The sequence below is a fragment of the Puma concolor genome, chromosome B1, assembly GCF_028749965.1.
Source record: "Puma concolor isolate L17-30 chromosome B1, mPumCon1.1.hap2, whole genome shotgun sequence".
NCBI classification, from domain to species: Eukaryota; Metazoa; Chordata; class Mammalia; order Carnivora; family Felidae; genus Puma; species Puma concolor.
In genome coordinates this window covers 192371139-192659496 of record NC_141670.1, presented here as the reverse complement: position 1 = coordinate 192659496, position 288358 = coordinate 192371139, and the positions used below count along the sequence as shown (strand labels likewise).

Here is a 288358-nt window from a genome sequence, read left to right as displayed (position 1 = left end):
TTTTAATTTTTTTTTCAACGTTTTTATTTATTTTTGGGACAGAGGGAGACAGAGCATGAACGGGGGAGGGGCAGAGAGAGAGGGAGACACAGAATCGGAAACAGGCTCCAGGCTCCGAGCCATCAGCCCAGAGCCTGAGGCGGGGCTCGAACTCACGGTCCGCGAGATCGTGACCTGGCTGAAGCCGGACGCTTAACCGACTGCGCCACCCAGGCACCCCTGCTTGTATCTTTTCAAATTAGTGCTTTCACTTTCTTTGGGTAAATACCCAGTAGTGGAATTTGAGCACATATTTTCAAATTATAGTCAATAAGCATATCTCACTTTTAATGTCAGCAAAATGTACTTTTAATAAGGAACCAAGAAAACAAATATTCTCCCCAAACCCAAAGCTCTACTAATTTTCCTACTAAAGTTATTCTTATTTCTGAGAAGAATAATTTTTACCAGCTGAGACACTTATATATACATCTTTTCTACCTTCTTACCAAAAGAGGTCAGGGTTTTGTAGTGAAAAGGTTCTTCATTAGTTCTAGTGGTCTTTCTGTCATGTGGTTCTATCAGGAATTACTTTCCCATGCTCAGCAGGTGGAAATCAAAAGACCCAAGAACCTATCTTGTCAGTGCCACAAGGTGTGAAATGTTAGAATATTCCTAAAAATGGACTGTACAGCTTGTGTTTCAGCGAACAGGACTACCATTAAGAGGAAAGAGTGAGCAACTCTATATGAGTCTCAGGATTGTCTCCTCTCCAACGGGTGAAAGAAGTGAGGTGTAGAAAGATTGGCACAGAGAGTCTGGAGTCCTGAGTTTGGAAGCATCTGCCCCAACAGATCAGAAAGTTCTGTTGGACAGCCTTGGTATATATATTTCCCCCAAGTTTTATACAACGGTGTGGCTGGAGTTCTAATCCCTCATTCCAAATGGCATGAAAACCTGGGTGTCCTTGAATCCTCCTCTGTCTGGAAAAACAAAACAAATCAAAACAAAACAAAAAAACAACTGTGCACAGTCAACTCTGCTGTCCCCTAAGACTGTGCTATTACCTGGAAGCAGTTTGGGAGATACAGCAGGCTGAATAATGACCATATAAAGATATCAAGTCCTAATCCTTGGAATTTATAAATCTCGCCTTATTTGGGAAAAGGGCCGTTGCTGATGTAATTAAGGGTTTAAGATGAGGGAGGGAATTACCTTCACTTATGCAGGTGGGCCTTAAGTGCCATCATAAATTTCCTTATAAGAGAGAGAAAAGGCAATCACACAGACACACACAAGAGAAAATGATATGAAGATGCCATAGAGAGAAATGCAAGCCACGAGCCAAGGAATACCAACAGCTGCCTGAACCTGGAAGAGTAGGAAATAGATTCTACCCTAAAGCCCCCAGAGGGTGTGCTGCTTTGCTGATTTCATACTGCTACCCTCCAGAAGTAGGAGAGAAGACTCTTATGTTGTCTTAAGACACTCAATTTGTCATGGAAGCCCTGGGAAAGTAACACCAGAGGGATAAGATAAGGTTATAGAACATGCTACATGCATATTAGGAAAGGATTTTACTCTCTGAATAAATAGTATTCCATAGACCATCAGCATGGAGAGGAAGTGCCTGAACTGGAGTTTAGTCCCCACGTATGTCTTCGAAGGGTACCTTTGTGGAGTGAGCAATCTGCCCCACTGTACATGACAGTCCTAAGAATGAAAGAGAGAACAAGATTCTGGGTTTACAGAAAGAAATCCAGGAGAAAGAAAACAAGTTCAGAAATAAGGCAGGTGTCATGGAGGCCACACTCCAAAATTAATGATTACAACTTTCACTTTAAAGTACTTCTCAAAAAACGTTCATGTGAATTTTCTTGATGCCCTCACAATATCCCCGTGAGAGGGACATTAGCCCCATTGTCTCTCAATTCTGTTACATGCTCTCAGAAGATTAACTTCAAATATTCTCTTTCCTGTCACCGTTGGGTTGACTAGGCAGAATCATTTTATTCTATAGAGAGTTTAATTAGGCAATTCTTTCAGGAAGCCTATCAAGTCTGGATTGATTAAGATTGCTTTCGGAATGATATTTAATTGGGATAATGGTTTAAATTGGTTATTGATGGGGGAAGATTTGATTGTGACTAGCTTAATTCCCTCTGGATGAGAGTAGAAAGCTTTCCCAGCCAGTCTTTAGTTCCTTGAATAACTTGAAAAAATATATTAGGCATGAAAATTAGCGATTGAGTTAATGCTTGGCTAAGGTGAGCCGAGAATGTAGCCAAATAATTAGGAGTGTAAACTCTCTAGAGGAGACACACTCTAAGTGACAAGATGATCCATTTGCACAAAGTTGGCTGTGAATTTCATGCTAATTCTCTACTTCCACATTTACACCAGGGGTCAGAGGCAGTAGTGTGCAGGGTGAGGAGAAGCTAAGAAGTCCAGACTCCTGCCAGGCGTCCAGTGAGGCACTTGGCACTCCATCCCTTTAATCAGTACACTCTGAGCAGAAGCTTTATCATCCTTATTTAACAAGGCTCTGAGATACCTAGTAAACCATCTGAGAGCACACAATGTGTGAGTGGTGATGGGTAGCTTCGAAGCCCAGGTCCCTGGAAGTCTGGCGCTTTGAAGTGAAGTCATTCACTCAGCACCCATTTAATAAATACCTACTGTGAACTACACACTATTCTAGGCACTTGGGATAAAGCAGTTTAAAACAGATCACCCGGAAGTTAACATCCCACTGAGGGAATCAGACGGTGAATGGATACAAAAGGAAAGAAATGATACATCAGGGTATAGAAGAAGTCAAATGTCCCCAAACATACTGTTTTCTCCTTCATTCTTCCTTCTCATTTACCAAGAAGCTATTGTCTTTCCCGGGGACCCACAGGGTCAGAGACTCAAGCCTCGAGGAGTAAGTCTCCTGGAAGACATCCTATAATCAGACAGGGGCAATGCGAAGAATGGCTTGCTTATGCACAAGGAAATACAAAGGTGATTTTTTAAATGGGTTTTTAATAATTCTCTGTCATTGAAATTCTCAAATCACCCCATCTCATTTATTTATCATCTCATTTGTTTGCTGATTATTAATGCTCTGAGAAAAACAGGAGCAAATTTTTACTTGCATGTACGCTTCTATACTAAGTGTTACTTGAGGTTGAAACCTGGCCCTGTCAGTTGAGCCTCAGTTTTTTATCTGCAAAGGGGACTAAAGAGTCCGTGGGTAGCTAAAGACAAGTGTTTAGGATGGGGCCTGTTAGTGCAGTAGTAGCCACTTACTGGTGGGGGATACATCTCAAGACATCTGTGCATTCCTGAAACAACGCCAATACAGAACCCTGTACATAGGACGGTTTTCCCATACATCCATACTTATGATAAAGTTTAATTTATAAATTAGGCACAGGAAGAGATTAACAACAATAACTAATAAAAAAATAGGACAATTATAACAATATACTCTAATAAAGGTTATATGAATGTGGCTTCTCTCTCAAAATATCTTATTGTATGGCACTCACCCTTCTTCTTGTAATGACGTGAGAGATGAAGTGAGGTGAATGACATAGGCATGTGTTGTAGCGTTAGGCTACTACCGACCTTCTGACAGAACATCAGAAGGAGGATGGTCTGCTTCCAGACCCTGGTTGACCACAGGTAAATGAAACTAAGGAAAACAAAACTGTGGATCCGGGGGGATTGCTGTCAATACCCAATAAATGTTAGCTATTAATACTAATCATCGTATTCCTTCAAGATATGGTGAAGGAAACAGGCTGAAGACTGGGCACAGTCCTTGGGGACAAGGGTTTAAGGCTTCATTCCGTCCCCATTTCTCTCCCCAGCTTGTCCTGTGACTACCTCTCTCCCTTATGTGTGTCTCACACCCTGTACCTGGGACCTGCCTCCTACTTGCACTTGGAGAGTGTTTGCTCCTCAACTTGGATGTCAGTGCCGTTGAGTTCTGGCTTTGCCTTCCCATGCCTGTGTGGCCTTAAGCCAGTTCCCTAACCACCTGGGCCTGAGTTGCCTTGTTTTTAAAAATAAGATAGCAACTCCATCCCGCATTGCTATGATGGGTAATCATTGCTAACAGTACTTCATATTTATTGAAAACTTATTTGTATCAAGCAGTGAGCAAATATTTCATGAGAACATCTCCTTGGTACGCCTAGGTGGCTCAGTCAGTTGAGCGTCCAACTTTGGCTCAGGTCGTGATCTCATGGTTCATGAGATTGAGCCCCACATGGGGATCTCTGCTGTCAGCACAGAGCCCCCTTAGGATCCTCTGTCACCCTCTCTTTGCCCCTTCCCTCCCTGTTTTATTTATTTATTTTTTTAATTTTTTTTTAACGTTTATTTATTTTTGAGACAGAGAGAGACAGAGCATGAACAGGGGAGGGGCAGAGAGAGAGGGAGACACAGAATCTGAAACAGACTCCAGGCTCTGATCTGTCAGCACAGAGCCTGACGCGGGGCTCGAACTCACGGACCTTGAGATCATGACCTGAGCTGAAGTCGGGCGCTTAACCGACTGAGCTACCCAGGCGCCCCTTCCCTCCCTGTTTTAAATAAACATTAAAAGATGGGGTGCCTGGGTGGCTCCGTCAGTTGAACGTTCGACTTCAGGTCAGGTCATGATCTCACGGTCTAGGAGTTTGAGCCCAAGTCAGGCTCTGTGCTGACAGCTCAGAGCCTGGAGCCTGCTTCTGATTCTGTGTCTCCTTCTCTCTCTGCCCCTCCCCCACTGTGCTCTGTCTCTCTCTGTCTCTCAAAAATAAATAAATGTAAAAAAAATTTAAATAAACATTAAAAGAAAAGTATAAGAACATTTCCTTTGTTCTTCATTACAACCTTATCCAGCAAGTATTATTTTTCTTAGTCTGTATACAGATGAGGAAACTGAGGCTTAGTGACTGAACATGATATGAGATTGAATATGAAAAAGTACGTAAAATTAAATAATAGTAGGAGTGACGTGATAAGTGAAATCTTAGACATCTTAGTCATGTGATGCAGAGCGTTACGTTAATATTGACCTTGACACAACTTGAGAGGACCTGTGTGTGAGATCACTAGCCTTATGTACAATTTCCAAAAGACATTATTTTATAGCTTTTTAAAATGTTTGTTTATTTTTGAGAGAGAGAGAAGCTGAGCACAGGTGGAGGAGGGGCAGAGATGGAGAGACCCAGAATCCAGAGCAGGCTGCAGGCTTTGAGCTGTCAGCACAGAGCCTGCTGTGGGGCTCAAACTCACGAACTGTGAGACCATGAACTGAGCCAAAGTTGTACAGGTGCCCCTAAAAGGCACTATTTTAAATTTAAACTGTGACTTAAAGGACCCAGAAGACTTTGAGCCAAAGTAGCAAAAGATGCTAGCAGAAGGTATAATTTCAAAAACTGTATCTCTACACATTTTTTTCATACTCTAACATTTCTGAAAAAGGAGTGTGTCTTCAAAATTGAATCCATTTTAGGCCATGATATTTTTTTTCTTTAAAATTCTATAATCAAAACTGGTTTTGTTTTGTTTTGTTTTGTTTTGTTGTTGTTTAAAAAACTAATGTTAAAGGGTGCCTGGGTGGTTCAGTCAGTTAAGCTTCCAATTCTACTCGGGTCATGATCTCACAGTTTGTGGTTTAGAGCTCTGCATCCGGCTCTCTGCTGACAGCTCAGATCCTGGAGCCTGCTTTGGATTCTGTGTCTCCCTCTCTCTCTCTCCCTCCCCCCACTCGTACGTTCTCTCACTCTCTCACTCTCTCTCTCAAAAAAAAAAAAACATTAAAAATGTTTAAAAAATTAATTTTAAGAAAAAGGAACGCTGGAATTATTTCTGTTTATTATATACATCTCCAGAAATCTCTCTCTCTCTCTCTCAATTTCCTTCCAATAATTAAAAATAGTCATTGCTTTTTACAAAGTTGTTATTTATTTATAAATAAGTAATCTCTATACCCAACGTGGAGCTCAGATTCATGACCCTGAGATCAAGAGTCACATGCTCTTCTGACTGAGCCAGCCAGGTGCCCCCAAAATAGTGCTTGCTCTGAGTTAATTAAAGAGGCAGAACTGAATTTCTGTGTGTATCAAATTCTACTAGGTCTGGCATCAGGAGACCTGGCTTCAAATCCTCCCATTTCCACTCACTAGCTGTATGACTAAGGTAAAGTATCAAACCACTTGAGCATTGGTTTTCTCTGTTATGAAACTAGGATAATTTTCCTCTCCAACTCAGAGAGCTGGTTTTAGATTTAATGAAGAGAAACTCTCTTGACATCATGAATATTCTGTACTAAATGTCTGTTACATTTTTGTAAATTGTTTTTAATATCATCAAAAGCTTAAATTTATATTCCTTACCTTTATTTCTTCAGGTAGCATCAATCTGTTGAAGGAACACATGATTGAATAGTTATCATGGTAAATCCTTTGATAACATGTAAACAAAACAAAACAAACACACATGCACACATTACTGTTGTTCAATCAGCTACTGGAAACCAAAGAACCATCTAAATTTTATTCATGTATTTTCTCAGTGTTTGCTTGGCCTGTATTATATGCCCCACATTGTCCTAGAAGGCGGGGATATAGTGTGAATAGTCCGGACCCTGGCTCCACCCCCAATGACTTATAATCTTATAGGGTCTGAAGCAATCGTGAACAGTTCAGCAGAGACAGCAGCGGTCTCTATGTGTGCAAGGAATTACGTTTTCTTTTAAAATTTTATTGGGTAAGTAAGTGAGTGAATCGCTCTGATTATTCGGGTAGCTTTTCACGATTTCAAAATTTGGATAAGACCCATTTTGTTTTCAGACACTGGATAATGTAAAATTTATTCACAGAGAGAGTAATGAATTAAATTCACTAACCTTTAAAATGATTTTTTTTAATTTCAAAAACTGGTATAAATAGATGAATTAATTTATTTTATTTTTAAAGATGTTCTGTTAATGCAATTTCATAGGAATTTCCCATAAAACAATACTGAAATAAGTCATCTAGCACTGTCTGTTTCTTTTCATGATTCATTACTGAGCGACTATAATGAGATGTTCCCTCAGACTTAATAATAAAACTCTCTGGATTCCAGTATCATTTCAATTAGCAGATAAACGTCTAAAATATATGAATCTGTGAGAGCTACCTGTATGGGTGCAAAAAGCAAATCCTGCTTAACATCTGAATGATTATCTAGATGTCATTCTGATAGCAGATTTTCTAAAGTTTTTTAAAAAATATTTTGAATGTTTACTTTTGAGAGACAGAGAGAGAGAGAAAGCGAGCCTGAGTGGGGAAGGGGGAGAAGAACAGAAGGAGGGAGACAGGAATCCAAAGCAGGATCCAGGCCTCCAGCTGTCAGCACACAGCCCAGAGACCAACACAGGGCTCCAACTCACGAGGAGTGAGATCATGACCTGAGTCGTAGTCTCAACTGTGTGATTTTCCAGAAGGAAAAGACAAAAAGATCACCTCTGGGGAGGGAGGGGGTATGTTTATTTTAAGATTAATAAGGAATAGCAGAAAAAAGATTCTATGCCCATTAATTTCAAAGAAAGTGATTTTTAAATAACATAGCTAATTTCTTACTTATTTTGGATTTATTTCTGATACCTTCAACAAACAAATAATATGCCCATTCACTCCCTTGTTAAATAATGTCTTATTCCTATTACTGGTTGACACTTGCATTCTTGGTTGAGAGTAACTCTTTTGCTTTTAAATAATTCAGATCTAAGTGAAATAGAAATAAAATCTCTGTCAAGAGAATAGCTGAGTGATTCTTGTAAAATAACTGAGGATGTATTTGTTCAATTCTCCTGCCAGAAATCCCCAAAAGAAATGAAGAAAATATGTCTTAAAACAAGATGGCAGGGCTAGATCAAACATACCTTTCATAGCAAATACTGAGTCAAAAAAAATAAAAGTATATACTATGTAAAAGCAAAAAAAAAAACAAAACCGGAAACAATGTGATTCAGGACAGAGTAAAATCAAAAGATGGGCAAAGGCATAGAAAATAATGTAAAAACTACAAGGAGACTCAAGCAGAAGCACAGTATTCTGAGATATAAATATATGTATTATATCCACTTGCCAATTGAAGTAGACAAAGAATAATAACAATACAGCTTGTATTACTTTTAAGTGGCCATAAAAAGTGATCAGATAATAGAGGGAAAGTAAACCATATTTATTAAAATTCCGAGTGGGATTATTACATCTTGGATACTTTGACACAGATGGGTAGATTTCACATTCCGGGTTGGACAAATCACGTTTCTCCATGCCTCCGTATTCTCATTACAAAGCGGGTATGATGATGGTGTCTACCTTATAGGGTTACTGTATGTGCTAAAAGGTTAACAATAAGGAAAGCATGTGGAACACTGTCTGGCACTGTGTTGATGCCAACTTTTATGATTTCTAGCTTTGTTTTGTCTCAAACAGTGATTTCTGTGTTCTATATATCTCTTTGCTGGGATCATTTTCTTTATTTTTATTTTGCTTCTGCATTCTGGAGAGTCTTTACAGCTCTGCTTGAGTTCTGAACAATGCCAGTTCTAGTCTTTATTGCCTGCAGATATATTTCAATTTTTCTATTGCATTTTATGTATCCTTGTATCATTTTCACATATTAATCTGATTATTTTGCATCTCTGAAATTATTTCATCACATCGTGCTGTGATATCTTACTCCCAATTTCTTAAAAACCCATCGTCTTGCAAATATTTTAAGATCCTTAGGCAGTATGCTTTCTAAAAGTTTGTTGTTTTTTTTTTATCAAGAAAATAATTATTTCTAGGGCATCTTATTTTTCTTATTTTTAGGACAATGTAATCTTTTCATAGATTTCTTTAAAAACATATAGAACAGCTGTGTTCACCTATAATAGAAGTTTACAGTCTTTAAGCACAGAGAGAATAACTGGGTCCCTAGTACTCTTCGTTGGCTAATGACTAGACTTTTCCCTCCTTTCAGATAGCTATCCAAATATCAAAAGAGAATATACTTAGCACTTACTAAATTTGCAGACACTGTTCTAGATGATGAGGGAATGTGAAGAGCAGACCAGGAGTGGTTACTGCTCATGTGATACACAAAGAGCAAACACATGGTATGAATATGTAAAATCATGTTTGTGCTGAGAAAAATCAAGCAAGGCAAGGCACTGGAGAGTTACAGGTGATAGGGTTGGAAGGGTGGGAAATGTGATTGGGCAAGGCTTGAATGAACAAAGGTAGGCAGAACTGTAAACAGTGGGCATAAAGCACTTCAGGCAGATGTGCACAGACTGTGCAAAAGCACTGAGGTCCAAGGGTGGTTTGCTTGAGAAACACCAGAAGGCCGGCGTGGCCAAGACACAAATATGAACCCAAAGCTCACCTTACTCAGGCTTTCATTAAAATACTGATATCCAAAGGGCGCCTGGGTGGCTCAGTCGGTTGAGCATCCGACTTCGGTTTGGGACATGATCTCACTGTTTGTGAGTTCGAGCCCCATGTCGGGCTCTGTGCTGACAGCTCAGAGCCTGGAGCGTGCTTCTGATGCTGTGTCTCCCTCTCTCTCTGCCCCTCCCATGCTCATGTGCTGGCTCTCTTTCTCTCTCTCTCTCAAAAATAAATAAACATTAAAAAAAATACTGATATCCAACAAATACCTGATTATCCCTGGGCTGCCTGCATTTCAGAGGGTATTTTCTTCTCCTTGCTCTTAGGTTCTCTGACTGAAGTAAAGTCAAATGTAGTTTGTCAACCTTCTGAGGACCGAGATATACCTTCCAGTGGTGTCCAATTCTCTGGGCATGTACACTGTCTACATTCCTCAATTAGACACAATTGGGAAAAACAAGGCGAAGAATTGTTAGAATTTATTTGAGACTACATCCTGTTTTGCATTAGTTTGGAACATACGGCATTTGTAGATTAGGGGTTTCTCAGGATACTCACATTCACAGCACTGACAGAAATCCCATCCAGAAGATATGCTCTTCTCTAGTTTTTAATACAGAGGTCTGTTGTCAATTTTCACTTTTTTACCTATCTTAGAAAATATTTTAGCGGACCGTTTCAAGGAGACACACAAGACCAATTCAACTCTGTGTTCACCTGCAAGTTTTGAGAAAACCGCTTTGGTGTATAGATGATGGATTTGATTCAGTAGACCTTGGAACCTTCCATTTAGAGTTCCCTGGTGGGAGCTGCACTCAAGGGAAGGGTCAAGTTTGGAAATATAGAGCTTTGAGTGCTCTGTATGGATGTGAGAGTTTTGCATAACTTGAAGCCAGGAGAATATCTTTCTCATTTTTACAGTCTCTGTGTTTGGTGAAAGGCCTAACTGGCCTGGCATATATTTACCTCCTTTGCTATACTTAGCTGACCCTTTCTCATCCTTCAGGACTCTATTCAAATTTTATCTTGTCATAGAAATATTCTCTGATCAAACAATCTACCAGTGGGCATTTTATATTTGTTTATGTCATAGTGGTTACCCCGTTTATCTCATAGCATTTATCCTATATGTGATTATATGTGCTTTTGTCTATTTGTTTAATAATGGTCTCCATCAGTAGACTGTAAGTTCACTGAAATCAAGATTTTTATCTGTTTTGTCTATCACTGTACTCAGCCTATGACCGTGTTTGCCCCATATGAAATGTTAATTATTATTTGTGGAAGGAATGGGAGGAAGACCAAATAACATAGAAAGTGCTTGACAGATACATATTCAATGAACATACTACAAAAGAAAAGGAGGACACAGGAGACAAAGAGAACTGTGGAAGAGAATCACAACACCAAGGGGCGGGGGGAACATAAACAAATAAAAGTAGAAGAATGAGAAAGGAACTCATTTTGGTCAACCTAATGTTACCTGATCCTAGATTCCTTTTTATATGTGTTTAAGAAATATACATTTTATGGGGCGCCTGGGTGGCTCAGTGGGTTAAGTGTCCGACTTCGGCTCAGGTCATGATCTCACGGTCTGTGAGTTCAAGCCCCGCATCGGGCTCTGTGCTGACAGCTCAGAGCCTGGAGCCTGTTTCAGATTCTGTGTCTCCCTTTCTCTCTGCCCCTCCCCTGTTCATGCTCTGTCTCTCTCTGTCTCAAAAATAAATAAACGTTAAAAAAAAAAAAAAGAAATATACATTTTAGGGGAACCTGGGTGGCTCAGTCGGTTAGCCATCTGACCAGCTCAGGTCATGGTCTCATGGTTCATGGGTTTGAGCCCTACGGTGGGCTCTGTGCTGATAGCTTAGAGCCTGGAGTCTGCTTCAGATTCTGTGTCTCCCTCTCTCTCTGCCCCTCCCCAACTTGTGCTCTGTCTCCCTCTTTCTCTCAAACATGAAATTAACATTAAAAAAAGAGAAATATACATTTTAGTTAAGAATGAAATTTATATTTTATTACCAAGAGACTTTGGTTATCACAAATATCCCTATCACAACAGCAGGCAAATATATAATATCACCTACAAAATAACATTACTTGCTTCCTGTGTAAGATTCAGGAGGGGGATTCACTGAAGACACCTGTCTTCTAAATGATGCAATTATCGAAAGAGGGATTAGTCTGGTTTCCATAAGGAAGTGGGTGGGATCAAAGAGGTACGGTGAAGTGAGGGGATATTAAAAATGTCATGTTGCTCAAAGCTCTTTATGAGAGATCAGGGAGACAGGAAAATACAGGTTGTGTTAAAAGATGAGCTGACGCATATTAAAAATTTGAATAAATTTTTTTGGGGCAAAAATCATTCAAATAGGGCAGCAGCAAACAGGAAGTGGTTAGGTGCACTGTATCTATAGGAATTGGGGAAAGACTTAGAGACAAAAGGCAGAAGCAAAGGAAAGTATTAATTGGCTATTCTTAAAAACCTAGTTGGCTGTTTGCAACTGGTTGTCTTTAGGTTTCAATTTTGTGACCTTGAGGTATTTAAAGGCTTAGATTTTGGTTTGCTTAAGTTGGCCACCATGGCAACGGATCCACCTGGGTCTAATGGTCTCCTTGTTTAATTAACTTAACATTTGAAAGGATTGTATTTTCTGGAGAAAAGAACAGAAAGAGAACAATAAAGAATTATTATGTTATCTTATAAAACATCATCTAACCAATAAGTGGAACTTTTAAGCTCCCTGTGGAGCAAACAGATCACAATTTCTCTTATCCTGCTTGAGGAAAGTTTGACAGAAAAAACACCTCAACAAATGCAATTTCTTTTTCTTGCTTAAGGGATTCATGCTTGAAAACCAAGAGAACACAGGATGCACCAGGAAGTTAAAAGGAAAGTTCTTGCGAGATTTTCAAGGCTCTTTTGTGAATTCAAGTACTTCAGGGCATTCCAGCAAACCCAGCCTCCAGCATGAAGAGCTGGTCTCTGAGGAAGGAAAGGGATGTAGCCTAAACAAGCAGGACCCTCTTTGGGAATGGCTCATCCTAAGAGAGTTAAGTTAGGGGTAATCTCTAACTTATTTTTTTTCCTACAGTTGCTCAGTGAAGGTGATAGGAATGCAGGACTGATGGAAACAAGCTCAGCAAATGATTCACATCAATGGCATCTGAGTAATAGACAAAAGCAGAAAAATATTGTCTTGTATTTTAGAATATCGAGGAAAGAAACAATACACAGTCATCATTAGTTGTCGATCGCAATAAGCAGTGTGGGGAGGACCCAAAGGAGGAGAGGGGACTTCAGATAGGTAGAGAGGATTGGGCAAATGCATGAACACATTCTGCCTTCCAGATAAAGAGAGGCAGAGCCAGATCCACTATCTTCTGTACCCTGTACTGTAACTTGGACTCTTCATATCAAATTTGAAGAGTATGGATGTTTGAATTTTCCAGTTGCATCCAAAATAAGAAATCCTCAGAACAAAGGACATTTTTCACTTGAGGTAATTTGTTACTATTATTATTATTTTCACTAATGATAATAGCAAAGAGCTTTTCATTTTCCAAGGGAAAAGTTTTATTTAGGAAGGAAACTGGAATTAGGGTTTAAATACTTTAAAACCAGAAGTACAATAATATTAATTTTGGGACCTACTTGATGAATTCCAGGCACTCTTTTCTTTCTCTGCTTCAGGAATGAGGGAGGCATTTTTGGCTTTCCTGAGCTCTGAGCTACTAAAGAGATAGGAGCGGAACAGCCAGAAGAAACAAGGCGGGGGGGGGGGGGGGGGGGGGCGGCTATGGTTTACAATATGACCCCTATAGCTTGGTAGTGAGGTATTGGGGCTTGAGTGACAGCATTTCCTTCTCAGATTCCCTCATTTGAGTGTGAAATGGCAATCCTCTTCATTTTGTCTTGCTTGTCTGGTGATAATTATTCCCTCCAAGTACTTTCTTTATATACTTATCCTAGTACAACAAAGTAGCACATATTTAAACCCAGGAAATTGGAAATCTATAAAAATAGAATCACCTTCAGTAATTCATGGAAAAGCCAAGCCTCCAGGATACAATTTATGTAAACAGAGATTATGAATAATAATTGGAACCTCATGTTAATTGACAATTATGATATCCAGCATTCCTGGTATAGCCTCTTAATTGTGTTACAAACAACACACTCATGCTGTTTAAGTCCAATAAAGGCTGAGCTACAGTTCTGGTTTTCTTGGCAGATAAAGGAGACTCTGACCTCCTCTCTTGCTGAGATGGTGTTCCTTTCATAAATATCCAGTACTTAAAAAAAAACTCTGTAGCTCCTTAATCAGTTTAATTTTGTTATTTTAAAAAGATATTTGCCATTTAAGGCAAGATAATAGAGTATTGCTCCTTGGGGGGCAGTTTCTGAATTCCAGATAAGAACCCCTGTTACTTTGTTAATCATATATATTAGATAGGACAGTGACCTGTAGGATCTTCAGAAGAAGTAATGGTGACCTTTGGAAAGGGCTAGAACATTACATATTTAACAAATACGTGAGAAGTTGCCATCTGGAAAACATTATCCTGGGGTCCTGACAGCTACAAAGATCATATGGATCAGAAACATTGCTTAGAAACTTATTGTTTGATAATGGAGATGAAATGGGTACATAAATAACTCTAATGGTAGTCAAAACTAAGGTAAAGCCACCCTAAACAAACCCAATATAAAAATACAGATCAGAACATAATGAATTAGAGAAGAGCGAAGAGTGGCTATAGAAGCTAAAACAAAGAAAATTTCTTCCTCCTATGGAAAATGGAGGTGTTTTTATGAAGAACATGACAAAAGGAAAGACAGGATATAAACTTGTGAAGACGAAGTAGAGGATATTTTGTATATAAGGAACAACTTGGGCAAAAAAGACAGGCAAGAAATTGTAGGACCTTTAACGTTTCCAGAGTCATAGAAAACATCCTCTTCAATGGCAGTAGAGCTGGAGAACTCCTTTACTGGATCATGGAAATACTTGGATGCATGTGAAGAATTAAAAGTGTTGAGTGAAAACTTCTTTGAAAGAGACTACCCGAGGTCTTTGATGTGATTAGAACTGGACATTTGGAGTTCTAATCTGTCAATAGTTATTAAGAAAGATTTTGGTGGTCAGATATAGACTGAAGTGTACCAGCTAAGAGATTACTGTCTTGGAACTTATATATCAGTATCAGTGGAGTGGTAAGAATTAAAATTGGCATTTGGTTGGATGGCAGACACAAAGGTCCAGGAAAAAATGCTTTGAATTTTTTTATTTAGGGTAAAATTTCTCAGTGTCCATTCTGCTGAATGCTAATCAAGGGTTGCTATGCCTAAAAGGACTCTCCGGTGAAATGTGTTGAGTAGATGATAAATTACTTGGTTTCGACATCTTTCATAGCCTTCATTTTATTGACTTACATTGTGATTCTCAAGAGAGTTATATTATAAATGATGACATCTATAGTAATAATAACAATGTTGATTTCAACAGCACTGTGTCAAACAGTATGCCAAACTCTTTATATATATTATCTCATTTAAACCCATTAATGGCCTTATGAAGTAGGTATTATTATTTTTATGCCCATTTTATAAATAATGAACTCCTGATATAGACAGCTTAAACAAACTGAGTAAGGTCATATGGCTTACATGTCAGGAAGCTGAAATTTGAACCCAGAAGGTTGACTGCAAACCCACACATTTAATCATGCTGATATAATTACTAAGAAACTCTTCATATATCTGATTTTTAAAAGTATTTAATAGAGTATGTATTAAACTGTTATTAAAAGTGTGAAAGATAAAATTCTAAATATTACAAAATCATGGAATTAATGCCTCTGTTTTATGAAATAGCATTTGTAGGCATTAGAAACTGTTTTCAAGAATTAATCATGATACCTAAATATAACCAAGTCTGATATTAAGTGAAAAATACAAGACAATATGTGGTGTGATCTTATATCTGATTACATACCAAAAAAAAGTGAAAGAAAGAAAATCCATCACAGTGTTGATACATTTTTCCCTAACTGATGCATTTATATGTGCTTTCAATTTTGTTTTTTTCCCCATATTTTTCTGTATTTTCTAAATAAATCATAATGAGAATGTACTATGGTTATGAGATATTTGTAACCAGCATTTGAATTTTCTCATTGTAGCATAGTTTCTGAATTTATTATTTTTTTCAAAGTAGGAAGGAAGGACAGAACAATGATGGCTATTTTTATGTTTCTCATCAGCTGAAATCTCTGTAATCACTTTCCATTCCTCTTGAAAGAAATTCCAAACTTCTTCCAATGGCTGCAAGGCAAAAGTCAGAATAAACAGGTGACTAATCCAGTCTCATTCAAAGAAAGCATTTTGGGGAGATGTTATTGACTGATTAAAGCAGAGCCAGATAAAAGAAAACCAAACTGTGTGTCGACATAGATCTTCATATGACACATTATCAAAATCATGGTTCCCCATTTGCCTGAGGTGAAGAAAGGTGACAACATTTTGTTTTACCTACTTTCTTATTCACCTCTATTTATTTGATTTTTTTCCTATTTTGTATATAGTTTAAACTGCCAAGAGAACCGCACATTTTATTTCTTTCACATATGAATGGGCATTAAGATACTAGTCAGTGCCTAGTCTTTGAGCCGACTGTTGCAAATCTGTTCTAATCATCATGCCCTTCTGAGGTAACCATATCACAGCAGCATTACTCATCAACCACTTAGCTACTTAGAAAGTGTACCTCAGGGGTACCTGGGCGTCTCAGTCAGTTATGCATCTGACTCTTGGTTTAGGCTCAGGACTTGATCCCACTGTTTGTAGGATCAAGCCCTGCTTTGGGCTCTGTACTAACAGTCTGGAGCCTGCTTGGGATTCTCTCTTTCTGCCCTTCCCCCACTCTCTCTTTCTCTTAAAATAAATAAGCTTAAAAAAATCCACTTCAAACTGCTTATTTTCTAACTTTTTTTTTTTTTTAACATTATTTGTTTTGCTGCACGACTGGGGACCAGGGATCCATTTTAACATATACACTTTTCAAAATTAAACTTGGCAGAAGAAGTGAGACTTTATTTTCAAACAACCTTATTAGATATTGTCAACACAAACACAGATAAATTTGGATTGTTTAGCCAAGTTGATTTTCTTACTGTTCAAATTAAATGATTAGTTTGTACCAGAAAGGGAAGACATTATTACTTTCTGTGACTATAAGAGCTTTTGGTATTCAGGGAGAATTAAATATTTAAAATATACTTTCTGTCATTTTTCTGTGAGTTTTTAAAAAATCATTAACTGAAACATTACCATGAAGTAAATTTAGACCAGTAATACAAAGAGTAGAATATCTTTTCAAAATAAGAAAGAGAGATATTGTTACTAAGAATACACAGTAGGAAAAGGAGAATCAGTAACTGACAATTTAAAGTTTTAAGGATCAAGAGAGCAAGCCATCTGGATTTAATCAGCATAAATCTATAGCTTGCATTAGCTCCACAATTAAGATACTCATAAAAATCCACTGTGTGAGTAAGAGCTTTCCTGAATCATAATTTAACCATGATACACTATCAAATGACTGTTTCAAGCTTCATTTTGAGACCACAAAGAAAATGCATGAAGCAAATAGGTGCTGAGAAAGAAAAAAATATTTATCAATTGGTTTGTTACTTTTCTTCTTGTTAATATCACTGATAAAAAATAATTATTTTAATGATGTTTACCATTCTAATTACAATAATCTTGGAATTTTTTATTAATAAATAATATAATATGTATTGATAATAAAGCATAGGTTAAATAGAGTTACTCTACCTTTTATAAATCATACTGAAAGAAGTTTTGGGTATTACAATTTTAGGAGAAGCAATTGTCATAGAATCGAAATAATAATGTATGAAAAACCATGGATTCTAGCTCCAGTGTGCTTGAATTTTAGGAGGCAACTTACCATTAATCTAAATGGCTGTTCCATTGTGTTGCATTTAAAAATATTATAAAGTTTCAGAAAATATAAAAGATCTGGTGAACTTAAAAGCATAAAGGCTAGGAAAATTATTAAATTGGAAAATGGTAGAACCAAACTTGAACAGTGGATTGTTGAAATGAAGGAAAAGCATCAATCACGTATGTCTGTCATTCAGAACAGAAAGAATTTTAGAAAACAAGGCAGAAATGAAATCTACAGCTTAGCAGAAACAGGAAATTCAGTCATGAGATATTCAAAGAAATATTGGGGAAGAGAATGAGATTTTTAACATTTCCTGAGGTGATGTCACAACCTAATTCTATTTAAATCTCTCAAGGTAAAATGACTTCAGTGGACATCTGGATTACCAAGTAATGATCTGGAGAGGGTACTCAGTCAATAAAGCTTTGATAAAGAAAAGTACAAAGAAGCTATGCAGATATAGATGAGACCCGAGGTAGAGGATAGAGAATAATGAAGGCTTAATACAGAAAACTTCAGCTAAAGAAAGGGACAATTATCTGTGGCTATGACATAGATGAGCAAGTGATTTTCTATAAGCAGAGTTGAAAATGCTGACACTTGGTTGAGTTAGTGAGGCATGAGGCTTTCCAAATTGTGAAAATGAATAGGGGCCATGAACAGATTTATTAGGGCACAGTCAGAAATGAGTCTTACTCCTGAAGGGTTGGGAATAATTAACCGCTGTCACATGCCTGGATTAAGGGGGCTTTGTACGAGGGGATTCTGTAGAACACTTGCCTGTGAAAATATCTGCCCCTCTCTCAATCAGGAAAAAAGCAGTTTCTACGTTCAAATAAGCTGGGAAAGTGCTGTAGAACTGCCACACCCATCCATGGAGATTCATGACTCACATTAGCACACTAAAATTCCAGACAAACTGTGCATTGAAAAAGTAAATACTTTTAACCTGTTTACTTTTATTTAACACAGTGTGAAACCCTCTTGCAAGGGACGTAGTTTATTCTCCCGTGAAAGTGTGATAAAAGTTGGAAAACAGCAATGTTGACAGGGCATGCCTAGAAGAAAATGTTCAAAGATTTAAGCCTGTACTGAGCTAACTGAGTTCCTGTGATTTTTCTGAACAGTAAATTGCTTTTCCTGGAAACATCCATTTTTTGTATATGTGGCAACAATTTTGTTGCTGAACTGATATTGGGTTTGGGACTAGAATAGAGGGCAAGCCAAGTAACAGGTGCTGCGAAATAAGAATGAAATATGGAGTAGGCTGTAAATCTGCTTTCCTTGCCTCTCCCCCTTCTATTCTTGGATCCTGCAAGAAAAACCAAGACAAGTAGTGGCAAAAACTGGACAATAAGAGTCTTCTCTTTGACTCTGCAGATGGAAGACTTCTAATGTCATTCCAAGGAGAATAGACAAGTTGTAGCATACACAAATGGTAGAACAATACTGAGCAGTAATAAAAGGAGCAAACTACTGACATACACTATAATAAGGACAAATCTTGAACATATGATTAGCAAAAGAAACCAGACACAGAAAAATATATACTGTATGTATCCATTATATAAATTCTAACCTTGGCAAAAATAATCTATGATAAAAAAAGATCAGAAGTGTTTGCTTCAGAGGATCTGCTGATTGTAAAGGAGCAGAATGGAACTTTCTTAGTGGATGGAAATGTTCTATATCTTGACCATAATGTATGTTACCCTGGAGTATTCCATTGTCAAACCCCATCTAATTGCATACTTGAGATTTGTGCATGTCATTATATGTAAATTTTATTCTCTCCCACAAAAATAGACTATAACTAAATTTTGAACTCTAGTTAGTACATTTTCTTTTTACAGTGATATGGGTGAGAAATTCAGAAACTACTTTTTATGCATTTTTGGCTTGAGAAGTGAGTAGATACATTAAAGATAACAGGAGACAAGTTTCTCACTATTGGTTAAAGAAGTTCTTGATATAAAAAAGGGTAAGACTAAATATACCTGCAGTGAATGAATTCGTATTTTATGAACACATGCATACACACATGTGTGTGTATATACACATATATACACACAAATATACACAAATACATACACATATATACATATACATATATATATAGAGAGAGAGATTTAGCAAATATATTCATATTTCTTATATAGATACAAATATATACATGGAGAAAGAGAGAAATAGGCAAATATGTTTGTATATGTGCATATATACTTATAATTGTGTGTGTATTCATGCATTTCCCAGCTCTGTATATTGAAAGGGGCTAGAATCATTGACAATTCATTAACAATGTGCAAAATTAGTGCCTACATCTTAGCTTCCAAATCCTGCTCTCCACTAACAGGGACTATGGATCCTTAGAGAAAAAAAATCCAGCATGGAGCAGTGTATCTGAAGCATTAATAGATAAAAAATTAAGAAAGTACTTTAAGAATTAAGGAAACCTAATGAAAGGATACAGAAGCCAACTTTAGGAAGCTCCTACTATCCAAAACTGAAAATTTGAGAATTAAGATAAATAATGTCAATAATGTCTTATAGCCCATTAAATAAAAAAAAATCCTTGAGTCTATAGATTAATCAACATATATATATATATATATATATATATATATATATATGTGTGTGTGTGTATATATATATATATATATATATATATATGATTTCTTTACAGTAGCATATCAAATAAAAAAAACGTAGTGTGACGGATTAATAAAATTACTGGATGCTAAAACTAGTGGATGAATTTTGATGAGTTACAACATACATAATATCATGGTATTTCCCCACATATTACCTGATACAAAGGAAAAAATAAAACATTATGGTAGAAATCAGTTAAAATCTTCAATTTTGGGAAAAGCCAATGTCGTGTGATGTGCTGCTCTGAAAAGGACATTTCACTTCTGATATTCCACCCCAAATGCTTAAATGATTATGAGCCCAAATGAATGGAATTCTACAAAATGCCTGGTCTATGTTCTTAGGAAATGTCAGGATTAAGGAATATATTTACAGGGGACTAAAGAAAATTACAGCTAAATTAGTGAAAGATTCTGCACTGAATCCTGGAATAAATAACTATAAAAACATTATTTGGGCAATTGATGAAATTTGAATATGTACTATGAAGTTTTATCCAAGGCCTACCATTTTTTTTTATATAAGTCCTTCAAGGCTATTTTTTTCTTTCATCACTTTAGATATTTCTTTCTATTCTATTTCTTAGTTTTGTGGTTTCTGATAAGAAGTCTGCCCTAATTCTTTTCCTTATTTGTCTACGGATGAAGTGCTTTTTCCCCATCCTCTGACTTCTTTCATTATTTTCTCTTTGTCTTTGGTTTTATGCAAGTTGAATATGATATGCCTAGGGTTAGGTTTGTTTGGGGTTTTTGTTTTGTTTTTTGTATTTTCATGGTCTTGGTACTTCTCCTGCTTGCTGAGATTCCCAGATTTTACTTTGTTCTCTGTTATTAGTTTTAGATAATTCTTGCGCATTACTGCTTTAAATATTTCCTTTGTTCTGTCTTTCTAGTATTCCAGTTATGGATGTTACAACTTTCAAAACAGTCCTTTAGTTCATGGGTGCTTTCCATTCTTCCCCCCCCCCCCATTTCAATTTATGAGGCTTCAACTGACCTAATTTCAAACTCACAGATTCCTTCTTCAACCATGCCCAGTCATCTGACGAGTAAGTCAAAGGCACTCTTCATTTATGTTAGTGTTCTCCATTTCTACTATTTCCTTTTGATTCTTTTAATTTCCATCTCTCTGCTTATATTACCCATTTGTTCTTTCAGGTTATCTACTTCTCATTAGAACTCTTAACACATAATCTATAGCTTACATTGACCGTGTAAAAATTTCAACATCTCTGTCATGCATGTCAAGCATTTGGGATGCTTTCTTAGTCTCAATATTCTTTTTGTGGGGAGGGGGAAACTTGTTATGCCTTGTGATTTTTTTTTTTTTTTTGAGCACTGGACATACTATAAAGGTTGTAGGAAATGAGGTAAATAGGTGTTCAGTGAATGGATATATGTTACTCTAGCAGTTGGGCTGTGTTTAAGTTTTTTTCTTGTAAAGACAGGACTGATGATCTTCAATCTCCTTACCTGTCAGAGCTGTGTAAAGGAATGTTTTGATTGGCCTTTGAGATAAATATCCTCTTGAGACTCTTCCTATCCGAATATCTTAGGAATCCTCAGTCTAAAACACAAATATACTCTATTCTCATTTTGGGGAGGGGGAAATTCTTCACTGAAATACCTCTGTGAAATACATTCAGATTTTACAATAGATGCATCATCCATGCAAGGAGTTCAGTTACATTTCCTAGAAGTGTCTTGTTTAGCTATTGTCTATTCGTTTGGAGGAGTCTCACCTTTTAGAGTTTCTATATACTTATTTGGATGTGATTGGCAGTTCCCATTGATCTAGTGGTATCCTAGGTAATATTTAATGAGTTTTTTCTTTATTTTGAACAAATACAACCAGCGTATTTGAAAAACAAAATATAATTCTAAAAAATTCCAGAAAATAGCATCACATTATGACCTAGTACACATGCCTGCAATATTAGCATGTCTGTCTTATAACTTTTTAAAAAATGCTACTTATATGTTTATTAATTCCTTCAGAGATTAATAATTACAAAATACTAAGAAGGCAAAATCTACAATACTTTCTAACTTAAATTGTTTTTAAAATACACAATATTACATTACTTTCAGGTGTACAATATAGTGATTTATCATCTCTATATGTTATATTGTACTCACCACTACCATTTGTCACCATTACAATGCTATTGTAATATCATTGACTATATTCCCTAAGTGGTGTCTTTTATTCCTATGACTTATTAACCCCATAACTGGAAGTCTGTATCTTCCACTTTTACTCATTTTGCCCATACTCCCACTCCCCTGCCCTCTGGCAACCATCAGTTTTTTCTGTGTTTATAGGTCTGATTCTGCTTTTGGTTTGGTTGTTTATTCATTTGGTTTTAGATTTCATGTATGAGTGAAATAATATGATATTTGTCTTTTTCAGACTGACTTATTTCACTTAGCATAATATACTCAAGGTCCATCGATGTTGTTGCAAATAGCAAGGTCTCATCCATTTTTTTTATAGCTGTGTGATATTCTAGTGGGTGCATGTGTGTGTACCACATCTTTATCTGTTTATATTTCTCAAAACTCTTAAAAGGACCCAAGACTTAAAGAGAAAGAATAGAGATTTTACTATTCTATTCACTCTACCTCATGCCCTCAATCCACTCATCCACTTCCTTTTCTCTTTTTTCCTAATCCTGTGCCTCCTTTATCTCATTTTCCTCATCCTTCCTTTTATACTTGTGATTCTTTCTACTTTATGTTATGCCTTCTCTTGAATTCACTTTATCTATCTGTCATCTATTATCTATCTATCTATCTATCTATCTATCTATCATCTGTTATCTAGCTACTTTTTTTTATTTTTAGTTGTTTGTTTTGTTTTGTTTACTCCAACCTATTCCTTAAAATATTATATGCATTATTTAACACAAAAGTGACATTGATGCCTTACGCATCTGTTGATCTCTTGTTTATGAAAAACAGAAGAAGGAAAATGTATTAACATTGATTTCCAAGAGCTGATCAGCAGACTACTTCTTTTATTAATTTAGGACAAGGAACTGATAACTTTTCAGGCTTTGCATAACTAATTTTTCATATTATCAAAAATGTAGTTTATTCAGGCTGAAGTTAGTATGACAAGAAAAAATCCTCAGAATCTGTTTTGCCATTCAGTTGCGGTGTGGAATTTAAAAATTTCTCAAGTTACCTTCTAGCATGTGCCATTGAGGGAGAAGCCAAATAATTGCTTGATATCTTGATGTTAATACCACCTCATTCTTTCAAAGTGAAGGAAAAAAAAATTAATAAAACTGTATACATGGAAAATTTCTGGGATTCTGTTTGGAGAGAATAAATCTATTGTAGAGTCAAGAACATAGTAACCAAATAACCACTAGGCCACCCACAGCTATCAAAAAATAGATGGATTCAGAAAGAAAGGGGAAACTATATACTTTACAAATAATGCTAAGTTTTTAAGCTCAGGGAACCGGTTTTGCACTGTTTCTTATTCTCTACTTCGACATTACCTACAAGATGTTAAGATTACAATAGCTTCTTGATTAGTACATACTGTAACAGTACTAATTGGGTAACCGGTACTGATTGGGTAAGGATTTGTGGTTTCCTTACCAGTTTCAGAGACTGAGCTTGGCTACATTTCATAAGAGAGGAGTGAAAGAAGGAATGAAAGGAATAAAATGGAAGTTTTAAAATATGTCTGCAAACTTTTTGGACACTCCTCTTATTAAGATAGGGATCTATTTCTATTCCCTCTCCTTGAAATAGCGTGTACTTTTGTGACTTTTTCAATCAATAAAATTCAAAAGAAAATGATATTATGTGACTTGTGAAGCTTTATCATAAAATATGATGTAGCTTCAGCCTTGATTATGGGAACACTCATACTTAAAAACTTCAGATGCCACGTGAACACTGTTAACAGCTTGGGGGCTGTCAATCTGTGAAAAAGCTGAAAGTAACCCAAATTTTTAAGTAGAGAGACTTGAGACCACACACACACACACACACACACACACACACACACACACAGTCTCAGCTGTTCCAGTCACCGGATGTTCCAACTCCAGCTAGTCTAACTATAACTGCGTAAAAAAGCCCAAACTAGAACTCCCTATTTCCCCAATCCACAGAATCCAAGACTGCACAAAAGATAACATAAGATTGTTGTTGTTTTAAGCCACTAATGAGTTGTTATACAACAATAAATAGCTAGAACATGTGTCTCTCTTGCTTGATTTTCTTCTGTTTCTTCATTGGATCTCAAATTTAATGATGTGTGTTTACATATAATGTCTGAAATGAGTGTAGAGTTAAGGAGTCATTTAATTATACAACCTACTTGTATTAGTGAGCTCTCCAGAGAAACAGAGCTGATAGGAGATATGGAAATAGATTTATTTTAAGCAATTGGCTTACATAATTGTGGAGGCTTGGTGAGTCCAAAATCTGATGGAGGAGTTGGCTGGAGGTCCAGGAAAGAGTTGCATTTTGAGCCCCAAGTTGCTGGTGAACCAGAAAGAGCTGATGCTACAGAAAAAGTTTGGAGTCAGTCTGTTGGCAGAATTCCCTCTTTCTCAGGAAAGAATTCCCTCGGCTTTTGTTCTAGTCATGCCTTTAACTGTTTGGGTGAGGCCCACCCACATCATGGAGGGCAATCTGTTTTATTCAAGATCTGCTTATTAAAATACAAACCTCATCCAAAAACATCCTCAGAGAAACATCCAGAATAATGTTTGACCAAAAATCCGGGCACTGAGTCCCAGATAAGGTGAAACACAAAATTAACCATGCACCACCTGAGTAAAAAGCAAGGTGACCTCTTTTGGTACAGTCAGATGTCTTCATTAATTGACTGAAACACTAAAGAGAGAAATTTTACATGTATGCGTCTCATTATCATCCAATCCAGTATGCCATTGGTTTAAGAATACAATTTATAAAAATGTTATAAAAATATAAATGAAAGTTACTGACACTTAGTGCCTGGCATAGAATAAGCATCAGTAAGTGATGCTCCCTGTATCCTTTTTAATGTATATCATGAATGAACAGTGAAACATGGCAATAGGATTGGTACCTTGGGGGTCATCGAGTCCTCATTTATATCAAAGATATCCTACTATTCTTTTTGTGAAGAGACTAGAAGCTTGCATAGTAAAGGCAAAAATGTAGTACTTGTGCAGGCAAGGCTTCTACAACCTGGCAGATCTTACTAACTGATCTATTTAGTTGATCCCTTAAGAGGCACAGAATCCCTCCCAACACAATATTCCCAGCAGCCACTATCATTGGATAAGATTTTATATTTAAGAGGAAACTTAATTGTTTTCTGACCATAAGGTCAGTAATTCCACAGTCATTAAATATACATTCAGGACCATCCCATTCCCAGAGCACTTTTAAGGTATTCTATCTTACTCTTTTTAAATATATTTTTTGTATATTAATTTTTTAAACTAATTAATTTTTAAAATTTGGGTATAGTTGACACACAATGTTACATTAGTTTCAGGTGTACAACATAGTGATTCAACAAGTTTATACATTATGCTTTGCTCTCTACAAGTGTCATTATCATCTGTCACCATACTATTCTACCTTACTCTTAACGTTCACTAATTTCTTTCTACATTTTCTGTATGCATATACAACCACATTCAATTGAAAACAGACTTGTGGACACCTTGTTTTTATTATGTACCACTTTATCTAATTTATCTTGAAGTAATTAGTGAGGTATTCCCAGTCATGGGACCATCTTCAAGAGCTGAGATGATGATGACACCACTGGAGTACAACAATAAGAGAAATCTAGTTCAAAGGATAAAACAGAGATATAGTATGCCAGGCATAAACTGACCAAGTCAGTTTCTGTATACATCCTTAACATACTAAAAAACAGGTCAAAATTAGAATAAATAGTCTTAGAAGTTGGCAGACTATAACCATAGTCAGTTAAAATGGATAATGAGCCAGAAAAGATTCATTGTAAGATTTCAATCTTCTTAAATTTATTGAGGCTTGTTTAATGGCCTAATATGTGATCTATTCTGGAGAATGTTCCATGCCCACTTGAAAAGAATGTGTATTCTGTTGCTTTGGGATGAAATGTTCTGTATATCTCTGTTTTGTCCATCTGCTTTAATGCATCATTTAAAGACATTGTTTCTTTACTGATTTTCTGTCTGGGTGATCTATCCATTGATGTAAGTAGAGTATTAAAGTCCCTTCTTATTATTGTATTACCATCAGCTTCTCTTTTTATGTTTGTTAATATGTGCTTTATGTATTTAGGTACTCCAGAGTTGGGTTCATAGACCTTTACAATTGTTATATCCTGTTGTTGAATTGATATAATTCAGTTTTATCATTATGTAATGCCCTCTTTTGCCTCTTGTTATAGTATTTGTTTTAAAGTCTATTTTATCTGATATAATTCTTGCTGCTCATCCTCAATGGTGAAAAACTGAGAGCTTTCCTTCTAAGATCAGGAACAAGACAATGGTGTCCACTCTCACCACTTTTATTCAATATAGTACTAGAAATTTTAACCACAACAATAAGACAAGAAAAAAAATAAGAGGTATCCATATTGGTAAAGAAAAAGTTTAAACTGTCACTATTTGTAGATGACATGATACTATATACACAAATAAAGATTCCACCAAAAAACTAGAAGCTATAAATGAATTCACAGAATTCACAGTAATAAATCAATACACATAAATAATAGTGTTTCTTTTTTTCTAATGTTTATTTTTGAGAGAATGAGGGAGGGAGGGGCAGAGAAAGAGGGACACAGAGAATCTGAAACAGGCTCCGTGCTGTCAGCTCAAAGCCTGATGTGGGGCCCAAACCTGAAATCATGACCTGAGTCATGACCTGAGCCAAAGTCGAATGCTCAACCAACTGAACCACTCAGGTGCCCCATTAGTAGTGTTTCCATATACTAACAATAAATGGCAGAAAGGGAAATTAAAAAGCAATCCCATTTATAATTGCACCAAAAAAATAAAATACCTAGGGATAAACTTAACCAAGGAGGTGAAAGACCTATACTCTGAAAACTATAAAACACTTATGAAAGAAATTGAAGATGACAAACAAATGGAAAGATATTCCATGCTCATGAATTGGAAGAATTAATATTGTCAAAATATCCATAATACACAAAACAATTTACAGATTTGTTGCAATCCCTAGAAAAATACCATGAGTATTTTTCACAGAGCTAGAACAAAGAATCCTAAAATTTGTATGGAACCACAAAAGATCTCAAATAGCCAATCTTGAGAAAGAAGAACAAAGCTGTAGGTATCACAATTCCAGATTTCAAGATACACTACAGAGCTGTAATAATCAAAACAGTATTTTATTGGCACAAAACTAGATTTATAGATCAACAGAATAGAGACCCCAGAAATAAATTCCTATTTATACGATCAATTAATCTATGATGAAGGAGGTAAGACTATATAAGGAAAAAAGATAGTCTTTTCAATAAATGATGCTGAAAAAACCAGACGGCCACACATAAGAGAATGAAACTAGACTAGACTACTTTCTAAGATCGTACACAAAAGTGGACTCAATATGGCTTAAAGACCTTAACGTGAGCAGCGAAACTATAAACATAGTTTATAGAAGAGAACATAGGCAATAATTTCTCTGACATCATCCATAGAAATATTTTTCTAGATAGGTCTCGTAATGCAAGGGAAATAAAAGCAAAATAAACCATTGGAACTACATAAAAATGAAAAGCTTTTTCACAGCAAAGGAAACTATCAACAAAACAAAAAGACAACCTACTGAATTGGAGAAGATATTTGCAAATGACATATCCAATGAGGGGTTGATATCTAAAATATATAAAGAATTTATACAACTCAAAATAAAAAAAAATCTGATTTAAAAATGGGCAGAGGACCTGAATATACATTTTTCCAAAGAAGGAATACAGATGGCCAGCAGACACATGGAAAGATGCTCAACATCACTAATCATTAGAGAAATGCAAATTAAAACCACAATGAGATATCACTTCACACCTGTCAGAATGGCTAAAATCAAGAAGACAAGAAATAATAAATGTTGACAAAGAAAAGGAACCCTTGTACACTGTTGGGAATGTAAATTGGTGCAGCCACTGTGGAAAACAGTGTGGAGGTCACTCAAAAAATTAAAAATAAAACTACCATATGTTCCAATAATTCCACTATTGGATATTTTCCAAGGGAAAATGCAAACACTAATTTGAAAAGATATATGCACACCTATGTTTACTGCAGCATTATACCAAATAGCCATATTATAGAAGCTATCTAAATGTCTATTGACATATGAATGGATAAAGAAGATGTTGTAGAGACACACACACACACACACACACGCACACGCACACACACACACACACACACCACATCCCACACTGGAATATTACATGGCCATAAAAAAGAATGGGATTGTGTGATTTGAGACAACACAGATGGACCTAGAGGCTATTAGTCTAAATGAAATAAGTCAGACTGAGAAAGACAAATACCATCTGATTCCACTCTTAAATGAATAAACAAACAAAAATCAGAATCAGAACTATAGATACAGAGAACAAACTGATTGTTGCTAGAGGGGAGGAGGGTGGGGGGCTGGGCAAAATGGATGAAGGGGAGCTGGAGATACAGGCTTCTGGTTATGGAATGAGTAAGTCACAGGAGTAAAAAGCAGAGAATAAGAAACACAAGTAGATGATAATATCGTAGTGATTTAATGGGACAGATGGTAGCTACACTTGTGGAGAACACAGCATAATGTATAAAATTGTCAAATCATTAAGTTGTACACCTGAAATTAATGTAACATTGTGTGTTAACTATACTTAACACAAATTTTAGAAGTAGATAATGAGTATTGGGTAAATATGAAGACGAATTTCTTTATTCACTAGAATGAAACTTCAAGGTCAGATTCCTCTCTTTTTAGGGCTGAATATTGGGAGATGGAATTTCATTCATAGAGGGACCTAGAGACAAGAATAACATAGAGAGTTCCTAGGACTGAGGAAAAGTTCAGATGAGATATTATAACTGGACCCATGCTCACAGATTGGATCAAGACAATAGGTAGTTAGTGCAAAACCCCAGAATGCCCATTTAATTTCACTAAATACTTATTGCTCAGAATAGTTGTTTGTCCTTGAGGCTGCAATATGGCTGAGACAGCTGAGGAGATAAAATTGGTTCCCACTGTAGAAAGGGCAAGAATGCTGAAGCCAGGAAGCATGCATAGTCTGACACTTCCTAACCCTCCTGTATTCTTAAGAAAGACAAAATGATACCTCCTTTCATGCCAGTGGATCTTCAAGGATATATACAATGTTTAATATTTTGTCACTTTTTATTCTTGATAAATTGTAAACTTCTTTAGGAAATTCCAAATACTCTAAATCCAGATTTACCAATTATTTACATTATCCCCAATGACTTAACTAGTTTCTTTCTGTAAAAGAAACATATGTGTGTATACGGGCTTGTATATATTTTTCTGTATATTTTCTCTGAATCTTTTAAGATTAAATTAGACATTTCATAATAGCCCTTTATCACTGTTATGAGCTGGATTGTGTCCTCCAAAAAGGATGTGCTGAAGTCCTAAACCCAATATCTCAGAACATAACCATAGAGGCAATGTTAAATGGTAACATGAAATCATTAAGGTGGGCCTAATCAATGTATCTGTTATCCTTATAAAAAGGAAAAATTAAACCCATGTACACACAGAGGGAGAACTCCATGTGAAGACTGTAGGAATGCTGCCACAAGTCAAAGAACTACCAGGAGCTAGGAAAGAGCCCTGGATCAGATCCTTCCCTAAAGCCTTCAGAGGGAACATCATTCTACTGATACCTTAATCTTGGACTTTTAGTCTCTAGAACTTTGAAAAATAAATTTCTGTTGTTGAAGTCATTAATTTTGTGGTACTTTTTTACGGCAGACCTAGCAAATGAATATATTCTTAAATATTTGAGAGCATTTCCTAAAATCAAGAATATTTTCTTCTACAATATATATTTTCTCTTCTATATCCCTTCTTTCTTCTCTCTTCTTTCCTTTTTCCCCTCTTCTCCCTGGGCTCCAGTTATGTAATATTGAAGTAATGTAATCCATCTGTCAGACTGATTGATACTGTTCTACTCAGATTCTGCTCTATTTTTTAACACCTTTTCTACACTTCTGTTCAAAATGAGTGATTTTATTCATAAATCTTTAAGTTAATTGACCATTTATTCTGCCCTCTCCAATTAGCTATTAAGCATATGTAATAATAACTTTTTTTCTCATTTCAGATATTTCATTTTCAGTTCTAGGATTTGTATTTGGTTGTTATTTAACTTTACATCTATTTGTTATAAATCTCTACCTGTTAATTAATTATAACCATGTTTTTCATGAAAACTGTGATTATATCATAATGTCTGTTTTAAAGTTCTAATTTCAGGGGTGCCTGGGTGTTTCAGTTGGTTAAGTATCTTACTCTTGATTTCAGCTCAGGTCAGAAACTTGCAATTCATGACAATTTAACACATTGCCTGACTCTGTGCTGACAGTGTGGAGTCTACTTGGGATTCTGTCTCTCCCTCTATCTGCCTCTCCCTAACCTCAAAATAAATAAACTTAAAACTAGTCCTAGTTTCATAATTCTAACATCTGGATCATCTTGAGATTATTTATACTGACTTTTTTCTGTTGATTATGATTTGTCTTTTGTGTTTTTATTCTTTTTCTTTTTTCAAGTCTAGTAATTTGTGATTGTATGCTGGAAATCAAAGATGATGTATTACAGTGTTTTGAACTATTGTTAATTTCCAATATTGTTAATTGTTTATATATATATATATATATATATATATATATATATATATAGTTATAAGCAGTAATTTGGCTTGATTTAAACTCTCTTTCTTGCAGTGAGCAGCAGCAAAGATCTGTGCTCAGTTACCTCAGCTTTTCATTTGCTACCCCCTGTCTAGCTCCTTGGCTTTTCCTCTACTTGTAGGTATTTCAGGGATTGATCAATGGATTGTGTGAAGTTTACACACAGATTTGGGGTTCATCCTTTGTATAGTCCTCATATCCAAGGTTTTATTCCTCACTTTGTAGCTGTTTGAGCTACTCTAAACTCTAAACTCTTGATTAAATAATTACAAAAGTATTTATCTTCTAGATTTATACTGAATTTATAGCCAATTGAATTCCCATTTCATAAATACTATATTTATGCATTGTAACACTTAAAGAATATTCAATGCCTTGCATTTATGCATTTAATCATTGATGGACTAAACATTTTCCAGGATTTCCAACTTATAAGATATTATAATGTTGAGGCAGAAACATTCAAATAAGATCTAGTGTGTACAGCTAAATAGATACATAGTCGAGAAAATAAAACAACTTTTGTAATCAGGAATTAATAGTGTATTTTAATAAAAGATGTATACAAAGTATTATGGAAACATAGTAAAAAATTAAAAGAATAATTGGAGAAGTAGTGAAAGATTCAAAGATTCAAAGGTAAAATTTGAATAGAATAGAGTGAAGGGATATGTAAGTTTTTCAAAGTAAATAAATTGAGGTTGTTGGGCATTCCAAAAATGGAAAATAGCCTACAGAAGGAAGAGAGAAATGGAAGAAAGTGAATTTTGCATGTCATCATGTGCAGATGGGAAATGAGAAGAAAGAAAGAAAGAAGGACAGAAAGAAAGAAAGAAAGAAAGAAAGAAAGAAAGAAAGAAAGAAAAAGAAAAAGAAAGAAAGAGAAAGGAAAGCTAGGGTCATGATGTAGAACTTGGTGGACCTTCTACAATTTGTAAAGAACTGGACTTTTTTTTCCTGTTGGAAATTAAAAAAATATTGACTAGCCTAACCTGAGGAAGAATGGTCATACTTGTATTTTGGAAAGATACTTTTTAGTAGTCACAGTGAGTAGAGGAGACTGATGTCGGAAAGCCCAGTTAGGTGGAAAATGCTGAGGACCTGAACCAAAGCTGTCATTATAGTTGTTAAAAAGGAGGTGACAGATTGAAGACACATTCAGAAAAATAAGTATTTCAATTAGGAAATAAAAATTCAAGGATAGCTCTGAGGTTGCTGACTTGAGTAACTGAAAGTTTTAACCAGAATAGGTCTAGTTACCAGAATAAATGACAGAAGACTTCACTATAAAAGGCAGAGCTTTGGATTCTGTTGGAAAAGTGCTCAGATGGAAGTTCTAAGGGATTTATTACATGTCGTCACATTCGTATCAGTACACCATATCAGTCCTTCTGGCCCTTTCCAAATATCAGTTTTCTCATCTGAATTCTGAGCTAGACTCCTCACTGTGTTATCACTGATAATGAGAAATGTGAAAAATGAAATGGAACTAAAATGATCTTTCCTTGAGCTCCTTCTTTGCAGTAGACACCCTTCTATGTGACATTCATATATTTCTTTTGATCTGTCTCATCTATTCTGTTGTGATTTTGCAGATGAGAGAACGGAGTTTCAGAGTCATTAATTAGTGGAACCGAGGTTGTTGTGAAATATATCAATTTTTGAGGTCAATGATCCCACTAAATATATTTAAACAATTCCTATAACCAATTGGATTCTGTTAATACATAATGGTAGACAATTAGGAAGAATTGCAATCAATATTTTAAGGAATGGTATTTTGAGACACATAGAGAATCTTTTTGGTTAAGTGCATGTTATCTCCTTTCAGATACAGCTTTTGCCTGCTACCCCATTTATTGAGCTACAGGGATGCTATCCACCTCTGTTAAGGAGGCCACAAGATGAATTGTGCATTCATGTTGTAAGCCATTTAGAGCTTTCTGGGTAGAGTAAATGTTACCACTTGAGGGCATCCTGTCATTATGTTCTGTAATAGTCCTGAACTTCTAAATCCACCTCAAAAACATAGCTCTCTGACAGAAGAGACTAAGGAAAAAAAAATAGTCTGCCGGAAAAGCTGAGGCAGCAGTGAAAATGGTAATTTACCATGCTAAATTGGTGTTTCCTGGAGTACTAGGTCAGTGAAGACTGTATTTCAGGAAATGCTAAGTCAACAGAAGAGGGTAAGTGATACAGATAGAAGTTGATGGAATCTTCCTGGCAGGGACCAACGTAGACATTTCAACACTGAGTGTTCTGCTAGTTAAAATAATTTTGGAGGAGGAGTCTGCATTTGAAGTTTCCTTTGAGCAGAGAAGGCAAGAAAAACACCATTCTGAATTGCATTCCTTCAGGTAATAGCGGTAGCTGTTCCACTCTATCAGTTATGGGGGAGAAGTGGAAAATGAATCTCATATCTGATTGAAAAAATTTGAACTGATAGTATAACCCTAAACATTAGGATTTTTCTCTTAGGTTTTCAACAAAGATGAAACAAACACATTAAAGTATAAGCAAATATGTCTGAAGATTTACAATTATTTTTAGAATTCAGTACATCTTTCCCAATGTAGAAGAGAAAATAAAAAATGTCCATGTTCATTATGACCACTTAATTTTCCATTGGTGTTCATCTGTGCTTATAGGAAACAAGAACAACAAAAGCATACCTAACTAATAGATTCTAAGGAAAGAGAAGTATTGGGCCCTGAAGAGAAAGTCATGGTAAAAGTTAGGGTACAGCATATAAAGCTATATTAATAAATATTAAACTCTTGGGGAGGAACCAAAATGGCAGAACAACATGGAAGATTTTTGTGTGTCTTGCATCCATGAAATACAGCCAGACCAACACTAAACCATCCTACACACATAGAAAACTGATTGGAGGATTAACACAACAATGTGCACAGCATGAACCACAGAATTCAGCAGGTACATGGTGTGGAGAGCTGAATTTGGGGAGCAAGAAGCCGCAAAATGTAGGGAACCGCTTTTGTGGGCAGAGAGAGGATGGAGATGGGGAAGCGGGGGAGAAGACGGGAAAATCACCCCTCCCCAAAAGCAGCTGGAGAGAAAGTGGAAAATTGGAAACAGCCGCAGGGACTAAACTAAAAAGGGAGAAAGGAGAAAGGAGAGGGTTTAAATTCCATTAAGACTGTAAACAAGGGGAGCACAAAGGCTGCAACTCCACAGCTCGATACCTGGTGGTGCTCTGGTGGGAAGGGCAAATCCCCAGGAGCAGAGTGGGGTCCGGGAGGTTCTCAGGCCATGTGGTGAAAAGCGGTTCCACTACTGAAAGGACATTTGGTAGAGACTGTTGAAGCCACATTGACCCCAGAAGGCGGCCACATTCGCTGGTGCTGGGACAAGATCGTTAAGGGTGAAGGCTGGTGCCAGATGTGTGTTGTGATTTTCCATAACCCCTGAGACGCTGCTGCTACACTGTCTTGCAAACATTTTCTGTGATGGACTGGCACGTAGCCACAGTCTCGGGGCACCGGCAACAACAGGGTCCAGCGGGCATACCTGGGTGCAGCTGATATTTGGCCATTGCTCATTCAGCCATTGCTCGCTGAGACCCTCCCACAGAGGGGCAGAATGGGTCAAAGCCTCAGTCCTTCAGAAGTAAGGGTCAGGGAAAACAGCTGCATCAGAGACAAAACTTGGGAGAGAGGTACTGCCTGGGACCTGGGTCATGGCGAGTGAAGAAGCGGGGAGTCGACGAGAGCTGAAGACAGGACAGGTGCGCGATTGATGATCTGGGAGAACAGACTGGGTGGCTGAGTGGTGCCATTTTCACCGCTCCCGCACACGGACATATGCACCTATGAGCACCGCAACAATCCACCCAAGTAGGCTAGCAGCGCCACCTAGTGGAGGGCAGAGCTGTTACACTGAGCCCCGCCCAACTGGGCCAACTCCGCTCTTCAAGAACAAAAACACATGTCTCACTGCTTGCTTAATTTATGGACTATAAAGAGCTACACAGAATGACTTCTAGGGGAAAACAAAAACAATTTCAGTCCTACTTCAATCTGTTAGCAGGTTCATCTATTCAATTTTCTTTCTTTTCCTTTTTCCTTCTCTTTTACAATTCTTTTCTTTTTCTTGAATACAGAAAGAGAAAAAATTCATTTTTATTTTCAATTTTTATTAAAAATATCTTTCTTTAATTGTTATTACTATATTTTTTACTTTTGTGTAAATTTTTTCAAATTCTACTTTACTTCCATCATTTTATTTGTCTTCAGTGTACTCACCTTTTAAAATTTTCAAACAATTTCCTTTTCTTTCTTTTCCTTTTTTTCCTCTTTTTCATTTCTCTTCTTTTTCTTGAATGCAGCAAGAGAAAAATTTCATTTTTACTTTCAATTTCTATTTAAAATATTTTAATTTAATTTTTATTACTATATTTTTTGCTGTTATGTAAATTTATTCAAATTCTGTTTTAATTCCATCATTTTATTTTAGTCTACTACAGTGTATTCACTTTTTCAAATTTTCAAACTATTTTTTTCTTTTTTCTCTTTTTTCTATTTTTCATTTCTTTTCTCTTAAATACAGAAAATGAAAAAAATTCATATTTATATTTAATTTTTATTAAAAATATATTTATTTGATTTTTTCTACTATATTATTTACTTTTGTGTATATTTTTTCAAATTCTATTTTACTCCCATAATCTCATTTTAGTCTACTTCAGTGTACTCATTTTTTCAAATTCTCAAATGATTTCATTTTTTTCCCTCTCCTCCTTCTTTTTTCTCTAATCTGTCAAACCACTTTCAATACTCAGACCAAAACACATGTAGGATCTAGCATCATCTATTCGATTTTGTGTGTGTGTTTATTTTTAATTTTAATATTTTTTTAGTTTTAATTTTTTTTTAATTTCAATTTTTCTATCTCATTAATTCCTTTTCTCCCTTCAAAATGACAAAACGAAGGAATTCACCCAAAAACAAAGAGCACGAAGAAACAACAGCCAGGGATTTAACCAACACAGATACAAGCAAGATGTCTGAACCAGAATTTAGAATCATGATAATACTAGCTGGAGTCAAAAATAGATTAGAATCCCTTTCTGTAGAGATAAAAAAAAAAGTAAAAAACATAGCCAGAATGAAATTAAAAATTCTATAACTGAGCTGCAATCACGGATGGTTGCAGTGGCGGCAGGATGGATGAGGCAGAACAGAGAATCAGCGACATAGAGGACAAACTTATAGAGAATAACAAAGCAGAAAAAAGAGGGAGATTAAGGCAAAAGAACATGACTTAAGAATTAGAGATATCAGTGACTCATTAAAAAGGAACAACATGAGAATCATAGGGGTCCCAGAAGAGGAACAGAGAGAAATAGGGGTAGAAGTGTTATGTGGGCAAATCAAAGCAGAAAACTTTCCTAACCTGGGGAAAGACACAGACATCAAAATCCAAGAAGCACAGAGGACCCCCATTAGATTCAACAAAAACTGACCATCAACAAGGCATATCATAGTCCAATTCACAAAATACTCAGGCAAGGAAAGAATCGTGAAAGCAGTAAGGGACAAAAATGTCCCTAAACTACAAGGGAAGACAGATCAGGTTTGCAGCAGACCTATCCACAGAAACTTGGCAGGCCAGAAGGGAGTGGTGTGATATATTCAGTGTGCTGAATCAGAAAAATATGCAGCCAAGAATTCTTTATCCAGCAAGGCTGTCATTCAAAATAGAAGGAGAGATAAAAAGTTTCCTAGACAAACAAAAATTAAAGGAGTTTGTGACTACTAAACAAGCCCTAAAAGAAATTTTAAGGTGGACTTTCTGAGGGAAGAAAAGATGAATATATATATATATATATATATATATATATATATATATATATATGCCAAAAGCAACAAAAGATTAGAAAGGACCAGAGAATATCACCAGAAACTCCAACTCTGCAAGCATCATAATGGCAATAAATTCATATATTTCAGTACTCACTCTAAATGTCAATGGACTCAGTGCTCCAATCAAAAGACATAGGGTAACAGAATGGATAGGAAAACAAGATCCTTCTATATGCTGTTTACAAGAGACCCACTTTAGACCTAAAGTCACCTTCAGATTGAAAATAAGGGGATGGAGAACCATCTATCATGCTAATAGTCAACAAAAGAAAGCCGGAGTAGCCATAGTCATATCAGACAATCTAGACTTTAAAATAAAGACTGTATCAAGGGATGCACAAGGGCATTATATCATGATCAAGGGGTCTATAGAACAAGAAGACCTGACAATTGTAAACATTTATGCATCAAATGTGAGAGCACCCAAATATATAAATCAGTTAATCATAAACATAAAGAAACTCATCGATAGTAATACCATAATAGTAGGAGAATTCAACACCCCACTCACAGCAATGGACAGATCATCAATCAAAAAATCCACAAGGAAAAAATGGCTTTGAATGACACACTGGACCAGATGGACTTAACAGATATATTCAGAACATTTCATCCTAAAGCAGCAGAATATACATTCTTCTCCAGTGCACATGGAACGTTCCCCAGAATAGACCATATACTGGAACACAAATCAGCCCTAAGTAAGTACAAAAAGATCAAGATCATACCATGCACATTTTCAGACCACAACACTATGAAACTCAAAATCAACCACAAGAAAAAATTTGGAAAGGTAACAAATACTTGGAGACTGAAGAACATCGTACTAAAGAATGAATGGGCTAACCAAGCAGGTAAAAAGGAAATTATAAATTACATGGAAGTCAATTAAAATGATAACACCACAACCCAAAACCTCTGGGATGCAGCAAAGGCTGCCATAAGAGGAAAGTATATAGCAATCCAGGCCTTCCTAAAGAAGGAAGAAAGATATCAGATACACAACCCAACCTCATGCCTTAAGGAGCTGGAAAAAGAACAACAAATAAAACCCCAAACCTGCAGACGACAGGAAATAATAAAGATTAGAGCAGAAATTAATGCTATCGAAACAAAAAAACAGTAGAACAGATCAATGAAACCAGAAGCTGGTTCTTTGAAAGAATTAACAAAATTGATAAACCACTAGCCAGTTTGATCAAGAAGAAAAAGGAAAGGACCCAAATACATGAAATCAAGACTGAAAGAGGAGAGATCACAACCAACACAACAGAAATAAAAATAATAAGAGAATATTATGAGCAATTATATGTCAATAAAATGGGTAATCTGGAAGAAATGGACAAATTCCTAGAAACATATACACTACCAAAACTGAAACAGGAAGATACAGAAAATTTGAACAGACCCATAACCAGTAAGGAAATCAAATTAGTAATCAAAAATCTTCCAAAAAACAAGAGTCCAGGGCCAGATGGCTTTCCAGGGGAATTCTACCAAACATTTAAGGAAGAGTTAACACCTATTCTCTTGAAGCTTTCCAAAAAATAGAAATGGAAGGAAAACTTCCAAACTCTTTCTATGAAGCCAGCATTACCTTGATTCCAAAACCAGACAGAGACCCCACTAAAAAGGAGAACTATAGAGCAATTTTCCCTGATAAACATGGATGCAAAAATCCTCAACAAGATATTAGCCAACCAGATCCAACAATACATTAAAACAATTATTCACCACGACCAAGTGGGATTTATACCTGGGATGCAGGGCTGGTTCAATATCCACAAAACAATTAACATGATTCATCACATCAATAAAAGAAAGAACAAGAACCATATGATCCTCTCAACAGATGCAGAGAAAGCATTTGACAAAATACACCATCTTTTCTTGATAAAAACCCTCAAGAAAGTAGGGATAGAAGGAGCATACCTCAAGATCATAAAGGCCATATATGAACGACCCAACGCTAATATCATCCTCAATGGGGAAAAACAGAGTTTTCCCCCTAAGGTCAGGAACAAAACAGGGATGTCCACTCTCACCACTGTTATTCAACATAGTATTGGAAGTCTTAGCCTCTGCAATCAGACAACACAAAGAAATAAAAGGCATCCAAATTGACCAGGAGGAGGTCAAATTTTCACTCCTCACAGATGACATGATACTATATGGAAAACCCAAAAGATTCCACCAAAAAACTGCTAGAATTGATTCATGAATTCAGTAAAGTTGCAGGATATAAAATCAATACACAGAAATCTGTTGCATTCCTATACACCAACAATGAAGTGACAGAAAGAGAAATCAAAGAATTGATCCCATTTACAGTTGCACCAAAAACCATAAAATACCTAGGAATAAATCTAACCAAAGAGGTGAAAAATATATACACTTAAAACTATAGAAAGCTTATGAAAGAAATTGAAGAAGACACACAAAAAAATGAAAAAAAACATTCCATGCTCCTGGATAGGAAGAACAAATATTGTTAAAATGTCGATAATACCCCCCAAAATCTACATATTCAATGCAATCCCTATCAAAATAACACCAGCATTCTTCACAGAGCTAGAACAAATAATCCTAAAATTTGTATGGAACCAGAAAAGACCCCGAATAGCCAAAGTAATCTTGAAAAAGAAAACCAAAGTAGGAGGCATCACAATCCCAGACTTCAAGCTATACTAAAAACCTGTAATCATCAAGACAGTATAGTACTGGCACAAGAACAGACGTTCAGATCAATGGAACAGAATAGAGAACCCAGAAATGGACCCACAAATGTATGGCCAACTAATCCTTGACAAAGCAGGAAAGAATACCAATGGAATAAAGACAGTCTTCAGCAAGTGGTGCTCGAAAACTGGATAGCAACATGCAAAAGAATGAACTGGACCACTTTCTTATACCAGACACAAAAATAAACTCAAAATGGATGAAAAACCTCAATGTAAGACAGGAAGCCATCAAAATCCTCGAGGAGAAAGCAGGCAAAAACCTCTCTGATCTTGGCCACAGCAACTTCTTACCCAACATGTCTCTGGAGGCAAGGGAAACAAAAGCAAAAATGAACTACTGGGACCTCATCAAACTAAAAAGCTTCTGCACAGTGAAGGAAACAATCAACAAAACTAAAAGGCAACTGATGGAATGGGACAAGATATTTGCAAATGATATATCAGATAAAGGGTTAGTATCCAAAATCTATAAAGAACTTATCAAACTCAACACCCAAAAAACAAATAATCCAGTGAAGAAATGGGAAAAAGACATGAATAGACACTTCTCCAAGGAAGACATCCAGATGTCCAACCAACACATGAAAAAATGCTCAACATCACTCATCATCAGCAAAATACAAATCAAAACCACAACGGGATAGCACCTTATATCTGTCAGAATGGCTAACATTAACAACTCAGGCAACAACAGATGTTGGCGAGGATGTGGAGAAAGAGGAAATCTTTTGCAGTGTTGGTGGGAATGCAAGCTTGTGCAGCCACTCTGGAAAACAGTATGAAGGTTCCTCAAAAAAAAAAAAAAAAAAAGTACTACCCTATGATGCAGCAATTGCACTACTACGCATTTATCCATGGGATACAGGTGTGCTGTTTCGAAGGGACTCATGCACCCCCATCTTTATAGTAGCACTATCAACAATAGCCAAAATATGGAAAGAGCCCAAATGTCCATCGATGGATGAATGGATAAAGAAGATGTGGTGTATATATATACAATGGAGTATTCCTTGGTAATCAGAAAGAATGAAAACTTGCCATTTGCAACTACGTGGATGGCACTGGAGATTATTATGCTAAGTGAAATTAGTCAGTCAGAGAAAGACAAAAATCATATGACTTCACTCATATGAGGACTTTAAGAGACAAAACAGATGAACATAAGGAAAGGGAAACAAAAATAATATAAAAACAGGGAGGGGGACAAAACAAGAGACTCATAAATATGAAGAACAAACTGAGGGTTGCTGGAGGGGTTGTGGGAGGGGAGATGAGCTAAAAGCGTAAGAAGCATTAAGGAATCTACTCCTGAAATCATTTTTGCACTATATGTTAACTAATTTGGATGTAAATTTTTTTTTATTTAAATTTTTTTTTTTAAACGTTTATTTATTTTTGGGACAGAGAGACACAGAGCATGAACTGGGGAGGGGTAGAGAGAGAGGGAGACACAGAATCGGAAGCAGGCTCCGGGCTCTGGGCCATCAGCCCAGAGCCTGACGCGGGGCTCGAACTCCCAGACCGCGAGATCGTGACCTGGCTGAAGTCGGACGCTTAACCGACTGCGCCACCCAGGCGCCCCTGGATGTAAATTTTAAAAAATAAAATATAAAATAAAATAAAATAAAATAAAATAAAATAAAATAAAATAAAATAAAATAAAATAAAATAAAAATAAAATAGTAAATTCTTATAAACCAGTAGATTTTACTGACAGATACAATCTATTATTTTTGGCGTATCAACGTATTTATGAAAAACAATGTAAGTTGGTAGTTTTATCCAGCCCTTCAATCTTTTTAGCAGTCCATTTTACAATTTGAATAAATAACAATGCTTTGTTGTACGCCAAACTGCCTTTACTTTTGTGGGTGTAAGATGCCATGTTTATGAAAAAAGTATAGATAGCAAGCTTATTTCTTGTGTTTAAAGGGCATTGAACATTTTGAAATTAAATTCATTCAGTATGCTGTGTATATAATGTAAAGGAGAAGAAATATGTTTACACTAAGGAAGTCCAAATCAGAACTAATCTTAAAGCAATTATTCCTATTATGTAATATCATATCATATCATACCATATCTATTAAAAGCACATATAGTATATATAATTTATAATGAGGGAGACAGACAGAGAGAGTGAGCATAAAAAATATGAACAAGTTTAATTATATGTGCAGAGCATCTGGTCCATCTTAGGAAATTTGGTCCAATACCATTCCTGACAGGTTTTAAATGAAGAAATCATGGGTATAGATTTTTTTTTCTGTCCTTATGGTTTAATCTTTCACACCAGTAGCTGCTGTTTGGCTATTAACAGCCACAGCAGGTCAGCAGAGGAATCAGCCATGTCAAGTAGTTAACAGTTTAGGGCTAGTATTCTTTAACATACTGTCTTGACTGCCTTATATGACAAGATAGCATCTTAAAAAGATATGGAGGTAAATTCCTCTTATTAAAGGCAAGCTATCAATTCTCCCAACTAGAAACATTTGTCAGGGATTTTCTCAGAAGCTTGGTCTTGGATTTCTATTCAAAATGGAGTTAAAGTCCAACCCCCTCTCCACCCCCTCCCACACACATAAAAGCCCCCCTGGGTCCAGAAACAGACTATGACAGGTTGGATAAAATAAAATCTTCTATTTTGGATTTCCCTGATAGCTTCAGGATGACATAAAGCTCTAGTGGTAGTAGACTAGAAAAAAATGTCCATTAGGGAGTTGAAAGCCATTTATTGTCGGCAAACTGCCAAAGGGGAGGGAAAGAAAAGAAATCTAGTGAGGTCTTGTTTGTAGTAAATTTCAAAGCTTGTGTATTGTGATGTATAGTAAACAACTACCCCAAATTGATTTCCTTGAGGGAACAAAAAAGTTGCTACCCAATAGACTCTAAAAGTAATGTCAGAAAAAATGTACTAAGAGATCATTACTATGAAATTTCCAATCACCTTATAAATGGAGGGTGAAAAGCAGACGATTGCAGGGATAACTTCTTTTTCATCTAATCAACAAGCTGCTCCTGTTCCGTGAAATGGAATGAAATGAATGCCATGGCCTTTTAAAGCAGCACAGGGGATCTATTTATTGTGAGAAGAGATTTGCTGAATAACTATAAAATGCAGAGATAATTTTGGAAGTCAGCTAACAGCTTTGCCACAGAGGCCCTCGGAACCCACCTGTCCATGATATCTATTCTTTCTCCGACAGGCATCTCATTTATTGGAAATCACTTTTCTCGTCATCCTCAGCCAACATATCTGCCCAGGAGTTTAAAAAGCGACATTGACAATGACACGCGCTAACTCCTGGCATGATAAAGATTAGGGACATGGAAAATTGTCATTCAGTGCCCATTAATTTCATTGGAAAACAGAAGAGCAAATGTGTTTCAGATTTTTTTCATTAGCACATGTCTGCTGTGGTTCTCTGTGGGAATGACATGACAGGAAGCTGAGAAGTGACATGAAAAGGTATAGTCTTTCTGGTGGCCCATAAAGGGATTCTTTACTCTGTTGACTAGAAGGGTGGATGGGTTTATGAAAAAGATGTCTCTCATGTTATTTCCCATATCAGTTATAAACATTTAGGAATATAACTTTCTGGAATTTTACTTTTTCCCTGAGTTATAATGCAAATCAAACTTAAAAATATGTAACATTCATCTTTGTACCAAATATTTAAAGCAGAGATAATGAAATTCTGATTAAATATGCAAAAACACTCAAAGACATAGAGTGTATAAAGTCATTCTCATATTTAGCAAAGCAGCTTATATAAAATAGAAAAGCAATAATAAGAAATTAACCAAGATTTTGGTATTGAGTTGTATAAGCTCTTTATGTATTTTTGATATTAACCCTTTATCAAAAGTATCATTTGAAAATATCATCTCCCATTCAGTAGGTTGCCTTTTTGTTTGATTGATGGTTTCCTAATGTGACAAGCTCATTCTGAACCCTAACTCCCCACTTTGCTCATCCCTCAGTTTTTATTGGACCAATTCTTTCTTTCTTTCTTTCTTTCTTTCTTTCTTTCTTTCTTTCTTTCTTTCTTTCTTTAAGTTTATTTATTTATTTTTAGAGAGAGAGAGTGAGAAAGACAGAGAGAGTGTGTGTGAGAGGGGAGGGGCAGAAAGAGAGAGAAAGGGAGAGGAGAATCTCAAGAAGGCTCCAAGCTGTCAGCCCTGAGCCCAATGCGGGATTCAGTCTCACAAACCGTGAGATCATGACCTTAGCTGAAATCAAGAGTTGGCCACTTAACTGACTGAGCCACCCAGATGCCCCCCACCCCCCTCCAATTATATATAGTCTATGGAAAAATAGTAACTGAAGTTTTCAGGGAAATTAAATAACAGATACATTTTAGTCTTAAAGATGTGACTTTGGAATAAAGGAGATCATGATTCAGAATACAACAGTAATACGCTAAGGGAAAGTGTATTTAGAACATGTGATTTAGAATAAGTGACTTTCAATAAAGTCAATTATCAGCCACTGAATAGTAAAATACTGATTATTTCAAATTATATAGATGTAAATTTTTATAGATCTCTGCACAAGCAGGCGTGCTGTTATTGAGTTATGACTTATGGGAGACTTTCATTTCCATTGTCTGGTAGTCTGTCTATCCACCATGAATGACCATCCCAATAAAACCAATAAAGTGTTTAAAAATACAATATTTTATTTTATTTATTTTTTTTTATTTTTTTTTTTCAACGTTTATTTATTTTTGGGACAGAGAGAGACAGAGCATGAACGGGGGAGGGGCAGAGAGAGAGGGAGACACAGAATCGGAAACAGGCTCCAGGCTCTGAGCCATCAGCCCAGAGCCTGACGCGGGGCTTGAACTCCCGGACCGCGAGATCGTGACCTGGCTGAAGTCGGACGCTTAACCGACTGCGCCACCCAGGCGCCCCTAAAAAAAAAAAAAAATACAATATTTTAAAAATCTTATTGCTTGCATTTCTGAGCAAGCATGATCGAGAAAAAAACTGTCATCACAGACCCAAAGTGAAGCAAAAGTAGAAACTTTAGAGAGTAAGTGATTTCCAAATCCAGGTAGAGTTTCTAATAGGAGACTCTGACATGAAACCAGAACCCTTGATGTGTTGTACTGAGGTCTTTCAAAATTCCAGAGATGGAGCTCTTAACCTTTATAGACATATCATGTCTCACCATGTGAGAAACGTTACACACAATATCACACAGTTTCCAGAAGTGGTACAGTTAGGTTTCCTGATGACTTTTGTACCCAGGAAAATAAAGTTTTTCTTTTAAACTGTTTTGGAGTCTAGAAGTCGTTTTGACATACATTTCCTCATTTAACCTCTACACAACTCTATGATGTCAGAATCTTTTATACTCTGGTTAAGAGATTAGGAAACCCATGGTTAGTGAGAACAAAGACTGATGGGAGTTTGGAACTAAACCTCATTTTTTTTTCTGATTCTGAAACCTGTTTGCTGTCCAAAGGTGTCTAAACACAGTCTGTTAATGTGGTATATCTCACCTCCTAAAGCATCCCGCCTACATCTGTGGAATAGTTTGTGCCCTGGGAAACTTTGACTCCCTGCTTAATAGATTGTTAAATGCCTTAAAAATTTAGATATTCATTTAGGTTTTTTTCTTGCCCCTGATGACCAAAAGAAATTGAGTACAGAACACAGTAGCAGAAAGCAATGATACCCACATGTCATTCCAAAACTTCTCAGAAGAGTAAGTAAGGTTCTTTAAAATAGCTGTTGAAGTTATTAAAAACAATGGTTCCAGATCACACCTGTGAGGATGGCTCAATAAAACAGTGTCAGGGGAGTTACAAAGTTTCTATTCAAAGCAATCTCTACTTCGGGTTTCATCTCAGTTTCTTACTCTTCCTCCAATGCATTGGCTCATCTATGAGTCTGGAAAGGGCTTTCAATTAACAACCCTAAAATGTGTGATTAAAATTTTCATTTAATAAAAGAACTTAATGCTTTTCCCCCTTTCTTTACAAATTTTTTTTTTAATTTTAGTTAAGAATGAACTAAATTCTAGTTAGTTAACATACAGTATAATATCGGTTTCAGGAGTAGAATTCAGTGATTCGTGACTTCCATACGATATCCAGTGTTCATCTCAACAAATGCCTTCCTAATACTCGTTACCCATCTAGCCCATCCCCCACCCACCTTTCTCCATCAATCCTCAGTTTATTCTCTATTTTAAGAGTCTCAATGGTTTGTTTCCCTCTCTCTTTTTTCCTTCCTCCCATATATTCATATGTTTTGTAAACAACTTAATGCTTTTATTTATTTTATTTTACTAATGTTTATTTTTGAGAGACAGAGGGAGAGAAAAAGAAAGAGAGAGAGAGAATGAGCGGGGCAGGGGCAGAGAGAGAGGGAGACACAGAATCCAAAGCAGGTTCCAGGCTCTGAGCTGTCAGTACAGAGCCCAACGTGGGGCTTAAACCCACACACCATGAGATCACGACCCAAGCTGAAGTCAGACACTTAACCGACTGAGCCACCCAGGCACCTCACAACTTAATGCTTTTAATCAGAACCTGATGATATAAAAAAACCCAAGGGAACTCAATACCTAACTGCACTACATTTATGACAAATAAAAACTTACACCGAAAGAAACAATGGGAGTTAAGTTTTATCAAAAAGAAATATCACACATACATCATGTACATAATCACTTTCTTTTTTGTTAGAGGGAATTGTATTAAAATGCTGTTTTCCTTTGACATTTGAGATATTTTAGGAGGAGAAGAATGCAGGGAATTACCAGGACAACCTACTACACTGTAACACTCAGAGGCTCCTAGTGAAATGGAGGACTAGCTCCCACAATCTTAAGGGATTTGACAGGCAGCTCAGGAATCCAGCAGATGACAGTTTCATATCCTGGATGCTGGCAGTAGAGTCAGTGAAAATAATTTTGATTCATATTTGGGCGGCTGAGTTCTCTTTCTCCCTCTTTTTCTTTGATTTTTATCATCAAAGAAGAGTATATTACAAAATAAAAAGAATTACAAAAAAGAGTGAATTACAAAAATTAAAAAAAAGAGTGAGTTTCAGCCTGTTCACTGATACAGTGCAGACGACTGGGGTGCATTTGGGCACCTTGCCACCACCTGCAGGAGGAAAATTCCTTTTGTAGCTCCTCCTTCAAAGTCTTCCAACTCCTTGAGGCTTCTTACAAAATGACAATAATAATAATGCTTCTAAATTACATAGTTACCATGTTTTATAAATTCATAAAACTCTTCCCAATCACCATTTCATTTAATTATCAAAATTTCTCTGAGATGCTGGCAGGGCAGGTACTTTCTTCTTCATTTCATTGATGGCTACAGCAAAGTTGAGAGTGGAGACTATTATTATTGAGGCCCACAGTGATTCTTCCCCTCTTTTGAATTCTTACAGAAGATGTAGCCTACACCATTTTGAACCTAGGCCCTTGGTGGGGATGTGAGCATCTTTCTGATGGGCAATCATGTAATAATAACGAACACATATCATTCTTGCTATAGGGCAAGCACCATTTAAGAGATTCACATGTATCAATTGATTAAATCCTCACCATCACCCTATGTGGTAGGTAATATTATCCAGATTTTACAGATGAGGAAACCGAAACACAGAGAGGTTAAGTGACTATCCCTCACATTTAATAGGTGGAAGAGACTGGATATGAACCATGGCAGTCTGGTTCCAGAACTTGTGCACTAGTACGAAAGTAAATGCATATATAACCTTAGATTGCACAATTTTGGTGTAAGTGCCATTGTCCTTACTATTTTCAGTTATAACTAAAATGTGTTATATTTAATTAGAGCTATGAGGACACTGTCATCATTCAGTAGACTGTGGGATTCTGTTCGAAAACTATCAATCCTCAAATGTTCAAAGAGAAGATTATCAATAGTGTTTGCCTGCCCTAAGCCCAATAACTCAATGAACTTGCTTCTGTAACAGAATATAATGCAGATTAGAAAATGGAAGTGAGAAGCCTCCAATAACCAGGTTTCTTTGGCCAACTATAATTTTACTATTAATCTACTAGAATGATGGAGAAAAATAGAGACTGGTTATATTTACCATGACTCACATTTTACAAATTGACACCTCAAAGGTGGTGGTGGTTGCTATTTTGTCTATTTCACAGATTTGTTTTATTTTTCTATTTACTTTAGTTCACCTCCCCAAGAGCATTTCAACATGTCAACATGATTTCACTTTAATGAGAGTTTTCTAACCTTTTCTGGAAAAACCACCGTGGCTCCATTGTCTTGAACTCCACTGGGAATGAAGTGTTCGTGTATCCCTCTGTTGGCAGACTGGAAGGGTGGGAAGCTTCCCTGTAGCCACAATTAATGTTTCCTTCTTGTGGCCAAAAGTCATTGGAGTGGTCACAGTGTCTTTTGATACTTGAGAGATCAGCTTTCCATCACAATCGGCCCTGATTTTTGGGATATTTCCCATCTACTATTAAACCTCCTTGTAGCCAATATTTTGGAAATAATTTAGAAAGCTCCTGCACAACTGTTGGTGATTGGTTAATCAACATATGTTTATTAAGTGCCTTAGAGTCAACTCACGGAATCTTGCAGATAGGTTGATTCAAAGCACTAGAAGAGACAATTCAAAAACATTCTCATTTTTCCATTACAGATATCCGATAATTTAGGCATTTTGTATGCAGCTAAAAGACAGAGGAAGTGTGCCTCACTTCACCTGATTCTGCCACCTAGCAAGACTGCATTTTCATACACATAGAATGTGTATGTGGTAAGTGAGAGTTTCTAGTGTCATTATGACCTGCAAAAGTCATATCCTTTATCCTCTGGATCAGTTGTACTCAAAGTACTAAAAATCCCACCTAAGAATGGCATGAGGAGACTTTTAAAAATGTAAGTTTATGAACTCCACCTCAGATCTATTCAATCTGTATCTCTGGAAAATTATAGCCAAAAATTTCTATTTTTAACAAATACTGATGTTCATGCAGGGGATGCAGTGGGTTGAGGACAGTACTTTGAGCAAAACTGAGCAAGACTTTGAGAATCTATACAGCACTAGGAGCTCAATGTTATTAAGTGTCCACATCTGTAAGATATTGCACTAAAACTGCAGAAGATTCCATCCTTGATGGGGCACCTGTGTGGCTCAGTCAGTTGAGAGCCTGACTCTTGATTTCGGCTCAGGTCATGATCCTAGGGTTGTGGGATCAAGCCCTGAGTTGGGCTACACACTGAGTGTGGAGCCTGCTTGAGATCCTCCCTCTGCCCCTCTCTTCAAAAAAAAAAGAAGAAGAAGAAGAAAGTTAAAAGATCTTAAAAATTTCATCCTTGAGTATTCGTAAAATATCAAGCTTATATATTTTATTCTGTGTGCCAGCTAGAATAGACATGGTAGTGTTCACATTCATCTGGTCAGGATGTTTAAAGCCACCCCCCAGTTGTCTTCCCACCCAGACTTTAGGATCCCCGGGGGCACAGTCGGTTGAGTGTTCTGCTTTAGCTTGGGTCATGATCTCATGGCTCATGAGTTCAAGCTCTGCATTGGGTTTTGTGCTGACAGCTCAGAGCCTGGAGCCTGCTTCAGATTCTGTGTCTTCCTCTTTCTCTTCCCCTCCCCCGCTCACACTCTGTCCCTCTCTGTGTCTTAAAAATAAATAAACATTAAAAAATTAAAGGAAAACATGAAAGAGGGAAATAAATAAGTATTTTTAAACATTAGCAATACATAAAAAAAAGACCAGGCTATTCTTAGAGGAATTCTAATATAAAGATGGTGTGTGGGTGTTTCTTTCAGCTTCCACAAGTGTGATCACTGGACGTGATACCAAAAAAAAAAAACAAAAAACAAAAAACAAAAAACAAAAAACAAAAAAACACAAAACAAAAATATAAACCAACCAATCTGAGCAGGGAAGGAGTGAAGTCTCAGTGGTATTACAAAGAAGTGATGAGTTCTTAGAGCAATGGAAGGGTAATGCCAACAAACAACAAAGACCCTGATGCCATGCCTACAGCACAATTAAGGTAGGGACACTGGGTGGCTCAGGTTAAGCCTCCAATTTTGGCTCAGGTCATGATCTCACGGTTCATGGTTCAAGCCACACATCAGACTCTCTGCTGATAGCTCGGAACCAGGAGCCTGCATTGAATTCTGTGTCTTCCTCTCTCTCTGCCCCTCCCCAACTTGTGCTCTGTTTCTCTCTCTTTCTCAAAAATAAGTGAACATTAAAATTTTTTTAAATGAAGGGAAATGGACAAATTACAATTTTAAGGACTGATAAAAGGAAGGTATTAATCATTAGGAAAGATTTTGATACCAGTTAGCTCAAGAGGGTTAGACAAGGTTCTTTCAGTTCTGCTTATGGTCAGTCTGGCGAACTTACTTACAGGCTACCATGCTTTATTTTACATACGGCATGGGTTGTATTCCCAGAAGATGAGGAGTTTATAAAATGGGGAGAAGGGTGGAACAATGGCACATTATCAAGTTGTTATGAATGTTTAAAGGAATAGAATGTTGAAAACACATGGGAGAGTTCATTGCACATGATTGTGTCACATAAGTATTAGGGTCAACATTGGATTTAATATTTCATATTAGGAATATTTTATACTGGAAGTTCTCAAAGTTTGGCCTGCAGACCCCTGGGAATCCTGGATCCTGGAGGTCCAGAAGGGTCAAAATTATTTTTAAAAATTTTAATTGTGGTAAAAAATATATATAAGAGGATGTATAAACAAAATGTGTTATATACATACAATATTTTATTTATCTATCCATCTGTGGATAGACACCTAAGATTGTTTCCAACTTTGGGCCATTGCATATAATGCTGTTATGAACATGGATATACAAATATCTATTTTTGAGTTCCTGCTTTCAGTTTTCCTGGGTATATACCCAAAAATGAAATTGCTAGATCATATGATGATTCCGTTTGTAATTTTTAGGGGAACCACTATATTGTTTCCATTGTGCATTTCCACCAACAGTACACAAATGTTTTTATTTCTCCATATCCTTACCAAAACTTGTTAATTATAGTAGCTATACTAATGGGTGGGTGGTTAGCCCTTGTTCTTAAGTGATAGTTTCACTACAGTTGGATTCTCTACTAACTTTGTAGATATTATTCTTTGAATTCAGGATTCTAATGCTGCTTCTGAAAATTCAGCTCTAAGTATAATTAATCATCCTTCATTTATTTTCAAGCAAATCAATCGTTTCTCTCTGAGCACTTTTAGGATTGCTTATTTGTCTTTAACATTCAGTACTTTGATTCAGATGTATCTAGGTGTTCACCGATCTATTGAAATGTACTTATCAAGACAACAATGACCTGAAAACTAACAAAAACCCCGTAATATCTGTCCTCAGTCTTCTACACATTTTTAGCTTATTCAATGGAAGTAAATACTCCTGTTTTTGAAAGATTCTCTCAATTTCTTTGATCCCACATTCTTACAACTCTCCTTTTATCCAATTGGTAATTCCTTGTTATAAATTTTTATATGTTCCTTATTTTTATCTGACCTCCAAATATTTGTTATTCTCAATATTGGTTCTAGGTTTTACTATCTTCAATCTTTCCACTTTCTCTGTGGGTGCCATCTCCAAGTCAATGGCTTTAAATATTAACTACACACTTAGGGCTCCCAATTATATATGTCTGGCCCAATCTTGCTCTCAGCTTCATATGCATATGACAGATAACTATATACAGTGAACTCTGAAATTTATTAAGAATGCTATTAATAACTGTTTCTCTCAAGTCACAACCTGTTTCTCACTCAAGTCAGTCTTTAGCATATAAATACATGACATCACCATCAAACCAGATGCTCAAGTCAAAACCTAGTAGTTAGCCATATTCCTACATCTAACCTCTCCGCATGTTCCACAAGTATTATCTCCATCTTCTCTGCATCTCCAAGTTAAAACCATTCTTATCCCTTACCTGGTCACCTCCAAAACTGGTCTTTCCATCTGACCTTCCTATAATCTCTTCTATTTTAATTAGATGAATCTTTTGAAAAATGTGAATCATATAAAATTCTCCCTTGCTCAAAAACTCCCAGTGTGCTTAGAATAAAATCCAAACTTCCTAATAATAGCTTACAAAACTTAGCATGACTTTTTCTTTGCCCACCTCTCTAATGTCATCTGCTACTGTTTTTTTCTTTGCTCACTAGGCTGCAGTCAAGTTCTCCTTACAGTTGCTTGACCAGGTCAAGCTCATTTGTGCTTTAGAGTGTATTTGCCCTTGTCTTCAGGATTGGAGCAGTCTTTCTGGTTTCTTTTCAACCTTTAAGTCTCAACTTAAATTCTGCTGAGGCCAAATCTCAATCTTATCTTCAGTGGTGTCACTGTCATTTCCCCAGTCATGATCATGTCAGGGCTTCTTAATTTCTATGAGACACTTATCAATAACTAATGTCATCCTGTATTATTTCATTTTACCTCCTTCAACAAAAACACAAACTCTGTGGAACAGAGACTGTGTTTACCCAAGAATTATCATGGTAAACTGTCATACAAAACACTCAATAAATATTTGCTGAATTAACTTTAGTTAGTCAAGGAATAAATAGTGATTAAAATATGTCCCTGACATTTTTGCAGTCTAATGGTGGAGACTGACATTAAAGAAATATTTTTCTGTATAATAATAACTTATAATAATATTAAAGATGACACAGTGTTTTTTTTATACATATATAATTATATATATATGCATTATATATATAGTACATATAATTTTTATTTTCTTTAACTATGTTTGACTCTGATTTTGTAGTTGCTTAATATTCAGAAGACTAACTTTTGTAAAATAAGCAACCACATCTAATTAGATAATAGAGTCTACATGTCAGAAACATCTGGCTCCTTTTAGATAGACAAAGAAGGGCTGGTAAAGGAACTTCTGGATCTTTAAGAGGGATTATATTCCAGAAGCCTTTATCTGCCAAAATCAATTTGATCTCTCCTTTTGAATTTACTTGCTTCCTATAGCTGCAGGTCTTGGCGGATTTTTATTATATGTCACCGACAACATTGCTACTAACATTCCTTTGACTCTGACTTCACGTACTTCACCTGCATCCTCCTCTGACTCCTCCTCCAACGTTTCAGAACCTTTTGCATATTTATAACCGCTTCTCTAGCACTGACTTCAAGTATAGCCTCTACTTCTACCTCCAGTGAACCACGTCTTGTTTATACTAGTGGTGGTGAAATAGTTCAAGAAGAAAGAGGGTTACCTGGGCTGCAGTAGTCAGGGCTGACTTGTACAGTCAGCTACTCCTCAACATGAATGTAGAATGATAAATCTACTTCCATCTCTGTGAGCTTGAGGCTCCCCATCTTAGATGCATGAGAATAAAAGACACTTAAAAGAAAAAACAAAAGAGAAATCACACCATCTACTGTTCTACACTGCATTTACATTGTTCACATGTGAATGCCTACCACAAACAAGATTTAGCAAATAATTATTGAGGTGTTACTTTCTTCCAAGCACTGCTCTAATGTTGGGTAAGCTGCAGTGAACATGAAAAAATAAAAGAGTTCTGTCTTCATGAAAAGTACACTCTAGTGGGAAGGGGAAAATAATAAACACATAAATACCTGAGGTAAACTAATATTTAATGAGTCCATAGATGTGCCAAACACTGTTATAGGTACTTGTATTGCAAAAGTTAAAAAACAAATTCCATGAAAAAATAAAATAAAAATGGAGTAACAAGATAGAAAATAATAATAAAGGAATGAAAGTGTCAACATAACATGTTTAGATCCATGGTCAGGGAAGAAAAGCAAGGTGATATTTGAATGTTCATGAAGATACAGCCATGGAAAGATCTAGGGGGAGGGAACACAGAGGAAAACAGTCCAGATGCACCAAGGAATGAGCTTGGCTTGACCAAGAGACAGCAAAAATCAGTATGCCTGAAACATAATGAAAGGGGAGGTAGGAGGAGATGAGATTATATAAGTAGGCAAGCTCAAGATCTTATAAAGCCTAGCCAGAGGTGGATACTGTGTTTATTCCCATTTTACTGATGGCTGATTGGGTGAATGAATAAGTGAATGAATGAATTGTCTGACCATTCTTCCACCTAGTCTGGAGTCACAAATGGAGCTGGCATATCATTCCTATTCTTGCAGAATCATGCTTTCAGGATGACATTAGCTGACTTGTTTGCTAATGGAGAATAATACGTTTCAAGTGAGGATGCTGAGATGCATCAACTCTTTTAAAGTATCAAAAAATAAATCTAGAATGAATGAAACAATACGCATCCAAATGATTTCTAACCAGAGGGCTTGCTCTCCTTAAAAATCACGCCATTTAAGCAATGTCTTATTCCTGCACGCTCCTGCAGCTGTACCTGCCTAAATCCACTGGGCACACAGGTGATCTCTCAGGAACTTGGACAAGGTAATTATAGGGAGCCTTCCATTCTCGTTCCCTCACTCTAGTGTGCCAAACAGCCGCTCCGTCAATCTGGGTAGTTTCTGGGAATTATCCCTGTTCGCTGCAATTCCCACAAGGCAGCAGCCTACATATTCCCTTTTCTTAGCACACAGAAGGTTCCCCTTCATTCGCTGTCTTGATTTAAGGATAGCACAGTCTAACTCCCAAATTTAATTTCAGACACATGTGCCTTGGATCAAATATCCTGCTGGCCCCTGTCCAACTCCCCCCCCCCCCACTTTTTTTTCCACCTTGGATTTCCTGACTTAATTATCTCAAACTCAGATAAAGCCAGACCCAAATTGTATGAAAAATCATATCATTAGCCATTATGGAATGGGCTTCAGATTTTAAACAATTGCAGAACACGAGCCACGGGAAAATAATGAGGAACAATATTCGCTCCTAAATCAGTTTTCCTACTCAGTATTTTACTAGGTGTGAATATGTTTTAAATGTATTTTCCTCCACTTGCCATCTTTGTCAGTTCCTCCAGTAAATAGGTCTGTGTAGCAAGACCTGGACTGAAATTGTTGAAGAGTGACTCCATAACCGCCTTCATTATCCCAAGTGTGATTATAGAGAGGATGGTGACCAGCTGTTCTCCTTCTCTGATGAGGCAAGAATAAGAGAAGAAGGGCATAAATTGCAGCTGGAGGGAATTCAAATGATGTAAGGAGGAACTCTGGGGGTAGCAAGCACGGTTAAGCAGAGGAGTTAGAGCAGTTAATTCCATCCCTGACAATGTGTCTGGAATGGTTTGGTGAGCTTTACATAAGGCAAGGAGTTCACCCGATGACTTTGACAGAACATTGTGGTTCCAAGATTCTGCCTTCGTTCTTCACTCTGTATTTTAGTTGGTGGCCCTCACAGTCTACTTTCTGATGCCAGTGCTTAGCAGAAGTTCAATCAATGGAGGCATTATAAAATTAGAAGACTAATGGAATATATAGGGTAGAAATGATAAAAAGTGGACTTTAGAATCAGGCAGACAAGAGGGGTCCAGGCTCAATTATGTGTTTGTTTTCTGACCTCTGGCACATCACATGATGTTCCTCAGCTTCTGTCGAGGTGGTATTTTGAGAAACAGATAAAAAAAAATTGCTTCCTGGCCTTTTGGTGAAGATCAAGTAGAGAAATGCATAACATGTCTGTAAATCATAAAATACAAATAAATTAAAATACTCTCACTTTACTCAGCAATTCTTGGTAGACTTCATTATTGTTTTTTAGAACATACATAGGACCGGTTTATATCTCATCTCTTGACTTTTACCATAATCCTTGAGATCAAGGGTTCATAATTTATAGTTCTAGAAGCTGAGGCTCAGAGGAATTGAGGGATTTGTCTAAGGTCAAGTGGTTAATAAAGATGATTTAGAAACTTGAAACGATATGTCTTCTTCTCCAAACCTAGGATCAATTGTTCCTATTGTTTTGCTATTTATCACACTTACCCTAATAAAACTTGTAAATCTGCTATGATACAAGAAGGAAATAACCATAACTATCACAATTCTGACCTTTTCTCATCATGAGAAAGCAATCTGTTCTGGGTACATCTCAATCTGTAGCTCCAAAAAATTGCTATGTTGTTTTATGATAATTTTTCACCTGTAAAGTCTTTGCCTACCAAAGTTCTCTTTTCTCTTTCAATATATATATATTTATATCACAATAACCTCAGCATCACTGATAGTGACCAATGGGCCCAGTATACCACCTTTATTGGCCACATTTATATGATAATACATCTATGTGAGCATTTCTTTATTTAATGGGAGAAAAGACAGTATGCAGAATCGGAAAACCTATTAAGTGACCTTCCTAGGAGTAGAAGTCTCAAATGTCCATCGACTAATGCATGGGTAAAGAAGATGTGGTATAAATTTACAATGGAATATTACCCGGTGATCAAAAAGAATGAAATCTTGCCATTTGCGACAACATGCATGGAACTGGAGTGTATGATGCTAAGCGAAATAAGTCAGTCAGAGAAAGACAATTTCACTCATTTGGAATTTAAGAAACAAAACAGATGAACGTAGGGAAAGGGAAGGAAAAATAAGATAAAAAGAGTGAGGGAGGCAAACCATAAGAGACTCTTAAATACAGAGAACAAACTGAAGGTTGCTGGAGGGGAGGTGGGTGGGGGGACGGGATAAATGTGTGATGGGCATTAAGGAGAGCACTTATTGGGATGAGCACTGGGTGTTGTATGTAAGTGATGAATCCCTAGGTTCTACTCCTGAAACTAATACTACACTGTCTGCTAACTAACTTGAATTTAAACAAACAAACAAACAAACAAACAAAGAAACTATATGAGAGCATGAGAAAAAACAAAACCTAGTTTAGATTGGAAGAAATGGATTCTCTCCACTTGCCCCTAAATTGCAGGTCAGTGTTTGCTGCTCCAATGATCTTGTCTCCATATATTTTTTGAGAGTGACAGGTTAATAGACATACACTATATCTTTCCTCACCTCCTCAGTTGGGATTCCTCATCTAACCTGCACAATTCAGAAAATGATTCTGGTGCCTATTGTCTCAATTCACTCAAGGATGTTTCTTAGATGGCATCATACTTAGATGTGTAGGAGAGAAGGAAACTCCTTAGGCAATACAGATGCCACTTAGAGATTCGGGATGTAATTCTCTCATCGAGCCCCTGTTTAGAAGGGCTGATGAAAGAAATTAGGTAGTCAGCATTTCCTCACTCATTGGGTTTCCTAATGCGTTCAGTCTTCCCAGGATGCTCCAGGTCCTTTGTCGACTAGCAAAATGTAACTGGTGCCAATAGCCCCTTCTCATCCACAGGCCTTCATTTGATTCAACACTATCTAGTAAAAGCAAGTGGCAACAGGAGGATGGACAAGCACTGAATCCTAAGAGTAAAAATGTTTATGTAAATTCAGTTTACATTGGACAAATTTTACAAACATGTAACTGCTAAATTTCATAAGGAAAAGGAGGGTGTTGATAATCCACTTCCTATCCACTGCCCAGGTCATTATTTAGCTGAAGTGCTGTAATTTCAATGACCATATATTTAGAAACAGTAGAGGAGGGTAGGACACAATCAAATACCATCACGATAAAAATTATGTGATAGTAATTTTCCAGATAAAATATAAGATGTAGATGTTAAAGTATTGGGCTCCTCAAAATGCCCAAATTTGGGATAGAATATGACTAAAAGTCTGATTGACAAAAATATCAAGTTATTATGGAGATTATAAATATACATATGTGTGTGTGTGTGTGTGTGTGTGTACATGTATATGTATACATAAATTAAATGAGCATAAGTATGTTTCTAGCCAACTGTAGGAGGCCGGGTAGCTGAGCTGGAAACAGGTTAAAATTGACTTGGATATGGATATTCTGGGCTCTGTTGGAAGTACTAAATTGGAAGCTATAATGAATACTTGCCTTCTTAGCTTGTTACACACTAACACAGGATCCAGCAATCCCACCTGGATCTGCCTTTCTCTAGTTTGTCCAGACAAAAGGGTGAGGTAAAGGAGCAGATACTAAGAAAAGCACTCTAGGTCTTTATTGATGGCAACTTTGCCCTGCCGGGAAAGCCCTATGATTAGATACAACTAAATACACCACATGTTCTGCACATCTACAATGTGACCAAAGTAGAGATTTTAGGTTATATGAGCAGAACCTCTGTAGAGCAGAGGCTTTAGGGAACCCATCTAGGAGTTCAAGATGCAATGCCGGATTGTCTACTTAACGGTGATATAACTATAAGTTGTCACTTATATTTATTAAATCTCTGTTTTTTAATTTGAGAAATATGAATAATACATAAACTTGCAGTGTTTGGAGGGAAGATTAACATTTATACAGTATAGATACTTAATAAAGGGTAGTTACTTTCTGGATAAATACTTGGACTGATTGGTTTCCCCCTAATTTTCCCCCTAACTCTAATAAAAATGTGCATATATATATATATACATATATATGAAAATGTGCCTCCATATTTAAAAAAAATTTACACTTATTTCAGTTTGAGAGACAGAGAGAGAGCAGGGGAGGGCCAGAGAGAGAGGAAGACACAGAATCAGAAGTAGGCTGCAGGCTCCAGGCTTTGAGCTGTGAGCACAGAGCCCAATGCGGGGCTTGAACCCACAAATCGTGAGATTGTGACCTGAGCTGAAGTCGTGCACTTAACCGGCTGAGCCATCCAGGCACCCGTGCCTCTGTATTAATGTAGGTAATTTCTCTTTCTCTTTCAGGTCAAATTAATTCTACCCCTCTCATTATAGAAGGTGGTAGGTAAGGAGGGGGTACTTTATACAATTCATAGAAATAAACACACAGTATTCCCTATATATCCTTCAGCCTGTTCTTACGTTGAGTAGGGGATACAAGACCAGGTACCTTAGAAAGCTGACCAAAATATTGCATTTATATAATAAAAATGCATTCCTGCCTATGGAATGTCAAGTCTTTTTTCAATCCAAATGCCTATGATGCAGGTGGTATTGGAACAGCAACATTATTTTGCCTTGTGCTGCACGAAACTTCTATTCAGGCCCTAACCAAAGTCAGTGTAATTTAATAAGAAAGAGAACAAGAGCAAACAGGAGAGAGTGAAAGGGAGCTTTGGGAGTTAAATTAGTAGTGGACTGAGAGCATGGGAACATTGGTAATGGACTAGCACGCTGAAGCATGGCATTGGGCCTCACACAAATTGTGACTGAAAGTCATTACCACCTGCAAGCTGCCCATTCAACTGTTAGAATCTGCTCTCAGCATTGATTTTTTTCCTGTCGGTCACATGCCCAGCACAGGGTCTCATCATCCAGGACATCTTTGGCAGCAAACAGGGCAAAAATTAAATAAGTACATAAAAAAAGAGGAAGAAAAAGAACCAAGTGCTGGTCTAGTATAAAGAGAGAGTCACCCTTTGCCCTGAAGATGTTCTTTCTGAATGGGCCACCTACAGGCATTGGTGCTCTGCTTAGATAGAAATGACTCAAAATATCCAATCCCTTCCATAGGCAAGGCAGAATAAATCACAAATGAACAAAGGTAAGCCATCTTTTTTTTTCCAGTACATCTTTCAAAAATTCTATATCTTTAGTATATTAGAAGGAATTATGGATGATGCTGTGACTTTTAATACAGATGGTAGGCAGGAAAAAGACGACTACTTCTAAAACATTAGACACGAGTGGATACATTTTTACAGTAATAATAATAATAATAATAAAATATATTGAAAAGCTACTGTGAGATAAAACTTTACACACATTTTTTCATTTAATTTCCACAACAACCCTGTTAGGTAACTTTAACCCTCTTTTACAAGAGAGTAAGAAGGGTGTTATAAGTTGAATTGTATACCCCCAACAATCATGTGTTGAAGCCTTAGCCTCCCTCAGAATGTGAGCTTAATTGGAAATAGGGTCGTTGCAGCTGTAAATAATAAAAATAAGATCATATTAGAGTGGAGTGGGTCCCTTACCAAATATGACTGGGGAAATTTGGACATAGACAGACATACAAGGAAAAATCATGCAGGTTACTGCAAGCCAAGGAACTACCAGAGGCTAGAAACATTGGGCAGATCCTTCCCTTACCTCTGAGGAAGCACAGCCCCACCAGCACCTTGATCTCAGACATCCAGCCTCCAGAACTGTGAGGTAAGATGTTTCTGTTGTTTAAGTTTCCAGGTTGTGACACCTTGTTAGGCAGCCTTAGCAAAGTAACAGGAGGCGATTGAGAACAATTAAATGCTCTTCCCAGCCTCAAAGAGCCGATCAACTGTGGAGTTGGGATTTGAATCCCGACCTGTCTGACTCTAGTCCATTTACTTAACACTTAAGTCTTCCTGTTTCTTCAGAGCAGGGCACAGCAACATTGAAAAGGGCCTTGAATGATGTCTGGTCCAACACATCTGATATCTGATTATGTTTTACCAATAACATCCATCTCAGTAGTTTATCCCATGTCGTCTTCGACATCGCCATGGACCAGTATCTCTCCGCCTTCAAAGGCAGACCACTCCAGTGTTTAATAGTTTGTGACATTAGAAAGCCATGCATCTTCCTCAAGGCTCAGCTTGAAACATAACCCCCTCTGTAAAGCTTCCCTCAAATAACCATATCCCAAATGCAGAAGAATTAAAAATCCTTTGGAATTTATTCAGTGCAAATGTTTTTAATGCTGCCAACACAGTTCCTCTCTTTATTGCTTTACTCTAATTTGATGAAGCAAGACAATTTAATGGTTTAAAGCATTAAAAGTGTGGCCCCCATATCTGCAGTATCAGTAACCCCTGGGAGCTTGTTAGAAATGTAAATTCTCAGCCCTAACCTGAAACCTACTGAATCAGAAAGTGTGGAAGGGATCCAGCCATTGTATTTTAATAAGTGCTCCAAGTGATTCTGACACACCCAAACTCTGAAAAACACTGGTTTAGGGCATAGACTTTAGTCATGTATAAGGAATGCTGGGTTTGAACTACAGTCTAATAATTGTGATTGTTTCCACTCTCTTACAGCTTCTTCCATAATAACATATGTCAGGAAAGTCTTACTAATGATTGATAGAACAGAAGAATAAATCGAAATATAGTAGTGATAGCATATTAAAGCTTTTCTAAAGAAAGAACAATGTAAGTGGAATGAAAAGAAATCTTGCACCAGGTAAAATGAAGAACAAATGAACAAAATATAAAAATCAAGTATCATATTTAGTTATTAATGGAAAAGCAAATATCCACAAAATAACATAAAGTGTTTTTGTCCAAATTGTACTCTTCAAACAAATGTTTTAAGGAGAAAATTTTTAGGAAAATAAATGTATATCTAGCCTCATTGGCTGGCATGTCTAAGAAAGTGAAAAATATTTTTCCGGGGATTTAGAAACCACACAATGGTACACACATGTACAATTATTAAAAACACACACAACTACACACACACATACACACACACACACACACAACATACTTTCTTGATAACATATCCCTACCCCTGAAGAAAAAAAAAAGATAGAGAAAGCAAAACCAAAGGCTCAAAACACGGAAAACCATTGCACACAATCCCAACTGTGCATTCAACACCATCTGGATTCCTTATCTGCCTTCCCTGGCAAGAAACTTTTTCTGCTCTCTATTGACCATTTGATCCTTTCCCTGCTTTCCTCAGACTCTGACCTCTTTTGCCTTTTTCATTCTCTGTTAATGACCCTACCTTGCACTTCATAAAATAACATTCTTGCACCACATAGTAATAGTTGCATGTTCCCACAGAGATTCGAAATAGCCCTGCATCTCAATCCATATTCTCACCACTACCTTGCCATGGAAGGTACCCATGAATCCTGCTAGTGGCCAAACTTCCACATTTGGTCTAGATCCCACCTCTGTCTTCCCGGCCCTGTTGTTTGCCCTTCCTAGGCCTCCTTTCCTCCACTTCTATCTCACTGTTGTATCCTTGGCAAAATCTGTTGAAAATGTCGTTAACTCTCTCACTCTAGCTCCTCACTACTCATTCCCTCTTCCGTGCATTCCATTCTGGCCCCATGTTTGCTGAAACTTGCTGTGATCACAAATGGCCTGGTTGCTGAATCAAACACACAGTTTTCAGTCTTCATTTTACATTAATGCTGTGGTGTGCATTGCCGGTTTCCTTTAAAGCATCTCATTCCCTTCTTGCTTTCTAACAGAATCTTAGCTCTCCCAGGCACATAACTCTTCACCACCCAGCCACATGCCATAGGAGATGCTGATCCCATCCTCAGCATCATCATGATTGGTCTAAAGTTATTCCCACTTCCCTTGCTCATGCAGAAATAAGCAGGTATAGTTAATGGAACATAAAAAAGATGTTTGTGGGAGACTTCTGGAAAATATCTGAAAAAAAAAAAGGAAAAGTCTCTTTTAGGGGATATAAACTCATGTAACTCTGTTTTCCACTGGCAAGAGAGGATCCAGCCTTAAGATGACATGAACACTACAGACAGCAGAGAAAACAGGTGGAAATATCATCTTCCTTTACACGCTTGTTGAGATGCTAGATCAATAAATTACAGAATGTGATCCAGTAGAAGTTCTTGTTGTTTAAACCAAACATTCCCAATGCATCTACAATATCCCTATGAATGTACTTCGCAATAGCGTTCAAGACTGTGTCTGTGACACTGCTCAGATACGTTTCCTACTTGGTTTCCTTTACATTATGATCCCACTCCTCTTTCTGACTCCAAATCTGAGTGGTCCTGGAACCTAATCTCCTACCCTCTAACAGAACTGGTCTATTAGCATTTTCTTGACTTTGACAAAGTTTTGGCTTCCTCAAGTTTTCTACACATGCTGAATTTTTTGCCAGGAGATTTTCTTTCACGCTCTTCATCTCTTGTCTGCGTAGATTCTATGCATTTTTCAAGTCATGTTTTAAATATCACATCCTCTTACAGGGTGCCCTAATCTATGTCAGAGTCCCTGTTATAATTTCTCTTAAGTTCTTCCACTTTTCCTTTAGGGAAGGAAGCACTTGTCTCAATTCATTTTTAAGTCTAGGTAACACCAGTGACAAAAATTTTCCAAATAGCAGAAAAAAAATAGACAATATCACAGGTAAGTACAAATGCAAATATTAAATAGCAAGTCGATAAATCAAATATATTTGTACATTAAAAGAGAAGTAGACTATATTTATCCTGAGGCATATAAAGAAGGTCTGATATTATGAAATTAATATCAATAGTGCAAATGAGAAGAAATGATCATACTTATTTATTCCAAGTAACCATCTATGAATCCAATACGTTTCTCATTAAAGAAAAGTAAATCTTTGTCATACACTCTTCCTAAATTAATCTTTAAGTTTGTACAATTCTGTTAATATGTCAAATATGTGTTTTAATGTTTCTGAAAGTAATGGGCCTAAAGTTCCACTAAAGATGCTATTTGTAATAATATTTATAAAGTGATTCTCCAAATTAATATTCCAGAGTGCATCTAGAAGAGTACATAATCTGGAATATCCGGGAAAACTTTTAAAATGGAGTATAATACAGACTTTTTAACCATTCTTAAAAGGTATTATAAAGATAATTAAAATCAGTATGATGGGAGTATCAGATTATTATTATTTTTTAGGTTTTTTAAATGTTCATTTATTTATTTTGAGAGACAGCTGAGAAGGGGAGGGGCAGAGAGTGAGGGAGAGAGAGCCCCGATGTGGGGCTGGAACCCATGAACCATGAGATCACGACTTGAGCCGAAATCAAGAGCTGCATGCTTAACTGACTGAGCCACCCAGAAGCCCCTATCTTTTTTATTTGAGATAGAGAGAGAGAAAGAGAGAGAGAGAGAGCATGCAAACACAAGTGGAGGAGAAGGACGGGGGGCGGGGAGACAGATAGAGAGAGATAGAGATAGAGATGATAGAGATAAACATAGAGAGTTTTAAGCAGGCTCCACACTCAGGGCAGAGCCTGATGCAGGGCTTGATCCCACAACCCTGGGATCAAGACCAAGAGTGGGATTCTCAACCAAGAGCCACCCAGGTATCTGGGAGTACCAGATTTTTGACAGACAAATTAATAGAACTATTGGTAGACTCAAGAAATAGATCCATGGCATGTATATGTATGTATACACATAAATATTTGTATGTATGTATATACATCACATATATTAGTCAGAGACAAATTATTTTGTAAAAATTCATAGTGCAATTTATTTTTTAGTTAATCCTTATGCATCATATAGTTAAACAAACGTTAAGGATATTCGATCTTTCTTTTAAAGATCAAAAAATAAATATTAGCAAAGGTTATAGGTGACTGTTTTAAAATTCATTTAATGTGGGATATCAATTAAAAATATGATCAAAGGTTGAAATTAAAAATAAAGTGGTTTAAAATTACTACGAGTGTAATGAAAGGAAACACAATGAAGGGAAGTAAACCAAATAACAAATGGAGAAATAGTTAAATCTATCCATGTGGAAGATATACATAATAGAATAGTATTTCAAATTAGGAGAGAAAAGACAGCATTCACCGCCCACTGCCCCGCCCTCCCCCCCACCCCAGCCTCATTTCTTTCTGGGTCTTCCAGGTGTGTGTTCTCTGTCTTTGCTAGCCTTTTCTTCACTCTGCATTGATGATTAGACATATTGCATTGTAATGTTTAAGACACAAGCTCCTAGATCCAACAGGCCTGAATTCCAGTCCTATTGCTGTTCCTTACACTTTCTGAACTACAGTAGGTTACAAATCAGTCCTGCATTTGTAAATTGGGGAAGAAGAGTTACTTATTTTGCAGGATTTGTGAATAGATGATTTATTGTGAGCTAAATATTTACTCTAGTGCCCAACACATAATAAGGGATCAGTGACTATTAGCCATTTTAATATGAGTGCAAACATAAAAAGGATAAAGGGGAAAAGAAATTGAAGAGCAAGTAACAAAAATTGGTAGGACACAAAGGAAGCATAAAATAAATAAGAAAAAATTAAATTAAATTAAGACCAATATATCCAATATGATGAAAATGTAAATGTATCAAAACTCTCCTATACAAAAGTCTCAGCTAGAATTTGAAATACTTAACACAGCTACCTGTTGCCTATAGAGATGACATGGCAAATGAGCTCTGTATATTGTCTATTATCAAAACATGGTACAAAAATACGTGTGTGAAAGTAACGCTTGGAAATGAAAGTGTCAAATGAAGGTATTTCCAAATATCAACCATGATGACAGATGGTTTGGAAACTATGGGCATTTTTATTGCCACACCAATTTGACAATGCCCATACATAAATTGAAAAACTCTAGTGCCTCATCTATCGAAGCACTTTTATGAACAAAACCTCTGGATAACTCACTAGTAAGTTTGTTCCTGACAGTTTTCACTTATTTTCAGAAGGATTTCAAGATCTTGTGTTTGCCAGGTGAATTGTTCCAGGGTTTCACACTAGAGAGGTGTTGAACATACATGGTATAGCAAGGTAAGGGTCTTTTATATCTACTTGGGCTCCAAACAATGAAATTGAACACCCAATTTCAATGCTGCAGCAAAGGTTAAGGAACTTAGAGACAACTGCATGGGAGCAAAAGCTTTTAATTAGCAGAGAGTTATAGTTGGAGCAAGAGGTCATTGAAAGCTCCCTGGGGAACAGGCCTTTATTAACAAGAGCCCACACCCTAGGTTCCATTTATTTGTTTTCTTTCATACTTATTTCACTTTTTTAATAGCAACCCATAGTTGAGACTTTTCTAGATGTCCTACTTGTCTCTACTTTCTTTGCAGTGGTTATTCTTTTCAAATTATAATGAAATTATTTCAATTGCCATGATTTGCCATTTCTCCCTTTTCTTTTAATGGCTTTTTTTTTCAGATTTATTTGCTCATTTCTTCAAAAAAATGATAATAAAATCAAGATCTCTTGCTGTATCTCTTCTTTAGAAATATGTTCTTTTTCTCTAAGTTTTCTTCAAGGTTATTTTTTGTTTTTTGCTTCTCCCTATAATTTTCCTTAGTCCCAGAATATTTGTTCTTAATTGTTCAAGTTGTACACCCTCAAGAACTCTAAATTAGCATAACTAATATAATTAAAATTAATTTTGATTTTCAAGTATTTACATTTTCATATTGTCAGTGTATAGGAACTTGCTTTGTTTTTCTTTGGGGACAGATTTACTGAAAAAAATTAATAACCCAGTCTTTGTGATATAAACGACTCAACATGTACTAGGGAAAAATAAGCCTTGATAAAATGAACCATGAAACTTTCACTACACAAAACTATCTAGAGTAAATGTGAAATCATATTTTCCCTAATAAATGCTCTCCTTTTTAATATTAAGGTGGAAAGTCAACAGAAGAAGTATATTAATTCCTCTTGCTTGAAATGCTCTTAGTAAATAGTTCTCTGTCCAAAAATGAGAAAATGTGGAATATTAATTCTAACTCCAGACTAAATCACTCACCAGTTAAGAGTATCTGTTTCTAAATTATTTTAATCATTCTGAAACAGCAAATAAAAATATGTTCAGTATTTTCAAGAATCACAAGCACCCTGAGATTTATGAAATAGGGGAACGCTGGCCATTTTTCCATTTGGCTGTTGTAACCCTGAGAGTTATTGATGGATTAACGATATGTGTAAGTGGCAGCGATATAAGTAGGTGGAAAGTTTCAGAAGTCTGGAATGTGTAAGTTTTATGTCAAGTGACTTTGAAATGGAGAACTCTTGCAGTTCACTTACAGCAACATGAAATAGCTATTCACTTAGGTTCCAATTTTACCCTCCATAATTGGTTCGCTGGAAAACAATAATACACCAAAATTCTTATTTGAGCAATTTTTCTATAGCAACAAGGCTTGCTTTTATTACCTGCATATTTTGGTTTAGTTTTTAAGAGTCAGGCTATTCCCAAAGAGGCTTGTATGTTTCCATTGAATTTTTTAAAAGTAATGAGTTTCCACCTTATAAATGAAAGATAGGAGGGAAGGTTAATTTTGCAGTGGAAGAAGTTACAGGAACCAATAGGCTACATTTGTATTTCATTCCAGCAGACAACAGTTTGCTGCACTTGCTCAATGGAAGCCAAATAGTAACTTCCATCCATGGTTAATTAGCAGGGGATGAAATTTCAATATGTTCTGAAATGTAGACTGCTATTTAAACATTTTACCCATTTTACATCTAATCTTCAAAATCATGGCAGCTGGTCAATGAGTTAGACATTGGGCTCTTAGAGTTCCCTGTCACTCAATAGGGGTTTTGGTACCACCTGGTAGACAGGACAAAACGAGATGCCTTTTTGGTCTTCAGTTGCCCCAGTAGATAATATTGCATAAAATACTACATTTTTAAGAGAGCCTATAAAAGACATTTATGAAGATTATGAATAAAACAAAATTCTCCTTATAATAAAAATATGTATAAGTCCTAAAATAGTCTAGAATCCTTGAGACACATCACTTAAAGCTTCATGTAGGAAACCTGAACAAGTTAATGTAACAAGCAGAAAGCCATCTGTATGAATGACCACATGTTGAAGCAGCTATCAAATCACCATGCCATTACTTTCTCTGAACTATGTTGCTATTAAGTAAATGAAACTCTGGTTTTGGTGAGTTTTAGAAAGAACATATTACCTTAATATGCCTCATTCTTGTTTGGAGAATTGTGGTAGACAAACTCTAGGATGACAAAGTATGGTAGACAAACATCCATGATTCTTACCTATTGGTGTTCAAGCCCTTGTCCTGTCCCCTCACCTTAAGTATGGGCATGACCTGTGACTTGTCTCTAACCAATAGAACACAACAAAGATGACAGGATGTGTGTGATTAGATGTACATGATTTTGTACATGATATTGCAGCATCTGTCTTCCTGGAGACTCTCTTTCCTTTGCTAGATTTGAAGAATCAAGTGGACCATCTTGAGTATTCCCAGGTGGCAAGGAATTGGGAACAGTTCTAGAGCTAAGGCAGCCACTGATTGACAGCCAGCAAGAGACTGTAACCCTTGGTCTTACACATGCAAGGAACTAAATTATGCCAACAATCTGAGTGAGCTTGAAAGTGGTTCCTCCTCCAGTCAAGCCTCGCATAAGACCAGTGCCCTGGTCAATGTCTTGATTCCAGTAGAATCATAGCTATGCTGTTTCAAGACTCCTCATTTATAAAAACTATAAAATAATAAATGCGTGTTGTTTTAAAACATAATATTTGTGCTAATGTGGTCACATAGTAGATGAGTAATACAAGGATCTATATCTTGTGACTGGATATCTGGTACTTCTACTATTTGATACTTATTCCAGTCAAAAGATCAGAATAGTTAGATGACAGAATCTCCGTAGAAGGTACTGTTTTAAATGTAGTACCATACGACAAACACCAAAGTGAAATATTTTTTTTTTTTTTTTTTTTTTTTTTTTTAGAAAATCGTACCTAGAAACTATTCTACTTAGCCATTTCTCTTGGTAAGAGGTCTGAGGTCTCAAAATGGTAGCCAATGAGACAAATTTGATTTATATACATGCTTAGTGTGTGGATTACACAGATATTTTGTTTTTTAATTGCAACATTTATCGTTTAAAAAAACCCACAACTTAGCAGTGTTTTTGTAAAAACTACTTTTAAGATTACAATAAAATGTCCAGCAACACTGTGATTATATTGTACCTGGAAACAAGCAACAGAAGCAAAGTGGTTGCTCTTTTTATGTAGGGAATGTATTGTCCGATTTAGCTTAAGACAAACCCTTTTCTATTATCTTCCATACTGGGGCCACATATCAGGAGTCATTTATCATTGTTTAAGTCATGTATTTGTTTTTACTATTGGCCAGTTGCACAAACTGACATAGTTCTCTCAGCCCTTTTGTAATATGAGTAAGTATGGAATATGAATTAGTGTTATGCTTAAAACTTGATCGCCAACAGGCTGTGTATATGGACTACATTTATTTAATATTGTCCATTAGCTAGGAAATCTGTAACTGAGATATGGTATCCTTGACTCTAATTTTCAAGAGACTCAGAGATTGATTTTAAGTGAAACAAACATTCCTCCAGATTTGTGTGTTACAGAGTCCATTTACTATAATACACAGCCTCTCCTTCCTTTTGTCAATGTTTCCTGGTTCAGATAATGAATTATTCAGTCTATTCGTTATGTATTACCAAAGAAATACCATGTATAAAATGATCAAAGCCCTTCAGTGTCACACAAATGAGGTGGCAGAGTTCAGTTGATCTAGACCTGCTGAGCTTTGTTGGGCCTGCTCCTGTGTCTGTGGTTAGATAGAGATCGGCTGTGAGGCACCTCTGACCTTGGTTGAGCTCACTCACATATCCCAGGATTGACTGACTTTTGGTTGGTCTAAGCTGGCCTTGGCTGGCTTGATTGCAGTGACTCAGTCCTGTTATCTGCAGGGTAGTCCAGGAATATTCTTTTGGCCATAGCAGGAAAGCAAGAGTGAACAATCCCTATCACATAGTTCTTCAAGTTTCTGCTTTGTCGCATTTGCTATATCATTGGCCAAAAGAAATCACATGGCTGATCTCGGAGTCAGAGCTAGAGATCAATAAAAGTTACCTAGCAGAAAGAATGGTCACAAAAGTAGTTGGAGAATTAGGCAGGTAATACATTCAGTCTGCCACAGATGTTACCCTATGTATGTCTGTTTTTCCAATCTGTTCCAATCTATGTAATTTATGAAATATTCTGGCTTTAAAAAATACTGGAGCTATACAAAACCAATGGAATGCATTAGTTCAGAATGTCTAAAGTCATAATATTGCATAGTAAACTCTATGCAAGAGTTTACTATGCCTTAACTATGTTTGCACGTTGAAAACTATAAATATTGTAGAACTTGTGTTTGTAATGATTATTTCATATCTAAACTAGCTATTTATTTGCTAAATCTATTAGCCTAAAATGATTAAGATATTTTCCTTTGTCAGGTTTCTGTGCTGATATAGGTTTGTGTGACCCATTTTTTCTTTTCTCATTGTTTTTCTGCATTAGGTGTAAAGTGTGTGTGTGTGTGTGTGTGTGTGTGTGTGTGTGTGTGTGTGTGAGATCTTTATAAAAATTGCTTAAAATTGTCAAGTCTCACTCAAATGAAAGTAATGGGCTTAAGAAAGAATGTTCTTAAGAAGTCTTGCAGAAAACATCAATTTAATTTTGTTAAAATCACTTTTTCCACTTTATTTGCTCAAAATTATTTTCGTTATAAATTTATGAATATCTTACACATTTTGTGTTTTGCAATTGGACATGTGGGCAGTTTATCTTGACTGTGGAGTCTTTAGAAAATGTATTTAAATGTGACTTTTCTCTAGTTTACCACTAAATACCTATGTATGGTACTACACTCTACCTATACGTATATCTTTTTAAAAAATATTTATATTGCTGACATTTACTGACTTTCTAAATCTTTCTTGGTTATTTCTATACATTTCCCCATTATATTTGATTCACATTTCCAAGAAACATGGCCTGTACTTCCTTTCTCATGTTGTTATTTTTATTATTAGTTTTATAACTCTTTTTGTTGCTGTGGTTTTTTTTTTAGTTTAGCTGCTGTATTTATAACACATTATTATTACAGGCAGAAATGATGACATTTTTATTTTGCATATTACAAGCTTGGTTTTGTATCTCTGATGATAAAATAGGCCATTTCATCTCCACACAAAGATTGAAATAGTTTTGGTGGTGCATTGGTTTCTTATATGAATGGCAATTGTACAATGGAAGCATAAGCTTCCTGTTGGAGGAAGTACTATAAAGCTGCTTCTTTTTTCTGCTATCTACTTTGTACTCTGGGTTATCCACAATATAGACCTTACTTTATAGAGGAGGAAGTAGAGGCTTAGGTAGGTAAATCCATCTACCTAAGATAATGTTACTAGTAAGTGATAGCTTAGACTTGAACCTAATTTATTCCAATTAACTAAATGAATAAATGAGATTGTTAATAAAATGGCAATTTATGATAATACAGGAAAAGTATAATGTGTTAGAATGGATACTGGACGCTGAAAAATCTTGAAAGTGTGTAGGAAAAGCTTGAGAAATCAAGTTAGAAAAGGGGCTTATTGTGAAAATATGCATCATTCTTTGACACAAGTGGAATACTAATCAAGTAGTATGTATTTAAATGTCAAATATACAGTGGAAATAGTAAGGTGGATATTAACTGTTTCATTAGGAAATCAAGGTCCTTGCATTTGAAGATTGCAAGTATTCCAATTTAAGTGAATCAATGTATACAATTAGACATTTATTAAAAGTTAGACACTGTCTTAGGTGCTGTAAGATATATAATTTTAAAATATGATCATTAGGGGTGCCTGGCTGGCTCAGTTGGTAGAGCAACTAACCCTTGGTCTTGGGGTCGTGAGTTCAAGCCCCACGTTGGGTATGGAACCTACTTAACAAAAACAATATACATGATCATTGGTTTCATGAGGCATAACATTAAAGAAAGAAAGAACATATATGCTGTTCAAAAGTTAAAATAAGATAAACATATGGCAACTAATTTCTTTAGGTAGATAACGTATCACATTTTATTTATTTTTTTTTTAATTTTTTTTTTTCAACGTTTATTTATTTTTGCGACAGAGAGAGACAGAGCATGAACGGGGGAGGGGCAGAGAGAGAGGGAGACACAGAATCGGAAACAGGCTCCAGGCTCTGAGCCATCAGCCCAGAGCCTGACGCGGGGCTCGAACTCGCGGACGGCAAGATCGTGACCTGGCTGAAGTCGGACGCTTAACCGACTGCGCCACCCAGGCGCCCCACGTATCACATTTTAAAACTACTTAATTTTTTTTTTTTTTTAGGTATCGTGGGAGTTTCTGTGCATTGGAGTGTGAAGGAAGGAGATACATAGATGTTTATAACAATCATGCAATTGGAGTGAAAAAACTGTAGCAATTCTAGCAGTTCTAATACCTGGGGCAACAAAGTATTTACTAATTCACTTCACAGTGGAGAAATCTGGCAGACAGTATCCTACTTAGGGTTGAAATTTAATATTACCATTGATGGGACAAATAAACCTCATGTGCCTCTTGATATACTGTGATGAGAATGGAACATCATTTCTATGGTGTTTCTGCCAAAAATGTGTAACCTGAATCTATTATGAGAAAATAGCTGGAAAACCTAAAGTGGAGGGCATTGTAGAATATCTGCCCTAATTGGTTAAAACTATTAAGGGCAGTATATACAAATAAAGTAGCAATTTTTCTAGATTAAGGGCGATTAAAGGGAACAGCAACTAAATTCAAAGTAAAATCTTGAATGAGATCTTGATCAGAATAAAAAGGGAATGAAAGGATGTTTTGCTCGTTTTTATTATAAAGGTCATTATTTGGATAAGGACAAAGTGTAAAATGGGATCTGTGGCTTACAAAGTGGTATTGTTATCAGTGTTAATTTACGGATTTAATATATATGTTGTGTGTACATAGGATAACATCTTGCTCTTAGGATATGCAAACTGGAGTAATTAGTAGTAGTGACCATCATTGACCATCATTTTAGCAATTTAGCATTTAGCAACTTCAAGTACACACAGAAACACACATACACTCACACACGCACACTTCTATGAAGGACATCCTTCAAATTTCTTACATGATACCACTGCCGATGCCATAAAAAGGTAACAAAACTGAAATACATGAATATTCATAGGTATTAAAAGGACCAACACTGAGGTGCCTGGATGGTTCAGTTAGTTGTTTGAGCATCTGAATCTTGATTCAGCTCAAGTCATAGTCTCGTGGTTTGTGGGATTAAGCCATGCCTCTGATTCTGTACTGACAGTGCAGAGCCTGCTTGAGATTCTCTCTCTCTCTCCCTCTCTCTCTCTCTCTCTCTCTCCCTCCTCTCTCTCTTTCACCCCCCCACCCCTCCCCAGTTCACACTCCCACATGTGCTTTCTCTCTCTCAAAATAAACAAATAAGCATTTAAAAAGAAAGAAAGAAATAGGAGTGCCTGGGTGGCTCAGTCAGTTGAGTGTCTGACTCTTCAGCTCAGGTCATGATCTTGTGGTCTGTAGGATGGAGTCCCACACAGAGCTGCATGCCGATGGTGCAGAGCCTGCTTGGGATTCTCTTTCTTTCTCTCTCTCTGCCCCTCCTCTGGTCGTGCTTTCTCTCTCTCAAAAATAAATAAAGGTAAAAAATCATAAATAAATAAATAAATAAATAAACGGACCAACATAAATAATTCAAGTTCTTGAAATTGAGATACATCATACACCTTAAATTTTAAACGTGTTTGTTTTGTGTTTGTATGCATATTGTAAAGCAAGCAGGTAAGAGGCAACTTTAAAAGATGATTTATCAGTTACTTAACATACAAATTTGAAGTCTTTAATTAAGTGAAGAATGGAAATAAGAAAAGTGCTTCTGCTACAATCTGCATCTGCTGAGTTTCCTCTGTGCTCAGTAGACAGGGAAGCTGGTGTGGAACACAGAACACTATGGGCTACAGTTCCCATCCCTAAGGATGTTACAATCTAGTTGAGAAGACAATACCAACATTTAAAGGACAGAATTGATTTACACAAAACAGCAATCTCTTTCAGCAATAAGTCTCATGGAATTGACTGAAAGCACAGGAAAAAATCAGAGAACAAGTCTTCAGCTTGAAGTGGTGTTCTCTGTGTTGACAAGGAAACTTTAAAGAAGATGAATGAATTGAATAGAGCTTTGAAAGATGAGTAAAACTTGTCTGAAAGAGGGATGGGAAAGAAAAATGGATGAAGGAAGCCAAGAGGACAGATTGGAGAGAAGAGTCTGGCTTTGGGGAGAGGAATGGGAAACAGAGAAAACAGCTAAGTAAAAGGTTGCTTAAGGAGGACTAGAATCCAGGAGAAGTTGCCAGACACAGAGGGAATAAAGAAAGATTCTTTGAGCCAGGAAGTGACATGATCAAGTTGACTTTGAATAAGTTGATGGAGAGACCAGAGCTAGAGAAACAAGCCAGGGGGTGAATAAAAATAAGTCAGGAGGTAGAGAGCTAAGTTAAACTAAGGTATTGGTGCAGGGAGTGGAGAAGTTATTTAAATAAAGGAGTTGTTTCCAGGAAAAGCTAAAAATTGCCAGTGTAGTCTATCTTCAGGAAACATACACATTGAACATTAGCTACTCTTGGGACTACTTTATAACAAGACAAAATACTTAACCAATGACAGTAAAAAAAAAAAAAAAAAAAAGTGTACACCTGTGTGTGTATCTCACCACTAATTCTCCGAACCCAAGCAGTCAGTTCTAGTAAATGAATTAGAAATGAGAGCACGAAGAAGGGCACCTCAATGGAAATTCCAAAGTGGTTTGATGAGTGGAAGATTTGAATCACACGAAAATAAAGCAAGTTCAAAGTGCTAGTTTCCAGTTCAGTGGAGTGACTTGCAGTTTCCAGTCTTGCCCCTGGTCCTCTCGTGTCCCTTTCCCGGGAACAGGGAACTTTCTTTTTCCTTCCTTCACCTACCAGCTCCAATTGTTTTCTAAGAGGGCCTCACTTTTTAACCCCTTACTCCGCACACTGGCTGAAGCAAGCACACCTCCTCCAACCTACTCATGTACTCCTATCAGAGCCCTCTCCAGATTTTATTATAACGTTGTATTTACCAAACACGTCTCTGTTAGACCGCAAGCGCAGAACTGAATTTTTAAAAAGAAAAAATAAATGAGAAACAAGACAAAACAAAACCACAATGTTGAATAAATGAATGAATGACAAAGGCAATGTCTGTCCCTAGGAAGTCTATATTCTATAATGACAGAGTAAGAAGAAAGAAAATGACACGGGAAAGGCTGTCTGAGATGCACGTAGAAATCGTGCACCATGAAAATGCTTCGCTTGCAGGTAATTCCCTGTCAAGGAAAGACCTGTATATCCTCACATGAGAAAAGTGCCTAAATGGTCACTTAAGGTTTTGGCTTCTTCCTGAATCCCTTATGAAATTTCTGCCTCTGCAGTGGTCAGTAACAACATTCAACCTGGCTTCCATGGTTTTGGATCACCATTTTCCAATAAATGTCCTTTAAAAAAAGCTTTGAAACGCGTCAAGCCCTGTGTCCCTTCTCTACATTCCTCCTTTGGGAACAGGAACTGATGAAAATGGACTTCTCAGACCATGCCCTTTAGTTATTACAAGTAAGAAAATAAAATCAAGTTAAAATTTTAGTAAAATAAATTAAAATAAAATCACAATATGTGAAAATAAAATAAAATCACGATGTGTGAAATGAGTAAAATAAAGTAAGTTGAGAGCTACCTAAGAAGGTGTCTTGCTCTTAAATTTGTAGTAAGTTGTTTAAACAAAAACAATACTAAGACCCCCCATTTAACAGTTTTTGGGTATCTAGTCTTCTGTGAGTCCCCAGGATCAGTGTCTTTTCCTTCTATCTTTTGAAGTTCAAACACTGTTACCCTCCACATTTGGAAACTATAGTGCAGGAAGCTCATATCCAAGCCCGGGGTAATGCCTGTGGAGTATCACTTTTATCAAAGCGACTTTAGGAAACTAACTTCCTTCAATGGCTCTTGGGGAAAACAATAATTGATTCTTTGGAGTGGCTGTTATTTTAACTTGCTTCACTATTCTTATGTAGTTTCTGTGTGCACAAACATTTGGAAATGTGTATCAGGTTAACATGGCTTATTTTCACTGCAATAAAATGGCATTTAAAAAGCAGAAATCCAGAATTCTCTATTTTTTCCCTCAAAAAGCTCTCAACAATTTACAATGCTTGTTTTGGTCCTCATTTCCTAGGTATGACTGCCATAACCCCAAACTCGTTGAGGATTTCAACAACAGTGGTTTATTTCCCCATTTCAAATAATGGCTGTGGCTTACATGGGGGCTCTGCTCCGCACATTTTCTCATTTTAGGATTCAGGCTAATGGAAAGGGCCCTTTCCAGAACGTGCGATTCTTGTGGCAAAGGAGAAAGACAAAAGAACTGGCAAAACATGCTCTGGATATACATCACTTCTGGTTATAATCCTTTGGTTACAGCAGATCACGTGGCCAGGGCTGCCAATGGCAGAGGAACATACTGTTTCCGGTAAGACACGGAAAATGATACAGCGATGAGCAGGCGGGAACAATAGGATACTTTACCATAGTATCTACGCATACAACAATTCTTTTTCTTCATTCCCTCCCATTTCTTTCTCCCCTTTCTCTTCTACCTTCTGCTTCTCTACTTCTTTTTCTTCTGACAGCAAAAACATTATAAAATCAGCTGTTTCTATGTTGCTCATATATAAGTCAGGTAAAGTACAATTTTATGAGAAAATTTTACCAGTGGACTTCTGTCATTGATTGCATTACCTTTAGCATAATGTTATTTAAATATTTACTTTATAAAACTAGTATAATTTTCTCATACTTCTATCTCTTTTACAACCTGGAAAGAGAAACAATTTTATACGTTAAATACAGAAATCAGTGAAACATTAAAATTTAACTTCAAAACATTAATTCATTGTGTCCAATGATACTTTGCATAAACTGCTTTGCCTATGTCACGTTCAATTGTGGAGAGAAGTATTACCTGGCCTAGTTCAAGGGATAGTATTTTTACTGGAATAAAGTTAAAGCAGAAAATGCCCACTCGAATTAATATGTGCAAAAGTGATGTTAATGCATCTAATTCATGTTTGTATTCTACATGCCTGCCAAGGTGTCTGGTTCATAGTGGATGTAAAGAAATTATATGTCAAACTTTATTTACCAGCTCAGGATAATCAGACCCCATATTTAACAAATGTTTAAGAAAATGATCCTTCAGCTGTTTATTTTAATGAATGCCAGGCATCCTGTCAGGCACTGAGAATATGATGGAAAGCAAAACAGATTATTTCTCAGCCTGCAATAAATAAAGAGAAAATAATGCGGTAAATACTAAGGTTTAGAATTATTTGCTGCTTAAGAATTTTTAATAGGACAATTAATCTAGCTGGAAAGATAATAAAATGATGACTGAGGTAAAATCTGAGGGAAAAGAGTTAGCTTTGGAGTGGGGGAAAGGGGGAGAAGGTGCTCCAGGCAGGAAACACCAACTATGAAGGCAATATGGCAGGAGGGGACACAGAGCATCAAATAAAGCCGGTGTGGTAGACCATAGGGAAAAGGGGATGCATGGAGTGAAATATTGCCATAGAGATGCAATAGATGGGGTACTAAATATTAAGATTGTGAAAGGTATTATCTTAAGGAAAAGGGGAGGCCACTAATGTGTTTTAAGCAGAGAAACATGAATAATTTATTCATTATTATAAATTATTATATATATATAAATATATTATAAATATATTATAAATAAATATAAATATATAGAAAATATATATATAACAAAAATAAGTGGCTTCAGACTACAATTGGGTAGAAAGGTAGGCAAATTCTCCCCCATATTTTGCAAAAATAACACACACACACACACACACACAGAAATAAAGCAAAAAATAAATCTTTTCAGTGATTTGGAAATTAATAAAACCAAAGGCATAAAATAGTATGAGAAGTATTTTGTTTAAAAAAACAAAAAACAAAAAAAACAAAAAAAAAAAAACTTCTGAACTTCTCACCAGAAGAGTGGGACTCTGTGATATTCTGGCTCAAGGCTGTTTCCTACCCATCCACACTCCCACAAGACAGTAGATATGAAAGCTCTACCAAAGCATGGCAAGACATGAGGAACAATAGCTTCTGCTGCCATCGAAAGGCACTATTTCAGTTCATAGTGGTGGTGATGCCCACTCTTAATCACAGTGAAAACCAAGGGTTCTATTGGCCCAATGTGGTAATCGTTGAACCAAGTGTATAGGAACATGCTTGAGGCTTGACTGAGTCTGAGAAAGAAAAGACCTACCAACCACACTTCTGACCAAATCTGAACATGCTCACATGCACATAGAAAACTAAAAAGGGCTCAGTGGAAAGTAAAATCTAGAGTAGTTGTGATAATGATCTGAATTTTAATGAACTTTTCCACATATGCAGATATATCTCATATGCAGCACACCAAAATCTTACCGACTTGAGGTGGGTGAGCATAAATTCTGTCCAATTATTAGTTGATGACTAAAGTATACTAACACTGGGTGTATTTTAAAAAATAAATTAAAAGAAAAACCAAGAATAATAAAAATGAACTGAGCAAAGATATCAATAACTACAAACTGAAGAGGAGACAGATTTCATAGATTTAGTCCAAGAAACTATTAAATGAAGATAAGAAAAGAAATGAAATGAAATCACAAACAAAAACCACCAACAATCTTTGTGGGGGAAAAAACCCCACAAAAAAACAGAGTTGTTACAACTACCTTATCTAAAATGTCCAGTTTCCAACAAAAAATGTTGAGATATGCAAAGAAACAAAGATGTGTGGCCTGGACCAGAAAAAAACAGTCAATACAAACTGTCACTGAGGGGATCTCAGATGTTGCACTTGGCAGACAAAGACCTAAAGGCAAATATAAATGTGTTCAAAGAACTAAAGAAAAGCATATTTCAGGATTTAAAGGAAAGCATGACAACAATAAATCAAAAATAGATATGGTAAAAAAAAAAGAATTATAAATTAAAATTAAGAACTAAATTAAAATTTAAGAAAGGAAAAGTACAGTAACTGAAACTAAAAATCTGTTAGTGGGATTCAACAACAGATTGAATAACTAATTAAAAATCTCCCTCAAAGAAAAGCCCGGGCCCAGATGGTTGCACTGGAAAATTCTATTCAGATATTTAAAGAATAAATGACAATCTTTCAAGAACTCTTACAGAAGAAGGGCACGCTACCTAACTCGAAACTGTGACTCAGGTGTTACCCTGATAACTAAAAGTTCACAAGAAAAGAATATTACATACTAATATTCATTATGAATATATGCACAAAAATTCCATATCAAGAGTTATCACACCAAGTCCAGCAATCTACGGAAGGATTAGATGCCACAGCCAAGTGAAGCTTATTCCAGGAACGCAAGGTTGGTTGAATAACCAAAAATCCATGTATATTATATACCTTATTAGTAGAATAAAGGACAAAAATCAACATGATTATCTCAATAGTTGCAGAAAGAACATTTTAAAAATTGCAACACTCATTTATGATAAAAACTCCCCTCAAATTGGAACAGAAGAGCACTTACTCAACTTGCTACAGGGCATCTTCACAGGTAACATCAAAATTATTGTTGAAAGACAATATGTTTTTTCTAATATTTGGAATAAAGGGAAGATGTCTGGTTTGTCAATGTTACTGAACATTGCTAATTAAGGTTCTAATCAGTGTGATAAGGCAATAACAGAGAGTGAGAGGGAGAGAGACAGAGAGATTCATATTGGAAAAGGAGAAGTAAAATGTTTATATGATATTGATGCTCTGAAAAAAAATCCTAAAGAATCCATGGGGATAAGGATGGTTCCTACAAATTTCTTGCTATACATTAGCACTGAAAAACTTGAAGTTGATAAGCAAAACAGTTCTTGTTATAATAGCATCAAAGATAATAAAACTCTTAGTTATAATAGAAGATAAAATGCAAGATGCACTGAAAACTACAACACATCACTGAGAGAAATTAAAGATGATTTAAAATAAATGAAAAGGCATTTCATTTCCTGGACTGGAAGACTCAATATTTGTTAAAAGATGATTCTTTTCAGATTGATCTATAAATTCCATGCATTCTCTTTAAAAATCCCAGTAGTCTCTTCAAATGGAAATTAATAACTAAACTTTATATGGAAATTCAGAGAACTAAGAGCAGTCATAACTCTTCTGAAAGAGAAGAAAGTTGGAGAATGTACACTATCTGATCTCAAGGCATACTATATAAAAGCACAGTAATCAAGGTAGTATACTGGCACAAAGATAGGTATAGAGAATAATGAAACACAATTGTGAGTCCAAATGATGCTGAGACAATTGCAAATCTCTATGCAAAAAGAAGGAGGAGGAGGAAGGAAAGGAGAAGGAGGGGAAGAGAGAAGGAGAAAAAGGAGGAGAGAAACTTAGATCCTTAACTCACACCATATGCGAAACATTAACTCAAAATTGATTGGATACCTGAATGTAAGAGCTAACACTATAAAACTTCTAAAAGAAAATGTAGGATAATCTTTGTGACCTTAGGTTGCTCAGTGAATCCTAAGATATGACCATGGTAAGAGAAAAATTCTACAAATTGGACTTCTTCAAAACTAAAAACTTTTGTGCCTCAAATATACCAGTAAGAAAATGCACAAACTAAAAGAAAATATCTATAAGTCATATAACTGTAAAAGGTTTGTATCCACAATATGTAAAGAACTCTCTCAATTTAATCATAAGTAGACCATCCACCCGATTGAAATAGGCAAAATTTTGAATGGACATTTAACTAAAGACTTCACTATTGAAAGCTAGTAAGCACATGAAAATGCTCAACAATATCAGCTATTACAGAGACACAAATTGAAACCACAGTGAGGTACCGCCACACACCAACTACAATGACTATCACCAAAAAGAGAGACAATACCAAGATTTGAACAGGATGCGGAAGAACTGAATCTTTTGCACATTGCTGCTTAGAATGTAAAATGATACAACCCTTTGTAAAACCAGTTGGCAATTTCTTAAGTAGTTACCATTTCCATAAGATCCAGCTATTCCACACCTAATAATCTTCCCCGAAGAAAAGAAAACCTATGCTCCCAAAACAATATGTACACAAATGTTCATAGCAACATTATTCATAATAGCCAAAATTTGGAAACAATCCAAATTTCCACCATCTGGTATATGGATAGACAATATGTGGTAGTATCCCTATAAAGTAATGCTATTTATCAATAAAAAGGAATGAACTACTGATACATACTATAATATGGTAGAAACTTAAACTATTATGCGAAGTGGAAGAAGCCAAACACAAAAGACTGCATATCGTATAACTGAATTTGGTGAAATGCCCAGAAAATGCAAATTTGTAATGACGCATAGTAGATCAGCCATTGTCTCACATTGTTAGTGAGAGTCAGGACTAAACATACACAGGTACAAGAGAGATTGGGGGTTTATAGAAATATTCTAAATTGTGGTGATTGCAAAATACTCTATGAATTTACTAACAATTGTTGAATTACACAATTACAGTGGAGAACTTTTATCATATGGAAATTGTAACTTTATGAAGCTATTGAAAAATGAGTGACTACAGGGAAGAGAACTGTTCGGTGGGTGGTGGATAAAAGATTAACTACAGAGGATTAGCTAGGAATATATTGCACAAATCCAGGTGAGATTAAATTGAAAGCACCATGTATATACATCGGTGTGCAGAGGTAGAGATGGAAGTGACCTTAGAGAGCTTTGTCTTCCCACGCTACTGGATTTTAAATTAAAGCTCAATACGAGTAAGCGAGTTTTCTATTTTCAAATAGCTAGTTACTGGAGGAACTAAAACTAGATCCTAGGTCTGTTGAAATATCCAGTGTGCATTGTATACTTTATTTACTCAAAAACTGTTAAAAACTCAGCTGAAATTGTTAAAAGCAAAGTTTTCTCTTTAAAAACATTATTGCTCTTTAGAATTGGCACAAAAAAGCAAATGCTTTTGTATGAACTCTGTTAGAAATGGCTCTGAGTACATATTGAGAAAGAAAATAAAACCAGCTAAAGGTGTTTTTTTGGAACTTTAAGAAACTTGAATGCATTTTTTTTCCAAAGGAAACATAATGAATACCAATTTGTCTAAAAAAAAGAAAACCTATTAACAGTGGAAAGTATTCAGAATGCAAGTAATTTCCTTGAAATAATAGGCAAGATGTAAGCCTGATCCTGTTTGTTCCACCTGGCAAATTAGGAAGGGAGTTTGGTGGGTGGGGGTGGGGAACAGCGATGACACATCAATGATATCAGTCAACTCAGTAACAATTTTGGCACTCAGTTTAATTTATTAGTTTTATAATGACGATTAAATCCATTTGAGGCCAAAGAAAGAGTGAGGATTCCAAAAGCCACAATTCTCCTAGGAATAAGATAAGCAAATTTTAGTTTATTTGCCCTGAATTACTGAATTGTATTTCTAGAGGGAAAAGAGTGATCTATGCTCAACATCTCTGAAATTTCAAGGTGACAAGCTGAGCCTGTGAAACACTAGATGCCTGGAAAATCAATCCAAGGATTTCTTTTTTCCAGTGAAGCAGATGATATTTTAATAATTAACCTACCATCAAGTGACACCTACTATAATAAAAATACCTTTCTTACAATGAATACTAGAGTTTAATATACAGTGCTATTCTTATTCTATAAGCACCTACTTTGGTGAGGGTAAGTCTAGAGATTGTTAATGCTATGCTGGCTGACTGAGAGAGGCTTTGCATAGATTCAGATCTTCATCATAAATGTTCTTTTATTATGGTGATCATAATCCAAGTTCTCTAGATTATAGTAAACATTCCACAGGATGGAAAGATTTGAAAGCGAATCCTGGTAACATCACTAATTATCTTTGGAAGCTTAGGGAAATTGTTTTAAATCTTTGAGCCTTAGTATCTCCTACTATAAAATGGGAGCAATTAGATTTATCATCTTTATCTCAAAATACCTGTATTTGATAGTTTGGTCTAGGCTATGTTATGGTAAATTAAAACAAAATAAAATAAAATAGCCCTAGCATGTCTATGTCTGTGATTTATTTCCCACTCATATAAAGTTCAATCTAAATTGCTGGAACTATTCTACCTTGTAGCTATATTATCTGGAATATGTAGTCTCCAAGGTCACAGTAGCAGGGAATGAGAGAGAGGTGAAGGAAGCACACTACCTCTTAATTGCCTCAGTCTGGAGGTGATGCACACCATTGTGCCTCACATTTCATTTGCTAGTAGTAATCACATGGTCCCAACAAATTGCAGTGGAAGCTGGAGATGTGGGAGGCTGCTTGATGAACACTGTTATTGCTCATCATCATTGATGACTCTAATAATAATAATAATAATAATAACAACAATATAGCTAACATTTACTGAACATTTACCATGGGCATGATGATGTGTTAAGTGCTGAATAGCCATTATTTAATGGAATCTATTCTACAGTCCTCTCTGAAAGTACTATTATGCTTCCATGAGAAAACAGAGGTTTAATCGCTTTGTGTTTTTGCCCAAGTTTACATAGTTAATAAGCATTGAAGCTGATAGTCAGATTCAGATATGTCTGGTTCCAAAGTTTTCCCTGTAACCCACTATGCTATATATTACAGAGATCCATGAGGCAAATGTAATTCTCATAATGCCAAATGGAGTGTCATTGTTGTTTTAACTTTCCCACAGATGGTCCTTTGACCACTATGTAGGATCTAAATTCAACAGTGGTGGATTCAGGTTCAATGAATTATCATGGGGGTTAGGAGTGAGTGATTTCTCGTATAAAACTGTTGCCGGCATTGCCAGCACGCCCACCCCAACTGTCATTGACACATTACCCTATCTTGTCTCAATACTCACTCTAGGTCCAGAGCAGATCCTGGCAAATTCAACTCTATTCCCATTGTGGGAAATGGATTACATCAGGCCTTGCAAGCTACAGTGGTTGGTGCCTTGGAAAGCAAGGACTATAACGACATGTGGCATGTTGAAATCAGAAAAGAAGGAAGGAGAAAAAAGGGGCTACAAAAAGTGGGAGAGGAGGGGCACCTGGGTGGCTCAGTCAGTTAAGGGTCCGACTTTGGCTCAGGTCATGATCTCACAGCTTGTGAGTTCTAGCCTGTGTCAAGCTCTGTGCTGACAGTTCAGAGCCTGGGGCTTGCTTCAGGTAGTATGTCTCTCTCTCTCTCAGCCCCTCCCCCGCTCATGCTCTTTCTCTCTCTCAAAAATAGATAAGCATTAAAAAAATTTAGAAAAGAAGTGGGACAGGTGATAAAATCAAGTGATAAAATCAAATTTATCACTCATCTCCAAACTTCATCTTTGCTAGGCCACAAACTAAGTAACATTTTTCAGCACATATAGGGAACCAAGTGGAATAGTGATTAAATCTTCGCGAGACACCTTCTTCTGAAGTATCTTGGTGCTATAGCCTTTAATCTTGCCCCTAGAAAACAAGTAGAATTATAAGAGCTGATAACAGTTTTTCTTTGAGGAATGTTTTCAAAGACTAGCAATTTTTAAGTGAACGTGTTTTTATATCTGTTTTTGAAGTTAAATATTGTTGATATTGCTTATGTTAATTGAAATAAACTGGTGTCAATTGGTGTTTTACTATTATGTTTTGTCCTTTATGAAAATATAAATTCTTAACGAAAACATTTTAATACCACAATTGCAAGCCAAAGTGACAGACCAACAGGTGTTATCTTGTTGATATAGTACTTTTCAAATACAACTAGATACTATTTTAATTTCTTGATTAAAATCAGATTGGAAAATGATGTCTGCCATTTCCACCTTTCTGAATAAATACTGGCTTCTGTGTCGTTTTTCTTTTACCACATAACAACTCACATTTACACCACCAAAATGGCATCTACCTACAGAGATTACAAAACAATGTCATATGCTTTAACAATGGTATTTAATGAACATGCTGCTGCATTGAGAATGTTACAATAGAGAAAGCATACTTGCTATGATACTAAACGATCTGTAATCCAGAAAGGTAAGCTATAAATGAATAAAATATTCCTTGTTATTATTTAACGTAACTCATCCTTCCAGGCATTCTATGCACAATGCCCTTTACATAAATGGAAAGAAGAAGATGATAAAGCAATATCAATTTACATAAATGCTAGCCCATTAATAACTTTGCAGATCAGGTTGAGGTCAAGTATTCAATTAAGTTCCAATATAATGATGGTTCTTTCTGCTAGAAATCTGATTCTCACCTATCCTGAAAATCAAATGATCCAATCTTGGGAATTAGTGGTGTCACAAGCAATTAGATTAACATGTTTGTATTCTGCAGTAAAAACATTGGAAGAAAAAATGCTTTTGAAAAACATTAAAATTATATTAAATTTGATTGAATTGTAGAACCAATTCCTGAAATGTTGTTCCTAACTGACAATTCATTCTAAAAGCTTTATATTATAGAAGATATTTATAGTTAGATGAATATATGTTTACTATTGCCTAGCAGTGAGTTTTTTGTTTGTCTTTCTTCCTTTTTGATTTTTTTGTAAACAAAATGTATTTCTTTCCCTAGGCTCTGGTTGTAAATTAGCATTTGAATTCAAATGACAGCATGTTCCTTTTCTTTTCCTGTACAATTCTTGTCACAAATGTGCTGTTTTTAATGGCAAATCAGCTAATTAAAGACAGTGTGGTGAGGAAAATGAATGGAGTTAATTGAATTAGTATTAAAACACTTAGTAATTAATCACTTCTTGCATTGCAATTATTCAGAGCTTAAAATTGTTGGCAAAGCTTATTCTTATCCATATGTTTTCTCAGTATTACTAGCATTTAAAAAAAAAAAAACACATTCTAGGCATATCCTAAATGTGCAAAGTGTGCAAAGGAATCATGACTTCATTTAAGATTTGTGTAAATCTAACAGAATTCATAACGTTACTAGCTTGTCCTTAAGATCCTATATTTAAGTGTTAACTTTCCTGTGGAAAGTTAATAGATACTGAAAAGAGGACTCTGGGACAAAATATTAGTGCAAGTACTTGCCTTGAGTCATTACTTTCCTTTGCAACTTGTGGGCTGCTTGCTGAACACCAGCTGCTCTTCACTCTTAGCATCTCTGACTTCTAGGAAGATTTTGACCTTCAGGTCCCAGGTATTTGAATGACTTTTGTCCTTACTCACCCTGCTTGCCTGAAAAATCAACTAATTCACATCTTGTGAACCTTCCCTCTAATTTGTGAGTCAGCCTAGCGAAAGCTTTCTAGTCTCTAATGGGTACAGCTCTCCTTTGGAAATACAGAAGTTAATGGAAGTAATACATATATGGTATTGACAAATTGGATAATTGCGAATGGAAGACTGGCACGGACAGTTGTTTATTTAAATCACTTTCAATTCTGTTGCAGGAAAGTTTAAAATTTGGGCATACATATCAACGAAATATGTAACATGATTTCTGTACACATTTGTGATGACATTTTTCATTCGTTCACTCACTCACTCATTCATTCAGTTAATAGTTCTATACTGGTGGGACCCAACCCTCAAGCCTGACTGAGCATCTGAAACCTCTCTTGGCTATTTTAAAATAGACATGTCCATACCTTGGAAGATTCTTCATTTGTAGGCCCACAGTAAGTCCAGACAACCATATTAATATGGCTATATAAAAGATGAAAGAATGAAAAATGCCAGAACTAAGAACCATTATTCCAGATGTTCTTCTAGGCACTGGGAATATGAAGACCAATAAAAATGGTCCCTGTAAGATCTTACAGTCTAGAACAGTTATGAACCACTGAGTGAAATAATGATCCCTCTTACACATGGCACTGAGACTGAACAATTAACCACAGGGATATATCCAGTGGTTGAGGAAGTTTTTCCCAGAATCATCTTTATTTCTAAACTTCTGAGTTTAAAATGTAATCCAAGTACATTTGTTTTATTGTGTACACAAGAATATTGGGACTGATTAGAGGTAATAGCAAGAAAAATGCTTTCTCAATTATACTTGTAGATACTTAGAATTAATATTCAAAACCACATTTCTAAAATTTATTAGACTATGGCATATGGATGCCAGGCCCAGGTTTTATTCACCATTTTATTGTGACACCAAAACAGTAAGAGACACATAGAAAACACCCAATAAATAATTGTTGAATTAATGACTGAATGAATAATGCATCTGCAAAATGATGATTACATTGGTTATCACTTTGCTTTGACTAAATTAATTTTGCTAATGCTCCCCCATTCTTTTAGTGAAAGTCAAGGAAACCTTTCAGTATTATAAAAGTGGTTTTCTGAATTGCTTCCCCAAATCATGACAGTCATAATGGCTAACAGAAATAATTTTCTCACCTGCTGAGCAAAGTACCTCACCTCTTTAACAATCTGTGCAAAGTCAAATGCTATTGCTGCCAAGATGAGATTTTGAATTCCACAAATCTTGGATCCTTCTTTCTAGAATATATCCAAAACAAGGTTCACAAAACCAAGCAAAACGCTGTCAAGGCAATTACCCTGCTGCTTTCCAATCCCTGACTGTTTTAGAACGCAAATAGCATTGGGAACCAAATCCCATCAAGAATTAATTATGGAATTAGGTGAAAATGACAAGGATGATAGAGAATTTGAGCCAATTTGGAGAATTAACTGAAGAATTAAAACTACAGTAATGTGGCAACAATTGAGAGGATTTATTGTGCTCACAGTATAGCTTTTGCCATGATTTGAGCACATGAGTAAACAGTGAAATGTCTGACACTCTAATTATCAGTCCTCAGACAGAAAGGTGAGGGAATGACCTATCAGGATCAACTCCCAAGAAAAATAATACCCCATGCTCTTCTAATGTTGTTTGTACAGTGCTGTTATAATCTGAGCTCTGCTCTAAGCATCTTGTGAATGTTGATTTCTTCCCCACCACTCTGTGAGGTAAGTCCAGTTATTAATTCCTATTGTTTTTATGGATGAGTGACAGATCAGGAAAAGTGTCAGAACCAGGATTTGAACCCAAGCTTTCTGGCTCCAATGCCTATGATTTTAACCACTGTGCTAAAAAAGGAGAGTTTCAAAACACCCTATTTAGAAGTTCCTACTCTTGGCTGTACAGAGATGATAAATCAAATGTTTTATATATCATCCAGCTTTCAGAAAATTTTGTCATGTTTTCAAACTCCTCTGCCTTCTATTATGACACTGGTTCTCCATTACTGAAAAGCCAGCCTAATCAGCTTTCATTTTTCCCTCCAGAATATAGTAACGTTATTAGATCTACTGTTAATAAGGACCCACTTAAGGCTGAGATATTTGAGGCACAAATGTGCACAATAGGCTCTCAAATAAACTGCTGAGATTCCATGACTCTGTATAAACACTTAGCAGTTTCGGTGATGATGTCTTTGACAGTGTGTTAATGGTGGGAATTCTTTTCAACTGATGGCATAAATATATTTGGAAAATGTCCCTGTGTTATGGGATGTCAGCTTAGAGAGAGAACCACTAAATGAAAGCAGGAGCTTAATGGATCAGGTTGTGACTTCTGAAAAAAAAAAGAAGTAAAGAATTTAACAGAAGACTAAATTCTACTTGTGTGATTGTCTCAGCTCTCTTTGAATAGCAAAATTTCAACTGCATCCAGGTAGTCAGTCACAAAACCCAGTAAGAATCTTTATCTTCTTCTCAAGCCTTCTTAGACAGGCTGCTTGTCCTAAAGAACTGAAAAATCTCTCCTCTTTCCTCTTTGGATTAACCAAAAGAATAGAACATGTAGGTTTATAAACTTGGCATGAGGTCTTAAAATTTGAACTTTGATCATCCTGGTCTTCATTCCGATCATGGCCTTGGTTGTCTTCTACAGGTAAGGTGTGCTGTGTATGACTCACAGGAATTCTTTCCCTCTCGACTAACTAGGCTGCAAGCTCTTGAAAATGTGACACGACTCTGGCATCTCCCAGATGCAGTCGATAATAACCTTCACCTGCAGGCTTAGTCTGGCCAAATTCCTGGACTTGTGAACCTCTGATCAGCAGCAGGTTTGGCATTCGGATCTTACCTTCTTATGTTTCTTCCTTTGGCTGGATTTGTACCTTCGTGGTTTAGTTTCTGGGTTGAGTGCTCCACTGCCCCTCTGAAATGGAAATCTTTCTTGAGTCCTAGATGGCTTGCCGCTTTGCCACCTTGATTTCCTGGTTTTGCGACTCCTGGTCACTGGAATCTATGTGTGAATAGTTTAAGCTTAAAGACCATAAACACCTTAGCTCTGCCATTTCTAGACTTTTATCTTATTTATTATTTACCATGGAATGCTTGGCCACTGAAGGCAAGGGAATCCATTTGTAAATCAAGGGTGTGGCTCCATGTTTAACGTTTGGTTGTGAACAGCTTTCCTGCTCTTGCCCCACTGTCCCCTTCTACCCTACATCTTGGTGAGCTATAAGAAAGCCTACTTTCTCTCTCCTTTGGGGTCAGTTTGAAGATCAGAACTTGCTCTTCTAGAAACTCTCATTATGTAAGAAACCCTTCACAATTCCTGTCTATCTGTATCTCTCTACATCTGTCTCCTCTGCCCGCATCTCAATTTCTCTGCCCTAATTTATGTCTCTGAAATCTCAAAACTGAATTAGTGTACCAACTTCCTAGCTAATCTCTCTGCTTTCCTTGACTCCTTAGAGCATGCCGGGACCAAGGTCCCATAAATACAAACCCAACATGACACTCCTATTGAAAATTCTCCAATCACTCCACATTTTCTAAATATGGCCTCCTAGGCATTTCAAGGTTTGGACCTACTCATGCAGACTTACTGCCTGCTAACTTCCTCTTCACCTTTCATACTCCAGCAGCAATGAAATGCTTATATTTTGTCTATACCTCACCCTCTTTCGAACATAGCACACTGCTTTTTCTTATGTGTATCTCCTAGCTAATCCTTTCCTATGCATGGACCTTTTCCTACCCCTGTCTCCACATCCTGCCTGGAAAAATTCTACTCCCACTTATCATTTAAGACTCAGATTGGAGGTCACTCTAATATCTCTGCTGTGACCCCTCTATGCTGGGCTATGTGTTTCTCTTCTGTATGCATTTCACTTATTAGATTCTGTAGCATGTTTTGTGCCTACCTTTACCATTAGACTGTGATGTCCTTTAGGGCACAGGCTATGTCTCATAAATCGCTGTAACTCCAGCACCTAGCAAAGTTCCTGACACATGGCTAATAAACTTTTATTGCACAGGGAGTCTTCAGGCTGTAAAATGATTCACAGGAGAATTAATGGAGAAGTAACATGGTCCGAGCACTCCTCTGGGAATCAGTGCTCTGTGTCATGCTGGCGAGGTCCCTTAACCTTTCTGTGCCTCCATTCTCTGAGCTGAGAAAAGACCACCTATATTTTAAAGTTCTTTCCAGCTCCATATTTCTATGAAATACAGACTCTTCATGCTGCATTTACGTTTTTGACTATAGAAATTTAACAACTCTCTTGAGATACATGGCAGACACTACATACAGAGTTAAGAAGCTATTGTGAACTAAGTCATTTACACATGTAAGTTCCCCAGGAAATAATGTAAGTGAATGTACATTGAATAAACAAATACATTTGTGTAACTTTTTATAATCTTTAACTTTATATAATCATTTATGTATATATAAATATATAATTTTCTCGTCATTACAACTTGCTTCTGCAAACTTGGCCACTCTTTCCTTGACACTGGATTTAGAAGCTGCTTTCTTCTGTGCTGCTTCATGCTCTTTAAGGTCCAACCCAAACATTGTGCCATTTCACCTTGAAGAAATCAGCATCATATCTCTTCCTCCTCCTCATCTCTGTCCGGGAACTGCATAGGACCTTCCTTGATCTTCTCTGTCTCGTCAATGTTAGCAACGGATGAAGGTTGACAACCTTTTGCTTTTCCCAGTTGCTCTTCCATTTCTTCCTCATCTACTTTCGATTCTTCCTCTTTGTCCCTAATACCATTAGCCAGTCTGTACTCTGACCCTTCTAGTCCTTTACCCCCTTTCTGAAAGATGGACATTTTCTCAATGAAGTGAGAAAATTTCCACTTCATCACTGGTGAGGGAGGAAGTTGTTGGCACAACTACTTTGTTATCCTAACTAACAATTCTTTGGTGTTTTTTTTTTTCCTGCATTTTGTGAAGAAATCTTACCTGTGGTGCCACAGCAAGACCAAGAGACAAGCCATATTCAGGTATAGATAACTTGTCCACATCAAATACTTCTTTATTCTTCATCAGATATGCTGAATGTATGTGGGGGACAAAACATCTTCGAGCCTTCTCTGTTATTTTTCTAAAAAATTTTTTTTAATGTTTATTTTTTTTGAGAGAGATTGACATAGTGTGAACATGGGAGGGGCAGAGAGAGAGAGGAAGACACAGAATCTGAAGCAGGCCCCAGGCTTTGAGCTGTCAGCACAGAGCCTGACGCGGGGCTCGAACCCACGAACCGTGAGATCATGACCTGAGCCGAAGTCAGACACTTAACTGACTGAGCCACCCAGGCGCCCCATTTGAGCCTTCTCTTTTAAATCTTTATCTTTTTCTAAAAACAATTCCAAATTTATTTTTCCTAAACATCTATAAGTTTATCTGGATTGGTTTTGATTTCCTTCACAGGCACTTTCTTCTTGAGAAGCTGCTGAACCATTCCCTTTTTCTTCTGAGAGAAGCAAAACTAATAAAGCTTTGTCATCCTCTCTGTATCTGGCCATTCTACCTTCTCTGTGGATGTGTGTTGGCATTCTTTGGACAATCAAACTGAAGAAGCCAGCTCACAGCCAGGAAGTCTAGACCTTGGCTGCAATAACAGTAGCAAAGAGCACTGCAATTCTCGTGCAGACAGATTCATTATAAACTTCCATTCTGCTCATCGGCTGCTGTCAAACATGGAGGGCAAGAATAGAGGAGCCAGGATGTAGCTGGCAGGACAGTTGATACACACACAGAATCTCTTACAGCTGAAGAAAGATACAATACTTTTCCTCTTTAGGTGGCTTCTCAAAGTGGAACATAGCACATTTATTTAATTATATTTTGTTTTATTTTACTGTACCTCACAAACTATGTCATTCTGTTTCAAAGTGACCCTGGGGCTGCATTTTTCTTTTTCTTTTTTTTTCCTTTAAATTTTTTAAGGTTTATTTACTTTTGAAGGAGAGAGAGACAGAGCCCGGGCCAGGGAGGGGCAGGGAGAAGGAAACACATAATCCAAAGCAGGCTCCAGGCTCTGAGCTGTCAGCACAGAGCCCAATGTGGGCTCGAACTCATGATCCGCGAACTGAAGTTGATGCTTAACTGACTGAGCCACCCAGACACCTCTGTATTTTTCTTTTTCATAAACCCACATACACATATGTGAGTTTTAGTCAATAGGGTGAAAAACCCACACAAACATCTGTGAATGTGTGTGTGTGTGTGTGTGTGTGTGTGTGTGTGTGTGGTGGAGAGAGTATATATAGTTCTGATAACCTATGTACTAAAACCAAAGCATTATTTATTTTTAAAAAAGTTTTTTTTCTAGAATTTACTGAGTGTCAAGACTTTCATTATATTCAGTGGGCAGTCTAATCATCAGTAACAACTAAATCAAAATTATCAATGAAGTTATATTTTTCCATACCACTAAATACTTATTTCTTCAGCATCTGGGGAACTTTCTAACTCATTTCTCTATGTTTCTGGTAGAATATAAGTTCTGGAAATTCACCATTTTACTTAAAATTCTGGCCCTGCATTTCCTACTTCTGTGGCAAGATATCTGACTTTCCTGTAGCTTAGATTCCTCTTCTATAAAATGGAGATTAATATTAGAGAAACTACACATAGATCAGGGTAGGTATACCATATGAATTACTACATGCAACATGAAACAAAAATATAAAAAAAATTAAACAAATTAGAATTGCCTATCATACATAATATACTCAAAATATTATTTTAGTAGATTCTTGCTAAATATATGGGGAATAACATGAAGGTGATAAGCATCTAGACAATAAGAATCAAGGAGATAAGCCATATAAACAAAAAGTCTACTAAGAGGAAAAAATAATGCCCTTATGGAGACGTGAAATGTATTATAAGGATTCAAAGTTGAGATATATCACTGACATTGAAATTTTTCTAAAAATGCATTATTGCTTAGCCAAACAAACCTACTATGTTATATATTGTGCCTCATGCTGGAAATAGAATGGGAGCAAAACATCTAGTTCATTACCTTGTGGTACTTAGAGAAGATATACACTGAATGATTTTTTTGCATTTATGAAATTTAGAATGATAAAGTTTTATATCCTATATAAACACATAAAATATAAATCCAATTTAATCTGTGTGGAAGACAGGGAAGATATTACGGAGGAAGTAACTTTTTTGACTGAAAACTGTAAGTAAATTGTTACTGAGTGCAGTAAGAGGTGGGTAGGAGGAGTAATGGAAGAAAAAAAAAAGTTTATTAAAATCAATAAGATTAGTAAAAAGTAACTCCTAAAAAGCCAAAACCAAAAAACAAACCTGACCCATATCAAAAGTCTTTCCATGCTTTTGGGGATCATCCTTACCACTGTATCAGAAAATTATCATAGGGATGCCGGGGTAACTCAGTCAGTTAAGCATCCAACTTTGGCTCAGGTCATGGTCTTAATGTTTGTGGGTTTGAGCTCCACCTTAGGCTCTGTGCTGACAGCTCAGATCCTGGAGCCTGCTTCAGATTCTGTGTCTCCCACTCTCTCTGCCCTTCCCCTGCTTGAGTGCTCTCTCTCAAAAAAATAAATAAAAACATGAAAAAATTTAAAAAATAGAAAATTATCATGAATAGCTAATGCAATAAAACTTTATACAATGATAACAACATAAATATTCATATCAAAATTTTAAAATAATTATCCTACACAGTGTCTCATTTAAACTGGACAGTTACTAGATGACTTCCATATGAATGTTTTCATTTTACTAAAAAGCTGAATGGCGTGTAAAGCTGAATGGTGTGTGCAAAGTCACACAGCTGATATTTTCAGAAGACATGTGATCAAACTCTAGATACTGAGGGGTATGCATTACAGAGAGACCTGGCCTCTTTGTACTGATCAGGGCTCAATCTGTAAAGTGAATGGTGGGAAAAGCTGCTCATTCAACAAATACCTGATATTTACTTACCAAGCACCAGGCACTGGCTTAGGTGTTAGGGATAAAGTAGTGAACAATATAAGATACAATCCTGTCTTTGTGGAATTTATCTTCTAGAGGTGAGAGGCAGAAATTATACAGGATTCATGGACAAAATATGTAGTATGTTGGTGGTAGTGAGGACTCAGAACAAAAATAAAACAAGAAAAAGGGATAAGGAACATCAAGAGAAATCTTAGAGGGGTTATAGAAAGCCTCACTGGAATGGTAACATTTGATTAAAGCCCTGTGGGAGAGGAGGGATAGAGTCCCACTGAGATCTCAGAGATGGGTTTTCCAAGTAAAGACAATGAATGTGCAAACACCTTAGGCAGGAGGTGTCTGAGGCCAGGTATGTGTTTGTGGAACAAGGAAATCAGTGTGTTTAGAAGAGAAGGAACACTGGGAGAGTAGCAAAAAGAGTAACAAGGGGCCAAAATTCACAAGAATTCTTAGGGCATTGCAAAGATTTTGGCTATTTGACTGAGGGAGACAGGCAGTCATTGCAGGGTTCAGAGCAAAAGGATGGTATCTGGTTTCCATTAAATAAAAATCACCTCGTCTGTTGTATTGCCACGAGACTCTGTTGACAGAAAATGTAGAAAAGTCAGTTAGAAGGCCATTGGAATAATCAATGACAGTGGATATGGTCAGTGAATAGGAGATGGTGGAACAGGATCAAATTCTGGATATCTTTTTAAGATTAAGATGACAGGATTTGACTTAGGACCAGATGTGGGGTATGCAAGGAAGAGAGGCGTCAATGAAAAGCACAGTATAAAATGTAATAGTTCATATTTCACCCTCCTTCATTTGCCAGCTAGGTTTGTGAGTATGTGCTGCTGTTGTTTACCTTGTTTTTATCGTTTTTATCTCTTTGTTGTTTTTGTAGGAGTGGTCCGAGAAAGAATAGAGAGTAAGAAGGGTGAGGGAAATTAATGTTACTGGGGGTAAGTTCAAAGAGACTGTAAGAGCTATATTCCCAGCAAACTTGCAATAAAAATATCATTACAGTAAGCAGGGCCCCATTGCTTATTCTGTTTTTCACCTAAAAAACAGTTACTGTCCCATAGGCAGAAATTACAGGAAATGGCAGAATTGGGTTAGATGTTCTATGGAATTTGGTTGATTATAACAAAATCAACAGTAATTATGCAGACAGCATCCTTTAACAGATACTAACAGCTGATTCATGCAAATCATTTGGAATGTTTTTATTCTCAGTAATATTTCACCTGGAATAAAAATGAAGTATTGTGCTTACACATGGAAAGCCATGCTTATCAGTCTGCATTTTTCCCAAACCTGGAAGTTGAACTGCTTTGAGAGAAAACACCTTGAAGTGAGTACTTGGAAAGTGTACTTAAGGAGTAGCGGGACAGATATTAGTGCTGAACAATGACAAGTATGACATAGGTGCTAGACTTCACACTGAGGGGTCACCGCACACGTTATTTCACAATGGCTGCCTCAGTAGATGAGCTGACATAGCAACCCACCGCCGGTGCCATAAACAATTGCCAATTTCATTTTACAGGAGTCACATGGATGAGTTGAACCAGAAGAAGTGATGATGATAGATGAAACTGAATATGTATGACTCATTCAGAGCTGCCTTATTAGTCCAGGGGAGCTAACACGGATTCAGCATTGCAGAGCCCAGGTTCAAACCTCAAGGCTGCCATTTATTAGCTAAATGAACTTGAGCAGACCACTAAGCTGGTTTCCTCACTTTAAAAAGGAGGAAATTAATGTAGACTTGCACTGGAGAACCATGTGAGTCAAATGAGACAATGCATGTGTAAAAATGGTTAAAATACTGTATAAATATTTGATGTTATTATTGAACAGGCTTTCCTTTGGAAAATGGAAAGGAGAGAATAGGAATGAGTTAGCAGTTATTGAAAACTCTCCTTGATCTCAGGGATTGCCCACATGCTACTCCATTTAACGTAAACAAGAAGGGCATATCTCTATCTTGCTAGCTATCCACGCATCCAAGAATTCTGTTGTGTATCTTGCCCACTGTCACTGTGTATGTTACAGTCAAGATCCAAATTTAGGTCCATCTTTGCTCCCAAGCCTGAATAATTCCTATTATACTAAGTCACTGCCTGTGAATTTTACTTGGAGCCACACTGTGTTAGAAATGGAAGATATAATAGAAATCACCTTGTGGAATGGTTTTCAAATATTTAGCTGTAAAGTCCTATTGGGAGCCTCAATATTTGCTAGAGTAGGGCTGCCCTTATTAAAGCAGATGTGGGGACTCCAAAATGACTTCCCTACCTGGCTTTCCTCCACTTTTCCTCTTGGGATTGTGGAAAATGTAGGGTTTGAAATATATGAACTAAGCTTATCCCCCCTCAGTTTAGTGACTAAAAACAGAGGCCAATGGAGTGTAAATGATTTACCCAAGAGCACAAACATTTTTAACTCCAAAACAAGAACATGGAGCTCAGTTCTGTGGAACTTTAGTAACATATGCACCCATAGGCTTCCTGCAATAGTCCTACAGCACTGATATTTGAAGGATCTCATTAAATTATATTCCTATTTCCCATCCAACTTCTGAACAAGTTAACATATATGAAAAGGATTTCATCATATGGAGATAAAAACATCATTCACGTAATTGGTGGAGCTGCTGGAAAAAAATGGCTCATTGTATGGTAACAAAAGACTTTTCCTCAGAATCAGGGCTTACCTTGTCATAGGTAGGACCCCCCCCCCCCACCAACACACACATACACCAAGGAGGAACTTTTACCAGTAAATTTACCATTATGGATAAAACTGGACCAAAATATAAGCTTATTGGAGACCATACTCTAAAACCGAATGGTTAGAGGGTTGAGTTCTGACCACCCAGTTTCTTTTTCATAATTTACCAAATTATCCATCCTCCATGAGAATACAGGGACAGTAAGAGTTCAGTGCTATCTTAATATAAGACTCTTGTTATGAAACAACACGTCAGAAATATCGGCTTGTGACTTTACCTAATGCTCTTCAAAGAGCAGAGATCTGAGATTACACATAATAGCATATAGTTTTATTGTGTTTAAAATTCTGGCTTTAATTTCTGATTTTTTGTCATACTATTAAATATTTACATTTTCATGAATGTATCCAAGTGTTTGAGTACTTATCAAATTTATGAATGTTCTGTATTTCTTGGTGGTTTCATAATTTATTTATTTATATTTATTTATTTAATTTTTTTTTCAACGTTTATTTATTTTTGGGACAGAGAGAGACAGAGCATGAATGGGGGAGGGGCAGAGAGAAGGAGACACAGAATCAGAAGCAGGCTCCAGGCTCTGAGCCATCAGCCCAGAGCCTGACGCGGGGCTCGAACTCACGGACCGCGAGATCGTGACCTGGCTGAAGTCGGACGCTTAACCGACTGCGCCACCCAGGCGCCCCAAGTGGTTTCATAATTTATACATGAACTTATTTCTGAAACTAAAAGTAATCGCAGTGACATGTTATAGAAGGCAAAACTAAATGTGGATAAAATCTTGAAATAGTGCTTTTCTCTCTGATCCTGAAAAAAGAGAGTCAAAGTGGTTGTCGTATCTTTAAAACAGAAGACTTCCCAAGGTCAGGGAAGAAATTGGAGTCTTAGAATTATTGAGACCATGCAGGACTTATGAGAATCATATAAAGAGCCTGTGGATAGATGGTAATTGAGAAAAGAGGCTTGGAGGTAAAAAGGGATTTGAAACACACATCCTTCAGGTAATGTTAAAGAGTTGTTGAAGATCCTAAGTAAAATTCCAATACATCTTGAATCTATGATTAAAAGAAGATTACGAATTGTCCCTCGAAAATAACGATTCAATTTAATTCAAAAACAGGTTTAGCATTTGGGAGCAACAATTTAAAAAGCCTTCATTGAAAAGTCAATGCACTGTGGTGATCGTGAAGACCTTCTTCCTATGTAATTATAAGGTATGGTTTCAACAGCTAGGAGTTCAAAATAAAGTTGCAATTATTTTAATATAAAAATTAATATAGATCTAAGCTTTAATGGTGAAAGCTCCAAAGAGCAAATTATAGATTTCTTCTTATTATTCTCCCTTTTCTTCTGAATCTCAAGTCTAACTTCTATCACTAAGAGGCAGATCCCTCTGGTGAAAAACCCATCTCTACTGACAATGCTGTTGTCACTACTTCAACTCATCCTCCAACTCTGAACTTCAATATCACTTCCACAAGGAGGTCTCCTATGATCTTCAAATAATAGTGAGTTTCAAAAAATAATGCTGTGTTTCTCATATCATCCCAAGATTTCTCCTCTGCCTTTGATCTGAGCTTGTAATTTTGTTCATTTGGTGAGTCAGAAATGTTTATTGGGCATCTATTACATGTAAGACATGTTTCTAGGTTCTGGATATACAATTATGAATAAGACAGACTAGACCGCTCTCCTTATGGAATACACATTCTAGAGGGGATACACCATGCCATCAAGGGTCTTAATACTCTGTTTTTCCTTCTGATATTTGCTAAACTTCTACAACAGTGGTTAATATTTTGTGGGTTCTCCATAGATATTTACTAGCTAAATAATGAATAAACAAGTGGAAATTATGGGGAATAAATTAATTAATAAATAATATGTAAGATATTGATAAATACTCTGCAAGGAATTACTACCGAGTGAAATAATTGATAGTGACTGACTTATCCTAGATCGGTCGTCATGAAAGACCTCTCTGAGGTCTTGACATTGAAGCTGAGATATTCAGTGCTCGCTTCGGCAGCACATATACTGAAGCTGAGATATTCATGACAGAAAGAAATCAATTTTATGTGCTATTATCCAGAAATTATCATGTTCTCAGAAAGTCCAAGCAGTGGTTAGAGGCCTGGAGTTTGAGATATGTCAGAAGAAGAGAAAGGGAGAAAGAGAGAGAAGAGAAGAGAAGGAAAGAGAAGGGAAGCAAAAGAAGAGAAGAGAGACATCAAGGTGAACTAAGGCAACAAGCTTGAGTAAAGAAGTCATTTGAAGTGGATCTTCTGGGTATAATTGTCACTATGTGGATGAGAGATCAACCATCTGAATTCCTTTCTCACAAAACTGAGAACAAAGGTAAAATAACAGTTTTACATCACCATGTCCTACAGTTGTTTTACAACAAAGAATAATTGAACCGTGTCTTTATAACCACTTCTGCATTCACAGAGCTCCATTACTGGCCTGTATTAGGTGAGAAAGAAAAATTGGACAAAGAATAATTAAACTGAATGAGGAATCACACCACTTCCTGCTTCTTAGATTCTCTAAGCTTCAGGCTCTTTCTTTACATGTAAAGTAAGGACACTACATAATTTTCAGTGATTGAGAAAATGAAATCATCTAATATATGTAATGTGTTTAATATTGTGCTTGCACACTATATGGTAATGGAGGTGGTAGGAGTCCTTTGTTGATTTCATTCAGTTTTATCCACGATGCCTAAAGCATCACCTATTATACATAGTTCTCGTTTGTATTTTTTTTTTAATGAATGAGGGAATGAGTACATAGGGTAATCTACCAGATCCTGTTCAAGTCACTAGGACCATGTACATCACAGTGGCTCTAGATATTCTGTCAGTTCTAGTATAATAAGTACTATAGTCATAACCTGTGCAATGGACTATATGAGTCAAGAGTGCAACATCTGATTTTGTCTGGACAAAGAGAGACAGGAAATATTTTACAAAAAAAAAATAAAAGACTTGTTCTATCTTAGAGCATACTTAATTGATGATTATGAATGCATCAAGTAAGCACATTTCTAAAAAAGGAAATTTTGTTTTTGAACAAAGACAAAAACTAGACTGATAAATCACATGTTGAGGGACTTGACGACTGGGGTTGGGCATAGGATAATGTGGAAGAATGACATGGTAATCAGAAAAGCAGAAATCTGATGATGAAGGACTGCACATTTCACAACAATGAGTTTGACCTTCATTGTATAGGGAATAGAGAGACACTTAAAAATTCTATTCAGGGGTCTGGCACTTTCTGACTCTTGATCATTGTGAAGAATGGATTGGAATGCTTGAGATGAAGGCAGTCTAGCTAGGAGGCTGTTGCTATTATCAAGCAGGGAAATGATGCTGACCTGAACGATAGCAGTGGCAGATGATTAGTAAGTAAGGGACAAATATGGAAAAAAAAATTATAGGGATAATTTATAGGACCTAGTTGACTAATTATATATGGAAGTTGAGAAAAATAGTAGACTCAAGGATGATTCATTTTGATTTGCATTACTGAAAACATGATGATACAATCAAGAGAAATTTTTGTTTAGTGCAATTTTGGATATTGTGGTAATCAGATACCGTCTTCCATAATATGGTAAAACAACCAACTTAAAAATCTTAGTGACTAATGAACCCTGTATTTTTATTGCTTACATGACTACATGCTTGCACAGGATTGCAGGCTGTGGGTAGAGCATAGGTCTGTTTCATGTGTCATTCATTCTTCTTGGACCAGATGCTATCTGGAGCATTACCTATATCGTAACAAATGCAGGAGCCCAGGATAAAAAGGAGAAACATGCAGTACCTCTTAAGGTATAGGTACATAGCACACATACTGTCATTTCCATCCACATTCAACTAATTGGTAAAATGGCCAAGTCCAATATCAACAAAGCACCAACACACACTTTGTTCACACCAGGAAACAATACATAGTCCTATAACAAAGGACATGGATATACAATTCTAATATATGGAGGGGAGTGAGGATTTGGAAACAATGGCCAGTTGATCATGACAGCAAGTTAGTACATCAAGTGAGGATATCCATGAGTGTAGCTGAATGGAGAAACACTAGAAATTTCCACACAGGGTCTCTTTCTTGCCCCAAAGTTTCATTACTCTCACTTCATAGTGCTTTGAATTTATTACTTTATGGGGTTTTCTATACTAAGTTACTTTTTATATCACATTTGATTAATTTTTGGACTACTGCATGTAAAGAAAGCTGCCATATTACAAAATGCAGCCAAATGTCTCCAATACTAGCAAGCAATGAATGATGGCAAGTGTAGATGCATGTCAGTACCCTGTAGTCTCAAAGGTTGTTCCCAAGAATGAACATTTTTCCTTAAAAAATCAATCCCATTTTGGCTTCAGTGTGGTACTATTTTTCTAATGCTCAAATTTGGATTCACAACTGTTCTCTTACTGCCTGCAACATGACCAGCACCATGAGGAAGGAGGTAGATAACTTTGCTAAGCGTTCAGGAATGAAAAATCAAGATCAGTCTAACTCCTCTTTGCTTCATAATCCAGGAAGTGACCCTTTTACTTGGCTCCTAGACATAGGAAAGGTGATTGTATACACGTATCTGAGAGTCCACCAAAACCAGTTGAAATTCATAGCCAAGAATAGGGGACTCAGAGTTTTTTGGTCAAACGTTTATAGTAGGCAGAATTAGGGCTTCCCAAAGATGTTCATGTTCTAATCTCCAGAACCTCTGAATATGTTAGGTTATATGGCAGTGGAGAATTAAGGACATAAATGTGATTAGTTTCACTAATCAGCTGACTTAAAGAGATTATTCTGTATTATCTAGGTAGGCTCAATGTAATTACAAGATGGTCCTTCAAAATAGAAGAGGGAGGCAGAAGAAGACATCAGAGTCAGTAAGGGATTTGGAAATGCTGACCTCCTGACTTTGAAATTGGAGGAAATGGACATCAGCTAAGAATACAGCTGGTCTCTAGAAGTTGAAGGAGGTAAAGACCAGATTATCCCTCAAAATCTTTGGAAGGAAAGCAGCCTTGATGACACCTTGATTTTCACCCAGTGAGACCCATTTGAGACAGCTCAGCTTTAGAACCATAAGACAATGTATTTCTATCTTTTTAGGCCTCTAAGTTTGTGGTAATTTGGTACAACAGCCACAGAAAATGCATGCAGCCTCTAAATCTTTTGCTGATGACACTGATACCAGAAATACCAAACGCCTTCAAAGAAAGAGCTCCTCAACATGAGATTAAATTTAGCCTATGGGTAACCACACCAGAGTGCAATAAGATAATTATATCTCTGACAAAGATACAGCCAACAAACTAATCAATCAGGTTTTTCTCCCTTTAAACAGTTTACCAGTCTTTTCTTCCAGAATTCCTTCAAAAATACTGATAACACTGAGGCAAAAACAACAAAAAAGATATCCATTGATTAGCCAGGTGCTAGTAATATGGCTTCCTTCCCCTCTGGCTGGAAGATAGGATCTATTAGGGGAAAAATCTAGTCTTCTTCAACTAAGGTACAAACTTAATGTATCCTATGGGATTGTAAGCTACACATCGGTATAAATAAATAAGTAAATAAACAAACAAACATGCCAAACAAACAAACAAACAAATAAGCTTCTTTGTATCACAGGGCTTTATGCATAGTAGCAATATTTATGCCTTACCACCTCAATATCATCAAAATTCTTATCTCATTCCATTGTCAATGAGCTCAAATTGACTGCCATTTCATTTGACTTTTTTGAGTCTCAGACATGCCTGGCATATAATTCCTACTGCATAATTATTGCTGGAGTAATTACTGACATTATGCTTATTGAATTGACCCAAAGCACTTCAAAATTTATAAACAGTTCTTAGAAATAAATTTTGCATACAAGATCCTTTACAAAGATAGTTTAGAGGGGCGCCTGGGTGGCGCAGTCGGTTAAGCGTCCGACTTCAGCCAGGTCACGATCTCGCGGTCCGTGAGTTCGAGCCCCGCGTCAGGCTCTGGGCTGATGGCTCGGAGCCTGGAGCCTGTTTCCGATTCTGTGTCTCCCTCTCTCTCTGCCCCTCCCCCGTTCATGCTCTGTTTCTCTCTGTCCCAAAAATAAAAATAAAAAACGTTGAAAAAAAAATAAAAAAAAAAAATAAAAAAAAAAAAAACAAAGATAGTTTAGACACTATGGACAAGCCTAGGATAAGTCAACAATATTAACATATTCACCATGTTAAATTAATGGGGCAATAAAAGGCAATTGCTAAAGGGAGAAAAATATCTGTGGGTATAGTTTTAAACAGGATGATTAATACTAGAATATGTTAAAATTGATTGGCAATAAGAGTCTATACTGAGCATTTGGTTATTTTAAACTGTTTTCTTTCATTTTTATTCATTTTTTATGTGTAGTATTCTGGAATAACTTTCCACTAATATGTTTTTCCTTTCTCCAGAACTATGAAATGTAAATGAATTTAATCAATAGGCACTGAGGACTAATTAGTTTTATATACGTATGTGTGTGTGTGTGTGTGTGTGTATGTGTGTGTGTGTGTGTGTATATACACACACACACACACACACACACACACACACACACACACACACACATATATCTTCAGGATATCCAAAACTAAAAATACTACAATTAAAAAAGTGAATATGCTATAAGTGATATTCCAGAAGTGTTATTAGAGGAAATAAAAGCCATTTAAAATAAACAGACTTTTTGGCAGTTGAATACACATGGGTTTCATCTTATATTACTATTTGGTTTGACTAAGTTAAATTTTCCAAGTAAAATAATGATTTGGTTGATATAATGCCCCCCAAGTTCCCATTTGCTATTTCCAGTCCTTGAACGTTTCAAAATCTATAACACTTGCAGGACTCACAGTAAAATACTGGATGGCAAAAAGCAGGTAATAGTGGTCTAGAAAACACAGAGCAATTGGACTCAAATCTATGAATAATATTATTGTGGTTTTAAAAATTTACACAAAACAAATGCAATTAAACTAATTTAGATTAAACCAAACATCTCCGAGTTTATAAGGTGGATGTTGCTTTACACTCTGTAAGTCTAGGACTCCCAGGGCATGAGGTAAAAGTGAAACATGCAACTATTTTGGAAAGAGAGGTTCTTATTCCCCTTATTCTCTGTCCTGATATGAACAAACTTATTCTCTGTTTTGATATGAATAAACCACATGAACAGACCAATTAAAGGTTTCAGGAGCAGAGATAGGTGCTTGTCTTTTTTCTGGGCATGTGGCTGTTTAGCACCCAGAGGCTCAGTCTCTCACAGCAGGATGCAAACAGTTGAGGCTGAAGGAAGAGGGCCCCAGATGTAACCACAAGGAGGCCATGGTTTAGGAAAAGATGTTGATCTGTGGATGTTTGTGGTGGCTGAGACCTGGAAATGTAATTAGAAGATATAGGACCACATTAGCTGCAAAAAAAAAAAAAAAAAAAAAAAAAAAAAAAATGCAGTGAAATGTGAAATGGAGTGATACTAATGCCATTGGAGAGTACCTGTGCTAGTATTCCTCAGATTTTGCTTAAAAAATGTAGAGGTGCTTGGGTGGATCGGCTGGCTCAGTTGGCTAAGTGTTCAACTTCAGCTCAGGTCATGATCTCACGCCCCTTGAGTTTGAGCCTGTGGCAGACTCTGTGCTGACAGCTCAGAGCCCGGAGACTCTTCAGATTCTGTGGCTCCCTCTCTACCACTCCTCTGCTCATGCTCTGTCTCTCTCTCAAATATAAATAAACATTAAAAATTTAAAAAAATGTTAGAGCATGTTAGTAGAAAAGCATTAGAAGGATGTGTGTGTGTGTGTGTGTGTGTGTGTGTGTGTGTGAACATCTTGGTTCTTGTCTCTATCACTTAGCAATTTGGGCAGGTATTTTCACTTCTCTGAGTCTTATGAGAACACTGAAAACTAATCTTCAGTGTTGGATTTTGCCAGAATCTGGAAAGATTTTCTAATTATAGCAATGACCTAAGAAGCACAGCTGGTTTCCAGTGCATATTTTGCCATCAGAAATGGAGTAAACCCACTGGGCTGAAGGGGGGAAGGAGACATGTTATTTCTCCTCCCTTTTCTGCCCTTGTCTCAGACACTGAAGAACTGGATAGACTTTCTGAGAAAGAATGAGTACAGCATTCTTCCTTTCTATCAGTTCCTCTTCTCAGGAGAATATTTAGTGACTTCTATTTTAAAAAATATTTTTAAAAAAAGGGGGCCCCTGGGTGGCTCAGTCAGTTAAGCGTCTGACTCTTGATCAGGTCATGATCTCACGGTTTGTGGGTTCGAGTCCTGGGTCAGGCTCTGTGCTGGAAGCTCGGAGTGTTCTTGGGATGCCCTCTTTCCCTCTCTCTCTGCCCCTCCCCGACTCGCATGTTCTGTTTCTCTCTCTCTCAAAATAAATAAATGAACTTAAAAAAATTAAAATTAAATTAAAATTAAAAAATCAGGATAGGAAGGAAGATTAAAGGAAGGAGACAACAGTGGCTCATTGCATCCTTGAAATGTACATTTACAGAAAAAATAATTAGTGAAGCAAAAACTGAAAGATTCCTGAAAGTAGTGAAAGCTGTAGATTGCAGCTTATAAAATTCATGTTTCCATGTGTAAAGAATGAGAGAATGGGGGTAGAAAATGGCTCCACTTTTATTTAGCAAGACTTTTAGATAAATTTCTTCTTCCTTTTCAGCTGTATTGACATATTACATGGTGTGATATATGTTTAAGGTGCCCACTGGGACAACTTGATACACGTGTATATTGAGAGATGTTTGGGACAATAAAGTTATTCAACACATCTTTCACTTCCCATAATTACGATTTCATTGTTGTTATGGTGAGAACGTTTATTTTTATTTTTATTTATTTTTAAAATTTTTAATGTTTATTTTTGAGAGAGAGAGAGAAAGAGAGCCAGAGCATGAGCAGGGGAGGGGCAGAGAGAGAAGGGGAGGGGCAGAATCTGAAGCAGGCTCCAGGCTCTGAGCTGTCAGCACAGAGCCCGACATGGGGCTTGAACCCACGAACCGTGAAATCGTGACCTGAGCTGAAGTCAGATGCTTAACTGACCGAGCCACCCAGGCACCCCTATTTTTATTTATTTTGTTTATTTATTTATTTATTTATTTATTTATTTATTTATTTATTTAGGAGAGATAGAGACAGCATGAACAAGGGAGGGGAAGAGAAAGAGGGAGAAGGGAGAATCCCAACCAGGCTGTGGGGAGTCAACACAGAGTCGGATGCAGGGCTCTAACTCCCAAAACTGTGAGATCATAACTTTATCAAGTCAGATGCTTAACCGACTGAGCTACCCAGGTGCCCCAAATAGTGAGAACCTTTAAGATGAACTCTTATAGCCTCTTCCAAGCATAAATACAGTATTGTTAACCATAGTCACCATGCTGTGTGTTAGATCCTTAGAACTGATTCCTTCTTTAACCTGGTGTTTTTACAGTTTGGCTAACATCTCTCCCACCTCCCAATTGCTGGTAATGACCATTCTCTCTGCTTGTATGAAATTGGCTTTTTTAGATTCCCCATACAAGTGAAATCACACAGTATTTGTCTTTCTCTATCTGATTGATTTCACTTAGCATAATGCCCTTAAGTTTTATCCATGTTGTTACAAATGTAGAATTTCCTTTAATTATTTTTTATAAATTAAAAAAAAATGTTTGCTTATTTTTGAGAAAGAGACAGAGCATGAGTGGGAGGAGGGACAGAAAGAGAGGGAGACAGAATCTGAAGCAGGCTCCAGGTTCCGAGCTGTCAGCACAGAGCCAGACGTGGGGCTCAAACTCACCAACTGTGAGATCATGACCTGAGCCAAAGTCTGATGCTTAACTGACTGAGCCACCCAGGCGCCCCTTCTTCTTTTGTTTTTAAATGGCTGATAATATTCCATTATTCATATACACTACCTTCTCTGTATCCTTTCATTATTGGTGGACATTCAGGTTGTTTCCATGTCTTGCGTATTGTGAATAATGCTTCAGTGAACATAGTGGGAACAGATACCTTTTTGATAACCTGTTCTCATTTTCCTTGGATAAGTATCCAGACGTGGGATTGCTGAATTACATTGCACTTGTACTTTTACGTTTTGGGGGGAATTTATATACTGTTTTCCGTAGTGACAATACTAATTCACATTCCCACCATCAGAGCACAGACTTACCAACATTTTTGTCATCTGTCTTTTTCAAGAGATGCGAGTTGATATCTCTCTGTGGTTTTGACTTGCATTCCCAGAGATTAGTGATGTTGAGTGCCTTTACCTATACTTATTGGCCATTTGTATGTCTTTGGAAAAATGTCTATTCAGGTATTTTACCCATTGTTTTAATTCAATTATTTACTTTTTGGCCATGTAACACAAGTATCTCACATATTTTAAATACTAAATATATATTTTGCAAATGTTTTCTCACAGTCCATAAGTTGCCTTGACATTTTGTTGATTGCTTCTTTTGCTGTGTTTATTAAGGTGTAATCCCATTTGTTTATTTTAGCTTTTGAGGCTTATGTTTTTGGTGTCATATGCAAAAATTATTACTAAGACTGATATCATGGAACTTTGTCCTATGTTTTCTTAGATGAGTTTTATGGTTTCAGGTCTTATGTTTAAGTCTTCAGTCTATTTCAAGTTAACTTTTCTGAGTGTGTAAGATAAGGGTCCAATTTCATTCTTTTTCATGTGAATAGCCAGGTTCCTCAATACTACTTATTATAGATTATCTTTTCCCTACTGAGTATTCAAGCCTCCCTTGCCAAATATTAGCTAACAATATATGCATGGGCTTATTTCTAGGTTCTCAATTCTGTTCCATTGGTCAATGTGTTTGTTTTTATGACACTATGCACTGTTCTGATTAACGTAGCTTTGTAATATAAGTGCAGGAAGTGTGAAGCTTTGTACTTCTGTCTCAGGATTGTTTTGGCTCTTCAGGCTCTTTTGAAGTTCCATACAAATTTTAGAATAACATTTTCTATTTCTTGAAAAATGCCATTCGAATTTTTATAGGGATTGCATTGAATCTACAGATGGCTTTGGATATGTTAAACATTTTAACCTTATTAATTCTTTTGATTCATGTACATTGAATATCTTTCCTAACTTCTTAATGTTTAAACTCTATATACCTTTCCCCATTTATTTGTTTCTTCTTTAATTTCTTTCATTAATGTCTTATAGTGTCCAGTGTATAAGTCTTTTACTTTCTAAGTATTCCACTATTTTTGATGCTATTGTAAATGGAATTGTTTCTTTGTTTCTTTTCAAGATTGTTCACTGTTAATTTATAAAAATGCATCTGATTTTTTTCTTGATTTTGTGCCCTGAAACTACTGAATTCCTCTATGTGGTCTAAATGTTATGTGGTGGAGTCTTTAGCATTTTCTCTGTATAAGATCATGGCATTCTTCCTTCCCATTTTGTGTGGTTATTCCCCAGTGTTTTGTTCCCCTGTGTTGCAGACTCCTGAACTCTCCCAAAACTATTTTTATTTATGAATAGCTGGGTAATTACTATCTTTGTGGGGTCTCAGGCTGGGGACTTCTATTCTGTTATCTTAGTGACATCAGTTCAATTTTTTTCTTGATGATGGCTATAGGATTATATTTGCAATTAAACTTTCCTGAAGATGTGAATCTGAAAAGCATATTCTACCTAAGAGACCAGTGGACAGTGAGTAAGGATAATAAGTCCTATGCCATATCTCCTATTATGCAGGGAAAGTGCTTGTAAGATGTTAATGTGTCTGCAGATCACCTACAGATCCAGCAAAAATACAGATCTTGGGGCAGAGCCTGAGGTGGTGCATTTCTAATAAGCTTCCAAGCACTTGTTGCTGGAGGCTATACTTTGGGAAGGTGAGCCACCACAAATTAGAAGGACTCTGTGTTAGGATGAATAAAAAAAAAGGAAAGACAGATATGAGCAACAATATAGTAGGACAAATTACATAATATATATAAGAAATACCTAACTTACTTCAGAAAATAAAAAGAGACAGCAAGTTAAAAAGTTAGAAAGTTAGAAAGTTGGGAAATTAGGAAGGAAGGAAGGGAGGGAGTGAAGGAGAGAGGGAGGGAGGGAAGAAGGAAGGAGGGTGGGAAAAAAGGAAGGAAATTAGGAGGATGAAAAGAAAAGAGGAATAGAGGGAGGGACGGCAAGAAAAGAGGAAAGTAAAGGGAAATGACATTAAAAAAAAAAAAAAAAACAAAACAAAAGAAAACCAAACAAAACACAGTCTAGAAGAAATAAAAGAACAGACAATCCAAGGAAAAGTGTGCCTTCTTAAGGAGTGTTGTATTAAAGATTACAACTTGTTTATTAAAAAGATTAGAACTTGTTAAGATTCTAATCTAAAATACATACATACATGCTTCACAACGACATGCTAAACTGAGAAGATGAGTTGAAAATAGACTACAAAACAGAAGAAATGAACATAAAAGTATTATTACCCAACAAAGGTGTAGATTAGACATGACAAGGAATAGAACGGACACAACTGAAAATGGAAAAAGCCCAGGTTGTTCATTGAACATGCCCGGACTGGAAACCCAACTCAGCTATCACTAGCCCTGTGGCACTGGTCAATGACCTCATCTCTCTGCTCCTCCATTTCCTTGCCTGAATCATGGCAACAAGAATAGCAACTTCTCCACTGGGTATTGTGGCAATTTCAAATAGAGATTATTGGAGACATATTTAAAAGAGCAACCGGAATATTCGGTTAATTCCTGTCATTTCTGTGTTTGTAACTTTCAGTGGTTCTCATCTCCCTCGGAGCTCAGAGCAAAGCCCCTCAAATGGCCTCCAAAGCCCCATGGAATCCAGTCATGGCTACATCTCTGGGCTTTTCCCCACTACAGTCACTCTTGCTCTTCCTGCTTCAGCCACACTGTTCTCCTCGCATATTCTGACTCACAACACTTTACACAGATTCCTTCCTCTGCCTAAAATGCTCTACTCTTGTTGCCCACATGGCTCCCTCACTCATCTTCGTGAGGGACAACAGCCATTCCCTCTGAAATCACCACCGACCATATATTTCTAAATTTATAGTCCTTTCCATCTTTGTCCTGATGGCACTGTGCATATTGCCTACCTTGATGTATTAGCGTCGTCCTGCACATCCAGTTTGTATTCTTTATCTTCTGTTTCTCTCCCACTAGAATGTAAGTTTTATGAGGTTGGGACTTTGGCAGTTTGGCTCACTGCTGCATCTCTGGCACGTAAATGGTACCTGAGACTCAACAGATATTTGCCAAAATAATTTTACACATGAAGTCAGTATTTGGATTTAAGATGGTATAAGGCCAAATTTTGTGACCTATACACATAAACACACATAAACACTGTCATTTAGTGATAACCTAACATGTGTCTCTCAATTTACCAAATATTTTTTGCACATTACTTTATTTAATTATAATAGCAGATCTGAGATAGGGTTTACCCTCCCCATTTTTCAGGATTAGAAACTATGCCTCAGAAAAATTAAGGAGTAAGGACTGACACATATGGATAACAATTCTGAGAACTGGTCTGGGTGCATCCAGTTCATTCTGCTTATCCTCACACCTGTCCTGATACATGTATTTGCACTTGATCTAAAAATGAGTTAATAAATCTACACCGACTGTATACATTAAGTCATTCCAGTTCACACAAACAATATGCACCTGCTTAAAGATGAACCTTACTTAATTCTGGCACTGTGTTTGGTCCCCAGGGCTTTTGACCTGAGATTACATCCACCGATGACAGCTCTACGAGCGTACATTCATCAGAGATATGTAAACAAATTGTACAGAAAAACAAAAAGTTGGCTTATTTTGCAATTGTTTAGATATAGAGTACTTGTTTTTGAAGAAAGGAGTGTGTTCTAATACAGTAATTGGCATTTTCTCATGAATTATCTAAAAATAATAGCTCAAAATATAAAATAGCTCAATAGAAAGACATTTAATAATTTTGATCCGTTTTTTTCAGCCTATTAAAACTCTTGCAGTCTTCCCTCTGATTTGATTTTGGCCCTTGCCTACTGACATGACAGGTTTAATGATCACATGTCAGTATTCCAAGAGCCTCCTATTTAACAGAGGAGCACTGTTCCCTCAAATACTCCAGTCACCTCTCATCCACTGACCTTTCCCCTGGAAACATTCATCACCAGTGACACTGACTGATGAGCAGCATGATCCCCTGACCTCCAATTTATTCATGTTGATGGTCTTGACACTCTTCATAGTCTCCGAGGCTCCACACAGCTGCCTACTATCATCAGTGGAGCTTTACTTCCCAGAAATACTTTCTATTTCCTCACTGTACGGCAGTATTACTTTTCCTCCACCCAGCACAAACTGTCACTTTTTTTTTTACTTAACTGCTTTTCAAAATCTTCAGACTCTTTCCCACCCCCCATTGCCATTTATAGGTCTCTCATTTAGTTACCTACACTCTGTCCATCCTAGGGGGTCATTTTCCGTGGAAAGGAATACTTTTCCTGATTGAATATCCTCATCAGTTGGGTGAGAAATTGTACATCAGTAATAAAGGGACAAGTCAACTAATCAAACAGCTCTCAGGTTTAGATTACAACAGGTTACAATAACCATTTTCATGACCTTACTTAATCATGAGTACTACTGTTAAGTTGTCCATGTCCCTTCCTTAAGAAGTTTCCACAAACCGTGCTGCTGATAAGTAGACTACTAATATTAATAGTAATAAGTACCATTTGTTGTTTTCTGTTATTTTTCAAAAAAGAATCACAGAAGGAAAAGAGGAACAAAATTAATTTAATATTTATAATAATAAAATACCTTTCTTGAACAGTTACCATGGGTTAGATATTGTGGTTAGTAATAAGCGTTATCTCATTTAACTCTCCTATCAATCCTGCAAGGTAAATGACATTACCATCTTATTGTGGAAACAATAATATGCCTGATGTCACATGATGGGTCATCAGCAGAACCAAGAATTTACTGGATGATTCAATCATTATTTTGGATTGATAAGTTTCATCAAGCAAATCTGTACAGTATTTAGAGAATAAGTTTGCTATCTCTTGTGCCAATGTTCTGTGTACTTTATATGCAGATTTTTGTTTGTTTTAGTTCTTAAGATAGTTATCTTCCTGCCTATTTTATAGATCAGGTGACTGAGGATTGGAGAGGTGATGTATTTTTCCTGAGGCAATGGGAGTGATTCAAAGCAATTCTGTTTGCCAGCTGAGTTCTTGCTTTGGTGCATGTGAGGGTCCACATCATGAATTATTATAATGAGGGAGACTTTTACCCATGGTAGCAGATGATGGGCCGTTTGTTCAAAGTCTCATTATGGGTAGCTGTACAATTGCTTCACCTGTCCCTTAAATAGTCTAGAAATTTTTTGACAGCAAGTGTTCTGTGTTATCTGAGATTCTCATCCCTACACTCTCAAGAAATAGTCATTGAATTAAAAGGAATGAAGGAACAGAAGCTTAGGGAGGCTTAGGGGCTTGATTAGTCTCCCAGGGCTGGTTGGTGGATGAGCTGAGACCTAGTGCCCTAATTTGTGTTCTGATGCTTTTCTCCAGGTCACATTTTGGTGAATTTACAAATGGGGAATTAAAGTAAGAAATGGAAAATATTCTTGTATAATAGTTTCTCAATGGTTAGCAAAAATTAGAATACGCTTCTGTAATTTCCATTCCAGTCTATACTTATTGAACAGAACATTTATTCTTTACTCATAAATTATTGATCATTTCTCTACCTCTACTTTGTCTCCTCCTTCAAACTACTTTGTCACAGCTCATTAATCATTAAAAATATAAAAATACACTCATATAGGGTCTTTTTCCTTCATATATAGTCTTGAAGGATAATAAATCTTGGATGTGTTGCATAATTTCGAAAAGACACTTTCCCCTTAAGTATTCTATTTGTAATTGGTGAAACAAATGCATTTTTCAAGTACCCCAAATATGCTTATACTTGCTGGTGATCAACGCTGAAGCAGACACTGATGATTTTGCATTCCCCAAGAAAATGTAATGATCTCAATGACTCTGTTTTCCATCCATAGGTTGGAAGAAAGATAGCTATATAATGGGTGTTCTACATTGCCTTTACCCATTGTAAAACACAAAGTCTCAGTCTTAAATCTATCTTAAAGTATTTAAATATTAAGATGTGGAAAAACTTCACATTCATCAAACTTCATTTTCCTTGACTCTTCAGAAAGCACTACTGTATTTATTGTCTTAATATGTATGTTGCATATCTTGACCCTTTCACTTTACATTCCTCATATCAATAATATCACTAATAGCAATAGGCTTATAAGTCTTGATAACATTTTGCATATTTTCTTCCTTAAGAGTTGGCTAAAGAGTGACATTAGCAAAATGGTAGCATAGGAGTTTTAGCCCTCATCTGTCACACCCACCCCGTCAACATCAGTTTAAAGAACTATCTAGGGGCTCCTGGGTTGCTTAGTGGGTCAAGCATCCGACTTTAGCTCAGGTCATGATCTCAAGGTTTGTGGGTTCGAGTCCCACATCAGGCTCTGTGCTGACAGCTCAGAGTCTGGAGCCTGCTTCAAGTTCTGTGTCTCCCTCTCTCTCTGCCTCTCACCCATTCATGCTCTCTGTTCTCTCTCTCTCAAAAATGAATAAACATTCATTTAAAAATTAAAAAAAAAGAACTATCCAGAAAAAAATTCTAGGGGAAAGATTACAGCATACAAGTAAAGCACAGAAATAAGACAAGACACACGTAAGAGGGTAAGAAAGATAGATTCAAATTATTCCCATAACTCACCCTCTTTCAAGCCCAAGCATCCCAGTACAGAGAGAGACACCTACCCAATCGCAGGGGAGTGATGTGAGCACCCAACTTCACAGTCCCCAGAACCACCTCACCCCAGCACCATGCCAATTCCTGATGGCATTTTTCACAGAAATTTAAAAACATCCTAAAACTCTTATGGAACCATAAAAGACCTCAAATATCCAAAGCAATCCAGAGAGAGAAGAACAAAGCTAGAAGCATCATAATTCCTGATTTCAAATTTTATTACAAGCTATAGTAATGTAAAGAATATGATACTGATATAAAAACAGACATAGAGGTCAACAGAGCAGAATTAAGACTCCAGAAATAAACCTATGCATATATGGTCAACTAAAATTTGACAAGGAAGCCCAGAAAAATCAGTAGGGAAAGGATAGTCTCTTCAATAAATAGTGTAGGGAAAACTGGCTGTTCACATGTGAAAGAATGACATTGGACCCTGATTATACATTACTCTCATAATTAACTTGATATGTATTAAAGGCTTCAATGTAAGACCTGAAACCATAACAGTTCTAGAGGAAAATAAAAGGAACGATTTCCTTGACATTTGTCTTGGCATTGGCTTTTTGGATATGACATGAAGTGCTCAAGCAAAAATAAACTAATAGGACTACATCAAACTAAAATGACTTCTACACAGCAAAAGAAACAATCAGCAAAATGAAAAGCTAATCTTGGAAGGGGAAAAATATTTGCAAACCTTACATCTGATACGGGGTTAATAAGAACTACATGAGAAACTACAACTCAATAGCAGAAAATAAAAATTTAAAATTTTTTTTAAAAAGTAGGCAGAAGACTTTAAAAGACATTTTTCCAAAGAAGACATACAAATGGCCAATTGGTACGTGAAAAGATGCTCAACATCACTAATAACCTGGGAAATGCAAAACAAAACCACAATGAGATATTTATTACCTTACACTTTTTGGTAAGACTATTATCAAAAATTCAAGAGATGATAAATGTTGGAGAAGCTGTAGAGAAAAGGGAACCCTTTGTGCGTTATTGGTGATAGTAAATTGGTATGGCCACAGTGGAAAACATTATGGAGTTTTATCAAAAATTTAAGATTAGAACTACCATATGATCTAGTAATCCCCATCCTGGGCATATATCTGAAAGAAATGAAATCACCATCTCAAAGAGATATCTGAAATTTCATGTTCATTGCAGCATTATTCTCAATAGCCAAGACATGGAAACAACCTAAGTATCCATCATCAGATGAAGAAATAAATAGATAAGTAGTATATAATTTTTTTAAGAAAAGAAAGAAATCGTACCTTTTACAACAACACGGATGGAACTTGAAGACATTATAGTAGGTGAAATAAGTCAGACAGAGAAAGACAAACACTGTATGTTCTCACTTACATGTGGAATCTTAAAAAGCCAAACTCCTAGAAATATAAAGTAGAATGGTAGTACCAGAGTTTCAGGGTCAGGGAAAATGGGGAGATGTTGGTCAAAGTGTAAAAAGTTCTAGCCATAAGAAAGTAAATTTAGGGAATCTAACATAAAGCATAGTGACTACAATTAGCAATATTTTATTATATACTTCAAAGCTGTTAAGGGAATCAATCTTTAATATTCTCACCACACATTAAAAAAATGGTAATTAGGGGTGTCTGGGTGGCTCAGTTGGTTAAGTGTCTGACAGGCTCAGGTCATTATCTCACGGCTCATGAGTCTGAACCCTGCATCAGTCTATGCTATCAACTCAGAGCCTGGAGCCTGCTTCAGATTCTGCATGTCCCTCTCTTGCTCTGTCCCTCCCCTGCGCATGTTCTCTCTTCCTCTCTCTCAAAAATAAATAAAAACATTAAAAAATAATAAAATAAAATAAAAAATGGTAATTATGTGATGGAATGGAGGTGTTAACTAACCTTATTGTTAGAACTATTACACAATATATATATATATATATATATATATATATATATATATATATCTGTCAAATCATGTTGTATATGGTAAACTTGTATATGTTGTATGTCAGTAACAGTTTGATATACAAAGCTGGAAAAAAGATCATTACCTGAACAATCAATCTGTATAGTGTCAACTAAAGAATACCAGTTAAAATCTACCTGCACATCTAACAGCATGGATTCAGAATTACACTTTCCCCGTTGCATGCCTAGCTCTTGATATCCTTCCAGGGACAATTTGACTTCACATGTAGACCTTACAGAGTAGCATGGCATTGATTAACAATGATTATAATTCACAGGGGAAACATATGAAATAAGCAATAGTGTGTGTCTACAGGTAACATGACATAGAACATTACTGTGCCTCATCCATTGTAATTTGATATTTATTGGGCACTTTAGGTATGAGGTGTCATGCTAGGTGCCAGGGATATAATAATGGCTAACACACTCATCACTGTATGGAAATGTATTGTCCAACTGGGAAGGCAAACAAATATAGAGGAAGCTATAACACAAGGTGAAAATTAGTCGAGGGGGGGGTTCCTCTGATATTATCTACACCAAGTTGTGAATAGTGCGCAGGAGTTAGCTAGGTAGGAGGGGATGGGGAAATTAATCCAAGTTGAAAAAAACTACATGTGGGAGAAGCTAGGCAGGAGAGAACTCAGCATTTCTAGGGAATTTTGAGTAGAACTGAATGACAACAGTGAGGAGTTAAGTGTTTAGAGAGAGCAATGAATAGGAGGCTATTATCCAGGCTCTACTCAACCATGATCCCCAAAGTAATAGTGACCATGGAGAGTATAAATTGGGACAGGACTCATTGGATTGATTTGGATTGATATTTCAGCAAATTTTTAAGCAAAATATTATTCTCCCTATAATTTACTATCTGATAAAAGTGTTTTGTGCAATATGGTACCAAAACTATCAGGTATCTAGTATCCTTTTCTCTACATTTTATTTACAGAGCCCATCATAGAGGCTCCAATATCTTGGATCATCAAGACTGGAGGACAGAAGTATACAGAAGCTCCAAAACTTAAACTGATAGAGAATAATCACCATATAACTCAGAGGAAAAAGGTGTAGGAGATAAATATGTTTATATTATACATCAACTCAAGAGGGCATGTGAGAAAATATGAGAAGAAAATAACCATCTAACTTAATAATCATGAGTCAAAAAAAAAAAAAACCTTTATGTGTCAGGAGATTCACAATAATATTTGTAATAATAAGTGGAGCAAATAGAATTGTCTGAAAATAGTGACCTGCTTAGCTACCACATGGCATATATTCACTATGGGATTTTATGCCACAACTGAAACTCTTCTGCTTCCATGTCTGCCTTTAGTCTAGCAAACTCGTGTTGGTAGCCTTAACTTGCACCAGACTGTAGGGTTCTTGCTTGTTGTTTCGGTGTTTTGTCTTATTCCTATTGTCAGTAACAGTTGCCCTACATTTTCTCTCAATCTCTAAGCCTCAAGTCCTTTTGTTTTAGCCTTCCCTAAACCCCTCTCATGAAAGTTAAAGTTTCATTTATCAGTGTCTAGTAATAACTTACCTGCTTAGAGAGAATTACATCCTAATAAGTACTAAAACCTTAAGTTTACTATGGAAGTATTATAAGCATCAGGGAGTAAATGGAGGGAAACTTCTGGAGACTGGGTCTATACCGTTGAACCTGAAAACACCGTACAGCACGCAGGTGGTTTAGTACAGCGCTGGCCATTCTCACTTCCTTCTGTTTAAAATTGAGGAGCGCCTGGATGGCTCAGTCGGTTAAGCATCTGACTCTTGACTTTGGCTCAGGTCATGATCTCATGGTTTGTGAGATGGAGTCCAGCATCAGGGTCTGTGCTGACAGTGTGGAGCCTGCTTGGGATTCTCTCTCCCTCTCTCTCTGCCTCCCCCACTCACACTTTTCTCTCTCTCTCTCTCAAAATAAATAAATAAACTTAAAAAAATTGAGGTATGGTTATATTAGTTTCAGGTATACAATATAATGACTCAATATTTGTATGTATTGCAAAATGATCAACATAATAAATATAGTCACTTATAATAATATGTCTGTCACTATACAGTGACAATGTTTTTTTCTCATGAGAACTTTTAAGATCTACTCTCTCAGCAACTTTTAAATATGCAACACAGTATTATTAACTATAGTCAGTCACCATGCTGTGCATTATATCCCCAGGAATATCACACTTCCTCTTCTTACCATCATTCTTCTCATTTTACAGATGAATGAAGTGAGACAAAGGAAGGATTAGTAAAGCTGAGTGCCCAGCTCAGGTAGTCTGCAACCAGTCCATGCATTTATGCCCTATACCACAGGGCCTCCCCATAATTTCTTTTGCAATCATTTCTCATTGCAACTTACTCATCACATGTGGTGGTTGGTGTTTCTGGCCGCAATCCTGTATACCGTATTTCACATTTTCTCTCTTGCTCAGCTACTTTGGATGGCCAGTGGCAGATTCTATCCCCAGACACTTCCAATTATCCATCCCCAGACATTTCCAATGCTAACATTCTACATTTGAAGTCAAATGTTTTGCATTTATACTTGTCACTGATATAAAGAGATATTAAAAAGGAAATACACATCTCTTAAGAGAAAAAACACGCACTTTATATATTGCTTGGGGCTTGTCTGATTCAGTTTGGATTAAAATTCTTTACTATCCATCTGAACAGCTTATATTTTCCAGAAAATTACTAACAACACAATAGAATGATGGCCATGAACACTACCAACAATTTTGCATTTTGACACCCAATTTTAGTTTATTGATCCCCAATATTCATTTCCTCTGAAAACTACTGTCTGAAATTAATATGCTTTCTAAATGAGAATAGTAGCACCAAATTGATAAAGTGAAAAACGGAAAATGGCATCTCAAAGTCTAACCATTAATGCCAGTAAAGATAGAGACCAACTTTTAAACAGAAGAGGCACCATGGAGTGGCAGAAATTGTTTTCTTTGATAATAAAAAGAAGATTCATCTCCTGAAACAATAAGATCATGAAAATATAAGTAACCTTTGTCTTCACTTGGTATTCAGATTTCCATCTCAGGCTTACTTTTTTTTTCTTTTCCAGTAAAGTTATTACCTTTCTTGAGGGTTGAGTTAAAAATTAACTGTCTCCTTGTACCTTTTACTATCATTAAAAAGTTCATCCTCACATGAATGATTTAACGATTGCTTTCATGTCCATGTTTGCCTGTATTGATTAACCTTCAAGATGGAGGCTAGTGTATGTATGGAAGATGTTACTAGTGTTCATTGGAGTTGTTGTTTCTTTTTTGTTTTGTTTTATTTTTTTTCCCCTTCTGGATTCATAAGAAGATAGTATGTCCCTGTTCCTATTAAGTTAGGAGAGGCCATGGGATCATTTTAGCCAGAGAGTTTTAGGTGGAAATGACAGATGTCATTTCTGGGCCAGAGTATTTAATCACCAAGAGTGAGACTCTACAGTGCTCTCTTCCCCTGCTGTCATGGCCAGTTATGTGGGTGGGGCAGCAATCGGGATGTCCCTGACTGAGTGTGACACACAAAGTCCCCATGGAAATCTACATTAGACAAAGAGCAGGAGCAAGGTAAAACCTTTATTATTTCATTGCCTCTGTGTGTGTGCGTGTTTTAGTAAAATATTGTTTTTATTGCTTAGGTTATTCTGCCAAATGTTGGATTATATTAGTCTTTGATTTCACCACAATGCAACATTTATCTCAGTGCTAGCATATGCTAAGCATTCAAGACGTATTTTGAATTGAATGTTATTTCTCACATTTTGTCATTGTTTATGTATTAATTGGGTTATATAAATACTAAATTCCAATTGTTTTGTAGATTTTAAGAGTATTTTTCAGCATTCAAAGGATTTCTTTTGAATGTCATCGAGTGTATACTAATTTGTTTTTAGTGTAGGTACATGGAATCCTTAGACTGTATAAGAATGTTACCCAGGCCTTTTTTGTTGTTGTTGTTATTTTCTTGTCATCTTACCTAAAAGTGCACCTAAATACTTCAGATATTGTATTAGAATCCAGAATTGTGACATTCTTTTTAGAAATAAAAAGAAAAAAAAAGGAGCCTTTTTTCAAATCAAAATACTCTTAAATGTTCTTAGCATTTATTAGATGTTAAAATATTCCACAGTAAAATTCAACCTAATTTAATGAAACATAGCAAAGGCTGTACTCCAAAAATTTTTGAATCATGATTTGTTTTAAGAATTAATCGTATTGAGGCTAAGAAAAACTCCATCCATGTTCATAGCGATGCAGGATGCATATGTGTATTTAAAAATAATCTTGATGAATTTAGGTAATCAAATACTCTAAGAACTCTGTATTTTGTGTGTGGGAGGTAAAGTCTCTCCAACTGGAGCACTATGTATGATCACCAAATTCACAATCCCATAGGGATAACATTTATTATCATAAAAAGTACTATAGCATTTGAAATCTGAGGTTAAACATTTACTACAAGGTTTACGAGGAGACTATGAATCTCAAGTGAATTCACTGCATGAGAAAAGTGGATTTATTATCAAAGGCATGAAAGGAATTAGTCTTCTGAATGCTTAATACACTCTGTTCAAGCTTCATAATAAACTGTTCACCTCATTGCGTGCTATTCCAAAGTCTACAATGCAAGACATGTCTAACCTCTAAATTATAGTCCTTTTAAAAGCATGCCAATAAGGTAACTGATTCATATATATACATTATGAAAAAATCTGCCTAAGAATAGTCAGGATTATACCATTAACTTTTTAAAGTTATTTGGTAAGAATAGAATCTAGCTAACTTCTAATGTAAAGGGCTTGCCTTTAAATATGCAGTGTGCATCACAGACAAAGCATTCTAAATCTCAAAAGATCATTACAATATCAGAGATAAAATGATGGGTACAGCTGATAATTTTTCAAAGCATCTTGGAGGATGCAAAACACATTCTGGCTGGTTCACAAATACAAGATTAGTTACTATGTGATTTGCTAGATTTTAAAATACAGAACTACCTCAAAACCTCACCACAGAAAAGGTCAATGAATCTGAACTGGCAATACCATGAGATCTTTGCTGGAATTTAATTAGCACTAAGTTCATATTCTGAAAACCTTTTGTTACACTGACAAAGAATAGAAAAGATACAGATGACACTGGAGAGAAGTCCTTTCCTTTCTAATAGATACGTCTATGATATATGATATATGATATATATATGTATAACATATATATATCATATATATATATACAATATTTTATATATCAATTCCATTGTAGATAATTAGAACTTCATCCTTGAAACAGTGAGAGAATAGAACAGAACATATTTTCTTCCTTGAAAAGCACTGTTTTAGCAGCAATGGAACAGACTGCTGAGGTCAGAAGGGTCCTGGAGCTAGACAGTGTTTGCGAAGCCAGGGAACAGGTTTTAGTGTGAAAGAAATTCCCCATGGCCAAATGATGGAAACATAAGGAAATTATTCTGATGAATATGAAACATGTTAAGCATTATTTACTTCTCGTGATAAAATAGTATAATGGGCCTTCATTTTACTACATGTAGCTTTGGGGGTGTACATTTCTCCAACAAACAACAAATGGGAAACCAAGTTGGAATTAGGCAAGCCCTGGGTATGGCATAAGGTAAAATGTCCACCCAAGCTGTGAGCTTGCCACTGAATTGATGTTGCTACAGAGTAAATAGAAATCAGTAGAGGAGAGGAACAAAAACAGTATAAGGAAATTGGTTTAGATGACCCTATTTTGGTCCCTGAGTTAGAAGCAAGCACACTTTTTCCTTCAGAAACTATGTTACCTTTCAACAAAAAAGGCAAAATGGATGAGAGCCCGTGTCATGGTGATACATTCAGAGAGAGTAAGGAGATTCTCACTCTTTTCTGATTTATATCACCCACCAATACCTGACTTACCTATCAGTGTTCTTATCTCAATAATGTTAGTTATGAGAGTCTATTGCAAAAATTGTTTCACATATATTCTTCCCCCTCTACGCAGTTGTCTTCTTTCAGAAGAAAAGCTGTGTTTTATTTTTGAATCCCCAGAATCTGGTTCAATAACTGATGCACAATAGACTCTCCACTCTTGTTAATCTAAATGGATTAAGAGTAGGGATTCTGGGGTTACATAAAATAAAATTCAGGGAACGTTAGTGTCTTGTATCTTACGTGCTTTTATGCTTTGTACCATTTTTGATCTAAAGAAGAAGAAAAATAAAGAAGGAATGAGTTTAAATAAAAGATATTTCTGAAAGTGAATCCAAACAAAGTATCATGAAGTAATTTACAAGGGTCATTTTTCTACTAAAATTCTACTAAAAAACAGCATGACCTGGCAAAAACTGTATAGACAGGAAACAAAACCAAATGTGAAATGAGTGAGGAAAAAAAAAACTTAAGAAAAATAAAATGGTCAGATTAAGACTTGTACCCAGAGTGGCCAGAATGATCAGCATCACACCTCCCTACTTGAGTCAACGAGATCAAAAAATGAAATGAAAGATCATCAGGTGACCGGCATTGGAAGTGTTTTGAAGAACAAGAGACTTAAGACTTGTTTTTAGGCCACTTAATGGAAGAAAACTGAAAGTCTTATAAAAGAGTAAGAAGATACTGCAGCTTAGTATATGTGGTAGAACTTCAGAGAAACAAAATTTATAAAATGTGAATGTCCACAAACAAGGCTTATGTAACACACATGTGTATATTTAGGTCCAGACTTAGGAAGGGGTATAAAATATTTGAGGGGTGCCTAGGTGGCTCAGTCTGTTAAGGCTCTAACTTGGTTTCAGCTCAGGTCATGATCTCATGGCTCCTGAGTTGGAGCCCCATGTTGGGCTATGTGCTGCTGGTGTGGAGCCTGCTTGGGACTCTCTCTGTCTCTCTCCCTCCCTGCTCGTGTGCGTGCACACTCTCTCTTTCTCTCTCAAAATAAATAAATAAACTTAAAAAATTTTTTGAGAAATAAGAGTAGAGTCCTCAGATAAAAAGTGCAGAGTCAGAAACATCTAGAAACCAACCATGCTGAAAACTAAAAAGTAGATAAACATAGTACCAAGGTGAAGCAGAAAATGCTACAGGTGGAAGCCAAGAGTGACCATGAGCTGAAGTATATCCTATGTCACATACACGGGGGTAGCAGAGTAGACACAGGAATGTATGTGGACCACCCTGGTGTCCAGGTGCAATATTCTGGAGATGTGATTTTTGCCCATGTAAATACTTTTATTACTTTTTGTTGTTGTGATTCTTTTGCTTTTGTTCCCAATCCCATGATGCTAGACGCATACACCGTGGGAGTAAAATGTGAGAAAAGGTGATACCAGGACACTTAGATTCAGAGAGAAATGAAATGCAGCATGTAAAAGGAAAGTTGTGTGAGAGAAAATCCAAGTATGGGGAGTAGAATAGCTACTTTTACTTCCCTGAAAGTCTACCTATCTTTAGGAAAAATATTAAAAAAAAACTCACTTCCAAAGATTCCAGATATTACCTTTACAACAAACCATGAGCAATGGACCTGACTGGGAAGAAAAAAAGTTTATATGCTTTTTTAGAAATCTTTTCGTCTAAGGTAGTTTACAAATTCCTAACACTTGAAAATGTGCCTTCGGCAATTTGGATAATTCATTACATAAAAAACTTCATTCCCCGGCAGTACTGGGACATAGGTGTCACTGCACAGCTCTTCCTTGGTAGGAAAGCTTGTGAGTGTTCTATTACCCAAACACTAGAAAATTTATATGCAGAGAAAGCAGAAATCAGGACCTGGCACTTAGAAGATGCAAATGAAAGAGAACCATAAAACATACCCATATTTCTCCAGGGAAACAATCCTTTGGCCGGAGAGGGAAAATGTCATGCTTGTTGAAATTTTGCTCCTGTGTTAATGTTAAATTATTAATACATGATTAGGGAAATTTTTAAGGAAATTATCAGAACTAGTCTTCGATAGAGATTTTGGTATGCTCAGGCTATGTGAAACACAGGTGAACACATTTACATGTTGTAGTTTTGATGCTCATTTTCTCCTGAAAGTCCTTAATTACCACAGAAGTTTCATAAAGGAAAGTCAGATTTCAGGACCGTCAGATCCCCTGGGGTCAGTGTAGCCCAGTAAGTCAGGCAGGGTAGTGTTTTGAAATATCATCCAAAGTATTTTTCGGTTTTAAAAATTTATATTTTCTCCCTGGAATCATCTTGCAATTAAGACTAGGCCAAAGGGATTAGGTTTATTGCCATAGATAAGAGGCAGGCAGATACAGCCTAGGAAAAAAAAAAAAAAAAAAAAAAAAAAAAATCAGTGCTCAGCTTTGAACTTCAAACCAAATGCCTCAGGTTGAGTTCTTTGGAAGCAGATGTTGAGACAGAGTTTAGCATGTGAGAAATTTATTAGGGATTCACACCTGTGGAAAAGAGAGGAAGCAGGATCAGGCAGAGGGAGAAGGAGGATTACCATGCAGGTCACAGAAAGCCCTGGAAAGGTCAACCCCCAGGGAGCTGTGGGTGTAAAGCCTCCTCAGTGGTTTGTATACAGGCCAACCCCTGATGGGTAAGGCGGCTTCCTGGGCTGAGGCTGCTGTTGACGGCCAAGGCTACAAATGTTTCCTTGAAGAAGAATCTGGCAATGCATCTCTGATTCTTTTATACAAATCTTAACCTATAAAAATCAACTTATAAAATCAACTTGTAAAAATTTGGTTACAAAAATCTAACCAAAATGTAGGGAATTAATCTCAGAGTAAGCCAAGAGCTAGAGGGAATGCAAGCTTGAAAGCAAACAAATTTACCACACCACTGACCAAGTCCTTCCAAGACTGATGAGACAGCTGAGGGAGGGGGAGAGAAGGAGACAGAGGATTTTACCATGATCTTCTCTTGCTGAAAAGCTCAGAGTTTTTGGAGTGCCAGTTTCTCTGCTTCCTGATTGAGCCTGGAAGTTTTGGCAGCCTCTGGGAGAAGCCTGCTACTCCTGGGGTCTGGGAGTAGAGCAGCAATGGCTAGAGAAAGGCCTGAGTTGAGTCCTAGGGCTTCCTCTTAGGGAAGTGCACACACCAGCCTCTGTGGGGAAGCCAGGTGAGGTTTCTGTTCCCAAGAGTGAGAAATTGCATGTTTTGTGAGAAACAGTGGATATGAATAGGCCTGAAGAGAATCACTCACACAAGCAGAGACAGGATCCACAGTTATTAAGTTTAGGTATTAGCACAATTGCCAAATAATTGGGGGAACTGCCATCTCTCAGGGAATCCCACCAGCAGGCCTCTGGATGACCAAGGCTAGTTAACCTATTTACAAAACAAAGACTCAGGAGACTAGAGGTTGAGGTCCAGAGACAAAGGATAATGACACACCCCAGATAAGGTTCAGAGGGCATTCTGAAAATACTGAAGATACATAAATACCAGTCCTCACACTCCCACTGCACCCAACTCTCAGATGCCATCTTGGGGAAAGGATATTAGAAAAAGGGATAGGACAGAAGCAGTCTTGAGAACAAGTTCAGAAAGACTTTAAAAGGCTTTACATGGAAGAAATGGGTTAAACTGAATGGGTTTAAACTAAAAGAGATAAGATACATTAAAACTGTGCCAAAATCATATCATCTAAATATTTTAAGTAGGATGGACAGTAGAATTGGACTGTGTGAAATGGTAGCCACTAAGCCACATGTGGCCAGTTAAATTAATTAACCAAAGTTAAGGTCAAGTAAATGGAGTTAAATAAAGTTCAATAAAATTAAAAATTCAGTTCCTCTTTTTTTCTAGCCACATTTTTGGATCCTAATAGTCACAAAAAGCTAGAAGCTACCATGTTGAATAATTCAGATACAGAACATTACTTTTATCACAGAAAATTCTATTGGATAGTGCTGCTTGAGAAAAGCAAATAAAAACATTTTAATATATGAATATTTTTTACATCTGAATTCTAAGGTGTCGTTTTTTTTCTATTTTTTTTTCTTTTTTTTATTTTAAGTAAGCTATGCCCCCAAAGTGGGGCTTAAACTCAGGACCCTGAGATCAAGAGTCACATGTCCTACTGACTGAGCCAGCCAGGCACTCCTGAGATATCTTTTGATCATGTCATATGGAGAAACAATTTTTCAGTCCTGTTCAAAGCTGGGAAGAATCCAAAATGATTTTTTTTTTTTTAAAATAGATTCTAGTGAAGCTAATTTTGTCACTCTCCATGAAAATACCATTCTCAAGCTCACTGCAACTCTTGCTTTTATCAGCTTACATTCTTTTTAAAAGAGTTGATCAAATATCTTATATCTGAAAAGCCCTAGAAGAATCTGTCTCTCCATGAAACCCGCCATTACAGAATACATGCTCAGTAAGTGTTATCCATTTTTTCTCCAACACCCCAGGCAACGTAACAGTGATTAAGCTTGTCTCAGAAGCCTTTGCATCAGGTGTCTCTCACTTAGCACATTTTTGAGGTTCATTTACATTGTGGCAGACATCAGTGCTTCATTCTTTTTTGTGGTTGAATAATATATTATTGTATTGGTACATACATTATTCCATTCATCTGTTGATGGACATTTTGGTTGTTTCCACCTTTTGACTATTGGGGAGAGTGTTTCTATGAACATTTGTGTACAAATATTTGTCTGAATACTGGTTTCTAATTCTCTGGGCTATATACCTGGAGTGGGATTTCTTGATCATATGATAATTGTGTTTAATTTTCAGGGAAATCATCAAACTGTTGTCCACAGCTCCTGCAGCATTTATATTCCCAACATCAATGTAGGGAGGTTCCACTTTATCCACATCCTCATTAACATTTGTTACTTTCCATTTGTTTCTTTTTCTTTTTTTATGTATATTTTTTATTTCTTTTGAGAGAGAAAGGGAGAGAAAGCATATGCACGTGTGCAAGCAGGGGGTGGGGGGGAGAGGGGGAGAGAGAGAGAGAGAGAGAGAGAGAGAGAGAGAGAATCCCAAGCAGGCTCCATGCTGCCAGTGCAGAGCCCAATGAAGGGCTCAATTCCACAAGCCATGAGATCATGACATGAGCTGAAATCAAGAGTTGGGTGCTTAACCCACTGAGCCACCCAAGTGTCCCCCCTTTTTCTTAAGAAAAGCTGCTCTAATGGCTGTGAAATGGTTTTCCATTTCCCTAATCACTAATAATGGTATCTTTTCATATGTTTATTAGTCATTTGTATATCTTCTTCAGAGAAATATCTATTCAAGTTTAAAGCACCTATTCAACATGTGAGCAAATAGACAAGAAATAGGGAAAAAGAAATTCCTGTGATTACATACCAATAGAAATAATTATCAAATACTGATACTACCCGCCAAACATATATATTAAGCTTTGCATTTCCTCTTCATAATTGTGAAGATTTTATGAAAGTATTTCACATTTTACATATTTTATTCTATATAACAGAGTCTTTGAGTAACAGCTACCAAGTAGATTTGTTTAGAAATGTCTTTCTGAGTCAAAACTTGTTACTTGTTGTTATGTACATTTTTAGAATTGCTATCAAATTTTGTGAATGTTTTTAAGATTTAGGATTTGTGACATGTTTCAAGATTGCAGTGATTTTTTTTTTTTTTCACAAAGCTAACCTTGACTGCTCATTGATTTTACAAAACCACTAAGCAATTTGTAACCTATGCCCTCCTTGCAGAGGCATACCATAAGTTTTAAGCTACCTTGAGGATGTCACGAAGTCTTCTCAAAGTATCAATATTTTTAATGAATTATAACATATATGTTTTATATATGTTACAGCTCATTATAACATATGTATGTGATATATAATACATATGTTATAACTCATATATATAGTGAATTATATAAATTTCACTGTAAATGAATTTCATAGAAATAAATAATTCATACATAAATTATGGAAATTTCACAAATTAAAAAATTAAAAAATATATAAAAGTCACAAATTAAAAAATATCTAACATACTTATATATAACATATATATGTTATAACTCATATATAAAGATTCATTTAACCTAAGGTTTTAATTTTTGAATTTGACATTTACTTAATTCACTATATATGAGTTATAACATATTTATACATATATAACATATAACACACATATATAAATCTAACTCATATATATATAGTGAATTATGTAATATTCACAAATTAAAACCTTAAGTTAAATGAATATATATGTATACATCTGCTATACTATCACCCAAATCAAGATATAAAGCATTCTCAGCACCTCAAAGGATTCTCTTTTATTCATCTCCAGTCTATTCTCATCTTCCAGAGGTGACTTCTAGTGCTGATTGTTTTACAAAATTTGTCTTTCCTTAGTACAGGATATCATACACTATTTTATGTCTGAATTCTTTCATTCGACATAATATCTGAAAGATTCACCCATGTTGTTGCATTAATTTTTTTCTTTTTTTATTGCTCTGCAGATTTCTATTTTATGTATACAACAAAACATATTTATCTATTCTCTTACTGATGAATATTCAGTTGTTTCCAGCTATTAGCTCTTATGAATAAACTGTTTCGAATGTTTTTGTTCCTTTCTTTGGGTGAACATACACACTTATTTTCCTTTGACTCTTAGGACTAAAAATTGCTGTGTCATTTGGTAGTTGTGATAAGCAGCTTCTAAGATGGTCCCCCATGATCTATACTTCCCAGGGATCATCCCCTGTGTAATTCCTTTTCCTTGACAATGAGCTGGATTTACTGATTCACTCCTAAGAAACAGAATATGGTAGAAGTGATATGATGTTACTTCCAATATTAGGAAATACAAAGATTCTGCCTAGAGTACTCTTTCTCTTTCTCGGTTGCTTATTTCTGGAACAAGCCATCTGAAGTATCCCACAATGAGGCCTGACTGAGTGAGCTCAACAGTAGATTTTCTGAAGACTTTCAACTGTGGTGTGAATGATCCTGGAAGCAGCTCTTGTGAAGCCTTTCAGCAGTCATGTAGGGGGGCTTCATAGCTGACCTTCCCTCAGTCAAACTTTCAGGTGATGCAAGATGAGCTGACGTTTCAGTGATGGCTTGTGAGACACTGAACAAGAAACAGCCAGTTGATATGCTTCCTCGTTTTATTGTTGACATCATCACCCATACAGTAACTCAGGTCTAACTTCTAGGGCTTATATATACATGTACATATATATTTTTTTTAGATTTTTAAAAAAATTATTTAAAATGGGAGGGAGGGGCAGAGAAAGGGAGACAGAGAATCTCAAGCAGGCTCCACAATGCCAGTTCAAAGCCCCACGCAGGGCTCGAACCCATGAACTGTGGGATCATGATCTGAGAGGAAATCAAGGGTCAGAGGCTCATCCCACTGAGTCACCCAGGTATCCCAGACTTATGTTTATTCCTCCCCTTCCCTCATCCTGTAATAATCCAGTCCACTGGAAATATGTTGGTGACAAATTACCTCCTGAATTTAACATTCTTTACATATTCACTGCTATTCCTCCAGTCCAAACCACAATGATCACATTCCTGAACTTCGGCAAAAGCCCCTTTATTCTCCCTTCTTCATCCTTGTCCCGCTTTAGTATGTTTTCTAGATAGTATCTAAGGTGACCGCTGAGAAAGTAAATCAGATCATATTTTGTAATGGCTTTAATGCTTCCATTACCTTGTGACTGCAATTAGAATAAAATTCAGTTCTATGTCAGAGTCTTCAAGGCCCTATTTGTCTATGCATCTCTCATACTCCAAGTTATATCACTTTATCTCTCATTGATATCTTGTAATAGCACTTGATCCTTGTTATACCTTTAAAATACCAAGATTTTTTTCTGCTGAAGTACTTTTTAATTTTCAGTTTCCTTTGCCTCAGTTTTCTTCTTGCCACAGATATTTGAATGGCTGTCTCTTTATCATCACTTTTTAAAGGAAGTTCTTAAAAAAAAAAAGTATTATGAAGAGAGACAAGATCATTTGAATGGTCTTTGACCACCAAAATCAAGGGTAATATGAGCATCAAAAATAATGGAAATAATGAGTTATGAAATGTATGTGTCCACACAGAAAGAAGGAAAGAAAGAAAGAAAGAAAGAAAGAAAAGAAAAGAAAAGAAAGAAGGAAGGAAGGGAGGGAGGAAAGGAGGGAGGAAGGGAGAGAGAGAGAGAGTGAGAGAGAAAGGAAGGAAGGAAGGAAGGAAGGAAGGAAGGAAGGAAGGAAGGCAAAGAAAAAGGAAAGAAGAAGGAAGTAAATGTCTTATTTATCATGGAATACCAAACAATAAATGCAGAAAATATCGTAGAGTTAGAAAATGTATCATATTTCAACTATCAATGGGATAATGAATTGCATAGACAATCAGAGCTAGATGCTAAAGCTAGTTGTAAAAGTTTGATAAGGAACAGAATATATACATAATTCCAATGTATTTTCCCCAAAATTACTTATCAATTACAAAAGGTGAGTTAATAACGACAGAGTGAAGAAACCTGACAGACATCATTTTAATCAAGTGACCGAAGTTAATTTCATCAATAATGGGCCAAGCTTATATCATGTATTTTTATGACAGGATGCACTGAGAGGGGCAAAATACAACCTTTGTTATATACACAATCTGTCAATGGGCATAATCTGAATCTCTTCACTGAGGAAACATCAGACAAATTCACACTGAGAAACATTCTACAAAACAAAACAAAAACAAAACAAAACAAAACAGGCCTGTATTCTTCAAAAATGTTAATTTCATGTAATACAAAAAAGTTTGAGAAATTGTTTCAGATTAAAGGAGATCAAACATACATGCCAAAAAAAGCAGCATCACATTTGCCAGTTACCCTGAAATGATCCAGATATATGTGTTTTTGAGTAATTGTGAATTTTTAACACATTTACTTTGGACGTAACTCCTCAAATTTTGCTTTGATTTCTTCGAACCATATTCCCCACCTCCATGTTGTATCTTACCTTTCTGTGGATAGATTTCTGATAATTTGATGGACTTAGTGCATGTTCTAAAAGTCATTTTTCCATGTAAAGTAATGGATATGCAGAGAGGTAAATAAAAAAAAAAAAAAAAACCTATGTATTAAAGCCAAACATATGGTAACCACCTGAAAAATAGGTCAAGAAAGTAATCCCAAGTGTGACCACTGCTACAACAACGTTAAAACTATTGGTATTACCTTCTGGCCTATAAAAGTAATGAAGGTTGCGAAATCTCTACAGTAAATATTTTGATGATTCCTTGTACAACTTTATAACCCTTTTCTGTTTAGAACTTCAAAGAAACTGTTTTTGGACTTTGCAATGTTTTTAATATTTTATCAGTCGTAAATGAAATTCATCTTTTCTATTGAAATTGCTAAGAGGCGAGACTATAGATTTTTGTAAGTGATATTATTTGTGCAATGCTAAAAGGGTTTACTTAAAAATAGAACATAAAAAGTGATAGCTAAAAATTGTACTCACTGGGAATCAGATTTCATTTGTTAAATTGCTATAGAAAATACATAAGAAGGTTTGGAAAAATAAATGCCTCCCCAATATCATGCTGATTTGCTTATTAAAACATATAAAGACATAGTGTAGTATTTACTTAAAAATGTTAATCACCGAATATGCGATAGGCTATGTATGAACCATATGCTGGAAGCCATGGATACTTACACATGGCCTGGTACATATGGGGCTTTCCAAGCTGAAGACAGGGTTACACTCTAGGGCCTGGAGTAAAGGATGAGATGCTATATCTTTATCCTTAGAAGGCATCTTCATTTTCCATTATAAAATTTAGAACTTTAAGGAATTAGGCAAACTTAAAAATTCTGGTAGAAGACGATTCCTTTATTTTCAAATAAATGCTGGTACCTCAGGAGTAGAAAAGAAAGCCTTGTTTCTGTTTATATTATACTCTTTTTCAAATCTTTCAGGTTAGGCAACATATAGCACATGGTCCTCTGAGCACTTTCCACCTCTAATTGTTAAACCCAGACATTTTTTTTTTCCCACAGAAATTTAATTCTTGAGTTCCTTATCCCTTCCCACCGAACTTATCAACAAGCGACTCTGCATGGGATATTTAACACTCAGCATCAATGATTCGTTTTTTTCTTAAACATAAGAAGCTGTGTTTTGCCAAGGGTAAACAAATGAAAATATTTAATTTGGGTTGATTTCATCAAGTAGTGTACATGCTTGTGTGCCTGTGTGTGTATGCTACTTTTGGCAAAACAGATTTCTTTCCCTGTTCTAAAAACTATTGACAGGACAGCAAATGAATTAAAGAGCAAGGAAAGAAAGACTACACCTGACATTCAACGTGAACCAAGAGAGTCATCCTTGAATACAAAGTTGAGAGGATAATTAGTTGACAATACACATAAATAATGAATTCATTCCATAATTCTATTTCCTCCAGTGTTTAAGTTGCATTTATTGGCACTAAATATTTTATAAATTAATATTCGAGGAAAAGTAACATCTGATACTAGAAACCATCTATGTTATTTGTTTAGCATTTATTACATGTTTCTTAATTTTCACATAATCTTGAGACTTAAGAACAATTATTTACATTAAAGAAATGATAATTTTAAGACACTGAAAGGTCATATGCTTTCCTCAGTTGCACACCTACCATGAAGTACCTGAGACAGGATTCACATAGAGGCCTCTTGGATTGCAAAGATTGGGAATTTTAGAATAGCTTAATTCTCATATTACTTGGCATACAAACCGATATTATTTTCTTTTTTTTTTTTAAATTTTTTTTTTCAACGTTTATTTATTTTTGGGACAGAGAGAGACATAGCATGAAAGGGGGAGGGGCAGAGAGAGAGGGAGACACAGAATCGGAAACAGGCTCCAGGCTCTGAGCCATCAGCCCAGAGCCCGACGCGGGGCTCGAACTCATGGACCGCGAGATCGTGACCTGGCTGAAGTCGGACGCTTAACCGACTGCGCCACCCAGGCGCCCCTATTTTCTAATTTATTTAAAAGGAAAAAAAATTAGTGTGATTTTACTCAATCTGTATTGTACCTTAGTTCACTTATATTACAAACCTATAAATGACTACCCACTGGTCAAATTTGAAGCTTCTTTACATGATTTTAAGTAGTTTATGATGGTGTCAAAATGGGATCGATTTAAGAACTATTATTCAAAGTCCTGGCTTTCACTTTTGGACATTGTTTTTCTTTTCCAAAGATCTTGGAGTTGAAGAAATTCATTATTAAATTTACTAATAACGCATACAAAATCATAACTACAGAATCGAACTTACTGGTAAAGAGCCAAGGGAGTTCACTTGGTAAACATTCCATATTTAGAAGTTTCCACGCAAATTATATGAAAGGTATTTTCCCATGAAATTGTTATTTAAATGTGGCTAACCAACTAGACAAAGAAGTCAGCCTACTATTAAAACTCAAGGCTTAAAAGTTACTTTTCTCTGTTCCAAAAATAAATAAACGTTGAAAAAAAAATTTAAAAAGAGGGGCACCTGGGTGGCACAGTCGGTTAAGCGTCCGACTTCAGCCAGGTCACGATCTCGCGGTCCGTGAGTTCGAGCCCCGTGTCAGGCTCTGGGCTGATGGCTCAGAGCCTGGAGCCTGTTTCGATTCTGTGTTTCCATCTCTCTCTGCCCCTCCCCCGTTCATGCTCTGTCTCTCTCTGTCCCAAAAATAAATAAACGTTGAAAAAAAAAAAGTTACTTTTGATTTTCATTGCAGAAACTTAAAGAATATGTACTTTTACCGGCTAGAGAAACTGAGGCAACCTGTTACTTGTAGAAAATGAACACTGAGTTGGGTAAATACATACAGGATTTTTTATGCCAAATTTTCACAAAAGCATGATATTTTCCCCCCAAACATTAAAATGTTAGCTTTATTATTACATTACAAAATCAGAAAGTGATTCTAAGGCTCAACTGAGCAGATATCTCACTAGTTCTGATGTCGATGATGCAGTTATTGACATGCATGCATGAATGCCGAGTACCTGACAGAGTTTACAGCTAAAAGAAGACTGGGTTTAAACTGCTCATATAGGTTAAGCAAATAGATGCATAGAAAGGATAAAGCAAATACAGTGTTTAGTGCTTCAGTTTGACCCAAAAGTTGGCATCTGTTGCTGGAATCAAACATTTCTTTGTGTGTGGCTAAATAATGTATTGGATGAAGATTACAAAGAGATCACTTTCAGTTAAATTTTGGACAGAATATTTAAGCAAACAGAGCTATTCCAAAATAAGAAATATACCAGTTGGGGCATGCAGCCAACCTCATAAATTAACTATATTTTAATTGCATCTATATCCCTTTAAAGCACCAATTACAATGTATGTGTGTTTGTTATTTCTGTCTACTGTATCTATCCACTTCTGAGTGAAGGGTGCTGAGGTGTCCAGCACCCTGATGTTAACTGATACATCTACTTCTCCTTGAAGTTCTAAGAGTATTTGCTTCGTGTAGTTTGTTGCTCCATTGTTAGGCATATACAGGTTAAGAATTACTACATCTTCTTGGGGATGCCTGGGTGGCTCAGTCAGTTCAGTGTCCAACTCTTGGTTTTGGCTCAAGTAATGATCTCACAGTTTGTAAATGGAGCCCTGTGTTGGGCTCTGTGCTGACAGTGCAGAGCCTGCTTGGGATTCTCTTTCTCCCTCTCTCTCCCCCTCCCCCTCACTCACACTCTCACCCTCAAAATAAATAAATAAACATTAAAAAAATAATTATTGCATCTTCTTGGAAAACTGACCCTTTTACCATTATGCAGTGCCCTTTTTTACCCTTGATAACTTCTTTTACTTTAAATTATGCTATCTGAAATTTTATTTATTTTGAGAAAGAGAGAGAGAGAGAGAGAGGGAGAGAGAGAGAGAGAGAGAGAGAGAGAGAGAAAGAACGTGAGTTGGTGGGGGTGGGGGACAGAAAAAGGGAGAAAGAGAATCCCAAGCAGGCTCCACGCAGCACAGAGCCAACACGGGGCTCAATCTCACAACTGTGAGATCGTGACCTGAAATCAATAGTCAGAAGCTTAACCAACTGAGCCACTCAGGTCCCTTCTATCCATTTACTTTCAACGTATGTGTCTCTTTATATTAAAGTAGGTTTCCTATAGACAATAGAGAGTTGGTCATGCTTTTTGACCTGCTATAACAATATCTCTTTTAATTGGTGTATTTGATAATTGATTTCAAAATGATTATTGATGCAGTTGGACACAGTTGGATTGGTGTCTACTATATTCTTTATTGTTTTCTATTTGTTGCCATTGTTCTTTGTTCCCATTTTTGTGTTCTACTCTTTCTGCCTTTTGTGGTTCTAATTGAGCTTTTTCCTATTATTCCATGTTTTCTCCCTTCCTAGCATATTATTTTAAATCCTTTTTTAGCATTTTTTTTTGTGGTTGCCCTAGAGATTGCAATACACATTTACAACTAAGACAATTCTGCTTTCAAGTAACAATATACCACTTCATGGGAGGTATGAGTATCTTGTAAATACAAAATAATTCTAATTCTTTTCTCCTATTTCTTGTGTCATTCCCATCACTTAGGTCATATATATATATATATATATATATATATATATATGCATATGTAAGTGTGTGTATGTATATACATTATATATATAAGCATACATAATCAAAAACATCGTTGCTATTATTATTTTGAACAAACTGTTACCTGTTGAATCAAGAATAGGAAAAATAAAAGTTTTTATTTTACCTTACTTAACCCTTCTTCAATGGTTTTCCTTTCTTTGTGGAGATTAGAGTTTCTGACTTATCTTATTTTTCTTCTCTCCAAAGAACTTTTAACATTTTTTGCTAGGCGGTTCAATTAGGCTCTGGTAATACACCAGTAGGTTAGGTTCTGTTTAACTAGTTTCCCCTGAGGGCAGCCCCTTGTTAGGAACAACATAGCACTCTGGAATATTTCAAAATGGTCCCTTTCCTCTCCCTATTTTGGAAGCCTGAGGGGATTATTCTCACATATTCACTATGAGAATCTGATGGAGCTTCTGGAAGTAAATCTGATAATACTGCAGAGTCCCTTCTATGACTGGGTCCCCTTGGAGTTTTTAACTGCTTAATGTGACCATGTGTGACCTCCTCCAATGTGTCAACGCGGTTCAGATTTTCCCACCCCAGCACCAATTCTGGAGGTTTCTGTTTTTAGTCTCGGCACCAGTAAGCCTCGATTCCCTGTGTTTGCCTGTATGTCTTCTCCAATTGTGGATGCTGGGGCTTTCCCTGTTCCCTCTCCTCTTCTGTGGATCCAAAGGAATTATTTATTTGAGTCTGTTTAGCTTTTTACTTGTTAGGATGAAGTGGCAACTTCAAGATCCTTACATTCCGAACCAGTAACTGGATGTCTATTTGTTACTTACAAATCTCTTTAATAAAACTGTGATCTTCTGAGGGACAATGGCCCTGTCTTCCTTCAGTCTGTATCTTTCAAGTGGTTCAAATCTTATGGAAAGCCACCATCTTGTAAAAGCTTCGTGAATTTATTAATTAAAGAATTCTATTTCATTATATTTAGATAATTAAAATTGTTAGATCATTATTATGCCTTCTTACTTCTGCTCCTCACACATTATTAGGAGGAAAAGACAATCTTATGTTTTTTCTTCCCTTCTTTCAGTGGTGCCAGTCTTGTGTTAACTACTTTCTGATATTTAAAAGCAGATTTTCATATAATTTGTCCAGTTTTCTATTTCTTTGCAGCTGGAAGGGAAAATCTAGTTCTGGTTACTTCAGCATAATTTCAAATAGAAACTGCTATATAGGTTTATACAAAATTAAAATTGTGTGTACTTGATTAGTGTTTTTGGCACTTTGAGCATAAACACTATGGTCCTCACATGTAGACAGTGACTCTAAACATTTGCTATAAGACCACCCAGTATTTGTTGCCTAATGTTTGGCCTCTGTTTGATCCTTTGAACTCAATAACTCAATATGCTTTTTACTGTATTACAAATAAGCTTCCTCTTTCAACACCTTCAAATGTTGGCTAATGCCACACTTATTTGTGAACATAAAGCACTTTTTTTTTAAAAAGCAGAAGTTACTTTTATTTGGTTATAAGGTAACATATTTTATAAAAAAGGCAGTTTTGATTCTAATAAAAATAATGTGTAATATTCTCAGGTAAGAAGAACATACAGATTTCTGAAGATTGTTGACTTTCTGGACTGCCATTGGGATCATGCAGACTGTTGTAATTTTCTTGGCTTCAGTGTGTCATATCTGGCTATGGAATTTTTTGACTCATAGCATTTTAATAAACATTCTTTTCAGTTTAAATTGATTTAGTGAAGTGAGTTCATTGTGAGTCCTTGGGTTAAAAGCAGAGAGGAGAAAGGATGTTTCGTTTGCTAAATTCTCTAAGTTCTCAAATGCAATACCAATCAGTGTAATTTTTCTTCTTCTTCTAGCTCATTGCTATAGTTTTTGATATATTGAAAGGTTAGTATCTCTGCAAATTTCAAGTTGTTATCATGATAATCTCTTTCCTTTTACTCCACATGAATTGTAGTGTTATGTAATGCATGGTACATGTAGAATTTATCAAAATTATCTGGAAACGTTGCAGGTCCCTGAAATTATCAAGTTCCTCTGCCTAAATGTATTTGATATTCTTGCATAGTATAAAGAAGATCCATTTTAATTTCTACCTTTTTAGTTTCTAATGTCCATCTTAGCTATATATTAGATGAATTACAAATCCTATTGGCTTATATAGCCTCTCTAAATATCAGGAATTAATGACAGATTTGCTAGAATGTATCATAGTGCTTTAAATAGTAACCTCTTTTTTGCTCACTTAATGACTATATGTTAAACTCAGAATGTGACCTCATTTATTTCTGTCAAGAAATAAAGCCTTTGAAGATGTAATTAGTTACAGATATTGGGATAAAATCATCCTGGATTTAGGGTGAGCCTTAAATCGAGTGACTGGTGCCATTACAAAAACAGGAGAGGACACAGAAAGATGTACAGAGACAAAGCCCATGTGAGGATAAAACAGACACTGGGCATATTCAGTGATGATCCAAAGAGCATCTGGGGCCATCAAAAGCTGGGAAGGGAAGGATAAGGATTCTTTCCCAGTAACTCTGGAAGACCATGGTCCTACTGACCTTCCAGACCTCTAGCCTCCAGAGCTATACCAGAATAATTTCTGTTATTTTAGACTGCCAAGTCAAGGTGATTCATTAGAGAAATCCTAGGAAACTAAAATAGGTATGTTTTTAAAAATTCTCTCCTATGCCTCCTATTAACCTATACATCTGTAAGAATCACTTACCAAATATACTTTTGGATGATAAAACATAGGATGAATATAAGTATTCCCAAGGATAAGAGTTAACTAAAACAATAGAATACATTGTCCACTTAAATTCTGACCACTTATTTTGGTGTTAGGCTCTGATAAATGTAGGCTGTCTAGCTGATTCCATAGTTGAGGTGACTACATGATATCTATGAAATGTTGACATTTCCATTTAGTTACTCTTAACTCTTGGTTCTTCCCCCAAATGATTTATAATCAGAACTCCAATTCCAGGAAATTTTAAAATGGAATTTTTCTGTGTGGCCATTTTATGTGTGAGAGACATGCTTTTCTACTATTTTCAGCTTTCCAAGAATAAAGAACTCTGTAATTGACCCAATAAGCTTGGAAATTACTGTATCAAATACTATGGCTAAGTGCATCCTTATATGATACTAGTTGAAGAAGAAACTAGATTTTGGTAGCATTTCATTATCTGCAGTGAAGTGACCACCATCTGGTAGGATAACATTACTTAAATTGCAAACTCCACAAGAAAATAATAGGTATTCCCTCCAAAAAAAGAGTTCTGTGTTGAAAAATATGTGGCTAAATAAATGTAAACATGTTTCTTTAAGTAATCCTTGTTACCTTTAAGAAATTAGTATGTGTATGAATCTTTATTTAGAACAAATATGAAATATTTCTCAAACTTATTTGGCCTTTTCACATAGTTTTCACAGAATATCTGTAGCAACTGTGAATATGAATGCTCTGGGGAGTATAGTTTGGAAGTAACATTCTAATGACTAGTGATATCATGGGTGTTTATAGTAATAATGAAATAATACTGCAACATAATACTTTCTTACTTTTTCATAATACTTGTGTAATACTAAGTCTTACATAATCCTTTCATTGTTTCAGACACACTTCTAGGCAGTTCACTTTCATTACAACATTTAATCTTTGCAACCATCTTGTGAGATAGGTAACATTAATATCTAATTTAATATATTTAAATGACATAGCCAATTTACCACAAACAAAGACTTGTGGACAAATATGGAAGCTTGATAAAGGCAAGAAAGCAAATCAGTGTTTAACTATTTTTGATACTGGGTTCATTTGGGAATCAAAGAAAGCCATAGAATCCATCCTTATAAGAATGTGCACACATATATCCATTAACATGTATATGATTTCCAGAGCATTGCATCCCTGGACAGTAGATTGAAAATCAGTGATTTAACTGTCTCTAAATATCACTAAGTTCATAGGTTCCAGATGCAGAAAAATCTTTAAAGTATAAGATACTTTTGAGTTTGGGGTCTAGGAAAGACAATTAAATTATTCCACACCATCCAATGGACTGGAATGATAACCAGACTGATTTTGTTGTTTGTTGTTTCTGATGATTCCTATCCTTTTTCAGTTAATTATGTCAAACATTCTTTGGATAACTGATTATCTTTAAATTAAGAAAAAAATTAATGTTTCTTTATTTTTGAGAGAGAGAGACCGAGACACACACACACACACACACACACACACACACACACAGAGAGAGAGAGAGAGAGAGAGAGAGAGAGAGAGAGAGAGGGCAAGGGGCAGAGAGAGAGGGAGACAGAGAATCCAAAGCAGTGTCCAGGCTCTGAGCTGTCAGCACAGAGCCTGATGTGGGCTCAAATTTGTGAACCATGATATCATGACCTGAGCCGAAGTCACATGCTTAACCGACTGAGCCACCCAGACGCCCCTGATTATCTTTAATCTGAACCAAAATAATTATTAGTGATCTGATGGATTGTACAGATCTTTGGTTTACTGGGCTACTTGATTTGATTAAATCTATGTGACTTTTATTTTTATTTCAATTCGACTCAGTTTATTAATTCATTTGTAAAGAAAAGATGCAATAGAAAAGTCTCATGTGCTCTCCAAATCAAAACACCAATATAAAGTTCAAATAAAATTAAGTAGGTTTATATTCAATATTCAAACAAGGGGACTTAAAATGAATTTTTAAATTTAATAGATGTATTAGAAAAATAGGACTTGACTATGCCAAAAACATATTCATCCATGAAATACTATGTTTTTTAAGAATAATGGCTGAAATATGGATTACTTGAACACAGTATAGCACAGTGAAATGATGTGGAAATTGGAGAAAGATAGACCTGGGTTCAAAATCATTGTTTAGCAAACATCCATCAAGGATGCATTGGGTAGCATAAATCTTATGTTACTGAGGGCAAAGATTACATCTTATTTTCCACTGTATCCTTCAAGTATCCTGTATTCAAACACGTTAGCACTTATGATCTGTAATACCTGGGGCAAATGACTTTCCTCCTTCCCCTTAATGTGAATACCTAAAACAATTTTTACCCACCTAATGATCTCTTATAATTACCTATTTAATTTAAATCACAGAATAACATACATACAGCAACTCACAGGATCTAGCTTAATGTCTATGGCTCAAAAAGAATTTGTTGAATAATTGTATAAGTGAGGAAATAAATAGTTGCTGTTCTGAGAGTTAATAAAGATTAAATATGGCATGGTATCAGTGCCTGATACATGCTGAAAACATATTTCTTGTTTTTCCTCTTTTTTCTTCCTGAATACTCTTACAATGTCTGCAAGACCTCAAATTAAAAATAGGATTTTGTATGCATGGTAGTTAATAAATTTGAGATTAATGAACACCTCTGAGCAAACTATATTTTGCTGAATGGCTCTTCAGAGCATGCTTTACTTTTATATGAAATGCCCTTACTTTATGTGTTTACATGTAAAAGAAACAGTGATTTATCAAATCCCTACTCTATAAAGAACATTTTTTTGAATGCCATGAGCACTTATAGTACAGGAAAGACCAAGTTTCTCTCAAAAAGAATAATATTTTAGAGGAAGTGAAATAAGCTTAGTCCTTAAATATACCAAGAAAAGAAAAATATAACCAAATATGGCTTTGTAGTGGCAAAAGGAAAATCAGAACAACTGAAGTGCCTGGAACCAGATGGACTTACTTTGAAGAGATTAATGGAGATGAAATTGGTTTTTATCCCATTAAATATGATATTCATTTTTTCCACACGTTGGTACAGGACAAAGTGTTTCACATATGATATTTTGTTTAATTTTCACAATAACCAGAGTAAATATCTCTTTAAAGTTAATAAAACTAAAACTCAGAGAGGTTACATCATTTTCTCAAGATCAAAAATCTTAAAATAACAGAGCCAAGATTTGAGCTTGAATTCTGTAACTATGCTATCACCATCAGCTTTGGTAAAAATCTCAGAAGTATAAAGTAGATGTTTCTAGTTGAATATAAGTGAAAACCCGCCTCAAACTAGCATATACATTAGGGAATTAATTGGTTCTACAAACTGGGATTCTGAAAGTAGGGCATGATTGGTAGATACAATGGCTTAGGAATGTTGCCAAGGACCCAGGATTTAGTTACCAAGTTTGTTTGTTTGTTTGTCCTTATGTTTGTAAGGGTTAACCGCAGCAGAAGTTATTGCTAAGAGTTTTCAGAAAGAGAAAGATAGAGATAGAAATAGAGAGACAGAGACAGAGACAGAGACAGAGAGAGACACACACACATAGAAAGTGAGAGAGACAGAAGGAAAGAGGGAGGGAGAGAGAATATGTTTCTAAAACCATCCAGTAAAAGACTTCAGGCTTCTGCTGCTTGAATTCTTATGGCAGAAGGCATACAGGCTGTTGATACTCTTAGTTCAAGAAATGGGAACTTCTGGCTAGAAAGGTGGTTGGGGTTACTTTACTTGTTTTAGACCAGTGAGAGTCCACCCCTAGATTTGGGGGTACAGCCAATGCCACCCAACAGCTGATAGTTACACAATGTGGGAAGAACCAAATGCATCAAGGATCTAAAGAAATCCAGATCTCTTTGCATATATCAATGGTTACAAAGCTCATGCATTTAATCAGGTGCTTTGGAAAATAAATAAAATGAAAGAAACAGTAGTTTTACTATGCTGAGGAGGAACAGGGTAAATCTGAACACTCTAGGAAGACTGAAAATTTGAAATAAAATTTGAGAATGTAGAAATGATAAGCATAGTATTTAATTTACTACATTCTGAGACAACAGAATTTCATTTTGGCTTACCTTTAAGAGTACCAATAAGGCATTTCTCAAGGTGCAGATGAATTTGGATGTCATAATGATATAGATTCATATACGTCTGTGCTCAAGTTCTGATGATGCCATTTCCTAGCTGCATTATTTTGGACAGGTAACAATTTATTTTTTCTCTGTTTCCTCAATTGTACGATGCTAATAATAACAGTAGCTGCTTTGCACTATTGTAAAAAAGATTGAATGAGATAATGTATATAATACATAGCAAAATGCCTGACATCTGTAAGCTCAGTGAATGTTTGCTGCTAATTTGCTCTAGATTAATCAAGTGTTTGACTTCCTGAGATTTTATGCAAGCTTAGTCTGTAGAGCAATCTAACTGCTTGTTATTTCTGATATTCTGTTTAGATGACTCCTATCCAATGTCATTGTTTCTATCTGTGAAGACTTAAGAGGAGTGATAGGAACAAGGATAAACAAGTTGTTTTGGCATTCTTATAAACAGACTTTCATTTCTGATTTGCTTTCCTGTTCCAGGCATTTGTTTATTTGCATAAAGACAAAAATAAAAGCTACTAAAGGCTGCATGCCATGCAATCAGAGGAAAACTTGGCATGGCTTTGAAACTTAATGATCAAAGCACTGGGGATGCATTTCAGGGGTGCCCAAGAATCTTTGGTTTTGTGAAAAGCTAATGATGGGTTACATGTGAGGTTAAAGGGCTTTAATTGAAAGGCACAATATAATTCAGACTACAGAAAAATCCAACATAACATGTTCAAATGTACCTGATCACTCTTATTTCTCATCACATGAGGTTATAACCATTCCTGACCTTCAAACATAATGAACTTTAAATACACAGCTATGTTGGGCAATTTCAAATTGTTACAATAAGGGAGACCCTTTGGAATCACATGTACCCAAGCCCTCTGCTTCTGTCACCTTGGGCAAGCTGCTTAACATCAATGAGGATCTGTTTCTTCAAGTGATAAACTGGTATAATAATGTAGATCTTGGGGTTTATTTTTAAAGCATTCAGTATATACAAAGCATGTATGGCATTTAGTAGGCACTTAAAACATGCTTTATTTTCAGTATATCTGTTTCTTTATATCCCTTGTAAAAAAAAAAAAAGAGGTTTAAGGCAGTTAAGCTTACATCTACCTTAAACAATTCATGCTTACATAGAAAAAAAAAATTAAACACAGGAAAATAAAGAGAACACCTGAGACACAAAATGAAGATAAGAAAGATGCTAACATAAAAACGCAAAACCTAAATTTCCTTCCTAATTTCCAAGGGTAAGCGAATTTAAAACATGTCTTCAAGGGTTTTGGTGCCACGATCATGACCTGAGCTGAAGTCAGACACTTAACTGACGAAGCCACCCAGGTGACTCTGAAATATACCATTTTTGAGGGACAGGGAAAGAACAAGAGTTTCGAGAAACAAGCAGTGTTCTTAAAGCACAGGGTCACCTCCATTCCCATGTCACATGGCCCACATGGCCCAATTATGAGCCTCATCCTACAGACAGGGAAACAGAGATATAGAGTGGCTGAGTATATTATCAAAAGTCTTATTAAACTTTTTTTCATTAATTTGAAATATATGTTATGTTTGCTTTATAAATCTATTAATAGCGTTAACAGTATTTGTTCATGCAGAATTTCAAAACATAAAACTGTGATATTATGATCTCAAGAATCAACCAGTATTCTACAAATAACCTTTTATAGTTGTAGTGCAGTATTGAATGACTGAAAATAAAAATATAAGTAATTTAGAATTTATTTTTAAATATGGTGTGATATTGAAACTTAATTTTTAAAAATTATTTTTAATGTTTATTTATTTTTGAGACAGGGACACAGAGTGCGAGTGGGGGAGGCGCAGAGAGAGAGTGAGTCACAGAAACTGAAACAGGCTCCAGGTTCTGAGCTGTCAGCACAGAACTCGATGCGGGGCTCAAACCCACGAAATGCCAGATCATGACCTGAGCCCAAGTTGGACGCTTAACCGACTGAGCCACCCAGGTGCCCCTAGAAACTTAGTTTTTTAAATAAAAGTTTAGCCATATTTCCAGACACCATTTATCAAATTATATTTTTATTCTTACTAATTTTAATGTCATCTTTATTACATAATTCATTCTCCCATACTTCAGTGTTTTTCTTATATGTCCCATTAAGCTAAGAGCATATTTCTCTTGTTAATAAAACATCATTTAAATTTTTGTCACTTTATATCATGTTCTTGTAATTTAGGCAGATCTCTGTTTGTTGCTTCTCTTTTCAAATGTTCTCTTAATTTTTCTTCCATGTTTATAGGACCAAAGGCTTTAAAATCAGTTTATCAAAATCCATTTAAAAACACAAAATATTTGTCAGTTTTGTTAAATGTATAAATTATTTTGTGAAGATATGACACTTTTATTAGGTTGTTTTCCTGTTCAAGAACATTATCTCTTCATTTATTTGCCTAATATTTATGTTGATTAAGGTAGTTTAATTTTTCATATTGTCCACATTTTATGAAGTTATTTCTTAGTTTTAAATATTTATTATGCGTCTGATTTTCTTTACTAAATGTAAAATTACTATCAATTTTTAGTAAAGAAAGTGTATTTTTGAGAAATTTCTGAACACTGCGATTACTTTATAGATATTACCCTTGATGAGAAAGTATTAGCATTGCAGAAAATTGTGGTTGAACTCCTTTATTTTAAATAAGTTATGCTGTTTATTTTTTCTTTTCAATTGCAGTGTAAAGCAATTCAACTAATTTTAAAAAGCAATGATGAATATAGTTTTTCTTTTATTCTTTTATTTTACCGTTTGACATGTTTCGAGTTTTTTGCCTTTACGTATCATTTTGACCTTTGATTTAAGACATTTTTATTGTTTAAAAATATGAAAGAAATATCTATATATTCTTATAAGTTTATTTTATTAGAAAGAGATACCGAATTTTATCCGAGTCTTTGAATTTATCAAAAACAACTATATATATTATTTTTATTTTCATTTTGTATAGAGCATGATGCATGTTTTTTATAAATGGATTGCAAGCTGAATTCAAGATAGTTTTCTTTCGTTATATCATTGATTATCATTTTTTATTTCCTGTTAGTTTCTTATGCTCTCCTTGGACTGGTGTTTCTTCTGAGAAACAAGTACCCATACTGGGAAGAAAAACCAGGCATAGATAAAATATACTGGGCATAGATAAAAATCTCTAACTTCTTATCTAAGACTGGACAAGTCTGTGGAGGACAAGACATACTAGAGACTGTTGAGAGTCTGTTGAACGCAAAGACCACATTGCCGGCCAGGATCATTCCCATTTCACTGGGGCTGGAGATGATAATGAAGTGTGGGAAGAGGAGGGGTTAGAGAAATATGCAGTGAGGAAAAATCATCAGATATTTTCACCTCTCAGATACCACTAGAGGTAATATTGTAGATATTATATGGCAAATGAGCATTTGTTCTTCCAGATCATTTAAATTCATTTGAGACTTTGAGCCAGATGACTAGCATAATCCTTGTGTCTAATAACAGCTCAAGCTGCACTCAGTAAAGTGCAGCAGCCTGTTTGGGAGAGATTTCTGAATTCTCTCTGTGAGACTACATCTCATCTTTTACAGGGTCATCTTTGTGTCCTGTGATTTCAAAACAAACAAGGGGCCTCTCCAGCCATCCAGAGTGTGTCAATTCATGACCAATTATAAATACACATGTAATAGAACCTCTTTATTGAGAAAGGGGAAGAGGTGCAACCAAGAGTGTGGATTATAACTTTATGTAATCTTAATCTTATAAATTTTGTCTCATAAAGTCATTTGAACACCTAATACTCTTCATTTCTCTCTCCCACTCCTTATTCTGTTCACTGTTCTCCTTTACCTCATGAGTCTAGTGAACTTTCTCCAGCTCCTGGAGAGCTTCAAAATGCAGTCTTTGCCCTCTACTTCCTTCACTGTTGCTGTTTATCTTTCTCACTGTTTCTATCATGGTTTCTATTATTACCCTGGAATAGAGATTTCTTTCTCCACTGATGTCTAGCTTTCCGTTCATTCCCCAAACTATGTGCTAAACCTTTCTGTGGTATACAGGCTTTTCTTAAGAAATTTGACTTGTTTTCTTCCAGGGTACTGTCAGAGAACTATAAATGACAGCTGACAATCAATTGTTTTTCTTTTTCAAAATGGTAAATTGTTTTTCCAGGAACAACTCAGGTACCATATGGATATCTTGCATATGAAAGTGTTGTATTAAAAAAAAATAATGTTTATTTATTTTGAGAGAGAAACAGAGCATGAGTGGGGGAGGGGTAGAGAGAGAGGGAAACACAGAATCGGAAGCAGGCTCCAGGCTCCAAGCTGTCAGCACAGAGCCCGACATGAGCCGAAGTCACTCAACCAACTGGGCCATCCAGGCATCCCAAAAGTGTTGTATTAATATCACTTTACTCATGGCATCTGCTATCTCTGAATATGTGCTATAAGTTTGGTATCTTTCCTTTGTTTCAGAATTTTAAGTTCTCCATATCAGTGCTTACTCATGAGTCTCAGCGTTCTTTTAGCACTTTTCACAATTGGCCCAGGTCTTCATGTAAGTAGAACTCATATTAACCCTCCAGGTTACCCTGGTATTCTCAAAGTGGGTTCCCCAGTTAAGTTCAATCTTCATTCCCAACATTTTATTTGTGTTTATCTTCCTTCTGTCTCTAAGGAACATGTCCAACTTACAAGTCATTCCTGCCTTCTAAAAGTATTCTAAAAGTCATATATATCCATCAATAGACTAGCTGGACTAACAAAGGCTAATGTGGGATGTAGCTCTGCGAGAGCCATGGTTAATTTGATGATGATATGGCTTTATTGTTAGAAAGGCATAGAGTTTAAAGAGCTCTTTCATAGAAATTATCTCACGTGATCTTCACGAGAACATAGCAAATTGTACTTTATTTTACAAGGGAAAATCTAAATACGACTCTAAGAAGCTATAGTCACACATCAAGTGAGTGAAACAATAGGAGTTTCTCTTCAGGCTTGTGTCTCACATTACTAAATAATTCAAATCCTAAACTTGATTTTTGGGCAGTAGGCATTTCCTTGACTCATTCACACATTTCTTATTTGAAACTAGATATTATATATTTTAAATCAACTCATCCTTTTCTTCTTAAACTAATGTAATCACTATTCTCCTAGAAATCAGGGAGGTTTAATTTATCCCATTACTGCCTCCCTTTCTCCATCACACACACATTTGTCTGGTTTTAATGACTCTACTCCTAATTATTTCTTGAATTTCTCTGTCTACACAGAACCCCACCTTTTATCCCCCTTTTTCAAAACCTCACAACTCTTCACGGAAATCACTGCGTTATATCCTCTACTTGTCATGTTCTCTTCAAGGATTTCCTGTTACCTACAGAGCATGGTCAAAGTTTGTTAAAACAGATGTAAGACCATCTATCAACTGACACCCTTATACCTCTCCAATTTCATCATTTCGCATTCCTTTCTTCATAGACTATGATTTAGAAACCCTGAATTTCCTCTGTTTTCCTATTTACCTGATTCTTTTACATCTATGTCCTTTCTGTATTCTTTCTGTTAGAAGGTTTCATGTTAGAAAGGTTTCTTTTCTTTGTCTTCTTCACATGCTTCATTCCATTTGGGTCATGCATTTTCTTCCCTATGCAACTTTCATGAACCGCTTGAATACCTTCATTTATTGTATAAGGAACACCTGGGTGTTTGTACAATGCCATAATACCCTGTGCATACATCTATTATTGTACTTCGAACATTATTTGATAAAACATATATAATCTTTCAATTCACTTACATTATGTATTTATCTCCATATTTGATAATTAATTACTCACCTCAGATATCTTGTCTCTTTATGTGTTCTCTCCCCTAACTAAACTACAAGCTTTTTAAGGGGATTACTTTCACTCACTCCTATTTTTAAAAATTTTTTTTTTAACTTTTATTTATTGTTGTGAGACAGACACAGAGCATGAGCAGGGGAGGGGTAGAGAGAGGAGGAGACACAGAATCCAAAGCAGGCTCCAGGCTCTAAGCTGTCAGCACAGACCCAGAAATGGGGCTCGAACTCACCAACTGTGAGATCATGACCTGAGCTGAATTCAGTCGCTTAACCAACTGAGTCACCCAGGCGCCCCTCACTCACTCCTATTTTATCTAACATATTATATGAGTTCCTTTGTGGAGATAATATAAAACCATCTATTTACTAACTATTTATCTCATTGTATAATTTATAAATAGGAGCCATTATCTTTAGTGTTTATATACATATATTCATAAGTAAGTGCATATATGCATATATATGCAATGCATCCATAATACATACATGATACACATATGAAAACATATAGGTGTATATAATATATATTTGTGTTCTCTTTCTCTGGGAGAATATTTTGTTATTTGAATATTTATGTATGGAATATAAAGATTTGTAGAAGTATTTTACACAAAATTCAACATCTGATTCTAAAATCTAAACCCTACTCTAAAGATATGCTTGTGTCAGTGAGTAAAAAGGTGTGCATCAAGGATTAAGTAGATGGGAGGTTGTGGTAAGTCTACATTAGTATCTCAGTTTTTCTCTGAGTAGGATAATGACTAGGGTTGTGTTTTCAGATCAAGCTGTCTAGAAGGTGACATGTTTTCTGTCATCTTCCCAATGTTGTTGTTCATAACACAAATGTAAATGAACCCAAGGAGCCTAGAAAGGCCAGGTCTTTAGTTAAACATCTGTAAATCATAAGTCTGTGAATTAGGTAGGTGAATGCATAGAAGAAAAATGTAATTTGTTTCCAATATTGTAATTGTTACATGGTAACTATAAATATATTCATTAAAGAGTTTTTGTGGTATAAATTAAACAGGTCGAGTACTTAATCTTATGAAGAAATATTTTGTGGATTGTTAGATAAAGTTAAACCATTTTATGTGTTGGAAATTTGGTGGGCTTTTGTATAGATTGTGAACTCATTTTTTCCCCGATTTAAAATGAAGCATATAGATTTTCAGTATCTAAAATTTTGCTAATATCTTTTGGGAAAAAATAGATTTGGATATTTAAAGGATTACACACTCATATATAAATATAATTACAATATTATGCATATGTTGTATATAATTATACATAGTCATATATGTTTCTCACATTTGCTGTATTCTTAATATAATTCTATTGTGTTAATACTATTTTTTGTTAGCATTAAAGTTTGTTAATACTACTTGCTAAAAGAACCTACCATAGAATATTATTCTGTTCTATTATATTACTCAAAAACTATATATATATTCTAATCTTATATTTCTATATCTCTGTGTTAGTTTATTCATTTTCTTAGTCTATTGTAATAATAATCCCCATCCCATGATCAAAATACCTAATTTCTAATTATATGTAAAGTATCCAATACACTATCTTTTTGAGATTATTTTAAGTCTGCAGAGTGTAGTTTTATGTTTAGGAGAAAGAAAGACTTAGTGTCTCTTATTGTCTTCTGCATATGTGTGGTTGGGACCTGCAGGGCCTTCCAGCTTTCTGTAAGAGCAGAATAATGCATATCAAGTGCCATTTCCCTCAAGTCAAGATTCTTACTAAATCTGAATGCCAAGTACCTCATCTGCTAATTAATGGCATCTGCAGATTCCAAGTCTAGAATTTCCTTTGATTTATTTCATGTTCAGGCGTAAGCTGTTCTTTAGGGAAGTAAGTATCCTCATTTCATCAATCCTAATAAAGCTCAATTTATTCAACTCCCTTGCAAGAATTTGAGCATCTCACATTTAAAGCACAGTGATTATTCCAAATCCTTGTTAAGCAAATCACTGTAACCATCATATCGTTGACTTCTAGAGGAGCATATTCAGAGTTTAGGGAATTCTTCTTCACCAACTTGTTTCATGATGTAATGAGCCAAACTCTAGATCAATGATTCTCATATAAACAGAAGAGTCAGAATCACCTGGAGGGCTTGGAGGGAACATGACCATGGAGTAGGAGGACTCTAGGCTTGCCTCCTCTCAGAAATACAACTAGATAACTATCATATCATCCTAAATACCACAGAAATTGACCTGAAGATTGACAGAACAAACTCCCATTACTAAAGGTAAAGAAAAGGAGAAAAGGTCACATTGAAGAAGGTAGGAAGTGTGTAGTCGTGGCTTGAGGGAGAAATGGATTATGGCCACTGCAGTGGGGAGGGAGCCATGGTTTTGGAGAAGAGCAAGAGACAAACTAGCACACAGGGGAGCACACAGGGAAAACGGATCCCCATAGCAATTGGCTTGGAAAATGAGAGGGCCCAAATTTTGTGAGTTCTTGCAAGCCTGGAGTTTTAGAGGTCAGCGGGCTTGGCTCTGGGAAATCTCAGAGGACATTAGGGCCAATTTTGGAGACAAGGCAGTGCAAATGGTCCACAGATGTGGACCAGTCATCTTAAAGCATGGAAACAGTCATCTTAAAGAGCACCTGGGGTACACGGTGGGGAGGTTAGCTGTTCATCTCAGAGCATGTCCAGAGTGGCAGCATTTACAGAGAGACCACTCCAGAACAAAGGAACAGCAGGTGCCATTTCCCTCCCTGACCCCTCAGCATATACACAGAGCTACCTATAGGAACAAGTATATGGCTCCCTGTCTAGCTTGCTTACAACCAAGCCCCACCCCTGCTACACATTCTGGTGGAACAGCCTTTCCCAGTCACACTTACCTCACTCACAGCTCTGTGGGCCCCTGCCCCAGAAGACTAGCCCCCAACCCTGTCAACAGTGCATTTCCAACCCAGGAGTTTTGTGAGGCTTTGGTTCCAGTGGTGGCAGAGGCAAGTCTCATTTCACAAGCAGACCAGAGCATATCAGGTTAAAATGCAACACATTCAGGTCAGGGACCAAACACTGCCACAATAGGCAGAGAATCTCTGCAGACGACTGGCCTGGAGGATAAAGTGGCCAGGACACAACAGCAGAGCTCACACAGCACACACTGGAGAAAACCCCAAGAGGTGATTGATTTCTTTGTTACCTTGATTGTGGTGAAGTTTTTATCTGCGTATACATATGCTAAAACATATCAAACTGTGCATTTCAAATATGTGCAGTGTATTGTTTAGAAATGATACCTCAATAAAACTACTAACACAAAACAATTAAAAAACAAAAACTAATATGATGGGGAGCCCAGAAATTCACTCAAATTATTCGTATGATCTTAGTTTAGAACACAAGAACACCTTTCTCTCAAGTCTATAAAAATTCTTGCTATAGTTGTTTAATTTTATTCTACAGGGTACTTTTTGATAGTAAAATTTTCTGTGTTATAGTGGGAGTATGTGCAGGGAGCATTCTGTAATGTTCTGTTCCTTATAGCCCTCCGTCCACATAGAAGGGGGGACACAAGAGCGAGAAGGCAAAATAATTAACTTAAGCATTTGTAATTTATATGTTATATTTTGTATAATATTAGCATATATGTATTATATATCTATATACAGACTCCATGGAATCAATCGGTAGATGTGGAGATAGAGTGCACATGTATTTCAGGAGTGTGGAGATCAGCTTGTTATTTTGTAAATTCATTATGGAAAAATGCACACTGTAGACAAAGGTATAACCTAGTAATTCATAGTTTTTTTTTAATAGGAGAAAAATAATTACTCTACTTAATTGCAGATACAAAAATATTTACCATAAAACTCCGTACAACATTCCCCTCTCTAAAATAATGTCTGTCATTAAAACACACATAGTGCTGTGTAAATGATAACGTGTACTGTTAATGGGGCACTGTGTTTCTCACCATTGAAGTCAATGAATACCAGGTAGCATTCAAGACTTTTCCCAAAGTTGTTATTAAAAGTTATATCCTGCAGCTTAGGCACTATGAAGATAGCAAATAAAGAAAGGTAAAGAAATGGCTCTTTGGTCCTTTATACCTTCCTTTATACCAAGACACTAATAGGCCAGTGGAAAGAATTTTAATTAAAAGTTGGAGTGTGTGAATAATTGAATGCTCCTTTTCTCTGCCTACTCCACTGGGGCATGAGACACGCTTGTCTTAGTAAAAGTCAGGTGTTTCACACTTCTCCTTTGTCAATATGACAAAGGATGCAAGTTAAAACCTAGGGATCTGTCATGGATTGAGAAGGTGCAAACCAGTGTGTGTGGGAAGCAAACAGAAAATGTCAAAGCTCTAAAACCTTTATTCTTAAATCAATGCCTTTTTTTTTTTTTCAGAATTGGAAATAGGGGTCTTGAGAAAGGCTGCTAAAATCACAGATTACATTAGAGGAGCATGAGAAATGGAATCTGTGTGACCTCTTGGAAGGCACCTAACTCAGTTAAATTAGGAGAGATCCCCTGATCACAGGGATCTTCCAATATTCTTTATCCAGATAAAATCAAGAAAAAACAAATGCCTAAGCATCAGATCTTAGCCGACAGTTTTCATTTGACTTATTTCAACAAATGCCCCTATTATAAAATCCAAAGTTTTGCTCAGGTTAGGAATAATGTGCTTATAACTGCCCTCAACAGTTGGTGATTCCTGAGAAGCACAGATTGGTAGGAGTTAAATCAAGGTTTCTCAGCCTGGGGATTATTGACAATTAGGGCCAGCTGGTTCTTTGCTATTAGGGACTGTCCTATGAATTGTAGGATGTTTAGTAGCATCCTTGGCCTCTACCTACTACATACCAGTAGCCCCCCATTCCATTTGAGACAAGTGAAAGTGCCTGCAGACATTGTTAAATAGTCCCTGAAGGTCTAGAGTAGCTCCTAGTTGAAAATTTATGAGATAAACCATTCCTAGGTATTTATTTCTGATATTGTCTATTGATTAAGCTTAGAAATATCTTTACTTATTCTGAGATTTTTTTCTAATCAATTTTTAAATAACTTGATTTTTTTTTCTATATTTGAATTTAAATTTTGGGTATAAACATAAAATTTTTATTTCTTCTAATTATTGCTTTCAACTATATTATGTTGATCACTCCTTACCTGCAGAAAAATGGGTTGGTTAAGCAAAGTGCAAGCCTATTCTTAGCTTTTTGGTCTTTTTTTTTATTAAAACTTATTTGTTTTAGAGTAGTTTACTACAAAATTGAAGGGAAAGTACAGAGATTTTCCATATACTCATTATCTCCACACAGGGAGCCCTCTGTGTCATTATCAACATTCCTTACTAGTGGTACATTTGTTATAAATGATAGACCTATGGTGACACATCATAATAACCTAAAGTCTGCAGATTACATTGGGGTTCATTCTTGGTGTTGCATATTCTATGGATTGGATAAAGATATAATGACATATATTCATCATTATGGCCTCATACAGAATATTTTCAGTCATGAAAGTCGCCTATGCTCTACCTATTCATCCTGTACTTCCCCCAAACTCTGTAAGCACTGATCTTTTTACTGTCTCTATAGTATTTTTTTTCCACAATGTCATATAGTTGGAATAATACTATAATGATGTATGTAGCCTTGCCAGATTGGCCTCTTGCACTTTGATATTCATTTAAGATTCCCCCATGTTTTCATGGCTTGATAGCTCATTTCTCTTCAGTGCCAAAGAATATTCCATTGCCTGGATGTATCACAGTTTATTTACCCTTTTGCCTACTGATGGGCATCTTGGTTGCTTCCAGCTTTCAAGCTTCTATAAACACTCATGTATAAGTTTTTATGTGGACGTATGTTTTCAGCTCCTTTGGGTAAATACCAAGAAATGCAATTGTTGCTTTGTATGGTAGGGATACAATGAGTTTTATGAGAAATCATCAAACTGCCATCCAATGTGAGGGTACCGTTTTGCATTCCCACCAGCAATCAGAGTTCTTGTTGCTTTACATCCTCACCATCATTTGCTGTCAGTGTTCTGGATTTAGGCCATTCTGATTGGTGTGTAGTGTTATCTTACTGTTGTTTTAATTTGCATTCTCCTAATAACATATGAGGGGGACACATCTTGTCATATGCTAATATGCCATTTGTATATTTTTATGTTGAGGTGTCTGTTGAGGTCATTGGCCCATGTTTTGTTTGGATTATTTTCTTCCTGTCCAGTTTTAAGAGTTCTTCTTATATTTTGGATAGCAGTCCTTTAGCAGATGTGCATTTTGAAAGTATTTTCTCCCAGTCTGTAGGTTTTCTTCAAATTTTCTGAATAGTGCATTTCACAGAGCAAACATGTTTTTAATGAAATCCAGCTTATTATTTCTTTTTTGGCTTGTGTCTTTGGCGTTGTATTAAAACAAAGTCATTGCCATACCCAAGGTCTCCGTGACTTTCTCCTGTTTTACCTTTTAGAAGTTTTATAGTTTTGCATTTTACAGTTTTGCTTGTGATCAATTTTTAGTTAATTTTTGGGATGGGTGTAAGGTCTGTGTCTAAATTTTTTTTTTTCTCATGGATGCCCACTTGTTCCAATACCATTTGTTGAGAATATTATCTTGGTTGCATTGTATCACCTTTGCTCCTTTTCAAAGATGGGTTGACTGTTTTTATGTGGCGCTATTTCTGGGTATTGGATTCTGTTCTATTGATTTATTGTCTGTTCTTTCACCAGTACTGTACTGTCTTGTTTACTGTGGCTGTATAGTTAAGTCTTGAAATTGAGTAGTGTCAGTCCTCTCAACTTTGCTCTTTCTCAATATGATGTTGATTATTCTGGGTCTTTTTCCTGTCCATTAAAACTTTAAAATCAGTTTGTCAATATTCATAAAACAACTTGCTGAGGTTTAGATTGATATGACACTGAATCCACAGATAAAGTTGGAAAGGACTGACATCTTGCCAGTATTGAGTCTTTTTATCCATGAACATGGAATATTTCTCCATTTATTTAATTCTTTAATTTTGACCATCAGAGTTACATAGTTTTCCTTATATAGGTCTTGTCCATATTTTGTTAGATTTATACCTAAGTATTTCATTTTGGGGGGTACTAATATAAATGATATTGTGTTTTAAATTTCAAATCCCACTTGTTATTTGCTGGTTCATTTTGTTTTGAATTCTGATTAATATTCAGCTTGCTCCCCATATCAGATCAAAAGCTCTTTGTTATCTTCAGTTCTGCAAGTCTAGGGCCCCGAATGCATAAGAAGTGCAGAGGGAAGAGCATCATCTCATCGCCTAAATACAGCACTCCCAGAGAGAGAGAAAAAATGGCTCCTTACTTGAAAAAAGACTTCCATTCTTCCTCAGTTGCCATAATTAATGACTCAAAGAGATAAAATGTAAGTTCTGTGACTGTGTCTTAATTTCAACAGGTAGTGGCCAGTTCCCTTAGCCATCCTTGGTCCCTTCCTCCTAGATGAGTAAGCCCCACTGGCTCCTGAGCCTCAGATGGCAGTCCCCCTTGACAGTGCCCTGATTTTTGTGTTCTCAGCCCGTGTTACTTTCCCAGCAGGTGTGTGATTCACATTTTCATTTTCTATTTCATGTGATAAATCCATTCTTAGAAGGCCAGAAACTTGAGGGATGGCCCTATAGCTCTCTGTTAGGCCATCTCACCAGGCATCTTTCTCTGACCTCTTTCTTGAAGTCTTAGAAGCACTAGGCAAACTGCTAGGTCAATGGCTTGACAAATTTTAGATGGGAGGTTATTAATATGCTTTATTTGGCAACTACAAGGCATTTTGTACACTCCAAATATAGACAGTGAGTTTCTCCCCACATTCTCTTCCTTCATTTTTTGTAGGGCCTTTCGATGCCTTGTATTAAGATTCAAGACGTATATAGACATATTTTAAACGTCATGGAATCCCTGTCATTATCACTGTGATTACCATTCTTCAAGTTATATTAAAATTGACTATTTTTATAATTTGTCTTTCCCAACATTTTGTGAGTTTCAGGGCAATATCTGAACCTCCAGCATCAAACACAATTCTTGGAATATATTAAATCTTAATTATTGAACAAGTGAATACATGAATAAGTGATTGATATAGTGATTTTATTAATGTAGTTTTGCAATATGTCTAATAGCTTATTCCCTCATGTGACTCCTTATTTTAATGTAAATGACTTCTTAGTTTTTCTTGCTGTATATTTTCTAGGTGATATATTTTTCACTTTTATCAAGTTATATAAGTAAACAAAAATAAAAACAGCATAAGGCAAATGAGATTTTGTAATCAGGGTTCATACTGATTAATAAGTACTCACCATGCCCCAGGCCTTGTGCTAAGTACTTTGCTTTCATTATGTCATTTATTTCCACAAGAATTTGGAATACATAGTAGTAAATTCTCATCCTACTGATACCTGAAGTTACAAATATCACACATGTTAGAGATTTGAGCTCATTTTCATAAGCAGTAAGAAATACAGCTTTAACCACTATGCTGTATAATTCTGAATTCATTTAAATTTATAAGATAATTTGAGAAAAAATAATCTGTTTTTAACAACAGTTCTTCTGTCAAAGTACATTGAATTTATCTACATTTATTCAATTTGGAATTTGTATCTCTCTGGTAGAGTGCTATTATTTTTTCATATAGATGTAACACCGTCATTGGAAATTCACTTATGTTTTTAATAGCCATGGTGAAAGCCACGGTGAGGGATTTCTTTCCTCACTATGTTTTCTATCTTATAATCAGTGGTGTTCAGGAAAGGTATTAATTTCTACATTTATATTTTGTGTCATGTGATCTTAATAAAACATCACTAGTTGTGAAAATATTCAAATTGAATATCTGATATTTGTTTGTTTTTAGGTATTTTAACATATTTGCTGAAAAAAATAGCAATTTTTTTTGTAAATTTTTTTAATGTTTATTTACTTTTGAGACAGAGAGGGACAGAACATGAACACAGGAGGGTGAGAGAGAGAGAGGGAGACACAGAATCTGAAACAGACTCCAAGCTCTGAGCTGCCAGCACAGAGCCCTACGTGGGGCTCGAACTCACGGAATGTGAGATCATGACCTGAGCCGAAGCCGGATGCTTAACCGACTGAGCCATCCAGGTGTCCCTAAAATAATAGCAATTTTTAATTAGTTTTCCCAATAGTCATCAGTCTTATTAGTATTTATTTATAATAGACTTTATAAAAGATATTTTGATCAGCATATTTGTCAAAGTTAAAGAATGAGTTTTACATTTTATCAGATAAATGTTCTGTATCTATCTTTACTTAAAAATTATGGAATACAGGGGCGCCTGGGTGGCTCAACTGGTTAAGCAGCTGACTCTTGGTTTCAGCTCAGGTCATGATCTCATGGTTTGTGAGTTCAAGCTCCATGTTAGACTCTGCAACTGTCAGTGGGAAGACTGTTTGGGTCTGTCTTTGCCCCTCCCCTGAGCTCGCTCTCTCTCTCTCTCCCTCTCAAAGTAAATAAATAAACTAAAAAAATAAAAATAAAATAAAAATTATGGAGTACATTATCTTGATATATTCACAAAACCCCCAATTTTAAAAATAAACTCGTATATATTTTTAAATGCTAGCCTTATATTTATATTTTAGTAATTGTGGAAAATGAGGAAAAATATATGGGATAGAAACAAAACAAAAATCCCAATCCCTAGAGAACCACTGCTAATATTTTTATTTCCTGTCTTTTATGCATATTGTTCTTTTTATTATTACTTTGTATCTTTATTGATCATTACTTTGCATAATATGTGTCTCGCTCTATTAATAATACACATCTGTAAAGTTTACTTAACTATCTCCCTGTGGAATACATATTTTAGAAACTGGTGAATAAGGGGAGAATGGAAAGATAAAGTAAGGAATAAATATAATAATAATTAAGTTTTATAGTATGTCAGGAGGGAAGAAGTATTATAGAACAAAATTAGTGCAAGGAGAAGTGGATTCAGCAGTACTGGAGTTGGTGCTGCATTATCTATCTATCTATCTATCTATTTATTTATTTATTATGTATTATTTATTTTAATTTTTTAACATTTATTTATTTTTGAGAGAGAGAGAGACTGAGAGGGAGAGAGAGCATGAGTGGAGAAGGAACAGAGAGAGGGAGACAGAGGATCTGAAGCAGGTTCCACCCAGCGCAAAACCCCATGCAGTGCTCCAGCCCATGAACCATGAGGTCATGACCTGAGCTGAAATCAAGAATAGGCTGCTTAACCAACTGAGCCACCCACGCACCCTGGTGCTGAATTTTTTAATAAGTTGCTAAGGATAGCCATTGGAGCAAAGAGGAAGTAAGCCACACCCACACAGAGATAATTTTCAAGGGATAGGGAAGCTCCTAGGCAAACAGCCTGAAGTGGATATGTGTCTAGTGTGTTTGAAGAAAAGTAAGGAGGGCAACGTGGTTGGAGCTGGGAGAGTAAGAGGGAAATGAAAAATCGAAGAGGCAAGTTCTAATAGACTCATATTGCAAGGAAAATGTATTACACAGTCACCTACATAATTATGATCTAAAAAACCAACGTAAGGACACAGGGGACAACCCTACATTCTGGAAGCAATGAAGAGTCATTGGAGAATTTTGAGCACAGCAATGACAGGTGCCCTCTTACATAAATCTTTGATCATGTATTTAATTAATTCTTATGGAGAAAGTCTTATAAGTGAGCCAATGGTATGAACATTTCCAATGCTATTTTACATGCAATGGTAAACTAACGGCCAGCCAGGTTGTAGAGCAATGAATGGCCCCAAGACAGTACAACAGGGTATTGTATTCACCACACTCTCACCAGTACAAGGCAGTGTTTCTCAGATTCCTGCAGCTGCCAGCCACTTAGGAAATGATTAAGAAATCACAGTCTAGTACATAAGTACAGAGGGACCTATGTTTACAGATATAGGAATAGATAGGGACAGAGATACCAGTACCATGAAACAATAATTTCCAGTTGCTCTTAATAAAGACAATGTTTTTTTTAATAGTTTTTTTTTTTTAACGTTTATTTATTTTTGAGACAGAGAGAGACAGAGCACGAATAGGGGAGGGTCAGAGAGAGGGAGACACAGAATCTGAAACAGGCTCCAGGCTCCGAGCTGTCAGCACAGAGCCGAACGCGGGGCTCGAACTCACGGACCGCGAGATCATGACCTGAGCCAAAGTCGGCCGCTTAACCGACTGAGCCACCCAGGCGCCCCTAAAGACAATGTTTTTTTAATGTGTTCTCAGTTTTTCATTTATTTAAAAAATATTTTCTAAAGTCATTAAATTAATTTCAAAACATATTTTTGGGGTCACATTGGCAAGCCACTCTCTTTTGAATATTGGAGATTATCTTAATCCTTTGCGTCAATTCCTTGTATGTTTGTGACATTAGCCATGTATAATGTCTGCCTGTTCATGCAGTTTGTGTTGACTTATGACAGTTATTTTATTTTTACGTAATAAAATTGATTAATCCTTTCTTGCAATGCTTTAATAATTAAAATTTAAGCATTTGGAAATTAAAAATTTTTGCCCTTACAAATATTTGGAGTCTTTACATCCAAATCTTTGATCAACAGGATTGTGCTTTGTTACATACTTCCAGTTGAGGCCCAAATTGATTTTTATTCCAAAATAGGAAGCCCACTTATAATGATATTTTTCTTTATTCTCTTTCAGGAATCATTGTTTGCAACTCATTTATTTTCATGGATAATCTACAATTGTCAAACCAGTTCAACTATAATAACCCTGTAAGGCTACCACAACATAGTAAAACAGACTGAGTGGTTTAAACAACAAAAATGTATTTTCTTGCAGTTCTAGAGGCTGGAGATCAAAGGGTGTGCTGCATTGGCATCTGTCCTCGCCTTATAGATGGCTTTCTCCTTGTATCCTCATTTGGTCTTCCCTGTGTTTTGTCTGTGTCCTAATCTCTTCTTTTTTAAGGACACCTGTCATATTGAATTATGGCACATCCTAGTCCCCTCATTTTAACTTAATTGCCTTTTTAAAGACTCTGTCTCCAAATACAGTCATATCTTGTGGTACTAGATGGTTAGTATTTTAACACATGAATTTCAGGGCAACAAAAGTCACTCCATAACATCAGATTTTAATACTATGTGGTTTCATACTCCTTTCTGGTATATTTAAAAAACAGGCTTTGGAATCAGAAAAAACTGGGTTCTAATCCTGGGTCTTCAAATTTCTAGGGGCAGGAACTTAGATTAGTTAATGTCTCTGAGCTTCATTTTCCTTTTTTTAAAAATGGGAATAACAGTTGAATGGCATAATATATTCAAAGTACACAAGAAAGTTCTGGACACAAAGTAGATGCTCAATACATTGCAATAATCAATTTCAAATTTTGTTAAATTCATTTTTAGCAAATAATTTTAGTGGAAAAGGTGTTGAGGTCTCCAGTAGTCAAGCCCCCAAACATTTTTCCCCTCAAAACCTTTATGTAAGTTTTTTTTTAGATCATAATTATGTAGGTGACTGTGTAATACATTTTTCTTACATCAAGTCATTTGACTAAATACTATTTCATTTTTATTGTCTTTGATAGTTTTTATATGAAATATTACCTGCAAATGTTAAAAATGATAATTCCTTTCCTGACATCTGTTTGTTATCTTCTTGCATTTGTCAAAAGCTACCAAAAAAAAAAAAGAAAAAATTATAATGACAATTTTGTTCCTACCTTTAATTGTGACATCTGTTGTTTTTAACCAGCAAGTAAAATGCTGATTTTTGCTTTTTCAAGTTAAGAAAAATTTTCTCTTTTTGTCAGTTTTGTAGAAGCTATCATTAGGGGGACATTATATTTCATGGAGCTCCTGTTGTGTTCTTACTAACGTGTTAATATGATTTATCAGATTCTTTATGTCAATACTGAGATTGAAATTTTTTTTTCAAGGTAGGTCTTTTCTTAAATATCATGTGGAAATCAATTTTTTAGTATTCATGTATAATTTAGTATTCATGTATAATTTTAGTATCATGTATAATTTAGTATTCATGTATAATTTTCATTTATATCCATAAATAATATTTTATATTTTCACCTTTATTATTTCCTTTTTCAGGTATAAATGTACTGCATAAAATAAATTATGCAATGTTCTATCATATATAATTATTACAGTGTGTAGAGCATTTAAGTTAAACTTTCAAGTGAAAATTTAAAATATCTCACCTTTAAATTTCCATAGTCTGCAATGTTTTGAGTTTTCTTGATAATTTTTGCATTATCAATTTTATCAACTAAGGTTTTCAAATCTCTTTTAGACCAAGCATTACATTATTTACTTTTTCAAAAAAAAAAGTCTTCATGACATAAAAATTTCTGAAATGCAAATAGTTGTGCCAAGTGTTATCCCATACAAACTTAGTCCTTGAGTCTCTTATATTTGCATTTCTCATTAGTTCTAATTTTCAATATTTGTTTTTTTCTTTCTTAAATTCCCTGCTGCTTTCATTTAATAGAATTATTTATTTTCAAAGAACTGGCTTTGTTTTCTTTCTTCTTTATTTTTTCACATTCTTACATTTTTTCTTTTTGTCCTGATAACTGCATGTATCTTACATTTTTTGTGATTGCTTTTCATCTTTTTCTAAATCCTGAAAATATCGTTTAAAAGTTTTTACTCTCTGCTTAATAAAGATGATATGGCAATAAATTCTGCTCAGGCCATGATGAAGCATGTTTTATCAAGAGTTTGTGAATTCATTGTTATGCCTTCTTAAATAAGGGGAATATTGCTATTGCTGTGCCTGCTTTGCTCTTGTGTTGGTGGAGAGGGTGTTGTGGTTAAATCTTCTAGTAGTTGAGCTCTCAGAGGTGTCTTTTTCTTTCACTCAAAACCTTTATGCGTTTTAATGGTCTGTCTTCTGAGTAGATAGAAAATAACTTCAACTAAAAGGTGATTTATAGATTTTGACATAAACTATTCTAAGATATAGGAAGTGAATATATATTATGTTATCATCATGTAAGATTATTACATGAAAACTATAGGAAAATAGGAACTTTGGATTGAAAATTAATGGATATATAAATGAGAATTATTTTAATATTAGAATATGTGCCTGTATATATATGTGTGTATATATGTGATATATGTACATATATATGTATATATATCACAGAGATATGATCTTCCACTTCCATCTGAAATTTTGTTTCATCAAAAACTTGTTGTTACATGAAATCTACAACAAATCAATTGAGGGATGAACTTCATGCCTTGGTAGCTGTGTATCCTTGAAAAAATTATTTAAAATTTTTTTAATGTTTTTGTATTTATTTTTTTTTAAGTTTTTTTTTTTTTTTAACATTTATTTATTTTTGAGACAGAGAGAGATAGAGCATGAATGCGGGGAGGGCCAGAGAGAGAGGGAGACACAGAATCTGAAGCAGGCTCCAGGCTCTGAGCTGTCGGCACAGAGCCTGATGCGGGGCTCCAACTCACGGACCGTGAGATCGTGACCTGAGTGAAGTCAGACGCTCAACCGACTGAGCCACCCAGGCGCCCCAATGTTTTTTTATTTTTGAGAGAGAGAGATACAGAAAGACAGAGCGTGATCAGGGGAAGGTCAGAAAGAGACGGAGATACAGAATCCAAAGTAGTCTCCAGGCTCTGATCTACCAGCCCAGAGCCCCAAGTGCGGGCTAGAACTCGTGAACTGAGAAATCATGGCCTGAGCTGAAGTCCGAGGCTTAGCCAACTGTGCCACCCAGGTGCCCCTAATTATTTAATTTTTCTTTTCCAAGCTTTATGTCTCACGTGATTAAACGAGGGAATGCATTTCAAGGCCTAACACTGTGCCTGGTTCATAGTTTTTCCTCGATAAACTTAGTTGACAGTATCTGACACGGCATCTAACCCCATAGCTACCACTCCTTTATTACCCATCATATCCTCCTACCACCCAAGCTCGAGTTTTCTTGCGTAACCAGAATTGCTTGTGAATGAAATACGAGATAGCTACAGTGGGTAAATATTGTACATTCCAGGTCCCAGGAGCCCCTCTTGTTTTGCTAGCATTTTCCATTTCAGAATTATATCTTAGGGCTTTGAATTGGATGAATAATTGACATTTGTAATAAGAAATCTGATTGTCCAAATGGCCCAACGATGTACAAAGAAAAAAGCTGGAAAGTTGGAATGTAATAGGGTGGGATTCAAAGGCAAGCTTTTATTTTTTTAAAGTTTATTTATTTATTTTCAGAGAAAGAGAGCACACATGTGCAAATGGGGGAGGGGCAGAGAGCGAGGGAGAAAGAGAATCCCAAGCAGGCTCTGCACTGTCAGCACAGAGACCAACATAGGACTAGAACTCATGAACAGTGAGAACATGATGTGAGCTGAAATCAAGAGTTACTTAACCTTCTTAGCCACCCGGGTGCCTCTCAAAGGTAGGCTTTATGAACTTCATCAAGGTATTTAATCTAATGTAATTTTTTTATTGTTATTTTCAAAATAAGGGTAATCACAGTCAATATCCAGTGAGGTTGTGTGGATTGAATGAGATCACGTAAGCAGAAGTGCCAAGAACATGTGGGACCAAAGAAGAAAGCTTCCCTCTTGCTGGCCATCTCCATAGGCTTACACACAGTTGGCTTTGGAAACTGCTAGTTTTTTGTTTGTTTGTTTTTTGGATTTTCTGTTTTTGTTTTTTCTCAAGTGAATAAGTCTTCCTACCAAGAAGTGTTGAATTAAAATTCGCTAATATAGGAGAATGTGATTTATTGAGTAGATATACTTAATTTCTTAGACTTCACTCTGAGAATATTGCAAAGAATTCTCTATTACTTGTAACTACTAATTACACAGTGAATAAAATTATATTTCCATATATTTGAGTAGTCTTTCCTTAGCAGCAATTTAGTGCTGAATTATCATACAGTGATGTAATCTAAATTTAATTTTAAATTAGATTTTAATTCTTAAAGTTTCAGCAAATTAGAAGATGTTTTTGAACCATTACTACTGAGATCGTTGCTATATAAATGATTTGAATAAAGATAATGAGTTAGGGTTTGTTCAACTTATTTTTATTTCTTAGTTAAGAAGACTTGATTTCTACTTTTTGTATGGTCAACACAACTACATTTGGATATTTGACTAATTTTCATTAGCTTAGGCAACACGTGGCTTTTGAAACATACCTTCTGTTATTGTTAGGTTTATTCCTTAAGAAAGATAGGTCTAGGAAATTTCTATAACTTACTCCTATGTATACAGAAGAGAGAGATGCATAATCAGAGACAACAAGTCACAGGAAGAGAAATGAAAGAGATGGGTGACGTGGAGAGACAATGATGTAAATGGTAATAAAATTTCCCCCATCCTTCCAAAACAGAGTCCTTCCAGGGTCCGTGAAAGGCAAAATGATACTTGCTGTTCCTTCATTCACTCTCACTGCCTTTGCACTACTCATGTTATCATGTGACCATGCTGAATTCAGTTTTCTCAGGACTATGAGTATAGGTAAACTCCCTGGAACTAGAATATCTAACAAGGAAAGTGAGGCACTTCAGACAGTGCTTAGTTACATGTTCCAGTGCTTGATATGTAACCCAATAGACTTAGCTTTGCTCAGCATACCCTCTGCTGTTCTAGTCAATCTGAAGAGCTGTAAATAAAAATATTATTATGGGGTGCCTGCATGGCTCAGTTGGATAAGCATCTGACTCTTGATCTCAGGGTCATGAGTTCAAGCCCCGGGTTGGACTCCATGCTGAGCATAGAGTCTACTTAAAATAGATAGATAGGTAGATAGATAGGTAAAATATTAATGCATGCGGTTTAAATGTTCACTTCTGTTCTTCAGTATCTTTCATATATTACATTGCAGTGTCTATGTCATTTGGTATTTTCTGTACAGTCTTCCTCTCTTGAGTTTTCTGCTGGTGTTCATCCCACAGAGTTTCATCTGGACTTCCTAATCCATTCCATCTCTCCTCTGCTGTTTCATTCCCTCTCTTCCCAGGGCACCTCTGAAATCTTACATATGGTTCAGCCATTTTACACTTCCTAAAACATTTAAACCCCTGATTAAATAAATACCTGCTCAAAAGAGCGTAAAATACTTTGATTAAGTACATAAACACTCAGAAACACATACAGTTCTTATAAACACTTTATATACTGTATTAAGTTTAAAATTGGTGGCACATGTTTAATGTCACATTTGAACAAACACAAAGCTTAATGTGAAAAAGATTAAGTAAATAAGTGTCAGCAACACACTTTTTATAATGAGGTACAACCTGTCACCTGCCAGTAGAAGTATTTATAAATTATTGGGTATGGTCTGTGTGATTACTCATTGATTGTCATTATTTTGAAAAATTTTATGAAGTTCATCACAAATTCATCATGAAAAATTTATCAAATGAAATAAAATAAAAAGAACTGCCCTTCCCTTGTTAAAGGCATTCGCTGAGCCTTTAGAAATACCATGCTTGAATATGACATTTTGAAAGTGGTCCTATTAAAATTATGCAGAAAGCAAGTGTATTCACCATCATTCTTAGTACTGAATATTCATCAGAACCTCTGAGACAATGCAAAATTTTTATAACGACTGGAAAAAGAGGAGCTAAAATTACCATTCGTTTTCATGAAATAGGATTTAATTTATAAAAAATTGAAAAATATCTATGCATTATTAAAAATAATACCACAACAGTAAGAATTCTGGTGACAAGTAAGTGTCCAATCAGAGTGTTCTCATTTACCACTAACAGCCAATGAAAATAAGAATACATGATGACACAGAATAGCAAGAATGACCATAAACTATGTAAGTAAATCTAAAAAGTTGAGCATAAGACTATTACAGATAAATTTTACAATTTATTAACCTAAATTAAAAAAAAAAATAAAGTGAAGCTAGTTTTCTGAATTGTAAGACTCAGAGCTATAAAGATGTTAGATAACACTAAATTAATTTGTAAAATCAATGTAATATAAATTGGAATCCCTCTTGGGCTTATTGTGGAACTTGACACATTGATCCTAAAGTTCTATGGAACCATAAGAATATCTAGTAAGCTAAAAATATCTAAGATGTATTTGAAGAATAACAAGACTGGGCAATTGGCTCCATCATATATCAAAGGTATTTTAAGAGTATGTTAATTAAGACCACATGATTTAGTGATAATAGCAGACAAACCGATCACTGGAACAGAACAACCATACACACACACACACACACACACACACACACACACACACACAGAGTAGAGGTTGCATTACAGCAAAGTGAGACACAGATATATTGCTTATTAAATGGTGGAAGGAACATTGATTTTCTTTATGGAAAAGTAGATCTCTGTGTGATACCATAGACAAAACCAAATATCACATAAAAGCGTAAGTGTTGCAATGAAACTATCAAACTTTTAGAAATAGCAGGTAGAACAGCTTTATGGCAGTAGTGGAATAAATTATTTAACAGAGATGAAGAACAACTCAAAAATAAGACTGATAAATATAATAAACAACTTCTACTGGAAAGACCATACACACGAATTTAAAAGATAAGCTATAGGCTTTGAGAAGATATTTGCAATGTATATTGGACAAAGATTTACTATCCAGTAAACATTATATCGTACTACATATCATTTTCTTTTTAAAGACAAACACCACCACCACACACAAACACAAAAGGGGTAAATCACATAAATAGGTAATTCACAAAATAATAGAATTGAATGAATGAAAAGTTATGAAAAAGTATACAACCTCACTTACAATCAGAGAAAGGTGAATGAAAACAATAAAATACTGCCTCAGTCATCAGATTTACTAACAATAAAGCCTGATGATACCAAGGTAGGAGAGAGCATGAAGAAAAAAATCTCATAAACTCTAATATTTAATTCATAGATGTATATGCCCTAGAAATCAGTGATTCTAGTCCTCATTTTAATTACTAAGAGAAAGTCTCACATACCTGCATGCTGTAGTTTCCTAAGGCTGTGTAGCTGAAAATGATGGGAATGTATCATTTCACAGTTCTGGAGGCCATGAGTCTGAAATCAAGTGGTCAGCAGGGTCCCTTCCCTGTGCAGAGTTTGAGGGACAGTCTGTTCTATGCCTCTTTCCCAGCTTCTAATGGCTATGGGCAATCATTGGCATTCCTTGGCTATTAGATACATCAATCCAGTCTTTGCCTTCTATTTCACATGCTTCTCTTTCCTGTGTTTGTGTGTCTCAATTCTCCTCTTATAATGATATGGCCCTTCCATTAAGGCCCATCCTAATCCAGTATGATCTTTGCTTAACTTGCTTGCATCTGCTAAAAGCCTTGCTTCTAAACACAGGCACATTCTGGGGTTCTGGGTGGACAAATGGGGGACGCTATTCAACCTAGTATACTATATAAGGAGAAATGCATAACAAAAAAGTTTATCACAGCACTATTTGCCATGGAGAATAGTTTAGAACAACACTAGTATACCAAGGGATGATAAATGACATAGACAATAAATGGAGGTTGTACAGCTATTAAAATGAATGGCCTCACATATGAATATCACAATTGATAAATATTAAGTATATATCATAGATCAAAAAAAAGAACATTGTAGAAAATTGGGTAGTGTGATGATATCTGATGTATGAAGTATGATAAGTACACAAAACAGGATATAGTTTTTGATAAATATAGAATATAATATACATCAGTGTGGGGTTACTTGCACATCCATTTTAAGGTACTTATTATCTCCAAAAAGGGAAGGTGGAGAATGAAATCAGAGACGTCAATGAATGCTTCAAATGTATTTGTAACATTTTATTTAAATGAGGGGTAACTGAAACAAATATGGCAAATGTTAACACCTGATATATATATATATATATATATATATATATATACACACACACATATGTATATATATATATACATATGTGTATATATATATACATACACACATATATGCATATATATATATGTATATATATATTTCTTAATTTTTTAATGTTTTTATTTTATTTTTAAGAGAGAGAGAGAGATTGTGTGAATGGGAGAGGAGCAGAGAGAGAGGGAGATACGGAATCCGAAGGAGGTTCCAGGCTCCAAGCTGTCAGCACAAAGCTGGACGTGGGGCTCAAACCCACAAACTGTGAGATATGACCTGAGCTGAAGTCGGACACTTAACCAACTGAGTCACCCAGGTGCCCCATCACCTGATATATTTGAATGATTAATATAGAGGAGAGTTTCTCAACCCCTGTATTGTTGGTATTCTGGACAATAGTGTTTGTTTGGGAGCTGACCTGTGCATTATAGGATATGTAGATGTGTAGCAAGCTTTATGACCTGTATCCTTTAGATTCCAGTAGCAAACCTCTCCCTATCCCAGCAGTTATGACAACTAAAATGTTGCCAAACATTTTGCTCTGGGGGTTAAAATATAAACCTAGTTGAAAACCACTGGTACAGAGTATTAACTATTCCCTTCTGTTTATATTTATGTATGTTTGAAATAGTTCATGATATATTATGTTAAAATATAAAAACATATATGTTTATCTCTTCCATACTAATTATAGACAATTATAGACTATTGTTAGCATGCTATCATAAAACATGCCACATTATGAATTGAAAGATTAAAAAAAAGCTTAAGTAACCAATATAGTCCTTGATTAATTTTATCTGAATTGTTTTTGGAAAGCTTGCACCAAAGAAAGAATATTTCAGTTTCACCTCAAAGGATGTAGAGGATTTTACAAGTTTGAAAAGTGGTAGAATAGCATGATACGTGGAATGCAGAGCAAGGAGGTAGAAACTGTGTAACAATTTTATGGAATGGTGAGTTCCTCTATGAAATCAAAACATAGGGCAGAGGTGTCAAATTTTAATGCCTTCTATCGTGGTAGTGTATATGTGTGGAGCAAATAGGTGTAAGGCAATTGAGAGCAGTGTGGCATGTCAAAATCGGAAGGAACACCAAGAGTGAATATTCAATCCATGTGTTTAATGATCTCTGTGTTCTAATGGATGGAGGAGACTAACTTGATATGAGGCTGGCAAGGAATGACTACTATAATTAGAAAACAAAATTAATTTTCTTATAGGATGTTAACATGTTAAAATTAGCTTGAGAGATTAAAAGTCATGGATTAAAAGTCTTAGTTCAGTTAGGACGTCAATTCTCCACAAATTGATTTTTAGATTAAATACAGTCCCACATATATTTTAGAAATGGACAGGCTGATTCTAGAACTCCATATAAAAATGCAGAGTATCTAGACTATCCAAAGCAGTCTTGTAAAACAACTTATACTACATGTCTTTGAGAGTTGCTATAAAGCCACATAATCAAGGAATGTGGTCATGGTGTAAGATCAGCGCAAAGATCAGAACAGAATAGAGCCCAGCAACAGAGCCACACTGGCTCAGTCTTTTGATTTTCTACAAAGTTGCCAATGTAATCAATTTTTTGTTGTTGTTGTTTCAACTAATTATACTGGAATAAAGGAACACTAAACCTTTACCTATACATTGTAACATATATGAAAATTAATTTAAGATGCATCATACATCTAAAATAAAAACTAAAACCTTAAACCTCTTGGAGGAAAACATCAGAATTTATTTATGATTTGAGTCTATGTAAATATTTCTTAGGCCAGAGACAAAAACAATTATAGTGAAAGAATGAATTGACAAATTTAGACTTCATAAAAATTAAAACCAGGGGCGCCTGGGTGGTTTAGTCAGTTAAGCATCTGACTTTGGCTCAGTTCATGATCTGACGGGTTCGTGAGCTCGAGCCCCACATCGGACTCTGTGTTGACAGTTCAGAGCCTGGAGCCTGCTTTGCATTCTGTGTCTCCCTCTCTCTCTGCACCTTCCCTGTTCACACTCTGTCTCTCAAAAATAAACATTTAAAAAAATTAAAACCAAATTTAAAAATGTTTTCTAAAAAAAAAAAAAGGCACCATTAATAAAAACAACAGGAATGCCACGGATACAAAGAAAATATTTGTAGAAATAACAAGTGTAGGTGAGAATTTGGAGAAAAGGACATCCTCGTGCACAGTTGGTGAGAATGCAAACTGGTGGTGCAGCCACTATGGAAAACAGTATGGAGATTCTCAAAACATTGAAAATGGAAATACCATATGATCCAATAATACCATTACTGGGTACTTACTCAAAGAAATTGAAAACGCTAATGAAAACATATAAGCACCTTATGTTTACTGCAGCATTATTTACAATAACCAAGATATGGAAGCAACTTAAATGTCCATTTATAGATGAATGGATAAGGAAGGTGTATACACACACACACACACACACACACACACACGATGTCATACTATGCAACCATAAAAAAGGATGGGATCATGCTATTTGCGACAACACAGATGGACCTAGACAACACTCTGCTAAGTGAAATAAGTCAGACTGAGGAAAACAAATACCATATGATTTCACTCATATGTGGAATCTAAGAACCAAAAGGAAGAAATAAATAAATGAAAAACAGAATCAGACCTGTAAAATCAGAGAATAAGCTGATGGTTGCCGGAGGGGAAGGGCTTGGGGGATGGGCAAAATGGTAAGGGGAATGAGAGATGCAGTTATAAAATGAATAAGTCACAGGTAATAGTGTGGTATGATGGCAGGCGGTAGCTATGCTTGTGGTGAGCATAGCACAACATTTAGAACAGTTGAATCACTATGCTGTACACCGGAAACTAATGTAACACTGCGTGCCAACTTGACTTAAATAAAAATAATTTTTAAGTGAATATATATACCTGACCAAGCACCATTATCCGTGAAACATACATAACTTCTGTAACTTATTAATAAAAAAACAAACCAAATAAAAATGAACAAAAGTTAGACACCCACAAAGAAATCTGTAGGGACAGCCAACTGACGCTTGAAAATATGTTTAGAATCAGTGTAATCTGGAAAATGGCAACATTAAAACAACCAGAGGAAACCAGCACACGTGTACCATCAGTAACCACAAATATTGAGAGTAGGTGAATCTTTTGCAATTCTCATGCTTTGTCTGTAGGAGTATAAAATGCTGAAACCACTTTAGAAATAGGTTTTGTAATTTAAAAGTTTTATTTGTCCAGAAACGTATTCCCTATTAAAGTTCTGAAAAGTGCTTCTTGTTCCTGCATCACCGTGAATGTTTTAAGTACACCGTTTAAAAACTTCCCACACTAGTTGTGTTACATTTAACATGTTAATTCAATGCTTAAGGAAATGCCAATTATAAAATCTTGCAAGCCCTCAATGCATGTTTGACTTTTCATAGAGTCTGAAGGGTGTTCTAAGATATGCACAAGTAGAATTAAAATAAAATTTTCTGAGTAGTCATGTTCGTATTTTTAAATCCACACACTATACAGTTATTAGATACATACACTTTCTTATATTTAAATAGATAAAGTATGATAATTCTTCACTTAATGATGTATGCCTTCAAATACCAAAAAATTCCAAGAAGACAAAAATTTTTTCTTGCTTAAGGTTGTTTCCCCAGTGCCGAGAATAATATCTAGCACATGATAAAAATGCTATGAATATTTGTTGAATGAAGGAACATGACTGTCAGAGTACAATATTTGCAAGACTGTGAATGTTTATGAGAATGCTATTTGTGTGTCTTCATAAAAATTGACATTTTAAGAGGCTATGTGGCTTGCTGAATATCTACAGTTAATATATATTATTTTGCTAGAAATTAAAGACTTCTTTTTTCTTTAACATGGGTAGATTTGTTTAGGTGCTGCAGAATTTTTACTTCAAATGTTCTATAAAGCATAAATGTGTATCTACATCTTTTGATAACACATGCTGAATTACGATTTGGGGACACAAAGGCTTATATAAATGCTTGGTGAATTTTATATGTGCCCATTTCCTATTCAAATGATTTTCACAGCTTATGGGGCCTTCAGTTAGCTGCAATCACTCTTTACATTTCATGGCTACGGAATAAGGTCTGAGAGACATGCATTTTTCCCTCACCAATTAATCTGTCCTTATAGGTTGGTGCCGTGTTTTTAATACATTAAGACCTATATTTTGTCATTGCTGCTCTTTCTTTATACCTTATTTTCCATGGTATTATGAGGAATCAAGGTCTTTGATTCTTTTATTTAATATTTCCAGAATCATATATTTACATATCAGGAAGTCGGTTGTTTCCTTTGTCATTTTTGGACGATTATGCATTCACAGGGATTGAATCTCACTTTTAAACGTCAAATTTTGATTCTGCAAATGTGTTTGACTCTCCCTTCTCCTGATCAGTGAAGGTTTTTGGTAGAAAGCCAAGACAGGAAATGACGGCTTTCATGTCAGATTTAGGAAACATATATCTGGCTTGAAAGGTGCCCAACAATGAATCTGCAAATCGTTCTTACGTTTAGAAGAAAAGAACTTAATCGCAGTGTTTGTCATAATTACACTTCAAAAATCAAGTGATAAAAAAGCGTGTTTCTAATAATGTAACTTAAACATTTTCATTGTAAAAAATAGGAGAGGAAATAAAATGGCATAGGAAGGAGATAAAAGACCCCAGGTAAACCCACTTTTAACACTTTGATATACATCACTCCTGTTACCTGTCCATTTGTCTTGTAAATTAAAATCATATTTTATTTATTATTTTGCCATTTGACGATACAGTTTTTTTTTTTTTATATTTATCCATTTTTGAAAGACAGGGACAGAGCACAAGCAGGGGTGGGGCGGAGAGAAAGGGGGACACAGAATCCGAAGCGGGCTCCAGGTGCTGAACTGTCAGCACAGAGCCCGATGCGGGGCTCGAACTCACGAACCGAGAGGTCATGACCTGAGCTGAAGTCGGATGCTCAACCGACTGAGCCACCCAGGCGCCCCTGACTATACAGTGTTTTTGCTTAGCAATAATTTTGAGTGACTAAATATTCATATGCAAGGTGATTTTAAATGACATTTTAGTATTCCATAGTTGGATGTAGAGGCCAGTCACTAACAATTGCACATTTTATGTGTTTTTTTTCTAATTTTTTAATTAGAGTACCAGGGGAGGAAGGGCAAAGACAGAGGGAGACACAGAATCTGAAGCAGGCTCCAGGCTCCAAGCTGTCAGCACAGAGCCTGACACAGGGCTTGAACTCACAAACCGTGAGATCATGACCTGAGCTGAAGTCAGACACTTAACCAACTGAGGCACCCGGGCGCCCCCTGCTTTTGATTGCAATGAATATCCCTGTCTCTACTTCTGCATCTGCTATCCTTTTCATTGGGTATTCTGGAGTAAAAATGGCACTTTCCATTAGCCTTAAATATTAACAGATTACTTTTATGTTATATTTTGTTATATTTTGTATGTTGCAAACATATAATAGGGAAATTTTATAGTATATTTCATGACTACAGAATTTTACACATTTCATAATAATTAGGTTCTCCAAGCTGAAAAAAATGATTGTTATGAATATAGTAAAATAAGCTGTGATGTGACTCTGGCTCTGATCCAATTTAGTTACAAGAAGTTAAGTTCAGTTCTCTAGGTCACAGTATCTTCTTCTGTAAAGGAGGGATTGCGTTGGATAATTGCTGATTATCCTTCAAACTTGTATTTTATTATGGCTCTGGATGTTTCTTAAAGATCTGATGGGATACAATTCATAATACAAAGAAAGGAGGCACTTCTATCCATAGTTTTCCAGCTCTCTAACCTAATCTTCACCTACATGTTATGCCATACTTTCTGATCCTGGCAGTGATGCATTTTCATCTTTAGGGGGAGAAATGAAGGTGAACAGTAGCAAGACAAGGGCATCATAGTGTTTTCATCCATACTGGGCCACTGACCATGAGGGCTTTTTCAAGGAGTCCTTCAACAAAGAAAGCAAGACCAGACTGAATATCTTCTTTGTTTTTAAACACTGGCTTATTTACTTTTATTTTTTCCTCACTCTTGTTTTCCACTTGTTTTCTTTCCCAGTTGTACTTTGCAATGGCCAGCAGCCAGCAACAGGCAAGATACTGGAAATACTAGAATAGGCTACACTGCGGTAGAACCAATGCATACTTCACCCAAAGCATTGCCCTAAAGCTAGCTTTATGTATCGCATCACTGTAATGATAGATCTGCTATATATTTATAAAACATGTCTTCAGACGACTTGAACCTAACTCCCCAGTGTCATTCTCCTTAGATAATATACTTGATTTACTGAAACTATGACCTTTCTGAACATCCTATATCATCTAGCCCTTATGGGACATTTTTATCTAATACATTTCATGACTGCAGATTTTTACACATTTTGTAGCCATTAGTTTTTCAAGGCTGATTGTGCCAATAACAAATCAAGATAGCGCTGATTCTCTGTGTGCCTGCTGGGAAGTTCTTTTAACTTGTCAGGAATTATATTGAGTAACATAGATCTTTCTAGAAAGAAGAGGCCAGTGAGAAGGAGGTTCTTATTACCGCCAGGACACAGGCATTGGTCATCTCTGGGAAAGGTTTATGATACTAATGAGCAGCTGAGATGGGGTCTTTCACTGTTTTGTCTGTTTAAGGAACACTGATTAGTCTTCCCACATAACTTCAGAAGGTAGCATTTAACCTAGTAGTATTCTGAAGAGTAACTGAACCCACTAAACCCTTAGACTATCTTAAACCTTACTGATGTTTTCTCCCACAGACAGATATCTATTAGAACCCACTTTAGTACAAGTGGCCTGGGAGATGTATTTGTAGACACGCCTATTTCAAAGAAATGTTTAGATCTCTTATATCTTGGCCTAGAGCAGCCACCTAATCAGATGTAGGTGGAGCCATTCTGATCAAAACAGAGGCTTAAGAAGACACTCTGACAGTCCAAAGATTGTTCATTATGATCCATGGCTTATAAACATTCACTGACATTACACCATCACTTACTGGTTTTTCTTACTTAGTAAACCAAAATCACCTTGGTTAATTCTAGTTAACATCTACTGTGTCCTGATGCATGCAGCCGAACAGGGCTAAAGAAAACACAAGAGCGAAATGACTGGTCTTATTTTACATTTATGATCCCTGATCTTGGTCCTTATTGTTGCACCAGAATCGAACTCCGTTACCATAGTCTACTCTCCACTCAGATCTTTTGAATGCTATTTCCTACCTTCTCCTCAGACCTTGAGCACAGGAATTGTTCTTATGTCACTTAGACAATTGTAGGGATTAAAAGAAAATATCTACAAGCTCCCACCACCACGTTTACTTACTAATCTGCATCCATACCCAGATACTTGCCCTCACACTCTGGAACCATGGATTAATTACACCCACTTTACCCAAGACTAACTCTCTCCCACAAACACAAATACGTGACTCCAGTAATTCATGCTTTTCTCCCACGTGATAAAGTCTTCCCTACTATGTTACCCATATCTAAACATACTGTCACTTCTCCCACCTTAAGAAATCCCCTTCTTATCTTGACTCATCATTCCAGATATTGCCTTGTCTCTCTTATTTTTGCAACACAGACTCTCAAAAGAACTACCTACACAGATGTTTCCAACTAGCTTTTCTCAATGTCCTTTGAAACCACTCCAAATAGGCTTGGACTCCCACCGTTTATCCAAAACTGTTCTTCACAAGGTCATATACGAAAGGTGGTGACCAATTTTGAGTATTTGTTTCACTGGATCTATCAGAAGCATTCAATACAGCAGGATTCTATTTCTTTATTGGCTTTCTAGGACCTCACATTCTTGTTTTTTTCTTTTACATTGCTGGTCATTAGTTCTCCAGAGCTTGATCTGTATAAATATATATACGTATTAATATAAATATATAATATATATATATAATATAATATAAATATATACTATATAATATTAACATAATATATAAATATATATCTGTATTAAATATATATGCTTTAAGGTCTATACACACTCCACAGTGAGAACAACTAGTGTCATGTCTTTGATACAATCTCTCTATCTCTATACATCTACTTATGCTTCTGTCTACCTTTCTATCTACCTACCTATCATCTGCCTGTTCCAGAACTCCCCCAAATTCCAAATTCATACCTCCAGTTTATTATTAAAATTTATAATAGGCAACTGAATATCTAATGAATATCTAATGGCAGTTGAAATCTTGTGTTACAGTTGAGTTTCTAATTTTTTCCTCCCAAACTTGCTCCGGTTCAGTTCTTCCCCTTGTCCGTTAATAGACAAACCACAGGCCAAAATTTTGATCCACACTTGACTCTTCTCTTCCACATTTTACACTTCATCCACAAAGCTTGTAACTCTGCATTCAAAGTATATCCGGAATGTAATCACTTTGATTTTCTTTATTTTTAGAACAGTCTCTCATACATCTATATAACACACCTTCACCTCCTTGCCTTTTCATTGAAGCCTTTCCCTACAGCCTTCTGTAGCTAATTCTACCCTATTGCCTGCTTGGTTTTTCTCCTTAGCACCAATCACACTCTCCATGCTCTATATTTTAAACATTTCATATTGTTATTTTCTCTCTCCACACAAGAATATAAGGTCGCTGAAAATAAGAATCTTTTTTTTCTGTTTTATTTATTACTAGGCACATAATAGAGGTTTAATAAATATGAAAAATGTAATCAAAAATACTCTTTTCTGTTTACTAATAAATAATGTTCTTCATCTAGATTTTAGAATTGAGACCATTTGGATATTAATATTGGGCTATTTTATAATTTTTTTTCAGACAATATGCTTATGAGAAAACTAGAAAACACTCATATTCCTACATTCAAGATTTTTGATCTCTATCTTCTCAGGGGGAAGAAATTGAATGTTTAAGAGCATTTTGGCCACCACTCTTATGTCTGCTAATTTCAGGAGGATATCTGTTAAGCTTCCTAGCTCCCTTGACTAAAATTTCCATCTTCCTTCCGGTCCTAATTCAATTTTATGACAAGTTGGACATGATTTGTCTTAACACTTACATTCCCCCGTCAAGGCAAATGCAGTCTGCTCAAACATATGGTCTCTTTTGGACAATATTTTAACTTTAATTTATTCTGCACACCCCTATGACTTGGCAGTCTCTGGGGACTTTGAATGCCTGGATTGAAGGAAAATCTGATGAAGGCCTTCTTGGACTCAATGGCTAATGGGTGAATTTCTTACCATTCTCTCAGAGACAGCAGCATTAATCTAAACTGAAAAATTCATCACCAGCATTTATGGTTCAAATGGTAGCATATGGTGTTAATCTGGGAGACTTTTACCTTTACTACTCCTCGGTAGGCCAATGACCTAAATATTATTGAAAAGAGAGAAACTCGCTTTTAATTACTAATCTTACGGGGGGCTCTTCTTTATGAGAACAGAAAGGCAATATTTCTTCTGGGTCTTAATTCTGGGCATACATATCCTAGGACATTTCTATTGCAATTTAACCCTTAAAAGAAGGAAGGTGAAAAGTCTATGATTAACACAGTTATTCTCAGACACTATTAGTGAGCTATGCTTGTTTTTTTTCTCCTGATAATGGTGCCATTTTCTAAGACAAATTAAGATGTATAGCAAACGTATCTTTTAAAATTACATGTAAGACTTACAATACAATTGGAAATATTACTTTTCTATAATTTATGGACATATTTGAATTTAGGAAACGACCAAAGACATTCTGTTTGATGAATCATTGAGCGATCAATGTGGATAATAAATATGAACAAAGAGACACATTTGTAATATATTTTTTTGAAGATGTCTCCCTAATTTTTATTAAGATATAGCATAATCATCATAATACATATTTTACTAATTAACCTACTTTGAAGAAATGTGTTGTACAGATTTTCACATTCTGGCATGTTTAATATATAGTCACAGTAATATATTGTCACTGAATATTTTTGAAAAGAACACCAAAAGATGTCTTAGGATCAATACATTATTATAACAATAAAAACAAATATTTGTTACTTATTTGTTACTATTTTTCATGTACCAAATAATATTCTTTTTATTAGCATCATTCATTTTTCTTTTAATAAATATCTATTGAAAGTTTACTCTATGTCAAGTACTGTTCTAGGAACTCGGGTTACTTCAACAAACAAAGGAAAAAAATAAAGGTAACTACTCTCATAGAGTATTAGATTAAGGGACACTTTTGGGAAACAATAGACATAGACTATAATAGATGAAGGAAATTACAATTTCTGTAATTGTTTCTGCAAGCTAAGGAGCACCAAAGTCTGCCAGAAAACCACCAGAAGTTAGGCCAGAGAAATATTTTCTCATCTCTCTCAGAATTTACCAACCCTACTTACACCCTGACCTTGAAGTTCTAACTTCCAGAACCGTGAGACAATAAATGTCTGTTTTCAAGCCACTCGGTATGATACTTTGCTGTGGCAGCCCTGGAAAACAAATACAAGTATGTAAAGTGGTGTATGAGACAGTGCTCTTAAAGATGGCCAACAGCAATTCCTCGTCTCTCCAATGGTATATGCCACTCTTACCATTATGAGGTGGAGTCTATATAACTTGGTATCCGAGCTGATCGTGTGACTTGCTTGGAACAATAGCATGAGGTGAAAGAAGGTCTGTGCCAGTGCCAGGACTAGTCTATAAATAACCCAGGACATTCCACATTTGCTCTCTAGAAACCCAACTACAGCGCTTTAAACTAGAAGCAGGTCTAGACTTCTGGAGGAAGAATAATAACATGAAGGGTAACTGAAGCATCTCAAGTGTGGCCAGTACCAACCAACCGATGGACCAGTGAGGTAGCCTTTCACATTCTAACCCCTAACTGACACCTCCCACTCCCCCTCACACAAATGCAACTGCAGAGGAACCTGACCCAGTCCTACATGAGGCACAAGAATTGCACAGTGGAGCCCTAACTAATCCACAAAACCATGAGTTTTGGAGTGATTTGCTACACAGCAACATAGAATTGAAAACTGATTAATGAGTTCCAAGGGAGAAAATGATTTAAATAAGGGGAACGAATTGAGAGTATTTGTATGTGGGGGTAATGGTGGGGGAGGTGAGCATTGTGTAATTCTCACCTAATCCTCACAGCAATTCACGAAATAGACATACTTAATATCCAACTTCCAGACAAGCAAGTGAGGTTCTCAGAGGTTAAGGAACATGCCAACAGTTACTTACTGAAGTTGGGATTCCCACCTGGATCCCCACCCAGGGCATCTGCATTGACTATCCTATCAAATGAACTATTGCAAGTGGGAGGAGAAAGATCATTGGTGGTGGTAAAGTGTCATCAGAGTAAATTTTACTCTTTCAGAAAACATCCTAGAATACATTTTTAAGAAAAATATGTCAAAGAAAGTGTGAGGGCTAATTTTCTGTGTCAGCTTTATGCCAGTATTCAGGATGTATTTGGGAAAATGTCTCTGGGTGAGATTAACATTTGAATTAGTAGACTAACTAAAGCAGGTTGCTCTCCCTGATGTGGGTGGGCCTCATCTAATCAGCTGAAGGTGTGAATAAAATAAGAAGGCTGACCTCTCACAAGTAAGAGAAAACTACTCATGCCTGACTGCTTCAAGCTGTGATATCAGTTTTTCCTGATTTGGACTTAAACTGAACCATCAGCAGTTCCTGGGTCTGGAGCCTCCTAGTCTTCAGACTGAAACTGTCCCATTATTACTTCTGAGGCTCCAGTTTGCTGACTGCAAGTCTGGGTGCTTGTAGTGTCCATAATCAGTGAGCTAACTCCTTACAATAAATCTATAAATACACATTCTATTGAATCTGTTTCTCTGAAAAACCATAACACACACTGTATTTTCCATTCCTTATTATGTAAAAACAAAACAAAAAACAAAACAAAAAAAACTTATTAAACTTGAAAAGAATGCCAATGTATCCATGCTAAAGATAAAATGTAATTGATACATATTTGAGGAAGAAACATTGGTTTTACTATTGATGCTGGGTGAATATGGCATCTGGGATTTAGAGAGCAATTTTGGAAACTCAGTCCAAAACAAGTTTTAAAAAAGGTTATACAAATCTGGGCCTGGGTGATTCAGTCGGCTGAGCTTCCGACTATTAATTTTACCATAGGTCATGATCCGAGGGTCATGGGGTCAAGCCCTGCAATGGGCTCCACACTGAGTGTTGGCGCCTGATTAAGGTTCTCTCCCTCTGCCCTTCTCCTGTCATGCTTTCTCTCTTTAAAATAAAAACAAACAGGGGAGCCTGGGTGGCTCAGTCAGTTAAGTGTCCGATTTTTACTCAGGTCATGATCTCACCATTCGTGAGTTCCAGCCCCGCGTCAGGCCCTGTGGTGACAGCATGACCTGCTTTGGATTCTCTGTCTCTGTCTCTCTCTCTCTGTCTCTGCCTCTCCCCCCCCCAAAAAAAAAATAAATAAACATGAAAAAAATTAAAAATAATAAAAATAATAAAAACAAAGAAATAAGGTATAAAAATCAAAGAAGACTAAAACTTATGAGAGGGGCTTGCTAATATGGATACAGTGTAGCACACAGAAAGCCTGCATGAGACTTGTTATACCCAAACTGAATTTTCCAACTAGATTCCTTTATACTTTAAACGATTTTAAAGTAATATATTCATAGAAAATTGAAAAAAAATCAAAAGAAATGAACCATATGTAATCATGTGCATTAGAGATCTTGCAATTTTTGTCTCAAAACATTTTTTTTCTTAACATGATAGCTGCATTTCTAAGCACAATTATATGAGAAAGGAATAAGTTTTAAAGGAGAATAAATTGTTTATGGAGTTTAAGACTTGATAACAAAGGCAAATGTCACATCTTTAATGCATTTTGTTATAGTAGGCAAAAACAATTATTTGATTAAGTAAAATTCATCCAACAAATAAATAAGTTTCTTCCCTTTATCCTTCAATCTTCCAGACATTATTTCTGCTATAATAGTTTCTGCTATTATTTTTTACCCTGACCTTGTAATTTTGATTGTTGCATTGTTCACAATCACCAAAGATCAAAAATAAAATAAAATAAAATAAAATAAAATAAAATAAAATGAAATAAAATGGCATTAAAGGTTTAAAAAAACAAAGGTGAAAAATAGAAAAGAGATGCTCACAGAACAATGAGCTGAAAAATACCTCAGTATTCCTATGATTTCTCATGGGAAAATAAATTTATGACTCTCATTTTCCCTGGACCCAGATCTCGATTATATTGAAACCAGTAGTAGTCTGTGCAGTGCAAATAATGTTTTCTTATTAATCAGGTTCCAATTATCCTATTCACTCTTTGAAAACTCACACTGTAGGTAGGAGAAGTGCCTACTTTCTTGTACAGCATTTCTCTTGAAAAGGAAGCAATTTTCCTCCGTACATTTTTAAATAGAATTAGAAAATATATGGTTTGTGGTTTTGACCAGTACTCTGTTCATAAATTGTATCTTACTGAGTGAAAAAAAAAAAGCAAAACAAACAAAAATAACAACAACAAGAAACCTACTTTCTTTTAAAAAAAATCTAAATGTTTACCTGTTTTTGAGAGGGGGAGACAGAGTGTGAGCAGGGGAGGGCAGAGACAGAGGGAGACACAGAATCCAAAGCAGGCTCCAGGCTCCGAGCCATCAGCACAGAGCCCTATGCAGGGCTTGAACCCACGGACCCTGAGATCATGACCTGAGCTGAAGTTGGACGTTTAACCTTCTGAGCTACCCAGGCGCCCTGAAACTCACTTTCCAATAGAGGTTTCTCTTTGATGAAAAGTGTGTTAGTTTTGTTATAGGAGGAAGGCATGTGAGTGATGAAGTAGGGATAGACAGATTCACACAGCTTCCTTATTAATTTGCTGTATGACTTTGGTCATGCCATACCACCTTTACGAACTGTCTCTCTATCCCTTTAATAGCAATAATATAACAATAACAAGAATACCTAATTAGAAGGGTTTTGTGATGGTTAAAAGTAATATATAAGAAATAACTTTTAAATTTTTTTTTTCTACGTTTATTTATTTTTGGGACAGAGAGAGACAGAGCATGAACGGGGGAGGGGCAGAGAGAGAGGGAGACACAGAATCAGAAACAGGCTCCAGGCTCTGAGCCATCAGCCCAGAGCCTGACGCGGGGCTCGAACTCCCGGACCGTGAGATCGTGACCTGGCTGAAGTCGGACGCCCAACCGACTGCGCCACCCAGGCGCCCCAAGAAATAACTTTTAAAAACATTTTAAACATTTATTTATTTTTGAGAAAGAAAGAGACAGAGCACAAGCGGGGGAGGAGCAGAGAGAGAGGGGGAGACATAGAATCTGCAGCAGGCTCCAGGCTCTGAGCTGTCAGCACAGAGCCTAACATGGGGCTTGAACTCACCAACCACAGGATCATGACCTGAGCCGAAGTTGGACCCTTAACCGACTAAGCCACCCAGATGCCCTTATAGAAGAAATAAGTTACTCTTAAGCATTTTGATTACATTAGTTGTTGTCTCTGATATTGTGGCTCTTTTTGATATAATTATATTATTACTACTCTTTAGGCAAGAAAAAAAATTACATCTGTTTTAATGACCTCAGTAGTGATGAAACAGTACTCCTTCACCCTAAAGGCTCTGGTAATGTTGCAGGTACTACATGTAGAAACAGACCCATGATAGAAGTACAAGTGAGTTTGATTCCAAAATCCATACCCTCATGATTGTAAAGACTGCCCCTCTTTTGAAGCATAAACATTTATATAAAAAAAGAAATACCATATTTGATTATTACCATGTAGCCTGTAAATAACTGGGCCACAATGATTCTAATTTCATGGATGTGTCCTGTGGAGCATAAGAAAACCATTTATTCTTTTAGAACCTGTTTCTTCCTCTTGAATAAGTCGGTGAAAACATTAGTTATACTAATATTCACATTATAAGACTGCTCTAACCAACTGGTAACTTTATAAACACACCCACCACACACAAACATGCACACACATGTATATACATATGTATGTATTTTATACACGGTAAAAATAGTTGTACAAATAATGCTAGTGGAATATCACAGCAATCAGATCATATATAATGTAGAACATTAATCATATTTTATGAATTTTCAATACATAATATTAAATAAGCTCAAAAATATAAATTGAATTTAATTAACTTTAAGTTAGAATTCTTATTAAAGGTAAACATACAGGTTTTCCAACACATTACTATTCTGTAAAATTATTTTGGGCAGTACTCTGGTTTTCATATTATGCTTGTAGGTACTTATATTTCAGTCCATTATGAAATTACACTTCAATCCAGATACAACTTTGTAAGACCGTTGTTAATTTACAATACATACCCAGCCATGTGTGCAGAGAGTGTGACATTTTTTCACCAAGATAATCTTTGCACTCATGAGCAGCAATAGCTCTTCAAAATGACACTCCGGTGACATTATTCCTGGCCGGATACTAATCCTTACCACATGGAAAATTTCAACATGACCAAAGATTTTATCATTAGTTACTGACTTCCTGGAGAAAGCCAGATTTGAGAAAAGTATATAAAAATTGTGACACCCATCTAAATAAATTATACATATATGAGCAAATGTGGAAGCCATTTACTCTAGTACAAAAATCATCATAACTACATCCAGATAGAATTTTAAAACCTTATACCAAAAACCTGCCATATATTTTACCTGGATCGTGGCTGGGTTTTTGTTGTTGTTGTTGTTGTTGTTGTTGCTGTTGTTGTTGTTGTTTGTTGTTGTTTTATTTTATTTTTAGGCTTGTTAGCAAAGATGGTTTCTGTATTCACATGTAACTTATTAGTTCAAACAAATCTGTATCCTAGCCTTTGAAATTTCCTTTTGGATCAAGTTTTCTTTGCAATTTAGTTTGATCTAAGTAACCATGAGAGTTGTTGGGATTAAAATAGTAAGTTTGGGGGCGCCTGGACGGTTCAGTTGGTTGCGTGTCCGATTTTGGTTCAGGTCATGATCTCACGGTTCCTGGGTTTTAGCCCTGCGTCTAGCTCTGTGCTGACAGCTTGGAGCCTGCAGCCTACTTCAGATTCTGTCTCCGGCTCTCTCTGCCCCTTCCTCACTTTTGCTCTGTGTCTCTTGTGTGTAAAATAAATCAACATTAAAAAAATATTTTTAAATAAAAAAGATAGTAAGTTTGGAAATCACTTAGAACTGGGCCTGGAAGAAGCTAAGAACTCAATATTATTATAATTCTTGTTATTATTAATAAGCCAAATTCTGCTGCAAAGACTAGAGAGGCAAATTTCCTTACTTCTGCCAGGTGTTGCTCTTTTTCTGATATCAAAATATCTTAATATAAATTATGAAAGTGAGTCTCAGTTTACTTATCTGCAAAATGTTGATTTAAGTATAATCATCAAGGTGACTCTAGGAAGTATGTACAATAAACATTATTTTTCAAAAAAGAAACCAAGGCCCAGAGAGGTTAAGAATTTTCCCAACGTCACAAAAAAGGAGAGTAGTAGAGACAGAATTAAACCCATGTTTTTCCATTTTATATAAAGTCTCTGTGAGCATTTGATCCAGAAATAGATATTACTTATGGATATGTCCCCAAATTCCTAAGCAGCATGGTTCGGGGAGATTTGTGTGATGATTTCCACATAGCATGGTAGCTTTACAAAGTGTAACTGAATTATGCTTCCTTTCCTCAGTAAAAGTTCCTTTCTTCAGTAAAGCAGGATAATAAACTGGATTAGTCAGCTTGTTGTAGGTAATAAGCAATCCCTAAAATCTCAGAGGCTTGGAAACCAAGATCCACATCTTGTCAAATGTAGAGCTGATTTTAATTCTATTCCATGTGTTTACTCCTTTTGCCAGCCAGGTTAAATAAAAGTTTTACTGGACTTGCTCGTCCTTGTGGTAGAGAGATGGAAGAATGCCCTGATGGAGACCCACGATGCTTCATATTGCTTCTGCTTGGGCTCAGTACAGTTGCAGTCTTGTCACATTGCATTGGCCACAGTGGGTCACATGATCACCCCCAAGGTCGCAAGTCACAGACTTACATTGCTCCCATAGAAAGCATGTGCAGAGAAAGGAGTGTCTATTTATTTAACCAGGAGGAAGAAGAACAGAGGATATCATGGTGACAAATTAATATACATAATAACATAATCTATGCAGTGTTTACTGTAACTTAGTTTTATTTTTAATAACAAAGATGGACAGTGTTTGGGAAATGGCTAATTGTTGCTTTCCTTTACTTTTACACGCTACCAGAGTTAAAACACTTCTGACACCAGATGTGTGTGCGTGTGTGTGTTTCCCTACACCAAGCATCTGTGACACCATCTTGGTGTCCTGTAATTCAATTCAATTCTGACACTACCCAGAGTTAGCCCAAACCCTACAGATTAAGGGCTCAGTCCCTTTGATTCCTATATTTGTTGTTATTATTTAATGGTATGCTTGTCTCCCTTACATCTTTGGTGCTTGAACTCCATTCAGTAAGTGCTTCTCATAAAAATAAAGGTATTTTTGTAAATCAGTGAGAGAATTGATTTGTGTTTTCCATTTAGATAATTTGTGATTTTCATTTTGCCCTAGTTTGGATTGGGATTAGGGCATTCCAAGTCCTGTTTTTAGTGTTTCATTGCATGTTTTCTCCTATAAGGCTCACAACAGCCTGGTGATGAAGTTGAAGTTTCATCATTTCCTGGATGATAAATCTGAGGACATTTAATATTTACAGGGGCACAGGTTCAGGATTCTTCAGAGCCAGGATTTAGATCCAGGTTTTTCCACAATCTCATGCTGCTTCTTTTGACATTTACATTGGTCAAAAAATAAATACTAAACAATTTCAGGAGATCTCAGTTAATTTAATTCTATTTAACAGCAGGATATAAGATGATAACTATCCTACTCAGGTAAGGTAGACTTGTAGCTTAACAGAGACCTGAGTGATCACACCATTCTCCTGGAAGACAAATTAAAACATTTCACCCACATTCCCCCAAACACACACATAGAAACACTCTTAACACCAAAGGGTTACTGGCTGGGGCTGGAGTATTACCCAATTTCAGGGAGCATCTCACCCTGATTTTGTGTTTGAAGATAAGATTTAGGAAACATCTATGTTCTGTGTTGTGTGACACAGTGCTTGACGGGTTCTCCACTGTGCTTCTGTATCTAGTACAGTGACTGAGCACACAACAAAAGCTCAATAAATGTGTGTTGAATAATATTGTTGAATAGACATTGTTTTATATGAAAATCTGCTTAAGAAATGTCCCATTCTATGGTGTTATACGTCTGTGCCATACAAATGATATTCACTCACTTACTTAATCAATCTTATGATTCAATATTATTCAATATTTATTTAAATTCAAAATTTATTGATACTTTCATGTTCCAGATTCTATGCTTTTGTGGAATTTTTCCTCTGTGTTTTCTTCATACTTTTAGAATCATCTAGTTTATTGTTACCCAAAAGTCTGTACTCTGTTTAGTTTTTTCACTGTATCAATGTGTTTTTCTTTGAATCAAATCCTTTTTATAATTCAATAGTTCAATTCAATGATTTTATCAAAAGGTAATATCCCTGAATCACAATTTGATATAGTAGTTAATTCTTTCCAATATATGAAATAAAAGTAAAGACATTATTAACATAAAAGTATTCATTTAGTTATCACTTGAAACTATTGCACAAAACGCTGACAGGTTTAAGTGCATTATTTGGAAAACTGGTCTAAGACTCTGGTGGTTAGATGACATGATCAAGATCAAAGAGACAGTTCATGGCTGTATAAGTTGAAACACGGGCCTTCTTTTATGAATTAGATAGTAATGCCACATATCTATCATTTTAAATTAAAAACATTATTATAATGAATCTTCTATTCCTTTTATACTACACACATTCTTTTTAGAAACTATTTTAGAAACCAGTATAATTTCTAGACACATTCATGAATTTATACTATGCTATGCTGTACTATACTATACTATGATATATTTATTATATACTCTATATATACTTATTATATACTCTATATTATATACTCTAAGGGAAATTCTCAGCAGTACTTTTTTAAAATTTGTAGACCTGGACCCATTAGCGTTTACCAATTGTGTGTGTTCTATAGCCAAGGCTACATTCAAGCCCCAGATTTACTACTTTTTAGCTTTTTAGTATTGAGAAATTCATTTAACTTTCCTGGCCTTTAATGTCTTCATCTGTAAAATGGGACAATAATACCTATCTACAGGCATTGGTCATTAAATAAAATATTTGATGCTGAGTATTTCAACAATATCTGGTGTATAGTAGTTGGATGTGATGAATATTAAAATGACAATAAGAGAATTTGATGAATGCTATTGATTTTCTTTCCTAAAAGCTACATATCTGCACACAAAAATCAATGTTCTGAATATAAGTGTCAGAGTTTTCTCCAAGCTCTGGAAACCTTAACCTTCTAGCTTAAGTGAGAGATCTACTGATATTTTTAAGGGTTCAAGTAACAGAGAAAGGGAATAACACTATTTCTTTTTTAAAAAAAGTTTTAAATGTTTATTTATTTTTGAGAAACACAGAGACAGAGTGTGAGCAGGGGAGGGCAGAGAGAGAGGGAGGCACAGAATCTGAAGCAGGCTCCAGGCTCTGGGCTGTCAGCACAAGACGTGGGGCTCAAACTCATGAACCACGAGACCATGACCTGAGCCGAAGTCAGATGCTTAATAGACTGAGCCACCCAGGCACCTGGAATTGCACTATTTCTAATCTTGGTTGTTGAAAGCAAATCAATCATCAATTTTCTAAGTCAACTAAACAAGCACAGCAGAATTAAAAAAAAATTGTAATATACTGAGCAGAGGCAATGTTACTGCAGGAATCTTAATGATACAATATTACACAAGCACATTTAAAAAATATAAGGTGCAAGAACATTGCACATAAAAGAAAATATATTTACTTGGATTACTGAGAACAGAAACATGGAGTATATGGAAGTAAAGAGTATCTGTGAAAGGGGAATAGCATTTTTGTGTGCTCAGCAATTTGCTAGACAGAGAAAATGATTCTAATAATCTGAAGCTCCAGTGCTTCCCTCACTTGTTTACAGTGCTATTGCATGATTGCTGAGGTTTTTTTTTTTTTTTTTTTAACATTTATTCATTTCTGAGAGACAGAGAGAGAGAGGGCATCAGCAAAGGAGGGGCAAAGAGAGAGGGCGACACAATCCAAAGCAGGCTCCAGGCTCTGGACTGTCAGCACAGAGCCCAAAGTGGGACTCGAACCCATGAACCATGAGATCATGAACTTACCTGAAGTGGAATGCTTAACCGACTGAGCCACCCGGGTGTCACATCGCCGAGAAGTTTTAGAAGGAAAATAGGTAGAGTGGATGTGAGAGACTGGATTATGAAGCCAATAGTCTTCTATGATCCAACACTCACGGATGTGACACTACACGGATACAGACATGAGGGAGCGATCATAGAGAGGGTGATGATAGGAGAGTGACAGAGTTAGACAGAAATGTTAACAAAGTGTAAGAAGGTATATAGTAAAAGGCAAGAAGAAAGGAAGCTATCTTTAGACTAATACCCTGAGGACAGAGGAATGCCAGCAGAAACAGGGGAAAGTTCTAGAATAACCATTTAGTGCGGAGAAAATAGGAGGTGAAGACCAAATAAAATAAAATAAAATAAAATAAAATAAAATAAAATAAACAAAATAAATCGAACAATTTCTCAGTATACTTCAACCCGATCCACAAGAAATCCGAAAAAGGAAATGGACTTAAATGGAAGCAGAACTCAATTTGAGAATTTTTCTTTATCATCTGTTAGAGCATAAACACACAGGGCTGGGTTTTAGCCAGACCATCAGGTGCACAGAACTGAACTGGAGAACGATCGCCAGTACATAGATGGGTCAAATGAGGAAGGAAAACATTTAAGATAAATCTAAACTGAAACTAAATATATGAGCAACACGGATTATGAACTCGTCTGAATATGAAAAGACAAAGGCATAAAGTTATTAATAAATTTTAAAATTTATCCTAGAAAACCGTTGACTTAGAAAAGAACAACTCAAATATACCAATACAAGAAGTATTTAAAAGAAAACAGACAACATGAATCAAACCACAGAATACAGAAATAGCTCCTTTCTCTTCAAATATGTTGGCGTGTGTATTTTTCCTACTTCCCGTTAAAATAAACTCTTTAACGATACAGTAATGCCTCCTCAACCACAAAATTCCCTTCATGTGGATAAAACATATAATTTTGGAGATTTTGTTTGGCAAATGTGAGCATTTTGTTTTCTTTACACCTAAGATGTGGGCTTTTCCTCTTCAGGATAACTAAGTGGTAAAATAGAGTAGAGATTGTGACTTGGAGAGGGAGTTAAATAGCAGGCAGGGAGAGTGGAGGGTTTTGCAATTCTTGATGGAAGAAGAAAGGAGAGAAGAAGTAAATTCAACTTTGAACTAGACTGTTCCATGTGTTAAGAGAGGGCAGGCATGAATAAGAGGGTTGTAAATTGGGGATGCTTTTGTTCTGTATATCTGAGACCATAAGAACTACCAAGAAATGCGAAATTTACATTCTTTTTTTTTAATGTTTATTTATTTATTATGAGAGAGAGAAAAAGAGTGCTTATACTAGCTGGGGAGGGGCAAAGACAGAAGAAGAGAGAAAATCCCAAGCAGAGATTGCTGTGATTGTAGAGCCCTACGAGGGGCTTGATCTCACTAACCATGAGATCATGACTTGAGCAGAAATCAAGAGTCTCGATGCTCAACTGACCAAGCCACCCAAGAGCCCCAGGAAATCCATATTCTTAAGCATAACATCAGAATACATTGGACGGATAGACAGGCAGATGTAGAAAAATAACACCTCTTAATTAAGTGATATCTATGACAAAGCTCAATGACTTGTAAGCAACTTATTACAACAGTGGAATAAGGAAAGCCTGCAATTGTCATTAAGGGAAAAATAAACAGGAACTAAATGAACGGTACTCAATTTATTCATGAAAATATACAAGGTATAATTTATATTATCTTTGCTTTTTAACATCACTGGGTAATTGAGACAGGTAAAGGGCTTAGGCAATTTTGATTTTGATATATTACTTCTTAATTTTAAAATAGGGGTGGTTCAGTTGGTTAAGCTTCCAACTTTGGCTCAGGTCATGATCTCACAATTCGTGGGTTCGAGCCCTGTGTCAGGCTCCGTGCTGACAGCTCAGAGCCTGGAACCTGCTTCGGATTCTGAGTCTCTCTCTTTCTCTGCCCCTCACCCACTTGCATTCTGTCTGTGTCTCTCTGTCTTTCCAAAGTCAATAAACATTAAAAAAAATAAAATAACCATAAGGTAACTTAAGCTTTGAGAAATTAAATGATATATTAAAATCATAAAGTGACAAGTGACAAACCCACAAGTGACAATACCATTATCATTAATTGAAGTCATACTGCATGCCTGGTACTGAGATAAATTGATTGTTTTCATGATCCCATTTAGTCCCCATATTAACCTTGCAAAGGAAATATTATCATTCCCATTTTATAGACAAGGAAATTGAGGCTCATAAGTGGTATGTAACCTGCAAAGATGACACAACCAGTAACGCTTGTATTTAAACCCAAACCAACAGAAGATGTAATCCCACCTTTAATATTTTAGTTTGAATCAGTCAGGCTTCAGTCAGAAAAACAAAATTACTATAAAAGATAAAAAATACAGGGTTCATTGAGGGACTAGACCATACACAACTGAGGGGCTAGTTAAAAGTCTATGCAAAGCCATAGCCTATGTGTTTGATGTTGGGGAGGAGTGGACAGTCCATAGGTTAACACAAAAGAAGAACTCAAGTGGAGGAGAACGAAGACCAGCAGAAACCCAGGGGGACAAACCAGAGTCCACATCTGTCTCTTGCCATCTCCAACCTCGATGGTACAGGTGACCTATAGGAGCATCCGTCACTTGCAACATGGAGCTCATAATGCACCTGCTCCAGGATCTGGAGGAGTTGAGGGGCAAGCTGTGGGGTGGCTCCACCAAGCAGGTAACCTGGCACAGCAGCAAAGCTGTGTGCAAAGTGCCATGGTGCCAACCACCCTTGCCGGCCTTCCAAGTGTGAAAATGAATCTTCCTTTATCTCTTTTCAAACCCCATTCAAACCTGTCCCATAGCAACTCTCACTTGGAACCAGAGAAGGGATTTATGGGAAAAGTAGTTCAGTTGAGCTCCGTGGAAACAATACCAACTCACGTCACCACAGGGATCCAGGGAGAGCAGGCTGCATGCACACGTGCACAGGTGGACACACATGTGGGTGTAGGTGTGCATATGTATATGTGTGTATGCACACGTGTGTGCACTTCTGAATTGGTCTTAGTGATTTTTTCGGTTAGTTATGAGTCTCTCCAACTCTTACCTTCTTTGATTCTTCTCTCGTAGTGGTTTACAGAAAGTCATGTTGGGACTAGGACTACTGAGTGTAATATCTTTTTAGAAAAGCCAGATCACTTTGTCATTACACTTACTCATTACATTTTAAAGAAAATTTTAACTACCAATACTTCTACTAATTATTATTAAATTATCCAAGACAAATATCTAACCCAAATCATTATAAATAAAAGGGTTACACAGCTTGATGGATAGATCCTGGATGCGAAAATGCAACATATTTTATCACAAGCCCAGTCTGTCTGCAGTGGCCCCCAAAAGTATTGCAAGACAGCCTCCAAGAAGCTGAGAGCTCAGTGGGTTTGAGGCCACGATCACTTACAGTGTAATTGATGGACTGTAATCAAGCAGCAGCAGCAAAAATGCCTCACGTGAGATAAGACAGCCATGATTTAAAACATCACCTATACTACCAGCACTGATTCCATGCTCTGCTCAGCAGTGATTCCAAACTCACAAGGATTTTACCACTGTGAAGGTTTTATGTGGTCTATAGCGGAGTGCAATAAAAATGTTGCTTCCTGTGATCTGTATACTTTGCTTCTGTTAATGCAGCCTGAATTTGTCTAAGCGGCCTTTTTTAGAAACAAGACTAGAGTCAGATCCCCAGGACTATGACTTCATGTTCTGTTTTCGAATAGGGACTTTGCTATCTTCTACTTACACGTTTGAATTTCTGAAGCAAAGCGAGGAACTCTGCATTCGATAGATTTCCATGTGTTTTTTGTTACTTGTTGTTTCAGCCAGTTGAGAAACATTTTGAGTATCAACTTGGTCATCTGGCTATTTATTAGATGGCCTAAGTATAATTTCTAGACCTGCTGAAATTGGTTTTGCTTTCTGAGAAAAACTGTTTTAAGTGGCTCTCTATCAGTGTAAGAATAGCATTCTCTAGCTTGGCTTTCTCACTTCTTGGTTGACCTCTTGTATGTCCTTTATGAAAATACTCAAGAAATTTAAATAAACTTTTAGTGTTATCCACTTCCTTGAGGCTGAAAGTCAACTTAACATTATATTCTGACATCTGCCATTATGTATGGATCTTTAAAGGGCAAGGCCTTTCTTTATCTTTTGTCCTGTAATGCGTTCCCTTCCTTCTTATCCCTGTACCTTCTCCCCTAAATTAATAAAACTGAACAATAACTAACCCACACCTAACACTATGTAATCATTCTCTGATCTGTAGAATTAGGGCATGACTTGTATTTACCACACAAGCCTGTTGTGAGAATAAAGACACAAAATAACCCCCACAAGGCACTTTATGTAATGCCTGGGATGCAGGAAATGTTTAATTTATTACTAATTTTGCTATCTATTATCGTTCATGTGATTTTATCTGTCCTCCAGATTCCTCTCAGAATTTTTTCCAAGGTCCCAGATTCACCACTTAGACAGTTATTTTCATTCCTATCACTTCACTTTCCTCTGCCTTCATCATGTTGAAGTCTAGAATTGTAGAGAAGGCCAGGATGGGCATACTATCAGAAAACAGGAAATGTGCAAGGTGGTCAATGGGCTGGCAGGGAAAGAAGGCTTTTTGGCATCCAGTGATTTTGAGAGGGAGGGATTTTAATTCCCTACCAGGCTTTATGAACTGGGTGGAGGCCTTTTGATCACCACAATATCTGGACCTACTGGTTTGTTTGCCCAGAAGCCAGAAGGCTAAATGCCTTGCACCAAACAGGACATTTCGTCCTAAATGTCCAAATGCTCCAATGGAATCAATGCAATGAGTGGCACAGCAGAGGAACCATGAGGCTAACTCAAAGGAGATATGGAAAACAGCAAAGAGCAAGCTCCTTGCTCCACTCGTAAATAGTATGGAAGCATTTTATGTGGGATTGAAATATAATCTTGTAATGTGATAGGAAGAATAATTTTATGTGACCAATTTGAAAGTGATGCTCTCCGAATATTCAAAATTTATCAAGAGTCACAGAATGTCTAAGCTTGAAATTCAAGTAAATAGTATACTGTACCTTCATATTGTCCTGGTGAAATTCCATTTACATATGAAAGAGAAATGCCAATAGCCCTTGTTGGTATTACTTGGCCCTCCTGGTTATTTACCTGTACTGGAACATCTACAAATGCTTTGGTGACTCAAGTTCCTGCACTTACATTATTTACTGCTATCATAATTTAAGATCTTTTAAAAATACCCTATAATAGTGCCATGTAAAAGCTAGTGATGATTCAGTAAAATGCACTAAGAAATCAATAACCTGGAAAGGAAGTTAGGTGAGATAAAAATGCCACAAAGAAGCCCAACAACCTCCATAATATGCCATATATTTAATTTAAGAGTGAGTATTCTGAGAAATATTAGGATAATTCTGAAGAAACATAAAAGCCTCATTAAAACAACTACACCTTTAATTTCCCCCAAATAGTTCATATGAATGTGCAAGAATAATGAGAAGGTGCTGGCTACAAGATCAGTGCCTCTGAAATGTGCTTCTAACCCAAGTTACCATCTGTCCTAAGGTATAAAGTATTCTTTATGATTTTAAAGGAGATGGTGTATTTCAATATAAATATTTTTGCAAACATTTATTGTGCTTAGGAAGCATGTCCATATGCAAATATATATTACAATGTTTGTAGATGCATGTGCTTTAGAAGATGTCCTACTTTATTTACATTCATTCAGTGAGAAAAGTAGTCTTAAATCTTTTCATTCTGCTATTGTATTATGGATTTAGGAGTCAGACAGGCTTCTCCATCTTACTACTGTAAAACTTGGAGCTATAAATATCTGAGATCTTTTTTCTCAAATACACAACTCTCCAGAGTTGACTGGAGAGTAAATGAAATAATGTGCGTTAAGTACTGAATATAGTACAAGCTCTCAAACTTTGGCACATACCATCCAAGTAATAATAGAAGACGCTCCTGTAGCACTAACTTATATGTCAGCCTGTGTTTTAAATGCCTGGTATATGTTAACTTGGGTGGTCCTCAAAGTACTCCTCTGACTTAGATTCTACACCATCACTCCCATTTTACAGATGAAGACACCAAGCCACAGAAAGCTTAAGTAACTTCCGTCATTTCCAATAGCTGGAAAGTGGCTACATTAGAATTTGAACCTAAATGGCCCTGTTCTAAAGCCTGAGATTCTTAGTGCCTGCCATTGACAAACACCAGAACTTGATTTAATCTCAATAAGCAGAATGTCACGTTCGTCTAGATTTTTCACTCATTATGTGTTAGTCGTCCAACCAGCATTCAAAATGAGACCAAATTAGATTTTCAGCGATGACACTGATGAGTAATTGTCAGCAAATCAGTCACCAGCTTGATTTTAGCATGATTTCCTAGCCAGATGCATGCTCCAAAGATAACTATTGATTTGATTGTTAATGGGGAAGAGAAAAAAAACAAAACAAAACAAAACATAAGGTGATGAAATAGGCTCTCACAAGAGGTACTGAAAAACAGAAAGAAATTCCCCAGGGTGGTGGTCGTGGTTGGGGGCAGGGAAGGTGATAGTAGGCAGGGGCCGAGGCACATCAGGATTCTAACAAAAATTTAAGATAGCTAAGGGAAAAATAAGGCATGAATGATATTATGCTTGAAAACTGCTTGACATTTTACTGGAGAACTTTTTTCTACAGTTGGAGAATATGAAAGCATAGAACAGTTGGCTTGGGGCCAAATGCACATGATCACCCCATGCTGTCAGGAATGGTAGGGTTGTTGATTCTACCTGGGGTAAAGCTGACCAGAAAAACTAAATCCTTTAACCACTTTGCTCTTTAAATAGTGTTTTGGGGTTTAGACTCAGAGTGAACTCACTAAACCACCTGTGTTTTTATTTTACTTACACAGAAATGCTCTTTCCAAATTCTAATTAAAATCTGCTGTTTACTCTGGTCTTTAATGTGGCGGGTACAGCCATGGAGTATGGGACCCTTTAATGACTTGGTGAGCCACCACTGTTGTTCAGAGAGAGGAGGATAATAGAAAGAAAAAAAATGCTAATTTGTTTCTGCCTGGTGGTAAATATTTGAAATCATGGAACTTGTATTTCAGAAAGTAATTTAAATATGGAATAAATAGATAGGAGTTTGACCTAGTTCAGACTTGGACTTGTTGCAGGCATCATGCATTCTGATATTATAGAAAGCGAATGCTTCTTCTTTTCCAAAACCTACTGGTATCCTCCTGGTACAACGCTATAAACATAGTTGAAATCTTTTATTTCCTTATTAGGTTTATGACCACACAAGCGGAGTAAGGACAACATCCCTGAAAATGACCTGAGTATTAATGAGATGGATCTATGTAGAGGGGGATAGGGCTCCTGATATCAAAAGGCAATAAACTTAAGTCCCAACTTCCCTAAGCCATTCAAATTCAGAAGGCTAATAGCGTAACAAATGAGAGGCATCTGAGTTGAAATCTCAGTTTGGCTCCATTTCTTGCTAGCTCTGGGACCCTTAGAAAGTTTCTTAACCTCTCTGTGGTTATGAAACTACACAGAAGTGTTGGAGAATAGAATGACACAGCCTGTATAGTGCTCTTAATGATTCTGAATAAATAGCATCCTTTATGGTTTAGCTGAACTCTGCCTCCTCTATGAAGTCCTCACTTACGATTCTGCGACCTCTGGCCATTCCTTCCTTCGCTTCTGCTTCCTGAATTGTTTATGCTGCATAATTAACAAGGGAGCAAACACCATGCCACAGTATAAGAGTCCTTGCTAACAAGAGAGACATCATGTGCTCATTTAATTTCTTCGAAGTAAAAAAGAAAATATGCTTCCTCTGCCCCTCCAAGAACAGAGATTAAACTTGGTCTTGGCCAACTAGGACTCTTGGGCTAAATCCAGCTGCCACCTGTTTTTGTAAATAAAGTTTTATTAGGAAACAGCTATGATCATTCATTTACATGTTCTCTATGCCTGCTTTAGTGCTACAACAGCAGAGTTGGATAATCACAACAAAGATCATATGACCCACAAGGCCTAAAATAGTTACTATTGGGCCTTTTACAGTCCAAGTTTGTCTACTTCTCCTGGAGTAGGCCATTCTACAATATGGGTGTATGTTCTAGGACAAGCCTAGCAGATTATAAGAATCTGTAGTTGGTTTCAGCTCTATTCTATGGCTCTAACTGGATTCTGAAGTTTAAAGGCAAAGAAAAGGTTTTTCATATAGCCCGACCATTAAACAAAGGGCCATTCCTTTATCCGGTATCAGTGAAAAAACAGCAATCTGTTCACAGTATAGGCAGGATGCCTTGATAGTTGATTTGTTGGTTTACACTGTCAGTTTTCTGAGAAGATATAATGATAATTCCAGCACTGAAGTGATTTCACCTTAGGCACTGATGCGTGAACCTAATCTACCACCAATTTAAGCTGAGACTGGACTGTGTAATACAGCACTTGAGAAGCACATTTAGCTTCCTCTTTGGATGTTTTGCAGGATTTTGATTGTTGTTTTTGTTGTTGTTGTTGTTGTTAGGTTCTTCCAGATTTGGTCACTCAGTTCCATTTTCTCTAAGCTGACTAGCTCTCATGTGTATCTCTAGACCTCTGTCTTCTTGGTTTCTCTTGCTTGGTGGAGTAGATATTGCCAGGTATCTCTCAATATCTGTCCCTTCCTTCTTTCACGGAAATAGCATTTTTATTAGGGCACATTAGCCCTCCTTCTAGCATAGTGTGGTCATGCGATCAGGTTTGCCTCACGGGGAAGTGATGCATGTGACTTCCGGGTTGTGACTGTAGGAGAGATGACATTGTTGTCCTTCTCTTTCTCCTGCTCACCTTCCCCTCTTCTGCTGCCTGGATTATGAATATACTGATAAAATATCTTGGCTAGTACAGAACTACTCTAGGGACACCAGAGAAATAAAATAGAGAGCCTGGGTTCTTGACATCATGAACTGTCAGACTCATCACAACAGTTATATGCAGGAAAAATATGCTTTGGTCTTTCTGAAGTCACTGTACTTGATTCCTCTCTTTTATGCAGCAAACCTATTTTCTAAGAGATATCCAGTCACCACCATCCTAGAGTATGCAGTCAAGGATCTGAGGTAACTATTTATCAACTTATCATACCAATGAATATACAATTTACATTTGAAACTATGCAAGAAACTTTATCTTACAGACATTTTTTTTAAAGGATCTGATCAACACAGGGTGAGAGGAAAGTATGAAATCCTTTTCTGAAGTAGTGACATGGAAAGTTCTAGAATTTTATACTTATTGTTCAAGGACTTTGCACTTGCTCTTTCCTCTGCCTGGTAAGTTCATCCCCTATATATAGCATATATAGCTATCACATAGGAGGTGCACCCTTAGTTCCTTTAGATCTTTGCCCAAATGTCACATGATTAGAAAGGACTTCCTAATGTGGCTGTTTTTGTACATGAAAGCATCCTTCACGGCACTGTTAACTGCCTTAAATAATCTATATCTGTGTCTTATTTAGTGCCTGTCTTTCTACATTCACACACACAAAATATACATACTTTGGGGAAATATCTACTGCATCTGTTTTATTAACTGCTCTTGCTCTGGAATTAAGAAGAATGTCTGGCAGAAAGTAACCCCTTGATAAAGCTTTGCAGAATGAGCGAATGAATCAGTGAGTACGTGTCAAGAAGACCAGAGCCACTGCAGTTCAAACAGTAATGGGGAACTAAATGAGATGAGCCTGGAGAGGTGGCCCTGCCACTTCGTGAAGGGCCTGTGGGTCACACAAAGGATTTTATCTTTCTCCCAAGTGCAAAAGAAGACAGTGAAGGATTTCAAAGGGATCAGAGTACCCCATCATCAGGATGGGGGATTTGAAGAGATCAATTTCTCTGCAGAATACAAAGTAGATTAGGGAGAGATCAGAGTTTCTTAAGGAAGAGCTGCTATAGACTGTGGCCATCATCCGGGAGAGAGATTATGGATGGTTGGCAAGGCTAGTCTTTGGAAACAGTGCCGGTCTTTCCCCGGGTTGCTCTCACTTCCCTTCCTCATCTTTGCTCTGCCCTGCTCTGTATTGGAACAGACCTTGTGTCTAAAATGCTGTGTCCCAGCATCCCTTGCTGGCCAGTTCCTGTCTGAGTTCACCAATAGGGAGCACGGCAGGAGACTTGAGAGTGGGAGGAAGGGAGAAGCAAGATATTTCTCCCACTTCTCCTGCCTACAGTTGTAATGCCGTGCCTGTGTCTCTCTGGTGGTTTTGGCTCTTGCTTTTCTCACTTCCTCTTTCCCCGGTCACAGCTTCCATGGGGCAGTGTTACAGGGTGTCCCCAGCTTCTTGTGGCTCCATGTCTACCGTTCCCTCCCACTTCCTGCAATTGCCCATCTCTGGGTGGCTCAGTCCCTTATTTGGTTTGCCACCATCACTTGATCAGTTACCCCTATTTTATTGCCTATTTTGGGAAAAAAAAAAACAAAAACAAAAACAAACTCAGAGCCTTTCTGTTTTACTGTCTGGACACTAAGAGATACAATCCTATATATTCTGCCACATGGATACATTTGTCTAAAAAAACAATTATAGAAATGGCTAGTATATACTTTTAATACAGCACAATTTCCCCCAGAAATAATAAGCTGCCCTTTTTTCTTAAAATAACAAGCTACTTTAAAAAGATGCTTAGATTGTAAGCTTCTTAGAAAACAAGGTTGACATCCCTCCAGTCTCTTATTTTCCAGGTACAGGTCCAAGTTTGCGTCTTTTAAAGCCCAATGGCAGAGATACGTGGCATTGTGCATATGGAGGCTTGGCAGTAAGGATTCTAGTCATTGACTTTCTTTTGCTGTCATTTCTCTGAATGAAATGGGCCACATCATCCTTTTAAAATTTTTTTCTATTTTCCATTAAAAATGATAGATCTTATTACATCATATTTCTTTTGCAAATTAGCTCAATAGCAGTTACCATAGTATATCACTGGTGTGGCCCAGCTGCTATTGTTTTTATTGCACTATTGCAGTGCCTCAGGGTAATTACCTTTGAGACCTCAAATGCATTCTCATATGTAAAACCCATTCTTTCCCGTTCAGTATTTTGAGACATATATCCTCAGCGTTTGCTTTATTTTCTTTTATTTATTCATCCGTGATGGCCATTTCATAATCAGTTTTAGATGTTCTAATATAATCCTCAAGAAGCACATCCAAGGGCACACAAAATGAACTCCGTGTCTTTCAGAGCAGGGGAGGAATTTAGCACTTTGGCAGGAGTTTGGGGCTGAGTGGGAGCCATGAGTGATGATTCTAGCTCCTGCCTTTGCATGCATTAACTGCTGGTCGCCTCTGAATAATTGGCTAAGAATATTGGTTAACACGTCAAGTGAAAATGTATGTGGCGGTGCCTGTCTCCATCATCCCAGGAGAACATCTGTCCACTTCCCAAATCCACTAAACAATTTGGCTCTCGTCTGCATGACTGGCAGCTTGTCCCAGGGAGGCCCTTTGCTACAAAGCAGGGAAGGGGGAAGTTTGGGTTTGAGTTGTGTTGGCAGGTTTTGTTGAAGCACTTTGGAGAGTAATTTTACAAAATTTGCCCGCTGGTGATATTAGCCCTTTATTTTTGTGAAAGTCAGAGGGAAAAAAAAAAGCCCACAACTCTTTATATGCATAGAAATTGCTTTAGGAAGTAGTTCTTTGGTTCTATTAAGGTTATTCTGTAAATGCGTTTTGAGCCCCTCCAAGCTGAAGGCATGACCTATACTCTGGAGGAATTCGGTTTTGCACAGGGACAAAAACATTTAAAAGAAAGAAAGAAAGAAAGAAAGAAGAAAGAAAGAAAGAAAATAGAAAGTATGCTCTTACAGTAAAGCATACAGAGTATTTTGAAGGAGGAAGTCCTTCTGTCTATGTGGACATAAAGGAACGCTACAGCAAAACCCAACAAATTAAAAACATTATAGCACAATGTGGTCAAGAAGAAATAGAATAAAGGATAAGTTATTTTACCTGATTTGAGCCCAAAGAGCCCCGTTTTTGTTTTGTTTTGTGTATTCCAAGCTACACATGGATATGCTATAATAATCATCATGTGGCTATTGGCTCCTCTTTGAGATACACATACTGCCAGAAATTATCTCCATTGCTGGAGTTGGCATAAGGAATTTTAGATAATTCACCACTGGGATCACCCCACCTGTACTTTCTACTAACACTGTGCGCTTCGTCTGTATCACACATTATTCTGCCCATTTTCCCCCTTCATTAATGGTCTATTCCGAAGGTTGAAATCACTGTCTAGCTCTCTGAAAGGAACAAGGCACAGATCACCATCTAGATTTTCATCAACCTTGCCTGAAATTATAGTCTTCATCTAAAATTTCTGTGGTTTTCTAGAGCTGGCTGTCTGATCCCCAAGCCTTCCAAGGTGAGTTGGTCTATGCAGCACAGAACTTAAGTTTCTCTTGGTGACATGAATTATCAGTCGGAGCTTTCAACTTCTTAAGGATCTGGCCTTTTCTCTTTATTGGGATAAATTCCATGTTTCAGTTGACATAAATAGTGGATCAAGCTCCCCAAAATGAAAGGCTTGGAGGTCAGATAATACCCTGAGGACTGCTATTCCAATTGTATCAAAACCCTTAACCGCTTTACAAAGAAAATATTGCCACATACTTCTCCTCTTGGAGGAAAGAATTTGATAAAGATTTTGAATGAATTTAAAGGAATACAAACTTTGATCTGTATATGTTGAAGGATAATAGGGTCCTACCATTGGTTTGTGAATGCATGAATTTGTAAATGTAACTGATCACTCAATTTTAACATTTGTGTCTCTTTTATTAGCGTTGTCCTATAACAACGCAGTATATGGATTTAGCAGAAACAGATGAAATCACCATTCCTACCACCTTACGAAGTTCCTGTTCCAAATATCCCTCTGAAATTATTGGAAGTGTATTTTTCTCTCACTCTCTCTGCATCCTTGAACACACTCACTGGTGGGCCAATTGCAAAATGTGCTCCACCCTTACCACTTTCCCAGAACTGCTGCTTCAGGGGGAGAAAATATTGCTACAATCCCAGACATTCTCATCATTCTTGACCTCTCTCCAGTATTCACTTGTACTCTTCCTTTCCTTTGTAAACTCACTCCTCCCTGAATCCTCATTTTTGGGCCCCTTTACTACAGGTCTTTTCCTAGACTCTATTTGAACCCTCTTTTCTTATCTTCCTGTAAACTTTCCTTCCATGGAATTGGTGATCATCCCCTCCTTAACATCCTGCTGTGTCTCTAACTCCGCATATCAAAACCTGAACTCATTCTCGGAGCCACCAGAATAGCTCATCTGCCTGACCTCCCTTTTGGTGAATGTTACCATCTTTCTGTTGCAAAGGCTTGAATCCTGGGAACCATCAATAGCTCCTACGTTCTTTTAGTCCAGCCAGGTCACTGGGATATTGTCACATTCATGAAATGTGTCATCCCTTCCAGCCTTCTGCCTCAATCCAGGTTCTGGCAATTACCACCTCTCTTGTGGATTATCTCAAGTGCTTTCTAACAGCACTCCTTTTCTGTAAACTCTTCATTCTCCTTACTGTCTTACCTAATGCTGACAGGTTAATTAAGGGAAACTCAACATATCAAAATTATTTCCCATCACTCCCTAAATTGAGTTGAGGAGCGCCTGGGTGGTTCAGTCAGTTAAGCCTCTGACTTGGCTCAGGTCATGATCTCATGGTTCATGGGTTCGAGCCCGGAGTCAGGCTCTGTGCTGACAGCTCGGAGCCTGGAACCTGGTTCAGATTCTGTGTCTCTCTCTCTCTCTCTCTCTCTGCCCCTCCCCTGCTCAAGCTCTGTCTCTCTCTCTCTCTCTCTCAAAAATAAAATAAACATTAAAATTTTTAAAAAATAAATAAATTGGGTTGATTGCTTATAGTGGAAACTGAAATAACTATTTAAGTATTAAAATTTGATTCATTGCTCAAATGAGGGCAATCGTTTCAAACAAATTAAGAGGCAGTAAACACACCAGACAAAAAATAAATATATAATTGCCTTAGTGTTTCACTTTCAACTTACTGCTTTGGTGTTGCACCGATAGATAGTCAAAGGTTGAGATATGTCACGGGTATTCTATCAGACGCTAGCTAGGTGTTGTTGGTATTATAAAGAGAATCAGAGCCAGACACTAGTTAAAGTAGTAAAGGCAGATTTTATTCCGTCGCTATTGCAATAGGGGAGAAAAGTTTTCACTACAGAACCAAATTTAATTCCAAATACAAGAAGTAAGTGGGGATTTATAGCCAAGGAGCCGAGTGAGAAAATCCCTAAACAGAGACATCAAGGATAAGAGGATTCTTGCTAAACCAATTTAACAGGATTCTTGCTGAAGGCAAGTCAGGGTGATCAGATATCAAAGGTATGGGATGAGAAACTCATCATATACTGGTAACGATCAGATAGTTAATTCCCCTTTGCCAGGTAATGTAACATAGTCACAGGTCCCAGGAATTTAGGGCCATGATTGTGACTGCCATCTAACAATTTGTGGAGAGTCTAAATATAACAACATATGCCAAACACAATACAAAAAATTGAAATTTTGAAAATATTTTTTTAATTTTTTTAAGTTTATTTATTATTAAGAGACAGAAAGAGACAGAGCATGAGCATGGGAGAGGCAGAGAGAGGGGGAGACACAGAATCCAAGCAGGCTCCAGGCTCTGAGCTGTCAGCACAGAGCCCAACGTGGGGCTCGAACTCACAAACCGTGAGATCATGCCCTGAGCCAGTCAGTGGCTCAACTGACTGAGACATCCAGGTGCCCCAAAGTTTGAAAATATTTTAAATAAGTAAAATAAAGAAGATTTATATGTTCCTCAGAAGAGAATTATAAATCTCATTTAATGCATTCCCTCACACATGAGTGTGAAGGTAACTAAAAGATAAGCCATCTCCTAGAGCTCATAGTTTCATGGCAGAAACCATTTCAGAGACACATGTTCTTACTTCAAAAATAAAATAAAAAGCTATTATCTCATTTATGAATACCTGGCATATATATTTCATACTTTCTGCCCTTTGTATTGGACTGACTCGGTATAATAACATTGATTCCACATAACCTTTTTGGGTTTGGTTTTGTTTTTTGTTTTTTGTTTTCGCCTTGACCCTAAAGTCAGTTTAAGAGATCCACTAAGTGATGCTTTCCAAGCACGAGGGAGGTTGCCCTCAGCAATTTCCTTGTTTCCTTCCCGTGCCTGGAGCCCATCCTCAGACTGACTGCAAATCAGCCTGTGCAAACCAGCTGCATCTGTGGGTCTGTTTGTTTTAATGTTTATTTATTTTTGAGAGAGAGACACAGAGAGTAAGCAGGGTAGGGGCAGAGAGAGAGGGGGACGGAGGATCCGAAGTGGGCTCCGGGCTGACACCACAGAGCCCAAGGCGGGGCTCGAGCTCACGAACCCAGAGATCACGACCTGAGCTGAGGTCCAACGCTCAGCTGACTGAGCCACCCAGGTGCCCGCCCCGCTGTGCTGTGTTTTGCAAGCGGTGAAGTCCTGTGACTTGGCAGGCACCCCTCTGCTTTGCATCCTCAGTGGGGATCCTCAACGCTCCACAGCATCTACTGCCCCTTCTTTGATGGAAGAGGACAGCGGCCACTGCAGGGTAAATGAAGTAATTCATATAAACTAGATAGGACAGCACGTGTCACCTAGTCAACACGTGCAATGCTGTGCTTACGTTTAATGTTCTTCTCTTCTTCTGCCTCCTTGAATTCAGGGTGCAGTTGTTATCTCTGGCATTTGACTCCCAGCTCCCTCTGTTTAGCTTGATGTTGGACGGCTTCCTACCTTTTTTTTTTTTTTTTTAATTTTTTTTTTTTTTTTCTTTTTTTTTCGGCTTCCTACCTTTTGCAGCTCCCAACTGCCCTGGTGGTTACGGCCCCTGGGAATCCAACTCTGGTGCCAGACTCTGGCCTATCACCGTAGCTGGTTCTGTTCTTCCTCCCATTCTCCATGGGGGATGGGAGGATTCAGAACTCTTTGGGGTTCAGCTCCTTCATAAATCACACTGCATTTCAGCTTATTCAATACTTTCAGGCATAATCGTGAAGACAGAGGAAAGAAGGGCATTTACATTGTTGAGGTAGCTTTGAGGGGTCTGTGGTGCTGGCAGCTACACTGGATCCAGCGAGAGGCAGCTCTGCTCTTGAACGGCTGCCAGATCTGGACAAAAGACGTCTGTCATCCCCATCCAGAGGAGAGAACATCAATATCAACAATATGTGCAAATTTGGAGTCATCCGAAGCCAGGGCATTCCGGCTTTTCTGCCAAGTTTGGGAGAGTAGAGGTGTATGCTATGCCAAACATGTGGGACATACAAACATTCTCCACAAGTCCATCTCCAACCTGCTGCAAGCTGCCCTCAGCCTGAACTTCAGACCCAAGCTGTGCAGAAGTGTCCTGCACAGGCTCTCCTTATGCTTCCTGGCATCAGCATTGCAAATCCAGGCGTCGTCACTGAGCAGGGGGCACGGTGTTCAGATGGCAGTGCTGGGTTCCAGCAGGCTTGTGACTGGAATCATCGGACTCTCAAGTCCTGATTCTGCACTAAACGGAGGAGTGACCTTCAGAAAAAAACAAACTCTGTGCCTCAGTTTCCTCAGACAGCTACTTTTGTAAACAAAAGTACTGAAAAACAGCTACTTTTTAGCATTACTGATTTCTCTGTAAAGGGGGGTTGGAGGCATGGCATCAGGTTGGAAAAGTGGACTGAGGGCTTGATCTGGAAGTGCCATTTGCCTCATGATCATACATTTTATTTAGATTTTTCCTTCATCAGGATGCTGAGCTCCTGATTCCTTTGCGCATGTCCCTTTCATCCTGTGGCCTGGGAATTAGCAAGTGAAAACTAGGCATTCTAGCTTCAAGCAGCAAGTTAGATAAAGAAGCTGAGCAAACAGCTTCCAGCTGGTTGATTTTTGTTTCTCAGTAATTAATAATTACATTTTATATGATTTTCCTTAAAGCTAATTATATTCCATGTGCTTTTTTTTCTTAAAGACTACTAATTATGCTAGCTATTGAGATAGAAAGTTTGTTATAAAATGTTATGTAACTTAATGAATACAATTCCATATGCGATGCCATTTCTTCTTTCTAACATAATTGGAACACTATGATAGTCGCTTCCATTTCACAGAAGGGAAAATGGAGTTTCTGAGCAGATAACGTTTGTATCCAGAGATCTACGGTGGAAGAATTTGAAAGTAGGTTTCAACCTTAGCTTTCTGGCTCCAAAATGTCTGCGCCTTCCCTTAAAACAATGAAATTACATTTTATCAAGAAAAAGAACTCCAAAATTCAAGAGTTATTGGAGATTATGGAGTCTAACATTCTAATTTTACATATGAGGAAACAGAGTGTAAGTGACCGATGTCATAAACCTGATTGGTACCAGAAGTGAACTGAGAATTCGGATCTCCTGTCTCCACTATAACGAGTTACCCAGGTCTTTCTTGACCACGAAATTGAGAAACAATGAAGACAGATTTCCCTTCCCATGCTTTTTTATTCCCCTTGATTTCCTCTCTGTTTGAGCGAGCAACAGCTTGGGTAAGGGGAAATTCTGGAGCCAGTTCAAGTCTGCTATTAATTATTTCTCTGAATTCGTAAGAAAATTGAGATTAGAGTGTATAACTAGGAGATATGAAAGATGGCCTTTCTTTTTGTTTCAATCACAAACACTCCCATGTAATCATCTGCATTTAAAAGGGGGGAGTTTAGACTAAAAACTACAACTGGAAACCTGTGACCCAGGAGAGATTAGCCTATTTATTTAAGATATCGGTGCATATTCAGAGTTACAAAACTGAGTTCTAAGGAGGCCTAGTATCCTGCAGCTGGGAGGGGAAGGGCAAAAGGTGAATTGTATTTTTTAAGCCTGTCACTTTGAAAACTCCCTGCCTCAAAATGCATTTCCAGGATTGTCGACTTCACAGCAGCAGTGAAGCGGGAGAAGCCAAGGCATCTTTGGAAGTAGCTACACATAGCAGTGCTTAATCTCTCCCCAGGCTTGTGAGAACTTGCTTACGTGGCAGGTTTTTCCAAGCACACTCTGCTCTATGGACAATGGAGTTGGCAATCTGGAGACTGAAGCTTCATAATAGAGAGGCTTTGGGGAGAGACGCTTCCTTTTAAAGGGATCTAAATGGATAAGTATTAAATGACTTCCCTGCAAAAAAAGTTCAAATAGTTATTAAATATATTCAGGTTCCATTCTGATTTCCTTCTTTGAACACTTGGACCCTTTTTCATTGGGTATTATGCTGCAATTTTACGGTAGGTTAAACAATGCCACCGTGTGCATTGAAGTTATTCTTAAAACGGTTATTATAGCATTTCTTATATAGCACTGAATAGTTCATCAATGAATGACATCTCTATTTTCCAACCAGGTTTTGAAATAGCGTGTGGTACATAACCAGAAAGGCTGGCCTGGCTAACCTGTATTCTGGTTACAGTTGCAACACAACTGAACTCTGTTGTCATTATAGTCAAAGCTTTTAACTTCAAAAATGTATCACTAAAAGCCCGTGTCAAGGCCAGTCTATTTGCAAGGAGTAGAAACACATGGGAAGAAATAGCAAAGGGGTGGGGGGCTTCTTTTGTGAGAATATGAAAGAAAATCACAGTTCATCAGGGCTGTGTGGAGATAGATTCACTTGAGACTTAAAGATCAGGGCATAAGACAACTTGTGAATTCAGATGTTTATGGCTGTTAAGGTATGCCCAAGCACCATGGCTAGAAAAACAGGGTATCCCTTATCATGCATATCAAGAAGTCTAAAGACAACCTCAGGTATAGATAGATTGGATCAGAACTTAAAATCACCAGAGATCAGAGCTCTCTTAACTGCTTCCACTCGACTATCTTCACTATGTAGGCTGTGGTACTTTGATTTATCATGTCATGGTTACAAGATGTCTACTCTTGTTCTAGGCATGATATCCTTACCTAACACTGTCTGAGGACAAGAAGAGCAGTTTCTTTTCTTGTGCTTCTTGTTGATCAGAATAAAATCTCTCGAAGAAGTCCCCCATATATTTTCTTGAGGTCTGAGGTTTAATAATGGCCCAAAGACCCACTTTCTAGCTACAAGAAAGACTGAGGAAGTGAGTATCTTGCACCATCAGCCTCTTGAGTAAGACACTGCTCCGCCAGAGTGGGAAAATAGAAGGGAGATGGGTACTTCAGAAATCGACTAGCAAAAGCTGCCATTGCTTTTCTCTCTCTCAGAGGTCACCTTGACGTGGTCTGTTTCCATGAACTTTTGACCACTTTGTTGTGCTTGCTGTGCACACGGCTGTAAACTGATAGTCTCTATCCTAGATTCTTCAGGGTACGACCCATTCTTATGCAACTTCTGTCTCTCAGTGCTCCAATTTCAAATTTCTGAAATTCTTGGTAGCAGAAACTTAATGACTCAACTCTTCCAGCTAGCTGGTAAGTGACAAGTAAATGCTCTGACTAGGCCAAATGGGTTGAAGATGCGTAGAGGATGGAGTCACACGGTCCATTCAGGTTCAGCAGAGCTGTAGCTGGCAGTGCTGGATACGCCTAGTGCTCTCTGGATGTAGACTCCAGGGCATACAGACCCACTTCCTTTTCTTATACGCTTGTGATTTCATAGAGTTCCATTCTGGTTCTCAACAGCTTCGTATACTGATTTATTAATATCAGCATCAGTCGGTTAAAACAACTCTTGAGCTACTTACAAAATAGCATCTTTGTTATGTATAAATATCCTTATAAATATAAATAATGGATAGGATTCATAATGGATGAGTATACTTTGAGAAGTTAAAAAAGGAACCTGCTACAATTATACATTATTCTAATTGCATAATTAGAATAACTAATTCAATTATGCTAGAAATGTCCTAAACTACAGGCTCAATTTTCAGGCTCAACTTTCCTTAATATATGGCATAATAATATAAAATATACAGGAACTGCTGCTTCTGCATCTTTTAGAATATAGACATCAGTTGTTAAGGAGGAAGTATCAGTACCTATTTATATTTATTTGCAGATGTCCCAGAATTCAATAGGAACTACATCAGTAATGCCATTAAAAAGTGGTCACAGTAATGGACACATTATATTGTAAAGTTAAAAGTTAGAGTGGTACTTTGAGATATTAGGGAAAAGTGACCTGAAAACTTTGAAATGTATTCATTTCCTCCCTCTTTGAATACTTCTCTGAGTAATTGTTAAATGTAAACAGCTTCACTCTCCTATGAATGTTATCATCTATACCTCACTCTTAAGGAAAATGTGACCCCTATAAAATGTGTTTCTGGAGAATATAAAATAGGGGGAATATCAAAGTAAAATTATGGGATCTATTAAGGATTTATTTTTGAATGAAGTCATCAAGCACCTCAAGATCTAGGACTGTATTCTAGACATCTTATATCACCAGAACCTAGCACAATATATGCAATACATATTGTTGAAGAAAACTGAAAACAGTCCATGATTTATATGTAAAATCCACTACTCACTACCTCTGGAAAGAAGCAGTGCTAGGCTATATTTGGGCTATAAAGGGTAAGATAATATTTCTGTTCTCAATGGTCTTTCAACTTGGGAGAAGGGATGAATTGCGGGTGAATGAAAATATCACACTCAAAGCTGTTTGTAAAAAGAAACAAATTTGTGATGCACAAAATAAACACTAAAAATTCCAGAGTGTTTCTTGTTCTCTGAAGAACTCAGAGGTATAAAAATTGGCTTGTCTCTTTTCTAGGCAAAAAAATAAAAATAAAAAATAAATTTAAAAAATGCTGTAGAAGGATATTCTAAGGGGAAAAAGGCAAAGACACATGAGAAAGAAAGGACAAGTTGGTACCTTATTTTTCAACTTCTCTTTCACTCATCTGCTCTACCTTCTGTCCATCTATCTATCCATCTACTTATTAATTTTTTTTTGTAGTGAACTGTGATCCATCTATTCTTTTTTTTTTTTTTAAGTCCCTGACTATTTGGGGTTGCTATGAGTATAAAAAAAACTTGTCACCAGAAAAATGTGCACAACTGCAATCAAGAAACTTGCATTGCTCTAGAGTCAAGAACCACTCTGAATCACATTCATGTGTCCATTTGGACTCACTCCCCTCAGGTAGAGTACCTTGGGTAGAGCAGCATTTTTATTGGAATCATTAATTCCAATAGCTCTCAGCCCCTTCTTACTTTTAAAAGCACAAGAGAGTGAATGATCAAGAGATACTAGGATCTAGTCTAGTGTAATCTATTAGAAGCCGGATTTTTTTAATTTTAGTTTTTTTAAAGAAATTTAAAAAAATTGTGATACAGACCACAAACATCTGTTTATCACAACATAAAAACTGTATTTTGAATTATTTGCCATCTAAAAGTATCATGTTATCTCATAGCTTTATAAACCATCATCACATTAGTGAATATCACATGATGTGGAGGTGAGAACTAAGTTGACTACTACAATTGGCCCTTGAACATCATGGGTCCACTCATACGCAGAGTTTTGGGGTTAAATATACTACAGTACTATATTTGTATTTTCTCTTCCTTATGATTTTCTTAACCACATTTTCTTGTCTCTAGCTTACTCTTTTGTAAGAACACAATATACAATATCTAAAACAAAATATGTGTTAATTCACTGTTTATATTATGGGCAAGGCTTCTGGTCAACAGTAGGCTATTATCAGTTAATAGCTTTGGACAATCAGAACTTATAAACAGGTTTTCAACTGCATGGGGTGTCAGTGCCCCTAACCTCCATGTTTGTTCAGAGGTCAACTGTGCTTGATAAGGACTAGCTTCAGATGATGCTAAAGTTCTCCTCCTTAGCCTACTGTCAGACTCATCTACTGTCTGAGTCTGCTCTGGTTATATCTCATGTCCATCTCTGACCTGCATTGAAATATCTGCTGCAGCCTCAAAGAATTCTGTTCATTCTCTTCTCCATGCCCCCCCTTTTTTTTTACAATGTACTAATGGCATTGCTCCCCTTCCTGTGCCACCTTCTATTAATTCTTTCAGATTCTTTTTAATATAGCTTTTTCTGGAAGCCTTTCATAAACCTCTAGGTCTACTCCTGCCATTAAATCTACCAAGTGCACATTAACTATCTCTTTACGAGCCTATTTCTTCTGCTGGCTCTGTAATCCATCTGCATGTCTCTCACGTGTCCCAGAACAGGGATGTCATGGAGGCTTGGTAAACATTGGTCAAAGCAAACTTAGTTGAGGATAGTAGAACTCACCTGAAAGTTTCCAAAGGCAATGTCAACAAAACAAAAGTAATGTTTTTAAAAGTGTATTCTGGAACTGGGCAAGGGGGTACATGAGTGTGGGCAGAAGCTAGGCAAACCACTTAGGAAGTTACTGCACTTGTCCACTGTTTAGGAATGGGTCAATATAGGCCAGCACTAAGGTAGAAATAGGAGGGATGAAATGGAAGAGCAACCTTATGATGAAAGCTTTGGTAAATGACAGGGAGGCAAAAAAAGGGTCAAAGATGTTCCTGAAGTTCCCAGATGGAATGGTAGAGAGGAGGGGTCCTTAGTTTTGTTCAAAAAATCTCCTTGACTTGTTACTTTGGATGGAGCAGTAATGGGCAGAAGTCATGTCAAAAGGGGAAAGCCGAGCTCAGAGGGCAGTAGGAAAGTAACCATGTAGCATCAACATTGGTGGGAAAAATGAAGGCCACTGGCTAAAACCAATAGCCTTGCACTGTCAGGGAGAGCCAATTGGAAGATGTACTTGTAGTGACAGCAGGAGAGAAAGCAGGTGTCCTCTTGGATCAAGTCCCATTAGGCACTGTAGCACAACCATTAACAACCAGTTAAAATGAGTCTAAGACAGCTTGGGGGTGGAACCCATAGAGGTTTCTTGTCACACCCACACTTCCAAGTCACACCTCGGAGAGAAGTATCATTTCTAAGTACAAAGGTTCTAGTATTACCACCTTTTTTTTATGCCATAACATCTGTAAAATCTAAGTATTAATTTCTCTTTGTTTCAATGCCAAATTTTTTGAAGACCAACTTAGCAGTATACTAATTATTATTACCTGTGTTCTGTTTCCATACCGTGATGCCAGGCTACTTCAGTTAACAAGAAGCTCTTCCAGCTAGATATTTGAATTGAACCAGTTCAACCCAGAAAAAAAAAAAAATTTACGGCCAGTAACTTTCTTAACTGGAAACTAAATTGGCCGTGGTAAAGAACCAGCCGTCTCCCATGGGCTCATTCTGAACGGCAGCTCTTGCCTATTATGTGTTAGGACGTCAGCCTCTGCTAACAATCTCCTGTGGGCCCCTCTCTTACCTGCTTCCTGATCATGTCTTCTTCCCTCCTGGACTTATTAATAACACTCTCAGCTGGGGTTTTTCTTCAGCAAGTCTGTGCTAGTCCTGGCCTAGACCTGAGGCTGGACAGTCTCTAAATATGTGAGATGACAGAAAAACAACCATAAGTGCTCCTTGGAGATACTTACATTTGTTGGTTAATTCATCCATTTGTTCATTCATCCATTCATTCTCTAACTCATGCATCTTCTTGAAGGATTGTCAGGGGAGAATAAGAGACATACACAAAGAAGACAGGAATAAAGGAAACAGTGGTACTAAAGGAATGGTCTTCGAGAGATGATCTGAATCAATATCACCTGGGATGCTTTTTAAAAATTCAGATTCCTGGGGCGCCTGGGTGGCGCAGTCGGTTAAGCGTCCGACTTCAGCCAGGTCACGATCTCGCGGTTCGTGAGTTCGAGCCCCGCGTCAGGCTCTGGGCTGATGGCTCAGAGCCTGGAGCCTGTTTCCAATTCTGTGTCTCCCTCTCTCTCTGCCCCTCCCCCATTCATGCTCTGTCTCTCTCTGTCCCAAAAATAAATAAACGTTGAAAAAAAAAATTTTTTTTAATTCAGATTCCTGGGCTCAACCCTCTATCAACTGAGTCAGAATCACTGTAATGAAACCCCAGAAATCTTCATTCACAGCCAACTGGTCTCACCACACATTAAAATGTGTGAACCACTGTAATAGAAAAGCTGTATTTATTTTCAATATTCCTTTGGAAGATTCTTGTACAATTAGGGATGAAGAATAAATTTACAAAAAAAAAAAAGCTGGCTTAATAGAAATATAGAACATAAATGGATTCTCTTATTTTGCATCTGAAGTGAGGTGATTTGTTTAATGTTTAGAGCTCTGACTTATCAGTTTGTTTTCAAACAGGAATGAGATCACACTTGGGAAATTATTTTATTATCTTATCTAGAGAAGAACTACCAAATACAAAAAGGCATATTTAATTGTTGATGTATCCTTTGTATTTGGGCACTCATTTTAATTTTTCTTATATATGCCCATAAATAATATAAATTTATATATTAAAATATTTTGGAATTTGTGCCAAGGACATAAGTTTCATTTGGCACAGTTTGAAAAGCATGGAAGGCAATGGCATCATACTCTTCTTTCATCCACTGTGCAAATGGACATTGCTTTGGTGTTACTACTTGAGGTGAACATAGCTTAAACTTGGTGATTTATTAAAAGCAAAACACAGCACTGAATGAACACTACTCTAGATCATAGGGATAAAATGGTGATTGACTTATGGTCTCTGGCTTCTGGAGACAGAGGAGCAGGTAAATAAAATACAATTAGTAAATAAAATGCGAATGCCATGGGAACTCTTAGAGTGAGATGGGTTAGCCATGGAAACCTTCTTGAAGAATATGATGGCTTAGCTGAGTCTTGAAAAACAAGTAGATACTAGCCAGGAGAATTGAGGGTATGTGTGGGGTATGGGGAGGGGTGTGTGTGTGTGTGTGTGTGTGTGTGCGCGCGTATGTCTGATGTGGAGGAAGTGGTCAATGGCAATGAGAAGTGGAATGTATCTGCTCTATTCCATCTCTGTTGTTCACTTTCCTCTAATGCAGCTCACCTTCCCCCACAGTCACAGTCTAATCCAAATTGTAAGCTTGGCACCAAAACAAAAACCATCCACAAAACATGAGGTTGCCTGGGCCTCAAACACCCTCATTTTGAAATCTATCCCATTGATGAGGCCTTCTGTTCTCAGACCCACCTAATCCTCTAAACCTGCCTAGACTGCCAGCACCTGTGTGTTTCCTGGATGATTGATGGATTCATTTCAGGGTCCTCTCTGGCTCCTTGTCTAGTTCTGCCTTCTATTTTATTCTTGGGTCCTGCCTACAGTCATGTCTAGTTTTTACCTTCTGAATTCTGCCTCACCTTGGTTGTTTATATTCCCAACTCCTATCCTGTTGTGAAATATGAAGTGGCACCATTCAATTATGGCTCTTTTTGAGTTAGCAATGAAAGTGAAGGATATTTCCCCCCTTCAGGCATGTTGTTGGATGAGTTCTCTCATATTTGTTCTACTTCAAGCCAGTCTGTACCAGGCTTCATCTGATTACTTCATTCTGCAAGTGAGCCAAATACATAATTGAGTAGGTGTAACCACTGAGTTGCTAAGACTCTAGGACTTGTCATGTCTTTGTTTGGGGAAATGAGAAAAATGCACTATTGAAATATAATGCACAGGATTAATAGCACACACAATGGTCCTTCAACTCTGCTTTTTCCTCTCAGATACAAAATCAAACAGATCCAAATGGTTGGCCTATATTTGTAAATGAAGTTGGATATAAAGAAAAAAAAACATAGTAAAAATATGTTAATTTCTGATTGAAAGTGTCAATCCATTAAACTATCAGGCAAAATGCCCTGACTCAACCACCCAGCTGTTGCCCCAAAGTAAAAATCCTACTGTGCCAAAATGAATATGTTTTTACTTTGGAAGTCGAGAACTCTCCCTCCTCTATTCGGGTGAGCACATCCTCTGCACTCCTACTCTCCAGCTGTGGCTTTTGGATGGCCTGACCCACCAGCCCACTCATTTTTAGTGGCTGGTTCATGGATGAATATATGATCCAATTTGAGCTAATAAGAGTCAGACAGAGGGCTTTCATTTGAATTTTTAAGAAGGAACTACTTTGTTACAAACTTGGATTTGGGATTCAGTGTGTTTCTGGAAACTATTCTACCTAAGAATGAATGGGCCAAAAGAGAGAAACAGAGAAGAGAGCTGGGAAATAGGGAGCCCTGATAATGTCTTTGAGCCTGTGGATCTGGCCATGTTTTCAAGTCACAGCTACCCTTGATTCTTCAGGTGTGTGAAACTCTGTTTTATGCTGCCTTGTTTTGTTTTGTTTTGTTTTGTTTGTCTTTTTTGGCCAGTTTTATCTAGATCTTCTGAAAAAGTGACCCTAAAAGAGTCTTATTTAACGTAATTGAGAAAACTACCCAAGCCTGTCTTTACTATGGTAAGGTCTCTTACCTTGGTCTTAGTGTCCACTCCTGTTGTCTTATTGTATATATTTGTATGATGTATTAGAGCATCCTATATAGTTTGTTTTAAAGGGAAGCTACATTTCATAAGCCTTCTCAGGTAACTCGTGACGATTCGATGGATAAGAATTATGCACATTCACCTACCTTTATGCAGAATAATATACATGGATAGCTTGAATAAAATAGACACTCCCCAAGGATTTGTTCAACTATAATAAATTAACTGGGGGGGGCCTCAACATTCAATATAGGTTTCAGTTTCTCATCTGAAGAGAATCACTCCCACTTAACTCTGTCCTTTTTTGATAATTTTACTTCCAGTAGGTCAGGGCTATGATGGGGCTTTTTCTCTAATCTTCTTTGAAAGGAATGAATTTAGTAAAAGGGGGATATAGTGTCATCTTGAGAAACACTAAAACCAAGTCATCAGAATCAAGAAATATCAGGAGTCAAGATCGATTTTCAAGAGCAGGAAAATAAAAGCTGAACTCAATTTGTATTACATTAAGGGACCCAGGAGCTCATTCAGATTGATAACTAATAAATAATATAGTTCTCATTTATGGGGGACTTTCTCTGGGCCACTTATACATATTACTTATGATCCCCACAATAAACACTACAAGGTTATTATTATTAATCCCATTTTGCATGTATCAGCTAACTTTTGCTACATACCGAACCATCCCAAAAATTAATGACTTGAGACAACAAGCTTCTCTTATGTCTCAAAAGTTTGTAAGTCCAAAGAATAGCTCTTCTGGAGTGAGTTAATTCAGCTGATTTCAGCCATCAACCGACATCTTGTCTGGCACCAGATGGTCTACAGTGGCGTCATTCACATGTAGAGTTGTTGCTAGACTTTTGGTCAGAGACCCTCAGCTCTCCTCCGTCTGACTATTCTGAAAGTCTAGCTTGGGCTCATTCATGTTGTGGCTTCAAGTTTCCAACAGCAGAAAGAGAGATAAATCCCCAAGGAGCAAGCACATTTTAAGTCTCTGCTGGTGTTAAATATTCTAATGTCCTATTGGCCAAAGTAAGTCACACAACCATACCAAGATTAAAGAGGTAGAAAATTAGAGCCATGTCATGATATAAAGAATGACAAAATTACATTTCAAAGGGAAGTTCATTCAGCTGTAGGAGGAATTACTGTAGTTATTTTTGAGAAAAATAAGTGAAAAAAAATATTTTACCAAGAAAAGAAAGGTAACTCATCAAAAAGTACAGAGCTCAGACCAAAGCAAAAGAGAGTTTGACTTAAAAATGTGGTATACTATGTTTCATGAGACTGAATAATAACTTATAATAGCTAAAGGCAAGAGCTATAATTCATCCTACAGAGAAGATCCTTACATATCTAGTATTCCTGGAGGGCTCCTTCTCCCTGTGCACCTATGTGTATGCCTCCCTGATCAAATGAGAACTTCTATATTGAGATGGCCTATTGTTTACATAGTCTTTGATTAATACTTTATCCACCATTTTGTTCAATAGCAAGAGTTCCATAGAAGGGAGACCCAAACTCAAATGTCTGCAGGAAACAGGCAGGTAACATAAAGGTATAAGCCAGACTGGAAATAAGACAGCAGGGGATGAAGAGTATGGAGTGATATGGAGCATGCCCCTCCCGCCCCCACCCAACCCTAATCTAAAAGTATTCAAGCTAAGAAAAAAATATAACACTATATTTGCCCTGCAAAAAACCCATCTCAGGGCCAAACGTAGCCAAGAAACTACCTGTTTGTGACATCTACCATATATATGCTTGCCCATCTTTAGCTGGAATTAGCAACATTCCAAAAGAAACAGTCCCCCAGAGTCCTGTTCTATAACTAAGATAGTGATGTGTGGGAATCTGTCCATCTCTTCAAAAGGAATTCCAGTAGACTTTTGTAGTGATGAGATCACCAGTGCATCTATATCTTTCCAGGGTCATGGTGTTTGATGCATCCCGTAGGGGGACTGTCTGTCCAGGAGGCCTGACAGGTGCTCAGGCTGCATAAGACATCATTCTCAGCCCTGGAGAAGGGGGTTGGGCTTCCTGAACCCTGCCAGGTGGAGGAAATTCCTGCAACAAAAAGAACTGGAGGTTCAGTTTGTCAGCAGTCAAAGGGCAATGGAAAGCTGTGTATTTTTTCTCTAAAACTGTGAGAAAACCAGACATTTAATACCACCATTCCAACGTCAAACCAATCAAACATTGGCAGTTTGGGATTGTTTTATTTTGAGGCTTTAGCTTATCTCCATGGGATAAAAACCTTTCCAAACTGGCTTTAACTAAAAATGTCATCAGTCCCAGCTGCTCACTGGTTAGCAGAAAGCGTGGTAACAGAAGGCCCCTTTTGATAGCCCTCTTCCATAATATCATCCAAATTTGCATGGCAAAGATGTGGGAGCTATTTATATGTTGATTATTACAGTGCTGCAGTTTATATTTTTCCCAGCACAGTTGAAAATTATATTTAGAAAAGCTGACATCATCTTTAAATATATATTATAGCTCTCATTTGGTGGAGATGAGCTGTTGAAATACATGCCACCTACTCAACTTCTCAGAAAAATGGCATAGATGCTTCACACATGGTTATATATAAACACGTACACTGGCAGAGCACTGCCCTGGAACCCAGAGAACTTCCAGGGAGTTTTGTGGGCTCTGGTTTTTCCCTTCTCAGTTTGCTCTTTATTTAAAAAGAAAGGTAGGCAATATGATTTAGCTGTAAGAACATGGCTTTTGTAGCCAGTAAGTTCTGAATTCTGAGCCTGATCCTACGGCAGAGTAGCTGTGTGATCTTAGAAAAGCTTTTCTCCACTGTAAACATCTGTGTTTATCAACCACAGCATGTGACTGTGAATGCTCACCTGAGAAATATTACAAATATGTTACACAGTACAGGTGACAGGTAACAAAAAAGAATGATGATCATGCTTGAAGCATGTTCCCAGTAACAGAACGTGTGCTTTGTATAGGCTGTGATGGTTACTTTTATGCGTCAACTTTCCTGGGCCACAGGGTGCCCAGATATTTGGTCAAACATTATTCCGGGTGTTTCTGTGTGGATGTTTTTGGATGAGATTAACATTTAAGAAAATGCACCGACTGAAACGTATTGCGTTCCCTGATTTGCTTGGGCCTCATCAATCAGTCAAAGGCTTGAGTAGAATAAAAAGGCTGACCCTTCCCTGAGTAACAGAGAATTCTTTCTGTGGTTGAACTGGAACATCAGCATTTTTCCCCACCTTCTGGCTCAAATTGAAACATTGGTTCTTCCTGGGTGTCAAGCCTGCTGACCTTCAGGTAGGAAGGAATTACACTACAAGATCCACTGGTTCCCAGGCCTTCAGACTCCAGCTGGAACTAAACCATGGGCTCTCTTGGGTCTCCAGCTTTGTCACTCACCCTGAAGTTCTGGGAACTAGCCAGTCTTCATAATCATGTAACCTATTTATTTCTAACTCTCTTTCTATATCTATATGTTGTATTGGTCCTGTTTCTGGAGAACTCTGATGAATACATATATCTAGTTATGTGTTTAGTTCCCAAGAGTAACTTATCAAGAATTGAATATTGCTTTGTCATCTTTATTTTATTTACCCCAGTCAACAGATGAGGAAAATGAGGGCTCCAGAAGCAAATTAATGTATTTTAGGGTAATTAGAAGTTATACATGGTGGAAGAAGGGTTTGAAATCTGGAAATCTAATGCTATATTTTACCTATTTAACTACTATCCTATATAGTCTAGACGTTACATATTAGATAAAAGTTTTGCCTCTATTCCAACACTGAGAAGTTTTTGGGAACCTGATGCCACAAGGAAGGAGAATCAAGAAGGCTGTAAGATATCAGCTTACCTCAGGGAGACATGTGAGCAGTATCCCACTGCATTGAGGTAAGGTGCAGAGCAGACCCTAAAATTGTAGGCACAATTCTATGGAGTATAGTTGGGATTGGGACATGTTTTGGTTTCCTCGAACTATCAACCTCCACCCATCAGCTAACTTGAACCTGGAGTTGGAGTTCTGATACCAATTAGAATTGTGTTTGCAATTCTGTGGCACATCTGGGTGACCATGGCCCTAGGGGGATATCCATGACTGAAATGGCCTCTAAAACCTGGTAATTCTATAAGAAAGCAGATTTAGAGCAGTATTTTCCTTATTAGCTTTTAAGTGTCCGAGTCCAAAATTTCCCCAACAGAGCTTCATGACTTAGAGTGATTAAAAATTCACATATTCTTTAATATAATAGGCCAACTTTCACACTTCAGATGAGAAGAGCCAGCCAGTCAAGATAAATGTACCTTTTTGAAGGACTGTTTGACCACCATGTTTGATAACTTGAGGCCTCTAAATGACGCTTAGATATTATATTTTGCTGAATTTAACTATTATGAAAAATTCTTCGAAAATTATTTCCCCACAAATGGAAATAAAAATACAGCTGCAAGTGCCAGGGGTAGTGAGATGACATGTTGTTTTTTATAAGCTGGCTGGCAAAAATTCAACTTTCATAAGCACGCATGCCTGTCTCAGGCTTTTAAGGAGTCAGTTTTATGTTTCGTACCATTCTTTCTTCTTGCCTATTAAGCAAGTCCCAGTCTGAGCCAAGATCAGTTTTTATATGAAGCTCAAAGGTAAGTCATTTTATATAATATTTGCATAGGCATAATTGTTTCCACACACTCCATCGCTGCTCCCCCCCGGACTGCATAGCACTGTAAAACTAATCGACTTGAAACCTCACTCTCAACATGTCACACCCTTGTTCAAGAAACAGTTTCTATTTCATTAAATCAAAATGCTTCATGCTGGTATTCACAGTCCCCGATAACCTGACCCCATTTTCCTTGATAGTTATAATGAGCATAATATCTTTTTTTTTAAAGTTTTTCTTTTTGTCTCTCTTTTTGACTTCCCTAAAACAGCACCTCAGTAAACCACCCTGTCTTGCCCTCTCTAGTTCAGAAAAAGAACTGATAGGGGCGCCTGGGTGGCGCAGTCGGTTAAGCGTCCGACTTCAGCCAGGTCACGATCTCGCGGTCCGTGAGTTCGAGCCCCGCGTCGGGCTCTGGGCTGATGGCTCAGAGCCTGGAGCCTGTTTCCGATTCTGTGTCTCCCTCTCTCTCTGCCCCTCCCCTGTTCATGCTCTGTCTCTCTCTGTCCCAAAAATAAATAAACGTTGAAAAAAAAAAAAAAAAAGAAAAAGAACTGATATATAAATTTGGGAGCCAAAAAGATTCTGATCAAAATGTCAGCTTCGTTACTGAAAGTATAGACACGGAGAAAAACATGGCTTGAAGCTCTTGTCATGTATTCAAGGTTTCTCTCTCCCTTACTCTAACTTAACACCCACAACTGTAGACATTACCCTGCAGGGGCAGCCCCAGCCCTGATTAGCTCACCGCACCAAGGGGAGAGATCAGAACTGGCCCCCTCAGCAGAAGGCTGACCCAAAGGAGTGAGGAATTAGCAGTCAGGCTTCCCTGCTTCCTTCTCCTGCACTCATCAAAGCAGGTGGTCTACATATGGTAGGTGTGGGTAGAAAGAAGATGAGTGTTTCCTATTCTCTGTGTTCGCTTTCTATTGCTTTGTAACAACTGACCACAAACATAGAGGTTTAAAAATAACACCTATTTATTAACTCAAAAGTTCTGTACATCAGTCCTACTCGGGATCATCAGGCTGAAATCAAGATGTTGGAAAGACCGAATTCTTATCTGGAGATACTGGGGGAAAATCCACTTCTGAGCTCATTCTTGTTGGAAGAATTCAGTTCCTGGTGCTGCTAAGACTGAGGTTCCTATTGTCTTGTCAGCTGTCAATCAGGGGCTACACTTAGTTCCTAGAGGTGACCTTCATGCCTTACCCCGTGGTCCCTCTATTTTCAACTCCGTAATAGTACATCAAATATGTCCTGTGCTTTGACTGACTTCTCTGACTCTGAACTCTAGACCTAGATTTTAATAAGCTTCTTATTTAAGCACGGCTTTAGATTTATAAAATTATTGTGAAGATAATATGGAGAGTTCACATATACCACACTCTCAGGTTCCCCAATTATTAACATCTTTCATTAGTATGGTATATTTGTCAAAATTAATATAACAGTTGATATATTGTTATTAACTGAACCCCATGTTTAATCATATTTCCTCGGTTTTTCTTTAATGTTCGTTTTTGATTCCAGAATCTCATCCAGCATGCCACATTACATTTAATCTTCTCAGTTTCCTCTTGGCCATAACAGTTTCTCAGATTTCCATGTTTGGAATGACCTTAACAGTTTTGAAGATTACTAGTCAGGTATTTTGTATAATATCCCTCAGTTAGGATTTGACTGATGTTTTTTCTCTCATTATACTGCCAGTAATGTGTTTGTAGTTGGAGGACCACAAGGGTAAAATGCCGTTCTTTTCACATTCTATTAAGGGCACACACCCTTTAATTTCTATCAGTAATTTATATCCATATGGACTCATGGATACTTATTTAACACTTTGGATTGTAATCATTTATCTATCTATCTATCTATCTATCTATCTATCTATCTATCTATCATCTATCTATATCTATCTATCTATCTATCTATCTATCTATCTATCTATCTATCATCTATCTATTTTGTTAGTTAGTTAGTTTGTTAGTTACTTTAATTGACCCAGCTTTAGACTTTGGAGATTCTTCTGTTTGCTCCTACATCTCTTAGACATCCACTCAGAATATCTCCCCTTCTTACAGTCAATTCTGCTATATAACAAAACTTAATCACAAAAGAGAATTCCACTATATTTCTAGTCTCAGAGATTATACAGAGTGTGTATACCAAGGAGCAAGAAATCTTTGGGCCACCTTACAATTTTATCCACCACAATCTCCCTCCTAAGAAGTGAAGTGGAATATTACTAAATCCTATAAAACCTGATAAATGGGAAATAATTCTCCTCCAATTAAATACAATGCACCCATATTATGGAGGAAAGATGACTTTCCTGTGTTTCTATGCATACATTCTTACTAAATTTACTGTTATGTCCTTTTCTCCTCCATTTCACTCATATCCCACATTAATCCATCTGCAGTACTTACTGGGTCTGTGTTCAAACAGAACTCAATCACTCCATCCTATCACCATGGTCTAGGTTACCATATTTTTTACCTACTACAGCTCCAGTACTACTGGTTTCCCTAGAACAGTTGCAAGAACTAGAAGTATTAAAACAATAAAACAAATTTGGTTCAAAAACTTCCAATAACTTTCTAAAGCTATTAGGATAAAATCTAAAATTCTTATTCTAGCTTGTAAAGCTCCAAATCAGTTCTTTGAACACCATCTGTGGACAAAGACCAGTCCTCCCCACCAACTCTTTGCAGATCAATACCAGCACATATCTCCTCCAACAGGGACTAAGTAAATTCATCAACACCTATGCTTGACCATATTATGCTCAATGTGATGAGTCCACTGATCACTGCTTAAATGTTGTGCAATGTCAAGTTGCTATAAACATCTCTAAATGCTTGCTTTTAATTTTGGAGTCATGGAGGGCTGGTAGAGATGGGTGTGGTTAGTGGACCATGCTTTGATTAGCACTGCTCTCATAATCTCATGCCTGGCCACCTCCTTCCCTCCTGCCTTCCCATTGCCACTTTCTCTCCAGTAAAATTCACATTCCTGCTCTCTCTATACCATACTTTGTTAGTTTTCTAGTGCTATGAAACAAGTAATCGGTATTTTAGCAGCTTAATACCACACATATTTATTATCTCACAGTTTCCATGAGTCAGGGGTCCAGGCATTGCTTACCTAGGTCCTCTGCTTAGGGTTTCACAAGGTTGTAATCAGGTTCTTAAGACTACTTCCAAGCTCATGTGGTTATTGGCAAAATTCAGCTCTATGAGGTTGTAGGACTGAGGCCTGCAGGTCTAAAAGATACTTCATAGTTCTTAGCTGAATGACCTTCTCCAAAGCCAGCAAAGGGGAGTCTCTCACTCTAGTCTGCTATATTTTATAATATAGTGTAAACATGGCAGTTACATCTGATCATCTTTGTCATAAAATGTAATTTAATCAAGGGAGCAACATCCCATCTCACCTTTCTTATATCCATTTGTTAGAAGCAACTCACAGATCCCACATCCACTCAGCAGGAGGGAATTACATAAAGTCATGGATACCAGGAGGTGGGACATCACTGGGGGTCACTTTGGGTCTGTCTGATGCACACTGAACTTGCCTCAGGGTCTTTGTACTTGCTTTTCCCCTCCCTAAGGACCTGCCTCCTCATTCCATTCAGGTCTCAGCTCAGATGTCTCATTCTGAGTCCTTCTGAACCTTGTTTCCTAAAACAGTAGTTCTTGGTCCCTTACTCTATTTTTTTTTTTTTTTTTCAGAGCATGATTCATCCTCTGACATTAAATGATTATTTGTTCAAAATCAGACTTCCTCATTAGAAAGTAGGCTGTTTTCCAAGCCCTAAGAAATGGACCTGTCATGTAGTAACTGCTCAGAAATATTTATTAAATGAATCAGTAAAAAATGTTAGCACTCAGCAATGGTCACCAACATCTTTCTAACTTGATCCACACATTTTACACTAGATTATAAAGAATGTATGCTGCTTTTCATGTTTAATCTTGTTTCTCTTGCAAGATTGCAAGTAGAAACAGCATGATAGAATAGAAATAGCACAGATTTTGGAACAGTACAGACTGAATGAAATTCAGATTATTACTACCTTTGTAATCTAAGAGATTAATTTCTCTGAATTTTAATTATAAAACAGTGCATGATTCCCATCAAGTAGGTTTGGGTTAGATCATAGACACATTACATATTAGCATAATTTTAAGCTAGTTTCTTGGGTCTTTGGAGGCACAATAACCTTATCTGTAAAATGGGATAATAATAACAATAAACAATACTTTTATTATAATAAGTAACAATAATTTTATTATATAATAAACTTTATTATAATCATAAATAATATGTTATAATATTAAATAATACTTATATAATAAATACATATATTTATACAATTATAAATATTATATATTTTTATATAATATATATTTCTTATATATGTTATATGATATATATTTTATATATAATATAAAATTATAAATTTATATAATTATAAAAATATAAATAAATATATAATAATATATTATAAATATATAATTTATATATTATAATTATAAATAATTATTATATATAATATATAATAGATGTAAAATATATATTATATTTATATAATAAATATAAATAATAATTTAAAGTATATATTATAAATAATACAATTTTATTGTGACAAATAATTATTTAATTTTATTATTATTATTATTATTATTATTCAGGATGACTGTGAGCTCAAATGAGCAAATGCATGAAAAGCACTTAGGTTGGTGATAGGCATGTTATTTGCACTCAGTACATGCTGGTTTTTATTAATATCTATACTTTTGTAACCATCAGTATACTATAAATTATTTTTTAAGTTTATTTATTTTGAGAGAGGGAGAGAGAGAGGGTACAAGTTGGGGAGAGGTAGAGAGAGAAAGAATCCCAAGTAGGCTCTGGGTGTCAGCAGTGTGGAGCTGGATGTTGGGCTGAAACTCACAAACCATGAGATCATGACCTGAGACAAAATCAAAAGTCACTTCAGCAAATGAACCACCCAACGACCCAATATAATTATATTATCACTGTCAGTATATATTATGTGGTACACAGTATATTAAATAGTACTCACAATATTTCTATATTTTTTATTTGGTCTTATAGAGGTAGATATTACAATAATAATGGTGATATCTACCTGTTATGGGCAAGTTCTATTACAAGTCCTAAACAACTCTTTGTAGCAGGTGATCCAGAAGCAACTATTGACATTCTACATGTAGCTAACTACATGTGGCTCACTATTTCCAGGTAACACTGAAGAAAAAATAAATTACTATCTATGTGCTATAAAGTATGGGGAGTCACTGTTCAATGGATATATGACTCCCTTCATGCAAGATTTTGAAAAGGTTCTAGAGATCTGCTACAGCATTATGTTTATAGCTAACAATACTGTACAGTACACTAAACATTTGTTTAGAGGGTAGATCTCGTTTTATGTGTTTTTGACCACAATAAAAAAATGCATGTAAAATATTTTTATTATTTCTTAAGTTTTTGCTCACAGAATCTCACAATGTGTTTCTATGTAAGAATAGTTTAAAGAACAAATTAAGAGACATTTTTTATTATTAATCTGTATGAAACACTCATAAAATCATAATTTAAAAGAAATATTTTCTTTCCTTAACATCTAATTATACATAATCCATGAAATTCTCCATTACAAACTAAAACACTAATTAATTAAAAAAAACTAATATTCTTACAAATAAGGAATGCAACCTCTGTAAATATATCTTGTTGTAGAGTTTTAAATTGAGAAACTGCAAAATAAAATTAAGTGGGAATGTAAAAGAAAGCGATATGCAAAAGTTGAAAATAGAACTCTATTATAAATATGGTGACTTAACCACCCAGAGGAAATAATTATTATTTAAAGTGATTTTAAAACATACTAATTTTACTATTTTTCCATAGTGGAATATAATCTAAGAATGAGTAGGACTTTAAGTAATCCTAAACAGCATTCAATAGTCTACTATTTCTTTTAATCATGCTAATATTACATTGGAACCATATGTATATGTATGTTTCTACATTCACTACAAAAATTCAAATAAATAATTATGTTTCTTAAAATGTTTATTTACTTATATTTAGAGAGAGAGAGAGAGAGAGAGAGAGAGAGAGAGAGAGCACAAGCAGGGAAGAGGCAGATATGGAGGGACAGAGAAAATCTCAAGCCAGCTCCATGCTGTTAGTGCAGAGCCCAATATGGGGCTCGATCCCACAAACCATGAATGAGATCATGACTTGAGCCAAAACCAAGAGTGGGTCACGTAACTCACTGAGCCACCTAGGTGCTCGAAATAAATAATTATGTTAATAGTTAGGGTTAATAGTTTCACTGTTCAAAAAAAAAGAAATACAAATACTATAAATAAAATTATGCTATGTTAAATTTGAATTTGAAAATATCAGGGTGGACACAAGTTCTTTATTTTTATTTTTGTTTTTGTTTTTAAATATGTACTTCTTAGTTCTGCCTATTGGAAAAGCATAGAAGCTATGACAACACAATAAGTATAAGAGCACCAAGTACCCAGATTATATCCTTCATATAATACACTCCACCAAAAAGAACAAGTGATATTTGGAGAATGATTGATTTCAAGTCTCAAGAAGGAAATATATCCAAATGAATCTGAGACTTTTTGTACAAAACACAAGAGAGATCTTAAAATCTAACAGGTCCTTTCAGAAGGACCCAGGAACAAATACAAAGTGTCTCTTGTTGGTCACAAGTGAGAAATTTAAGCATCTAGCAGCAATATTAATAGAAGTAACAATAATAATATTAATGAAACCAAGAAATATAATTGATTAAGATAACATTGAGTATAGTGAAATTTATGTTACTCAGAAAAGACAGGAAGAAGGAAGAAAAGGAATGGGGCAGGGGTGCAATTCATTGGTTACCATTCAAAATTATTAGGGCATCAATTCCTTTTTCTAAAAACGACCATCTTTTAAAGGAAATAATTTCTCCTGCCTTTTTCATATGAACTGTATTTTGATGTCACCAAATAGCTTTTATTGATGAGAAGGAGTCCTTTTTAGAAAATCCCAGGAAATGCATGGAGAAAGTTAGACAGAATTCAAAAATTGTCATTTGGCATCCTCACATGAAGTAATTAATTTGGGCAATCATCATCAATGGATGAAACCCTTAGGTTAAAATTGATGGTGAACTTTATTTTATAATGGAGTCATCAGGCAACCTGAACCAACTGATCACCTTAGCCTCACTCGATGAAGATACATAGACATGTGTGTGTTTGATGTGATCTATCTATTATAAACTATCATTTTCAAAGAAAAGAAAACACGAATCCAATTAAGTTTCTAGAGCTAACTTTCATTCTAAGAGATAACTCACAGGGTGTCTGCAAAGAGTTGATGATACAGGAAAAAAATCGGAAGGATGTTCCAGCTAAATATAATGATAGATCCTATTGGATCCTGATATGAAAAACAAAACAAAACAAAACAAAAAAAACAAAAACAAAAAAACCCAAAACAACTGTAAAAACACATTTTGATATCATTTAGGCACTGTGAATATGGACTCAATATTATATCCTGTATCCTACATCCTGGCATTTTTTTATATTTATGATACTATGAATTGTAAGAAAATGCATATATTTTAGATACTGTTAGTGGAGTATATGGAGGTGAAATGGCATAATGTCTGTGATTTGCTTCAAAGTACATCAGTACAGAGGAGGCCGGGTGGCTCAGGCAGTCAAACTTCTGGCTACAGCTCAGGTCATGATCTCATGTTTGTGAATTCAAGACCTGCATATGGCTCTGTGTTGAGAGCTCAGCGCCTGGAGCCTGCTTCGTATTCTGTGTGTCCTTCTCTTTCTGCCCTTCACCCCCTGCCCCCGCCTCAAAAATAAACATTAAAAAAAATTTTAAAAATCAATACATACAATTAAAAAATAGACAAAAGGAATAAGGAAAATAAACATGACAAAATCTTGATAATTGTTCAGTCTGGGTGATAGATGAGAATACTTCAATTTAGTTTTCTCTCAAGCATGTTCAAAAATTTTCGTTATAATTAAAAAAAAAAAAAAAGGAAAATCCTGCCTCTGTGGGGTATGGACCTGCCACTCGAGTTTTCTGTTGGTAGGGATTAGACACCTTGTTGGAAGATCCTGATGCTCTCCTGGGTCCGAGTCAAGACCAGGCCCCCTTGCTGCTCACATGCTCCCTGTTCTCCTGACTTTTTCTTTGGTCCCAGAAACCATAACACAACTATTCTGCTGTTCTTACTTCATCCTGATTTCAGTTCTTTTTTTTTTTTTTTTTTTTAAATTTTTTTCAACGTTTTTTTATTTATTTTTGGGACAGAGAGAGACAGAGCATGAACGGGGGAGGGGCAGAGAGAGAGGGAGACACAGAATCGGAAACAGGCTCCAGGCTCCGAGCCATCAGCCCAGAGCCTGACGCGGGGCTCGAACTCACGGACACGCGAGATCGTGACCTGGCTGAAGTCGGACGCTTAACCGACTGCGCCACCCAGGCGCCCCCTGATTTCAATTCTTGACTATTCTGAGTTGTCGTGAAAGCATCACAAAGCTCAAAACTGGAGTCCTAAATTCTGCTCCTTGTACATAGCAAGTGCTAAATCATGAATAGTGATAATTAAAAAGAATTTACTGAAGACCTAAAAAGGGAGAACAATTTGTGCTTTTTAAAGGTAAGATTTGCTCACTCACCCCAGGTGGAACAAGAGAGAAACACAATAACCCAAAGGCCTCTGAGCCCAGTGCACCTTAGAGATAATCAAGACACTTACCTGATTATTAATGATAATAATTATGGTAGGAAGTAATATCAATAGAGTTCAGTTTATACTAGACACTAGAATGAGATCCTTGCACTCATTATCTCATTTATTTCTTGCAATATTTCCACACAGTGGTCATTATTAATGTTCCTATTTTACAACGTTCAATTAACTTGCAAGAGTAAAACAACTACAAAGTGAGTCGGGAATGGTGCCAGATCTGACCCCACCTCCTACATTTTGCTAAGAAATAGAAAAAAAATAAAATTTCGTCCAAAATGCGGAGGCCTCTGTCAAGTACAGAAACATTTTTTTAAATTTATTGTTGAGGCATCTGAGTGGCTCAGTTGGTTAAGTGTCCAACTCTTGATTTTGGCTCAGGTCATGATTTCACAGTCGTGAGAGGGAGCCCCGAATCCAGCTCCACTCTGGAAGTAGAGCCTGCTTAGTATCCTCTCTCTCCTTCTCCCTCTGCCTCTCTTCTGCTCTTTCATGCATTCTCTCTCTCTCTCTCTCTCTCTCTGTATATATATATATATATACATATATATATGTATATATATATATTTAAGTTATACATATATATATTTAAATTTATTTTTATTGAAGTATAATTAACATACAATTTTTATTTTTAAGAAGAAGGATGTTTTTCCCCATTTACTTAGCCACTATTGACTCACTGTCTGCTACGTGTTGAATCCTGTGCCAGGATTAGGAGGATGGGGATAAATATGACCTGGTACTAGCTTTTGGAAAGTTCAAAATATAGTTGGAGACTGACACACAAATAGGTAATCAGAAAGCAGTATTATAGGTGTTAAAATTGAGATGTACAAACTGGTTGTTTTTGTTTTTTGTAGTTTGCCTACAAGTCTGACTTCAGATAGAGGGCTAAAATTGAAGTGTTTATGGAAGGTGGAACCGAAGGAAACATTAAATGTGGGCCTGAAGTAGAGTGGGGAAGTAGAGTGTATCCATAGAGAGGATACAGGATGCAAAAAATGAGCAGGACTCCAGCAGGGCGGAGAGTAACAGACATTAGGAGGGTAAAGAATATGCAGAGGTCAGGGCTCATATGGCAGAGGTGAGACTGCGGCCAGGGATCTATGGCTCTATGGTGGCTGGGACCTAAGAGTGGTGGTTTCACCCAGGACGTCCCATTGCCCTCACTATCAAGACAGAGGAAATATTCAGCCAGATATATTAGAAGAAGGTGGTCATTTTGCACAAAATTTTACTAGATTCTCTTTGGCCACAGCCCAATCTTGAGTACGAACTTTGTGGTAAACTATTAAAAGACATTATTTCCTTGAAACGATTCTTTTATTTTTTTTCCAGTTAAAGGTTAAATGTCCATATACTTGGTCTCTATTTTTGTCTTGGAATTTGAAGGGAATACAAATCACCACATGGGTTTCCGAGTAAGTAGTCCCTTCAGGATGCCACCTGAGCCCCTTGGCAAACACAATGGCTGCTCGTGATGCCAGCCCTGGATGTGGCAGATAGAGGGACTAACAGTAATTGCTGTTTCCAACCCTTTTGGAAGTTTCCAAGCTGTCTTTGGCATCTGTTCCATGCATGCTCTGCTGGCAGCTAGGGAGTAAGGGATTTTGAAGATACTATTAACATTTTTTGTCAATTAGGAAATGTGTGATCAAATAATTGCCCTAAACTATTCAAGATGGCCCACCTCAGAGAGCTGGAAGGAAGCAATGGAAAGCTGTCTATACCTCACCTTGGGAGAACAGTTTACTTATGGTACGTGGTTGAATGAAAAACCTAAATTATGAAAGATTCTTAGGGGTTTGCTTGTCCACATGCCTTGAAAAAAAATCTGCTTATTTGAAGATTCTTTATCCAGCGCAGGTTGCTGGCAAAATAAACCATTCTATTTTTTCCATGTGTATCATGGGACGCCCTACTTGAGTGCCCATATTGATGCTCCTTCCTCCACACGGTAAGCATGTTCCTCCTGCCTCAACCTTTCTAAATATTACTTGTTTCATCTGCACCAGGATGAATTCCTGATTTTGCCATTTAACAGTTGAACGACCTTGGGTAAATCCCATAACCTTCTTACACCCCAGCTTCCTCATCAGTAAAGTGAGGATGATGACTGTACTTAACACTTAGGGTCGTTTTAAAGGTTACCAGAGATAATGTCCACAATAAATGCATAACAATCACCTATTATTTGAATGCAAGTTATTACAATGTTAGTAACCTTCTCTATTGACATCACTATCATAGAGTGTTTTCTGATTCTCTGTGCAGAAGTCATCCTCTGCCTGCTCTGATTTCCCACTTGTAGGTATCAGCATCCTTATCTTGGAGTGCATCATTTCTGACCTTAGGTATCAGTTAACATATACATTGTCTTCCCTGTAACTTCTGGGAGTCGGGAAGTTGATTCACCTTCATGTCCACATTTTCTTGAATGGTAATATGCTTAGGGAAACTATTTATTTATTCATTTAAACATTTATTTATTTAAAATATTTACAGCATAGATATTTTATCTCCTTCACGTTTTGAAAGGGATAAACAAATAACATGTCCATGTAAGTTAGAAGGTCTCAGTGGGGCCACCTACTACTCGTGCTTGTATGGGCCTCACAGTCTCCTGACTGGCCTCCTTGACTCCAAACCTTGTCTCTGCAGCTAAGTTCTCTGGACAGAATGAATTTCCTAAGACATAAATCCGATGGAATCACTCCCTTGCTTTATTTCCTGCAATGGCATTACACGGTCAGGCCGACCATCAGCATTGCCACAGAGGACATTTCATAATCTTCTGACCCCCAATCTCTCTTTTCCAGGTTCATCCTCCTCTCTTCACGTCTTGCAGTTTGTGGTACCCACACTGGACTACTTGAAATGTGACATTTTCCAGACTCTCTCTCCCTTCTGTTCTGTGCACCTTTCTTTTCTTCTGGAATAAATTCCGTACCACTTTCTATGCTCATCCAGCTTCCTGTGACTCATCCTTTAGGATTCAGTTTAAATGTGACCACGTTCCCTCACTGAGGAAGCCTCTCCAGGTTCTCTCTATTTTGGTAACTTCCCTGTCCTATATGCTGTCTTGTCAGACTCTGTGTATTTCCAGTATAACATTTAAGCAAAGTATACAAATATCTTATCATAGGTATAGGTTTCTCATCTCAGACTATAAAACTCTTGAGTGCAAAAGCTCTCAAATATCCTCATTGTCTCTGGAAATTCCCTTCTGAGAGGTCTCAGACCTCTGATAACCCACAAACACCCTACTACTTTCTGTCCTCATATACACCCACTCCCTGCCTCATTTTTAGTTAAGATCAAACTGTATAAAGTTTGTTTCAGACACCAACCTATTCAATGTTTTCATGCAGTTCACCCTTCCTATAAAATTCATTCCAACTTTATTCTCTTGATCAATACTTCACTTCTTACCGAGTGTTATCTCAGGGATTATTTCCTCTAGAAAACATGTATGAGCACTCAGTTTGAGTTAAGTACACTTCTTTGTTGTCTGACACATATAACATGCATGACCTCAGCTTCCTTCATGGGTACATTTGCATTTTTCCTGACAAAAATCTGCTGACCTCCCGGTGGCTGGTAGTCTTCTAGACTATTATTTGTCAACCTTGGCACTACTGAGAGTTGAGACCAGGGAATTCTTTGTTGTGAGGTGTGTCCTGTATTGTGTAGTATGCTTAGCAGCTGACCTAACCTCTATGCACAAGATGCCTATAGCGTGCATTCCCGTTCCCATAGTGCTAAAATGTCTCCAACCATTGCAAAATATCACCTATGGACAGAATCATCTTTCGTTGACAACTGCTGCTTTAGAACATAACTCTAAAACTTAAACTGCCTATATTTGCTTACAGTGACGGATGGGTATTTAACCCATTGAAGGCCCCTTTTTTTGTATGGTGTTAATTATTGATAAAATATACATGATTAGAACTTAGGACATGGATTCTTTTTCTCATTAGCGTCATTTCCTCTTATTTCAAACAGGGTCTTCTAGATTAAAAAAAGAATCAAAGCTTTTTTATTTGCTGACAAATACGCAAGTCAAGAACCAAAAAAGTATGTATAGCATTGTCAAAAGTAATTGGCAGCAAACACCATGGATGGATGGGGAAAATCAACCTAAATATTTGCCAAAGATTTGAGGATGCAGGCAAGTAGTTCTATTCATCTACTGCTATTTTTGCACTTACATCAATTGTCTCAATCACATTGGTATTCATTACTTATATTTTTTAAATCCTAAACCACAGTATGAATGAAACCTATTTCCTCCATGATCTGGCTATGGAAACTAAGGATCATCAATTTTTCAGTTTAACTCTATAACTGAGTTTTATGCAATTCAACATATTATAAACACTTTTCTGTATGCCTAACTCTTTAATACATTTTTAGGACCTTGCTCCAGGTACTTACATTCTGGTGGTTATCTCAGATGTAATGAAAGACTAGAGTCAGTGGGGAGGGTATGTATGGGGAAGTCCATGTGGTTGCAGAGGCTTCTCAGGGCAATAACACAGGTGATTTTGAAGAATGAGAACGAATCTTTCAGGTAGACAGACAATGAGAATGTACCAGAGGATGGCACTAGAATGTAAATCAATACATGTCTTTCTTCTTAAAAATTATTTTGCGACAGAAAACACAGCAATGTAGAGGATTTAAAGTCTGGTCCAAGCTTCTTAGTACTTGGAAGACTGGTTACACTTTTCAGACAGAAAGAGGTCTATTGACTATACTTTGAGTAACTCTGTTGTAGGCATAAAGAGCAACATATATGGGGGCACCTGGGTGGCTCAATTGGTTAAGTGTCTGACTTTTGGTTTTGGCTGAGGTCACAATCTCATGGTTCATGGGATGGGGCTCTGCGTTGGCCTCTGCACTGGCCTCTGCACTGGCTGACCCTCTGTTCTTCCCCACTAGTGCTGTCTCTGTCTTTCTCAAAATAAACAAATAAACTAAAAAAAAAAAAAAAAAAGCCAAAAAACAACAACAACAAAAATCTATGGACTTGAGTCACGATATCATTTTAATTTTTTTTTTCAACGTTTATTTATTTTTTTGGGATAGAGAGAGACAGAGCATGAACGGGGGAGGGGCAGAGAGAGAGGGAGACACAGAATCGGAAACAGGCTCCAGGCTCCGAGCCATCAGCCCAGAGCCTGACGCGGGGCTCGAACTCACGGACCGCGAGATCGTGACCTGGCTGAAGTCGGACGCTTAACCGACTGCGCCACCCAGGCGCCCCACGATATCATTTTAGTAAGCTTATCTTATCAGAATTTCTGAGAATCTAAACTAGGGCATCACATTGAGTATGATGAAGGTAGGAAAGGAATTAGGAGGAAACAAACAAACAAATAAGGAAACAAAATCATTCCTAGTAGGGTGAATAGGATCTATATCCTGGTATTCTTTTATAGGTTGATATTTGAGTGAAGTGTATATGGAACTCTCCATACCGTCTTCACAATTTTTTTTTTTATAAATCTAAAACTATCCTACATTAAAACAAAATGTTTATTTACAAGAAAGGCAAAAGACATGAAAAGAAAGAATAGCCAGAACCATAGGAGAAGGTCAGCAGAAGAGAGCTATTAGGCCAGGTAGGGCACTGAAAAATTGGAAAAGAATTAAGTTCCCAGTGTTTTCACAATTACAGAGCCCTATCCTTAGCCCCTCCATCATCCCCTTCTTACCATGTGTGCCCTTGCTCTCACTTCCTCCTATTACTAATTAGGCTGTTTTACGTGAATTTCAGCATGCAATATTTCATATTTAATAACCCTGCATCAGAAGAAATGGGAAGTCAAAGAGGCTGGAATTTATTGCCAGGTGTTCTGGAAAGCATCTGGGGCATTTATAGTGAACCCACAAAATTCCTCAATACCCTGAGGAATCTACAACCCACACTTTCAGGAATCCAATAAGTTTCAGCTGAGAATCCTATAAATACCACAGGACAAGGGCCATACCCTGATCAAGCTCATTCGCTGGATATTCGGGAGACAGGAAGTTAACATTCAGGGGTAGCCATAATTGGCCTTTGCATTTAGCACCTTGTTAACATAAATTGAGGAAGTTCACACCTCTAATCTCTTGTTACTAATGTCAGCCTGCTAAAATCTGAACTCAATAAGATGAGATTGGCTTGCTAGAAAAGCTTATTTTTCTCAACAGGGGGAAAGGAATCTAAATGTTTTGACTGAGAGACCGAAATCTGACATAGAGGTATCTTAAATCTGGAGGGCAGCTTCCAAAGCTGAAGGTTAAAGTCATAAGTTACTGAGGATGTCACTCAGATTCTCCATGATTTTTGTCATTTTAAAACATCACTTTATATTTCCTCTTTTCTTGTACCTTATCCTAGAGCCAAACTGATTAATATGATGCAGAAAAATACAGCCTGTGCTTTCTGTCTTCTTTCCTTTGCTCACAATGTACCCATCATGGCAAGTACTATTTCCTCTTATCATCCAAAGCCAAAACCCCAGTACTCCCTAAAACTCCTATTCAGATTCATCCTCTTTTAAACACATCCAGGAGATTTAAATTCCCATTTCCCCTTGAAGTGTTCTTTAATCCTTCAAATATCAATGTTTATTTCATTGTGATTATTTTCTTTCACATAACAAAACTTGATACCTAAGGTTTGTTATTTATTCTTCCTTAGCAAAGTGGCATGTTTTTTACAGGCAGAGAATTCAAATCTCTCTATTCTAATGGTGCCTAAGCTAGTGCTAGGATTAGTAATGGCACTCCCAAAAACAAAGTCACCTTTTGTAAAGCTTCCTGTTGGGGGCATTGGAATAATAATCATAAGTGATAACCTTTCAAGTCAGAAAAAAGTCTCTCTTTGAAAATGTCAGAGTGTGGGCCTTTATAAAAGCAGTTAGGGATCACCTGGGTGGCTCAGTCGGTTAAGCTTTCTACTTCTGCTCAGGTCATGATCTCCCGGTTCCTGAGTTCAAGTCCCGCATTGGGTTCTGTGCTGACAGCTCACTCAGAGCCTGGAGCCTGTCTTCGGATACTGTGTCTCCCTCTTTCTCTGTCCCTCCCCTACTCACTCTCTCTCTCTCTCAAAAAAAAAAAAAAAAATAATAATAAAAATAAAAAAATAAAAAAAATAAAAAAATACAAAAAATAAAAAAGCACTTGGAAGGATTATCTAAAAAGAGATGAACAAGGACTTTGGGATTAAGATGGCAGAGTAAGGCTGATTAACAGCACCCCTCTCCCCAACCAAGAATCGAATGAAATAGTAATTTAATATAACAAGAAAAATTTACTATCAGCAACCAAACATGGAAAAGAAAGCCATCTAAGGTTTCAGAAATTAGAGGTTGGGGAATTAAATAGAAATTTACACAGTAAATTAGTGTCTGTATACCTCTGCAGAGCTGTTAATCTTAGACACTTTACTAATAAGCTAAGCAGAATTTTTGCCATTAGCTCAACGTTTTCAAAAAGCAAACTAAGGGCATATCCTTAAATTTCCACTGCTCTTACTGGTCAGCAGTGGATATGGTCACTGGAAAAGCTGGTAAAAGAAGGAAAGTCAAGTCTCCGGAGCTCCTCTGGAGTCAAGTCAAAGCACAATGGTAACTACGCAATGAGAATGGATTGCATTCTACAACTGGGAGAAATAAAACTTGATAAATGACACTTAGCCAAACAGTTTTAAAAAGAAGAGGTAATACAAAAACACTGAGCACCCTCTATTTTGGATGCCCCCCTTCCCCATGCCACTAAGCGCCAGAGGGATGGACAGAACACCAAATACCTAACACTCAAACCATCTTTTGGTGGAGAAAACAAGCTAGTTCTGGATAAGTAAAGAAAAGATTCAATGTTCACAAAGTCACCAAGCTGCCCAGGGGTTAGCAAAATTACAAAAGAAAATGGCATAGTGAGTACTAAAAGGAAAAATAAACAAAGAAACAAAAGAACATTCCTCATCAGTGTTACACTTCACAGCAAATATAATTGCTACATGGATTTAATAAGCCAAAGTCTAAAAGACACAAAGCTAAACTAACAACAAAAGATGTAAAGCTATATTGAAAATATGATGAGGGAAACAATATCATTACTTAATTGATAAATAAGTTGGACTCAGCAAGGAACCAATCAGAGGCAGCTGAAAAATCAAATTAAAAAAAAGAAAAGCTTGGAATAGTCAGAAATACCACAAGGCAAGAAAGGCAAAAAACGATCAAACCAATTAGATAGATGATAAGAAAAACTGATACATTTGAAATAGAGAAAAGTTAGAAAGCAACAAAGAAAGGATATGTTTCCAAATTTTTCATAGAAGAACATTTCTCTGAAGTGAATATAGACTAAATTGGCAGATGCTAAGAATAGACAATATTTCAGCAAAATGTTATACAGAACAATCAGTGCCAATATGCACCATGTCTAAGTTATTGAACTTCAAATTCACAGAAACTTTTTTTCAGGCATTTGAACAGAAAAAGCAAATTACCCACAGGTAAATATAACCCACAGGTAGATATAACCAGACTTCTTTCCGCAGGGATAAGTGATGCCGGAATATAATGAGTCTTTGTCTTCAAAGATCTGAGGCAAAGGGACACCTGGGTGATTGAGTCCATTGAGCCTCCTGACTTTGGCTTAGGTCATGATCTTGAAGTTCCTGAGTTTAAGCCCCACATTGGGCTTCCTGCTGTCAGTTGCAGAGTCTGCTTGGGATCCTCTGTCCTCCCCTCTCTCTGTACCTCCTGGGTTCATGCATGCTCTCGCTCTCTCTCTCTCTCTCTCTCTCTCTCTCTCTCTATCTCTCAAAACAAAACAACTGAGCCACCTAGGTGGTTCAGTCAGTTAACCATCCAATGCTTGATTTCAGTTCAGGTCATGATCTCACGGTTAGTTCTAGCCCGTCTTGGGCTATGTACTGACAGTGTGGAGCCTGCTTGGGACTGTCTCTCTCTCCCAATCTCTCTCTGCCCCTCCCCCGCTCACTCCCTTTCTCTGTCTCTCAAAATAAATAAATAAACTTAAAAGAAAGATCTGAGGCAAAGAAATTGTACAGTAAGGATATTACACACAATTTAATCAACTGAATCAATGGAAAAGACTTTATATGCTTTTATTTCTAATTTAGATTATTAATACCTATAAGATAGAAACCTTGAGTGATTGTAATAGGTCGTATAACACATTGCATATACAAATATTTATAGAAATTTTGAAAGAAATTGTAAGGTATTAGTAAGTTTATATTATCAGGTAATAATAAGCTAGAGGAGATTAAAGGTTGAAATAAAATGTGAGATAATAAAATGAGCTGAACAGCATGGTGGTTTGAGAAAGGGGGGAATTACTGCATTTGAGCGGTCTGACAGTTGTTGACAGTAGTGGCTTTTGAGTGCAGTAATGAAGGATGAGTAACACATGGAAATGCAGTGATCGAGAGAAGGCAATCCAAATTGTAGGACCAGCGTAAGCAAAGGCATGAGGGCAGAAACTGATTTCGCTCTGGATAGCGTAAGTCACATCAGGGTGGCATGGCGAGGCTAGGGGAAGGTAGTAACAGAAGAGTGGGTTGACACAAATTTGGGGAAAGCCTTATACACTGATAAGTTATCCATTAACCAGCATGAAACCACGAAAGCTTTTGGAAACAGAAAAGGTATTTTAGTGTCTACTTTACAACCTACATAAAAGGTTAATACAGCAATAGCTTCTGTAATAACTGAAATGACTTGAATATAGATCCTTCCATTACCCCAAGTTTTATTTTTTCCTCCTTCAAAGAGACAGAAGAAATGCATGACTTTCAAAGGGTGTCGTGAAACCATTTTTAGCATTAGACATTTATTAGATATCTACCATGTGTGAGATTCCTGTTCTTGGAGTAGGGTCAGTAAATACCCAGCATTATTTCTGTATTTACAATTCTGTGTTGTGATCGTTAATGTTTAGCAGGACAACCTTAAGTTCTGTAAGTAAAAATACTTAGCAGGATTAGTAAGGTAAGAGAAGCAATACACTGGTTTAGACAGATTGCCAAAATGGTTAGGGACCATAGACTAAATCTCAGAAACCAAGAAAATTCAATTACACTAGGAATCATATTTCCTAAATATTCTGCTTTTCTGAATTCTACTCTCATGAGTGAAGCACTGTGAAAGATTGGCTCCTTTCCGCCCCCCCCCCCCCACCATGTTTGGGAATATCAACTGCATCAATCATGGTCAAATGTGTACCCCCTATAGAGATGAACAAGTTCTTTTCCCCATGACCTGATAGTTAGCATAATGTGTTGAAAGAACATTGATTAAATCTTAGAATGTTATTATTAGCTGTGTATTCTTGGCCATGAGAATTAGCCTCTGGGACTGTGAGGTTCCTTATCTGTAAATAGGAAGAATACTAAGTAGAACCCATGGTTATTGTAAACATTAAGTGAGTTACTGCATAGAAAGGGTTTGCAACGGTATATTTTATATGCAGATAGATAGCAATCATTTACATTTTCTTTTATTTTGTCACTGGTCTTGGAAGCAAGAAACCTGAATTTTTTATGACTCAATTTCACAATGTGATCTTGTACAGACAATGAAGCAATTAGAGCCTTTGTCTATAACATATCTCTTATGTTTCTTCCAGCACCGAAACCTGTGAGGTAAATATTGTATATAGATTGTTGTAAAGAGTGGTTTAGGATGCAGGGGGATGAAATCATTTAATGCTGCTGCCTGAATGACTATGAAAGTTTGTCTGCTGGGTGCCTACAATGTAAATCATCATTTCCCCAAGAGTGAGAAAAGCTCACACTATGGAGAACATTGCCATTGTGCATAGATGACCTTTACTCTTACTTTGTCCACATTATTGTGGGTGGTGTTCTTCATATACGGCAATTTCACTTCCAAATGAAATTCCTATGTGACCCACATACACAGACTTACTCATGTTGATCTGATCACTAGCTGGAGCTTGTGCATACCAAATGCTGCAGTTTAGGCTCTTTGGGAAAGAATTATTTTGGAAAAGAATTCATCCAGAAGCTAATTAGAGAAATGGCAGGACTTCCATTTTCTGTTTCCATCTCTTTTCTCTTGCTTTTTTAATAGAGTCTGGAAAGTGATGAGCCAAACTTGAAATGGCAAGTGGTAGGAAGTGGGTTTGATTGCCATTTTGAATTTTTTCAACTCCCCTTTATATTTTAGGATAACTAATGATGTACAAAAAGTTTGAAAGAACTCCATCATACATAGGCTTAATATATTTTTTAATGATATTTATTCTTGAGAGAGAAAAAGAGAGAGCACGTGAGGGGGAGGGGCAGAGAGAGAGAGGGAGATACAGAATTCGAAGCAGGCTCCAGGCTCCCAGCTGTCAGCACAGAGCCTGATGAAGGACTTAAACTCATGAACTGCAAGGTCATGACCTGAGATGAAGTCAAACGTCCAAACACTGAGCCACCCAGGCTCCCCCCATATGTAGATTTAAAAAAAAAAAACCACTTGTGGTCTACATATGTGAATATTGATTTCAAATTTCAGTCAGGTTGTATTTTACAGGCCAGTTAAGGAACAATCACACTTGAAGAATAGCAAATAGTGTAGAAGACTGTCTTAAGTTGTATATTTTCTGTTTAACTAGTTTTTTTGGCATTCCTGCCAAGTCTGGTTCTCGTGAAAAATAATTTATTTCTTCATTGGGTGACACTGAAATCTATTTAGGCAACTGTGATATGGATTTATACTCTGCTGAACTGTCACACTAATTTAAATGCCTTGGTCTTATACGGAGGTTGCTCAAAATTCAGATTGGGTGTGAAAATATTCTAGACAGAAACATCAGTATATTAGGAGCATTATGAAGGGTCTTACTACATTTTCTCTAAAATTAAACTTAGGCCTAAGGGGTACAGGAAACATTACCATTTCGTTTATTTAGATCCATGGATTCAGTGGGGGTGACAGCTACTTATTTCAAAACTAAAATATCATCTGCAAAGATCAACTCTGTTCCCTAGCCAAACAAAATTCCATTAACTAACTTAAATTGGACTTAATAACAATCACATAAACCAATTAGTTTCAATTTTTAACTCCATTAGCAGTATTATTCATCACGGCATTGCCAGATAGAGCTGTGCTTCTTCAGACTTTCAACAGATTAAATAAATATAACCTGGGGTGCTAATTATACAGTGATGATGCAGACACTTCAAGATTACTTCTCTTAATATAGATAGAATTTTTGGAAAATAACTTTTTAAAGAAAATGTCCTTCATCCAAACTGCATTTTCTCATTTTATATTTTAAAATGCATGTGTGTCTCTAATATATAATTGGATCCACAGTCACCTGTGGGTTTTGATCATAATCACTCCTTTCCATGAAAATCCAATAACCTTTATTTTTACATTCTCTGCAAAATCTATGGCTTTCTAGGTGCTCTAATCTTGGGTAGTTTTGTAATCCTTTATGGTTCACAGAGAAAATTTAGGGGACCCTGTGGCTTGTGTTTTGATCTTGGAATTATGAGGGAGTCAGTCATTCAGGGCAATGTTCAACCAATAGAGAACCAGTGGAGGAAATCTTCAACCAGCTGTAAGTCACTCGTTCTTTGCTCCCTAGGCAGTCCTGACTAAGTCAAGTACCTAATACTTAGAGTGGTAAAGAACATCATGCATCCTTATATTGGATTTCTTTTCTTCCCCCTCACTGTCTCATTCTCCTTGGTTCTTTCACTTTTTTCCCTCTGGATTTATCGCTCATATAAACTACCTGAATACAAGTATTGCCTGAGGCCCTGCTTTTGGGACAATCCCAACATAATAAAATCACTAAATCCAATAAATAATCTGTTAAATATTGAACCCATATTTTCTATAATTCTCACCACCATCTAAAAGCTATGTCTTATGTTTCCCACTTATATATTAAGTAAATTAAGATTCCAAGAAATTAAGAAGTTTGTCCAAAGTCCCATAGCTAACAGATAACAAAGTCAGTATTCCAAATACACATGTCTGCCTCCAGTAGAGCATGGTTCTTGCTCTACACTCTAGTGATGCTATAAGATATATATCATTCACTTTCAGCTTGGTATTTTGGCAAACACTTTCCTATTCTGGCCTGGCTCTGGGCTTTATCTCTGATGTTTGTTCTTGGTTTATTCTTTCCTGGGATGTATCTAACCCCTGATTAGGATGGCTTATATTCCCAAAGAAGCCCCACCACTCATACAGGACATGGTTTAGATTCCAGGGCAACCAGTGCTTAGGGATTAAAAAAAGCTTGCCTTTACAGGTGATAGTCTTGAGTAAAGATTGACAATGTCTGGTTTGCATTTTTGGCTCTGGTGAGTGTCAGGTTAGTTCTTATAAAGATCGCAAGCAATTTTTTCTCTCTCTTGAGATGTTTCTCTAAATTTCAATTTCAGATATAAATTATTTTAGATATTATGATTCTTAGAAATCTTTAATCGGTGGAACATGATGAATTCACATGCATAGTATTTTTTCTGCAGATATAACAAAAAATAGGTACTGTGGAATATAAAAAAATTTTAAGTACTGCCTTATGATTAACTTAATTTATGTACATTTTTCTATCTCTTTGAGCCTATGAAATTATGTTTCATTAATTTCCATAAACTGAATGGGTTTCTCCCTCAAATTAGTAGCCAGGAGAAGCTATCTTTTTTTGAGTCCTTACTACTGTGCTAACTGCTTTTCACGCATGTCAAAAGAACTGTAGTTTGGCTAAACCAACACCCAGGACACATTCCTAAACTCGTTTTCCTACCTCCACTACACAGGCTGTAAACATAATTGCATTCCTATTCTTTTTTTTTTTTTTTTTTTTTTAATTTTTTTTTTTTCAACGTTCATTCATTTGTGGGACAGAGAGAAACAGAGCATGAACGGGGAGGGGCAGAGAGAGAGGGAGACACAGAATCGGAAACAGGCTCCAGGCTCCGAGCCATCAGCCCAGAGCCCGACGCGGGGCTCAAACTCCCGGACCGCGAGATCGTGACCTGGCTGAAGTCGGACGCTTAACCGACTGCGCCACCCAGGCGCCCCTGCATTCCTATTCTTATTTGCAGGAAAGCCACATGACATAATTCTGGCCAATGGTACCTAAGTAGGTATCTATTGATGAGGAGCTTGAGACAGGCTTTTGCCATTCCTGATGAAAGGGATGGGTAAGACTGGCATGACCAACCATCATCCTCTTTTTCCTGTTTTGAATATGGATTTGATGACTAGAGCTACAGCAGCTATATTGTGTCCATAAGAAAAAGACCACATTTATTTTGATCACCCAAATAGTTATGAAATATTTTTTGTATATGTAAGACTATATGAAGCACTGTAGGGAGCATAACAAAAATGTTAGCCTGATTCTTGCCCTAAAAATACTTACAATGTATTTATAGAGACATAGGTGTGAGAATAAGAAAGAGAGTATGGTCAAAATTTTATAATAATAGTTTCCAAAGGCAGTCGTATGCCCAAAGGACAAGATTCAAAGATCTTACCAGTAAAAAGCACAGAGAGCTAGTATCATGATTGTTTTGTCAGGGGTCTCACTGACAGGTGTTCTGATCTGGGGAACTGTCTTTCCCATAACCATTCTCTCCCCCTGAAGAAGAGAGCTTTAGTCCATACCCCACCACTCAAGGAATAGCCCAAATAGACTGTGCATTCCAGATCAATATCGTGGAAGCATGAGAGGGAGGGTGTCTGAATTTAAGGAATGCAAAACACTATTATTTCTTCCAATTGCTAAAAACTCAGAGAGGAACAATATTTTCATCCAAATTGTCTGGCTTTCATTGTACATATTAGAGCCAGACATGTAGTAAACCAGATGCAATTTGAGACTTGTGGAATTTATTTCTCAGCCAAGCAAGAAGCTGAATTAATAGACTTTTACTTTTACTTTTGTTGAAATGAGAAAGCTGAAGATTTTCCAGCATATTCCTACCAGATGGCATGCTCTATTGCCTACAATTTCACTCCCTGCTGTGGATCGCCTCCATCTTGGTCTCATCCGAGGAGGGGAGGAAAAATACATATCTGCCTATTTGTATGATAATCAAAGCAGAAGATAGAGGAAAGATCAGTCTGCCTACCTCCAGTAGGGCTCAGCTTGACCTAGCTGTGCAATTCTTCCACACTTTGGTAATATAAAATATGTCTTCCTGAAATTTAAAACAGGGAGTATTAATCAATTTTGGTATGAAATAAAGTGGATGGATGTTTGATAGCTAATGACCTAAATATAAGAGAATGCGCTAATATTTATGAGGCTTTTCAGTGATGATGGAAAAGAAAGATTTAATGTGTTCATCAAAACCAACTGAATAAATTCACCATTTTCAAGACAGTGTTTTAAACTGGAAGCATCAATTTGTTACTCTTATTTTCATATGAGATCTCTCAGAATTTTTTATGTGTCTCAAAAAAGAGAGATAGGAGACTATTCATCTTTAGAATTATAAATAATAATAGCATCAAAAAAGTGCATTATCAAAAGTTATATTTAGGTCAGACTAGATTAAAATCTCACATTTAACGGTTTAAATATGTGGTGCAGAAAAGGGAGGGAGAGATTTAACAAGTCAGAAAAGAGAACATTTATACATTGAGTTAAACCTGAATTGTAATCTATCCTTGACAACTGATCTTAAAAGTACCATATTTCTGATAACCTCTACAAAAACACCAGCAAATAAATACTATAGGGATAGTTTTCAAAACAGCTGGTGATATTTCAGGATTCTGTTAACCCAAGCTTTGATGCACTTCTACCTGTTTCTAGCTGTTCCTATTACGTTGATTTAAATGACTAGAGACCATCTATAATTTATTTAATTTGGCCATGAAGTGTGCACAAACATCAGCCTTCACAGATAAAGCACTGGGAGCCATAATTCTTGAAACATAATTAATATTTGGCCCACCGTTTTATAAGTCATGTTCACATATGCTTCTTCCCATTTCACGTTTATTCGTAACTTTCCAGGTTTCAAAGTCCAGGGGGAGTGTTTCTTGTTGGTCTTTGGGTTATCTGACTGTCCCTGGCCAAGATAAGGCAGGAAGAGGGTGTTCTAATTCCTTTACAGCCCTAGTGGAGAATGTCTACTTTGTCCTCTCCCATTAATGCATAAAACGGGAGGTAAGGTTTCTATAGACAAACATTCAGACATAAGTTAGGATAGAGGGATGGATCCTAGGACATCACAAAAAGAAAATCAAAATCCACATTTATCCACTATAAGATGAAATTAGGACTCAAACCCCTGTCTTACATTGTTCTCTGGCAATTTCAATCCCTCATTCGTCTCACACTCCCCTAACATTGACTATCTTCATCTAAAAGTTCCTTTGGACTTGAATTCTCAGGTGAATATCTCTGTCTCTCTGCCTGTCTTTTTAAAAAATATTTTATAGGGGCGCCTGGGTGGCGCAGTCGGTTAGGCGTCCGACTTCAGCCAGGTCACGATCTCGCGGTCCGGGAGTTCGAGCCCCGCGTCGGGCTCTGGGCTGATGGCTCAGAGCCTGGAGCCTGTTTCTGATTCTGTGTCTCCCTCTCTGTCTGCCCCTTGCCCGTTCATGCTCTCTCTCTGTCCCAAAAATAAATAAACGTTGAAAAATAAATTCAACATTTAAAAAAATATATTTTATATAAGTTCAAACACTCATTTTAGGTTGTGGTTTGCTGTGTTAGACGCATCATATTTATCAGCTGAGTTGTCTGTGTGGTCTCTTACTGTTCTATAAATATTGCCTTGAATATAATTTTTCATATTAAGTTCTCCTGTTTGCAAACTGCACGATCACATCTGCCAGTTGTTTAGGGAATTCATTCTTGAGCAATGTCATATTATCAATATTAAAATTGTACACGTTAAGCCTTTCTTTAAAAAAAATGATTCAAGGCTTACTTTTTATTATAGTCGTGATTCAATTCTTCCAATAACTTCTCGATACAGCCATTAAATTAAAGTTAATTTCTATTCATTTTGTACTGTAGGAGTACCTAGAGTTTGTAGCAATATTTATGGGGCAAAAGGAAGTGTTAGATGTTAAACTGCATAGGAAATTGAACCATAGTGATTTATAACCAGAGGGGAATGCATCGGTGTCATCACGCAGCTCCCTTATTTATAAATAAAAGTCTCAAGTCATTCCATCCTACCCTTGCTCTGTAACCATTTGACCTTTTGTTCTCTTTAGATAAACTATATAAATGCAAAATGATGGAACTTTAAAAATATTCTTTCCTTTTTCCCATTGATCTTAACTTGCCCTTATTAGTTTACTGAAGACAGAGGATACTATTGTATTCTCCAGTCAAGATCAAGGAGTCCGACTGTTCTCTTCTCCTCATTCCCATGTTTCAATTTTTCTTATTTCCAGATCAATGCCCTTCATGTGACTGATTCTTCACTAACATCTACTTTTCTGTAAATGTAACCAAAAAGTGTAACAATTAACCTCAGTTGCACAAAACTACAACAAAAGAAGCTCTTTTACAATGAAAAATAAAATAAAACATTAGCTTTCAGATATGAAGGCACCCACTCTTCTGTATATCAAGTCTGATGGAAACCACCTTGTGAAATAGTCTGAATAATCCACACTGTTCTAGAATTGTGCAATAGCTCTTTCCTCCATTTGGCTTTCTCAATCAACAGACGGAATAACTCTCACTCTCCTACATGCTTGGCTATTAAACTTTTAATACATTGCCAAAAAACTTGTCAAACAAATAACCAGACATACCACAGAAAGCAATTTCTAAAAGGATGAAGTAAAATCTAATCATGCTAATAAGTATGATGCTAGAATGGTAATATTGAAAGTTTTTGTGAAAGGTTGCATGCTTAGCAAGCCTTAAGTAGCTTGAGAGTTATTTAAATATTTTACCTGAATCTGAGTCACACCTTATAAAATTCTAGGGGCTTTCATTCATTTCCCTGCATACACCCTTGTAAACAAATGCCCTGCTGCTTGTAGGATAAGTAGCTTAAAAATCATTTCCTTTAATCTCTGGTCCAGAAAGGAAAATATTTCCTTTTATTTTCCTTCCGTCCGTCCTTCCTTCCTTCCTTCCTTCCTTCCTTCCTTCCTCCCTCCCTTCCTCCCTCTCTTTCTCTTTCTTTCTTTGTTTTCTTTCCTCTTTTTTTTTTTTTTTTTTGCATAGTATAGAAAGATAAATGTTAAGTACAGACAATTCACCAAAGAGGCAGAGAAAGAGAGGAAGGAGAAGGGAGTCTGTCCAACCATTCTCTTTTTCTGAAACTCCTCCCCCACTCCCACATTCAGTGTATCTTATATCCTGGTCAATGCTTTTCATGGGTCTGACTTTTCAGAGAGAAACAATCAAACTCATCTGAACAAAACTGCAACAAAAGAGAAGAGTGAGGGCAGATGGAGGGGGGAAGAGGAAGAAGAAGAGGAAGAAGAGGAGATGAAGAAATTTTCACTATACCTGTACAAATTACTTTATTTATGATAATCAGGAAAATTCACATACATCAAAGGGAAAATGAAAATACCATTTATAATACATCACACTGATAATGTTCCCCACCTAATTTTTAAATTTCAGCTTTATTGAGGCATAACTAAAAGGTAAAATTTTAAGATATTTAAAATTTTAAGATTTATATATATAAAGATTTATATATATAAGGATATATATATAAAGATTTATCTATATAAAGATATATATATATATATATATATATATAAATCTAAGTGTCCACCAATGGATGAATGGATTGGGAAGATTATATACATATGTACATGTACATATGTATATGTATATAATCTTCCCTATCCATTCATCCATTGGTGGACACAGATTGTTTCTATACCTTGGCTATTGTTAATAGGTCAATGAACAGGTCAGTGCAGATAACTCTAGGATATCCTATTTCATTTCCTTTGGATATATACCAAGAAGTAGGAGTGCTGGATCACATGATAGTTATTGGTGGTTCTACTTTTCTTTTTTTAAAGGCACCTCCATATTGTTTTCTACAGTGACTACACAATTTATATTCCCATCAACAGCGCACAAGTGTTCCTATTTTTTTGCATCCTTGCCTACACTTATCTTTTTTTGTGATAGCCATTCTAGCATTTTGTGATATCTCATTGTCGTTTGATTTACATTTCCCTGGTGATTAGTGTTGTCAAGCATCTTTTCATGTACCTGTTGGCTATTTGTATGTCTTCTTTGGAACAGTGTCTATTCAGTTTCTCTGCTCATTTTGTAAATCAGATTGGGTTTGCTGTTGTTGATGTTGTTATTGGTTTGTATGACCTTATATATTTTGGATATTGATGCCTTGTCTGATACATGATTTACAAATATTTTCTCCCATGCCATAGGTTGTGTTTTCATTTTGTCATTGTTTCTTTTGCTCTGCAGAAGCTTTTTAGTTTTCCTTAGCTCCATTTTTAATTTTTCCTATGTTGCTTTGCTTTCAGTGTCATATACAAAATATTTCTGCCAAGACAAATGTTAAGGAGATTCTTGCCCATGTTTTTTTTTTTTTTTTTTTCTGGAAGTTTTGTGGCTTTGGTTCTTATATTTATATCTATAATATATTTCAAGTTAATTTTTGTGTGGTAAAAGTAGGAGTCCAACTTCATTCTTCTGTATGTAGTTATCCAGTTCTCCCAATACCATTTATTAAAGACATTGAGTATCCATGATTTCCTTGTCAAATATTAGTTGCTTGTGTATGTGAGAATTTATTTCTGGACTTTCGTTCCTGTTGAACATGTTATGCATATATTTTTATGAAGTTCCATACTGTTTTGATTCCTATAGCTTTGTAGTATAGTTTGAAATCAGGAGGTATGTTGACTCCAGCTCTGTTTTTCTTTCTCAAGATTGCTTTGGCTATTCATGGTGTCTTGTAGTTCTGTGAAAATCTAACAACATAAATTATTTTTCTATTTCTGTGAAAAATACAATGGGGATTCGACAGAAATTGCTTTTAATTTATACATTTTTAAGATAATATGGACATTATAACAATATTAATTCTTCTAATCCATGAGCATGGAATGTCTTTCCATTTATTTATGTCTTCTTCAAGTTCATTCTTCAGTGGTTTATAGTTTTCAGTGTACAGATCTTTCACCTCCTTGGTTAAATTTACTCCTAGGTATTTTAGTCTTTTTGATGTAGTTGTAAGAGGGATTATTTTCTTAATTCTATTTCTGATAGTTTGTTATTAGCATATAGAAAGAAACACAACTGATTGTTATATACTGTTTTTGTATCCTCCATTTTACTGAATCTATTTATTAGTTCTAACAGTTTTTTGGTGGAGTCTTTAGTATTTTCAATATATATCATGTCATCTACAAATGGAGACAGTTTTACTTCTTTCTTTCTGACTTGAACACCTTTTATTTCTTTTTCTTGATCAATTGCTCTAAGATTTCCAATGATATGTTAAATAAAAGTGGTGAGAGTGGACATCATTGTCTTGCTCCTGCTTTCAGCTTTTCACCATTGAGTATGATGTTAGCTGTGGCCTTTATTATGTTGGAGTATTTTTGATCTATACCCAGTTTGTGGAGAGTTTTTATCATGAATGGATGTTGATTTTTGTCAGATGTTTCTTCTTCATCTATTGAGATAATCATATACTTTTTATCTTTAATTTTGTTACAATGATATATCACCTTGATTGATTTATAAATGTTGAATCATCTTTGTATCTCTGGAATAAATTCCACTTGATCATAGTGTATGATTCTTTTAATGCATTGTTCATTTGCCAATATTTTTTGAGGATTTTTGCATCTGTGTTTATTAGAGATACAAGCTTATAATTTTCTTTTCTTGTATTGTTTTTGTCCGGGTTTGGTGTCAGGATAATGGTGGCCTTATATAATGAGTTTATTTTTTATAAGAGTTGAAGAAGAATTGGTATAAATTCTTCTTTAAATGTTTGGTAGAATTCACCAATGAAGGTATGTAATCCTGTCCTTTTCTTTGTGGGGAAGTTTTGGTTACTGATTCAGTCTCCTTAATAATAATTGGTCCATTCAGATTTCCTTTTCCTTCATGATTCAGTCTTAGTAGATTTTATGTTTCTAGGGATTTACCCAATTCTTTTAGTTTGTCCAATTTTTTGGTGTATTAATTGTTTACAGCATTCACCCACGACCTTTGTATTCATGTAATACAAATTGTAATGTCTCCTCTTTTGTTTATATTTTTTATTAATTTGAGTCTTTTTTTTCCTTTCTAAGCCTAGCTGAAGGTTGGTCTATTTTGTTTAGTTTTTCAAAACCAGCTCAGTTTCATTGAACTTTTCTACTGTCTTTTTTGCCTTTGTTTCATTCACATCAACTCTTATCTTTGTTATTTTCTTTCTTCTACTACATGGCAAACTGGAGTGGGCCACAGAGAGAATGTGGAGATTGCACTCACCAGCCTCACTGGAGGGTGCCCAGGAAGGATCACAGTTAGGATCAATTCTGGTTGTGTGCAAAATTAGAAGGTTGACTCTCTGGCAACAGCTTTTAAAGTATGAAAACAGGCTTTTTTTTTTTTTTTTTTTTTTTTTTTTTAAGGAAAAAACTGGGAGATGAGCCTTTCTGGCTTTTCCCTCTTCATTGAGCTCTGGGGAGATAAACACAAGTCATCCTGAGCCCATTAAGAGCTCTTTGTTCTAGTCTTATGAGAGCAAGCCCCATTAATTTTCAGAGATAGGTGTTTGAGGGGAACATCGCTCTGGTGGAAGTCTTAAAAGTGGGGCCCTGAATGTTGGATCCAAACCCTTTATTCCTCAGAGAGAAGTTGGGAGTTTTGAGTCCACTTCCTACTGTATGTCTCCGTGCCACAGGTGAGGTTCTTGGTGAGAATGTGTCTCAGCCTTTCCTACCCATTTCAGTGTAGGTATATTCTAGGTCACCTGATGTGTAGCTCAGTGAGTTTCTGGATTTGTTTCAGAAGGAAATGCTCCATGTGTATATGAACATTCAGTGTATATGTGAGTGGAGGTGAGTTTTTATGTCACCATCTTTGACAGGTTATTATTATTATTATTTTTAAATTCAAGACACAATTCTGGCACATGCCTGCCTCCTTTTTCACTGACATTAGGTTAAGTGATCGAGTCTTGCTTAATCTAATTACTACCTAATTCAACTCTAAAATCTAGTATGTCAAATAGATCAAATTTTTTCATCATTTAAGAAATCATGACATAACATACAAAAGGATTTCTAAAAGACACATGTACATACATACATATTTAAACATAAAATTTACTTAAGAGGTTAAAATGAGTACATGATTAATACTGCTGAGTTTTTAGAAAACACACACACACACACACACACACACACACACACACAATTTTGGCAGATTTGGAAGTTATAACCCAGTTATTTTATCTCCCCTCTCTTACAAGTAGCTCTTATTCTGAAATTTGTATTAAAATCTCCTGGGTTTCTCTTTTTGCTTTATAGTTTCTCATTCAGGTATCCATCCTAAAACGAACGTTCAGTTTTCTTGCAGTTGAGAGTTGTATAAATAGAATCACACTGCATGTCCTGTCTTGTGACATAATTCTTTCACTCAGTGTGTTGTCAAGGTAGCTCCCTCTTGACATATGCATTTGAGGCTCAGTCATTTCCATTATTATATAATAGTCCATTACTTATTCAACACAGTTTATTTGATCCTTCTACTTTTGGTGATCATTTGATTTGTTTCATATTTGGAAATGTTATTAATAATGCTCCTATGGTCAACCTATGTATGTACCCTGATATAAATGTGCAAAGAATGTCAAAATATTTCTAAAATATTATAAAAATACTTCCATGTACCTATATACTTTCATACACTTTATATACTTCCATAATCAGGGCATGAGAGTTTTTGTTGCATTTACTTCCTGGTTATTTTCCCATTTGTAATTTTTGCTAGTGTAATCATCTGGTTTTAATCATATGCCTCAATTACTAATAGGGTTGCACATTCCTTCTATAACAGCATCACTGATGTATATCAAGTGTCATCAGAGATTCATGAATTTTTGTACAGTGCTTTTTTATATTTTTCAAATTTTTTCAATGTTTATTTATTTTTGAAGGACAGGGAAGGACAGAGCATGAGTGGGGGAGGAGTAGAGAGAGAGGGAGGTACAGAATCCTGAATGGGTTCCAGGCTCTGAGCTGTCAGCACAGAGCCTGATGAGGAGCTCGAACTCATAAACCACGAGATCATGACCTGAGCTGAAGTTGGACACTTAACCAACTGAGCCACCCAGGCACCCCTGTAGAGCTCTTCTTTAAATTTTCTGTTTATTTTTTCTGTGCATTTGTAAATAATTGTTCTTTCTATATTATGAATATAAATCCTACTATAAAAATGCTTTCACCAGACAATAAAACCTCATATCTTAATACATTTGTCCCAGAACTTTATAATAATTCCTCAGATTTCTGTAAAGGTCCTCAGCCTAACACTTAAAAGGTCCTCCTTATACTGCAGCAATCTGTTTTTTCCAGACTGAAATTATTGTCCATGATGTTCCTGTAAAAATACTCTGTTATTTTTTTCAAAATAAATCATTTTTCATGTTTTTTAGAGAGTACTTGACTTGCCTTCTCTGTAAATAATCAACCAATGCATCAAGACATATCGTGACTTTGGTCTCCTCTAAATTCTATCTTTGGGTCTGATCTAGAAATAAATTCCTCCTTATTTTTCCACTCCCTCCACCATTCATTGTTGTTGTTGTTGTTCATGGGCAGTAAAGGAACACTAATGTTTTATATTTACCCATTAAATGTCAGACCTGATTATTTTATTGAGTTTTTTTTTAATATTCATGAAATGATGTGGTAGAATGTGTAATAAAGCATACTTTATTACAAAAAAAAGTGAAACATATATCTAATAGATAATCTACTCAAAGAGAAACAAACTATAATTATGGTAAAACCAAAGTTCAAACTTCTTTCTGCCTAATGGAAGTACTTGTGCTTTCTCTGCTGCCCCATCCCACTGGGAGGTGTCTTATTGTGCCCTTCAATATATATATTCACGTGTAGAGAGTCATAGCAAGGGAATTGCAGCCAGAATTCCTGGAGCAGTTGAATGATGACCCTTAACAAGGTGTGTCCACATCCTAATCCTGAGAACTTTTGAATGTGACTATATTTGAAAAAACAGTCTTTGCAGGTATAATCAAATTAAGGACCTTAAAATGAGATCATCCTGTGAGATGAGATTACCTGGGTGGGCCCTAAATCCAATGACAAATATCCTTACAAAAGAGGGAAGAAAAGATACAGGAGAAGAGAAGTCCACATGGACACAAGAGATAGAGATTGGAGTGATGAGGGCACAAGGCACCAGACAGCCACCAAAAGTTATCAGGTCAAGAAAGGACCTTCCCCTTAGGCTTCAGAGGGGATAAGTCACTGCTGCCACATTGATTTCAGAGTTATGCCTTCCAGGACTATTTCTGTTATTTTCTATTATTTTAAGTTTCCCAGTTTATAGTAATTTGGTACAGCAGCCCTATCTTCTATATTCTGAAACTAATATACTGAGATTTATAAGCTGTTTTTGTCATGTAACCTAGAGAAGAATATTAAAGTTCTCTGGACATCAGTTTTCTATCTAAAAAATGAGGATGAAAAAAGAGATCTGGTCAATTTTATAATTATATGATTTAATAAATGCAAAGTGCTTAAACATTGCATGGTGCAAAATAAGCCCTCAAAACATCATAACTATTTTTGTTACTGATTTACTATACTTAAAACTAATTTTAAACACTTAAGAACAAGAAGTAAAATATATTTATATATTTATCTTTATATTCTGATAGAAGAGCTTAACATAGTTCCCGTTCAAAATATTTACCAATCTGAACTAGAGAAGAATTAGGATCCACTGACCAATTATACTGCTCCACGGTGGTGTTAGGGATATGTTACTAAGAACATAACAATTATAAAATAACTACTAGACTACAGTTTAGTAGTACTTTAAATTTTTAAGGAAACATCTTCTTGATGATTCAATAATGCAATGAATTTAGAAAAAAACCTGGGATATTAAAGGTAAAGTAGACTTTATAATCTCACCGAATGGAATATCTTTAAAATATATTTTTAAGTGTCTCAATGGTTTGAGCATCTGACTCTTGATTTTGGCTCAGGTCATGATCTGAGTGTCCCAATGGTTTGAGCATCTGACTCTTGATTTTGGCTCAGGTCATGATCCTAGGGTTGTGGGATCAAGACCCAAGCTGGGCTGGGCCCAAGTCTGGAGCCTGCTTAAGATTCTCTCTCTCTCCCTCTGGCCCTCTCCCCACTTCATGTGCTATGTCTCTCAATCTCTCTAAAAAAATAATAAATCATATTTTAAGAATATTTGTAATCACTGAAAATGAAATATGGTTGCCTCCCTTTAATTGTTTTAATTGTCTTTGACGAACCAAATTCAAGTGTTGATTTTTCATCAACAGTACTTCTCAGGTACTCCCAAAGTAAGCTGAACATGGCTGTCTTCCGTCTGAGGGCACTTGAGACCTAGACTTTTTTTCTCACAAACCAGTCAGAAGTAGCCCTGGCTTGGGAGGCTGTTATCATAGCACAGATTACATCACTGTTCATCTTGGCTAGCCCTCATAGACTCTAGATGCTTTGGAGGTGTCTCTTTGGCTAGAGTTTCTTGTTTCTAGTTTCAAAGTATTAAAGTACTTTGCTACCAGCAAGTCTGCCACTGCATTTCTGGGCTCCACCCAAGGCGCTGATATGTAAAGCCTTGGCTGGCAAACAAGAAGGATAGGAGAACACTGTATCAGACAGGACTCTACCAGCCTAGACAAGGGGGAGCTGCCTAAATGGATTAGGAACCCCTCTTTCTGGTAGATTTTTCAACAAAACCAAATCATATAACTATTTCAAAAATACAGCAGTGTCCCTATTTCACATTTCTATCATTTGAACTAGTATAGCATGTGTCAGGAAGGTATCAAGGACACTTATCTAGTACAGGATTAAATAAGAATGTCTGGAGATAAAATCTCTGAGTTCAAATCTTGGCTTCATCATTGGTGGTGAGAACATAGGCTAGTTACTTTACTTCTGTCTTATTCTTTCCTTTGTCTGTAAAATGGGTTAATAAGTGGACATAAAACATAACTTTGTAGCAAAGATTCAATGAGTTAAGGAATGTGTGCTCTGTAAATAGGTAGTCAACAAATTTCAGCCTTTATTTTAATAAATACTCATCTTGAAGGCAAGTTTAGAAGATAAGCTTATACTCATTGGCTCCAGAACAGGTGAAGTATTCCTTTTCAGGAATAACTAACAATTCTTTTTCAAAATGGTTCACTTTAACATAGGTACAGCCACACTTCGTAGATGGGATCTCCAAGAAGGCAAATAAATAGCACCCATTTTCCTCACAAATGTATGAAACCAATTGTGATATAATGCAAAAGAGATGACCCCCTCATAAAGGCAAGGGTAGTGAATGCATTCCAGCCTTCCCATTTTCTAGGTATCACCCTGAAGTAACTCTCTCAATGGAAGGATTGAGTCTGCAGAGCAGACCCAAACACCAGGTCAATGCCTCCCACTAGCCTTGATGAGGATTGCCATAGTCCGTCCTGGCTGCTATAACGAAAATAACACCAATTGGGTGGCTTAAACAATAAACCATTATTTGTTATAGTTTTGGAAGCTGGGAAAGCCAAGACCAAGATAATGGCAGAATCAGTGTCTGATGCCTTCTTCCTTCTTCATAGACAGCCATCTTCTTTCAGTGTCGGCACATGGTAGAAGGGGCAAGGGAGCTCCTGGAATCTCTTTTATAAGGGCACTAATTCCATTCATAAGGGCTCCACCTTCATGACCTAATGATCTTCCCTAAGGCTCCACCTTCAAATGCCATCACATTGTGTATTAAGTTTCAACACACAAATTTGGGGAAGACACAAACATTCAGTTTACAGAATATAATAAAGAAGCAAGGGACCAAGTCACTATTTTGCCCACTCCATACTCAGAACCTTTGATAGATTTGTTCAACACAATTCACAAGTGTGGAGCTATGGCTGACAGCCATGGCTGACTACTCCTAGCACCTTAGTAAAAACCTGGGGTGTTGAGGCGATTCATTAATGAATAAACATCATTATGAGTAAAGAGCCCTGGAAAAAACCTTCCCGGGGTCACACTGGGGTAGTCATACTGGAGCATTCAGTGTTACTTTCTAATAATATTTTCACAAAAGCCCTTTTATTTTATAGACACAAAACTGATGCTTGAGGGTAGAGTGGGAATTTTTGCAATTAAAAATTATTTCAAAAATTGGTTTATATAACTAATGAGCTAAAAGATTCTTGAAATGTACTAGACCACAAGCTTCTAGATGTCAGCCGTTGTCAGCTGATGGAGAGATTATAGTATTAGACACCCTGGGTCTGAATTCTGGCTCTGCCTATTAAGAGCTGTGTGACTGATATCAAAGTATGGTGGCCCAACTTACCCTCTCTGAACCCCAGAGGTTTCACATACATGAAATGGTGGATATAGCACCCACCTTAAAGGATGATGTGAGGTTCAAATGAATGAGTAAATACATTACTTAGATGAGTGCCTAGCATATGGTAAGGGCTTAATGTTAATTAATAATAGTATTATTCTTAACATTGCCTTTTGTTTTCACCTTTGTAGTCCCTACAGTGAACTGCACATAGCAGATGTTCAAAAAATGCTCTATGGGAATATGAACCAAAACACTCTACCAAATGCTTTAGCATTGTATTTCAAGGGCTTATTATATAAGTGTCATGGAAGGAATCTATAACTGGGCAAATTTCCATAAATGTAAGCAACCAGTAACTCAAATTTCACCTAGGTAGAAAGGAAACTGCTAAACAAGAATTAACACAAAACCCTGCAATGAGCCACCTGAAGCTTTAGATTCGATTTATCAGAACCATATCGATAGGTATTTAATAGAGCTTATGGTCAGTATACCAAAATGGTGCAGTCATGGGAATCACCTCAGTCGCAGAAAAAGCCGTCCCTTTATGAAAGCCTGGACTTCATTTAGAGAAACAATTCCAATGGAATCATCATTTTTTTAACTGCAAAATTGATATCTGAATGTAAGACAGAGGGAAGAAATTAACATGGACAGTGTGCCAACCCCGTGCTGGGAACTGCATTAAGCACTTTAGGTATTCAATCTTATTTAATCCTCACCACCACCCAGTGAGGCAGGTATAATTATCCTTTTCTTTCTTTTTTTCTTTACAGTTGAGGAAATAGACACTCCAATGTTATGTGAATTTTCAAGATCAGACAACTGGTAAATGAAGGAGTTGGAATTGGCACTCACATTTATTTAACTACAAATATCTTACTGTTAGCAATCTTGAAAGAAAGATGTGAAGAGAGGTAAGAAAGGAAGAATTTTACCTCGACTCAAAATGACTTTTCTGCTTCATTAAAACTATGCCTACACATGTAATGCTATTTTACTAAACATGGAAATATCATATTTAGGAGAATAAAAAATATAAATGAGAATTCATGTGCATCTGTATGTGTTATTTTATGATTTTTAATATCATTCCAGAAGAAATTTTATCAGCTGGAATTTAAAATATGAAGGCAGTTGAGAATTCCCATAAAGATTAAGGCATAATGATTTGAATTGAACCCAATGATATGTACTCCTTCGAACCTATTCTGCTATTACTTAAAATGAACTCAGCATCTAGATTGCTACCTGGCAAAACATAGTGCTGGTGTTCTCTGAAGCTTGCAGGGCAGGTAAGCTTTTGTTGCCAAAAATGCTTTTAGAAGAAAGAATTAAAAAAAAAAGTGTGGCTGAAAAGATTACATCAAATACGTAATTTCTAGATGCAGTTATGTAAGTTGTATAAATATTTTAATACTGTGCCCACTTACTATAAAAGGTGTGGAGAGAAAATTTCCAATTTCTTCAGAGCTAACTTAACCCCACAGACAGCCCTCTACTGTCAACTAGAACTAACCATATGTTAAATTCTCACTGCCCAGATTTTAAAACTTCCTCTTACTTATGTTATCAATATGGGCTTTCTGATAAATGCTATGTTGTTATCAAACAAGTTTCTTTTTAGAAAGTGTGGTGGCAAAATTGTAGGAGGAAAGACTCTCAAGTGATCTCTATGACCCTCACCTTCTGGTCATCATCCCTCTGATAATCCTTCCCTTCCCTTGAGCGGGTGTATGGTCTGTGGCTTGCTTCTAATCAATGGAATAGGGTAAGATCTACGAGATGTATGTAATCATGTGTAAGTGAACACCTCACAGAAGTTGTAACACCAATCTTTCTGATTCTTTCTTGCTAGCTTTGGAAAGTGAATGACTATTTTTGGAAAACTCACATGGTAAGAAACTGACAGAGGCCTCTGGCAGGCAGACGGCAAGAAACTGAAGCACTCAGTCCAATAATCTGCTGGGAGCTGAAGTTGCTAACAGCCATGGGAGCCTGGATGGAAGTAGATCCTTCCTTCCCCAGTCAAGCTCAGATGAGACTGCAGTCCCAGCTAATGCATTGACTGTGGCTTTGTGAGAACCTGAAGGAGAGGACTTTCCTAAATGAAGCCAGAAACTATGAGATTATAACTCTGTTCTAACCCAAGCTTCTAATATTGTGGTAATATTGTTCTGCAGCTCTAGATACCTACTAGATATTGCATAGGTATAGGCTCTTGAGTTTAGATTTTTTTTTAATCTACATTTATTTATTAAACATTCACCATATGCTAAGATTCATCCTAGGGTAAGCATATGGTTACTGCTCTGAAGAATGTTTTAAAAAGATGTGTAAGAAGCAAAGTATAGTACCCATCTCACAAGATTATAATAGCAAGAAAATGAGACAATGTGCATGAAAACAATTAGCAGTGTGCCTGACATATAATAGCTATTAATGCATTTAAACAACTTTTTTGTTTGTTTGTTTGTTTAACACTGAGTAGTGTGGTTATGAGGTCTTTAGGCAAAGGGGTAAGAGAGAGGAGCTTACTAACAGGTGGGAAGATAGAAAAGACCTCAGCGGACTTTTCCAGGAAAAAAAAATAGTGTGATAATAGTAAATCTGGGGGATACAGGGTAGAAGCCCTACATTTGAACAGTAGTAGTAGAAATAAATGGAGTAATAATACTGGTAGAAAAATAGCTTTTATATGGTGAAAAATAAAAGGTAGGTAGTGAGTTTTAATTGTTTGCAGGACTAGATCCTAAGCCAGAATTAATCCTACTAACTAAAAAACTAGTTCTCTAGTTATTGCAGTTAGAAGATAATAAACACTTGGTAAAAAGCATTCAACTAAATTAGAAATATCGAGTTACAAATTATGTCATCTAGGGATGACTGGGTGGCTCGTCAGTTAAGCAGCCAACTCTTAATTTTGGCCATGTCACGATCTCACACTTCATGGGTTTGAGCCCCACATCAGGCTCCATGTTGACAGTGTAGAGCCTGTTTAGGATTCTTTCTCCCTCTCTCTATGCCCCTCCCAACTTGCATTCTCTTTGTCTCTCTCAAAGAGAGAGTTCAAATAAATGAACTCTAAAAAAAAAAAAAAAAAAGAATTATGTCATCTGCCTTAAAATGTTGGAGTTATGAATTGTGTTTAAATTTCAGCTGTGATATTCATTGGTAGCTGCTACCAGATACATTTGTGCTTAGTAAACCTATTGTGAATTCATTAGTTATTATTAGTTATTTCCAATTATGATTGGGAAATTCATTTCCAATTCATAGTTGTTACTGGTTATGCCCAATTATGCATGGGAAGAGTATTACTAATTCATTGGTTATTATGAATTGTGTTTGAGATTTCAGCTATAGTTCTTACCAAATACAGTTATGCTTGGGAAATCTGTTGACAAGTAAATTGTAAAATCCTGCTTAGTACTCTATTCTAATGACTTTTTATTTGCTTTTTTAACTGGAATAGTCAATTTAGCCAATTAACAAGCACTTAAAAATAACACAATATTTTATAAACAAGGCAGGATTTATAGCAATGGATTTGTTACTTGAAGCAGCAATTCAAATTACCACAGAGCTGCAAGCTTCAGTGAAATTAGAACTGTCTGAGAAATCAGGAAGAATTCAGGCATATTACCAGAAGTTAAAAACAAAACAAAAACAAATAAACATTTTATTACTAGAGTAATCATGTAACTTATCATCTAAGGTAATTATCATCTGGGACACTTGAGAAAGTGAACGAGTGAACATCTAGATGAAATCCTGAGTAAACTGACAGAAGCCATGAGAGTCGCAAGCACACTGGCTTGTGTAGTCACCTTTCTTTCTGTTCAATGTGAATGATTATTGTTTTTAGTCCCCTTGTTGGCCAGCAATGATATTTTGTTCATGTTAAATTGCCTTATAGACATACTAGTGGTAGTTCTGAAGGGAATTAATGTGAGGGTTAGAGATTTGTAGCTTATTTAATGAATAATAATAACCATATGTCTGTTTAATGCTTTATAGATAATAGTTTTAAAGGAAACTTCCCAAGAACTCATTAAGTATGACAATAAATTTATGATGTAAGTATTCATTCATTTAGTGGATACTCATTGAGTGTCTTCTACATGCCAGGAACTGTTGTATTTGCTGGGTATACATTGAACAAAAGGAGATGAAGTTCCTACAGCATGAAGCTTAGATCCCAGTGAAAAAACAGAAAATTATTTCACTAGAACAAAGCTAACCAATTAACACCAATATTGAAACATTTATTCCAGACTTTTTAATGCCCTGTGCTTACTAACTGACCTAAACAACTGGTCACTTTGCCAATTATTACTGCCACCGTATCAATAAAAAAACTAATGCTTAAATTCACCAAGTAGAGTTTGACTTAAATCTGTAGCACACTAAATCAACGAGCATGTGGTGAATGGGAATCACCCTTGAGTATTAGAATTTAAAGATGTTTTAGATATTGTGGAAGAGATAGATAACTGGTCATCAAAATCCATATTTTCATTTTCTTCCTAAGGACACACAGAAGTCATGAGTCCTGCCTATCTCTCCATTAGACTGGCTAGGTAACAGAAAACCTCAAGAGTAGAAAGTGAGAAGTGATGGATGATATTTTCAGACCTGGATCACAAAAATTTCTCATGTGGTGAAACCCAACAGCCCCTCTCCATTTGGGCAAGAACTAACATAATGTCCACCAGGCTGGGTCACTTGATGACTGTTTGGGAAGGACATCACACCAACTTGTTCCCCTCTCCTGTACTGTCACAAGATGGAGAAACAAATTCCTATTGTGTTTGAGACAATATATATTTTGGAGTCTCTTTGTTAGAGCAATCCACCTATCTTAAGTAAAACAGAAATCTTCTATAAATGTCTTGAAGTGATACAGCCTCTTCTCTCTACCCTTCCTTCTATTAATCATGCCACATTTTTCTTCTGAACCTTGATGCAGCTCAAATTATTTCAAAACCCAGTGCTGTAGACAACCAATGCCAACTGAACAAAATGATGACACAAAGTGAAACCTGGTATCATCATATTAACTCCCACTAACATAGATGCAAGAATGGGGGCTTGGAGACATTACCTGGGACTTGAAGCTGGTCATAGCTAACAGGGCCCTCTGCCCACCACAACAGGCTGGAACATATCATATCAAGGGGTAAGTGATATTTACTGTCTAAAATTTTAGGATAACTTTTTAGTTTAAAATATATTGGAATATTATCTAATCTGTCCTCTGGAATCCTGTTAAAACCATTTTTTTTTTTTTTTTTTTTTGCCAGCGTAGGAAGGAGGTCATATTTTACTAAAATTAAGGTACCATTTTAGTAGGACTTAAATGCATCAAGTATAGCTTGATATAATGGAGGAGTGACAGGGTCTAAAGTAAGTTTTTTATTTTTTATTTTTTTTTAATTTTTTTTTAACATGTATTTATTTTTGAGACAGAGAGAGACACAGCATGAACAGGGGAGGGGCAGAGAGAGAGGGAGACACAGAATCGGAAGCAGGCTCCAGGCTCTGAGCCATCAGCCCAGAGCCCGACGCGGGGCTCGAACCCGCGGACCGCGAGATCGTGACCTGAGCTGAAGTCGGACGCTTAACCGACTGAGCCACCCAGGCGCCCCTAAAGTAAGTTTTTTAAATGGAGTTTCTTTTAAAATTATTTATAGTGATAGAACTTTAGTTCTGTTACATTACTGGAATGTAGAATACTAAATATAACCTTTGTAATGACTTGGCACATAAGTATTCAATGTAAAATAACTGCTATATTTAGTAGTATTTTTATTGTGTTATATTTTCAAGGGAATATAGAGTAGAGGTTAAGAGAGTAGCTACCATCACACTACCTGGGTTTAAATCTTGATTTTACTACTAACTCTCTGATATGACAACCATATGCCTCCTGTGGGGTTGTTTCCTCTACTAACACACCAGGAAGTTGAAGAAATACCACATAGATGTATTAAGATAATTAGATAGAAATGGTATGTGAAGTGCTTATAACAATATTTGACACATGGCAACAGTTCAATTAATGTTAGCTCTTGTTACTATAAGGGACACTCAAAGTATTTCTTTCTTAAACGTTGTCTGAAGTACTGGAAAAACAATTATAATTTCTCTGTCACATATATTTCAGTCTAGAAAATAACCAAGCAAACAAATATTCTCAAATTAAACAAATGATTGAAATACCCTTTGATGTATTATTAATATACAAAGCTTGTATTCTTTGTAAACACTTCTCATCCAAGGGAAAAAAGATATTTTTAATGCCTGAAAAGGACCTAAGTTTGGGACTATTATAAAGCTATTATTTAAAACCACTATTACTGTTCTTCACTGAAACATTCAAGGTTGGGGTGATTTCTATTCCTTCATCATAGTATCATAAATGATTGATATGTCTCCCTTTCACTGGCAGCATATAAATATGTTTTGAAAAAATAAGTGAGTTAATTGCTATGCTCAAGTCAGTATATCTATCCAAACCTTAGTTTTCTTATCTATAAAATGGGAATATGAGCATCTAACCTGGCAACATATTGTGTGGAATGCTCTACATAACTTATGTAATATTACCTGGATCTAGCAGGCATTTGAAATATGTGTGGCTGTTAAACCCCTATGCTAAATATTGCATTGCATGATACTTTATAATTATCAAATGTAAATCTCACAGTTATATCATGAGGTTGGTATTTTTCTTAGTTAAAACTCTTCTGTTTGCTGGAAAACAAAATCAACTTGAGTGAACCTAGGGATAAAGGGAGAAATTATTACATGAACACAGTCATGTCTCATGGGCCCCAAGGTGAGCAACACACACAAAGGATTATAATCAGAGCACAGAAAATCATCCATCCCCCAAGCACCCTCTATTCCAGTCTCTCTGGGGCTCTCCCAACCATCTATCCCTTAAAATTTACTTGATTTGTTTCTCTCTCTTTTTTAAAAAAATTTTTTTAATGTTTATTTATTTTTGAGAGACTGAGTGTGAGTGGGAGAGGGACAGAGACAGGGAGACAGAATCTGAAGCAGGCTCCAGGCTCTGAGCTGTCAGCACAGAGCTTGATGTGGCACTCGAACCCATGAGCTGGGAGATCATGACCTGAGCTGATGTCGGGTTCTTAACTGACTGAGCCACCCAGGTGCCCCAATTGTTTTCTCTCTTTAGATGGTTTACTCTATTTTCCTGTACACATGGCAAAAGAGGGCTGCTTGATGCCACATCAGTCCAATGGTCAAGCCAAAATAAGTTTGGTGCCTTAGGTTAAATTCCAATCTTTCAGGTATAAAAGTGGATTGGCTTAGCTTGGGGCAGGAGATGTATTCTATCTTCCCAGGAAGATGAGATCAAATCATACAAACACAGGTCGCAAGCTCTACACTTAATTTTGGGGGAGGTGGCAAAGTTAGATCTAGGGGATATAGTATCATTGTGGGTTAAATGTTACCCTATAAGATTTTAATATTATATTCATTTAAAAAAAATAGACAAGGATCAGAGAGTCAGAATAGCTTGCTCAGAACCACAGAAGAAGTGAAAAACTATGGTCCAAATGCTGTCTTTCTGACTCTTACAGACATTTTTCTCTATGCTTGCTTCGTATTAAGTAATCCTGAGACCTCTGATCTCTTAACTTTTCTGTATTAGTCTCTAAGGTGCTTTTAAACTTTTTGGCTTACTCTGACTACTGCCTGATTCTGATGTCTATTAAGCTATAAACATTCTGAAGTCTACATTTCCATTTTCCTGCTCTTTTCAAACCTTTGTGTTTTCCCCTTGCACCACAGGACTAAAAGAAGCCTACTCTGTAGGATATAGGCCTCAAGAGGAGAGTAGTTTTAAGAACATTAGGTAGCAAAACTCTTGCAAACTTTTGAAGTATATTTTGAACACACTGGAACACTCTGGAACTGAATGCACAGTGTTTTGGCATCTTTTCTCCATTTCTAAGGATGCTAGATTAATTTTTTTTTAAGTGGTATGAATTCTCAAGACTCTTCTTGATAGATAAAACCAATTAAAGTATTTTTTTCAAGTATAAAATAATATCTATGTGAATATTTAAAATACTCACTAATGAGTTGGCATGAAAATTCCATTCTCCCAACATTGACTTCAAGTTAGTATTTCCAACTGGGTTGCCTTAGGATGATTACATTATTATTTTGTGTGTGTGAAGAAATGGATAACGTCAGTTAACAGATCACTGAGATCAGTTCAAAATCTATGATTAAGAAGAGACATTCAAATTCAAATTTATCTTACTTATCCTTGTGTCTTTTTATTAGCTGAATGCATGCAATTGGAAAGGAAGATATTAATCAAAAAATAATTACTAAGACAAAAAAAAAACTATCAGTTTTTTCAAAGATGTCCAAGAAGAAAAAAGTTAAATGTTGGCAACCCAGCAGTTTGGAAACTTTGTTAAGGCTTTGAAATTTGAATGTGAACTGTAGGAGAACACTCAGAAAAATAGTGAAATAAGCAGGTTTCATTGTATTTAATTTGGCCTCTTAAATGTAACATGATGGAACTTGTAACCTAGAAATATTTTCTTAGGTAAATTCACTAGGGAAAGTAAGCATAATTACAGCTGTTCAGACTTCATGCAAACCAAATTGGCGTTATGGACAATTAATCTTTTGAAACATTAAGATAGCTCTGTAATTTCTCACTTTTGTAAAAAGTCAGAGGAAGACAACATATATCAAACTTTAGTCAGTAGGCCAGAAGTTTACTTAATTGACAATATAAGACAAAGCGTCACTAAATTTTTATTACATTGGGGCAACCCATAATTCAAAGTAGTCTATATAGTCCTGAGCATGCATAATTATGTCCTAATTCTTACCTACCTAAAAGAGTAATAAATTGGGAATTGGACTTTTTCCTCTTGTTCTTCCAGTTTACATTTGATTGAGATAACTCATCAAAGGATTGGGAGTTCTTAGAATAAAGCAATGTTATAACATACTCTCTATCCATTCAGGTAGAATGTGCTATGCTGCTTACAATCCTAACAACAGAGAAAGCATCTGACCAAAAATGAAAGGATCATGGTTTCGGTGGACCTGATGAATTGGAAATAAGGAGGCTAGCTACTATTCACTTGGAAAAATTAATAAATATTTTAAATCAAATTCCATCTGTGGAATAAGAAATATATTTGACTCTGGAGCAAAATTCCTCAAACCTTTGGAATTTCCTGAATGATAAGTCTGATTCCATTCATTAGCAGCCCCCTTTGGAGTTTATGCTAATGAGGTAACTCAGGGTGGGGCCCCTAGAAAGCCTGTGGGATGGGTGGGGCTTGTCTTCAGAATGACCAATAGACTAGAAGGTTGGAACTTTCAGCCCCTCCTACCAACCTCTGGGAAGGGGAAAAGGGAGGGGCTGCAGATTAAGCTCTATAAAACTCTTGAACAACAGTGTTCCATGAACTTTCAGATTGGTGAACCATAACACATCCATGTGCCAGGAGGGTGGCACATCCCAAACTCATGGGGAGGGAAATTCCTTTCTGGAACCCTTCATCTGGCTGGTTGTTTCTATCCTTTAATATTCTTCACAATAAGCCAAAAATCTAGTAAGTAAACTTTTTCTGAGTTCTGTATACTACTCTAGGAAATTAATGGAACCCAAGGAGGGAGTAGTGAGAACCTCCAATTTATATACAGTTGGTCAGCAGGACATGTAACAACTGAAGTGGCATCAGAAGTGGAATCAGTCTTGGGGAACTGAACCCTTTGCCTATGGGTTCTGACATTATCTCCAGGTAGATAGTATCAGAATTGATTAAATTTGTGGGATACCAGGTCAGTGTCACTAAGAATTTGAAACTTATATGGTGATGTGAACAAGTAAACCATGTTGAACTTACCATTCAATAAGTGAGTTAAAGTCTACCTTAAAATAATGCTCAATTGGATTGGGAGTAGATTTATAGATGAAAGGCTTGGTTTGAAGCTGGTCTGAAGAAATTGTCCCAGTTAAAGTAAGGTGGGACAATGACATATAATATTTCTGACACTTTTAAATTTTTTTTTTTTTCAACGTTTATTTATTTTTGGGACAGAGAGAGACAGAGCATGAACGGGGGAGGGGCAGAGAGAGAGGGAGACACAGAATCGGAAACAGGCTCCAGGCTCTGAGCCATCAGCCCAGAGCCCGACGCGGGGCTCGAACTCACGGACCGCGAGATCGTGACCTGGCTGAAGTCGGACGCTTAACCGACTGTGCCACCCAGGCGCCCCAGTGACACTTTTATTGAAATCCAGAGTTGGCTATTAGGTGAGTTTCTTATAAAAGTCAGAAATATACAGATTGGTATACGTAGCTCTCAATTATGTGCCCACACTTAACAGAGAGAAGCTAATTACCTTGGCCATATGCTTCCTCCCCTATTCACTGGAGTCTCTCATGTTCTGTCTTTTCCCTCTTCTTGTACACTGTATTGCATTTTATTTTAATTGCCACCTTACTATCAAATGAAAGGGAAATATTGCTGTAGGGATGAGTGAAAATTATAGGGTTTCAACATTGCCCAGATGGGCTGGCTCCCTGGCTTAGGGGTCCTATTTTCCAGAATGTAAGTTTGAATATCTTGGCCCAATTCCTAACCCTGAGGTCTATGGACAACAACACAGCATGCAACTTGGTAAACATGACTTTATATAAAAGCTCTAGAGTTGAAGAGTTCTGGCTTCCCAGGTTTTTGACTGTGTGGCTGTGTCACAGCCTCAGTTGAACCCCTCAGATTCAACTCTAAATTAAGTTCTGCAGACTAGTTAACCTCCACTGTCTCTTTTAGTTATGACTTGTATTTTTCATCTAAACTTTAGATGAGGTTCCTTCTTTTCAAGACTTCTTTACTTTCCATCCCATCCCAAGAATGAGTTAGGTGCATTCTTTCATCAGAATATATTATTGTGATTCATGTTCACCCATGGATCTTTCCTTAGATCTAGACCTGCTTCCTGTAGACAAAGACTCTGCCTTTGACTAATGCCTGGACATTAGTGTCCAGCTAATGGCAGGTAATCAGTAATCACTGATTGAATTAATAATTAACAAGAAAATTAAAGAAATGAATGACTTAGCAGCATCAATCACTCAATCAGTTTCAAACAACAATGAAACTAATTTTCCCCCTGACCTCCTGAGTCCAATATTGACATTGGAGGGACCTAGAAGCTAGGAGAATATTCCCCCTTCATTTCATACAAGATGATATTAACAATAACTAAAATGATTGAGTGCTTAGTATAGACTCATGAATGAAATTATCTTATGGAATAGGCACAACAAACCTCTGAGATAGGTATAATTAATTCCATCATTTTAATGACAAGAAAATTGAGATTTAGAGTTATGTAATGTGTTCCAAGTTTCACAGCTAGTGAGTAGTGGAGCCTGAATTTGTGGTTAATCTGACACCAAAACCATTATTTACCCCCTTGGAATTCTGCCTCCAGGCTCTAAGCATTACAGCTCATGAGTGGCTGAGCGAGGACCCCATCTTTAAATCTCCCTTTCCAGTATTTTCTTCCAATCTTCATGAAAGCAAGAACTACTCATAATGATAATTAGAATTATCTATCCATAAGTTTTTAAAAAGTGGACTAAACTTAATTCAGTGAAAACTGCCCTTGTAACATGAGCTAATGAACTCAGGGATGCACTAAATGCACATGTTTTCTCTCAGTAGGTGCCCGTCACAGATGACAGCAGGTCATCACTAACCACAAAAGGCTATGCGGAAACTAGGTGGTTGATACCATCTTGATTATTTTCATTTTATCAGAAAGGAAGGTACGATTAGGAAACAAGATTTGGTGAGATGTTTTCAAGTAAGTAAGGCACTTGGATGATGTAATACGGGACACATCTAAAAGGAGAAATGGGATGTCAGTTGAGAAACATAAAATAAATACATTTTTGTATGTGCACTGCGTATGTGTGTTGTGTGGAAACTGATAAACTATGTATATACATATATACATTTAATGTATGCATAGATATGTATATATTTAATATATGTATAGATATATATGTATACATTTTATATAGAAAGAGATATAGGTACAACAAGAAAACTATATACATTTACAAATATATATTTTATTCCATATATGTGTAGGTACATTTAAAGAATACCTAAGGTAATTATTTATTCCTTTCCTTTGTATAAATATCACCATGAATATTTTTTCTCATGTCTTACATCCTAGATGCATTTGATGGTATGATGCCATGACTTCTACTTTTTTTTTTTTTTGACCTGTTTATGTAGCAAGTTAGCCACCCTCCTCCATTGCTGGACACCTTTTTATTTTGTGTCATCACCCTCCATAAAGTTGGTGTCATCACCTGGAGGCAGGGATGTTATTCTTTTATGGTGACCTTGACTTCTTAACAACCATTTGCACTAAGCTTGGAAACGGGCCTTTAAGCCCTGCTGTGAATCTAACTTTCCTGGTGTAAGATGCCTATGATATTGGAAATAATAACATTCAGCTAAGATGTTTTTGTTAAGTGACTTTTGTTCAACCACTGAAAGGAAAATAGTAAACAAACAAACCTCCCTTCCATTTAGACTTATTAAATATTCAAGTGATTCCTCAAATATACTCAGCCTTGCTGTGGCTTCATTAACGTGCAGCTCCATTGCATTTTACGATGGAACACTGGGACAGTATGCTTCCTGCAGTGGCTGCCCACAAGCGAGTAGATTGTTGCAGTCTTCACCAACCAAAGCTCAAAAGTAGTCCAAAGTCAAGAGTATTATAGTAATCAAGGCCGCAGGTTAGAGGCATGGATAATGATGGTAAAATCCACATCAGTGAAAAAAAGAGGCCACAACTTCCTCATCAAGTGCAGATGGGAACAGCAAGCAGCTATTTCTAGTCAAAGCTTAGTGCCCCTTATTCCAGAAGTCACTTCTAAAGACCTGCTTCAGAAAGCCTACACGTCCATCAGGAGGCCATTGTTCACTGGCAATAGCGTTTGAAATGACTAAAATTGATCATTTGTAGACTATGTACACAAACAAACAACAAACAAAAACCTAATGTCTACCATAATATGATCAATGAAAAACAATAACATAAAGGAATCAGGACGTATATGAACTATGATTGCAATTACTAAAAGTATCTAGGCATGGAGACAGACATGAGAAAATACAGCAAATTGTAAAACCTGGAACAATGAGTTCTGTTGTTTAAGTAATTACTATATGACAGGAATTTCCCAAAGTTTTTTATATTATTTTATGTAACTCTTAAACCAATTCAGATATACATATATTTATATACACTTATAGATAATAAAGCAAAACCAATACTAAAATTAAGTGATGCCCCTGCAGTCATTTAGCTAGATGAGAATATAAAACTGTGTTCTGTTGAATTCCAAGTACTTTCTATTATGCTACATTGCTTTCTCATGGTGAATGATGTTTTATTGAATGGCAGACTTACACGGATTTTTATATTTTTCTAGTTGTATTACACTGACTTTAATTTAAATTAAATTTTAAAGTCTGCTTTGGACTATGCAAAAACACCACCATTATCCCTAGATCCAAGATTTCAGCATACTTTATAGACCTTTCTCCTACTGAAATGCATTGAGTCATGCTGGAGCTTGTTTTTATCAGCTTTAGTTCAGTTGTCTCTGTCTTTTTAGAGCACCACCTGAACACAACCCCATAGTGAATAATTAGTGCAGAAGATTCTATTTTGAAGTGATATATGCTCTATAATTTTTGAGATGGGATTGTGAATCTACATGGGGACATGTGATACTCTCTTCTACAAAATCTTTTGTAAAAACTGATGACATATTAGAATCAATGTTTCTGAAGATCTCAGGAGTCAACATAATTATGTGGGCAGGATTTATTTGTATAAAGAATCCAGTAAAACAGTTGTGAAAGGTATTAGTAATAAAGTCACTCAAAGTAACCTTAACTCATGCATGGCCTTACACACACAACTTCTCTAACAGGAACCACTCAATCTTAGATTGTAGTCATTTTTTTCATTCATTTATATATTACATAAATATTTGGTTTGTGCCTGTTCATTGCTGGGTACTGTCCCTAGGGAGGGAAGGTCCAGTGATTATCATCAATAAAAAGATAGAATCTTAGATGAGACAGCCAACTAAAGAGATGATTACAATAGGGGCACCTGGGTAGCTCAGTCGGTTAAGTATCCAACTTCGGCTCAGGTCATGATCTCACAGTTTGTGAGTTCGAGCCCTGCATCAGGCTCTGTGCTGACAGCTCAGAGCCTGCAGCCTGCTTCAGATTCTGTCTCCCTCTCTCTTTGCCCCTCCCCCGCTCATGTTCACACTCACATGCTCTCTTTCTCAAAAATAAGTAAACTTAAAAAAAATTTTTTTAAAGAGATGATTATAATACAATTACAGACATGTGACTCTTAAAGGATTAGTCTGTTGACAAATATTAGTTCTGGGGCACCTGGATGGCTCAGTCAGTTAAGTATCCAGCTCTTGTTTTGGCTCAGGTCATGATCATGGTTTGTAGGTTTGAGCCCCATATCAGGCTCTGCACTGGCAGTGTGGAGCCTACTTGGGATTCTCTCTCCTTCTCTCTCTGCTCTTCCCCTGCTTGTGTTCTCTCTGTCTTTCAAAAATAAATAAATAAAATTCAAAAATTTTTAAAAATTTACAAATAGTAATAATATTAGTTCTAAAATAAGAGAAGTAAATTTACAAAGAACAGTTTTGGGCCCTCCAGACCCTGCCTAACAGAACCAGAGTACTTAAAAGTATTTTGTTTCTCAAGATTGTCAACTGACCATCACTTAAGTCACCCCTAAACATTTAGTGCAGTCCATAAAGCAAACAAGTCACTGCATTCAGTCCGAAACTGATCTCAGTAAAATTTAATATGTTTTTGTAATTTAATCATTTAATATTTGTTTTTTGCAATATATTTATTTTTGCAATTTGTTAATTCACCTCACCACTTCTTTTATGTAGGAAAGTCTTGAATAGACCAATGACCAGGTAGGAAAAACTGGTGGGAAGTACAAAAAGGTCCAAAGCGGTGAAGAGAACTGGAGAGCTGGAATTTTAAAAGAACTTAAGGATTATTTTGTCTAATTCATTTATTCATTTATTTACACATCCATTCTCACCATCAAGGAAAGAAAGGGAACACTGTGTGTGTGTGTGTGTGTGTGTGTGTGTAAAAGAGAGAGAGACAGAGACAGAAACAGAGAGAGAGAGAGAATGCAGGTGTGCCAGGTAATTCACTAGATATTCTGAGTCAGGGTTGGGAAAAAGATGGGGGTAGTCCAGACTGGTGGAGAGAAAGGGCAGATACATAGATGCTAAGATATGGCCTCTATCCCCAAAAAGCTTACAGTTGAGTGGGTACATTAGAAATGAATAATTATACCATAAGGGAGGATACAGTAATAAGCAAAATAGATTGCTTGATTGAAATTTAAAAGAAGGTAGAGACGTCAGCCTGCAATCAGCTAGTAAAGTTCTATGGATATTATGGAATAAAAAGCCAAATTCCAGAGAAGTTAAACTCCAAGACCACAGTTTTTCAAGGGGGGGCCAACAAAGAAAGGCCTCCTTCCTAGCTTTGAATCTAGTATTTGCCCCTGTTCTATGTGCTTTAGAGTGAAAGCAAAGATGACAATCATTTCTTCTTTCCCAAAATACCACACCCTAGCATTAAAGGTTTTTGACTGGGAAGTAACTTCTATCAAAGATGGATCTCAAGTTAGAAATTAGTGTAAAAAAAAAAAATTTAAAAAAATTAGACATTGTATCTCACAGAGAAAATCAGCAAATTTAGGATTTTGCCTTTCTAAGCTATTTTATTGGCAAATATAAAATAAAATTTGTGTCATGCTATTTATTTCATTTCACTATATATAAAATAGTTGATAAATAAACTCTTTGAATAATGTAAACTTCATAATGTTTGAAGTTTTTTGTTTGTGTAATGTCATTTGGTGAAACAATATTTCTCTTTTCCAATAGTTAGTATTTTTATTCATAAAATTAGCCTGAGATATAGAACAAAAATGGGTAATAATAAAAAAATTCCTGGTAGTATATAGATGGATAATATAAATAGGTATAGATGCAGTACAGCTATATCTAATATAGATAGAAAATACACGTAGATAAGTAGGTAAGTCCAGGCATTATTCTGTATGCAGCATATGGATCAGTTCCTTAATTCTCCTAACAATTCTGTGAAATGAGGACTATAATTGCTCTAGATTTACAACTGAAGAAATGAAAGCAAAGACAGGTGTATTGGTTTCCTTTGGCTGCTACAACAAATAGTCACAAACCAAGTGGTTTAGAGCAATACAAATTTATTCTCTAATAGTTCTAGAGCCCGGAAGGCCAAAGCCAGTATCCTTGGGCTAAAATTAAGGTGTCATCAAAGTTGGATTCCCTCCCCAGGCTCTAGGGGAGAATCAATCGTTCCTTGATTTTTCTAGCATTTACTGGCTCTTCTGGCATCCTTGCCCATGGCTGCATCATTCCAATTCCTGTCTCCATATTCCATTGCTTTCTCCCTTGTGTGTGCATCTTCTCCCCTAGTCTAATATTCAATCTCCCTCCATGTCTTGTGATTACATTTACTCCCCACCGGGAAAATCCAGGATAAACCCCATCTCAAGACATGTAATCACATCAATAAAGACCCTTTTTCCTTGTTAGGAAACAAGTACAGTTTCTAAAAATTAGGAACTGGTATCTTTAGGTAACTTTTATTGCATCCACTATAAAAGATTAGGTAACTTATGAAAAGATCATACAGCTTGTAATTTGTGGAAACTTTCAGACAGTCAGTGCTTAAATTCTATTAGCGATTCTCCTTACTGACCACTGCCCACCACCAATTTCTAAGGATGTTGCTGAGTGTTTACCAATTCTAAGAGAATGGAATGTTTTAATTTGATAACAAACCAGATTTAAGTTTTATGTACTTTATTAAATTTTTGGATTCTTCAAGACCCACTTTTACATTAATTTGTTTTTCACTACATTTTTAAACTTGACTTCAAGGGTTATAACTGGAATAAAAAGGGTTCTGATAGTGACTGCTAAGGATAGGTACTAGTGTCTGCCCAGCTAAAAAATTCATGTTCAAGTCCTTTTATGTCACCAGTACAGAGCAACACAAAAATTGGGATTTAAAAAAAAAATCGTGCTTTATCTGAAAGGCACATTTTGATTCTAACAGCAAGCTCTTTCTTGATTGCTTTATGAATAATTACCTCATGTGTTTAAGAATAGTTGTAACTATCTTATAATAATGTGAGGAAAGCTTACCACATAATAATGTGTTCATTAAAAATAATACAATAAGTTACAAATCTATCAGTGTCATAGGATGGATTTTTGTTATAACACTTAAAATTTTATTTTGGGATAATTTAATATTGATTTCCCCCAAGTCCAGGGAAACCACTTCAAGCAACAGATGCTTCCATCAACCCCTTGCATTAGAAGAGTATTACAAAACCTACTGTTGAAGTTATTTAAATTCCTTAGTGACAGTGCTGCAATGAAAATTAGTCAGAGTGCAAACTTAGTTAATTTTATTCTGTGTAGGCAGTCTGATATTAATTATAAGGTATGGTATAACTACCAGTTTCTGGATGGATTGCATAATCAACTGAATAATAATTTGCATATATTTAAGAATCCAGTTGTCTGTTAAGTTTTTCAAGATGTTAAGGTCTTTGAATTTATTTTATATATATATAAATCTATATATATGCACACATATGTATATATATACACACATACACATATATGATCATATATATGGATATATACACATGATTACATATAACATACATAAATATATAATCATGTATATATATTTATTGTATTTTTGATACATGTAATCTCGCACTCTCTTAGGAATCTTCACTAAAATTTGAATGCTACTTAAAGAAAACGTATAAGTACAGCACAAGTTGAGTGACAGCATGGAGTCCTGGAAATGGGATGGACTAGAATTCTAAGAGTAGGATTTATTTTCTCGCTCTCCATCAATTATTGGCTGTGGAATCTTGGGCAACTTCTCTGAGTTCTCTGGGATGCAGTTCCTCATCTATAAAATAGTGAGACCATTGACACCTATGTTGTAAGATTGTTGTGTTGGTTTAAATGAAATAAGTTATGCTTTATACATTGCATAGCACTGCAAGTGTTTTCTATTTAAAGTATAAATGCATAATGACTTTTTTTTTTAAAAAAGATACTTTACATATGTGAGGGTACCAAGCCTAAACAAGATGACACTGTTGCTGGAGTAGGATGCCCAAGACCCATCCTCTATCCTTACCCGTTAACCACTGACCCCACTCCTACATGGAGTAGCAGAATAGAAACCCAGGGTTCATAAGTGCAATTTGCACACTATTAATTGGGGAAAGTAAAACTATAAGCATGTCTATATAACCTGTTCCTAAAGATGAATGTTTTCATTCTTTCTCTCCACAGAACATGGATTTGACTACCCCTCTCCTAACATTCCAGGAGCCAGGGGCAAAGTACAAATGAAGGACCATATATCACATGTGTAAATAGTTATAACTTGGGGCTCCTGGGTGGCTCAGTCGGTTAAGTGGCCGACTTCGGCTCAGGTCATGATCTCGCGGTCTGTGAGTTCGAGTCCCGTGTCGGGCTCTGTGCTGACAGCTCAGAGCCTGGAGCCTGTTTCAGATTCTGTGTCTCCCTCTTTCTGAACCTCCCCCGTTCATGCTCTGTCTCTCTCTGTCTCAAAAATAAATAAACCTTAAAAAAAATTAAAAAAAAAAGTTATAACTTAAGCTGACATTCCACTAAATAAAATCTATCTTCTCTCCTATATTGGCATACATGTTTCAAAATGACCTAGAAGGCCAGACTCAAACTGAGAATTTCAAACTCCTTGGAGTTCTCACCTCAGGTCTGTCTGACCTCCAGTATATCCTCCTTCTCTTCCCATTTCCAAGTTCTTCCCATTCCACAATGGGCTATGCACATTCCAACAAACATTCCAAAGGTTTATCCATACCTCAGAGCAAAAGAACCCGCTTCACTCTTGGCCACCTCTGTGTCTAGGAAGCATACCTTAGCAGAATGAGTTTCCCTACAGACTGATCTTAGAGAGAGGTCAAGGCAGGTTGTGGGAGAGGGTAGAAAGCCTTTGTAGCTTGAAATCCCAGGGTTCCAGTTTCTTGAGGCACGTTGTGGGAGGGGAGTTAGGGCTATAAAATGGATGTGCATTCTTGGCTCCTATAATTCCTCATACTATTGGAAGGGTCCTAGCTAGAGGAGAGTCAGGGAAGAACTGCTTTTACAAAAATCCAAGTGGGGAAGGAGGTTTGTAATCTTGACACAGGTTTTTCTGATGCTGCTTTTGGTAAGTGGAGGACTGCTGTGTCACTTCAGACATCTTTGGCCACTCATTTATTCTTAGCGACTGAAATCATTCATCTAACCAGCCTTTCATGAGGAAATGGAAATTCTGAAGATAAAATAGAGAACCCTTCATTTTCAACATCTGTAGGTGGTGATGCATTTAGGTGATGTACTTGTTTTCATCAGCTTGAGCTGCCATAACAAAATATCACAGACTGAGTGCTTTAAACAACAGAAATTTATCTTCTCACAGTTTCTGAAGGTTGAAAGTCCAAGATCAAGTGCTGGCAGGGTTGGTTTCTTCCAGGACTCTACCCTTGGCTTGTAGCTGTTTGCCTTTTCACTGTCTTCACATGACTTTTTCTCTGTGCACATGCTCTCCTGGTATCTCTTCTGTTTCTAAGGACACCCATCTTATTGGATTAGGGCCCTACATTTATGACCTCATTTAAACTTTATCTCCATAAAGACCTTGTCTCTAAACACAATCACATTGGGGGCTTCACTTATAGCATTTAATGAATTCTAAATACAACCACATAAAGATGGAATATTCTCTCTAATTGTTAAAAGAAGAATCCAAGTTTAAGTCAGTTGCTCAGGAATATTTAAGCCAAAAACTGCTACATTATCACTTTGCCTTGTAGTGGCTTCAGTGTAGGTAGACTAAGATCTTCCCTCTGCCCAGCTCAGAGCTGCCCAAGGCAATGTGGAAGGAATACATTGCGATAGAATTTATGTTCCCACTAATTCTTTAAATCAAAAATAGCAGTGGCATCCCTGAACATGTGGACACTTTTGTGTTCCTGAATTCACAATGCCAAGAACCATGTATAATAAAGAGTACTTTGATAGAAATTGAAGGTAATGTTTATGTCTTAGCCACGTGATTCCATGGTGTGACATTAATTATAAAGGACTTGATCCTGTTGCCTTTGGTCTATTTTTCTTTGCACTAATTCCTGGCACCACATGCTCCTCAATGAAAATGTGAAGCCTTCTTAGAATGCAGTCAGGAAAAATGAAGTCTCAGCAAAGGTGATCACAATAATGAGCAAATGAGGAAACGTCACAAAACTGAATGAAAATGTGTGTGTGTGTGTGTGTGTGTGTGTGTGTGTGTGTGTGGTTTGTTTGTTCGTTTTGATAGTATTTCCTACTACTAATCACAACTTCCACTCATTGTGAATCAATAAAGGGTGAAACTTTTCTCTTAAAAATCCTTCTCTTTTTGGAAGCTAGTTGCAGAAACAAGTATTGGCTGCAGGAGACGTTACTTGCTGCAGCATCTGGCTTCCCTCATGGCTCCAGATGCAGTTTTATTGGCCATGTTGGAGTTGCCTCTGGGCCTGGGGTTTTGGAGGAGGCTGCTGTTTTGATTTGTTTAGAATGTCTTTCTTCCTGGAAGCTGTTTTCCTTTGACTAACCTTCAATTTTCATTTGTGAACTAGGAAAAATGGAAGTTAAAATTTCTTTGGGCTATTTTCATACCCTAGAAATATAAAGCAAGACAAATATGCAAAAAACATAACAGTCTGTATTCAATACTCTAGTTAAAATTATGGAATTATAAGTAAACTTGTAAAATATTGTTTCAACAAATTTTGAATATTTTACTGTATATAATTCTACTTTTAGAGATAGATTGAAAAATATGTCTGGGGCATTTTTTATGAATAATATTACTACTTATAAAATCATGTTTTATGAACATTATTATCATTACTTAGTATTATGACATCAAAAAACTTACCATTTTTCTAACAAATTGTGTTCTTTATTTTTTGCTATTTTGATAATACCTGAACATTAAGATAATTTTCACAGAAAAAAAAAAGATACCTGTGTAACCTTTAGATATTAGGAACATAAGGAAATTGTATTGAGCTAATAGTGGGAATTATATTAAATAGATTCAAAATGAACATATTTTATAGGCCTTTTGAGTAAGCTAAATTATAATGAATAAACTATTTAAATTTTGTTAAACAGACCAAGTACAAATTTTATACAGGAGATGGGAAGATAGGTTGAGTAGGCAGTGTAGAGAATAAAGATATAGTGTGGTACATAGTACAGAAATAATTGTGCCATTACTTCAACCTGTATAGAGGTATGCATGATGGAATTTGCTGGGCATTTTTGTAGAGATATTTTTCAGGTTTAATACAGGGAGAATATTCAAATGGTTTTAGGCGGCGGGGTGGGGAGGTTAGAGCAGGCCCTGAGTTTGGTCCCAGTTAAGCCTGGACCAAAGCTGGTTGCATTGTCCAACGTTAACTGTCTTTTGGTCTGCAGGCTAGTGATTCTATCTGAACTCTGTACAACACTTTGAATTACATTTTATCTTAGGCTCTCTTTGTATTTGTGGCACAGTTAGATAGCTAGAACAGTGACTTGGTAGTTTTGGTATGCCTGAGCACCAAGATGTCATGAAGGTCATGACACTCAAAAAATTCATAACAGCCATTAGGGAAAATGGAGGCTTAGGAGGGCGCTGGGCTCACCTCGTCCTGCTGATCACTTAGATTCCACCCATACCTGCCTAAATAACCCAGAAAACCACCAGAGGTCTAGCAGAATGGACTCTCCGGAGCCAAGAGTAGACAAGAGGCCCACGGAAGAGGGTAGGAAGGGCAGAGAGGTGGTGCATGCTACACAGACTGGCAGGAGGGAGCCGGGGCAGTGGAGGGGCAGCCCACCTGGCAAGGCAGAGATCCCGAGTCTGGCTTGCAAAAGCGGAGGGGCTGGACTGCGTGAGTTCTGACACCAGCAGGACTTAACATCTGGAATGTTAAAAGTCAACAGCTCTGCTTGGAGAGCGGGAGGGTGCGAAGACACCGGGAGGGAGAGTTGTTGAGCCAGGAAAGACAGAGCTCAGCTTGGCAGGGGAACAAAGGTGCTGGCAGCTCCATCTCCCTCGCCCATCCCCCAGCCAAAACCCCAAAAAGAACCAGTTCACCGAACTTGCTTGCACCGTGCAAACACCCAATGCTGTGCTTCTATGGAACCATCCCTCCGATGGGTCTGCGTCCCTCCCGGTGCTCCAGGGCCCCTCTCACAGGGGACCACTGACAGCAAAGCCGGCTAAGCCTGCACCTCCCACCCCTGTGCACCTTGCAGATCCACCCTAGCTAATATGCCAGATCCCATCAAAGTAGCACCACAAGCCTGGCAGTGTGTAAGTAGCCTGGACAGGGACCACACCACTCCACAGTGAGTCCTGCCCCTGGGAGAGGGGAAGATAAGGTACACCCCAGTCTGACTGTGGCCCCAGCAGTGGGCTGGGAACAGACATCAGGTCTGACTGCGGCCCCACCCACCAACACAAGTTACTCCAGACAGCACAGGGGAAGTGCCCTGCAGTTTGGCGCCACCCCAGGGACTACCTGAAATGACAAAACGGAAGAACTCTCCTCAGAAGAAACTCCAGGAAGTAGCGACAACTAACAAATTGATCAAAAACGATTTAAGCAATATAATGGAACAAGAATTTAGAATAATAGTCATAAAATTAATCGCTGGCTTGAAAAAAGTATAGAGGACAGCAGAGAATCTATTGCTACAGAGATCAAGGGATGAAGAAATAGTCATGAGGAGCTAAAAAAATGCTATAAATGAGGTGCAAAACAAAATGGAGGCAACCACAGCTCAGATTGAAGAGGAAGAGGAGAGAATAGGTGAGTTAGAAGATAAAATTATGGAAAAAGAGGAAGCTGAGAAAAAGATTAAAAAATCCAGGAATATGAGGGGGAGAGTTAGAGAACTAAGTGATTCAATGAAATAGAACAATATCCATATAATAGGAATTCCAGAAGAGGAAGAGAGAGAGAAAGGGGCTGAAGGTGTACTTGAACAAATCATAGTTGAGAACTTCCCTGATCTGGGGAGGGAAGAAGGCATTGAAATTCAAGAGACACAGAGAACTCCCTTCAGACGTGACTTGAATCAATCTTCTGCATGACATATCATAGTGAAACTGGAAAAATACAAGGATAAAGAGAAAATTCTGAAAGCAGATAGGGATAAACTCGCTCTAACTTATAAAGGGACACCCATAAGACTAGTGGAAGATCTATCTACTGAAACTTGGCAGGCCAGAAAGGAATGACAGGAAATCTTCAATGTGATGAATGGAAAAAATATGCAGCTGAGAATCCTTTATCCAGCAAGTCTGTCATTCAGAATAGAAGGAGAGATAAAGGTCTTCCCAAACAAACAAAAACTGAAGGAATTCGTCACCACTAAACCATCCCTACAAGAGATCCTAAGGGGGATCTGTGAGTGAAACGTTGCAAGGACCACAAAGTACCAGAGACATCACTACAAGCATGAAACCTACAGCTATCACAATGACTCTAAACCCATATCTTTCTATAATAACACTGAATGTAAATGGACTAAATGTGCTAACAAAAAGACATAGGATATCAAAATGGATAAAAAAAACAAGACCCATCTATTTGCTGTCTACAAGGGACTCATTTTAGACCTGAGGACACCTTCAGATTGAAAGTGAGGGGATGGAGAACTATCTATCATGCTACTGGAAGTCAAAAGAAAGTTGGAGTAGCCATACTTATATTAGACAAACCAGACTTTAAATTAAGGCTATAACAAGAGATGAAGAAGGGCATTGTATAATAATTACAGGGACTATCCATCAGGAAGAGCTAACAATTATAAATGTCTACGTTCCAAATACGGAAGCCCCCAAATATATAAAACAATTAATCACAAACATAAGCAACCTTATTGATGAGAATGTGGTAATTGCAGGGGAATTTAATACTCCACTTACAACAATGAATAGATCATCTAGACATAGCATCAAAAAAGAAACAAGGGCCCTGAATGATACATTGGATCAGATGGACTTGACAGATATATTTAGAACTCTGCATCCCAAAGCAACAGAAGATACTTTTTTCTCAAGTGCACATGGAACATTCTCCAAGATAGATCACATACTGGGTCACAATACAGCTCTTCATAAGTATAAAAGAATTAAGATCATACATGCGCACTTCCAGACCACAATGCTATGAAACTTGAAATCAAACACAGTAAAAGTCTGGAAAACCTCCAAAAGCATGGAGGTTAAAGAACACCCTACTAAAGAATGAATGGGTCAACCAGGCAATTAGAGAAGAAATTAAAAAATATATGGAAACAAATTAAAATTAAAATACAATGCAAACGCTTTGGGATGCAGCAAAAGCAGTCCCGAAAGGAAAATACATTGCAATCCAGGCCTATCTCAAGAAGCAAGAAAAATTCCAAATACAAAATCGAACAGCACACTTAAAGGAAATAGTAGCAGAACAGCAAACACACCCCAAACTCAGCAGAAGAAGAGAAATAATAAAGATAAGAGAAGAAATAAACAATATAGAATCTAAAAAAACTGTAGAGCAGATCAATGAAACCAAGAGTTGGTTTTTTGAAAAAATAAACAAAATTGATAAACCTCTAGCCAGGCTTCTCAGAAAGAAAAGGGAGATGACCCAAGTAGATAAAATCATGAATGAAAATGGAATTATTATAACCAATCCCTCAGAAATACAAGCAATTATCAGGGAATACTATGAAAAATTATATGCCAACAAACTGGACAACCTGGAAGAAATGGACAAATTCCTAAGCACCCACACACTTCCAAAATTCAAACAGGGAGAAATAGAAAACTTGAATAGACCCATAACCAGCAAAGAAATTGAATCAGTTATCAAACATCTCCCAACAAATAAGAGTCCAGGACCAGATGGCTTCCCTGGGGAATTCTACGAGACATTTAAAACAGAGATAATACCTATCCTTCTCAAGCTGTTCCAAAAAATAGACAGGGAAGAAAAACTTCCAGACTCATTCTATGAAGCCAGCATTACTTTGATTCCTAAACCAGACAGAGACCCAGTAAAAAAAGAGAACTACAGGCCAATGTCCCCGATGAATATGGATGTAAAAATTCTGAATAAGATTTTAGCAAATCAAATTCAACAGAATATAAAAAGAATTATTCACCATGATCGAGTGGGATTAATTCCTGGGCAGCAGGGCTGGTTCAACATTTGCAAATCAATCAGTGTGATACATCACATTAATAAAAGAAAAGATAAGAAGCATATGATCCTGTCAATCAATGAAGAAAAAAACATTTGACAAAAGTCATCATCCTTTCTTAATAATAACCTTCTAGACAGTCGGGATAGAATGAACATACTTAAACATCATAAAATCCATTTATGAAAAGCCCACAGCTAATATCATCCTCAATGGGGAAAAACTGAGAGCTTTCCCCCTGGGATCAGGAACACGACAGGGATGCCCACTCTCACCGCTGTTGGTTAACATAGTGTTGGAAGTCCTAGCATCAGCAATCAGACAACAAAAGGAAATCAAAGACATCAAAATTGGCAAAGATGAAGTCAAGCTTTCACTTTTTTCAGATGACATGATATTATGCATGGAAAATCCAATAGACTCCACCAAAAGTCTGCTAGAAATGATACACGAATTCAGCAAAGTCGCAGGATACAAAGTCAATGTATAGAAATCAGTTGCATTCTTATACACTAACAATGAAGCAACAGAAAGACAAATAAAGAAACTGATCCCATTCACAATTGCCCCAAGAAGCATAAAACACCTAGGAATAAACCTAACCAAAAATATATAAGATCTGTATGCTGAAAATTATAGAAAGCTTATAAAGGAAACTGAAGAAGTTATAAAGAAATGGAAAAACATTCTGTGCTCATGGATTGGAAGAATAAATATTGTCAAAATGTCAATACTACCCAAAGCTATCTACACATTCAATGCAATCCCAATCAAAATTGCACCAGCATTCTTCTCGAAGTTAGAACAAGCAATCCTAAAATTTGTATGGAACCACAAAAGACCCTGAATAGAGAAAGTAATTTTGAAGAAGAAGACCAAAGCGGGAGGCATCACAATCCCAGACTTTAGTCTCTACTACAAAGCTGTAATCATCAAGACAGCATGGTATTGGCACAAAAACAGACACATAGACCAATGGAATAGAATAGAAACCCCAGAACTAGACCCACAAAAGTATGGCCAACTAATCTTTGACAAAGCAGGAAAGAACATCCAATGGAAAAAAGACAGTCTCTTTAACAAATGGTGCTGGGAGAGCTGGACAGCAACATACAGAAGAATGAAACTAGACCACTTTCTTACACCATTCACAAAAATAAACTGAAAATGGATAAAGGACCTGAATGCTAGCCAGGAAACCATCAAAACCCTAGGGGAGAAAGCAGGAAAAGACCTCTCTGACCTCAGCCATAGCAATTTCTTACTTGACACATCCCCAAAGACAAGGGAATTAAAAGCAAAAATGAACTATTGGGACTTCATGAAGCTAAAAACTTCTGCACTGCAAAGGAAGCAATCAACAAAACTAAAAGGCAGCCAATGGAATGGGAAAAGATATTTGCAAATGACATATCAGACAAAGGGCTAGTATTCAAAATCTATAAAGAACTCACCAAACTCCACACCTGAAAAACAAATAATCCAGTGAAGAAATGGGCAGAAAACATGAATAGACACTTTTCTAAAGAAGACATCCAGATAGCCAACAAGCGCATGAAAAGATGCTCAACGTTGCTCCTCATCAGGGAAATACAAATCAAAACCACACTCAGATACAACCTCACGCCAGTTAGAGTGGCTAAAATAAACAAACCAGGATACTACAGATGCTGGAGAGGATGTGGAGAAACAGGAACCCTCTTGCACTGGTGGTGGGAATGCAAACTGATGCAGCCACTCTGGAAAACAGTGTGGAGGTTCCTCAAAAAATTAAAAATAGATCTACCCTATGACCCAGCAATAGCACTGCTAGGAATTTACCCAAGGGATACAGGAATGCTGATGCATAGGGACACTTGTACCCCAATGTTTATAGCAGCACTTTCAACAACAGCCAAATTATGGAAAGAGCCTAAATGTCCATCAACTGATGAATGGATAAAGAAATTGTGGTTTATATACACAATGGAATACTACGTGGCAATGAGAAAGAATGAAATTTGGCCTTTTGTAGCAACGTGGATGAAACTGGAGAGTGTTATGCTAAGTGAAATAAGTCATACAGAGAAAGACAGATACCATATGTTTTCACTCCTATGTGGGTCCTGAGAAACTTAGACCATGGGGGAGGGGAAGGGAAAAAAAAAGGTTAGAGAGGGAGGGAGCTAAAACATAAGAGACTCTTAAAAACTGAGGACAGGGGCGCCTGGGTGGCGCAGTCGGTTAAGCGTCCGACTTCAGCCAGGTCACGATCTCGCGCTCCGTGAGTTCGAGCCCCGCGTCGGGCTCTGGGCTGATGGCTCAGAGCCTGGAGCCTGTTTCCAATTCTGTGTCTCCCTCTCTCTCTGCCCCTCCCCCGTTCATGCTCTGTCTCTCTCTGTCCCAAAAATAAATAAATGTTGAAAAAAAAAAATTAAAAAAAAAAAAAAAACTGAGGACAAACTGAGGGCTGATGGGGGGTGGAAGGGAGAGGAAGGTGGGTGAGGGATATTGAGGAGGGCACCTGTTGGGATGAGCACTGGGTATTGTGTGGAAACCAATTTGACAATAAATTTCATATTTAAAAAAAATTCATAACAAAAAATGACATGTGGCCCTTACGTAAATGTATATGTTTGAAGGGTAGGTGATGTTGAAGTGAGAAGGCCTTGCCTAAGGACCCACAGGTTCATGATTTTCTCTTTCTGGATGGACAGTGATTATTTGGGATTTGGGAATTCATGTCAAAGGCAGGGGTTTGATGTAGGAGGTCAGTGAAAACAATGTTGCATATGTGTGAGTTGGGAAGGTTGCTGCCAAACCCCACAAGCTCATGTATGTAGCCTCCTCCATGCACACACACACACTCATACTCACTCACACACACACACATGCACACACACTGAAATGTAGGTTTAAAAGGTATAGTATAGAATATATCGACTTTGCTGTTAGGCAGAACTGCATTCAGAACTCAGATTTACCACAAAGTTATTTAAACTCTAACAGCCTTAAATTCCTTACCTGTAAAAGGAAGATACAAGGCCTTATATCTGAGGATTATCATGAAGATTAAATTAAAAAAATAAATGTGTATGTGTGTATAATTCTTGTCGCAAAGGAAATGCCCAGTCAGTGATACCTACAAATATGGTTTCAACAGTCATAGCCCTATCTACATTAACTAATTTAAGTTTGACCTGACACAACATATCATATGTTCTTAGGAACATTCATGAGACCAATAAATTCTTCTAAAATCCTATAGTCAAGATTAGTTTCTGAGCTCACTAAATTTCTACCAGCACTTAGAAATGGTTTGGCTCTAGGTAGGCAGGAAAGAAGGGAGGTTTTTTTGCAGTGGTAGAGCAGATTATATTTTCTAAAGATAGTCACAATATCATTTCCCACCCTTCATTCTCTCCTGAAATGTGACTTGTCATCTCCTGATAAGAGGAGATGTACCCTTGAATGAGGAGGGTGTGTAAAGGAGTCCTGTAAGCACTTTGACCAACAGGATAGGACAGAGGTGGGACTCTTCCATCTGCTCCAAGTGTGAGTCTTAACTGCTCTGGAAACTTCTGTTCCTGCCTCTTTAATTCTGGCTTCTGTGTAACAAATATGACTACTCGAAGACCACCATATTTGAGAAGCTTGAACAAGTTGAAAGGACCCTAGAGGACCTATCTGGACCTATCATGTCCAGAAAGAGATCAAGGAGGACTAAGGTGCCAGATGTGTGAGGAAGCCATGTTTGCATCTGATCCTCCAGCCCCAGGGACCCTAGCTGACACAACATGGCTCAGAGACCAACTGCCCAGCTGAGTCTTTTCAATATTCCTGAAACACAAAATTGTGAGCAAAATCAGTGACTACTTTAAGTTACTAAATTTTGGAGTGGTTTATTACTGAGCAGTAATAAGTAAACCGTTTAAGTAAACAGGATAAATAATAACAGTTTAATTATGATTAAGGATACTATCTGTAATTTTCTGCCACTACAGTGAATTATTTGGTTTCTCTCTTCTTTATTCTGCAATTTTAAAATGGTTGTATAAATACAACCTCTAGTGATTGAGTCAATAATCTTTTAGAGTCTACATGAATGGGAAGAAGATTCTCAAAACTGTAATGATGAGGTTGTAGCAACTAAGCTTAATCTTAGCCAGGTATTGATCCATTACTGGATGAGCCCATGTGTGGCAGGTTGTGTGAAGAGGATAGGCAGCAGGCAAAAATCCCATATGAAAGATATTATATTATAAGGGTTACTTTCAAATTTGAGCCTCGACTCTGGATGCAATATTTTTATATTCTGAAATTATATGATACTAGATTCTAGTAGGTTTGGAGGTAAAAGTTACGGATTTTGAAAATGGATACACTTAGATTCAGTCTTCTACCCACCAGCTACTAACTTAAAATTCAAGCCACTTACTTAAATTCTCTAAAACTTAGTGAGTCTCCTCAGGTACTCAAACAGGCTGTTGTAGAGATTAAATGTGTGAAATGTACAAGGGGCTGCAGTGCACATGCGTGCCTTCATGGCCCTCTCTTAAGGTCAGTCTCTGCTCTTCATTCAGGTACCTAGAGTGGTGGCTATCATTCCCTCTCATGACTCCATAAATGAATCCAGTGAATTCTTTCTCATAACAAAAACAATGAATCAACCCAATAAGTCCTGGGACACCTCCTTAACCTAAGATTGCCCAGACTACTTCCCCAAAATTCAAAATTAAAAAAGTATAATAAAAAATCAAGTTGAAAATTATGCCCACACAGAAATATGCACACAAATTTTTATGGCAGCTTTGTTCATAATTGCCAAAAGTTAGAAGCAACCAAGATGCCCTTCAATAAATGAATGGAAAAAAAAAAAAAAAAGACAACTGTGGTATATCCATAAAATGGAATATTATCAGTAACTAAATAAATGAACTGAGGCTCCTGGGTGGCTCAGTCAGTTAAGTGTCCAACTCTTGATTTTGGCTCAGGTCATTTTCTCACAGTCCCTGAGATTAAGCCCTGCATTGGGCTCCATGCTAACCATGGAGCCTGCTTAAGATTCTTTCTCTCCCTCTTTCTGCCCCTCCCCTGCTCCCATTCTATATAAATAAATAAATAAATAAATAAATAAATAAATAAATAAATAAATAAATAAATAAAATGAACTATCTATCAATGAAAAGACACAGAGGAACCTTAAATGCATATAGTTAAGTGAAAAAAGCCAATCCGAAAAGACTGCATAATGTATGATTCTAACTATATGACATTCTGGAAAGGGTGAGACTGTGGAAATAGTAAAAAGATAAGTGTCTGCCTTGAGTTTGAGGGGGCAGGGAGAGAGGGATGAATAGGAAGAGCACAGTGAAACTATTCTGTATGTGACTATAATGGTAGATATGTCATCATACATTTGTCAAAAGCCAGAGAATATACAACACAACGAGTAAACCCTAATGTAAACTATAAACTTTAATCATAATATATATCTTAATCATAATACGTAGATATTGGCTGATCAATTACAACTAATTGATGTAAATTAATATGTACCATATTAATCCAAGATGTTAATAAAAGAGGAAATGCAGAGGGTGGATTAGTGAGATAGATGAATGAGAACTCCCTGTATTTTCTGCTAATTTGTGTGTAAACTTAAACCTGATCTAGATAATAAAGTCCGTTAATTAGAACATAAAATAAAGTCAGCCCCTGTTTTGTAGGCAAAGCCAAGTAATATGCTGTAGGCAGACATATTCCCATTCATGAAGAGAAACCCATCTACAAGCATATGATGACAGACTTCCCCAAAAAGCAGTGGTAAAGTACAGAAAAACAGATCTGGCAGCATTTTAGTTCCTTATTCTATTTGTTCCTGAAGTCCACATTTATTCCTGATCTTCCTGTGGCTTATTTTTCATCCCTTACTTGAATTTTGGAAGTCAGCATAACACATTTTCCCAATTTTCCCTTTAAAATTATTAAGTTCCTTTTCCTTACACTGAAGAATACTTGTAGTGCCATGGACCTGAACTCACCTTGTACCCAGTTAGCACCCCACACCCAAACCTGACAGCGAGGAGGTAACTTGCATTTATAATACTTTTACAGTTGCAAGGTATTCTCTTTCTTCATTACTCATCTTCTCATATGTATTCAAACAGTATTATTATGTAGATTTTCCCCAACATTTTCACATAATTAACGTAACCTCCACTCTGATGTTCAGAAAAATCTGTAACCAAAAAAATTATATTTTGATTTCTTGAAAAAACTTTGAAGTACTTAAATATGTAAGTGAATAGAACCAGGACTCATCATTTTCTGAAAAAGTAATTTTAAAATATACTTTATAAAAATATTGTGTTAGTAATGTCAAACCACAATACATGTGTTTTGTGAAAATGCCGAACATCTGTTTCAGGATGAATAATGGTTAAAAATTGACTAGAATATCACAGTTTCTTCAAAGCACTTCAGATCCTCTTTACATAAATTTACTCATTTTTTTCCCTCAGTACTGGGCTTCTTCTTTTTCCCTTTTACCATGAAAGAATGGCAAAGCTCAGAAAGTTCTGTGACTAAAGTGCCCAGAAGCCAGAACACAAAGCTGGACTGTGTGATTACTTGGACTTGAATCTCCATGTTCTACCCTTATATTCCATTTATAGTCTACTGGTCCACCATGTTATGTTGCCAACACAGTCATTCAGCAAGTTTTCTTGTTTTTTTGTTTTTTGGTTTTTTTGTTTTTTTAGTTTTTTTGGACACATACTGTAGACCAGGTGCTGAGAATCCACTGTAATGTGGCAAACATTATGCTTTTCATCATGGTCTTTTTAACATATTGAATACAGGAATGGCACATATAAGTAATAATTAAGAATATAATAACAGTTCCTCAACAAATTAAACATAGAATTACCATACCATCCACTAATTCCACTGCTGAATATATACACAATAGAATTGAAAGCGGAGACTCCCACAGATATTTAAACACTGACGTTCACAGCAGCGTTATTCAGAATAGCCAAAAAAAAAGTGGACACAACCCAAGTGCTCATTGACAGATAATGGATAATGGATAAAATGGATAATGGATAAAATGGAATATCATTCTGTCCTAAAAAGGAAGGGACTTGTGACACATGCTACAATATGGATGAACCTTGAAGACATTAATAACAAGTGAAATAAACCATTCAAAAAAACAAATATTGAATGAGTATATGGAATTCATGCCATAATCAGATTCACAGAACAGAAAGCTGAATGCTGGTTTCCAGAAGCTAGGGAATGGAGGAAGGAGAATTCTTGTTTAAAGGGTATGAGCTACCATTTAGGAAGATGAAAACAGTTCTGGAGACTGATTGCACAATGGGAATGTACCTAACACCTTTGACACCAAAACATGGTTAAAATGATAAATTTTGTTGTGTTTATTTTACGAGAACTAAATACAACAAGAAATGCCA

At 36.6% G+C, this 288358-nt stretch overlaps 1 pseudogene; it reads right to left on the bottom strand.

Annotated features, from left to right (window-relative positions):
- Nucleotides 1–88418: 88418 nt before the first annotated feature.
- On the bottom strand, nt 88419–203873 carry LOC112858655 (putative ATP-dependent RNA helicase DDX10; annotated as a pseudogene).
- Nucleotides 203874–288358: the final 84485 nt, after the last annotated feature.